At 47.2% G+C, this 288,358-nt stretch overlaps 5 protein-coding genes across 13 annotated transcripts in view; 2 read left to right on the forward strand and 3 right to left on the reverse strand.

Annotated features, from left to right (window-relative positions):
- The window catches only part of SREBF1 (sterol regulatory element binding transcription factor 1), a 61,350-nt gene extending 46,600 nt beyond the window's left edge, over window positions 1-14,750 (reverse strand). For all 3 annotated transcript variants that reach the window (XM_068243543.1, XM_068243542.1, XM_068243545.1), the window contains exon 1: window positions 14,495-14,750. In XM_068243543.1, the coding sequence (XP_068099644.1) occupies window positions 14,495-14,600 (106 nt within the window). In that variant the 5' untranslated portion in view covers window positions 14,601-14,750. The remainder of the gene's footprint in view (window positions 1-14,494) is intronic.
- A 29,796-nt stretch (window positions 14,751-44,546) lies between these two features.
- Window positions 44,547-152,150, reverse strand: TOM1L2 (target of myb1 like 2 membrane trafficking protein). 7 transcript variants are annotated; one of them, XR_011022627.1, is made up of 17 exons: window positions 151,950-152,150; window positions 129,554-129,638; window positions 120,361-120,439; window positions 95,889-96,038; window positions 89,742-89,876; window positions 83,037-83,204; window positions 80,932-81,048; window positions 79,941-80,074; window positions 76,909-76,954; window positions 76,199-76,322; window positions 68,297-68,414; window positions 65,062-65,137; window positions 60,361-60,426; window positions 54,073-54,132; window positions 47,505-47,541; window positions 45,889-46,083; window positions 44,547-45,831 (listed from the first exon to the last, which is right to left on the reverse strand). XR_011022627.1 is itself a non-coding variant. In XM_068243547.1 (16 exons), the coding sequence occupies exons 1-16, from the start codon at window positions 151,999-152,001 to the stop codon at window positions 45,944-45,946; spliced, it is 1,584 nt and encodes a 527-aa protein (XP_068099648.1). In that variant the 5' UTR covers window positions 152,002-152,150; the 3' UTR covers window positions 44,547-45,943. The 7 variants fall into 7 exon arrangements, 6 of the variants coding, with proteins under 6 accessions (XP_068099648.1, XP_068099647.1, XP_068099650.1 ...); XM_068243547.1 differs by having other exon boundaries at window positions 44,547-46,083; window positions 83,037-83,201; XM_068243546.1 differs by having other exon boundaries at window positions 44,547-46,083; window positions 151,950-152,149.
- A 136-nt stretch (window positions 152,151-152,286) lies between these two features.
- On the forward strand, window positions 152,287-210,618 carry DRC3 (dynein regulatory complex subunit 3). Its single transcript, XM_068243553.1, has 13 exons — window positions 152,287-152,378; window positions 154,532-154,703; window positions 158,884-159,000; window positions 166,216-166,382; window positions 175,010-175,156; window positions 176,825-176,944; window positions 179,563-179,674; window positions 182,525-182,700; window positions 183,188-183,319; window positions 185,421-185,491; window positions 190,126-190,249; window positions 190,343-190,474; window positions 209,384-210,618. The coding sequence occupies exons 2-13, from the start codon at window positions 154,544-154,546 to the stop codon at window positions 209,492-209,494; spliced, it is 1,569 nt and encodes a 522-aa protein (XP_068099654.1). The 5' UTR covers window positions 152,287-152,378; window positions 154,532-154,543; the 3' UTR covers window positions 209,495-210,618.
- Window positions 210,619-213,565: 2,947 nt separating this feature from the next.
- ATPAF2 (ATP synthase mitochondrial F1 complex assembly factor 2) lies at window positions 213,566-236,372 on the reverse strand. The gene is made up of 9 exons (XM_068243554.1): window positions 236,293-236,372; window positions 233,250-233,399; window positions 232,243-232,287; window positions 229,131-229,276; window positions 227,258-227,355; window positions 223,060-223,140; window positions 218,942-219,054; window positions 218,115-218,230; window positions 213,566-214,509 (listed from the first exon to the last, which is right to left on the reverse strand). The coding sequence occupies exons 2-9, from the start codon at window positions 233,362-233,364 to the stop codon at window positions 214,372-214,374; spliced, it is 852 nt and encodes a 283-aa protein (XP_068099655.1). The 5' UTR covers window positions 233,365-233,399; window positions 236,293-236,372; the 3' UTR covers window positions 213,566-214,371.
- A 102-nt stretch (window positions 236,373-236,474) lies between these two features.
- GID4 (GID complex subunit 4 homolog) lies at window positions 236,475-272,764 on the forward strand. Its single transcript, XM_068243555.1, has 6 exons — window positions 236,475-236,739; window positions 252,971-253,030; window positions 256,259-256,366; window positions 257,188-257,289; window positions 262,306-262,436; window positions 271,272-272,764. Exons 1-6 carry the CDS (start codon window positions 236,563-236,565, stop codon window positions 271,333-271,335), a joined length of 642 nt encoding a protein of 213 aa, XP_068099656.1. The 5' UTR covers window positions 236,475-236,562; the 3' UTR covers window positions 271,336-272,764.
- The last annotated feature ends 15,594 nt before the right edge of the window (window positions 272,765-288,358 follow it).

Below are 288,358 nucleotides of genomic sequence, written 5' to 3' on the forward strand. Positions count from 1 at the left end.
GTGCAATTCGATTACAATTCTATTTAAGATCCGATTAAATCCGACATGTCCGATCGGGATTCGATTTGATTCAATTTGCCATTGTTTTGCAATGGCAAATTGAATTGAATCGAATCCCAATCGGACATGTCGGATTTCATTGGATCATAAATAGAATTGTAATCGAATCGCTCAAAGAATCGCTCAAAGAATCGTATCGTGTAGATTGAGCTTAAGATTGGCGGTATTCTACTACAATAGGTAATATGACAGCAGAACATCAGTCACTTTTATCAATATTTTACTATCGATAAACCTGACCCTATTTTCACCTGAACCGCGCTCACCGTAAACGACCTCATAGCTGCAGTTTACGCCGTTCTGCGCAGCCTTTGCCGCTAAAAGCCCTTCCACCTATATCTGCGCTAATTATGCAATTTATTGGGCGCTGCCAATTACCCCCCTGAGCGCCGCTGTACTCGCAATTAGCACTGCAGTCTATGCACTGCCAATTTTACCGCTCCGCCGCAGGCGCGCTTCGCTGGAGGGGGGTCCTGCACACCTGCCCAGAAATCATCTGAAACAGCCCAACGCCGCAGAAGGGTCCAGAGGCCGTGATCCCCCCCCAACTTCTAAAGGTGCCCATTAACGGTACAATTTTTTTTGAAACAATTATATTTCCGATCAGATTATTTAGAGAGTATTGTATGAACGCAGAGAAGCTGGCGGACCCGATCGATCCTGAACGATTGCTTTATCAACCATTCGCTTGGAAAGCTGGATGATCAGCGTGTCATTCTTTTTCGCAGATGCGATCGCAGCCGGTTTCAGTATCGGGAATCAGAGCTGCAACATCCACAAGGAAACTAGGCAGCTGCCTAGGGCCTAGAGAGAGTCTAGGGGCCTGCTGGATGCTATCCTCCTCGAAATCTAACTAAAAAAAAAAAAAAACAGGTGACCATCAGTGCTGGGCAAAAACTGCTATCTTGCCTCGCTAGGGCCCCGTTTCATCTAAATCTTTTTTCTGTCTGGGATACTTTGGTTACTTTTAAACATGAGATGACACAAGTACAAGTATTTATACTTGCCTGGGGTTTCCTCCAGCCCCCGTAAGGCCATGGGCTTCCTCTACAGCCTCCTCCGTTTTCCCACAGTCAGCTCCGACTGTTGCCGACTGTTGCGCAGTTTGTGACAGGCCACGGGAGGGCGACCAGGGACGCGCATGTGCAGCAGTCTGCAACTTACTCAGTCCGGACTTTACTGGAACTGACTGCAGGAGAGCTGAGTGGACTGGGAGGGGCTAGAAGGAGCCCCAGGTAAGTATAGATGCTTGTCTTGGTTTGGTCCTCAATGCTGTGGACACATCAAATACTGTGTTTTTTGACCAATGCTATATACAGTAGAATCCCTTTACAGTAAATTCCAAGGGACCTGGAAAAGTAGTTTACTATATCAGAATTTGTCATACATTGTATTACAGGCACATGGTCGGAACCTGAGGACTGAGTTTACTATATCCAGTGGTTTATATTATCAGAGTTTACTATAATGAGATTCTACTGTAATATAAATGCATATTACTAACAATAATTACTTCAGTGACGCCAATCAAACGAGGAGAATCCCACCTGGACTGAGCGGACTTCAGATAGAGGAGCCCTGATTGGCTGCGACAGGTAACTTAAGTGAAGTCCTTGCATTACCGTACACAATATATATATGCCTGTCCTGGAGTCACTATTGTCACTATGAGGTGATGTCATCCCTCGACTTCCTCTATCCGTGTTATCTAATCAGGTAATGTACTTAGAAATAGATTTATGTAATAAGGCAAACATGAATATTTACCTAGAAGTATTGCTACTATAAACCAGGACTACTGGACTAAAAATCACCCAATAAGGCTACATTCCCAGGGGGGGCGCTGCGGTCTAACGGACTGCAACACCCAATGCCACTGCTTTACCGCAGAACACGTGCGTTACGGCAAAACGTGCGGTGACAGTGAAGCATTCTTTTTATTGATTGTATGCTTCACTGTATTTTTATTATTGATTTACAAGGCGCCAACTGTGAAAACTAAGAAGCATGGGGTACAGAATAATACAGACAACAGTGTACATGAGATATGACACAAAATGCAAAATTGGTCATTAGAGTGAGAAAAGCTGGATGTATAGCAAATTCCAAGACACAAAAGGGTGAGTGAGCTCTGCCCTTGTGAGCTTATAATCTAAAGGAATGGGGAAGGGGGTGGAGAATGACAAGAGGTGGGGTAGTGTGCAATATGTATATCTATAGGCAGTGTATATGTGACACAATGGTCAGATAACGTGTGGTACAAGGTTATAAGACTGCCCTGCTTTACTGGGGACCCAACACCCCACTGTGATCCTGGCCCAGGAGTGACAACAGGACAGGCCATGTGTCACAGCGTTCAGCTGCCCTCCCAGGCCTTCTCCGGTTACCCTCTTCCACCCAGCATGCACTGCTTCTTCCTCCCCGCCCCCCAAACCCACCAACTAGCCAATCACTGAGACCGCAACATGCAGCCACATTTCAGGCAACTGGTATTATTTAAAAGGAAATAAATATGGCAGCCTCCTTATCCTTCTCACTTCAGGTGTCCTTTAAGCAGAGCAATCCAGCGACCGGATCTGGAGAGTCCTCCATCGTCGGCCGTCAGAGCGACATGCGTCATTCGCCCTGACGCGTCACTAACCCGCTTACCTCCTCACCACCTCTGGGCTTCTCCAAGTACCTCCAGTTACAGCAAACATCATCTCAAGTAGCCCTTGACACCTACACCATTATTAGCCGCGTATAAATCCTTCTCCAGCATTGCCTGGTGCGATTACAGAATTAAAAGTAATTGTATTCGATTTACGGTATTTACTAAAAACTCAGAACTTGTTATAATCAAGTGACTGGGGGTCTAGTGGCACAACATGCGGCAGGCATACCCTAGGAGGGTGTGGGGGGTACTTAGGGTAGGAGGGTGTTTGAACAAGTCACAGTTGATCCATTATTGAACTCCTGCTCCATGCTCGTCATCTCCCGCCTGGACTACTGCAACGTCCTTCTTTCTGAACTTCCTGAGACCGGACTCCGCCCCCAGCAATCCGCTCTGAACGCAGCTGCCAGGTTCATGCACTCCTCCTGCAGCTCCTCTTCAGCCCCCCCTCATCACAAGTCCCATCCCTGCTCCCCTTAGAATTACATTTACACTGCTCTGCCTGGCATACAGATTATTCACCATTCAATCTCGTCCAGTGATACTCCCCAACCTGCTCTCTCCGCCCTTACAACACTCTGTGGATGTCTACCCCTTGCATGCTTACTCAAGAAGCTCCAGGACTTCTCCAGAGCTGCCCTAACTCTATGGCACTTGCTCGCTTCCACCTTCAACTCATTCAAATAGGCCTTAAAGGATACCTTAGTGCAAACAAAAAGTTTAAAAACAGGCAGGCATGTGTAGTGGGCTCTCCTCACGCCCTGGCTCATGCCGAGGCCGGGAGCACTCTGCGCATGCGCACCACGTCTCAACTACATAGTGCGCATGCACAGAGCGCTCTCGACCATGGGCACGCAATCAAGGATGCGCATCACTGCGCAGTCTGCACTGACTCTCCTGACAAAGAAAGTAAGTTCCCCGTTTTTAATTTTTTGTTTGCGCTAAGGTATCCTTTAAAGACCCATCTATTTATCTAACCTATCTGCCAACTGTATAGCTCCTCCCACTTAGTTTGTAAGTCTGTCCAGCTTTGCCTTCCTTCCCATGCGCTCTTCTCCCCCACCATATGGACTCAGTGACTCGTCTGCTATAGTTATCCTTACATTGTTACATCACTATTTTGTGTGCTATTGTTGAATGCTGGAATGTCCCTGGGTGAGATTCCATACAGATACTTTCTTATCCAGGAGCTGAATCTGGGACTCTAGTGCTGCGAGGCAAGATTGCTAACCACTGAGCCATGCTGAGGCCACGCCTTCCCACCTCAGTAACAGTCAGCAGAACTCCTGGGAACGCCAGTGAGGCCTCCAGATTCAGCAAGACTTCCCGGTACCAAGTCCAGTCAGACCACTATCACGCCTCAGAGAATGGAACCTCAATCCTCATTGGCTGCCATGAACAAGAAACCACCACTATCACGCCTCAGAGAATGGAACCTCAATCCTCATTGGCTGCCATGAACAAGAAACCACCCACTATCACGCCTCAGAGAATGGAACCTCAATCCTCATTGGCTGCCATGAACAAGAAACCACCCACTATCATGCTTCAGAGAATGGAACCTCAATCCTCATTGGCTGCCATGAACAAGGAACCACCCACTATCATGCTTCAGAGAATGGAACCTCAATCCTCATTGGCTGCCATGAACAAGAAACCACCCACTATCATGCTTCAGAGAATGGAACCTCAATCCTCATTGGCTGCCATGAACAAGGAACCACCCATTATCACGCCTCACAGAATGGAACCTCAATCCTCATTGGCTGCCACAAACACCACACTGCATTTCTTTTGCCTGGTTTTCCATACATCAAACAGGTTAGATTTTAAAGGGAACCTAAACTGAGAAGGATATGGATTTTTCCTTTTAAAAATAATACCAGTTGCCTGACTCTCCTGCTGATCCTGTGTCTCTAATACTTTTACCCACAGCCCCTCAACATGCATATGCAGATCAGGTGCTCTGACTGAAGTCAGACTGGATTAGCTGCATGCTTGTTTCAGGTGTGTGATTCAGACACTACTGCAGCCAAAGAGATCAGCAGGACTGCCAGGCAACTGGTATTGTTTAAAAGGAAACGTCCATATCCCTCTCAGTTAAAGTTCCCTTTAAGGTCCATCGTTTAGAGGAATTCTGAAACAATAACATACCAGTCATGTTGCTTGCCCCTAAATACCGGTACTAGACAAAAAGCTAAAAGCTGTATTTAAAGGACAACTGAAGCGAGAGGGATATGGAGGCTGCCATATTTATTTCCTTTTTTTAACCAGGGCTGTGGAGTCGGTCCAAAAATCCTCCGACTCCGACTCCTCAGTTTAGGATTCCACCGACTCCGACTCCTCTAATTTGCATATTACAATTTTGTTGATTAAAAGTATGTAACATGAAATTCGTCTCTTAACTGCCAACGCTTAGGAATTTTACAAGACAACTGAAGTGAGAAGGATATGTAGACTACTATATTTATTCCCTTTAGACTAAAACTAGTCCTTGGTAAGAGTACTTGTAAAAGGTACAAACCGGAACAAAGAACATCTATCAGGCCCTAGGCAATGTAAGTGTGGGTACATGTAAGAGTGATGTGCAGGTACTCTGCAGGGGAATGAGGAGATTCTGGGTGACAGACAACACCTCTGTGTTCAATGTGCACAGCATTCTCGGTGGATTCCCTGCAGCTCTGTGGGGAGTGCCTATGTAGAGTATAGTACTACTGTGTAACAAAGTAAACCTGAGACAGATGAAATTAAAGTTTTATACAAACCTGGGGCTTCCTCCAGCCGCCTTCAGGATAATCAGTCCCTCGTTGTCCTCCTCCACCACCTGGATCTTCTGCTATGAGTCCAGGTACTTGAGCCAGTCAGGCGTAGTGCGCATGCACACACTCCGCCGCCAGGAGCATACTACACCTTTGCAGCACTATTGCGCAGGTGCAGAATGTTCCTGGCTGTGGGAGCGGCATGCGGCCGGACAGCGCTGACTGGCTGAATTACCAGGACTCATAGCAGAAGATCCGGGTGGTGGAGGACAGTGAGGGACTGATTAGGCTGAAGGGGGCTGGAGGAAGCCCCAGGTATGTATAAAAGTTTACTTTTCATCCGTCTCAGTTACCCTTTAATTTGTAGTCACCAAACCAAATTTTAATAACATATCAAATTATTTGATTTCATCAGCAAAGGGAGTGCATACATTTGCATAAATCAGCATCAATGCAGAATTATTTCCATCTCGTTGACCATCTCTATTAGTGACACGGCTACACATCAGGCTTTATTCTTACAGCATAGATGTTATTTAGTATATATAAGAGATTCCTGTGTACACATCATATATACAGTCACAATCAGATATGTATATCTGACCATAAAAATACGGGGACTGCTTTATTGAAGCAGCACAAGTAACTAATTTTGATTGGTTTATTTCATTTTTGTGGACTAAGCACAGCTATTACTGTATATATACATTATTTTTAATGACTATTATCTGAGAAATAGAACATTTTATCATATTTTCTATTTTAATTACAGTTACAAATTCATTAGGAGTCGGAGTCGGTGCATTTTTTCCCGACTCCAGGCACCCAAAATTGCCCGACTCCACGACTCCGACTCCACAGCCCTGTTTTTAACAATACTGGCCTTGGTGTCCTGCTGCTGATCCTCTGCCTCTAATACCTTTAGCCGCAGCCCCTGCACAAGCATGCAGCAGATCAGGTGCTCTGACATTGTCAGATCTGACACGATTACCTCAATACTTGCTTCTGGTGTGATTTGGACACTACTGCAGCCAAACAGATCAGAAGAGCTGCCAGGTAACTGGTATTGTTTAAAATAATCTGCTAGGGCATGGATGGGAACAATATATTGGGGAGGGGAGGGGGGGGGGTGACAACTTAGCGAACACTATTGTTGCATCTGAGTGTCATACTGGGCTCAGCATGCTGAGGGTCAGTCTGTCGCTGGCAGTTTAGCCGTGTTGAACGCACACCGCTGGACGAGGCCTCTCTGGATGATTCTGGGCAGGGGGAGAGGGTCTGGCTCTGCAAAGCCTTTGTCATGGGGGGTACCTGAGCTAAACAAATAACTGGCCAGCCCTGCCAGGCCTTTGTAGCGGCAGAGTGCCCTGAATCAGCAGGAAAGCCCCCCTCTCTCGGGTGACAGACAGCCCGAGCGCAACGGGCAAACGCAAAACACACGAAATGAGGAATCGCTTAAACCGCACGAAATACCACGCTGCCAATCAATTCTGTATACACACGGATGAGGAACCGCCAAACGCCCAATACTGCCAGCCTAGTGCCCTCAAACTCACAGCTGCTGCGTTTCCTCTGCTTTTAACATGAACGTGGAGCTGAACTCTTGCACAGGACAGAAGGAAAGCAGAGAAATGCACCCTGTATGTATTTAGAGAGTTTAGCCTGTGTAATTCTCCCTCATCTGTGACTAATGGCTGGATTGTGTAATGGTTAAGGGCTCTGCATCTGACACAGGAGACCAGGGTTCAAATCTTGGCTCTGCCTGTTCAGTAAGCCAGCACCTATTCAGTGGGAGACCTTAGGCAAGTCTCCCTAACACTGCTACTGCCTATAGAGCGCGTCCTAGTGGCTGCAGCTCTGGCCTAACACTGCTACTGCCTATAGAGCGCCCCCTAGTGGCTGCAGCTCTGGCCTAACACTGCTACTGCCTATAGAGCGCCCCCTAGTGGCTGCAGCTCTGGCCTAACACTGCTACTGACTCTAGAGCGCGCCCTAGTGGCTGCAGCTCTGGCCTAACACTGCTACTGCCTATAGAGTGCCCCCTAGTGGCTGCAGCTCTGGCCTAACACTGCTACTGCCTATAGAGCGCCCCTAGTGGCTGCAGCTCTGGCCTAACACTGTTACTGCCTATAGAGCGCCCCCTAGTGGCTACAGCTCTGGCCTAACACTGCTACTGCCTATAGAGTGCCCCCTAGTGGCTGCAGCTCTGGCCTAACACTGCTACTGCCTATAGAGCGCCCCTAGTGGCTGCAGCTCTGGCCTAACACTGTTACTGCCTATAGAGCGCCTCCTAGTGGCTGCAGCTCTGGCCTAACACTGCTACTGCCTATAGTGCACCCCTAGTGGCTGCAGCTCTGGCCTAACACTGCTACTGCCTATAGAGCGCTCCCTAGTGGCTGCAGCTTTGGCCTAACACTGCTACTGCCTATAGAGCTCCCCCTAGTGGCTGCAGCTCTGGCCTAACACTGCTACTGCCTATAGAGCGCCCCCTAGTGGCTGCAGCTCTGGCCTAACACTGCTACTGCCTATAGTGCACCCCTAGTGGCTGCAGCTCTGGCCTAACACTGCTACTGCCTATAGAGCGCCCCCTAGTGGCTGCAGCTCCTGCCTAACACTGCTACTGCCTATAGAGCGCCCCCTAGTGGCTGCAGCTCTAGCCTAACACTGCTACTGCCTATAGAGCGCCCCCTAGTGGCTGCAGCTCTGGCCTAACACTGATACTGCCTATAGAGCGCCCCCTAGTGGCTGCAGCTCTGGCCTAACACTGCTACTGCCTATAAAGCACCCCCTAGTGGCTGCAGCTCTGGCCTAACACTGCTACTGCCTATAGAGCATGCCCTAGTGGCTGCAGCTCTGGCCTAACACTGCTACTGCTTATAGAGCGCCCCCTAGTGGCTGCAGCTCTGGCCTAACACTGCTACTGCCTATAGAGCGCCCCCTAGTGGCTGCAGCTCCTGCCTAACACTGCTACTGCCTATAGAGCTCCCCCTAGTGGCTGCAGCTCTGGCCTAACACTGCTACTGCCTATAGAGCGCCCCCTAGTGGCTGCAGCTCCTGCCTAACACTGCTACTGCCTATAGAGCGCCCCCTAGTGGCTGCAGCTCTGGCCTAACACTGCTACTGCCTATAGAGCAACCCCTAGTGGCTGCAGCTCCTGCCTAACACTGCTACTGCCTATAGAGCGCCCCCTAGTGGCTGCAGCTCTGGCCTAACACTGCTACTGCCTATAGAGCAACCCCTAGTGGCTGCAGCTCTGGCCTAACACTGCTACTGCCTATAGAGCACCCCCTAGTGGCTGCAGCTCTGGCCTAACACTGCTACTGCCTATAGAGCGCCCCCTAGTGGCTGCAGCTCTGGCCTAACACTGCTACTGCCTATAGAGCAACCCCTAGTGGCTGCAGCTCTGGCCTAACACTGCTACTGCCTATAGAGCGCCCCCTAGTGGCTGCAGCTCTGGCCTAACACTGCTACTGCCTATAGAGCACCCCCTAGTGGCTGCCGCTCTGGCCTAACACTGCTACTGCCTATAGAGCACCCCCTAGTGGCTGCAGCTCTGGCCTAACACTGCTACTGCCTATAGAGCAACCCCTAGTGGCTGCAGCTCCTGCCTAACACTGCTACTGCCTATAGAGCGCCCCCTAGTGGCTGCAGCTCTGGCCTAACACTGCTACTGCCTATAGAGCAACCCCTAGTGGCTGCAGCTCTGGCCTAACACTGCTACTGCCTATAGGGCGCCCCCTAGTGGCTGCAGCTCTGGCCTAACACTGCTACTGCCTATAGAGCACCCCCTAGTGGCTGCCGCTCTGGCCTAACACTGCTACTGCCTATAGAGCACCCCCTAGTGGCTGCAGCTCTGGCCTAACACTGCTACTGCCTATAGAGCAACCCCTAGTGGCTGCAGCTCCTGCCTAACACTGCTACTGCCTATAGAGCGCCCCCTAGTGGCTGCAGGTCTGGTGCTTTGAGTCCGCCAGTAGAAAAGCGCGATATAAATGTTGTCTTGTCTGATCACAAGTTGTAATTTGACCCTGCAGCTGTGTCAGCTGGCTGCCTCAGCAGAGCAGCTATTTTGAAAACACAGAACAACAACAATACGTCTGCTTCCATGAAAGCAGGAAGTAGATACAAATCCTGCAATAAATATGCAGTGTATCAGCTGTAAAGAAAAGTTTGTAGGTTATTATGCTGGAGCTCATCTTTCAGAGCACAGAGCAGGGGCGTAGCAATAGGGGTTGCAGAGGTAGCGTCCGCATCGGGGCCCTTGGGCCAGAGGGGCCCCGAAGGGCCCTCCCCCAACTACAGTATTAGCTCTCTATTGGTCCTGTGCCCATAATACTGACTTCTATAGATACTTTGAATACTGGTAATCCTTAAGAAACTGTTTCCAATGCTTTTCTTGCACCTCTGACACTGTAGTTGCCATTGGCAGGTTTTGGTGCGCCGTATCAATTGTTATGTATAGAGTGCTTGGGGGGGGCCCCATTGTCAAACTTGCACCGGGGCCCACAGCTCCTTAGTTACGCCACTGGCACAGAGTAAGTTCTGAATTCACATCCGCTTTAAAGGAAATGTATTTTCATGCTTAGGCCTGGAACCCACTAGCAGCGTTTTTTTTGAGCACTTGTGATTTGAAAAGTTTCCACTTGAGGCCCATAGCATAATCTTAAGAGATACAGACTAACCAGCAAGCTCATGGTGACCCAGAACTCATTGGAGTATCTCTCGGTGTTACAAGCCCTACTGCATAGAGCCAAAGTAATCCATGCCATGCACTGATGAGGATCAAACAATCCGAAACAGTCTGTATGCATGTTGGATTATTATGGCTCTGTACATATTAACAAGCTGACACATCATTGCATTCCAGCAGTTCTGGAGGAGTGTTTAGCGTCTAAGGGTAGAATGGTTAATTTGCATATATTCAGCAGTGATGCACTGGGAGACATCTCAAGCTCACTCCAATCTGAATTATCGCAAATTCTTTCTGTTTTAAGAAAGCAAACTTTTGTTTTTCTTAACATAATCTTAGCAAGAGCTTTATGCTGGGCATACATGGCTTGATTTTGCCGCTCGATTCCGCGCTCAATTGTTTTCCGCGCTCAATTCTGCAGGCGATTCTATAATCTTCCGCTTGTTTTTCTTATCTTTTCCCATTGTCCCCCATGCAAAAATCGAGCGGTGAAACGATCGGGCGGGAGATCGGACATGTCGGAAATTATCGAGCCATCTAAATGGCTCAAAATCGAGTCGTGTATTCCCAGCATTACAAATCACAAATGCTAAGAAAAGTGCAGCTAGCGCAGTGATCTACAAGCTTGGCCCTCCAGCTGTTCAGGAACTAGAAGTCCCACAATGCATTGCAGGAGTCTGACAGCCACAGTCATGACTCATAAAGGCACATGCATTGTAGTTCCTGGAGAGCTGGAGGATCCAAGTTTGCAGATCACTGTGCTAGTGGGTCCCAGGCCTATAAGGGAACTATGGCCAGGTGGGAACTTGACCACCCCCATAGGCAAACGCAGGGGGGGGGTTACAGCTGCCCAGAATCCCCCCTCAGACCAGAGCCGGTGCAGTGTCTGGGGACAGGCACAAGTTGAGACACCAGAATATCTGCAGATATCCTGCAGCTCACAGCACCGCCCCCTTTCTTTCCCTGCTACAATTGGTGTGGATGTAGCAGCAGTGTGTGTACAGAGCATGGAGCAGCAGCGTGTGTACAGAGCATGGAGCGGCAGCGTGTGTACAGAGCATGGAGCAGCAGTGTGTGTACAGAGCATGGAGCAGCAGTGTGTTTACAGAGCATGGAGCAGCAGCGTTTGTACAGAGCATGGAGCAGCAGTGTGTGTACAGAGCATGGAGCAGCAGCGTGTGTACAGAGCATGGAGCAGCAGCGTGTGTACAGAGCATGGAGCAGCAGCGTGTGTACAGAGCATGGAGCAGCAGCGTGTGTACAGAGCATGGAGCAGCAGTGTGTGTACAGAGCATGGAGCAGCAGTGTGTGTACAGAGCATGGAGCAGCAGTGTGTGTACAGAACATGGAGCAGCAGTGTGTGTGCAGAGCATGAAGCAGCAGTGTGTGTACAGAGCATGGAGAAGCAGTGTGTGTACAGAGCATGGAGCAGCAGTGTGTGTACAGAGCATGGAGCAGCAGTGTGTGTACAGAGCATGGAGCAGCAGTGTGTGTACAGAGCATGGAGCAGCAGTGTGTGTACAGAGCATGGAGCAGCAGTGTGTGTACAGAGCATGGAGCAGCTCTGGGGAACATAACAGAGTCAGGTATGAGCACAGCCCTGTGCCCTGCTGTGTGATTGCTTCACATTCCCCTTCATTAGCAATGTCGGCTGTCCTCACTATAATCGGCAAAAATCGGACATTTAAGCCCCGTTCACACTTGCGTTTCTGTAAAGAACGGACCGGATGACCGGATCGGATCCGTTTGCATATTTATTGATACGGCTGCGATCCGGATCCATTTGGTAAAAGAGATAAACTATATAAATATTGTTGGGGTCTGGGAGGTCAGCAGAAGGTGCACCTGTAGAATCAGGTCCTCCGCTGTTTAGGCCTCACCTCCACCTCCGACATACTGCCAAACAGCTCCAGCACGTGTGTCACTGCTGCTCCACTCCAGACATGCTTGGCCCATGTGTCCCCATCCAAAATGGCCGCTAGAAACCGCATAGGAAGTGGGGTAGAACGTCCTGTTTTTATAGCCACTGTGTTCTGTGCTTTCCGTTCCCCATTGGTTTCTATATCCGGATGGTGCAGTCAGGCTCCGGTCCGGGTGCGTGGGCCGGATGAACCGGACCCAAAAATAGCGCATGTTGGAAAAGCCTCCGGAGTCCGGATCCGATCCGGCTCCGTACTGTACGGAACGGACACGTGTGAACGTCCGCATAGCCTTTACATTGCTATGCGGAACGTACGTTCCGTTTGTACAGTATACGGTCCGGATCGGATCAGGCAAATCCGGACAGCGAACGCTAACCGGGCCTTAGGAAATAATTGTCAGATCCTCTTGGACAGGAAATGTGTGCCCAGCATGATGTCCTACCATATTATTATACTGTCTTGTGCGTAGCTGAGGATACCTTTCAGGAATCCCTCCCTTGAAAATCCTGGGTTTGCCCCTGACCCCCAGAGTCCAACTAAAAACCCGAAGGCAGAGCTTTCTGTCATGCCTCCCCTACCCTGTGGAATGCCTTGCCAAACTTAATCAACACAGCTCCAACCCTAGACATGGTTGAATCAAAACTGAAAGGCCACCTGTTTAGTCTGACATTTATGATCACATAACATTTCCCTCTGTACACATCACTATGTACTGATCTGAGACAGGCTTATGCGCTTTGGGTCCTACAGGGAAAAAAGTGATTTACAAATGTTTCCCTGTTGGAAGAATTCTATTCTGATGTCTTTCACAGCTAGTCTGCCACCCATCTTCTGCTTAGACATAATAATAACAATAAAAATAATGTTCTAGTAGGAAAAACTGTATGCGACCTTGAGCCATATATCATTAACTGGAGCAGTAATAATAAGTAATGTCACCCTGAGGCGTGCAGAGATGGTGACAGCAAATTGTGGATTAAAGTGGAAAAAGATTTTTTAATTTTTTTTTGCTGCTGTTTTAAATATTCACCAAAGAAAAGAAATCAACCAAACAGAATAGATAGTAAGAATAATAAAGCCCAGTGTGTCCAGTGTATGGACTAGCTATTCACACTGTGAGGAGGGGCAATCCCTGACACGCAGCAGCCACTGACCGAGAGTAACCCTGCGTGATGTCACTGGAGCAGGGGGCGGGGCTTCAGCATGCCTGGAGGAAGCCACAATACGGGCAGCGCACATGGAATGGCAATCGTGCGCGAAGCGGACAGATCGCTCCATCAACTAAGAAGAGACCGTGCTAAATCCATAGCACAAATAATGAAAAATACATAAAACTGATTAATAAAAGGCAAAGCTGCCTGCACCCCCCCCCCCCCCCCCAACCTGCTGAGATCTCCCCTCTCCCCCCCCCCCCTCACATTGTGCCAGCCCCAGGCATACAGAGACAAATGGGGGTCTGGGGAACATACATGAGAAGGCTAGCCCATGTCACCAGCTGTCCCCAAGGCACAGGGAATAATTGGGGGGGGGGGGGGGGGGTCAGAGGGTGACAACAGCAGCGGCTTGTATGCATAGATAGAAGGTCTAGAGTTATAACAATAAGTTTACAAATAATGGAAAACAGAAAAAAGACACAGGATTTCCATTACTGGATATTAGAATAGATGTCACTATGAAGCCCCCCGCAGTGCAATTCCCTCAGAAGGACAGAGATTGGGGGAAGGGGGGGGGGGGGGGGGGGGGGGGAGCAATAAACTCAGAAGCAAATCATCCAATCTATTCAGATCCTCTCAGGGCATCTCCTGATTTTGATACAAAGTAACACATTCCGATCTATAGAGCAACACTTCCGAATCTGCAACTATGTAACAAGTGTGACAATATACAGCCCATCCCCCACAGCCAGAGACAGCAGGGAACAGGTACACAAGGGGTTCAGGGACATTTCATTATCACCTGTTCCTAATGGCCAGCATGCAGGGGTCCCCCATTATTTATGTCACAGATCAGGGGACCCCCTTCTCCCTGTCCCACTCCAGGAGTCCCCACTATCCATGTCACCCAAAGGGGTCCCCCATTATTTATGTCACAGATCAGGGGTGCTCCACAATCCATGTCACACTTCAAGGGTCCCTATTATCCATGTCGCCCACCATCTATGTCACACATTGGGTTCCTCTCTCCAAGTCACAGAGCTGGGGTCCCCCACTCTCCATGTCACTCAGAGGGGTCCCCCAATATCTATGTCACACTGCAGGGGCCCCCGCACAGCAGGAGCCCCCCCCCCCCACTCTCCCTGTCACACTCCAGCCCCCCCACTCCCCATGTCATACTCCAGGGGCCCCCCACTCCCCCTGTCTCACTCCAGGGGCCCCCCACTCCCTGTCACACAGCAGGAGGGGTCACCCACCATCGATGTCGCAAAGCAGGGCCGTGTCGATGTCGCTGCCCCCCTGCAGGCACAGTGAGGGGTCCAGGTGGTCCAGGGAGCTGTCATCATACATCAAGCTGCTCATCTTCCCTGTGCTGCGGCTTCCTCTAATGCTGAGAGCGGCGAGTCATTCCAGACCCCCAATACTCCTCCGATGTCCCCCCAGATCGTCCGACACTCCGCCAGGAACTTCCGAGCAAACTGCAGCTTCTCCTCCGACTCTCACTGAGAGGGGGCGGGGCCTGGCGAGCAGCAGCCCCGCCCCTGCAACGCCCCTGACATCCTGCCACGCCCCTCCTGCTTAGTGTGTGTCTTGTAGTCTGACACTGGTTAACCCCCTCACTGCCCGACCAAAGTGCTGAGCAACATAAGAAAATGAAGCCAGACCCTACCACTCACTTTCCATTTTTCTGTTCCACCGACCTTAAAGGGAGCCTTAACTGAGAGGGATATGGATGTTAAACAATACCAGTTGCCTGGCAGTCCTGCTGATCTCTTTGGCTGCAGTAGTGGCTGAATCACACACCTGACATAAGCATGCAGCTAATCCAGTCTGACTTCAGTCATCTGATCTGCATGCTTGTTCTGGGGCTGTGGCTAAAAGTATTAGGGACACAAGATCAGCAGGAGAGCCAGGCAACTGGTATTATTTTATAAGGAAAAATCCATATCCTTCTCAGTTTAGGTTTCCTTTAAGGACTCGTTCACACTTGAGCGAAAATCGCGCGATTCCCACTGAGCGCAAAATGCTAGCAGTTTTTAAAAACCGACAGCCCATGTTACACTATGGCAGTGTTCTCACTGCCACGATTGCGGTTAGCGCTAACCACAAACTTTACATGCAGCGGTTTGCTGGCGATTCTAGAGCGATCGCGAATACGCTACAGTGTCCAGCGATTTTTCCATGTTAATCGCGGGAAAATTACTCCCGCAAAGCACTAGCTTTAATCGCTAGCATTTTGCGTTTTTAGGCTCCGTTCACACCTAAAACCGCAAAATACTAGCGTTTTGCGATTAATGCGATTAACGTGGAAAAATCACTAGACACCGTAGCGTTTTGGGAGCGATCACGATTAGCGTTTCTATACATGCTAATCACAATCGCTCTGGAATCGCCGGCAAACCACTGCATGTAACACGTTTGCGGTTAACGCTAACCACAATCGCGGCAGTGAGAACACTGCCATAGTGTTACATGTGCTGGCAGTTTTTTTAGAAAATGCTAGCGGTTTGCGGTGAGCGGGAATATAATACTTATATCAGACGGAGGATGAATCGATTGATGACAAGTGACCGATATCGGGCCAGGAAGCCATACATCTAGTGATTCTGATTCAATCGTCAAAGTGATCGACTTTATTGGGGAATCGACTTCTGTATAGTTGATCGAAAGTCAATCGACTAGTGGCCCACACGCTACAAGCGATATCCTATGCAATTCATCTTCACTAATCGATCTGACCGATGTTGTGTCTCCATGCTGTGAATGCAAAAATCGATTTAGAGTCGATCAAATTATACGTAAACAATAGCCGATTCCGGTGTGATTGACAGATATCTTGCATCCTGCTCGATCGACTGCTGGTCGATTCAACATGATATCAGCCACTTTTCATCGATTCGGCATACTGGAAGACACTCTATTCTCTATTCATAAAATGATCTAATTGAATAGTCGATTAAACAGCAAAATCATTTGATGTAAGGGGACCTTAAGGCCTTGTTCTCATTGCATTCCGATCGCGTTAGCGTTGGGCGTTTGACGAGTTTTGTTTTGCAATTCCCGGCGCTTGAGTGGGCATTGCGTTTTTGTTAAAAGTGCGTTTCTTTGTACTTTTCCAAACGGTTTTGTAATTCACTCCCTTACGCAAGTCAGGAAGTGAACTCTTTGACCCGGAAAAGAATACAATATATTTATTCTTAAAAACGCAATCAATGCACAAAGCGATTTTGTGAGCATTTCGCATTTTTCCGATACCTTTTATTGAAGCGGAATCACCCCCGAAAATAGTCCATGCAGCGATTTTCAGATCGGAAAGCGAATGGAATGCCCCAATCTGAACAAGCGCATAGGAAAGCATGGTGTAAGCGCTTTCAGGGCGATTTAGACTGTCGATGGATTGAGATTTATAATAATAATAATAATCCGAACATTTGTATAGCGTTTTTCTCCTGTTGGACTCAAAGCGCTCAAGAGCTGCAGCCACTGGGATGCGCTCAAGAGGCCACCCTGCAGTGTTAGGGAGTCTTGCCTTGAACTCCTTACTGAACAGGTACTGACCCTAGCAAGGATTGGAACCCTGGTCTCCCATGTCAAAGGCGGTGCTATTTTAGGGGCCGGCACTAATATTCCTTCCGATTGCTTTCATATCGCTTATTGCAGCTTTGAGTGATTGAAACATATACTTCTGACTTTGAGGTAGCGCAGTTAGTGTGACCCCTGTTTCCTAGGTGACATGCACGTTACCGCGAAGTACGCAAGTAGCTCTCCGCACAATACCTGCGTAAAAATTGCCGCGCGCTCCATGTGCATGCCAATTTTACAATTTTTTTTCTATGCATCTATCTAGCCTCATACACACACGAGGCATGTCGCCCTGCAGGGATCAGGACTGGATCCAATGGGCGACTTTGCAGGGCGAAGGCTGTACAGACGTGTCTCTAGCCTGCAGGCTACCAACGTGTTCTGTTGCTATGGAGGTAGAGAGCCAATGGAGTGGCACATGCCCAGAAGAAGTGTGGGTGGGAGGGAGTTGATCGAGATCTACCCAGGTGGAAGGCTGAGGTGTTGGGGGGCATCAGACACACACTAGATTCTCAACAGAGGAGGTCATTATCGGGCAAGTTTCATCTAGCGCATGTACACAGCTTCAGGGTGCCAACACACATCCAATGTTGATTGGTCAATGACTACTAGTTAGTTTTACCACTTCTATGTAGTATTATTGCGAACATATAATGAAAGCACCCTCATACTACATGGAGCTGGTAAAATTGGCCAGTCATTGGCCAATCAAAATTGGATGTGTGTACCAAGCTTTAGAATTTAAATCGGGATTTGGAATTGGCCCCATTCTGAGCCACATTTGGTTAAAGTGGATCAGAGATAAACTTTTACTCATTGCATAATTGTGTTCCTTTCATATAGTTTATAGGACTTTCCTCAAGCCAAATGCTTTTTATTTTTTTGTTTTAATACCCCAATTCCCTATAAACTTAACAAGCCACGTCCATCTGAGTCCCATGTAGCAGGGGCTCATGGGAGCTAAGTCTAGGGGAGGTGGATGTTTTTCCGAAGGAGGGGGAGGAGGCATTACCAGCCAGAGGTTTCAGAGGCAAGGGGGCGGAGAGGGGAGAAGAGAGGAAGAGAGGGGAGTGGAGTTTTCACAGGCTGAGGGGAGGAGATGCAGAGCAGCTTGCCTGTGTGATGAGAAGCAGAATATGGCTGCTCTCATTGTATTCAGCGCTGCGTAATGTGTCGGCGCTTTATAAATACAATACATTTATAAATTGTATCACAGGAAGAAATAATCATATACTGTTTGCAGCTAGATTTGCTGTGTAAACTATCTAAACTTTAGATAAGATATATAGACAAGTTACTTGTTATAGTTAGTTTTTCATCTCGGATCCGCTTATCATGCCGGCTGTAATTAATAGCTTCTCTACTATTGACACTTGTACAGCTGGCTTTATCAGCACTTCAGCATATCAGGGGCGTAGCAATACCCATAGCAGCTGCTATGGGGCCCAGGAGCACAGGGGCCCAGGTGGTATTTAATGCATTCACTATTAAGTTGTCTTGTATTTATTCACCCAATGACTTTGTCTCAGCCTGGGTGCACACATAACGTAATGTGAAAGGCTGCGTTTTATGTCATGTTTTATGTTCATTTTTGCTGCGTTTTTGCTGCGTTTGCGTTTTTTAACGCAGATGCGTTTTTCAAGCTTTTGTGTGCTTTTTAATGCGTTTGCGGTTCGCATATATAAAACGCATACGCGTTTTGTACGCCTTTTATATTTACATTTATGCAAATCACTAGGAAGACAACAGGATGCGGAAATGCATCAGAAATCTTTATTTTTCAAATAAAAAGCATTAAAAAACGCATCAAAAATTTCTACAAAGCACAATACATTGCGTTTACATTGACTTACATTATATGTGTTTTTTATGCGTTCAATCACGCATGATATGCAACAAAACTAGTGATTTTAAAAACGCCAAAGTACAAACATATACTCATGCGTTTTTTTATGCAGGCCATTGAGTAACATTGGTGCATAGAACGCTGCGTTTTATGCAATGCTAGCGTTTCCGCAATGTGTGCACCCGGCCTCTGTGCCCAGGAACTATGTGCAGTGCTATTGCGTAAGACTGTAAATTGGCAAATGAACTTATATCCATAGGGTAGGGACAGGTGGCATTGCTTAAGGGTGCATTTATCTGAGGGCCCCATGAAAGCTTTGCTTTGGGGCCCTATTATCGCTAGCTACGTCACTACCCCATAAGCTGCATCATACTGGGAAGACCCCATTGGAGAGTAAAACCCAGAGTGACTGGAATCTGCGATCTCCCATCAGCGCAGAGCAACCGGATCCTGCGATCTCCCCTCAGCGCAAAGCAACCGATTCCTGCGATCTCCCATCAGCGCAGAGCGACCAATTCCTGCGATCTCCCCTCAGCACAGAGCGACCGATTCCTGCGATCTCCCATCAGCACTGAGGGACCGGATCCGGCGATCTCCCATCAGCACAGAGCGACCTGATCCTGTGATCTCCCATCAGCGCAGAGCGACCGATTCCTGCGAACTCCCATCAGCGCAGAGCGACTGGATCCTGTGATCTCCCATCAGCGCAGAGCGACCGGATCCTGTGATCTCCCATCAGCACAGAGCGACCGATTCCTGCGATCTCCCATCAGCGCAGAGTGACTGGATCCTGTGATCTCCCATCAGCACAGAGCGACCGGATCCTGTGATCTCCCATCAACGCAGGGCAACCGGATCCTGTGATCTCCCATCAGCGCAGAGCGACCGATTCCTGTGATCTCCCATCAGCGCAGAGTGATTGGATCCTGTGATCTCCCATCAGCGCAGAGCGACCAGATCCTGTGATCTCCCATCAGCGCAGAGCGACCGGATCCTGTAATCTCCCATCAGCGCAGAGCGATCGGATCCTGTAATCTCCCATCAGCGCAGAGCGACCGGATCCTGCGATCTCCCATCAGCGCAGAGCGACCAGATCCTGCAATCTCCTATCAGTGCAGTGACTGGATCCTGCGATCTCCCATCAGTGCAGTGTCTGGATCCTGCGATCTCCTATCAGCACTGAGGGACCGGATCCTGCGATCTCCCATCAGCGCAGAGCGACCGATTCCTGCGATCTCCCATCAGCACAGAGCGACAGATTCCTGCGATCTCCCATCAGCGCAGAGCCACCAGATCCTGCGATCTCCCATCAGCGCAGAGCGACCGGATCCTGTGATCTCCCATCAGCGCAGAGCGACCGGATCCTGTGATCTCCCATCAGCGCAGAGCCACCAGATCCTGTGATCTCCTATCAGCGCTGAGCGACCGGATCCTGTGATCTCCCATCAGCGCAGAGCGACCGGATCCTGCGATCTCCCATCAGCGCAGAGCAACCGATTCCTGCGATCTCCAATCAGCACAGAGCGACCGATTCCTGTGATCTCCCATCAGCGCAGAGCGACCGGATCCTGCGATCTCCCATCAGCGCAGAGCAACCAATTCCTGCGATCTCCCAACAGCGCAGAGTGACCAATTCCTGCGATCTCCCATCAGCGCAGAGCGACCGGATCCGGCGATCTCCCATCAGCACAGAGCGACTGGATCCTGTGATCTCCCATCAGCGCAGAGCGACCGGATCTTGTGATCTCCCATCAGCGCAGAGCGACCGGATCCTGTGATCTCCCATCAGCGCAGAGCGACCGGATCCTGTGATCTCCCATCAGCGCAGAGCGACCGATTCCTGCGATCTCCCATCAGCACAGAGCGACCTGATCCTGCGATCTCCCATCAGCGCAGAGCGACCGGATCTTGTGATCTCCCATCAGCGCAGAGCGACCGGATCCTGTGATCTCCCATCAGCGCAGAGCGACCGGATCCTGTGATCTCCCATCAGCGCAGAGCGACCGATTCCTGCGATCTCCCATCAGCGCAGAGTGACTGGATCCTGTGATCTCCCATCAGCACAGAGCGACCTGATCCTGCGATCTCCCATCATCGCAGAGCGACCAGATCCTGCGATCTCCCATCAGCACAGAGCGACCTGATCCTGCAGTCTCCCATCAGCGCAGAGTGACCAGATCCTGTGATCTCCCATCAGCGCAGAGCGACCGGATCCTGTGATCTCCCATCAGCGCAGATCGACCGAATCCTGCGATCTCCCATCAGCGCAGAGCGACCGATTCCTGCGATCTCCCATCAGCACAGAGCGACCGATTCCTGCGATCTCCCATCAGCGCAGAGCCACCAGATCCTGCGATCTCCCATCAGCGCAGATCGACCGAATCCTGCGATCTCCCATCAGTGCAGAGCGACCGGATCCTGCGATCTCCCATCAGCGCAGAGCCACTAGATCCTGTGATCTCCCATCAGCGCAGAGTGACCGGATTCTGTGATTTCCCATAAGCACTAAGGGACTGGATCCTGGGATCTCCCATCAGTGCAGAGTGACTGGATCCTCCGATCTCCCATCAGCGCAGAGCGACCGGATCCTGCGATCTCCCATCAGCGCAGAGCGACCGGATCCTGCGATCTCCCATCAGCGCAGAGCGACCGGATCCTGTGATCTCCCATCAGCGCAGAGCCACCAGATCCTGTGATCTCCCATCAGCGCAGAGCCACCAGATCCTGCGATCTCCCATCAGCGCAGAGTGACCGGATCCTGTGATCTCCCATCAGCGCAGAGCGACCGGATCCTGCGATCTCCCATCAGCGCAGAGGGACCGGATCCTGCCATCTCCCATCAGTGCAGAGTGACCGGATCCTACGATCTCCCATCAGCACAGAGCGACCGGATCCTGCAGTCTCCCATCAGCGCAGAGTGACCAGATCCTGCGATCTCCCATCAGCGCAGAGTGACCTGATCCTGCGATCTCCCATCAGCACAGAGCGACCTGATCCTGCGATCTCCTATCAGCACAGAGCGACCTGATCCTGCGATCTCCCATCAGCACAGAGCGACCTGATCCTGCGATCTCCCATCAGCGCAGAGCGACCAGATCCTGCGATCTCCCATCAGCGCAGAGCGACCTGATCCTGCGATCTCCCATCAGCACAGAGCGACCCGATCCTGCGATCTCCCATCAGCACAGAGCGACCAGATCCTGCGATCTCCCATCAGTGCAGAGCAACCTGATCCTGCGATCTCCCATCAGCACAGAGCGACCTGATCCTGCGATCTCCCATCAGCACAGAGCGACCAGATCCTGCGATCTCCCATCAGCACAGAGCGACCAGATCCTGCGATCTCCCATCAGCACAGAGCGACCTGATCCTGCGATCTCCCATCATCGCAGAGCGACCAGATCCTGCGATCTCCCATCAGCACAGAGCGACCTGATCCTGCAGTCTCCCATCAGCGCAGAGTGACCAGATCCTGTGATCTCCCATCAGCGCAGAGCGACCGGATCCTGTGATCTCCCATCAGCGCAGATCGACCGAATCCTGCGATCTCCCATCAGCGCAGAGCGACCGAATCCTGCGATCTCCCATCAGTGCAGAGCGACCGGATCCTGCGATCTCCCATCAGCGCAGAGCCACTAGATCCTGTGATCTCCCATCAGCGCAGAGTGACCGGATTCTGTGATCTCCCATCAGCACTAAGGGACTGGATCCTGGGATCTCCCATCAGTGCAGAGTGACTGGATCCTCCGATCTCCCATCAGCGCAGAGCGACCGGATCCTGCGATCTCCCATCAGCGCAGAGCGACCGGATCCTGTGATTTCCCATCAGCGCAGAGCCACCAGATCCTGTGATCTCCCATCAGCGCAGAGCCACCAGATCCTGCGATCTCCCATCAGCGCAGAGTGACCGGATCCTGTGATCTTCCATCAGCGCAGAGCGACCGGATCCTGCGATCTCCCATCAGCGCAGAGGGACCGGATCCTGCGATCTCCCATCAGTGCAGAGTGACCGGATCCTACGATCTCCCATCAGCACAGAGCGACCGGATCCTGCAGTCTCCCATCAGCGCAGAGTGACCAGATCCTGCGATTTCCAATCAGCGCAGAGCGACCTGATCCTGCGATCTCCCATCAGCACAGAGCGACCTGATCCTGCGATCTCCTATCAGCACAGAGCGACCTGATCCTGCGATCTCCCATCAGCACAGAGCGACCTGATCCTGCGATCTCCCATCAGCGCAGAGCGACCAGATCCTGCGATCTCCCATCAGCGCAGAGCGACCAGATCCTGCGATCTCCCATCAGCACAGAGCGACCTGATCCTGCGATCTCCCATCAGCACAGAGCGACCAGATCCTGCGATCTCCCATCAGTGCAGAGCAACCTGATCCTGCGATCTCCCATCAGCACAGAGCGACCAGATCCTGCGATCTCCCATCAGTGCAGAGCAACCTGATCCTGCGATCTCCCATCAGCACAGAGCGACCTGATCCTGCGATCTCCCATCAGCACAGAGCGACCAGATCCTGCGATCTCCCATCAGCACAGAGCGACCAGATCCTGCGATCTCCCATCAGCACAGAGCGACCTGATCCTGCGATCTCCCATCATCGCAGAGCGACCAGATCCTGCGATCTCCCATCAGCACAGAGCGACCTGATCCTGCAGTCTCCCATCAGCGCAGAGTGACCAGATCCTGTGATCTCCCATCAGCGCAGAGCGACCGGATCCTGTGATCTCCCATCAGCGCAGATCGACCGAATCCTGCGATCTCCCATCAGCGCAGAGCGACCGAATCCTGCGATCTCCCATCAGTGCAGAGCGACCGGATCCTGCGATCTCCCATCAGCGCAGAGCCACTAGATCCTGTGATCTCCCATCAGCGCAGAGTGACCGGATTCTGTGATCTCCCATCAGCACTAAGGGACTGGATCCTGGGATCTCCCATCAGTGCAGAGTGACTGGATCCTCCGATCTCCCATCAGCGCAGAGCGACCGGATCCTGCGATCTCCCATCAGCGCAGAGCGACCGGATCCTGTGATTTCCCATCAGCGCAGAGCCACCAGATCCTGTGATCTCCCATCAGCGCAGAGCCACCAGATCCTGCGATCTCCCATCAGCGCAGAGTGACCGGATCCTGTGATCTTCCATCAGCGCAGAGCGACCGGATCCTGCGATCTCCCATCAGCGCAGAGGGACCGGATCCTGCGATCTCCCATCAGTGCAGAGTGACCGGATCCTACGATCTCCCATCAGCACAGAGCGACCGGATCCTGCAGTCTCCCATCAGCGCAGAGTGACCAGATCCTGCGATTTCCAATCAGCGCAGAGCGACCTGATCCTGCGATCTCCCATCAGCACAGAGCGACCTGATCCTGCGATCTCCTATCAGCACAGAGCGACCTGATCCTGCGATCTCCCATCAGCACAGAGCGACCTGATCCTGCGATCTCCCATCAGCGCAGAGCGACCAGATCCTGCGATCTCCCATCAGCGCAGAGCGACCAGATCCTGCGATCTCCCATCAGCACAGAGCGACCTGATCCTGCGATCTCCCATCAGCACAGAGCGACCAGATCCTGCGATCTCCCATCAGTGCAGAGCAACCTGATCCTGCGATCTCCCATCAGCACAGAGCGACCTGATCCTGCGATCTCCCATCAGCACAGAGCGACCAGATCCTGCGATCTCCCATCAGCACAGAGCGACCAGATCCTGCGATCTCTCATCAGCACAGAGCGACCTGATCCTGCGATCTCCCATCATCGCAGAGCGACCAGATCCTGCGATCTCCCATCAGCACAGAGCGACCTGATCCTGCAGTCTCCCATCAGCGCAGAGTGACCAGATCCTGCGATCTCCCATCAGCGCAGAGCGACCTTATCCTGCGATCTCCCATCAGCACAGAGCGACCTGATCCTGCGATCTCCCATCAGCACAGAGCGACCGGATCCTGCGATCTCCCATCAGCGCAGAGCGACCTGATCCTGCGATCTTCCATCAGCGCAGAGCCACCAGATCCTGTGATCTACCATCAGCGTAGAGCCACCAGATCCTGCGATCTCCCATCAGCGCAGAGCCACCAGATCCTGTGATCTCCCATCAGCGCAGAGCGACCAGATCCTGCGATCTCCCATCAGCGCAGAGCGACCTAATCCTGCGATCTCTCATCAGCACAGAGCGACCTGATCCTGCGATCTCCTATCAGCGCAGAGCGACCAGATCCTGTGATTTCCCATCAGCGCAGAGCTACCTGATCCTGCGATCTCCCATCAGCACAGTGACCGGATCCTCCAATCTCCTATCAGCACAGAGCGACCTGATCCTGCAATCTCCCATCAGCGCAGAGCAACCTGATCCTACGATCTCCCATCAGCACAGAGCAACCTGATCCTACGATCTCCCATCAGCACATAGCAACCTGATCCTGCGATCTCCCATCAGCGCAGAGGGAAGCTGAGATTTTACAGTTAATAGTTAACGTGGAAGTCATGACGTAACCCCCGATATCAGACAACGACCTGGAAGCAATACAGATCGCGCATGTTGTGTCAAGTCTTCCTACCTGTCCCCTTATCAGATAACCACGCCAATCAGGGCGTACAGAGCGCGTTCATCTGCCCGCAAGGCAGTTCATGTAAAGAAAAGAACTGTTATGTTACGCATGGACATATAGGTAAACATATCAGAATCCTCCATAGATATGGCTGAGCTCCAAGCACTAAGCGTGGCGGTTATTGGCATTTCTGATACGTCATTTTGAGCTGATATTATCGTATGGTTATTTAAAGGACACCCGAAGTGACATGCGACATGATGAGATAGACATGTGTATGTACACTGCCTAGCACACAAATAACTAGGCTGTGTTCCTCTTTTTCTTTCTCTGCCTGAAAGAGTTAAACATCAGGTATGCAAGTGGCAGTTTCTATCCGGGTCATACTGGGTTGGAACTGGGTCAGACTATAGCATAACCCTCACTGATAAGTAATTACAGCCATAAAACACTTTCCTGTCAGTAAATGGCTTCCTGGAGCAGGAAAGAGATAAACATGGTTAATATTTAATAGATTTGAGCTCTGACATACCTCAATTAAGGTGTCATTGAGCAGAGACAATGAAACAGGCAAAACTTAAAAGCTAGATTTAAATATAAAATAAAACTGTGGTTTATCTAAATAAAAAAAAAAAGGTAATTTTTAGGTGAAGGAGGATAGATACAATTGTTTTTCTCATCAGTTTATTTTCACCTCGGATGTCCTTTAAAAGATGGATGTAAAGTCTGATATACACTAGACGACTTTCTCCCGACGTGGCCAAAGGGTAGATCCCTCCGAGATCGACATCTGATCAGAGATTTATCATTGCCACACACTGCACATTGATTTTTTAATAAATTTCAGCATGAACGGCATCCGTAGTGACCTGGCGGCATGTATGTATTCATGTACACTGGTTCACCGAAATCACTACGGGCCCCAGGGGGGACAGCAGCACAGAGGAAGGGGCCCGCTGGCTAGAGAGGTGAGTGCAGAGCAGGATCATCCACCAGGCAATCTAGGCAGGTGCTTGGGGCCCAGTGGGTGTCAAGGGGGCCACCTGCCACCTTCTTCGACCTCTCTCCAATTCAGCTTACCAAAATGACCACAAGTGGGCCCCAAAACCACCATCTCACCTAGGGTCCCATTACAGTGAGTGAGAGCGCTCCCTTGTGGTTATAATCTGCATAGAGCACCAGGGGGATAGAGCACCCCCCACATAGACACCATTGCACCCCCCCCCCCACACACACACACACAGACATCATCGCACCCCCAATCAACAAGCAAAAAATTTGTCCTATCCAATCAGTATTGTTGGTCTAATTCTGCTAGAAATCTGTTGAAGTTACGATCGTGCAGCTTGTTGGGCAGCAGATTTGGTCAGTGACCTAATCTGCGGAGGAATGTCTCATCGTGTATGGGCACCTTGAGATGTTTGACCAGAGGTGGAATGTAAAGAGAACCTGAGATGGCTCAAAATAAAAGTTTTATACATACCTGGGGTTTCCCCCAGCCCCCTTTAGGCTTATTGCTCCCTTGGCTTCCTCCTCCACCTTCTGGTTCAACTGTAATTCGGCCTGGAAATTTAGGCAATTGGCGCGTATTGCGCATGCGCAGCCCGGCCGCTCACATGCGCCGTTGCGCTCCCGTCACCGTGAGAGTTCTGCGCCTGCACAGTACTATTGCAGAGACGCAGAGCGTTTCCAGCTGCGGGAGCGTGAGGGGAGCGTACGCGGGCGGACTGCACCTGTGCCGACTGGCAGAGTTACCAGGCCGCACCTGCACATTAGCATGGAGCCGCTGGTGTAGCTTTTACCTCCATACATGAGTGGCTCTGTGTAGCCTCGCAGGCGTGGGCTGTTATTGTACATGTGCAGGGCCGCCATACTGCTTCATGGACTAGAACGTGGGGGTCCTGGGGAGGGGGGTCCTGGAGAGGGATCACAGAATCCCCCGCACCATCCAAAAGCTTTCCTCTACTGATGTAAGTACTGTATATAAAAATTTAAAATCACAGGTTCCTTTAAAGAGACTCCGTAACAAAAATTGCATCCTGTTTTTTATCATCCTACAAGTTCCAAAAGCTATTCTAATGTGTTCTGGCTTACTGCAGCACGTTCTACTATCACCATCTCTGTAATAAATCAACTTATCTCTCTCTTGTCAGACTTGTCAGGCTGTGTCTGGAAGGCTGCCAAGTTCTTCAGTGTTGTGGTTCTGTGATGCATCTCCCCCCTCCAGGCCCCTCTCTGCACACTGCCTGTGTATTATTTAGATTATGGCAGCTTCTCTCTTCTCTCTTATCTTTTACAAGCTGGATAAATCGTCCTCTGAGCTGGCTGGGCTTTCACATACTGAGGAATTACATACAGGCACAGCTGTCTGCACTCTGCAGGAAGAAACAGCCTGACACTTCAGTGGAAGATAGCTGCAGGGGGAAAGAAGCACACAAATGATCTCTTGAGATTAAAAAGGAAGGGTGTATACAGCCTGCTTGTGTATGGATGTATTTTCTATGTGTAGACATGCTGTACATCAACCTACTTCCTGTTTTGGTGGCCATTTTGTTTGTTTATAAACAAACTTTTTAAAACTGTTTTTAACCACTTTTAATGCGGCGGGGAGCGGCGAAATTGTGACAGAGGGTAATAGGAGATGTCCCCTAACGCACTGGTATGTTTACTTTTGTGCGATTTTAACAATACAGATTCTCTTTAAAGAGGAACTCCAGTGAAAATAATGTAATAAAAATACAATACAATAACATTTGTAAAGCGCTTTTCTCCCATAGGACTCAAAGCGCATAGTTGTGTCTCAGATTAATACAGGGTTTCAGGCTGGGTTGTGTTACAGAGGAGATAGTCAGATGTTCATGAATGCCAGACTGAAAAGGTAGGTTTTCAGTTTAGACTTAAATGTTTCCAGGGATGGGGCTGTCCTGATTGGGTGTGGCAGGGAGTTCCAAAGTGTAGGGGCAGCATGACAAAAGGCTCTGTCTCCAAAGGTTTTGAGGTGGACTCTGGGGGTGACCATGGTGTTACGTCCTTTTGATCTAAGATTGTGGGGGGTGTGATGTAGTTGCAACAAGTACTTCAGGTATCCAGGGCCCAGATTGTGCAAGGATTTGAATGTCAGTAAGCCAATCTTAAACAGAATTCTCCATTTTATCGGAAGCCAGTGGAGTGAGCTCAGGGTTGGTGTTATTTGGCAATGGCGGGGTTGGCTCGTTAACAGCCTTGCGGCGGCATTCTGTACTAATTGCAGGCGGCGTAAGTCTTTCTTATGCAGGCCTGTGTAGAGGACGTTGCAGTAGTCAAAACAGTGCTTCATTTTTACAATAATTATGTATAAAGGATTTAGTCAGTGTTTGCCCATTGTAAAATCTTTCCTCTCCCTGATTTACATTCTGACATTTACCATATGGTGACATTTTTACTGCTGGCAGGTGTTGTAGCTGCTGCTTGCTTTTTTAGCAGTTGGAAACAACTGTAAACAGCTATTTCCCACAATGCAACAAGGTTCACAGACAGGAAACTGCCAGGAGTACCTCGGTACTCAGAGTTTCTTGTGGGAAGGGTTTCACCACAATATCAGCCATACAGAGCCCCCTGATGGTCTGTTTGTAAAAAGGAATAGATCTCTCATGTAAAAGGGGTTCTCAGCTACTGATTGGGATGAAGTTCAATTCTTGGTCACTGTTTCTCTTTGAAGGACAACTAAAGCGAGAGGAATATGGAGGCTGCCATATTTATTTCCTGTTAAACAATGCAGATTGCCTGGCTGCCCTGCTGATCCTCTGCGTCTAATACTTTAAGTCATAGCCCCAGAACAAGCATGCAGCAGATCAGGTGCTCTGACTGGATTAGCTGAATGCTTGTTTCTGTGTGATTCAGACACAACTGCAACCAAAGAGATCAGCAGGGCTGCCAGCCAGGCAACTGGTATTGTTTAACATAATATAATATGGCAGCCCCCATAACCCTCTCACTTCAAGTTTCCTTTAACAGGCGTTTGTTGTTTATTCTCTGTATGCAGGAAGACAGCCTGGAGAGATACTAACCCCACATTTAGAGAAGAGCTCCCAAGAGTCATGTGATCTCCATTCCCCTATATCTCTCCAGCCTGGCACTGCAGGGGTTACAGCTCCCCGGCTAGCCCCGCCTCTTGCCATGTAGGGAAACCCGTGCAGCCGGGCGCGTAAAACACAGCACAGCACACACAGGCAGCAGCCAGCGATACTCGCTTCATGAATATTCATCGCGGCGTGTTTACAACTTCAGCCATTCAGCGGGGCGGGGGCGTGGCCTCCAGGGCAGGCTTGGTTGAGCTGACACAGGGGAAGCCCCGCCCGTAGAACGAGAAGCTCCGGCCAATGGGAGCGCGAGGAGCGAGTGGGGTGAGCGCGCGTCACGCAGAGAGCTCTGATTACATCATGCGGCCCTCCGAGGAATAACTCGGCTTGGTTACATGGTTCTCCTGCTTCGGATTTTTCCGCCGACGCTCGGGAGGGCGGATGTGTGTATTTGTGGCTGTTTCTAATCTCGGAGCAGCTGAAGAACTTTCCGTGGTGAAAGAAACTGCCAGCTAGTGTTGTAACCATGGAAACACTGACCTTCACTGGTACTGTAACCATGGAAACACTGACCTTCAGTGGTACTGTAACCATGGAAACACTGACCTTCACTGGTGCTGTAACCATGGAAACACTGACCTTCACTGGAACTGTACCCATGGAAACACTGACCTTCACTGGTGCTGTAACCATGGAAACACTAACTGTCTGTACCCATGGAAACACTAACTTCACTGGTGCTGTACCCATGGAAACACTGACCTTCACTGGTGCTGTAACCATGGAAACACTGACCTTCACTGGTGCTGTAACCATGGAAACACTGACCTTCACTGTTACTGTAACCATGGAAACACTGACCTTCATTGGTGCTGTAACCATAGAAACACTGACCTTCACTGGCGCTGTAACCATAGAAACACTGACCTTCACTGGCGCTGTAACCATGGAAATACTGACCTTCACTGGTGCTGTAAGCATAGAGACACTGACGTTCACTGCTGCTGTAACCAAATACACTGACGTTTACTGCTAACAGTTGGTGCTATAACGAGAGTGGCACGGGCATTGACATGCAGCTGGTGCTGTAACCATAGAGACACTGCCATTCACTGCTGCCATCTGGTGCTGTAACCAGAGAGACACTGCCATTCACTGCTGCCATCTGGTGCTGTAACCAGAGAGACACTGCCATTCACTGCTGCCATCTGGTGCTGTAACCAGAGAGACACTGCCATTCACTGCTGCCATCTGGTGCTGTAACCAGAGAGACACTGCCATTCACTGCTGCCATCTGGTGCTGTAACCAGAGAGACACTGCCATTCACTGCTGCCATCTGGTGCTGTAACCAGAGAGACACTGCCATTCACTGCTGCCATCTGGTGCTGTAACCAGAGAGACACTGCCATTCACTGCTGCCATCTGGTGCTGTAACCATAGAGACACTGCCATTCACTGCTGCCATCTGGTGCTGTAACCATAGAGACACTGCCATTCACTGCTGCCATCTGGTGCTGTAACCATAGAGACACTGCCATTCACTGCTGCCATCTGGTGCTGTAACCATAGAGACACTGATATTTAGGCTAAATTTCCACTATAACTAGCTGAATCCACATAAAAAAACGCTTGCAGATTCACATGCTTTTACTTGAATGCAAATTCACATGCGTAAGCTTTTTTTTTTTTTTTAAATTTCCTCATCGGTATTCATTACTATTGACTTACACACGCGAAAACACATACCCATGTTCAGAATTCAGGAAAATGTTTGAGAATTGCTATAAAAAAAAAAAAAAAAAAGAGGAAAATCCCACATGAGGTATTTTATGGACAAAAAACAAAGCCAATGAAAATTGCAGGTGTGTACCAGGCTTTAGACAACACGTTCCCTGCTCTGCTGGCTGCCTGGGCTGGGAAATAACTTTTCCAAGGTCTTGAAATATATATAAAAAAAAATGTACTGCTACAACTGCAATTTAAAGAGGAACTCCAGTGAAAATAATGTAATAAAAAGTGCTTTATTTTTACAATAATTCTGTATAAATGATTTAGTCAGTGTTTCCCATTGTAAGATCTTTCCTCTCCCTCATTTACATTCTGACATTTATTACATGGTGACATTTTTACTGCTGGCAGGTGATGTCTGCGGAAAGAGATGCTGCTTGCTTTTTTGGCAGCTGGAAACAGCTGTTATTTCTCACAATGCAACAAGGCTCCCATAGTGTGATGTCAGCACCATGATCATGACATCACACTGTGGGAGGAGTTTCACCACAATATCAGCCATACAGCGCCCCCTGATGATCCGTCTGTGAAAAGGAATAGATTTCTCATGTAAAAGGGGGTATCAGCTACTGATTGGGATGAAGTTCAATTCTAGGTTACGGTTTCTCTTTAGGAACCTATATTTAAGAAGTGAAGATCTGTAGTTACACAGTTCCCCTGAATCAGCATTCCCATCCACGCTGAAGGGGGATTAAACCATAACACGATCATGGACTGACCAGTTCTTCCTACGTACTATTATTAGCAAAATGCCGGTAACTGCAAAAGCGGCAAGCAGGTCTTAGAAGTCAACCGCACTGCTCACTGCTACTTCCTATAAGAAAGGGGCGTGGCCGTTCTGTAGCCAGTGGCGATCAGGTCCACTTTATCATGGGATTCATCTTCATCCAAATCAATATCTCATTTCCCTCAAGAAATCATTACCGTTTCCGGGGGACGGATGTAGGGGGGGGGGGGGGCAAGCGGGTCTCTTGCCCCAGGCGCAGTTTGTTGAATTCTTAAAAAGGCGGCAAAATTTGGATGGGGAATGGCAGTTTAGGCGCCAAAACCTGACCTTGCCCCAGGCGCAATTTGGTCTAGATCCGTTCCTGACCGTTTCTTGATAGATATTGAGCTCTATTCACAATCACACATGCGGTAAGATTATTTACAGCTATATTACTGGCGGTGATAATTTCAGCATTTTTTCCACATTCACTAAAAATTTCCCGCATATTTTCTGCATGCGGAAACCATGCGTAAAAAAGTGGCATAAAAAAAAATTGTTAAATAAAAATAAAAATTAAAGTCCAGCAAACACAGCGCTCAAGGCTCCAGACTCCATGCAAGTCAAAATGGGAAGCTAAATACATGACCAAGTACTCACAGGTGTTACAAAATCGGTAGGTAAAATGAACCAGAGATGAAGCACCCTCATGTATTTTACCATATATATCAGTGGGAACATTAGAGAAAACACCCTGCTCTCTGTTTCATCCTTCACTGCTCAGCCTGCTTGTTATCAGCCCTAAAAAATCCCCGACTGAGCATTCAGTCTGGCTTTGCTCAGGAATCATTATAGCTGAGCCTGTCTTCTCTGATGTCTTTTCAAGCCCAAGCCTGCCCCCTTCTGGCTCTGCTATAATGACTCAGATAATGATTCCTGAGCAAAGCCAGACTGAATGCTCAGTCAGGGATTTTATCAGGGCTGATAACAAGCAGGCTGAGCAGTGAAGGATGAAGCAGAAAGCAAAGTAGGTGTTTTCTCTAATGTTCCCACTGATATATATGGTAAAATACACGAGGGTGCTTCGTCTCTGGTTCCCTTTAACCACCCTGGCGTTCTATTAAGATCGCCAGGGCGGCTGCGGGAGGTTTTTTTTTAAATTAACTTTCAGTTGGCTGCATGAAAGCCCACTAGAGGGTGCTCCGGATGCGTTCTTCTGATCGCCTCCGGCGGCCAGAAGTAACACGGAAGGCCGCAATGAGCGGCTTTCCGTGTTTCGCTTACCTCGTCGCCATTGCGACGAGCGGAGTAACGTCATGGACGTCAGCCGACGTCCTGACGTCAGCCGCCTCCGATCCAACCCTTAGCGCTGGCCGAAACTTTTTGTTCTGGCTACGCTGGGCTCAGGCGGCTGGGGGGACCCTCTTTCGCCGCTGCACGCGGCGGATCGCCGCACTGCGGCGGCGATCAGGTAGCACACGCGGCTGGCAAAGTGCCGGCTGCGTGTGCTGCTTTTTATTTGAGCCAAATCGGCCCAGCAGGGCCTCAGCGGCAGCCTCCGGCGGTAATGGACGAGCTGAGCTCGTCCATACTGCCAGGATGGTTAAGTCACAAATAATGCGCCCCATTTTCTATGTGAATTTCGTTTTTTTGCAGAAATAACCATGCGTAAAATTTTGTGAATGTCAAGATGGTCTTATTTCAGTCGGGAATTTACCGCAAGTGTATTTCCGCATGCAGAAAATAATTGTGAATAGAGCCCATTGTGTGATGTCATGACCATGGTCCTGACAGTTTGCGGTCTGTGAACCTTGTTGCATTGTGGGACATAACTGCTTCTTCCAACTGCCAAGCAAGCAGCATCTCCCTCTGTGCATAGAACTCTCAGTAACAGACATTCCGTACAGATCACCTGGCAGAACTAAAGATGTCACCATCAGTGATACATTTCAGAATGTAAATCAGGGAGAGGAAAGATTTTACAATGGGCAAACACTGACTCAATTATCAATTGTATCCATTATGTTATTTTCACTACATTACCTCTTTTAAAGTACCAAAACACTCCTAAAGTAACAAAATATTTTGTGGATTAAGCTCATGAGCCTCGATTCATAAAGCATTTCCGCATGCGGTAGGGCAGAAAACAGCTGACTTTACCGAGCACTTAGGAAAATGTCCATTAATAAAGGCTGTTACAGCATGAAAAGCTGAAATTACTGAGCAGTGAGGAGAATTACCGACTTGTGCAGTAAATGCTTCAAAAAAATATGTCAGTAAATGTCAATCCATAAAGTCTAGAATAGGTGGTAAAGCTCAGAAACAGTGTGGGAAACAGTGCGGACACTTTGCAATACTGTGGGAAGCCAGCGTGACTCAGACAAGCAGAGAGGGATAATTTATGACAGACAGGAGCAGAAGCCAATAGAAACAGCCCCTTGTCTCCTGCAAGTCAGAATGATGCATTTTGATAGGATGCGAAGAATTCTCCTGCGGGTCTTAGCTTTTCTACCCCCAGGCTGTGAGCAGAGAACGGAACAAAAGAAGTTTCTTTGCCTCTTCGGCAGTTTAACCTCCTCTGTTCCTGTTTGAAGATGCAGAGGAGCTATTGGGGAAATCACCTAAGCATGGCATGTGTAAAGTCTCGTTCATCTAAGCTGTGGCAAATAAATAAAATGCTAAGAAAGACTAACATATTCAAAGCTAGCAGAGGCAGTATAACAAACAGTATAGCAAAACATGTACATCTAAAGGGATGTCAGGATGCCTCTTACTATTGTAACGCCGTCTCTGCACAGAGTTTTTGTCTATTGAAGCCGGTAAATTACCGAACTTCTACCGCACCTGTGAACATTTTTATGTATTCGCACACAAAAGTCTAAAATACAGAATGCGGTGATTTACAGAGAACTTTACATTTACCGCACTGTCCTGTATGAATCAAGGCCATGGTGGGTTAGATTACCTGCTGCTGACCTTGACGATTGTCCTCTTTGGGGTCCCTCCTATTCATCCCCCCCCCATCCCCAGCTTACCTAATGTTTACTAAACTGAACACGCGATTCTGAACTGTGCTTGCGTAGTAAAAAGAAGCACTTGCGCACAACAGGTGTACAAGTTTAGAATTTTTGCAACTCTGTTCAGTTTCGCTCGTGCACTGGTGCCGCCTCCGGATTATTAGACTGATGAGCCAGTCAGAATTAAAAGTGTAACCGAGCCAGCTGAAAATAAAAAAAATGGATACTTACCTAAGTGTGAAGTCTCTGGATCCTCCGGAACGCCCCACTCGAGGCACGTGCACCAGCGAGGATGAAGACAGGGAGCGTGCAGGAGCGGGCTGGCCAGACAGGCGAGTCAACTCTGTTACACACCTTCAACTTTGCTTGGCCAATCACTGAACAGTTTTACCACCTCCATGTAGTAGGAGGGGCAACAGATAATGAACACTATGGCCTCGATTCATAAAGCATTCCCGCATGCGGGAATGCTGAAAACGGCACACTTTACCGACCACACAGCAGAATCTTTATTCATAAAGGCTTTTTCCGCATGAAAAGCCGACATTCGCGAGCAGAGTGATCAATCACCGCCTTGCGCGGTGATTATCATAGCAAAAGTAACAAATGTCAATTCATAAAGATTAGAGGTAGCGGTATGCGGACGGGTATTACCGCTACCTCTGATGTGGCGAGAAGCGTGCGGAATACATTGCAGTGAATGGGACAGACCTCCCAAGCAGCTGCAGAGAGAACACCGCACGGAGGGACTCCGCCTGCTTCTCCTGTTTCCGCATGTCTCCCGACAGCCTAACGCCTGCCTACAGCGGAATATCTCCGCACGCCTGTCACAAGTAGCAAAATTTTTATGAATTACCACCCTGAAGGCGGAAATACCGACAGCGGTGTTTCCCCGCTCAACGTTACCTTCCCGACAGCACTTTTATGAATCGAGGCCTATGAGCAGATTGTGTAGGTTAAACCCTCATACTACATGGCAGGGCATTAAGGAACTGCTAGTGTGTTTAACCATCTCCTGTCCTGTGATTCTCCTGACCCTTAGCGCAATGTTTCCCATCCTTTGTCTCATACTACATGGAATGGTAAAATTGGCCAAACAAAATAAATCCAGGTCTGGAGCTTTGGCTAACAGTCCGATCGGTAGACCATCGCTGAATTAAAAGTTGCCCTCGGACTTTGTTCGTTTGTCCCTGTTACCATCGAGAATCACTCGGGTTTTACTGTCATTTGTTGAGTGGTTGAGCGCGTGGACAGAGGTTTTACCAGCGCCAAAACTATGCCAGACGTTTAGGACGTAGGACGGCTGACAGGCAATGAAGCTGTCGCTTTGTGGCCTTACCTTCCAGTCAGAGGTGAAGATGTGTACTTTGCAATGAACCAATAATCCAGACGAGCTGCTAGTTTCGTTCTTGCCATTTTATTTTACGTACTTGTACATAATGTCAACACAGTAGTACATTTTAGCAAAACAAACTTGCTTTGTAGAAGACAGACGCACAGGGGAGGGGGGAGAGGATAATATACTCGGACGGGTTAATAACGCCTACAGACAATACCAACAACTCTCTAAAATGATTGACACTCTTCCACAGCTTAAAAATAAGATACACAAGGGTGGGGAAAAAAACAGTGCAACAAATAAATAATTTCCTCTTAACATTAAGAATCTACAATTAGTGTTTGCATGTATAAAATATAAAATAATTTAAGATATTAAATATACATGGTAGTTGTAGCATGTTATGGGGTTAGGAGGACGGCAGCCTGGCGACAGATCCATAACGCTGATTATCCTTCATCGGTAAAGCAGGCCGCCATTTTTAAAGTGTAACTGCGGTGATAAAATACATCTAGTAGATGTCTTCAACATTCCTTCCTCATCAATAATGCAATTGCCTCATGAATTAATTTCGCTTCTAAAAATGGATACGGCCCTGCAACAAAGTCCATTAACTACATTCTAAACCAACGACTTCCTGCTGGACTCCTACTGGACTCTACATCTGCAAGTCTTATCTAACTCATGAAGTAACTAGGCATCCATCAGCTCTGTGTTCTCCAAGTAGGGTCTGCCTGTCCACCCTGACCTCTTTCTCAGCCACCTTTAAAAGGGACTCTGAGCACCTCTCATGGGCATGCCTTTAAGCCAGACGACTTCCAACAAAGTCATGCTATGACCCCTCAGGAGGAGCCTCTTGCAATGGCCACGCGCGTCACTTCCTCTTCCTGCTTCATTCAGTGATGCACTTCTCTAATAGAGAAGACAGGGGTGACCCAGAAGTTATAACATAGCCAAGATGGCAGCTGTGAATTTTAAATTGAAATCAAACGAAAAGTATTTGGTGTAGAACGGCGATTCAGGCATCAAATGCAAGAGGAGAGCACAAGCTACAGAAAGGTATGCATCTGTAAGTACTTTGCAGTACTGGTCGGAGTCTTAAAGGCATGCCCATGAGAAGTGCTCGAAGTCCCTTTAACTCTGAAACTAGTTTCTAGCAGGGAAAAGAAGGTCACATGTGAGAAGTAGCAAGAGAGGTAGACCACTGATGGATATGTGGTCTGAGGATGCCTCATGAGTGATGTGAACATTTCCAGTGGATGTATTGAGAGTTTAGCAGGAGCAGAGGGGCCTAGAGGTGACAGGACACACAAGGGACTGGCACACATTAATGGGGATCGTGAACAACATGCTGCACGTTATTAATTGAAGTTGCTCCAGAGTTCTATCCAGATTAGGAAGGAAAATGAATCATGCTGACTACCTATATTATTGGTAAGGACTTTTGAAGAGATTTGTGATTAGGGACTGTGACAGAGATTTTGCTGTAACATCTTCCTGCCTCTAACCCTCCGGAGAGGAACACTCCCCTCCTGCCTCTGACCTCCAACCCTCCTGAGAGGAACACTCCCCTCCTGCCTCTGACCTCCACTCCTCCTGAGAGGAACACTCCCCTACTGCCTCTGACCTCCAACCCTCCTGAGAGGAACACTCCCCTACTGCCTCTGACTTCTAACCCTCCTGAGAGGAACACTCCCCTCCTGCCTCTGACCTCCACCCCTCCTGAGAGGAACACTCCCCTACTGCCTCTGACTTCCAACCCTCCTGAGAGGAACACTCCCCTCCTGCCTCTGACCTCCACCCCTCCTGAGAGGAACACTCCCCTCCTGCCTCTGACCTCCAACCCTCCAGAGAGGAACACTCCCCTACTGCCTCTGACCTCCAACCCTCCTGAGAGGAACACTCCCCTACTGCCTCTGACTTCCAACCCTCCTGAGAGGAACACTCCCCTCCTGCCTCTGACCTCCACTCCTCCTGAGAGGAACACTCCCCTCCTGCCTCTGATCTCCAACATTTCTGAGAGCAACACTCTGTTCCTGCATCTGACCTCCAACCTCCCAAGGAGGAACACTCTTCTCCTGCCTCTGACCTCCACTCCTCCTGAGAGGAACACTCCCCTCCTGCCTCTGACCTCCACTCCTCCTGAGAGGAACACTCCCCTCCTGCCTCTGACCTCCAACCCTCCAGGAAGGAACATTCCCCTCCTGCCTCTGACCTCCACTCCTCCTGAGAGGAACACTCCCCTCCTGCCTCTGACCTCCACTGCTCCTGAGAGGAACACTCCCCTCCTGCCTCTGACCTCCAACCCTCCAGGAAGGAACATTCCCCTCCTGCCTCTGACATCCAACCCTCCTGAGAGCAACACCCCCCCTCCTGCCTCTGACCTTCAACCCCCACTGAGAGCAACGCTCTCCTCCTGCCTCTGCTTTCCAACCCTCCAGGGAGGAACACTCCCCTCCTGCCTCTGATCTCCAACATTTCTGAGAGGAACACTCCCCTCCTGCCTCTGACCTCCAACCCTTCTGATAGGAACAATCTCTTCCTTCCTCTGACCTCCAACATTTCTGAGAGCAACACTCTCCTCCTTCCTCTGACCTCCAACCCTTCACTGAGGACCAGTCCCCCCTCCTGCATCTGACCTCCAACCTCCTCACTGAGGAACACTCCCTTCCTGCCTCTGACACCCAAACCCCCACCGAGGAACGGAATGCTCCCCTCCTGCCTCTGACCTCCAACCCCTCACTGAAGAATACTCTCCTCCAACCATCCTGGAAGGAACATCCTCCTCCTGCCTCTGACCTCCAACCCCCCCCACTGAAGAACAGTCCCCATCCTGCATCTGACCTCCAACCCCCTCACTGAGGAACACTCCCTTCCTGCCTCTGACCTCCAACCCCCCACTGAGGAACACTCCCCTCCTGCCTCTGACCTCCAACCCCCCACTGAGGAACAGTCCCCCTCCTGCCCCTTACCGCCGTTTATTAAAATAAACGTAACCGGACAAACATCTGGCTTAAATTTCATTCTTAACCGTGTTACTATCTAGACACCCTATAGTTCCCTTTAACCCTAATCCATTTTACCCCTTTACTCTGTAAACAGCAGCAGCGCCACGAGTATAATGTGCTACTGAAGGTTTAAAAACAAACAAAAATATTTAAAAAAAAAAAACCTTTTAAATAGTCCTCTGTGAATTTGCAGTGTTAGGAGAACCAGCGATTAAAAATCCAACCACCGGTCGAGACTAAGCAAAGCATCTATGCTAACAAGTGATTGTTTCCCTTGAAAACCCACATTCACGCCCCAAACCGGTGCATCCTATAGAAGTGCGTCTGACAAGTGCGAAACACTGCCCCGATTATTTATACCTCATCTTCAAAAAGGGGTCTGCTGCTTATAAAGGCCAAATCTGATATTTCCCACCGCTATAGTGCATTTAGTTTACATACACTGATAGCTCCATTGTTATCACAAAGGATACCTGTAGGGGAGGGGGGGTATGGAATTACATACTCACCCAGATGAGTGAAGGTTCTGGATCCCTTAGAGGCTTCCCGGTCCTCTCTGCGTCCCATAATTCCACAGCCAGGCCCCCATTGCAGCAATCTGACTAATGTCAAAGAAGCCTTTGGGTCTCCTCGGGGACCTGACTACTTCCAAAGTCGAGTGGCTTCATACTGTGCAAGCACGGACGCGCAGCAGAGAGTCGCTCATCTTTGGGGTTGCTTGGGTCTTTATAGAGCCGCTCCTCTGTGGGGGGGTCTTAACTGAGCTGCTCGTCTTTGGGGATGCTCAAGTCTTTACAGAGCTGCTCTCTTCAAGGATGCTTGGGTCTTTGTGGAAGTGCTCATCTTCGAGGATGCTCAGGTGTTTACGAAGACGCTAGTATTTGGGGGTGCTTGGGTCTTTACAAAGCTGCTCGTCTTCGGGGATGCTTGGGTCTTTATGGAACTGCTCGTCTTCAGGGATGCTCAGGTCTTTACAGAGCCGCTAGTCTTCAGGGGTGCTTGGGTCTTTACAGAGCCGCTCGTCTTGGGGGGTGCCTGGAGACCCGAGTACCTCCAAAGCCTGCCTGAAGAGGGCCAGAGACGCAACTGGCAGGAGATTTGAATGGGGGATGAAGGTGGGCCTAGAGCACAGAGAGAGGACTGGGGAAACTCAATGGGAACCAGAGTCTTACTCCAGAACCCCCCCTCTACAGGTATCCTTTAAGACATACGCTAATCCATGACCTTCTCAGAGACCCCCAGGAAGCAGTTTTTATGCACATCATATGACTGCTCTGACACCAGGCTGCTTACATTCAGACAGTGAAGCGACTGAGAACTGAAAGGGGAGTAAATACAATCCACAAGGGCAGCAGTGTAACGAACGACGCACCTCCCCTTCGCAGTGTCAACCGGCACAGAGAAAATATGGCATCCGAAAGAATCAAAGGACAAGTTCAATCATGGCTTCCACGCTCTATCTACATGCTATGGGAGTATAAAGGCTTCCTGCAGAGCCATAGAGGATTCTGGGTACAATAAAAAGCTCTGCAGGTTCTGAAGCTGCTGATTTAAAGGAGGACTCCACCCGAAAGCAATCACTTCACTTTGAGTGACAGTTGGTTATCTGCCATATTCAATCATCATGATATCGATGTCGACAATCGAATCATGAATGGGCACCCTTATATTGTATAATCAGCTGGTATAGTGTGTGACCAGCTTAACCATACAGCAAGCTGTGACCATCCAATCAGATTTTCCTCCAGTAAGATAACCGGAGGTGACAAAATGTGATTGGTTGGTCTGCAGGAATCTACAGGTTTATGGCCAATGAGAGACAGATGGTTTCAGACACCGAGCCTGAGGCCAGAATAACTCGCAGGAAAGTTCTGGGTGGACTGCTCCTTTAAATCCTCTTTCCTGTAGCATATGGTGTATGGACAGGAAGTCATTTTGGGGTCTATGAACAAAAGTCTGGGAAGTGCGGGCAGATGTGTCGGCATTCCCTGGCATCATCACCGGCACTCAGGTCATGTCTGACGGCACATGTCCCGGCTCACACAAATAACGGGGCAGAAATAGGTTCAAAGTAAAACGTGTAACATAAATATTAGATCAATAATAACTTCCTCTTCCATTACCGACTGAAGAGATCAGAGAATCCCCAGGCTGCTTACTCCATGTGTACAACACTACACAACGGCACTATGTACAGGTCTGTCATCTGCTATCTGTACATCAGGTCTGGTTAGTGTGGTCTGTATTCAAATCATTTCCTTTCCGTGTCCCAGCTGATCACCTGACCTCAAGTACAGACAACCGATCACAGATAGGGGAATCCTCCCGCCATGCACAATATAACAATCTTATGTACATCTGTTATCTGCTCTGTACATCAGGTCTGGCTAGTGTTGTCTATATACAAATCATTTCCTTTCAGTGCCCTGCAGATCATCTGACCTCAAGTACAGACAAACGATCACAGATAGGGGAATCATCCAGCCATGCACAACATAACAGTATTATGTACATGTCTGTCATCTGCTATCTGTACATCAGGACTGTTTAGTGTTGTCTGCATTTAAATCATATCTTCTCAGTGCCCCTATGATCATCTGACCTGAACTCGAGGCAACCGATCACAGATATGAGAAACATCCCGCCATGCACAATATAACAGTATTATGTAGATGTCGGTTTTCTGCTATCTGTACATCAGGTCTGGCTAGTGTTGTCTGTATTCAAATAATTTCCTTTCAGTACCTGAGGAACATTAACCAAGAACAGGCAAAAGATCACAGATACCTGAATAATCCTCCTGTCAAACCCAAATGCATCTGATATCTGTACATCAGGTCTGGTTAGTATTCAAATCATTTCCCCAGTGCCCAGCGATCACCTGACCTCAAGTACAGCCAACAGATCACAGATATGCAAATCCTGTCACGCACGATATTATGTAGATATGTACAGGTCTGCCGCCTGCTATCTGCACATACTGATTGCAGGCAATAGAAAGTCAGTCCAGGGTTCCCAGGTCTCTCCAGGGAGGTAAAATTAGTCATTAAAGCCTTTCTACACTATGTCAGGAAGAAACATTATACTCACCTCTACAGGAAGGCTCCGCCCAGCCCTTCTATCTCTTAATTCCGTGGTTCCTTCTCACCCAGCACAGCAGTAAAGCGTAAGATACTATCTCCAATCTCTGATGCCCATTTATCCCCGCGGTTTCCAGTTACAATACATGTAACCGGGTAATGGGCTCGTCACTCAAAGCCGCCGCCCCCTTCTTTACCATGGTAGATGGTACCTGAAGGACTGGCAGCCATTGAGGCAGGGCCGTTTCTGGCCATTTTGGTGCCCCAGACAAGGTACCTTTTTCTTCCCCAAGTCTTATGAATAGGAAGATCGTAGCCTGCATTCATCTGTTTTGCAGGCAGGTACATAAAACAAAATCGATAAAAATGAGCAAACAATAGCTCTGTAGGGACACCTCCTACTGGTGTTCCCTCAGTCTTTCGCCTGACTTGCCTATGCCTAAAAACAGCCCTGCGTTCTGTACTACACGGCCAGGAGACATTGCTGCCGTCAGAGTGACGCCAAGCTGAAGGGGCCTTCCAAAGACACACAAACCGAGCCAGGACGAGCCTCTGATGGGCGAGTATACCATTCATTCCTTAAAGTGAACCACAGACAAAAGTACTCACCTGGGTCTTCCTCCAGCCCCAGGCGAGTATAAAACTTGAGACTTCTTTCGTCTCAGGCAAGCCAGGAGTACTACTTATGATAAAAACTACATTATTGTTTGGCGGCTTCAAGAAACTGTTAAAATGGTAAGTGGAACAAGTACAGATGCTTGGATAGAGCTTTGTAGAATCGGGGAATGTTTTGAAACAATAAACATGCACAATGTGCCAACAGTGGACTCTCTTAATAATAATAATAGACCCTTTAGTGATCAACTTAACCCAGATGAGAGGTAAGGAAGCTGTGCAAACATTGCAGTTCAGGTATACATTACTCCTCTCTCTCTCAGTGAGATATATATATATATATACATACATATACACATACACACCGTCTTCGGAGAGGTGAGGCATGCAGTGCTATTGCAGTCACTCCAGAGGTGCAGAGAGGATAGGGGGGACATTTACAAGAGATAGAGTAGGTATGTGCAGAGCGCCATCTAGTGGGACACTACCGCAAAATACTATAAAAGCAGGCCACAAGCCTAGCTAACCTCCCCTCCGTCCTCCAACCACAGGTACAGGCCACTCGCCACATGAGGGTCGCCCACAGAATGCCGGCTGTATGGGCCAGAGACCCCCATACAACAGAAGGTGTTTGGGAAATACCTTTAACCCTTAGACTGCCGCTAATTCTAAAAATAAGCGATGAGACTGTGCCACTATTGCAGAATACTGGTCTTTAGGAATTTCCATTCGTTCGCCTATCATCGCGGACGTCTAAAGACATCTCTTTGTCACACTTACTTCCAAAGACACACTTCTAGATGTCCACGGCGTATGGAGGGAACATACGGAAACACTTAAAGGCGTTTACGGCAGACAAATTAAGTTTTGCAGAAAAAAAAAAAAGGTCTATGGTTGTTCGTGGCGCACAGAGGCAGAAATTCCAAAGTGTCTAAAGATGTCCACGGCAGCCTAAAGCTGGGTACACACGATGCAATTTTCTGACAGATCTACTGTCGGATCGATTATTTCTGTCAGGTCCGATCTGATTTCCGATCAATTTTTTATAGAAGTGAGTGAATGGAAAATTGAACGAAAGATGGATCAGGAATCAGATTGGACATGTTGGAAATAATGACAGTAAATCTGTCAGAAAATTGCATCGTGTGTACCTAACATGAGGGTTAACGGTTAGCTGTACAAGATTTCCTTGCGAGCTTCCAAAACGTACAGTTTCTTCGTCAGGAACGATACAGAGCTGGATCAGAAACTTATTAAAGTAACACTATCGCCAAAATCTTAAAATATCTGTAAACACATACAGATAAGAAGTACATTTCTTCCAGAGTAAAATGAGCCATAAATTACTTTTCTCCTATGTTGCTGTCACCTACAGTAGCTAGTAGAAATCTGACATTACTGACAGGTTTTAGACTAGTCCATCTCCTTATGGGAAGTTCAGGGTTTTCTTTATTTTCAAAAGCACTTAGTGAATGGTAGTTGCTTCATCCAACTGCCACAAAAGTGTACAGTGAGCTGGGAAGCTGGTCAGCATCCTTATATAAATCTTTTTCAGGGAGTGTCTTTATAAAGAATAGAGGTCATGCTGAGAATCCCCCATGAAGAGATGGACTAGCCCAAAACCTGTCAGTAATGTCATATTTCTACTACCTACTGTAAGTGACAGCAACATAGGAGAAAAGTCATTCATCACTCATTTTACTCTGGGAGAAACGTACTTCTTATTTGTATGTTTACATAGATTTAACATTTTAGGATTTTCGCGATAGCGGTCCTTTAAGCCATTGTTTACATGGGCAAGCTTATATACCAGTAAACCCATATCCTGAAAAAGAATTGCACTGCAGGTGCGCCTGTGCCTACTTAAAGGGAACCTACACTGAGAGGGATATGGATGTTTCCTTTTAAACAATACTAGTTGCCTGGCTGTCCTGCTGATCTCTGTGGCTGCAGTAGTGACTGAATCACACACCTGAAACAGGCATGCAGCTAATCCAATCTGACTTCAGTTAGAGCACCTGATCTGCATGCTTGTTCAGGGGCTGTGGCTAAAAGTATTAGAGACACAGGATCAGCAGGAGAGCCAGGCAACTGGTATTATTTTAAAAGGAAAAACCCATATCCTCCTGAGTTTAGGTTCCCTTTAAAGCCTATGTTTTGCATTGTGGGCATCACAGGCACAGGAGTTGCGTAGTTTTATGGCTGTAGTCCTAAATCAGGCGTGGCTGTTGGCTCCACACACTTCTGTATTATGCGATAGTGCGTGTCAGAAATAGCTTCTCTACAGTTCTGATCCAGTTCTCTATCATGCCTGAAGAAGTAAACGTAAAGTTTCGAAAGCTTGCAAGAAAATCGTGTACAGCTAGTCGTTAAAGGCATCACCTAAACAACTTTTGTAGTTATGTCTTTAAAAACAAAATGCTGAGCGTTACCGCCAACCAGGCTTTGCCAGAATCCGAATACTATTGTGCCGCCGGCGCAGTGCCACGCAGCTAGAGGGAGCCATTCTGACCACACTTAACGCTTCAGGGAACTGTGACATCACTGGAGCAATGATGGAATGTTTAGTGAGGTTGTAAGGTGAGGAGCCAGAGTAGAGAGAAGCAATAACAGCAGCCAATCGGATTTCAGGTTACTGCCCTCAGAGCAGAAGAAGATGGACCCCGATTGGTTGCTGTACAATGCATCATCACATAGCACAAAGCTCCTTTCCCTGCTGAATGTGTTGCCTGGGTTACGAATTCACAATATGGCTACATCCAAAATACCTCAGAGTTCAACATGTCTAATAGGCTCACAAAATGGCGGCACCCACTGCATGACCTACCTAATAGTAGCAGATTTACAGGCTTGTCAGATAGCAGGTGGCGCGCTCCAGTGATGTCACTAGTTAAACATTACTTAGAGATTTGTGGACAGGTTTAGGCCATAGAATGGCGTCCGCAGTAACAGTTGGGCCTAGATTCAGTGCATGGCTAGGAGACAGACTGGATGGCCTGCGTGTGGCGATGGACCCGGGATTCAGTGCTTGGCTAGGAGACAGACTGGATGGCCTGCGTGTGGCGATGGACGGGGAGTGCAGTGAGTGCTATACCGAATGGAGATCATTTACAGAGCAAACAGCGTATCGTCGGCCCGCTCCTGCTTCTTCGGGTTCGGCATCACGGCCGGCTCTGTGCTGGGGGGAGACGGGAGGTCCGGTACTCTCTCTGCAGCTTTGGCTCTCTCTTCTAGGAACTTGTCAAACTCTGGAGAAAAAAATATATACATTAATGAAAAAAATTACATTAGTGCATGTGTGCAGAACTTCATTTCTGCTCTAAAAGATAAGCAACAGCATAATAACCTTTACAGAAAAACATTTCCTTGTTACTGCTTATAGAGCTCCTACAGAGATGCTGCAGTGTATTTAAGTCCTGGTTTGCTAGGAGCAGAGAAATGGTTAACCTCCTATGTTTACATATTAGCTTAGTATTTGGCAGAGAGCTTATAACTCAAAATTGCCTGTTTAACCTTCCTGGCGGTAAACCAGAACGTAGTTCGGGGTAAGCCGCGCAGGAGGTTTCCTCAGGCCCTGCTGGGCCGATTTGCTTAATTTTTCTTTTTGCTGAACACAGCTAGCACTTAGTTAGCTGTGTCAGCACACCGATCGCTGCCGGCCCGCGCTCAATCGCCGCTATCCGCTCCCCCCCCCCCCCCAGACCCTGTGCGCTGCATGGCTAATCAGTGCCAGGCAGCGCTGAGGGGTGGATCGGGACTCCCAAAGACGTCACGACGTCGGTGACGTCATCCCGTCCCGTCGACGGGGGACGCCCTCCAGGAAATCCCGTTCTTGGAACAGGATTTCCTGATCGGAGATCGCCTAAGGCGATCGAAGCGGGCAGGGGGATGCCGCTGAGCAGCGGCTATCATGTAGCAAGCCTTCGGCTCGCTACATGATATAAAAAAACAAAAAAAAAAAAACTGCTGCGCTGCCTCCTGGCGGAAAACATTAGACCACCAGGAGGGTTAATTGCAGATAAGTGAGAATTAAACTAAACAGGCTGTTCTCTATAAACACACACAACGTGGACACGGTGGATTTCTTAGTATTTCCTTCACTACTTGCAAGTGTTCAGAGAACCTGAGGTGGGGACAAATTAAAAAAAAAAAAACTATGCTAACTGATCCAGGGGACTGGGCGGATCAGGCAGCCTCCATATCCGCCGCTCCCTTACTTTCACTTTCGTGACCTCTGGGGTCACGACGCGGAAGGAGAGTGAGCTAATCTCTCAGCATTGAGGGAGGTGGCGGAGCAGCAGGGGGAGTGGCCAGGGAGAGAGAGCTGACCAATGGCAGATGGAAAGCCTACAGGAATGGCTCCCAGTGGGCGTTTTGAGCATGGATCAATCTCTTCCTTTTCCCTCGAGATTAGCAACAATAATTGTTGCCAATTTCGGAGTGTGTGCGTGTGTGAGCGCGGCTGTGGGGGGGGGGGGGGGGGGGGCACAGAGAGCAGCGCAGAGGGGACTCAGAGGCATGTCTCTGTATCCCATCTGCTCCCCTACCGCATCGCCTTTGTTGCACTTTAAAACTAGCTCAAGGTCATGGATGCCCCTCCAATCTAATAACATGACCAGAATCTCAATCTCATTTATATATCTTTATTGTAGAAATACAAAGAATGTACCTTCGCTGGTCACGCCTTCCTCCAGCTCCTCCCCCTTCTGTAAAAAGAAAACACAACGTTATTACCGGTAACATGGCCAATGGAAAGTATACCGAAAGCTAATTATCAAACAAATACCGGTAACAACTTGGTATGAAGAGAGGAAAATACCTGGTGTCACTAGCAATTACTGACCTGTCTGCTTAAGAAAAGGGAATAGTACTTTCAATGAATGCAGGTCCAAAAATATTCTACTTTCTCGTCTCTTTTTAATAAGCGAGAGTGAAGGGATCTTTTTACATTTGTGTGCACCCCCCACACTAACCACCCCCTTCTCTGCCCAACACTAAACAAAGAGCGTCTAGTGTTGCTGTAAACTCCCGACCCCAAAGCCCCCCTCCCCCGGTACATCATCGGGCTAGTAATGCCAATAGAATATTGATAATTTTAGGGATATTCTACTATTATCCTGCTCTGCAGTCCAATTCTCACATTTACCCTCCCAATTCTCACACCAATCTCCCCCTCATATATGCCTAACCATAACTCCCCCAGTGCCCTAAAGTCAGAATATGTCCCAGTGCTTGAAGCCTTCCCCGGAACTTGGCTAGGTGGTGGCAAAGCGCCTTAAGCCCAATTACGGTAATAAGGCGTCTATAAGATAATCCGCCACCTAAATTACCCCAGTGCGCAGATATACTATAGCCTAGCTCTTATTAGCACTCCCCCATGGCTCCGTTGATAGCCAGACTTTGCCTGCACGCAGCTCTCCATCCTCCCGATACAAGCTTCTGGCTGTGAAGGCGGAAGTGTTTGGAAGATGGAGAGTAGTGTGCAGCGCATTGCTGAGAGGCGGAGACATGGGAGAGTTAACTCTTTCTGCTGTGGTCCACTCCCGCTCACATCACCAGCTAATCCCTACTAAACGGTTCCAATCACAATTAGGAGTGCCGATACGCACATCCAACAGCTGTGGTCTCACGTCTCCCCAATACAAGTGCGTACAATATTCATTGCTATTACTCCTCCTACAGGGGTGCGGGGAAAGATTGTGAACGCAATAACATTTCCTATATATTTATATGAATGTGACCTAAATCATCATTGGATATTCAAACAAGTCTTAAAAGTAGATGAAAAAAGAATGAAACACAAATTGTTATATTTGGTCATTAGCTGAAAAAGAAAAAAAAACAGGATGCAAAAACATATCTGTGTGTGACAAAAAGAAGTGAATGACGTCCTCAGTATTTGAGGTCACCCCCATGTGCAGCAATAACTGCAGCTAAAGGTTTGCGGTAACTGCTGATCAGGCCAGCACATAAATTTAGAGGAAATGTACAGAATCCCTATGTTCAGAAGAGATTCAGTCCCATTAGGTCTTTCCACAACATTTCAGTTGGATTAGGGTCAGGACTTGGCCATTCCAGAACATTTACTTTTCCCTTCTAGAACATCTTGTGTGTCCAGGATCACTGTCTTACTCCATGACTCTCTGGCTCTTAACCAATTCACTTTTTCTTCTTGGCGATATCTTTACACCTTATCAAGAAAATGCTTTTAAAGCCTCCACCAAGCAAGAGAATAATGATTTGGCAGTACCTTTTCACCTACTTTGTGGTACTTTTATAATTGCAAAGTGCTGAAAATGTATTTTAATATGAAGATAAAAAATGATCTCCTAGGAGAAAACGTAGGTGAAAAGGTTAAATTGAATAAGGGCTTCTGTCTCTTGAGATTCAGATCATGGACAGATGTCTGACATGTTTCTTTAAAGTTCAATGGTAAGTTCAGAAATCATTGAACCATCCACGATGGCAAACAGTCCAGGCCCAAATGCTACAAACAAGGCCCAAAACATAATGCTCCCACCACCACGTTTCACAGATGGGATAAGGGCCTTAGGCTGGAATGCAGTATTTTTCCTGCTCCAATATAAAGGTTCCTCATTTAAGCCAAAATCTTTCATGTTGGCTCCATGTGTCCACAAAACAGCCTTCCAGTATCTTTCTGGTTTGTTCACATGGTCTTTAGTAAACTTTGGGCAGTCAGCAATGTTTTGGTGGAGAGAGGTGGCCGCCTCCTTGCTACCCTGCCATATACACCATTGCTGGTCGGTGATCTCCTGATAGTGGACTCAAACATCAACATTCACCATTGTGAGGCAGGCCTTCAGATGCTTAGAAGTTACTCTGGGTTCCTGTGTAACCTCTCGGACTATAAGACACATTGCAGCTGGAGTGATCATTAATGGTTGACCACTACTAGCTAGGGTAATATTGGTCTTGAATTTCCTCCAATCGTAAACAATCTGTCTGACTGTTGATTGGCGGAATCCAAACTCTTCAGAGATGGTCATGTGACCTTTCCCAGCTTTATGGTCATTGACTCTTGTCTGATGTCCTCAGACTCTTCCCCTGGTTTGAGCCATAAGTCCACAAATGTGTAGTATGTGTGACCAGGTTTTGCTGTTCCCCGATTGTCATCCTATTGAATAAAAACATTGGACTCCGATGTCACCTTCAATTTATAGGACTATCCTAAGGAATCACTTATGTTTGTCAAATACAGATACATTATTGGCTCATTATTTTTCTAAAAATATACGACCAAATCATATTATTTGTGTTTCATTTGCTTAAAGGGAACCCAAAGTGTTCACCTGAACTGAGAGGAGTATGAAGGCTGCCATATTTATTTCCTTTTAAACAATACCAGTTGCCTGGCAGCCCTGTTGATCCTCTGCCTCTAATACTTTTAGCCATAGACCTTTAACAAACATGCAGCAGATCAGGTGCTCTGACTCGTTCCTGGGTTTTGCCTCAGACACTACTTATGCCAGAAGATGAGCAGGGCTGCCAGGCAAATGGCATGGTTTACAAGATTATAAATATGGCAGTCTATAACTAGGCTTTCGTTATCCACTTTTAGGACTTGACCGAGCTATCATTTGCTTTGAACACTGTAGGTGACTGCTTGTCTGACGCGTCACTCTCGGAATGTGTTTGGATAAAGGCCAGTAGGCCTGGACCTTTGCCAGTATGCATGGACCTTTGTCTTCACATTACGTTCAGGTCCACATCATTTGCTGCTGCAGCACTGCACAAATAAAGTGTAGGTCTAACCCTTGGATCGAAACCATACTAGTCTTTCTCGGTGTTTCAATCCCATAGTGGAAGACTATCTGAACTGCGTGTATTGACACACCCGTTACAAGTGAAATTGAAACACTGTGAAGAGATTCACGTCGAGAGTCATGTGCAAATGATTAAGTTTTCATACGTATTGTGTCACGTGACACCCGGTTTCAGGCAATGAAGATCATCAGATGTCTCGTCCTATAAATGCAATCAGTGACAAGGATGAAGGATGACTGGAAGAGGTCAGTGACCTGTAGAACCGTTACCGGCCGGGGAAGGAGGCCGCATCCTCCAGCTGTGTGACCGGAATTTATAGTGCGTCTGTTCAGTTTCGGCATGTTCTCTGATGTTCCTGCGTCCATCCCTTCACACATCGCTGGATGATGCTCACCTCATGCTCAAGTTCCGGTCACGCAGCTGCAGGACATGGTTTCCTTCCCAGGGCAGGTTCTAGTCTGTTTGCTGCCTGAAGCAAACTTGTGAGGATGCCCCTTCCCCCACGGATTGGAATGATCGCACATCACCTGACAATTTGCACCACCATTTTATACATGCGGTGAGCCCCCCAAAACACCCCCAGTATAGGTTGGCCAGGTACAGTGGCTCCCAGTTTAGGTTAGCCAGGTACAGTTGCCCCCAGTATAGGTTGGCCAGGTACAGTTGCCCCCAGTATAGGTTAGCCAGGTACAGTGGCTCCCAGTTTAGGTTAGCCAGGTACAGTTGCCCCCAGTATAGGTTAGCCAGGTACAGTTGCCCCAGTATAGGTTAGCCAGGTACAGTTGCCCCCAGTATAGGTTAGCCAGGTACAGTTGCCCCCAGTATAGGTTGGCCAGGTACAGTTGCCCCCAGTATAGGTTAGCCAGGTACAGTTGCCCCCAGTATAGGTTGGCCAGGTACAGTTGCCCCCAGTATAGGTTAGCCAGGTACAGTTGCCCCCAGTTTAGGTTAGCCAGGTACAGTTGCCCCCAGTATAGGTTAGCCAGGTACAGTTACCCCCAGTATAGGTTGGCCAGGTACAGTTGCCCCCAGTATAGGTTGGCCAGGTACAGTTGCCCCCAGTATAGGTTGGCCAGGTACAGTTGCCCCCAGTATAGGTTGGCCAGGTACAGTTGCCCCCAGTATAGGTTAGCCAGGTACAGTTGCCCCCAGTATACGTTAGTCAGGTACAGTTGCCCCCAGTATAGGTTAGGCAGGTACAGTTGCCCCCAGTATAGGTTGGCCAGGTACAGTTGCCCCCAGTATAGGTTGGCCAGGTACAGTTGCCCCCAGTATACGTTAGCCAGGTACAGTTGCCCCCAGTATACGTTAGCCAGGTACATTTGCCCCCAGTATATGTTAGCCAGGTACAGTTGCCCCCAGTATAGGTTGGCCAAGTACAGTTGCCCCCAGTATAGGTTAGCCAGGTACAGTGGCCCCCCAGTATAGGTTAGCCAGGTACAGTTGCCTCCAGTATAGGTTAGCCAGGTACAGTTGCCCCCAGTATAGGTTAGCCAGGTACAGTTGCCCCCAGTATAGGTTGGCCAGGTACAGTTGCCCCCAGTATAGGTTGGCCAGGCACTGTTGCCCCCAGTATAGGTTGGCCAGGCACTCTCTTCACTTCCTCTTTCTGCCTGGTGCTGCCCCCAGACTTCTGCCACCTGAGGAAGTCGCCTCACTTGGTATCATGGGCGGACCGGGCCTGCTCCTTCCCCAGCCGTTACCTGCCAGCAGGCACAATTATTCAGAGTTCTAACTTATACTATCTGCTCATTAGGTGCTGGACCATTGTATCGGAGGTATGCAGGGTAACGCAACAGCAATGAAAGTCTATGGTGGCCAGTACACTTACCTCGTCGCGATGCACCGGAAGTTTCTGAATCACCACCGATCTACCGCAAAGTCACCAGCGTGTCACTGTCAGACTTCTGCTGCCACGTAATGCATGGAAGTCTATGGGCGATGTAGAAATGTAAAATACGCTGATAGTGGCGGTGTGGCATGCATACGTGGAACTATGCAAGTACCGCGGGGAACCTAGGAATCTCAGTGATGTAATTCCTGCCCAGCAGGGAGTAAGTCACTGAGCGGGGGCAGTGCTATGCATATGACAGTCAGGGCACTCTGCCAGCAGGGAGTAAGTCACTGAGCGGGGGCAGTGCTATGCATATGACCCTGTCAGCACACTCTGCCCAGCAGGGAGTACATCACTGAGCAGGGGCGGTGCTATGCATATGACCCTGTTGGCACACTCTGCTCTGCCAAGCAGGGAGTACGTCACTGAGCGGGGGGCAGTGCTATGCATAGGACCCTGTCAGCACACTCTGCCCAGCAGGGAGTACGTCACTGAGCAGGGGGCGGTGCTATGCATATGACAGGGCACTCTGCCAGCAGGGAGTAAGTCACTGAGCGGGGGCGGTGCTATGCATATGACAGGGCACTCTGCCAGCAGGGAGTAAGTCACTGAGCGGGGGCAGTGCTATGCATATGACCCTGTCAGCACACTCTGCCCAGCAGGGAGTACATCACTGAGCAGGGGCGGTGCTATGCATATGACCCTGTTGGCACACTCTGCTCTGCCAAGCAGGGAGTACGTCACTGAGCGGGGGCGGTGCTATGCATGACCCTGTTGGCACACTCTGCCAAGCAGGGAGTACGTCACTGAGCGGGGGTGGTGCTATGCATATGACCCTGTTGGCACACTCTGCCTGGCAGGGAGTACGTCACTGAGTGGGGCGGTGCTATGCATATGACCCTGTCAGCACACTCTGCACAGCAAGGAGTACGTCACTGATCTGGGGCAGTGCTATGCATATGACCGTTAGGGCACTCTACCCAGCAGGGAGCATGTCACTAAGCGGGGGCGGCGCTATGCGCATATGACCCTTTTCAGTGCACTCTGTTGCAGGGTCAATGTGTTCAGCTGCTACTATGGACTACAGGTCACTGGCGTCTTCAAGGCATCGCTTCTTCATTTTTTCTAATCAAATCGCCACTGATCACATTTCAGGGAAGAGCTATCTGCTGGTCCTTATTGCCCGAAATCTGTAATCATTTGCATATGACTCTCTCTTCTGCTGGTAGTGGCAATGCACATTTATAATAATGCTCAAATAATAACTGAGTGTATTTGGAGTTAAACTGACCACTCTGCATTTGCATTTAAACAAGAGTCTTGCATAAGGTCTCCTTACTGAATAGGTATTGGTTTACTGAACAGTAAGTACTGAGATTTGAACCCGGTGTCAGAGGCAGAGGCCTTAACCAGCCACTATCCAACCACTGTGCAAGTTATACATGATGTAAGAATTCTAAGTATTATACACGGTTGTATCTACAATGACATATAAATACAATTTAACCAATTCTAGCAGAAAAAGGCAGAAATTAATAGAAGAACAATGCACTCTGGAACCCGTATTTCCAGCTATTTCTCAGGCCAGAGATTAGAAGCACCCAGAAGGCATCCTCACCACGTCTGTACCAAGCCACTCCTCCAGATCTTCCATGTCAGAGGTGTGCGTCACGGGGATCTACGGCAAGCAGGTGAAGCCAAAACACATCCACAAGCATGAGGCATGGCAGGGCGGCCCAAATCAAAATGTGACAAAAGCCAGATGCAAAATAAAGAAATAAACAAAAAGCAAAATGTGAAACATGCTGGTGTTCAAACAAACCAAACAAAATAACGAGAAATAAAGTGACTGGTTATAATGTGGAGGGAAGAGGTTAAAATAATGGCATGGTAATGTGAAACGAACATAAAAATGATTAGGAATGTAAAGGACGCCCACAGCAGCAAATTATCCAATCGGCATGGAGGAAATGAACAGAAACGGCACCCGAGTTACAGGGGGTATGTGAGGAAGACACAGGTTAGGACAGCGCAGCCCCCCTTCCTAATTCTCCGTTAGCTTACGTTCACACTAGTGCTCACACTTTGCTGTTGATCTCCGATACCTGCCAAATGCGGACAATGGCGTACTACAACGTTTCAAGTCAATTTAAAAGCGGTCAGTTGTCTGCACCTAATATTGTTCTGTTATGCGCTGTGCGTGTTCCAACATAAGTCTGTTATGACGCTCGCCTGTGTCTGGGGAGATTAGCCAGGTGCTGGACATTGCAGCGACGTTTGCGGGACAAGCCTCGGGTTCAACGCCCGGGGTCAGCGTCAGTCGGAACTGTCGTATAGGAATCAACTGTCAACCCGTATCAAGCAGTTGCGACAGCAGAAAAATGTGTCGGTGTATTTCAACCTGCTCAAGCAATCAAGACCCCAAAAAATAGATTTTTTGAGTGACAAGCAATAGTTTCCATGATTTTGCGATGGGTATAGGCCCGCGACTCCGCAAACGGTTAGCGATGCGCTGTGGTAACGACCGTCGCAGCGGATCAAACCTGTAAAGGAATAGTCAGGAATATTAACACATACATTTTTACGCGTTAGTGGTGCAACGCGTAAACGTTTACGCCCAACGTTTTACGTGTTGCGCCACTAACACGTAAAAATGTATGTATTAATGTTCCTGCACCAGGGGGAATGCGTAAAAATGTACGCAATGTGGCCCGCCGACCCCGAGGTCGGCAAAAACTAAACTAGCTGGCGGCGGGGGACTGGAGCAGCAGTGAGTGGCTGGTAGAAGACCCAGGTAAGTGAAACTCACTTTTTTTTTTGCCTGACGATTCCTTTAAGACCCCCGACGACTCCACGTAAAGTACCGCAATTGCTCGACTTTCCTTTCACGGACATTGGGTGTACCCGCCCGCAGGAAAATGGATCGGGGAGACCTTATGGTTGAGGGACGTCACTGGGCTCCATCTTCCGGGGTTGCGAGGTGAGTATTCAGCTCAAGCGTTAGGGAGGGTTCACACCTACGTCCGCGGGAAACAAGAGCGGTTTTCCCAGGACGATTTTATGTTCGTAATGTGTGTTTAACACTCGACGGCTTTGGGTGCAGTGTTGTCTTCTAACTCCGACACTCGGCTATTTCTAGATCGGCTTTGATGGACTTCTCCATCTGGAATAGGCAACTATTGTTGGCTCCACCTTATGTATAATATTGTGCTTGATAAAGGGATAATGAAGGCCCGAAACAGACTGGCATCTGTATCGAAATATTGGAACACTTCTTTATCAAAAGGCATTTTACGGCACAGAACTGATACATGGTTTGTTAGTCCACCATAGGGGTGTGGATCCCAGAGCAGGACTCCTTTGACAGAGTAAACCAGCTTAATTATCTCTACGGAGTACCTCTCGAAGGGCTGGTGCACACCAGAGCGGTTCTGGAGCGTTTTTAAAAACGCTTAGAGATAGAAAACTACTTGGGTAATGTATTTCAATGGGCTGGTGCACACCAGAGCAGGTCGTTTTTTCCACAAACGCAAACTCGGGGGCTGCAGCATTTTTTAGATTTCCGAGGCGTTTCTGCCTCCATGTAAAGTATAGGAAAGTGGAAAACCGCTCTGAAAAACGCTAGATCAGAGCGGTTTTCATAGCGTTTCTGTTCAGTAACAGGCTTTACTATAACAATATATGAAATCTGTTACACAAAAACGCTCCAAACAACGCTAGGCATGTTTAGAAAACCTCTCTAAACATGCAGAGAATCGCTCTGAAAATCTGCTTCAAAAACCTCCAGCGTTTAGCGAATCTGCGAGAGGTTTTGGTGTGCACTGGCCCTCAGAGAGAACACTAAATTTTATTCTGAGACTAGAACTGGTGTTAGGGACAAGTGTCTAGGTTTAGGCATTAGGAAACAGTTAATATCAGGGGGTTGTAATAAGAAACGAGGAAGTAATAAACGGAAGGGGGGGTGGGGTTTGGGGTTAAGCTCGAGGAAGGCGCTTGTTGGGGGGGGGGATGTTTGGCGTCAGGGAGGGGTTATGGTTGGGGGTTACAGTTGTTGTAAAGCGAATACATATGCGGGTTGGATAGGACCAGGTGTCTGCAGGGTTGGGCAATTGACAGGGGGAGGCACTGAGACCACAGAGAAAACACAGCTGCATGCAAACCAAAAATAGAAGTAACTGTTTCTCTCTGGTTAAAGGACAGAGCATGATAATTATGTTCTACCACAATATAAATACCAATGGCCTCGCTCACGGTGCACTACATATCTCTGCATGCATCTATAGTGATGACAGGAAAGTCCCCGGGGCGGGGAGAATGGCGCGTTGAGTCCATGTAGCAGGATGATGTTTATAAGGCCCATTACATCTCACACGTGTCGGGGACTTTAGACCGGCGTCCAGTCACTGGGACAATATCACTCAGCAGGTAAACATTGGCTGACGCGGCACACGGGAATTTGACCTCGTATTGAACTTGTACAACGCAGACAGGCCTCTAATAACCTAAGCTTTGTGCCCTACAGTAACATGGACGGAAAAAAACCTTACAGGAGAGGCTTACAAAGTAAATACTCAGTAAAGGAAACCGACAATAGGACGAATATGAAAAAGGCCATCTCTTCTTCCTTTTAACAAACGACAGCTAAATGTCTGGCCGTCATCCTGATCCTTGGTGGTTTCTGTAGTGCCTAAAACTGAAGGCTCAAAGCTTGCTACTTCCTCATGGTGGGACCTGGGCAACGACAAGTAAGGGATTGCTTGTTGGGGTGGGGACTCTGTGGCCAGAGCCGCTACGGTAGCCAGGAAGGCCTGACAGGAACCCTGAACAGGATGGCTAAAGGGACACTAAGACTGTGTGGAGCTGCAGGTCTCTCATCAGAAGCCTCCTTGGCTGGTGGATAAAGGAATGCTGGCCAGATATAGCAAGTACTGGGGTAACCCGGGGCTGACCAAAAGATAACACTGCAATGGAAGTGGCGTTCCAAAGGCTAAGGGAAGCAGGGGCGTTGCTAGGATCCTAAGAGATCTGGGGCATTTTTTGGGCACTGCAGCCAGAAAATAGGTGTGTCCATACACCAGGATGTGGGTGTGGTCATGGGTGGAGCCAAATTTACATGAACTTAACAGTCTAAGTAGGCCTGCCCAGCAAAATGTTGGATGAAGCCCGTCTAGCGTAGCAGAAGTGCGCTGTTTGCGTATCTCTGCAGTAGCCGCTGGAGAGATACGTAGAGGGCGCACCTCTCCTGCGCAGCCCGGCTCCGACTGACGGAACAGCGGGGAGCCGTTTCTCGTAGTTGCAGACAGCGGAGGACGGCGGCATGGGAGCAATCCGTGCGTATGGGGCTGGAGGAAGCCCCAGGTATGTATAAAAGCTTTTCTTTATTTCATCTCTGGTTCCCTTTAAACATAACTAGGCAGCAGTGTTCTCCCCAGGCTCTTTTTGCCGGGTGCTCCCCCCGGCTAGTTTTGGTGAGCACCCGGCTGTCATTGGCTCCCCTCCTCCTATTCTGTAAGCAGAGTTGCACACAGAAGCATTCTCTCATCTCGCCCCACCCGGCTACTTTTTCATGCCACCCGGCTTGAAAAAATTTCTGAGGAGAACACTGAGGAAGGTTATCTGGCAGTTCCCTCATAGCATTCTTTGACCTTATAGTGGACCCCCACCCATGTTCCCATGGGCCTTCAACAACTCCCAGCATACCCCCCATAGAAGAATCACAGCTCCCTGCATGCTACCATAAAGCATTACCTGCGCTCAGCATGGCACCACACCACCCAGCATACCCGCCATTGAGGCAGCACAGCTGACTCTGCCTGGGGGAGATCCGGGGCACCTCAGAGAAGATTCGGGGCACGTGCCACTGATCTTTGGGGCTAGCGACGCCCCTGATGGGAAGGAACCACGGAAAGGTAAATCAATGTGCCTGGAAGCTTTTGTTGGCTGCCTCACCACCAGGATCAGGAGGCCAATAACCAGCACACCTTACATCATATTACTGAAACATGCAAACGGAAGACATTTCTTTCACCACATCGGATTGCCCTGATTGAATCTGCCACTTATACTTTCCTAGTAGTTCAGGGACAGCATGAGGCGGGTATTCTGTTCTACCACACATAGACAGCCATATTATACATTACTGCTGCCACCTGCAGGCTGAAGAGAGGCATAACATTGTCATCGTTCTGCAGTATACATTCATGGCCTACAATAGGCCCTATGGCAGAGGTGGGCAAACTTTCTTAGGATAGGGGCATGGCTACTGCAGCTCTCCGTCCGCCTCCCTCCAGACAGAAAGATGGCAGGGACCTCCAATCCAATCGCACACTCTCCAAAAGCAATCTCCATGGTCACGGCAACATCATGTGACACGCTGGTACGTAACGACAACGGGTCACATGATGCTGCCATTGCCATGGAGATCACCACTGAAGAGAGTGATTGGGCGAGTTACTTTTCTAGTAGGTGCTCTGCATGTATTCTTAGGACGGCAGGGGAGAGAAGGGGAGAGGAGCGAAAGCAGGTCGGCTTCATGTCGGCCACGGGCCCTTCGTTTGCCCATGGCTGCCCTATGGTATAAAAGACACTAAAATAGGGGTGGAGGTGTCTAATGCATAAAAAAGGCTAATAAAGCTGATGATCTTATAAACAGAGAGGTAATCTTACATATCTTAAAGAATTTGGACCAGTCTATTAAAAAAAAAGGAGCATTTGAGAACATAAAATTGACAACGCGTTGTGCGGGTGTTTGACTGTTTCCTCGGGTCAGTGAAAAAAAAGGTGTTTTAACTGCTATGGCTGTGTAGTGAGCAGGAGAGACTTGCTGCTTTAACTGCTATGGCTGTGTAGTGAGCAGGAGAGACTTGCTGCTTTAACTGCTATGGCTGTGTAGTGAGCAGGAGAGGCTTGCTGCTTTAACGGTTATGGCTGTGTAATGAGCAGGAGAGGCTTGCTGCTTTAACTGCTATGGCTGTGTAGTGAGCAGGAGAGGCTTGCTGCTTTAACGGCTATGGCTGTGTAGTGAGCAGGAGAGGCTTGCTGCTTTAACTGCTATGGCTGTGTAGTGAGCAGGAGAGGCTTGCTGCTTTAACTGCTATGGCTGTGTAGTGAGCAGGAGAGGCTTGTTGCTTTAACTGCTATGGCTGTGTAGTGAGCAGGAGAGGCTTTCTGCTTTAACTGCTATGGCTGTGTAGTGAGCAGGAGAGGCTTGTTGCTTTAACTGCTATGGCTGTGTAGTGAGCAGGAGAGACTTGCTGCTTTAACTGCTACGGCTGCGTAGTGAGCAGGAGAGGCTTGCTGACCTTTTTTCAGTAGACTGTAGTCCAAATTCTTCAAGATAGGTAATATTACCCCTCTGTTTAGAAGATCATCAGCTTATTAGCCTATCTTTATGCATTGGGCGTCTCCAGCCCTGTGTTAGTGTCTTGTCATACCTCTTTAGAGGTGATAGGTTTTTATCTCGTCCTAAAGAACATCCGGAGTGCAACCGACCAGTTCCTGTCACAGACCTGGAAAACCCAGCGGGGATGGTTAATTCCCGGCCTTCTCAGAAAGTGGTGGCAAGGATTTGTGAGTAAATACATCCTTAGCAATTTGCCTTCCTGAATCTTACAGGATTCTGCTCCATTGGGCTCCTGGTCTCCTTTTGTCTTTTAGATGAGCCTGAGGTTGTTACAATCACGGGAACCTTCAGCATAAGCCATGGTATAGAGGGGGGGTGTTTGGTTGGAGAAATTAATTGCTCTGGTTGAATGGAGTATGGCCACCTGTACATTGGCTACAGTTTCGTCTGCCCCTGTCTTGATAGTTTTGCTGGCTGCTGCGGATGTTGGTCAGTAAGACGCCACATAGGAGGAGTCAGGTGGTTACTGGGGGGGCGGGTACTAGCGCCTGATAGGCTGCTCACCATTCCTTGAGTAATGAGCCACTGGTCTATGGGCTCCAGGTTTGAGCTGCCAGCTCTCCCTCTCCTCTGGACGAGGCCCAAACCGTTCCCAGCACAGAGAAGGAAAGGAACGCAGAGAGACACAGAGAAGACATTATAAGGAGGCACTAAAAGTCCCAGCATGCTTTGCAAATCATCTGACGACATCACAATGCTCTGCGGAGATGCTAGAAAACAGGACCACCTAAATACACCATACGCCTGCAGCTTTAAATGTCAGAATTCTTTCTGTTGTCTCACAGAGCCCCTCCCTAACTCCTCCCCATACACATACTGCACTATAAGCTGTCTCACATAGCCACTCCCTAACACCCCCCATACAATACCTGTACTATAAGCTGTCTCACAGGGCCCCTCCCTAACTCCTCCCCATACACATACTGCACTATAAGCTGTCTCACATAGCCACTCCCTAACACCCCCCATACAATACCTGTACTATAAGCTGTCTCACAGAGCCACTCCCCAACGCCTCCCCATACAATACCTGTACTATAAGCTGTCTCACAGGGCCCCTCCCTAACGCCTCCCCATACAATACCTGTACTATAAGCTGTCTCACAGAGCCACTCCCTAACGCCTCCCCATACAATACCTGTAGTATAAGCTGTCTCACAGGGCCCCTCCCTAACTCCGCCCCATACACACTCTGTACTACAAGCTGTTGTCTCAGAGCCCCTCCCTAACTCCTCCCCATACACATACTGCACTATAAGCTGTCTCACATAGCCACTCCCTAACTCCTCCCCATACAATACCTGTACTACAAGCTGTCTCACAGAGCCACTCCCTAACGCCTCCCCATACAATACCTGTACTATAAGCTGTCTCACAGGGCCACTCCCTAACTCCTCCCCATACAATACCTGTACTACAAGCTGTCTCACAGAGCCACTCCCTAACGCCTCCCCATACAATACCTGTACTATAAGCTGTCTCACAGGGCCACTCCCTAACTCCTCCCCATACAATACCTGTACTACAAGCTGTCTCACAGAGCCACTCCCTAACGCCTCCCCATACAATACCTGTACTATAAGCTGTCTCACAGGGCCACTCCCTAACTCCTCCCATACAATACCTGTACTACAAGGTGTCTCACAGAGCCACTCCCTAACTCCTCCCCATACACACTCTGCACTACAAGCTGTCTCACAGAGCCCCTCCCTAACTCCTCCCCATACACACTGCACTACAAGCTGTTGTCTCAGAGCCTCTCCCTAACTCCTCCCCATACACTCTGTACTACAAGCTGTTGTCTCAGAGCCCCTCCCTAGCTCCTCCCCATACACTCTGTACTACAAACTGTTGTCTCAGAGCCCCTCCCTAGCTCCTCCCCATACACTCTGTACTACAAGCTGTTGTCTCAGAGCCCCTCCCTAGCTCCTCCCCATACACTCTGTACTACAAGCTGTTGTCTCAGAGCCCCTTTCTATCTCCTCCCCATACACACTCTGTACTACAAGCTGTTGTTTCAGAGCCCCTCCCTAGCTCCTCCCCATACACTCTGTACTACAAGCTGTTGTCTCAGAGCCCCTCCCTAGCTCCTCCCCATACACTCTGTACTACAAGCTGTGGTCTCAGAGCCCCTTCCTATCTCCTCCCCATACACACTCTGTACTACAAGCGGTTGTCTCAGAGCCCCTCCCTAACTCCACCCCATACACATTCTGTACTACAAGCTGTCTCACAGGGCCCCTCCCTAACTCCTCCCCCTACATACCCTGTACTGCAAGCAGTTGTCTCAGAGCCCCTCCCTAACTCCTCCCCATACACACACTGTACTACAAGCTGTTGTCTCAGATCCCCTCCCTAACTCCTCCCCATACACACTCTGTACTACAAGCTGTTGTCTCAGAGCCCCTCCCTAACTCCTCCCCATACACACACTGTACTACAAGCTGTCTCACAGGGCCCCTCCCTAACTCCTCCCCATACACACTGTACTATAAGCTGTCTCACAGAGCCACTCCCTAACTCCTCCCCAAACACACTCTGTACTATAAGCTGTCTCACAGAGCCTCTCCCTAACTCCTCCCCACACACACTCTGTACTATAAGCTGTCTCACAGAGCCCCTCCCTAACTCCTCCCCATACACACTCTGTACTATAAGCTGTCTCACAGGGCCCCTCCCTAACTCCTCCCCATACAATCCCTGAACCATAAACTGTTTCACGAAATCCCACCCTCACACAGACCCTATTAAAGGAATAAAACAGTAAGCAATTTCATTCATTATGTCATTTTCACTACAGTTACTAATTAAAGGACACCTGTCAGGAGAGGGACATGGAAGTTGCCATCTTTATTTCCTGTTAAACAATACCAGTTGCCTGGCTGTCCTGCTGATCTATTTGGCTGCAGTAGTGTCTGAATCACCCACCTGGATCAATCATGCAGCTAACCTTGTCAGAAACACCTGATATGCTGGATGCTTGTTCAGGGGCTATGGCTAAATGTTTTATGGTGGTCACTACGGTAATGATCCAACCTTTTTCATCCAATCTTACCATTTATATGAAATATAAGGGTAGGGATTAGCTTGTGAGCCCCTCTGAGGGACAGTTAGTGACATGACTATGTTCTCTGTACAGCGCTGCGTAATATGTTAACGCTATATAAATAAATAAACTGCCTAAATTATCCATTCAATCTATTCACTAGATTTACCTTTACACTACATACATTTGGTAAGATTGGATGAAAAAGATTGGATCATTTAGTGGCCACCTTTAGAGCCAGAGGATTAGCAGGGCAGCCAGGCAACTGGTATCCTCCTAATGTTTACGGTTTTTGTTGCAATATTTGTGCTGCTTGAGACTCTGCTGTACATTTCTTGGTTGTACCTATGTTCCCTGTGCTGTCTTACTGTGCTTTGTAAAGCGCTGCGGAATATGTTGGCGCTATATAAATAAATAATAATAATTGCTTAAAGGGTACCAGAGACGAAGCACCCTCATGTATTTTATCATATATATTAGTGGGAACATTAGAGAAAACACCTACCTTGCTTTCTGTTTCATTCTGCACTGCACAGCTTGTTTCTAATCAGCCCTGATAAAATCCCCGACTGAGCACTCAGTCTGGCTTTGTTCAGGAATATTTATAACTCAGTCTGTGTTCTCTCATGTCTTTTCAAGCCCAAGCCTGCCCCCTGCTGGCTCTGCTCAGGAATCATTATAGCTGAGTCATTGTAGCAAAGCCAGTCAGGGATTTTATCAGGTCTGATAAAAAGCTGTGCAGTGCAGAATGAAACAGAAAGCATGGTAGGCGTTTTCTCTAATGTTCCCACTGTTCTATATGGTAAAATACATGAGGGTGCTTTGTCTCTGGTTCATTGAGATGGCAGCCTCAATTTTCCTCTTGTTACAGGTCCTCTTGAAGTGAGGGTGTGTATTTAGCCCAGCTTACATCTGCCGTGCCACGTGTGTAGTGAGGGTGGCAGGATGGGCTGTAATAAATTTTACATCAATTTTAAGAAACCCGGGAACATTTTTTTCCTCGATCTTTCGCTTGCAGACAAGTTATTCTATCCACTAATGAGCTGATAGTGGCAAATACTACACCCCCGATCCCAGCATGGCCTGAGGGAGCAGAGTGCAATGTCTCTTCACAATCAGAAACTGCAAGTACAGAAATCACAGATAAACTACACTACACTCCTGATAGTAACACTCCCCTGCCTTCTCCTCACTGTATACAGTCTATTTCCAAGCAGCTGCTAGTACTGCCACACAGTGGTGAAGAGGGGTACTGCTGCCTTCATTTATCTCTCAGCCTTGAACATAATCTCTCAACAGTTTATCAAGATCCACTGCTAACTGCAAGGCACCGGGAGTAATGGAAAGCTACGTAATTATTAACTACGTGAAAAATGTAAATATTGTTCAGATGGCAATGGTTTGTAATCAACAGTAGGTTGGCGTGGTCTAGCAAATATTCAGCAGCAGCTGGGTGTGGCCTGGGTTATAATCAGCAGTAGGTGGGAGTGGTCTGGCTAATCAGCAGTAGCTGGGTGTGGTCTGCCTAATCAGCAGTAGGTAGGCATGGCTTGGTTAATAAGCAGCACTTGGGTGTGGTTAGGTTAATCAGCAGTAGGTCTGTGTGGGCTGGCTAATCAGCAGTAGGTGGGTGTGGTCTGGCTAATCAGCAGTAGCTGGGTGTGGTCTGGCTAATCAGCAGTAGCTGGGTGTGGTCTGGCTAATCAGCAGTAGCTGGGAGTAGTCTGGCTAATAATCAGCAGTAGGTAGGCATGGCTTGGTTAATAAGCAGCACTTGGGTGTGGTTAGGTTAATCAGCAGTAGGTCTGTGTGGGCTGGCTAATCAGCAGTAGGTGGGTGTGGTCTGGCTAATAATCAGCAGTAGGTGGGTGTGGCCTGGCTAATCAGCAGTAGCTGGGTGTGGTCTGGCTAATCAGCAGTAGCTGGGAGTAGTCTGGCTAATAATCAGCAGTAGGTGGGCATGGCCTGGCTAATAAGCAGTAGCTGGGAGTGGTCTGGCTAAAAATCAGCAGTAGGTCGGTGTTGCCAGGCTAATAAGCAGTAGCTGGGTGTGGTCTGACTAATCAGCAGTAGGTGGGTGTGGCCTGGCTAGGCAGTACATAATATTGGGTTCTTGTCCTTGGTAAGTGAAGCAGAGGTGATGAGAGTGGGCTACCTACCCCTCCGGTGTTCTGCTGCCGGACATCCAGAGCTGATGCCAGCCCACCCAAAGCCTGCGGGTCTTCATAGGTAACGCTGAAATACAGAACACAGAGAAGAACACCAGTCAGGCATTAGCAATGCTAGAAACACAGCTATCAATCACCGATACTCCTCACACAGCGTTAGTTCACCAACACTTTAATGTGAGAGGGATATGGAGGCTGCCATATTTATTTCCTTTTAAGTAATGCCAGTTGCCTGGCTGTCTTGCTGATCCTCTGGCTTCTATATGTTTAGCCATAGCCCCTGAACAAGCATGCAGAAGATCAGGTGTTTATGACATTGTCAGATCTGACAAGATTAGCTTCATGATTGTTTATGGTGTCTGATTCAGACACTACTGCATCCAAATAAATCAGCAGGACTGCCAGGCAACTGGTATGGTTTAAAAGGAAATAAATATGGCAGCCTCCATGTACCTCATATTAGTGGTTTACCTATATCCTCTCAGCGGATAGTAAAGGCCACCATACTTGCAGTGAAAGTCATGTGACATGAATATCTTACTGAGGTCATGTGACAGTCTGTCAGTAAGATAAATGCCCAACAACAGCCCCATCTACAGTGAAAAGGATTCGACCGGTCAACAAAAGTTTAGGATATGGGGGTCTAACCAACACAATGGTGTATTATCCACATCCATAATGGTGTTCCACCACATTCTTAGCAATCCTCATATAGGCAAAGTATATACACTTGCAGGCAATAGTCATGAAACCAATTTGTATTTGCAAAAGTATTTTCTAGTTTTCATTTATTAAAGCAAAAAGTTTTACACTTAAAGTGAACCAGAGACGAAGCACCCTCATGTATTTTACCATATATATCAGTGGGAACAGTAGAGAAAACACCTACCCTGCTCTCGGTTTCATTTTTAACTGTTCAGCTTGCTTCTAATCAGCCCTGATAAAATCCCCGACTGAGCATTCAGTCTGGCTTTGCTCAGGAATGTTTATACCGTAGCTGAGTCTGTGTTCTCTGATGGCTTTTCAAGCCCAAGCCTGCCCCCTTGTGGCTCTGCTCAAGAATCATTATAGCTGAGTCTTTATAGCAAAGCCAGACTGAATGTTCAGTCGGGGAATTTATCAGGGCTGATTAGAAGCAAGCTGAACAGTTAAAAATGAAACAGAGAGCAAGGTAGGTGTTTTCTCTAATGTTCCCACTGATCTATGGGGTAAATACATGAGGGTGCTTCGTCTCTGGTTCACTTTAAGATCAAGAGTTGTTGCCTAAAAAAAAAAAAAAAAACGCAGCATGCTACGCTATATAAAAACTCAACTAACGCCAGATTAATATTTTCACAAACCTCCCTCTGAAAGCGAAATGCACACAATTTCAAAGAAATGTTGATCGGATTCATTTTTTTACTGAATGTGTTTATTATAGAAAAGAAATCTCAAATGTGTAACTTTTTAATAACAGAAAAATAGAAAAGATTTTTGAAAATACAAACTGGTTTCTTGACTACTGCTTTTAAGTGTATATCCTTTGGTTACATGAAGGTCTAACCGACACGGCCAATCTCTGTACTCTCCTGTGCAACGTCACCAGTCATGTGACTGCACCGCCGCACTGTGTACCGCTGCAAAAACATTGGACGTTTTATCAGACCACAGTCCCTGTGGTAATCTCACACATTCGTTTGTAAAATTCATCTTATGATAAAATACGACTAGTGAAAATGTCCACGCCCCACTGCAAGTTTGTCCGAGAGCAGTGTTCTCCCCGGAATATTTTTCCAGCCGGGTGGCATGAAAAAGTAGCCGAGTGGGGCGAGATGAAGGAATGCCGGGCTGGTGCTTCTGTGTGGAAAACTGCTTATAGCAGAGGAGGAGGTGAGCAGATAACAGCCGGGTGGTCACAAAACTAGCCGGGTGGAGCGCTCGGCTAAAATAGCCTGAGGAGAACACTGGAGAGGATTGCGCATAAGTCTGCCCACAACTCACACAACGGTAGAGCTCCCTGTACAGGTTACATCTAGTGTGACCTGTAAAATTCAGTTAAAAAACAAATAACTGTTTTGGAAAAAAATACGAAAATTAAAAAAAAAGAAAGCAAGAAAAGACCACACAATACGCTTGTTGCATAACGGTGACCATATAAATAGATTTTCCCATTCAATTTCTTGCAGATTCAATCGCTGATCAAATTAGATTGGAATCAATCAATGTTTGATCGATCAATCGATTGGACAGGACAGAAAATCTAGGTGGATCAGGGGCGGGGAGATTACATGATTAGGAGTCAATCGGCATAGTTCCTGATCAGTTCATGGCTTATCTATAAGAGGACAATCTACACGAAAAAAGCGCTTGAAGATTAAGATGAATTTAACGCATTCTAAAGTTGTCCTTTAAAGGGGCCCATACACTCAGCCGATTTTCTGGCCGACCGATCGATCCTGATCGATCGTTTGCAAATCGGTTGGCTAATCGACCGATCGATGGCTGATTTCAATGGATTTCCATCGAACTGGCAGGGTGGAAAATTTAGGTCGATCTGATGAGATTGCTTATCAGTTTGCATTGGTCTTAATGGAAATCTGATGGCAAAAAAATGCCATCAGATCGAATTTCAATAGATTTCAAACTGAAATCTATTGGAATTCTATCCTGGTAAAAAAAGTTCTAAAAACGCATCAGATAGATCATCAGATGCATTTCTTATCTATCTGCTGCCAATCTGACGAGTGTATGGGCACCTTAAAGAGACTCTGTAACAAATTTTTCAGCCTTAGTTCTTCTATCCTATAAGTTCCTATGCCTGTTCTAATCTGCTCTGGCTTACTGCAGTCTTTCCTAACTGCACTGTCTCTGTAATAAATCAATGTATCTTTCCTCTGTCCTGTTTGTCGGGCTAAAGCTTGATTTTGTGGAATGTGCAGGGCTGCTTGTGATTGGTAGAAGCGATACACGCCCTCTGCAGGCCCCCTGCACACACTGAATGACTCACACACTATGCTTAGCTGAGCCTATTAGAAGCTGGTTAGTTTGTTTGTAAACACTGCCTAAAACTGTTAATTACAAGCCAGGATTGCAGCAGAGAGTGGCAGAAACAGCACAGAGGGGCACAGGAGAAAATAATGAATAGAATGGTATGATTTTTATTGTAAGAATATTAGAGTACAGATTCTCTTTAAGAGTGATCTGTGCATTTGGAGGAAATGATGCAGATTAGGATAATAAGTCTCACTTTTTCCTCTGGTCGGCCAGGGAGTTGGTCCTCGTCTGGGCAAACATATCGAAGTCATCCCGTGGATTGGTGGCTGGGAGGGTAGTGAGTGTGGAGCTCACGCTATTCGTTCCCATATCTGTAACACAAGAGCAAATTCAAAACGAATTAAAATGTATTTGATCCTTTGTGGCTTGGATTTTATCTAGTGCTCTCCCTGTTCCCCTATTAGTGATCTTAGCACACAGCTTGCTGGTGTGTCCGCATGGTACATAAGTAGATATTAGCAGCTCCCTTACACTGTAATGTATTCGCAGCTCCCTTACACTGAATGCATTCAGCGCATCAAAACCTATCTAAGGAATAGAAGCACATATCCTTACCGTCCTTCCTGGGTGCATCTAACTAATCCTGTAAGGCTTACAGATTCTATCACTGGGATCGAATCTGCTGCCAATCGTTCGCGCTACACGACGAATTTCAATCCATTCCGTCCGATCCCGTCGATCGCGCCGTGCGGAAAATAACCGTCGATCGCCCGCGGGTAAAGAGCGCATCGCTAGCGGCGTTCGAGTGCCTGACGACCGACGCAATAGAGCTGCAATACATTACCTGCTCCACCGGCGCGAGTCCCGGGTCTCCGCTCTTCTTCTCAGCTCTGGTCTTCGGCATGCTTCCCTTCTTCCTGTCCCGGCAGGAAGTTTAAACAGTAGAGGGCGCTCTACTGTTTAAACTTCCCCCAGACAGGAAGAAGGGAAGCATGCCGGAGACCAGACCAGACCAGAGCGGAGAAGAAGAGCGGAGACCCGGGAGTCGCGCCGGCGGAGCAGGTAATGTATGCGGCGGGGGGGGGGGGGGAAGCGGCGGCAGCAGCACCACCACCACAGATTGTGAACGGTTTCAGGCTGAAATCGGTTCACAATCTGTTTGCAGTAAAGGTGGCCATACGATCCCTCTCTGATTAGATTCGATCAGAGAGGGATCTGTCTGTTGGTCGAATCTGATGGCAAATCGACCAGTGTATGGCTACCTTTTGGATATGTGCTCCTATTCCTTAGATAGGTTTTGATGCGCTGAATGCATGCGTGTTTGTGCTATACATGTTACAGGGCCAGAGTAAGGACACATACGACACTGGGCTACCTCTACGCGGTGTATGTGACTACGCAAGAGACTATATTCTTGTAACGAAGATACCAGCTTTTAGCTTAGCTGTAGGGACAGCATTGATTGCTGCATGATTTTTGTAAGCGGATTCGCATGCGGATTAGCCTGAGGGTGCGGAGGTTCATTTTGTATTTGCTGTAAAACAAGAGCAGGCATTGGTGGAAATCACAGAGAGCCAATCACAGGCAGGCATTGGTAAGGATCTGATTGTCACCTATGACACGGTGAGCTTTTACCCTAATGGGGGGCTTTTTTGTTCTTTTAATTGAAGGGTTATTGTACTTATATTCAAACAGGAAGTTTAACCCAGGACTGAACTTCATCCCCATCAGCAGCTGATACCCTCTTTCCCATGAGAAATCTTTACCTTTTCTCTAATAGTTCATCAGGGGGCGCTGTATGGCTGATATTGTGCTGAAACCCCTCCCACAGTGTGATGTCAGGACCATGGTGCTGACAGTTTCCTATCTGTAAACTTTTTGCATTCTGGGAAATAACAGCTGTTTCCAGCTGCCAAGCAAGAAGTATCTCCCTCTGTGCGCAATATAGATCAATCTTTTAGCCCATCACAGATGGCGGGCTAGAGGCATGACATTCTTATTATTTGGGGGTTTGTGGGGGTGGGAACATATACCGGCCACACTACTTACAAAGGGAGGGGGAAAGGAGCAGAAAATTGCTGCACTTGGGGACCAAGAGGGTTAATACCAGCTTAATAGTCAAATATTGTGTTCAATGGGAGTGAGAGGGGTGATGGGAGGGAACATCGTGGTAAGCCCGCCCCTTCCTGTCTGAAAATATGACTTGAAGTGAATGTTAAGGTAAAAATAAGAAAAAAACAAGATACTCAAAGATGGAGAGGGAAGGCTCTGGGTCCTATAGAGCCTTCTCCTTCCTCCTACAGTCCCCGCGTCCCAGCGATGTCACCCTGTAAGCAGTACCCGCCCGATCTGTTGAATACTGCACTCTGCCACCGTGGGAGGCTTTGGAAGTCTTGGGGAGCCTGAGTACTTGCCAAGACAGACGTCTCGTAATGCACATGCGTGAGCGCCCTCTCTCACCTATGTACAGTACAGAGCCACGTGTCTTTGGGAGCACTCGGGCTCCTGAAGACTTACGAAGACTTCCGTGGCCATGGATGCACACTGGGGGTACATCGCTGGAATGAGGAAACCGGAAAGGCTCTACAGGACACAGACTTAGGTGAGTATCTGTTTCTTGTTTTTTAGCACTTAAAGAGACTCGGAGACGGAAGAAAGTACACCTCTGATACTTACCGAGGGCTTCCTCCCGCATAATAAAGGTATCTAAGTCCCACGCTGTCCACCCGCAGTCTGCTGATCACCTGCGGTGATCTCCGTTACTGGGCTCAGTTGATACCAGTCAGGGTCTACTGCGCACACGCAGATCTCCCGTGCATGCGCAGTAGACCCGGGCTGACATCACTGAGCCCAGTAATGGAGCTCACTGCATGTTTATGGGGCGGGAGGAAGCTCCGGGTAAGTATCAGAGCTGTACTTTCTTTCGTGTCTGAGTCTCTTTAACATTAGCTTTAACCACTCTATCTACAAGTCAGTAGATATATGCCCTTTGTGCCCTCATCTAAGCCACGAGTCAATAGATATACGTCTTGTAGCAGAAGCAGTGCTGTGCAGGGTTGGGCTGGCTCCTGTGCACATTTCTGGCACTATCTGATGCAGCACTAATTGGTGAAGGGGAATATATGTTTCCTGAGCTAATGAGATTGATTTTTACCATTAAAAATACCTTTTCTCATTTCATAGTGAAAAATACACTCTGTAGCATTATTTCAGAATCAAATTTCTTCACCATAAATTGTGACAGGAACATAATCTAAGTTTTGTGATAAGCGGTAAGAATAAGCAAACAAAATTTGTGTTTTTCATCTACAGTAGCACTTTTTATTTTGGTAAAACTGAGATATAATGTGTTTTTTCTATTTCTTTCCTTGTTTTCCCATTAAAATTCATAGAAAACAAAACTGTTCCAGGGAAAAAAATGGCATACAATGAAACCCTAGTTTGTCTTGAAAAAAACAATATATATTTCATTTCTGTGTCCTAAGTAGGGATAAAGTTATTTCTGACTAGCTGGTTGCCCGGGTATGTATTTGGCTAGTGTTAGCGCTGTCCACTTTTTCTAATCCTAACACACAATTACTCAATAATGACCTAGTTTGTGAGCTTTGCGGTCTTTGGCATCAATAATTGGCATTGAAATGAAATAAATCTAATTGGCTGTGGCTCCACTCCTTTGAAAATCAATAGGTGAATTTTGATTGGCTTTTGTAGGCTCCACCCACTTTTCTGAATGTTAATCCCAGTCACCCAGTGACCAACTGTACAAAGTTTAAGAACCCTGCCATTGACAGACAGTGTAAGAATGGCTGCAGTTTACATTCTGGCAGTGAAATTTGTATTTTTCTCCACCCACTGATGTCCTGATGTTTCCCGGGTATGTATTTGGCTGCTGTTGGCTGTGGCCACTTTTTCTAACCCTAACACAATTGTCAATAGTCATTGACCAAGTTTGTGAGATTTGTGGTCTTTGGCATTAATAATTTGCATTGAAATGAAACACATCTGATTCGCTGTTTGTGGCCCCACCCCTTTTCTAAATATTTAACCCCAGTCACCCAATGATCAACTGTACCAGGTTTGAGGCTTGTGCCATTTACAGTGCAAAAATGGCAGCAATTAAATATTTGCCTTGAAAATCAATAGCTGAATTGTGATTGTTTTTTGTAGGCTCCACCCACTTTTCTGAATATTAATCCCAGTCACCCAGTGACCAACTGTGCAAAGTTTTAGAACCCTACAATTAATAGTGTAAGAATGGCTGCAGTTTACATTTTCCCAGTGAAATTTGTGTTTGTCTCCGCCCACTGAAGACTCGGCATTGCCCAGGTATGTATTTGGCTGGTGTTGGCTCCGCCCACTTTTTCTAACCCTAACACACAATTACTTAATGACCAAGTTTGTGAGCTTTGCGGTCTTTGGCATCAATAATTTGCATTGAAATAAAATAAATCTGATTGGCTGTGGCTCCACCCCTTTTCTGAATTTGAACCCCAATCACCCAATGGCCAACTGTACCAGGTACAGGTGATTAACAGTGCAAGAATGGCATCAATTAAATATTCCCCTTAAAGATTAATAGGTGGAATTTGATTGGCTTTTGTAGGCTCCACCCACTTTTCTGAATATTAATCTCAGTCACCCAGTGACCAACTGTGCAAAGTTTGAGAACCCTACCATTAATAGTGTAAGAATTGCTGCAGTTTACATTTTCTCAGTGAAATTTGCATTTATCTCCGCCTACTGATGACCCAGCATTGCCCAGGTATGTATTTGGCTGGTGTTGGCTGCGCCCACTTTTCCTAACCCTAACACCCATTTACTCAATTATTCAATGACCAAGTTTGTGAGCTTTGCGGTCTTTGGCATCAACAACCTGCATTAAAATGAAACAAATCAGATTGGCTGTTTGGGGCTCCACCCCCTTATATAAATTTAAACCCCAGTCACGCAATGATCAATTGTACCAGGTTTGAGGCTTGTGCCATTAACAGTGCAAGAATGGCAGCAATGTAAATATTCCCCTGAAAAATCAATAGGTAATTTTTGTTTGTTTTTTGTAGGCTCCACCCACTTTTCAGAATATTAACCCCAGTCACCCAGTAACCAACTGTGCAAAGTTTGAGAACCCTACCATTAACAGTGTAAGAATGGCTGCTGTTTACATTTCCCCAGTAAAATTTGTATTGGTCTCTGCCCACTTATGACCCGGCGTTGCCCGCTTATGTATTTGGCTGGTGTTGGCTGTGCCCACTTTCCTAACCCTAACACACAATTAATCAATTACTCAATTACCAAGTTTGTGAGCTTTGCAGTGTTTGGCAACAATAATTTGCATTGGAATGAAACAAATCTGATTGGCTATATGTGGCTCCACCCCCTTTCTGAAATTGAACCCCAGTCACCCAATGATCAACTGTACCAGGTTTGAGGCTTGTGCCATTAACAGTGCAAGAATGGCAGAAATGTAATATTCCCCTTGAAAATCAATAGGTGAATTTTGATTGGCTTTTATAGGCTCCAACCACTTTTCTGAATAATAATCCCAGTCACCCAACGACCAACTGTGCAAAGTTTGAGAACCCTACCATTAACCATAGTGTAAGAAAAACTAAAGTTTGCTTTCTTAAAACAGAAAGAATTTGCGATAATTCAGGTTGGAGTGAGCTGGAGATGTCTCCCAGTGCATCACTGCTGAATATATGCAAATTAACCATTCTACCCTTAGACGCTAAACACTCCTCCAGAACTGCTGGAATGCAATGATGTGTCAGCTTGTTAATTTGTACAGAGCCATAATAATCCAACACGCATACAGACTGTTTTGGATTGTTTGATCCTCATCAGGGCATGGCATGGATTACGTTGGCTCTATGCAGTTGGGCTTGTAACACCGAGAGGTACAGACTAACCAGCAAGCTCATGGTGACCCAGAACTCATTGGAGTGTGTGAGGGACTACAATGGTCCTAAAAGCCCCCTTACTAAGATGTTAAGAAAAACTAAAGTTTGCTTTCTTAAAACAGAATTTGCGATAATTCAGGTTGGAGTGAGCTGGAGATGTCTCCCAGTGCATCACTGCTGAATATATGCAAATTAACCATTCTACCCTTAGAAGCTAAACACACCTCCAGTGTAACAGTGTAAGAATGGCTGCAGTTTACATTTTCCAGTATTTGTCTCTTTTTGGTTATGGGAATAAAAAGTATCCTATACTTTATTCCAGGTAATGTACTATGTGTGTGCCAAATTTTATTCAAATCCGTTCAGCCGTTTTTGCGTGATCGAGTAACAAACATCCGAACGTTCCCATTTATTATATTAGTAGTATTAAATAAGGACAAAGCTAAACTGTCAAAACTGCTCTGGTCAATAAGTGGGAAAAAAGGTCTGGATGCCAAATGGTTAAACAAACTACCTTAGGTAGCTCTGCCTTGGATCAGGTATACTTTACTATTCAGCAATTACACAGGCGACTGCCGGGGTCGGTGCATTTCATGTACTACCAGGATCCACGGCTTCACACACTGACAGGAATGGCAGCGGTCATCTCAATGCGATTACTGTCAGTTGCGGTCGCACCTCTTCGATTCATATTTTCCAAGAAGCTGCATTTAGCTTGTAGCGTCGGCTGTATTTGTGGTTCCGGATCCACCTTAAAATGTACCAACAAACAGATGGGAAACTGTCAAACGCTTTTCACCTCAGTAGAGGAAACGAGCCACTGGCACCTGGCCGCCATCCACCTAACACCTTCCTAAGTTTAGCGGCAAATACGTTGTATGGATTTATTTATTTACTGCCATGTATCCCCCTTTCTTATTTCTCTGCTTCAAACACAATAGGGGAATGATAGCTGAGCGAGTTGTGCGCCCCCTCCTACACTGCGCCCTGAGGCTGGAGCCTCTCCCGCCTCGGCCTCGGCCCTGTGCCCCTCCTACACTGCGCCCTGAGGCTGGAGCCTCTATTGCCTCGGCCCCGCCCTCCCTCCTACACTGCACCCTGAGGCTGGAGCCTCTCTTGCCTCTGCCCGGCCCTGCGCCCCCTCCTACACTGCACCCTGAGCCTGTAGCCTCTCCCGCCTCGGCCCTGTGCCCCTCCTACACTGCGCCCTGAGGCTGGAGCCTCTATTGCCTCTGCCTCGGCCCCACCCTGCGCCCCTCCTACACTGCACCCTGAGGCTGGAGCCTCTCTTGCCTCTGCCCAGCCCTGCGCCCCCTCTTACACTGCGCCCTGAGGCTGGAGCCTCTCTTGCCTCTGCCTCGTCTTGCGCCCCCCTCCTACTCTGCGCCCTGAGGCTGGAGCCTCTCTTGCCTCTGCCCCACCCTGCTCCCCCCTCCTACTCTGCGCCCTGAGGCTGGAGCCTCTCTCACCTCTGCCACGGCCCTGCCCCCTACTACACTGCGCCCTGAGGCTGGAGCCTCTCTCACCTCTGCCTCGGCCCTGTCCCCTACTACACTGCGCCCTGAGGCTGGAGCCTCTCTCACCTCTGCCCTGCCCCCTACTACACTGCGCCCTGAGGCTGGAGCCTCTGTCACCTCTGCCTCGGCCCTGCCCCCTACTACACTGCGCCCTAAGGCTGGAGCCTCTCTCGCCTCTGCCTCGGCCCTGTCCCCTACTACACTGCGCCCTGAGGCTGGAGCCTCTCTCGCCTCTGCCTCGGCCCTGTCCCCTACTACACTGCGCCCTGAGGCTGGAGCCTCTCTCGCCTCTGCCTCGGCCCTGCCCCCTACTACACTGCGCCCTAAGGCTGGAGCCTCTCTCGCCTCTGCCTCGGCCCTGTCCCCTACTACACTGCGCCCTGAGGCTGGAGCCTCTCTCTCGCCTCTGCCCTGCCCCCTACTACACTGCGCCCTAAGGCTGGAGCCTCTCTCGCCTCTGCCTCGGCCCTGCCCCCTACTACACTGCGCCCTAAGGCTGGAGCCTCTCTCGCCTCTGCCTCGGCCCTGCCCCCTACTACACTGCGCCCTGAGGCTGGAACCTCTCTCGCCTCTGCCTCGGCCCTGCCCTCTCCTACACTGCGCCCTGAGGCTGGAGCCTCTCTCGCCTCTGCCTCGGCCCGGCCCTGCCAGTTGACACAGTCATATTGGATCAGTCACCTGACTAGCGCACACAATGTGGCCCCTCACCACCATCAGACTGAGGGTGTTAATAATTACCAAGTCCTCCGAGCTGGGACGTTAGCGTTGCTGGGGTCGTAGTATTTCCCACCATTGGGCTGACCACAGCGGGGGATCCGGGGCCCAGGTCTATCAGGTTGTCCTCAGTGACCTCGCTCAGCACCTGTGAGATCACATGACCAGAAGAAATGGATTAATGGACCAGAAAACACTATAACTTCTTAAACGCACTACTGAAATACATTCATAAAAAGTGGCTCCATTTCCCTACATAACCACAGAGCTTGTACATTTGTATGTCATGTTTCTGCTGGGAGCAATAGGCTGTTGGCTTTTTACCAGTGCCTATAAGTCTATACATCACATCCACATCAACCCTTAAGCAACCAATTTAGAAGCTTGCAAGTGCTCCAGGCCAATTTTAGCTTTTAGTACATTTATTATTTGTTACATTTCCCTGCTTATAATTAGTGCTGCTGTAATGTGTATTTATGGCCACTTGTCACTAGAGGGCAGTGTGAGACAATACCAGAGGACTTCTGTTTTCAGTTTCTATATTTTCTGCTAGTAGAGAGACATCAAAGCATTCCAAGAAGAGGTCAAAAGCAGCACACTTTCTCAAAGATAACTCTACTGAAGCCACTAATGGGTTAATAACTAGTTGCTATGAATGCTTAGAGTGACTGCTGTAACTACAGCTTGAAAAAGCTTTGTGCATGAAAAAATAGTTTATGATAATCGAGGCTTACCCCATTAGTGTTCTGTGCGGTGCGTCCTGTTCTGTAGCGTTCAAACCTGAAAAAAAATACAGATATTGGTCAAGGTAGCAGTTATCAGGTAAACCCAATCTCATCAGTGTCACTAGACTATGATCTTTAACATTCATAGTATGCCTGAAGTAACACGATGAAATAAACATAGGTATATATAATGCTAGCCCTACTAAGAAATTCTCTGAAGTCCCTTTCTGGTTTCCTTTAAGCAAAATTAAAGGAATACTGTAGGGAGTCAGGGGAAAAATGAGTTGAACTTACCCGGGGCTTCTAATGCCCCCCCGCAGACACTCTGTGCCCGCGCAGCCACTCCCCGATGCTCCGCCCCCCGCAGACATCCTGTGTCCGCGCAGCCACTCACCGATGCTCCGGCCTCGCCTCCGGTTCACTTCTGGAATTTCTGACTTTAAAGTCGGAAAACCACTGCGCCTGTGTTGCCGTTACCTCGCTCCCACTGATGTGCAGGCCCAGTATGGTCTGGGCCTGCGCAGTATGCTTCTGGTGATGTCAGTGGGAGCGAGGACATGGCAACGCAGGCGCAGTGGTTTTCAGACTTTAAAGTCTAAAATTCCATGTAAGGAGCATCAGTGAGTGGCTACGCGGGCACAGGATGCCTGCGGGGACCATTAGAAGCCCCGGATAAGTTTAATTCATTTTCCCCCGACTCCCCTACAGTATTTCTTTAAAAAAAAAAAACCTGAGATGATATCTATACAAAAGAGCTTGTCAAATTTAGTCCATTTTCCAAATAGAAGCTAAAACAGGTGAGAAACAATGAAATAAGGATTCTGATGAGGTTATACAGCAGGAAAGTTCAGACAGTCAATATATCTGCTTATTTTTCAACTTAAAATAAGTATTTGGCAGTTGCAGCGAGAGAGTCTCATAACGTGATAAGTATTTGAATTCTGTACTGAATGCAGAATGTACTGATGTCTTGCTGATGTTTTGTTTTAGGAGAAACAGTAGGTTTGCCCCCAGCAGAGAGGAAAGGTTTCTCGATATTTAAGTTGTAGTTAGAAGCCTATAGAGTAGAAAAGGTTTTGATAGTGTTTTTTTCTGTAAATATTGTAAGTAGCCTGTACAGCATAAACCCTGGAGTTCGCAGCGCTGTCTCCAGACTTGCTTTGCACTGTACTTGTTGCAGAAAGTAAAAAGCACCCGCTGCCTTGGTTCCCATCTGCAGCCAGACCGTGTAGTGTAGTGTATACTCTGAAGGACCGCTGAGGTCCGGCTGTAGCCTGGAGAAGATGCATTACTCCCATAGGCTATATAGGAATGCATCCACCTGCCCAGGATTAGTCCGTGTTCTTGTAAAATGGACATTTTTAGTTAACGGCTAGTATTTTATACACAGGACACCAACCACGGAATATGGAGGCCGTCAGGCTGGACTGGGACACTAACCAGGGAATATGGAGGACATCAGGTTGGACTGGGACACTAACCAGGGAATATTATGGAGGACATCAGGCTGGACTGGGACACTAACCAGGGAATATGAAGGAAGTCAGGCTGGACTGGGCCACTAACCAGGGAATATGGAGGCCGTCCAGCTGGACTGGGACACTAGCCAGGGAATATGGAGGACATCAGGTTGGACTGGGACACTAACCAGGGAATATGGAGGACATCAGGCTGGATTGGGACACTAACCAGGGAATATGGAGGACGTCAGGCTGGACTGGGACACTAACCAGGGAATATGGAGGACGTCAGGCTGGACTGGGACACTAACCAGGGAATATGGAGGACGTCAGGCTGGACTGGGACACTAACCAGGGAATATGGAGGACGTCAGGCTGGACTGGGACACTAACCAGGGAATATGGAGGACGTCAGGCTGGACTGGGACACTAACCAGGGAATATGGAGGACGTCAGGCTGGACTGGGACACTAACCAGGGAATATGGAGGACGTCAGGCTGGACTGGGACACTAACCAGGGAATATGGAGGACGTCAGGCTGGACTGGGACACTAACCAGGGAATATGGAGGACGTCAGGCTGGACTGGGACACTAACCAGGGAATATGGAGGACGTCAGGCTGGACTGGGACACTAACCAGGGAATATTATGGAGGACATCAGGCTGGACTGGGACACAAACCAGGGAATATGAAGGAAGTCAGGTTCGCTAACCAGGGAATATGGAGGACATCAGGCTGGACTGGGACACTAACCAGGGAATATTATGGAGGACATCAGGCTGGACTGGTGACACAAACCAGGGAATATGGAGGACATCAGGCTGGACTGGTGACACAAACCAGGGAATATGGAGGACATCAGGCTAGACTGGGACACTAACCAGGGAATATGGAGGACGTCAGGCTGGACCGGGACAATAACCAAGGAATATGGAGGACGTCAGGCTGGACTGGGACACTAACCAGGGAATATGGAGGACGTCAGGCTGGACCGGGACACTAACCAGGGAATATCAAGGATGTCAGGCTGGACTGGGACACTAACCAGGGAATATGGAGGATGTCAGGCTGGACCGGGACACTAACCAGGGAATATGGAGGATGTAAGGCTGGACTGGGACACTAACCAGGGAATATAGAGGATGTAAGGCTGGACTGGGACACTAACCAGGGAATATGGAGGACGTCAGGCTGGACTGGGACACTAACCAGGGAACATGGAGGACGTCAGGCTGGACTGGGACACTAACCAGGGAATATGGAGGATGTCAGGCTGGACCGGGACACTAACCAGGGTATATGGAGGATGTCAGGCTGGACCGGGACACTAACCAGGGTATATGGAGGACGTCAGGCTGGACCGGGACACTAACCAGGAAACATGGAGGACGTCCGGCTGGACTGGGACACTAACCAGGGAATATGGAGGACGTCCGGCTGGACTGGGCCACTAACCAGGGAATATGGAGGATGTCAGGCTGGACTGGGACACTAACCAGGGAATATGGAGGACGTCCGGCTGGACTGGGACACTAACCAGGAAACATGGAGGACGTCAGGCTGGACTGGGACACTAACCTCTCATATCGCAGGAACACATTGTTGAGGTCATCATTAACATGCAGCAGTTCTTCTGTCACCTCCTCATTGGACACTCGAGAGATCAGCTCCACGATCCTCTGCTGCATGGCTCTGCAGGTCCGGTTCAAGTCCTAAAGACACCAACACACAACTGTCAACTTCATAACGGCATCCAGTATAAACCAATGTCAGCTTCAAATGTAACAAGAATGCACATCTCTAATGCCTGGTACATACCATGCAATTTTCAGTCAGATGGGTTGAATAAATAATTTCCAACAGGTCTGATCTGATTTCTGATAATTTTTCTGATTGAAAAAGTGATCAGAAGTGATTGGAAAATTGATCAGAAAAATGTTCAGAAATCAGATCGGATCTGATGGAAATGATCTATTCGACCTGTTTGTCTGACGTAAAATTGCATGGTGTGTAGCAGGCATAACTGTTTTCTCCAGGGCAGCAATGACTAGTGTTGCAAACTACGGTACGTAATGAGCATGTAACCAGATAAACTTCAGCGCTGTGTGGTACACTTCAATTATCACTCCATCACCAACACCCTTCAAAGTGCAGGCTTGCCGTTTCCAAAAAGACCCAGATTATAAAGGTCTAAGCGTATGTCTGGTCACCGTAACGATCAGAACTTCTCATGGTCATCCTCAAACTTCATAGTTCAGAGTGTCAGCTCCCTCCTTCATACAGCACAGATGCTCCCAGCATAGAAGTAATGATACCAAAAAACAGATCTAAGTGTTTTCCGTTTTAAAAGCAAACACTTTGGTGTTTAAAAGCTGACACTCTGAACTCTCAATTCAAGTGTCCTTTAAATAGAAAATAAGAATGTGAGACTGCGGGAACATTCTATGCATCATTACAGCTACACATACAGTTAATTATCTCATACATTTATTTGCAGTTCAGGTTTGCTTTAAGGTGCAGCCCTGCTTTCTTCTTCCCGCCTCTCAGGGGGTAATCTGGCATAACTTACCTGTAGAAGTTCCAGATCGGAGGCATCCTCCTGCCCGGGCGTCATCTCTGTCAGCATCTCAGACATGACTTTAGTGTTTCCACGAACAATATCCAGTTCACTCCTCAGACGGCCAATCTATGGAGAAAGCAGAAAGGAGGAGCGGAGGTCATGTGACGGGAGCAGAGAGGAGGAGCTGAGGTCACATTATGGGTTCAGAGAGGAGGAGCTGAGGTCACATGACGGCAGCAGAAAGGAGGAGCTGAGGTCACGTGACAGGAGCAGACAGGAGGAACTGAGGTCATGTGATGGGAGCAGAGGAGGAGCTGAGGTCATGTGATGGGAGCAGAGAGGAGGAGCTGAGGTCATGTGATGGGAGCAGAGAGGAGGAGCTGAAGTCACGTGACAGGAGCAGAGAGGAGGAGCTAAGGTCATGTGACGGGAGCAGAGGAGGAGGAGCTGAGGTCATGTGATGGGAGCAGAGAGGAGGAGCTGAGGTCATGTGATGGAAGCAGAGGAGGAGGAGCTGAGGTCATGTGATGGAAGCAGAGGAGGAGGAGCTGAGGTCATGTGATGGGAGCAGAGAGGAGGAGCTGAGGTCATGTGATGGGAGCAGAGAGGAGGAGCTGAGGTCATGTGATGGGAGCAGAGAGGAGGAGCTGAGGTCATGTGATGGGAGCAGAGAGGAGGAGCTGAGGTCATGTGATGGGAGCAGAGAGGAGGAGCTGAGGTCATGTGATGGGAGCAGAGAGGAGGAGCTGAGGTCATGTGATGGGAGCAGAGAGGAGGACCTGAGGTCAGGTGATGGGAGCAGAGAGGAGGACCTGAGGTCACATGACGGGAGCAAAAAGGAGGACCTGAGGTCACGTGTTTTAAACCATTCCATTGTTGCCCTGGCTTTATGTTTAGGGTCGTTGTGCTGCTGGAAGGTGAACCTCCGCCCCAGTCTCAAGTGTTTTGCAGTCTCCAAGAGATTTTCTTCCAAGATTGCACTGTATTTGGCTCCATCAATCTTCCCATCAACTCTGACCAGCTTCTCTGTCCCTGTTGAAGAGAAGCACCCCCTGAACATGATGCTGCCACCACCATATTTGACAGTGGGGATGGTCTGTTCAGAGTGATGTACAGCGTTAGTTTTCCGCTACACATAGCGTTTTGCAGTTTGGCCAAAAAGTTTCATTTTGGTCTCATCTGACCGGAGCACCTTCTTCCACATGGTTGCTGTGTCCCCCACATGGCTTGTGGCAAACTGCAACTGCGACTTCTTATGCTTTCTGTTAACAATGGCTTTCTTCTTGCCATTCATCCATAAAGGCCAACTTTGTACAGTGCATGACTAATAGTTGTCCTATGGACAGATTCCCCCACTTGAGCTGTAGATCTCTGCAGCTCGTCCAGAGTCACCATGGGCCTCTTGACTGCATTTAATACAATAACATTTGTAAAGCGCTTTTCTCCCATAGGACTCAAAGCGCATATTTCTGATCAGCGCTCTCCTTGTTCGGCCTGTGAGTTTAGGTGGACGGCCTTGTCTTGGTAGGTTTACAGTTGTGCCATACTCCTTCCATTTCTGAATGATCGCTTGAACAGTGCTTCGTGGGATGTTCAAGGCTTTGGAAATCTTTTTGTAGCCTAAGCCTGCTTTAAATTTCTCAATAACTTTATCCCTGACCTGTCTTGGACCTGTCTGGTGTGTTCTTTGGACTTCATGGTGGTGTTGCTCCCAATATTCTCTTAGACAACCTCTGAGGCCCTCACAGAGCAGCTGTATTTGTACTGACATTAGATTACACACAGGTGCACTCTATTTAGTCATTAGCACTCATCAGGCAATGTCTATGGGCAACTGACTGCACTCAGACCAAAGGGGGCTGAATAATTACGCAAACCCCACTTTGCAGTTATCCATTTGTAAAAAATGTTTGGAATGATGTATGATTTTCGTTCCACTTCTCATGTGTACACCACTTTGTGTTGGTCTTTCACGTGGAATTCCAATACAATTGATTCATGTTTGTGGCAGTAACGTGACAAAATGTGGAAAACATCAAGGGGGCCAAATACTTTTGCAAACCACTGTATATATAAACCCTGGGGCCTGCCCACTTCAAGAACTCCCCGTGTACCTGCTCGGAATTGGCGGTGATCGGACCGCCCACACTTTGTGGCGAGGTTGCTGGAGCGGTGTACGGTGGCTGAGAGGAGGAAATAGTCAGGAAGTTCCCGGAATTCGCCCTCTGGTGGGTCTGAGACTTATGCATGTTCATGGCTGGATCCACTTCCGGGACACTCTGCTGGAGACAACATAATTGTGAGACATTAATCCTAATCCTAGCAATAATAATCCTAACATTTGTATAGCGCTTTTCTCCTGTTGGACTCAAAGCGCTCAAGAGCTGCATCCACTAAGGGTGTGCTTAATGGGCCACTCTGCAGCGTTAGGGAGTCTTGCCCGAGGACTTCTTACTGAATAGGTACTGACCCTAGCCAGGATTCCAACCCTGGTCTCCCAGGTCAAAGGCGATGCCCTTAAAGGACACATCCGAGGACTTTAAAAATAAAAAAAATCCACTTACCTGGGGCTTTCTCCAGCCCCTGACAGCCGTCATGTGCCCTCGCCGCAGCTCCGCTCCCAGCTGGTGGCCCAGGGTCCCCTCTGGCTCAAGATGCCGACTGCGCGAACGGCTCACAGAGCCGCACTGATGTCATCAAGACTGTACTGCGCAGTACAGCCCGGATGACGTCAGTGCGCCGCACAGTGTAACGCAGGAAGATGCCGACCTGGAGAGATCAGCATCTGCACCGGAGGTGACCGGGAGTCACGGCGAGGGCACAGGACGGCTGCCAGGGGCTGGTCTAGGCAATGCTGCAACCTCCCAAACATGCTGACACGGCTGTTTGTTTCTAAGCTTCCTGTTATTGCCTCATCCTACAAAATGGCTGCCATTAATAATGTCCGCTATAGAGCACTTCTGTAAGATGGACAGGATTTAATTAGGAGGATATTAGTTTCCATAACGGCAGAGACAATTTCCTAGCTCTACATTAGGAGTTCTAGAAGTTGCCTCTCCATAGATACGGGCCTGGTAGCGACGTTCAGCCTGCAGAGGGGGATGTTAATAATGCAGAGTGAAGTCTTGGCTTTCCAGACGATGCGGTCATCAATTATTTATCCGGAGAGGCTTCCTTCAGAAGTCACAGGCCAGGGCACAAGGACAGGGCATGTGCCAAGTGGAAGGACAGAACCGGCTGCGTTCCCCTGCTCTTATACCAGACACCCATCACTCCACCCCCCCCCCCCCCCCCCCCGCTACGGTCTGCACAGAACTCCCTCCACATCTCTCTCTCATTTGCAGCTCTACAGCGTGGACCGGCCATCAGGCAGGCCGGCATTGGCCACAACATCATATCAGCCATTTGGGGCTGGTTTGTGTTATCGGTTTTCTGGAAAATGTATGGCAAGCATAAAACAAAAACAAAACTTATTTTAGCTCTACCCCCAATTAAAGCCAGAGTTCTAGAATAGTTTTCATATAGAAATGCAGAGGAAAAATATTTTACAGTTATTACGCATTGAAATAAGTCTGAAAAAGTATATAGAATTCCGAATGATCAAACCTTAACTCCTTCTCAGCAATTCAAGAGCCGTACACACGATAGATAAAAGTCGTCGCAAGCAAATACACGATGTTGCAACCGGTTCTGACGTCATGTTCGATCCGCCCCATAGAGAAGAGCGGAGGTGTCCGGGGAGGCTGCGCCGATCGCTGGATACAGGGGGGGGGGGGGGGGGGGGTAATGTATTTAGCGGCGATCGGGGGGATCAGAAGTAATCAGGGGGATGCCGGCCACCATTGCTAGGTAGCCTAGTGCTAGCTGAAGATATTACCCGATCACTTAAAATTATAATGGGGGACTGTCAGCTGCAAACCCTCCGGCGTGCGTAACGCCCAGGGGGTTAAGGGGGCAGAGTCTGCTGATACGGAAGTAGTTAAACAAATGGCCTCAATTCACTAAGCTTATCTCCTGTCTTTAATAACGTTTCTAGAGTTGTTACCATGGTGACGAGGCATGTAGTATTCAGGAAACATTTTACCTCAGGCAAACCTAACGTTACCTCTTCTGTCTTTAAAGAAAACCTGAACTGAAAATTAAAAGTCAAAATAACCATACACAAGTCATACTTACCTCCCGTGTAGTCTACTCCTCAATCTCCTCCTCCTCTCCTGCATCCTGTATGTCCACTGTGATCAAGGGAATTCTCCATCCTCCATTTTGAAAATGGCCATTACCCATAACAGCTTTCTGGTCAGCACACAGTTAAACTGTAACATCGCCCACTTAAGCCATAGGGAAACATAGACATTACTTGGCACATCAGTCGTCCTCTCAGCGATAACTGACAGCAACTGATAAATAACTGACAGCAACTGATATATTTCAGTTCTGACAAAATGTTGTCAGAACTGGAAGGGATCCTTGTAAGAAGAAAATGGTGAGCCTCTGAGAGGAACTGATTTCAAGGTAACTATGCAATGTTCATTTGAAGTTACCTCGTGTTTATTTTAAATATTTTTACTCAGTACAGGTTCTCTTTAAGTTAACCCTTTAATCCTTAAAGAGACACTGAAGCGAAAAAAAATATATGATCTAGTGAATTGGTTGTGTACTATGAATAATTACTAGAAGATTAGCAGCAAAGAAAATATTCTCATACTTTTATTTTCAGGTATATAGTGTTTTTTCTAACATTGCATCATTCTCTAATATGTGCAAATTACACAACACTCAGCATTCAAAATGAGTCTTTCAGAGCAGTCTGTGAAGTAATGACCTCTCCTTTAGCAGAGGAAAAGTAAATAGTCCAGGAACAGTTGAGATAATAAAAGTCAGATAACAGCCCTCTCCACGACTATAGGTGCGTACACACGCCGGACTGGAGGCAACGACGGGTCCGTCGTTACCTCCCGCTGGGTGGGCGTGCCAACGACAGTCCGGCGTGTGTACGCACTGTCGGCGGACTGATACGGCTGCTTCTGAGCGATCCGCCCGGCGGATCGCTCAGAAGCAGCCGTATCAGTCCGCCGACAGTGCGTACACACGCCGGACTGTCGTTGGCACGCCCACCCAGCGGGAGGTAATGACGGACCCGTCGTTGCCTCCAGTCCGGCATGTGTACGCACCTTAACTTAGTCGGAGAGCTTAAAGGATACCCGAAGTGACATGGGACATGATGAGATAGACATGTGTATGCACAGTGCCTAGCACACAGATAACTATGCTGCATTCCTTTTTTTCTTTCTCTGCCTGAAAGAGTTAAATATCAGGTATGTAAGTGGCTGACTGAGTCCTGACTCAGACAGGAAGTGACTACAGTGTGACCCTCACTGATAAGAAATTCCCCTTTTTATCTCTTTCATGCTCTCAGAAGCCATTTTCTGCTAGGAAACTGTTTTTATAGTTGGAATTTCTTATCAGTGAGGGTCACACCATAGTCACTTCCTGTCTGAGTCAGGACTGAGTCAGCCACTTACATACCTGATATTTAACTCTTTCAGACAGAGAAAGAAAAAAGGAACACAGCCTAGTTATTTGTGTGCTAGGCACTGTACATACACATGTCTATCTCATCATGTCACACGTCACTTCGGGTATCCTTTAATGACTTGTTTGCATAGAGATAACAACTGGAGTTTCTCAACTCTTCCTGTACTGGAAACAATTACACTGATGTATCTGATCTTAATGTTTTATTTCTTACCTGTGCTTCACATACAAATCATAATATCATTTTTTTTTTCGCTTCAGTGTCTCTTTAAAATAACTCCAGAACTCTAAAGTTAAAGACAGCTGTTAACTGTGTGTAAAAATAACTACAGAGGAGGTAACTTTAGGAATGAGGAGATAAGATAACTCTCTCACTGTGTGGAGGTATGTTTTCTCTTGCCTTTGGCCTCAATGCACTAAGCTTAACTCCTGTCTTTAATAACTCTTCTGAGCTGTTTCTACCGTTATCACCATGGTGATAACTGTAGAAACAGCTCAGAAGAGTTATTAAAGACAGGAGATAAGCTTAGTGAATTAAGGCTATCATCTCCAGCATGATCTTAGTGAATTAAAGAGACACTGAAGCGAAAAAAAAATTATGATATTATGATTTGTATGTGTAGTACAGCTAAGAAATAAAACATTAAGATCAGATACATCAGTCTAATTGTTTCCAGTACAGGAAGAGTTGAGAAACTCCAGTTGTTATCTCTATGCAAACAAGCAATTAAGCTCTCCGACTAAGTTAGTCGTGGAGAGGGCTGTTATCTGACTTTTATTATCTCAACTGTAATTGAACTGTTTACTTTTTCTCTGCTAGAGGAGAGGTCATTAGTTCACAGACTGCTCTGAAAGAATCATTTTGAATGCTGAGTGTTGTGTAATCTGCACATATTATAGAATAATGCAATGTTAGAAAAAACACTATATACCTGAAAATAAAAGTATGAGAATATTTTCTTTGCTGCTAATCTTCTAGTAATTATTCATAGTACACAACCAATTCACTATATCATATTTTTTTTTTCGCTTCAGTGTCTCTTTAAGGTTAATCTGGCAACAAGAAACCATAACATTACATTGCGCGGCAAAAAAAACCCTGTGACAATACCTGGCAACAAGAAACCATGGCAATACCCGGTACACAGAAACCATGTTGTTAACTGGCATTAAGAAACCAGGACATTACCCCGTAATAAAAACCCATAACATTACCTGGCAACAAGAAACCATGACATTATAAAGCAACAAGAAACCGTGATATTAAAGAGAAACCATAACCAAGAATTGACCTTTATCCCAATTAGTAGCTACTACCCCCTTTCCCATGAGAAATCTTTTCCTTTTCTCGAATAGATCGGGGGGCTCTGTATGGCTGATATTGTGGTGAAACCCCTCCCACAGTGTGATGTCAGGACCATGGTTCTGACATCACACTGTGGGAGCCTTGTTTCCAACTGCCAAAAAAGCAAGCAGCATCTCCTTCCACTGACTTCACCTGCTAGCAGTAAAAATGTCCCCATGTGATAAATGTCAGAATGTAAATCAGGGATTTAAAAGATTTTACAATGGGCAAACACTGACAATCATTTATACATAATTACTGTACAAATGAAGCACTATTTTTTTATTAAAAAAACATTTTTCACTGGAGTTCCTCTTTAACCTCTATAAGAGGTGCGTCTGGGACTGTGGTCATGCCAGCTGCGCATGTGCAGTCCACACGCCCTTCTATGCGCTCCAGTTCTGTGCATGCGTGGTTCTCAAAAGAATAAACCAGGCATGGGCAGAACACTCCCAGTGAGTGGAGTGCGTTCGAGAAGGGAGCGTGCATGCGTGGTCGACGCAAACAGTCTCAGCCTTACGGAGCCACCAGCAGGAGAACGGAGGGGGCTCAGAGGACGCAGAGGGACCTCACAGACTACGGGAGGCTAGAAGAAGCCCCCGGTAAGTAAAAGTCTACAGTTAAAGGAATACTGTAGGGGGGGGTCGGGGGAAAAAGAGTTGAACTTACCCGGGGCTTCTAATGGTCCCCCGCAGACGTTCTGTGCCCGCGCAGCCACTCACCGATGCTCCGGTCCCTGCAGACATCCTGTGCCCGCGCAGCCACTCACCGATGCTCCGGCCCCGCCTCCAGTTCACTTCTGGAATTTCAGACTTTAAAGTCTGAAAACCACTGCGCCTGTGTTGCCCTGTTGTCTGGATGTCTGCGGGGGACCATTAGAAGCCCCGGGTAAGTTCAACTCTTTCTTTCCCCTACGGTATTCCTTAAAAGGCACGACTGTGAGGGCATGGGACGGCTGGAGGGGGCTGGTAGAAGCCCCAGGGAAGTAAAACTGATTTTTTATTCCTGACTTAAGTGTCCCTTTAAAGGACCAGGGTATTTTTCAGTGATCGGTGCTGCGTGGGCTCTACAGCCCGCAGCACCGATCAAGAGTGCAGCAGGGCGATCAGACTACCCCCCATTTTTCCCCACTAGGGGGATGTCCTGCTGGGGGGGTCTGATCGCTGCCGGGTGCATTTGCTTAGCGGGGGGGGGGGCTCTTCAAAGCCCCCCTCCGCAGTGTTCTGCGCCCTCTCGCCCGTTCCCTCCCTCTCCCTACCCCTCTGAGCGGCGCAGGACGGATATCCGTCCTGCGCCTGATAGGATAGGCTTCTGCCTATCAGATGCCGGCGATCCCCGGCCAATCAGAGGCCAGGGATTGCCGATCTACGTCACAGCGCTGCTGCGCAGCAGCGCCGTATTGATGTAAACAGCTGGGATTTCTTCCCCGCGTGTTTACATTATGCGTGCGAGCCGCGATCGGCGGCTCGCACACTGTTCACAGAGACAGTCTCCGTGAACTGACATGGAAAGGCCGCTCGATCGGGCGGCCGTTTCCATGCTATACCACTAACGACCCGCCGACGCCTATCGGCGTTAGCTGGTCGTTAAGTGGTTAAAGAGGAACTGTCACGAAAATCTTAAAATTCAAAACGCATACAAATAAGTACAGTTCTCCTAAAGTGTCTTTATAAAGAATAAAGGCCATGCTGAGAATCCCCCATGAAGAGATGGACTAGCCCAAAACCTGTCAGTAATGTCAAATGTCTACTACCTACTGTAAGTGACAGCAACATAGGAGAGAAGTAATTTATGGCTCATTTTACTCTGGAAGAATTCTGCTTCTTATTTGTATGTGTTTTAAATTTTTAAGATTTTCGCAACATTTCCTCTTTAAGCACAGCTCAGGTTCTTCCTGGCAGGTTTGCTGTACAGACTGGCAGCTGTGCTGGTCTCTCACCCTCTGTGGCGTGTGTATTGGAGACAAGGCGTCCAGGTCTGCCATAGGAAACTCAATGCCTTTCCTCTTCAGCTCTTCATAAATATGCACAACACCCGTGAGGTCGGGGCTGCTCCGAAAAGCATCTGCCCAAGCCTAGAGAGAGGAGGAGACACGTGTATCAAGCTGACTGATGGAAAAACAAGATAATGTAAAACAAGACTTCATCCAATCAACTGCTTCATGTGTGACTACAGAGGAGGAAGACTACCGCTAACACTACGGCCATCCTGACATCCGATACGGGGTTATTGCTAGAAACTCCCTTCATCACATCCTGCGTGTAATGCTCAGAAACTGCACTAAACAACAGATTTCCATATGAATGCTCCGCATCTTCTACAGCGCTTTACAGAGTACATAGTCATGTCACTGACTGTCCTCAGAGAAGCTCACAATGTAATCCTACCATAGTCATAGTCTAATGTCCTACCATATTATTATTATGCATTTATATAGCACTAACATCTTCTGCAGCACATTGCAGAGTACATAGTCATGTCACTGACTGGCCTCAGAGGAGCTCACAATCTAATCCTACCATAGTCATAGCCTAATGTCCTACCATATTATTATTATGTATTTATATAGCACTAACATCTTCTGCAGCACATTACAGAGTACATAGTCATGTCACTGACTGTCCTCAGAGGAGCTCACACTCTAATCCTACCGTAGTCATAGTGTAATGTCCTACCATATTATTATTATGTATTTATATAGCACTGACATCTCCTGCAGCACATTACAGAGTACATAGTCATGTCACTGGCTGTCCTCAGAGGAGCTCACACTCTAATCCTACCATAGTCATAGTCTAATGTCCTCCCATATTATTATTATGTATTTATATAGCACTAACATCTTCTGCAGCACATTACAGAGTACATAGTTATGTCACTGACTGTCCTCAGAGGAACTCACAATCTAATTCTACCATACTCATTGTCTAATGTCCTACCATATTATTATTATTATTATTATGTATTTATATAGCACTGACATCTTCTGCAGCACATTACAGAGTACATAGTCATGTCACTGACTGTCCTCAGAGGAGCTCACAGTCTAATCCCACCATAGTCAGTCTAATGTCCTACCATATTATTATTATGTATTTATATACAGTAGCACTGACATCTCCTGCAGAACATTACAAAGTACATAGTCATGTCACTGACTGTCCTCAGAGGATCTCACAATCTAATCCTACCATAGTCATAGTGTAATGTCCTACCATATTATTATTGTGTATTTATATAGCACTGACATCTTCTGCAGCACTGTACAGAGTACATAGTCATGTCACTGACTGTCCTCAGAGGAGCTCACACTCTAATCCTACCATAGTCATAGTCTAATGTCCTACCATATTATTATTGTGTATTTATATAGCACTGACATCTTCTGCAGCACATTACAGAGTACATAGTCATGTCACTGACTGTCCTCAGAGGAGCTCACAATCTAATCCTACCATAGTCCTAGTGTAATGTCCTACCATATTATTATTATGTATTTATATACCACTGACATCTTCTGCAGCACTGTACAGAGTACATAGTCATGTCACTGACTGTCCTCAGAGGAGCTCACACTCTAATCCTACCATAGTCATAGTCTAATGTCCTACCATATTATTATTATTATGTATTTATATAGCACTGACATCTTCTGCAGCACTGTACAGAGTACATAGTCATGTCGTCATGTCACTGACTGTCCTCAGAGGAGCTCACAATCTAATCCTACCATAGTCATAGTCTAATGTCCTACCATATTATTATTATTATGTATTTATATAGCACTGACATCTTCTGCAGAACTTTACAGAGTACATAGTCATGTCACTGACTGTCCTCAGAGGAGTTTGCAATGTAATCCTACATAGTCATATATCCATTATAGTTAAGGGTCAATTTAGGAGATGACAATTCAGTGATCTGCATGGTTTTGGGATGTGGGAGGAAACCGGGGTGCATGGAGGAAACCCACACAGACATGGGGAGAACATACAAACCTCTTGCAGAGAGTGCCCTGGCTGGGATTTGAGCTGGGACCCAGCGCTGCAAGGCGAGAGTGCTATGCCACCGTGTTGCTCTGAATGGGTACACATAATTTCTGTGCACACACAGTATGAGGTGAGTACTCTGTATGAGTTGAGCAGTGGGTCTGTACGAGGGGGGCGGGGCCAGAAGAGAGGATGGTGAGTAGCACTCAGTCCACCGCAGAGAAGGGGAGCCACTTACCTTGTAGTGTATGTCTGGTGATGTCCTCCTCTGTATGAGGCGAGCGGGGCAGGTAGAGAAATGATGCTGTTCTCCAGGACGGACTGCCTCCCCAGTAACTGTGCCTCACAGCAGCTCTACGCACCGCGACACACTAACCTGCTGGCCTGGCAGCGTCGCACGTGTCACCCGATCTACCTGCATCGCGACACGAAGCAACAGATGGACACCGTATACAATGCTCTCTACTTTGGAGTTTAATTACAGAGATGGGGTCCTGTGCGTCAGTCTGACCTGACACCAGCGTGTACCAGTAATGCCCTGGCCAGGATCTTCTAGTTACACCCATCTTCAGCCCGTTATACCTTCTTATTTTTTCTTTTCATTTTATCAGCATTGCAGATGGAATAGGTTGGATTAATACTTTCAATAGATATTATTTGAAACAAGAAATAAATCTCCTTTGCTAAAATAAACCTGTTATTTTGAAAACAGCAAACAGATACTTTCCTCAGTAGAGGGAATCCTCAGCATCCTCCAGATGTTTCCCCCGTCCTCCTCCCAACCCAGTGATGGACCCCCTGGAAATCGCAGCCGCACCCTCGCCCATGGACTAGCGTAGCCGCACTGTGTAGCACGTCTTACCCCGATCCAGTGACGGACCCTCCGGAAATCAAGCAGCGCTCTCATCTGTGGACTACTGTGGCCGCACTGTGCAGGACGCCTTCCCCCGATCTAGTGATGGACCCTCCAGAAATCGCAGCCGTGCTCTCTTCCATGGACCCTGTAGAAATCAGGGCCGTGCTCTCGTCCGTGAAACAGCATGGCTGCCTGTGCAGGATTGCCTTTCCCTGATCCAGCGCTGGACCCTCCAGAAATCACAGCCGTGCTCTCGTCCGTGGACTAGCGTGGCCGCACTGTGCAAGACACCTTCCCCCGATCCAGCGCTGGACCCTTCAGAAATCGCAGCCGCGCTCTCGTCTGTGGACTAGCGTGGCCGCAGTATGCAAGACTAGAGATGGGCCGAACGGTTCGCCCGCGAACGGTTCCAGGCGAACTTTGGGGGTTTGCGTTCGCCAGCGAAGGCAAACTTTTGCGGAAGTTCGGTTCGCCCCCACAGTGCACCGTTAGGGTCAACTTTGACCGTCTACATCACAGTCAGCAGGCACATTGTAGCCAAACAGACTAAACTCGCTCCTGGAGCCACTCCCCCCCCCCCCCCCCCCCCCATAAAAGGCAGGGTTCTCCGGCAGTTTTACTCACTCGTCTACCTACAGAAATTAGTAAGGGGACAGCTGCTACACACACTTTGCTAGGGAAAGCTTAGTTAGGCTCTTGTAGGCTTGTTAGCTTGCTCCTGGCTGATTGTTATTCCTTATATAGCACCCTACAACAGCTCCCTTCCTCCCTCCTCCCTTCTTCCCTCCCTCCCTCATTCCTAGGGATTTGTAGGATGTCAAAAGCACGCCTCACATGCATTGGCCAGGAATCGAACCCAGGTCAACTGCTTGGAGGGCAGCTATGCTCACCACTATACCACCAATACTACAGGCTGAAGCTAGCCTAGTTGGCCTGGGAAGGATGAAAAGCTAGGTGGCCATGCAACCATTCCTGCTAACCTAAAGCTTACTTGTCTTACATCACATTGGCTTAGGACTTTACCAAATCCAATGCTCCAATATGGGGAAGCTTCTCTGTTTGCTATTTTTTTTTGTTTTTTGAAGTGTGGTGTCACAGTTCACTCATCTCTTCAACTACAAGAAAGGCCCAGGAGTAGTCTTAGCTACCGTAATATCTATGTTACAGCAGGGCCCTTATTACACTTTCTCTTACAGGGCTATGGAAACCGTTTTGCCCATGCGATAAAGCGAGGTGCAAAAATGAAATCATGCCTAGCAGAGGATGTTTTTGATCCATCAACCTCTGGGTTATGGGCTCAGCACGCTTCCGCTGCACCACTCTGCAGTCTGCTTACATTTGTATACAATCTTCAAGTTTAAGAAGAGTACATTAGTTGAAATAGTTACACTACAGTCTGTGTTACAGCAAGGCCCTAATGACACTCTTAAGGGAATATGGCCGCCATAGCCCCTTAAGAGAAAGTGTCATTAGGGCCTTGCTGTAACAGATTGTAGTGTAACTATTTCAACTAATGTACCCTTCTTAAACTTGAAGATTGTATACAAATGTAAGCAGACTGCAGAGTGGCGCAGCGGAAGTGTGCTGGGCCCATAACCCAGAGGTTGATGGATCAAAAACATCCTCTGCTAGGCATGATTTCATTTTTGCACCTCGCTTTATCGCATGGGCAAAACGGTTTCCATAGCCCTGTAAGAGAAAGTGTAATAAGGGCCCAGCCGTAACATAGATATTACGGTAGCTAAGACTACTCCTGGGCCTTTCTTGTAGTTGAAGAGATGAGTGAGCTGTGACGCCCCAAAAAAAACAAAAAAAAAAATTGCAAACAGAGAAGCTTCCCCATATTGGAGCATTGGATTTGGTAAAGTCCTAAGCCAATGTGATGTAAGACACAAGTAAGCTTTAGGTTAGCAGGAATGGTTGCATGGCCACCTAGCTTTTCATCCTTCCCAGGCCAGCTAGGCTAGCTTCAGCCTGTAGTGTTGGTGGTATAGTGGTGAGCATAGCTGCCCTCCAAGCAGTTGACCTGAGTTTGCTTCCTGGCCAATGTATGTGAGTGTGCTTTTGACATCCTACAAACCCCTGGAATGCAAGATCCTCCTCCGGAGGAGGAGAAGGAGAGAGGGAGGGAGGAGAGGGGGAGAATTACTCCCTGATTGATGTGTTAAAACACTGCTTTGTGGGAAAAAAAAAATTTCTGGGACTTTTGACGTCTATCCCAGTCAACCATGTCTCCCTCCAGGTGTTAGATGCTTTGAAACATGTTTTACATCACTTTTCTGGCCAGCATAATTTTTTTTCAAACTTTGCAAGTTCGCCTCCCCATTGAAGTCTATTGCGGTTCGTGAAAGTTCACGCGAACCAAACTTTCGCGGTAGGTTCGGGCCATCTCTATGCAGGACGCCTTCCCCCGATCCAGCGCTGGACACTCCAGAAATCATGGCCGCTCTCTCGTCCGTGGACCAGCGTGGCTGCCCTGCGCAGCATGCCTTGCCCCGACACAGCAGCACGGAGTCAAGTGGTTAAAGTGAAAAAAGAGCAGTTCTTCTCCCAGCTCCCCCTGCAGTCCTTGTGACCCTTGCCGTCATTCTGCGACCCGCCAAAGCCCCTGTGAAAGCTGGCCGACGCGGGCAGTCAATGGCTACTGTGAATGCCCAATCAGGAGGTGCACGGCACTGGGCCGCACATACAGCTTTCAGGGGGGCACTGCAGCTGACTGGAAGATACAGAGGGACTACAGGGTGCCTGGTATCGGCCCCTAACTTCCAGCCATAGGAGCTCTGCACGATTTAGAATATGAAAACATTTTAGCCAATTTCATGCTCCCAATTTGTTTAGAGATGGTCTCTTCCTGTTCTAACCTGGCTGTGACCTGTAGAGAGTCCCGACCTCAATCCAACAGAACTCCTCTGACATGAGTTAGAGCGGAGCCAGCAAGTCACACCTCCTCCTCCATCAGTGCCTGAACTCACACATAGCTCTCCAAGAAGAATGGTCAAACATTCCCATAAACACACACTGAAACCTTGTGGAAAGTCCACCCAGGCTCCCTGGCCATATAGTGTAAGTTTACCCTAAAGTCAGAGAGAATCCACAGACCAGAGGAGGCGGTATCTCACTAACAGGGGGACAGGAAATATTAAACACCCCAAAGAAAGTCAGCTGCTTGGAGCCAGTTGCTTCCCCGGAGCTGGGCTTTAATGCCTCAGGTTCTGGTGACTCCTCTCCTGGAGAGACTCACCTGGATAAGAGCCAGCACCTTGTCCTGCACGATGGTGGGTGGGTTGTTCTTGGGGGAAACTATCTTCACCAGGACGCCATCTATGAAATCGCGGTGCGTGACAAGCACGTGGAAGCGATGGCCGCAGTTCTTCACGCAGGTCTCTAATACCTGAGAGACACAGATTATTATTATACATTTATACATCCGGAAACATTGTCTACAAAGCACTCACATAACTTCCTCTCCCAGAGGCTCACAATCTATTCCTGACAGTGTAGGGAAAGCTGCTCATGTTTCTCTATATGGGATAGAAGTAGTTGTGGTCATGTGATCAGGAGGTCATAGATTCAGATAAAGGGGTGACAGCCGTTTCCCAGTCTCTGCTGTAATGCAGCCCTCACACCAGGAGGGGGAGCTGTGATATCAAGTCAGGAAGACTGACAGATCGATCCTTCTCATTAGCTGATCCAATCCATCCACACACAGATTTTCAATAGATTTCAGCATGAAATCCACTGACAACTATGTGCACTCCCTGGCGGGTCCCCAGGAACCCCCACCCCCTAAGTGGGCGAGGAGGGCTCAACTCTCCATCAGTGCACGTCTTCTCTCTACTGTTGGACACTCCTCCCCGTCTCTAGGGATGATCAATAAGATGCAAATAATTTTGCGTTGATGCAGGATTATGCAAATTTTGTATGCAGCTTGGAAATTGGTTCATTTTGAAGCTCCACAAATTTGCATACAAAATCTGCATAAGGCTGCATCAACTCAAAGTTATTGGCATCTCATTGCACATCCCAACCTGTCTCTTTTGCCTAAGTACCCTGTGCCAAAGACTGGAGCCAAAACACTAGAGGCACTGTGGCACTACCTTACCTGACCACTAGAGGCCTCTATTGTTTGGATAGATCGATTTCAGCCAAAAATCCACCTGCCTGAGTCAGTAATCATTTGCATCATCGATTTCTAGCAGATTTGATCAAGGGATCAAATCGTCCGGATGTCGATGGGAAAAACAACAACTGCATCACTTGTGGCCACAAAGATGAATGATGAGTGCGATTGCTACAGCTACAAACTGAGTAATCTGGCGGTTTCTCTGCCTACCGCAAAGTGACGTTTACAGCCTTACTTCGTTAAATGCATGTTGAGGCAGTTTTTTCCTCTTAAATCTTCATTTTAAAGAACTGGGTTTCCAATTAATTTATGCAATAAAAAGTGTTGGGAAAAAAAATCAATATATATTTTTTTTAAACCAAAATACAAGACAAGACAAATAACATTTATATTGCGCTTTTCTCCTTGCGGACTTAAAGCACCAGAGCAGAGCAGCAGCCACTAGGGCGCGCTCTATAGGCAGTAGCAGTGTAAGGGAGACTTGCCAAAGGTCTCCTACTGAATTAGTGCTGGCTTACTGAACAGGCAGAGCCGAGATTCGAACCCTGGTCTCCTGTGTCAGAGGCAGAGCCCTTAACCATTACACCATCAGCCAACTACCATACAGTAAACTAGCGTCTGCACCAGTTCATAATTCCTCTGCAACTGCTCAAGTCCCAGTAAGCCTGAAACCCAACCTCTTAGGGGAGAGAGGTCGCTGTCAGCTGAAGCCACGCCCCCTGATGACTGACAGCCTATCACAGCTTTAGACTGACTAGAAAGAGGAGGGGGATGTGCAGCCAGCTGGAGATTGTGGAGGACAAAACAGGAAGTTGTGAATTGGAATATTTTACTTAAAAGAATAAATACAATTATTTAAAACTTTTATGCAAAGTAACGCAAACAAAACCGTATGAGCATACAATTTATTTAGAGGCTCACAGGTGCTCATGCCAATTAATTTTAGTACATTTTCTTTTTATTTCTTATTTGTTACATTTCCTTGCTACTAATTAGTACTGCTGTAATGTGTATGTATGGTCACTTGTCACTAGGGGGCAGTGTGAGACAATAACAGAGGACTTCTGCTTTCAGTTTCTATATCCTCTGCTAGCAGAGATCTCCAAGAATTTACAGCACAATGAGTCCTGCCGACTGAGATCAAAAGCAGCGCACTTATGTCACATGAGATAACGCTACTGAAGCGGCTAATGAGTTATTAACTTTTCCTGAACTACGGCTGCTGTACAAGGAAACCTATTTGAACCAGGGCTGTGGAGTCGGGGCAATTTTGGGTACCTGGAGTCGGAAGACAGTGCACCGACTGACTACTAATGACTTTAAACTGTAATTAAAATAGAAAATATGGTAAAATGTTCTATTTCTCAGATAATAGTCATCATAAATAATTTATACATACAGTAATAGCTGTGCTTAGTCCACAAAAATGAAATAATCCAATCAAAATGAGTTACTTGTGCTGCTTCAATAAAGCAGTCCTCGTATTTTTAAAGTCAGATATACTCATCTGATTGTGACTGTATATATGATGTGTACACAGGAATCTCTTATATATGTTACGGCCAGAATACGTAGTGTGGTCACTTCTAGTTCTGGCCGGCCAATGTGCGAAGTGGCCGCAGCGCAGCGGCCAATGTTAGAAATGGAATGTTTACGTCGTCTCGCTGCAGCCAAATTGATGACAACTTGCTTAATTTAACGAAATATAGCCGGCGGCAATGTAATAGATGAAGCCGCCGGCTTTCGCACCGCCTCTCCCCGATCCCCCCCTCCCTCCTCTCCCCGATCCCCCCCCCGGCCTCCCATACAATATACGTAGCAACCGGGGACATGCAGCCGGAGAGTCATTCGCCGCGGCAGGGGCAGCAGAGCGGGGAGGCTGCAGACATTGCTTCTGCCAGCACCCGCTCTGCAGGAACGGCAGGATTCCCCTGCCGCGACGAACAACTCTCGGGACACCGCGTGTCCCCGCCGGCTGCCACTTATTGTATGGGAGGCGGGGGTGGTGGATAGGGGAGAGAAGAGAGGCAGTGCGAAAGCCGGCGGCTTCATCTATTACATTGCCGCCGGCTATATTTCATTAAATTAAGCAAGTTGTCATCAATTTGGCTGCAGCGAGACGGCGTAAACATTACATTTCTAACAATGGCCGCTGCGCTGCGGCCACTTCGCACATTGGCCGGCCAGAACTAGAAGTGGCCACACTACGGGTTCTGGCCGTAACATATATACTAAATAACATCTATGCTGTAAGAATAAAGCCTGATGTGTAGCTGTGTCACTAATAGAGATGGTCAATGAGATGGAAATAATTCTGCATTGATGCTGATTTATGCAAATGTATGCACTCCCTTTGCTGATGAAATCAAATAATTTGATATCTTGTTAACATTTGGTTTGGTGACTACAAATTAAAGGGTATCTGAGACGGATGAAAAGAAGAGTGTTATACATACCTGGGGCTTCCTCCAGCCCCCTTCAGGCTAATCAGTCCCTCGCTGTCTACCTCCACCCGGATCTTCTGCTATGAGTCCTGGTAATTCAGCCAGTCAGTGCAGTCCGGCCGCATGCCGCTTCCACAGCCAAGAGCGTTCTGCACCTGCGCAATAGTGCTGCACAGGTGTAGTATGCTCCTGGCGGTGGAGTGTGTGCATGCGCACCACGCCCGACTGGCTCAAGTACCTGGACTCATAGCAGAAGATCCAGGTGGTGGAGGAGGACAACGAGGGACTGATTATCCTGAAGGCGGCTGGAGGAAGCCCCAGGTATGTATAAAACTTTAATTTCATCTGTCTCAGGTTTACTTTGTTACACAGTAGTACTATACTCTACATATGCACTCCCCACAGAGCTGCAGGGAATCCACTGAGAATGTTGTGCACATCGAACACAGAGGTGTTGTCTATCACCCATAAACCTTGTTCAGATTGTACATGAAGAATGTGTAATAGAGGAAGAATCTCCTCATTCCCCTGCAGAGTACCTGCACATCACTCTTACATGTACCCACACTTACATTGCCTAGGGCCTGATCCATGTTCAGATTGTACATGAAGAATGTGTAATAGAGGAAGAATCTCCTCATTCCCCTGCAGAGTATCTGCACATCACTCTTATGGTGGCCATACATGGTACAATTTTTTCATACAATCTTACCATTTCTATGTAGTATAAGGGTAAATTAAGTGAATATACTGAAAGGATAATTTAGGCAGTTCCCTTATAGTACATAGAATTGGTAAGATTGGATGAAAAAATTGTACCATGTATGGCCACCTTTACATGTACCCACAGTTACATTGCCTAGGGCCTGATAGATGTTCTTTGTTCCGGTTTGTACCTTTTACAAGTACTCTTACCAAGGACTAGTTTTAGTCTAAAGGGAATAAATATGGCAGTCTACATATCCTTCTCATTTCAGTTGTCTTTTAAAATTCCTAAGCATTGGCAGTTAAGAGACGATTTTCATGTTACATACTTTCAATCAACAAGATTGTAATATGCAAATTAGAGGAGTCGGAGTCAGTGGATTTTTGTACCGACTCCACAGCCCTGATTTGAACCGTACAAGGATGTAGCAAAAAGTGTCCTACAGCTGAAGGGTAGTGGTGTGGTGTCGATATGGCATAACCCTGGCCAGCAACACGCTAGGCCCGCCCTGATTTTGTACAGCCGCAGCAGAACTTTCAGGGCTCTGAGCCTGCTGATGAACAGCTGTTTTCAGAGACATGCGCAGTAGGGAGCTAGCGATAATATTTGCTGCTCGGAACGCAGAGCTCTCTGGCCATGCGCATTGCAGTGTTCCACAATGCACCCCTGTGACTGGTTACATTCAAGCCTGGAGATCTCTGCAACCATGGTGCCTACTGATGCCAAATGCGGAGGGGAAGGACAGGGAACCCCAGAGCTGCTTCCATGCCAAACTGCATACGTCTAACGCGGCTGATTACAATGCACAAACCAGCAAGGCTGAGGATCTCTTACCAGCCCACCAAGTATAGGACCAGTATGGGCTATGGTCGGGGAGATTCCTGGGCTGAGATGTAACAGATTGGGTTGCATAATGTCAGCACCGCCAGAGGCCCCCTGAAAGTGGTGAAGGTTTCAGCTTCAAGGGGCTGCCCACATCAGTGATAGTCCACATACAGGCAAAATTTGGGGTCCCCAGCAGCCTCTGAAACCCCATTGGGACCCCCAGAATGGCCTCCCCTCACACTGAGAAATGCCAAGTATCCTCAGCATGATGATCCCCAAGCATCCTCAGCATGATGATCCCCAAGCATCCTCAGCATGATGATCCCCAAGCATCCTCAGCATGATGATCCCCAAGCATCCTCAGCATGATGATCCCCAAGCATCCTCAGCATGATGATCCTCAAGTATTCTCATTATGATGATCCCCAAGTACCCTCAGTATGAGGATCCTCAAGTACCCTCACTATGATGATCCTCAAGTATCCTCAGTATGACGATCCTCAAGCATCCTCAGTATGACGATCCTCAAGCATCCTCAGTATGACGATCCTCAAGCATCCTCAGTATGATGAGCCCCAAGCATCCTCAGCATGATGATCCTCAAGTATTCTCATTATGATGATCCCCAAGTATCCTCAGTATGAGGATCCCCAAGTATCCTCAGTATGAGGATCCTCAAGTACCCTCAGTATGAGGATCCTCAAGTACCCTCACTATGATGATCCTCAAGTATCCTCAGTATGACGATCCTCAAGCATCCTCAGTATGATGATCCTCAAGCATCTTCAGCATGATGATCCTCAAGTATCCTCAGTATGATGATCCTCAAGTACCCTCAGTATGATGATCCCCAAGTACCCTGAGTATGATGATCCTCAAGCATCCTCAGTATGATGATCCTCAAGCATCCTCAGTATGATGATCCTCAAGCATCCTCAGTATGATGATCCTCAAGCATCCTCAGTATGATGATCCTCAAGCATCCTCAGTATGATGATCCTCAAGCATCCTCAGTATGATGATCCTCAAGCATCCTCAGTATGATGATCCTCAAGCATCCTCAGTATGATGATCCTCAAGCATCCTCAGTATGATGATCCTCAAGCATCCTCAGTATGATGATCCTCAAGCATCCTCAGTATGATGATCCTCAAGCATCCTCAGTATGATGATCCTCAAGTATCCTCAGTATGATGATCCCCAAGTACCCTGAGTATGATGATCCTCAAGTATCCTCAGTATGATGATCCTCAAGCATCCTCAGTATGACGATCCTCAAGCATCCTCAGTATGATGATCCCCAAGCATCCTCAGTATGATGATCCTCAAGCATCCTCAGCATGATGATCCTCAAGTATTCTCATTATGATGATCCCCAAGTATCCTCAGTATGAGGATCCTCAAGTACCCTCAGTATGAGGATCCTCAAGTACCCTCAGTATGAGGACCCTCAAGTACCCTCACTATGATGATCCTCAAGTGTCCTCAGTATGATGATCCTAAAGTATCCTCAGTATGACGATCCTAAAGCATCCTCAGTATGATGATCCTCAAGCATCTTTAGCATGATGATCCTCAAGTATCCTCAGTATGATGATCCTCCAGTACCCTCAGTATGATGATCCCCAAGTACCCTGAGTATGATGATCCTCAAGTATCCTCAGTATGATGATCCTCAAGCATCCTCAGTATGATGATCCTCAAGCATCCTCAGTATGATGATCCTCAAGCGTCCTCAGTATGATGATCCTCAAGTGTCCTCAGTATGATGATCCTCAAGCATCCTCAGTATGATGATCCCCAAGCATCCTCAGCATGATGATCCTCAAGTATTCTCATTATGATGATCCCCAAGTATCCTCAGTATGAGGATCCTCAAGTACCCTCAGTATGAGGATCCTCAAGTACCCTCACTATGATGATTTTCAAGTGTCCTCAGTATGATGATCCTAAAGTATCCTCAGTATGACGATCCTCAAGCATCCTCAGTATGATGATCCTCAAGCATCTTCAGCATGATGATCCTCCAGTATCCTCAGCATGATGATCCTCAAGTACCCTCAGTATGATGATCCCCAAGTACCCTGAGTATGATGATCCTCAAGTATCCTCAGTATGATGATCCTCAAGCATCCTCAGTATGATGATCCTAAAGCATCCTCAGTATGATGATCCTCAAGCATCCTCAGTATGATGATCCTCAAGCATCCTCAGTATGATGATCCTCAAGCATCCTCAGTATGATGATCCTCAAGTATCCTCAGTATGATGATCCCCAAGTACCCTGAGTATGATGATCCTCAAGTATCCTCAGTATGATGATCCTCAAGCATCCTCAGTATGACGATCCTCAAGCATCCTCAGTATGACGATCCCCAAGCATCCTCAGTATGACGATCCCCAAGCATCCTCAGCATGATGATCCTCAAGTATTCTCATTATGATGATCCCCAAGTATCCTCAGTATGAGGATCCTCAAGTACCCTCACTATGATGATCCTCAAGTGTCCTCAGTATGATGATCCTAAAGTATCCTCAGTATGACGATCCTCAAGCATCCTCAGTATGATGATCCTCAAGCATCTTCAGCATGATGATCCTCAAGTATCCTCAGTATGATGATCCTCAAGTACCCTCAGTATGATGATCCCCAAATACCCTGAGTATGATGATCCTCAAGTATCCTCAGTATGATGATCCTCAAGTATCCTCAGTATGATGATCCCCAAGTACCCTGAGTATGATGATCCTCGAGTATCCTCAGTATGATGATCCTCAAGCATCCTCAGTATGACGATCCTCAAGCATCCTCAGTATGACGATCCCCAAGCATCCTCAGCATGATGATCCTCAAGTACCCTCAGTATGATGATCCCCAAGTACCCTGAGTATGATGATCCTCAAGCATCTTCAGCATGGTGATCCTCAAGCATCTTCAGCATGGTGATCCTCAAGCATCTTCAGCATAGTGATCCTCAAGCATCTTCAGCATGGTGATCCTCAAGCATCTTCAGCATGGTGATCCCCAAGTACCCTCAGTATGAGGATCCTCAAGTATCCTCAGTATGATGATCCTCAAGTACCCTCAGCATGATGATCCTCAAGTATCCTCAGCATGATGATCCTCAAGCATCCTCAGCATGATGATCCTCAAGCATCCTCAGCATGATGATCCTCAAGCATCCTCAGCATGATGATCCTCAAGCATCCTCAGCATGATGATCCTCAAGCATCCTCAGTATGATGATCCTCAAGCATCCTCAGTATGATGATCCTCAAGCATCCTCAGTATGATGATCCTCAAGCATCCTCAGTATGATGATCCTCAAGCATCCTCAGTATGATGATCCTCAAGCATCCTCAGTATGATGATCCTCAAGCATCCTCAGTATGATGATCCTCAAGCATCCTCAGTATATATATTGATAGGTTTGATGCAATGAATGTGTTTGCATGTCTGCACTATGCATGTTACAGGGCCAGAGTTAGGACACCTATGTTTACCTGGGTACTTCTGCGTAGTATAGGTGACTAAGCATAAGAATGCATTCTTCTGTGAACTAAGACCCCGACTTTTAATTTAGCTGTAGGGATAACAGTTGTGCCTGGATGAATGAATCTGTAAATGCATTTGTTTGAACATTTGCATGCGAGAGTGCGAAGGGTTAATAGATTTTTGCAAGTACCCTCAGTACGATGATCCCCGAGCATCCTCAGTACGATGATCCCCGAGCATCCTCAGTACGATGATCCTCGAGCATCCTCAGTACGATGATCCTCGAGCATCCTCAGTACGATGATCCTCGAGCATCCTCAGTACGATGATCCTCGAGCATCCTCAGTACGATGATCCTCGAGCATCCTCAGTACGATGATCCCCGAGCATCCTCAGTACGATGATCCTCGAGCATCCTCAGTACGATGATCCCCGAGCATCCTCAGTACGATGATCCTCGAGCATCCTCAGTACGATGATCCTCGAGCATCCTCAGTACGATGATCCCCGAGCATCCTCAGTACGATGATCCCCGAGCATCCTCAGTACGATGATCCCCGAGCATCCTCAGTACGCTGATCCTCCAGCATCCTCAGTACGCTGATCCTCCAGCATCCTCAGTACGCTGATCCTCCAGCATCCTCAGTACGCTGATCCTCCAGCATCCTCAGTACGCTGATCCTCCAGCATCCTCAGTACGCTGATCCTCCAGCATCCTCAGTACGCTGATCCTCCAGCATCCTCAGTACGCTGATCCTCCAGCATCCTCAGTACGCTGATCCTCCAGCATCCTCAGTACGCTGATCCTCCAGCATCCTCAGTACGCTGATCCTCCAGCATCCTCAGTACGCTGATCCTCCAGCATCCTCAGTACGCTGATCCTCCAGCATCCTCAGTACGCTGATCCTCCAGCATCCTCAGTACGCTGATCCTCCAGCATCCTCAGTACGCTGATCCTCCAGCATCCTCAGTACGCTGATCCTCGAGCATCCTCAGTACGATGATCCCCGAGCATCCTCAGTACGATGATCCCCGAGCATCCTCAGTACGATGATCCCCGAGCATCCTCAGTACGATGATCCCCGAGCATCCTCAGTACGATGATCCTCGAGCATCCTCAGTACGATGATCCTCGAGCATCCTCAGTACGATGATCCTCGAGCATCCTCAGTACGATGATCCCCGAGCATCCTCAGTACGATGATCCCCGAGCATCCTCAGTACGATGATCCCCGAGCATCCTCAGTACGATGATCCCCGAGCATCCTCAGTACGATGATCCCCGAGCATCCTCAGTACGATGATCCCCGAGCATCCTCAGTACGATGATCCCCGAGCATCCTCAGTACGATGATCCCCGAGCATCCTCAGTACGATGATCCCCGAGCATCCTCAGTACGATGATCCCCGAGCATCCTCAGTACGATGATCCCCGAGCATCCTCAGTACGATGATCCCCGAGCATCCTCAGTACGATGATCCCCGAGCATCCTCAGTACGATGATCCCCGAGCATCCTCAGTACGATGATCCCCGAGCATCCTCAGTACGATGATCCCCGAGCATCCTCAGTACGATGATCCCCGAGCATCCTCAGTACGATGATCCCCGAGCATCCTCAGTACGATGATCCTCGAGCATCCTCAGTACGATGATCCCCGAGCATCCTCAGTACGATGATCCCCGAGCATCCTCAGTACGATGATCCCCGAGCATCCTCAGTACGATGATCCTCGAGCATCCTCAGTACGATGATCCTCAAGCATCCTCAGTACGATGATCCTCAAGCATCCTCAGTATGCTGACCCTCAAGCATCCTCAGCATGATGATCCTCAAGCATCCTCAGCATGATGATCCTCAAGCATCCTCAGCATGATGATCCTCAAGCATCCTCAGCATGATGATCCTCAAGCATCCTCAGCATGATGATCCTCAAGCATCCTCAGCATGATGATCCTCAAGCATCCTCAGCATGATGATCCTCAAGCATCCTCAGCATGATGATCCTCAAGCATCCTCAGCATGATGATCCTCAAGCATCCTCAGCATGATGATCCTCAAGCATCCTCAGCATGATGATCCTCAAGCATCCTCAGCATGATGATCCTCAAGCATCCTCAGCATGATGATCCCCAAGCATCCTCAGTATGATGATCCTCAAGTACCCTCAGCATGCTGATCCACAAGATGTAAGCTGTGACAGTTCCTTTCTTTCATGTGCAGGGCTGGGACCCCCGACAGCATTAGTGGAGTCAAGCGATGTTCTGGCCATGCACATAAAAAGGAGGTAGAGTCAAAATTTACACTGAGGATCGCTCTTTATACTGCCAACAGTGCAGTGGCATTTCTATCAAGTGCTACCTGCCTGCTACAACACTGGCCAGTAGCTTGGCTCTTTGAGTAGAGCGGAAGGGTGGGAGGGGGGGGGGGAGATAAAGTGGGGAGCACACTACTGGGTATGTCTCTGAACACAGCTGTTCTCTTGTGCACAGTCAACATGGGCCTAGCATGATTATTTGATGGCGATGAGGACTTGGTCACGCTGACAATCTAAGGCACACCCCCATTGCTCCCCTGCTGACCTCTGGTTGGTTTAGTTCCCATTAACCGGGACCTTGCTGTATAGGGGCCGTTTTATAAAAAGAGCAAAGACAGCAAAATTTATATGAAGTTTTTGGAAAAAGATTTGTGCAGACATTATTAGTACTGAATTAAAAGACACCTGAAGCGAGAGGGATGCGGAGGCTGCCATATTTATTTTCTTTTAAGCAGTACCAGTTGCCTGGCAGCCCTGCTGATCTCTCTGGCTGCAGTAGTGTCCAAATAACACCAGAAACAAGGATGTGGCTAGTCTAGTCAGATCTGACAATAGTGTCAAACACCTGATCTGCTGCATGCTTGTTCAGGGTCTATGGCTAATAGTATTAGAGGCTGAGGATCAGCAGGACAGCCAGGCAACTGGTATTGCTTAAAAAAAAAAAAAAAAAAAAAAGCAAATATGCAGCTTCCATATTCTTCTTGCTACAGTTGTCCTTTAATACGGAATGCAACAGAGTGCCAAGAAACTTTCCTTTAACCTGCTGAGCGGTCTGGACGAGCTCAGCTCGTCCAACACCGCCAGAGGCTGCCGCTCAGGCCCTGCTGGGCCGATTTTCGTCAAATAAAAAGCAGCACACGCAGCCGGCACTTTGCCAGCCGCGTGTGCTGCCTGATCGCCACCGCTCTGCGGCGATCCGCCGCGAGCAGCGGCGAAAGAGGGTCCCCCCAGCCGCCTGAGCCCAGCGTAGCCGGAACAAAAAGTTCCGGCCAGCGCTAAGGGCTGGATCGGAGGCGGCTGACGTCAGGACGTCGGCTGACGTCGATGACGTCACTCCGCTCGTCGCTATGGCGACGATGTAAGCAAAACAAGGAAGGCCGCTCATTGCGGCCTTCCTTGTTTATTCTGGGCGCCGGAGGCGATCGGAAGAACGCCTCCGGAGCGCCCTCTAGTGGGCTTTCATGCAGCCAACTTTCAGTTGGCTGCATGAAATAGTTTTTTTTTCATTTAAAAAAAACCCTCCCGCAGCCACCCTGGCGATTTAATCAGAACGCCAGGGTGGTTAATGCATGGGTGGATGATCACGACTCCCACCTAGGAAGTGAACTACTTCTCATAATGAGTGAACTGGGTCTCTCTCAGGCTGTCAACCTCCCCACCCACACGAAAGGGCACACCCTGGATCTTATATTTCATTCCGGACTTTTAATATCACACATGGATATAAACCCAGTGGTATGGTCAGACCACCACACCATCCACTTCTCTCTGACAGCACCAGCGATAAAACACAGAGGGAAAGAACTCATAAAATACCGTTCTCTGAAAGATGTCTCACCCCAGCACGTTCAGAATATCCTCAACTTCGACGCATTAACCAATCATTGCGCAGACCCAGACTCCATGGTCCTGATTTACAACCATGCAGTGTCATCTGCCTATGACGCCCTCGCTCCAGTTCGCATTAAACGGTCTACACCACTTCACCATGCACGGTGGTTTGACAGCTCACTAAAGGACATAAAGAAAGAAGTGCGCAGACTAGAAAGGAAGTGGCGAAAATCTCAGAATTCAAAAGATAAACACACCCTTGTCTCTCACCTGGAAAACTACCAAAATGCGATCACCAAGAAAAAATCCTTCTACCTATCACAGGAGATCGCAAAGGCCGCCAACAGGCCAGCCCAACTATTCCGCACAGTTGATAGACTATGTAATCCATCCTGTCTAAAACCCACTATAGCTCCCTCAAAGGAGCTATGTGAGAAATTTGCCTGCTACTTTACTGACAAAGTATCCTCTATTCGGTCTCTCATTCAATCCACAGCACCCAAGACTCATGCAACTCCTGGAAATGGTGGCAAAAACAACCTAACACCCTGGACTGACTTCAAAAGTATTAGTGAGGAAGAGATCTCAGACATCCTCTGTCGCCTCCGCCAGACAACCTGCGACCTGGACCCTGGACCAACTAAACATATGCTGAAATGCCCTGACCTGCTTGGTCCAGCATTTCACAAAATAGTAAATGGCTCTCTGCAAGCAGGGAGGTTTCCTACCTCTCTAAAAGAAGGAATCATCAAGCCCCTTCTTAAAAAACCTTCCATGGATCCAGATGCTATGAGCAGCTACAGACCTGTCTCCAACCTCCCCTTCTTAGGCAAAGTTATTGAAAAGGTTGTCTATCTGCTACTTGAAACCAGGCTGTCAGTAAACAACATCCTGGACCCTCTACAATCTGGCTTTAAGAAACACCACAGCTGTGAAACAGCCCTCATCCAAGTCTGCAACGATCTGCTCATGGCAAGGGACAGAGGGGAATGCTCCATCCTAATCCTGTTGGATCTCTCAGCGGCTTTTGATACAGTTGACCATGAAATCCTGCTTAACCACTTGCCGACCGCACGCTTATACCGTGCGTCGGCAAAGTGGCAGCTGCAGGACCAGCGACGCAGAACCGGCTGCAGGCTAATTAATCAGGAAGCAGCCGCTCGCGCGAGCGGCTGCTTCCTGTCAATTCACGGTGGGGGGCTCCGTGAATAGCCTGCGGGCCGCCGATGGCGGCTCGCAGGCTAAATGTAAACACAAGCGGAAATAATCCACTTTGTTTACATTGTACGGCGCTGCTGCGCAGATCGGCGATCCCCGGCCAATCAGCGGCCGGGGATCGCCGCCATGTGACAGGGGACATCCTGTCACTGGCTGCACAGGACGGATAGTGTCCTGTGCAGCCCGGATCACTGGGAATGACAGGTAGGAGAGGGAGGGGGGGAATTTCGCCGCGGAGGGGGGCTTTGAGGTGCCCCCCCCGCAACATGCCTGCAGGCAGGAGCGATCAGACCCCCCTGCACATAATCCCCATAGGGGGGAAAAAAGGGGGGTGATCTGATCGTTCTGCATGCCAGCTGATCTGTGCTGGGGGCTGCAGAGCCCACCCAGCACAGATCCCAACAAACAGCGCTGGTCCTTAAGGGGGGGTAAAGGGTGGGTCCTCAAGTGGTTAACAGACTGCAGGAGTACTGTGGCATCAGTGGATCAGTCCTCCAGTGGTTCAGATCATTCCTGACTGACAGAACACAGAGACTATCCCTAGGACCTATAATGTCCAAACCTGCACCTCTACAATTCGGAGTGCCACAAGGATCAATCCTATCCCCTCTGCTGTTTGCAATCTACATGTTGCCACTCGGTACACTTATCCAACGACATGGCCTGATGTACCACTGCTACGCCGATGACACACAGCTATACCTGTCCTTCAAACCTGGTGGAACAGACTCTACCCCAAAAATAAACTCTTGCTTAGCTGAGCTTCAGGCATGGATGAATGATAACTGGTTGAAACTGAATGCTGACAAAACTGAGGTCCTGTTTGTCCAAAGCCAGTGCTCGCCATCAAAACACCTCTATCCTAAAGCAACACCAATCAGGATTGGGAATTCAGACATAAACAGCTCCAACCTTGTGCGCAGCCTTGGCGTACTAATCGATGGGGAATGGAGTTTCAGAAACCAAATTTCATCTGTAGTTAAATCTTCCTTCTTTCATCTGAAGAACATTGCAAAGATTAAACGTCTGATTCCCCCAGAGGATCTTCAAACCCTAGTCCACGCCTTCATCACATCACGGCTGGACTACTGCAATGCCCTTTATGCTGGCCTCCCCAAAAAGGACCTGCGTTGCCTGCAATTAGTGCAGAATGCTGCTGCCAGATTGCTAACAAACCAGCCTCGCCACTGTCACATTACACCGATCCTTCGCTCACTGCACTGGCTACCAGTAGAATGGAGAATACTCTTCAAGATTGGACTGCTGACATTCAAATCCCTGCACAATCTGGGCCCTGGATACATGAAGGACTTGCTGAAGCTGCACCACTCACAACCTCAGATCAGCAAGTTCTATAAACTTGGTCACTCCCAGAGTGCACCTAAAAAATCTGGAGACAGAGCCTTCTGTCATGCTGCCCCTACTCTTTGGAACTCCCTGCCACACCCAGTAAAGACAGCACCATCCCTGGAGCTATTCAAATCCAGACTGAAAAGCCACCTGTTTAGCCTGGCATTTCCAGACTTATAAAATTCTTCCTCTGTACCACGATGGTCTGAGCCATGCTTATGCGCTTTGAGAAAAGCGCTTTACAAATGTGATTTGTTGTTGTTTTATACAGTACACTCATCAAAATAAAACCACATCGGGGGGGCGTGGCTACCGCGTGGTGAGGAGAAGTCGCATGTAGCGTGAGCTCCCGGAGCCAACAACCAAACCAGCTCAATCCGACATGGATCCGCAGCAAGACTTTATGTCCCGAGAAGAGGACATGATGACAGAGCAGGACGCCTCTAAAAAGAGAAAGAAAAATGAGCCGAAACCACGCAAATTGACTGATTACTTCGGAGACAAGGCCCGTCTCCCCCAGCACCAGCCCCAAGATGGCGCCGGCGGCAGAGACACGCAGCGAGGTTCGAAACCACCAAACTCCGCAACAGATACGAGGAAGCTCAGCACCAATCCTACCTCCTCAGGGGAATCTACTCCTTCTCCCAATACTCCCACATCAAGAAGTCCGGTGAAAAACAGACCGAGACTCACGGAGAGCATCCATCAGGTAGGAGATTCTGACGCCGCTGACCCATTCCCTCAAGTAGACCTAGCATTAGCAGCTGCTATAGAAACATATCCCACAACAGAGCAGGCTGCGTCACAGAACTTTATTAAAGACATACTGATTTCTTTTAAGCACTCGCTTCTGCAAGATATCAACACAATGACATCTAATGTACAGAGGGAGCTGACGGAGCTAGGCTCCAGAGTTGATATAACCGAACGGAAAGTCACTGAGCTAATACATGAGCACAATATAGTTGTGGACACCACTGAGAGCTTTAACTCTGATATTAACTGGCTAAAAACCAAAAACGCTGACTTGGAGGATAGATGCCGCAGGAACAACCTGAAATTCAGGGGCATCCCAGAGCAGGTTACCACAGGAGAATTAAAACAGCACATTCAAGGCATCATAAAAGCAACCATCACATCAGCCAATGACACTGAGCTGATACTAGACAGAGTCCACAGGCTGCCAAAGCCATCTTTCATCCCTGAGCACTCCCCCAGAGATGTCATAGCCAAATTTCTATGCTACCACATCAAGGAACAGCTACTGCTTTACATCCAGAAAAACACTACTTTACCAGAACCATACAAGCACATTCACCTATATGCCGACTTATCCCAAGCCACATTACAAAAACGGAAAGATCTTCAGCCTCTGACTAAGGCCCTCCGCTCTTTACAAATACCGTATAAATGGGGATTCCCCACCAAAGTCCTCTTCCGACACAACAATAAAACAATTGCCATTTCTTCAATTGAGGATGGAAGAAAGATCTTCAAAAATCTGAACATTCCTGCTCAACTGGACGAAACCCGGGAAAACAAAATGGCAAAGAATACAAAAATAGCTGCGGACTGGCACAACAAGTGAGAAGACAGGCTCCCCTCACCGTGCGATGACCATATATTTCCACCTTCTAGTGCTATCAAGCACTCTGTGGCCTACTTCCTAGCAGTTGGTAATCACTGCATGTGCCCCACTGATTGCGTGAGACCCTGGACTCAAATCTCATGCTGTTAAATGTTTCTTTGTTAGTTTATTTTCAAGTTGTATGTTTATGTTTTAGCTGCAAAACGATACCCTATCACCAATACCAGGTTACTTACAAGGTTAAGCCCCGATCCGATTCAACACAAATCCCCGTGCCAGGGTGTAAACTAAAAATATACGGACACAGAGAGTTAACGAGTCCATACATAGAAAAGATCTCTCACTATCTTATAACATGACATTAACAATCACATCCTTGAACACACGGGGGCTCAACTCCCCCCAAAAAAGGCACTATTTCTGGTCAGAAATGACATCTACACATACAGATGTGATTTTTGGACAGGAATCTCACTTCATAGAAAAAGATAAACATCTATTGTCACATAAAAGGTACACCACCATATATCACAGCACATTTTCCAAGAAAAAAAGAGGAACATTTATTGCATTCCATAATGATCTCTCCATCATACCAAAAGAGATTATTACCGACCCACAAGGCAGATATGTGATCTTCAGTGGTACTATTGACTCGATACAGTACACGCTGGTGAACATATATTCTCCCAATTCAGGACAAAAGGCCTTCATAGACAAACTACTAGCCAAAGTTAATAAGATAAAGCAAGGACTACTATTAATTGGAGGAGACTTCAACGCCCACCTAACCACACTTGACTCTTCTGCAAAAAAGAAAAAACACAGTAAATCTATTCTTAAATTAACACACTGGCACAACCTGTATGACCCCTGGAGAATTCTACATGGAGAAACTAGAGATTATACATATTTCTCTCACATACACAATACCTATTCTAGGATTGATTTTTTCCTAACGGATACAACACTATTACAGGAAGTCATCTCGACATCAATAGGCACAACCACCTGGTCAGACCACTCCCCCATTACCATAAAAATAAAACGTCCATCTTCCACTAAAAAACCCCAGTTATGGAGACTTAACGCCCATACACTATTATCCCCCGACAACAAAGCCATTATACAAAATGCTCTGACAGAATTTTTCCAAATCAACACAACAGCAGACACTAATGAAGCTACAATATGGTCAGCGCAAAAGGCTGTTATCAGAGGCCACCTCATACGCCTAGGAGCCAAATTTAAAAGAGAAAAGCAGATGAAAATGGATAATTTATTATCGCAAATAAAACACGTAGAATCCCAACACAAGGCAAACACCCTCATATCATTAAGAAACGAATTATTCAAACTTCGCAACCAATTAAAAGACCTACTACTATATCAATATGATAGAAATATCCAAAGATCCAAAAATAACCACTATTCACAAGGCAACAAGGCTAGTAAATTACTGGCTAATATGCTGAAGCAAAGAAGCATGAAAGCTAGAATTCACAGCCTTAGACACCCAACCAACAAAACAGAAGTAACAAATCCCAAACTAATTGCGGAAGCTTTTAAAAGCTACTACCAACAGCTGTATAATCTCAAAGATGACCCTACAACACCCCAGCCAAATAAGATAAAAATAACCTCCTTTCTCAAGGACATTTCCCTCCCAAAACTTTCCTTACAACAACTAGAAACACTAAATGCCCCCTTCTCAGCAGCAGAAGTCTCAAAAACCATTCAAAAGCTTAAACTAAATAAAGCCCCCGGCCCCGACGGCTTCAGCAACGAGTACTACAAGAATTTTACAAACACCTTATCCCCCCCACTAACAGCCCTCTTCAACAAATTTAGGACAGATTCTAAAATCCCAGCAGAATATCTAGAGGCGATAATAACGGTACTGCCCAAACAAGACAAAGATCACACCAATCCCGCAAATTATCGCCCAATCTCCCTGCTCAATTGTGACACCAAGCTATATGCCAAATTAATAGCCAATAGGCTGATGAATGTCACCAACACTCTCATAGCAACAGACCAGGTTGGGTTCACAAAAGGCAGACAAGCGGCTGACGGTACAAGAAGGATAATTGATGTTCTAAGATGCGTGGAAATGTCGAGGGCTTCCTCCGTGTTCCTTACCCTGGATGCGGAGAAGGCCTTCGACAGAGTACACTGGGGTTTTATGAAACAGGTACTAGAAAAATTTGGATTCATGGGTCCAATCTTGGGAGCCATACTAGCTTTATACACAAACCCATCAGCCATGGTGAATGCAGCTGGGTTCATCTCAAAAAAATTCCCAATCTCCAACGGCACACGCCAAGGTTGCCCCCTTTCACCGATAATATTCTCACTATTAATGGAAACTCTGGCTGAAAAAATCAGATCAAACCCTAACATTAAAGGAATTGAAATCAATCAGACAGCTCACAAGATTGGACTATTTGCGGATGAAGTAATCCTCACACTATCGAATCCTTATACATCTCTGCAAAATGTACTAAAGGAATTAGATAACTTCTCCCAAGTATCACTCTACAAACTCAACAAGAATAAATCCCTCATGCTAGGCCTAAACATCCCAACCCACCAAATAAACGAGATAGACTCCAAAATACAATTCCCATGGGCACGCCAACACATACCATACTTAGGCATTTTACTTCCACACTCTACAAAGGATTTATTTAAATACAATTATGTTCCCCTACTACTAAAGGTAAAACAAGACTGCGAGAAACACAGTAAATCCATGTTATCTTGGGTAGGCAGAATAGTATCCTTTAAAATGTTCACTCTTCCGAAAATATTATATATATTCCGCACAATAAACATCCCTCTAAAGAAGGCCTTCTTCAATAATTTAAGAAAAATCATTGCAAAATATATCTGGAAAGAACGAACCCCCAGAATATCACAGACATACATGACCCTCCCAACGAACAAGGGTGGCTTAGGTCTACCATGTATCGAAAAATACTACTATTCCTCACTACTGAGCATGTCCAAAGATTGGTGGACAAGACCCTCTACCAAACAATGGGCAAACATGGAAGAACAAATCATGAACATCCCCTTGAGAACCCTGATCTGTGGTACTCTAGTAGGGATCAAATCCCCAAAATCCACATTTCCAACCATACAAGCGACCATAATGGCATGGGAATATTACACCAAATACCCATACAAAAGTGCAACCCAGAGCTCAATACCACTCCCAATCCAGATATTAAACATGATGACACCTGACCTAAATATCAATGTATTACTTGATAAAGGCATCCGGCACATTGGAGAAATAACCGAATCCAAAAAACCAAAACCCTTTGAAAAACTAAAGAATGAATTCTCAATCCCAGACTCATTCAAATTCACCCACATGAGAATATCCCATATTCTATCGACCAAAATAATTGAACCTCCACATCTCCCAGATCACATAATAACCATGCTTAACAGCAAAATACCTATCCAAGGAGGGATCTCCATATGGTACTCTGAATTCTTTACGAATCATCTAAAGATATTAACTAAATATACCAATGTGTGGTCCAGTGATCTAAATACAAAAATCACCATCTCTCAAATCCTAACGACAAATAAATGCATTAAAAAATTCTCCCATTGTGCCACACACTGGGAACAATCAAAGAAAATCCTTACTAAATGGTACCTCACACCAAGAAAAATTGCCGCATTTAAACCAAACCTTTCTCCAATGTGCTGGAAATGCAATAAACATATAGGCACTCTAAAACATATGTTATGGGACTGTGAACTGGTTAGAACCTTATGGGACCCAATAGAAAACCTATTAAAATCTCTGATTACTAACGATTTCTCTCTCAAACCTGAACTTGCATTGTTAATGATTGATCTAGACATATATGATAAACAACTACAACCACTGATATGCCATATATTAACAGCAGCTATTCACCTTATAACAGTAAACTGGAAATCGAATGAGCATGTACCCTGGCCACATTTTAAGAACCTAATACACTCCAATCTCCAGATGGAAAACATTATAAGGATTAGGACGGGTAAAACCCTTATCAATTACCCAAACCCAAGTACCTGGTAAAACAGAATAAAAAGTGACGTATAAATAAACAGCAAGGACCAAACAACAAATGAATCTCACAGACATCAAGATATCTATTGCAGCTTGTTATGTGTGTTTAATATGAGGTATAATTTGTAGTCTTTCATTTCTTTTCGATTGTATAGTGATTTCTTAGTCTTTTAGTGCACCAAAGCAAATTAGAAAGTTTTGCTATAACTAACCGACACAGAGAATGACACAATCTGGTCACAGTGTATTCCAATACAGAAGTAAAACTCACCCAAAGTCTCCCATCCCTAGCTATGTACACAAATCTGCAAGGAGCTCTCCACCCTGAAGACAGTCCCCAAATCAGATGAAGGGCCTGAACATATTAAACAATAGTTTACCAAGCAGGGCCTTCAATTCTGAGAAGCCCCCACTCATTTCCCTTTCACCAACCTTCTGCCCTAAATACTAAAGGGTAGAGAAGGCTATAGGAGAAAGGGGTATCAACTAGTTCAGAGTCCACATCAATATTCAATTCGAACCCTCCTTGATATACACATTAATGTGAGTACAAGGGAAGAAGTAAACAATTCCTGTTACTCCCAGACAACCAAACCAGATATCATTCACTCACACAATGTTATTTTCTTAATGTAATTCTCTTCACGCTATGTTCATAAATGCCTGTATTGCTTAAAACTGAATACTGAATTTTCAAGTTTGTAAACAAAGTTCATTCTACAATAAAAAAATGTTTATTGAGAAAAAATAAAATAAAACCACATCTGCATTATCAAACATGGCCACTAGAGGGCGATCCCCAGTTAGTAGGTGGTGAGGCAGCCAATCACTGGCCTGCAGGATAATCAGCCTATATGCACGTCAATGAGAAGCTATCTCAAATTCAAATTAATATGTGAAATTGAAATAGGCAAATTTTACAAAACCACCTTGTTATAAATAGTAAGTAAACGCTGAATGCAATTTTGCACTGTTAAAACACACGGTATTTGTGAATATTCAAGGTCACATTAATCCCAAAATGCATCGCTCAGTGACTGAACATGGAAATAAACCTTTTACGCCCTAAAGTGGAGCTGAACTCTTGCACAGGACGGAAGGAAAACCGAGAAATGCACCCTGTATGTATTTAGAGACTTTAGCCTGCCTAATTCCTGCACATCTGTGACTAAGTACAAGTTGTAGTTTGATCGCTCAGCTGTCAACTTAGGAATTGCCTCTGCAAAGAGTCAATTGGTAAACACAGGATGTTAACCCTATGTCTGTTTCCATTTTATTTAAGTATTTATATAGCGCCGACATGTTCCGCAGCGCTGTGCATAGTATATTGTCTTGTCACTAACTGTCCCCCAGAAGGGCTCACAATCTAGTCCTCACCATAGTCATATGTGTATGTATGTATCGTGCAGTACGTATCATAGTCTAGTCCAATTTAGGGGGACTCCAATCAACCTATCTGTATGTTTTTGGGATGTGGGAGGAAACCAGAGTTCCCAGAGGAAACCCACACAGACACGGGGAGAACATACAAACTCCTTGCAGATGTTGACCTGGCTGGGCTTCGAACCGGGGACCCAGCGCTAACTACTATGCAACCATGTTGCCATTAAAAAAAATGTATTTGTTATATCTGATACAAATCCTGCAATAAACCTGCAGTGTGTCTACTTTCTACTTTCATGGAAGCAGAGAGAGTAAACATCTTTCATTTACAAATTAGCTGCTCTGCCGAAGACTAATGGATCCCTGAGCTGACAGATGAGAGATCAAATTACACTTGTGACTAGTCACAGATGAGGGGGGATTAGACAGGCTAAACTCTGTAAATACATACAGGGTGCATTTCTCTATGCTTTCCTTCTGTCCTGTGCAAGAGTTCAGCTCCACTTTAAATGAGTTCTCTGTAATAAAAATAGTAAGAAAACAGACTTGATCTCTCGGGCAACAGTGTAGAGCCGACATTGTACAGATGTGTCATCAGCCTATTGGCTAGCAGCACGTTCTATTGCAATGCAGGAGGGTGGGTGGGGGATGTGGCTAAATCAATGCCCTCAGCCAGCACTCGTCTGAGTTAATCTGCCAGGCATTTGTTATCGCCCACATTTCATCTAGCATGTGTACCCTGCTATACTACGGTAAGTGAAAGGAAAATCCTTGCCAACCTGTTCACAAAAAGGTTTACAGTATATTATAGATTACGTTACACATTGTAACTGCAGGGGGCGCTGTGGGGAGAGGAGAGCTGGGCTCAGGGAAAGGAGTAGGGAGACTTACTACAGATTACGTTACACATTGTAACTGCAGGGGGCGCTGTGGGGAGAGGAGAGCCGGGCTCAGGGAAAGGAGTAGGGAGACTTACACATTGTAACTGCAGGGGGCGCTGTGGGGAGAGGAGAGCTGGGCTCAGGGAAAGGAGTAGGGAGACTTACTACAGATTACGTTACACATTGTAACTGCAGGGGGCGCTGTGGGGAGAGGAGAGCCGGGCTCAGGGAAAGGAGTAGGGAGACTTACACATTGTAACTGCAGGGGGCGCTGTGGGGAGAGGAGAGCTGGGCTCAGGGAAAGGAGTAAGGAGACTTACTACAGATTACGTTACACATTGTAACTGCAGGGGGCGCTGTGGGGAGAGGGGAGCTGGACTCAGGGAAAGGAGTAGGGACGTTACACATTGTAACTGCAGGGAGCGCTGTGGGGAGAGGAGAGCTGGGCTCAGGGAAAGGAGACTTACTATAGATTACGTTACACATTGTAACTGCAGGGGGTGCTGTGGGGAGAGGAGAGCTGGGCTCAGGGGAAGGAGTAGTGAGACTTACTATAGATTGCATTACACATTGTAACTGCAGGGGGCGCTGTAGGGAGAGGAGAGCTGGGCTCAGGGAAAGGAGTAGGGAGACTTACTCTAGATTACGTTACACATTGTAACTGCAGGGGGCGCTGTGGGGAGAGGAGAGCTGGGCTCAGGGAAAGGTGTAGGGAGACTTACACATTGTAACTGCAGGGGGCACTGTGGGGAGAGGAGAGCTGAGCTCAGGGAAAGGAGTAGAGAGACTTACTACAGATGCCGTTACACATTGTAACTGCAGGGGGTGCTGTAGGGAGAGGAGAGCCGGGCTCAGGGGAAGGAGTAGTGAGACTTACTATAGATTACGTTACACATTGTAACTGCAGGGGGCGCTGTAGGGAGAGGAGAGCTGGGCTCAGGGAAAGGAGTAGGGAGACTTACTATAGATTACGTTACACATTGTAACTGCAGGGGGCGCTGTGGGGAGAGGAGAGCTGGGCTCAGGGAAAGGTGTAGGGAGACTTACTACAGATGACGTTACACATTGTAACTGCAGGGGGTGCTGTGGGGAGAGGAGAGCTGGGCTCAGGGAAAGGAGTAGTGAGACTTACTACAGATGCCGTTACACATTGTAACTGCAGGGGGCGCTGTGGGGAGAGGAGAGCTGGGCTCAGGGAAAGAAGTAGGGAGACTTACACATTGTAACTGCAGGGGGCGCTGTGGGGAGAGGAGAGCTGGGCTCAGGGAAAGGAGACTTACTATAGATTACGTTACGTTACACATTGTAACTGCAGGGGGCGCTGTAGGGAGAGGAGAGCTGGGCTCAGGGAAAGGAATAGGGAGACTTACTATAGATTACGTTACACATTGTAACTGTAGGGGGTGCTGTAGGGAGAGGAGAGCCGGGCTCAGGGAAAGGAGTAGGGAGACTTACTATAGATTACGTTACACATTGTAACTGCAGGGGGCGCTGTAGGGAGAGGAGAGCTGGGCTCAGGGAAAGGAGTAAGGAGACGTACACATTGTAACTGCAGGGGGCGCTGTGGGGAGAGGAGAGCCGGGCTCAGGGAAAGGAGTAGGGAGACTTACACATTGTAACTGCAGGGGGCGCTGTAGGGAGAGGAGAGCTGGGCTCAGGGAAAGGAGTAAGGAGACGTACACATTGTAACTGCAGGGGGCGCTGTGGGGAGAGGAGAGCTGGGCTCAGGGGAAGGAGTAGGGAGACTTACTGTTAATGCCAGCATCACTTCTCTGTAATTCTTGTTCCCATTCAGTCTCTTCTTTAAGGCTCGGATTGCGTCTTTTGGCCTAGAAATAAAATAAGACAAATGTAATGTTTAACAGCGGACAGCCACCTTCTGAGCGAGAGCTGTGGGTCACAGAGGAGAAGGGAAAACATCATGGACTCTCTTTAGAGGGTGGGCTTTTCCTGCTGCTCTGTGTCAGACGTCCTGTTAGCAGCAGGGACAGCCATACTACCCCAGAAAGAAAAGAAAACATATATACAGTACAGACCAAAAGTTTAGACACACCTTCTTATTCAAAGAGTTTTCTTTATGTTCAGGACTATGAACATTGTAGATTCACAGTGAAGGCATCCAAACTATGAAATAAAACATGTGGAAGTATAGTACATAACCAACAAGTGTGACACAACCGAAAATATGTCATATTCTAGGTTCTTCAAAGTAGCCACCTTTTGCTTTGCTTACTGCTTTGCACACTCTCGGCATTCTCTTGATGAGCTTCAAGAGGTAGTCACCTGAAATGGTCTTCCAACAGTCTTGAAGGAGTTCCCAGAGATGCTTAGCACTTGTTGGCCCTTTTGCCTTCACTCTGCGGTCCAGCTCACCCCAAACCATCTCGATTGGGTTCAGGTCTGGTGACTGTGGAGGCCAGGTCATCTGGCGCAGCACCCCATCACTCTCCCTCCTGGTCAAATAGCCCTTACACAGCCTGGAGGTGTGTTTGAGGTCATTGTCCTGTTGAAAAATAAATGATGGTCCAACGCAAACCGGATGGAATAGCATGCCGCTGCAAGATGCTGTGGTAGCCATGCTGGTTCAGTATGCCTTCAATTTTGAATAAATCCCCAACAGTGTCACCAGCAAAGCTCCCCCACACCATCACACCTCCTCCTCCATGCTTCACGGTGGGATCCAGGCATGTAGAGACCATCCGTTCACCTTTTCTGTGTCGCAAAAAGACACAGTGGTTGAAACCAAAAATCTCAAATTTGGACTCATCAGACCAAAGCACAGATTTCCACTGGTCTAATGTCCATTCCTTGTGTTCTTTAGCCCAAACACGTTTCTTCTGCTTGTTGCCTGTCCTTAGCAGTGGTTTCCTAGCAGATATTCTACCATGAAGGCCTGATTCACACAGTCTCCTCTTAACAGTTGTTCTAGAGATGTGTCTGCTGCTAGAACTCTGTGTGGCATTGACCTGGTCTGTAATCTGAGCTGCTGTTAACTTGCGATTTCTGAGGCTGGTGACTCGGATGAACTTATCCTCTGCAGCAGAGGTGACTCTTGGTCTTCCTTTCCTGGGGCGGTCCGCATGTGAGCCAGTTCCTTTGTAGCGTTTGATGGTTTTTGAGACTGCACTTGGGGACACTTTCAAAGTTTTCCCAATTTTTCGGACTGACTGACCTTCATTTCTTAAAGTAATGATGGTCACACTTTTTTTTATTACTTAGCTGCTTTTTTCTTGCCATAATACAAATTCAGTAGGACTATCAGCTGTGTATCCACCTGACTTCTCCACAACGCATCTGATGGTCCCAACCCCATTTATAAGGCAAGAAATCCCACTTATTAAACCTGACAGGGCATACCTGTGAAGTGAAAACCATTTCAGGTGACTACCTCTTGAAGCTCATCAAGAGAATGCCAAAAGTGTGCAAAGCAGTAATCAAAGCAAAAGGTGGCTACTTTGAAGAACCTAGAATATGACATATTTTCAGTTCAATACCAGTTGCCTGCCTGTCCTGCTGATCCTCTGCCTCTAATACTTTCAGCCATAGCCCCTGAACAAGCATGCAGCAGATCAGGGGTTTCTGACATTGTTGTCAGATCTGCGCGTCCTAGATCTCGCTCCTGTTGCCGGGCACTTTCTGCGCATGTGCATGACGTCATGAGTGACGCCACACTCATGCGCAGAGAGTGCCCAGTAACAGGAGCGTGATATAGGACGCGCTCCGCCGGGCCAGCGCAGGCGTACTACTCCGCATCATAGCGACCCGGAAGTAGTACAGGGCACAGAGAGATTCGCCCGGCGAACGGTTCGGGCCATCTCTAATGGTGACATCTTCACTGCTGGCGCTGCATCACTGCACAATGTTTGGTGTGTTCCAAAGTGAGCCGAAATAACAATCTCTTAGGCCTGGTGCACACAGCGGTTTTTGAAGCGATCCGCAAACTGCTTCCGCCTTGGAAAGCGCTTAGCTAATGTATTTCAATGGGATGGTGCAAACCGCAAATGTGGGTCCTGCAGCATTTTTGCTGTTTGCAGAAGCGTTTCTGCCTCAATGTATAGTAAAAGCTCAAACCGCTCTGAAAAACGCTAGATCAGAGTGGTTTCCAGGTGTTTGTTACAGAAGCTGTTCAGTAACAGCTTTACTGTAACAATATATGAAATCTGCTACACAAAAACGCTCCCAAAAACGCTCGGCATGATTAGAAAACCTCTCTGCACATGCCTAGAATCGCTCTGAAATCTGCTCCAAAAACCGCTAGCGTTTTGAGGATCTGCTAGCGGTTTTGGTGTGCACTGGTCCTTAGAGTGCTCTGGGGCAGAACAATGGATAACTAAATAGCCTAGACTAAACATAACTGGGAGTTTCAGTACAAATGTTTCTCTACATCTACATAGGTACTCCATTGCAGAATAAATCAATGTAGCAGCCAGGTAGTCAGATAGACCTAAACTTGTTCTAGGGACCAAGAAACGGCCACAAACCAAATAAAAATACCTCATAGAGCAAGAGTATAGGGCATAGGCTAAAATAGGGTTAAAAATAATCCCATGGCTGATACAACTCCAATAGCTCTGCATGAAGTGGCCTGTAATACAGTCACACAATCAAACATGAATAAATCTGACTAATAGCAGACTAATAGCTCAGCTATTTCTGCAAACAATACATATCGCGTAACACATGCAGACACACAAGGAGGAATGAAGTCCACATCAGTCCATAAAGTCCAGCCGGTCTCTGCACGAGTAATACATACATGGTGAGAGCAGCAAATAGTCGCTCCAATATGTATAGAGACCAGAAGGAACAAATATAAGGAAACAAATATCGGTAGTAAAATGTTACCGAAGTAGCTCCTTACATTATCCCAAGGGGGCGTGTACAAATGTATACTAAAGGCAGGAAGTGATGGTGGAGTGGGCGTGACCACAAGACAATTGACACATCTAGAAAGGTGCTGCCAGCAACCAAAATGGAAGCCATAGAGGGGGTCATGTGACAGGATCACATGACCCGCATCACATGGGAAATCCACTCCATGAGAATTGATGACCATGATGTTACTTAGGGGACTGTGGCGTGGTCATATGACCCAAAGCTGTGAACAGGACATTATTGGCTTAAGTCAAGTTTCTCTGTTATTCCTCAATTGCAAGAGACGACGAGGACTTTATGTGGTGGTATTATTATTATTTAGTATTTATATAGCTCCGACATCTTACGCAGCGCTGTACAGTATATATATATATATATATATATATATATATATATATATATTGTCTTGTCACTAACTGTCCCTCAAAGGAGCTCACAATCTAATCCCTACTATTATCATATGTCTATGTATGTATATTATGTAGTGTAAGTACTGTAATCTAGGGCCAATTTAGGAGTGAGTCAATTAAATTATCTGTATGTTTTTGGGATGTGGGAGGAAACCAGAGTACCCGGAGGAAACCCACGCAGACACGGGGAGAACATACAAACTCCTTGCAGATGGTGCCCTGGCTGGGATTTGAACCAGGGACCCAGCGCTGCAAGGCGAGAGCGCTAACCACTACGCCACTTTTATGCATCAGTAGTAGTACTTGTTTATTGACGCGTTCACGCTGTTAGGTTTTTTTAGGGCCTCCCGCGCGTTAGTGATTATTAGGAAAGCGCTTTTCTAAGCACTCTTGCAGAGCGATTTTTTTTTTCACTTCCTGACATCAGTCAGAAAATTAACTCTTTGACCCCGAAAAGAATAAATCCAATATATTTATTCTCAAAAGCGCTCGGGAAATCGCTATAAAAAGCGCTTTAATCGCTTTCCGACTTCCCTATACCTTCCATTATAGGCAAATTGCCCCTACAATGGTGCAGGCAGCACTTTGGTGAGCGGATCGGAATCGAACCGCTCATATGTGAATCATTGCAGGAGCGCTTTTAAGGCGATTTTGAAAATCACCAGCGCTTAAAAAACAGAAAGCAAAAGCGCCCTAGTTATGGACAAGCCCTTAGTGCTGATAGGTGAGCGAGAATCCTTCTACCAGTATACGGAAGTGGCTTTTGTAAACTGCTGCCTTTGCCTATATAACATTGCCTTCTGCTATAATTAGCGTTTCCCCTTCCAACAGTTCGCCTACGATCCAACGATGTTTGTGTAATTAGTGGCCCCAGGTGAGTGTCTCATTTGTGTGATACTAGTCATGTGACTCAGTCACATGACCATGCCACAGCCTGCCTACGTAACATCATGGTCCTGCATTTCTCATAGAGCGGTCCGCCCATGTGATGCCGGTCATGTGATCTTGTCACCTGACCCCTGTACCGTTTCCATTTCAGTTACTGGCAGCACCTTTCAGGTGTGCGGGTTGTCTTTTAGTCACGCCCCCTCTGCCCATCACTTCCTGCCTTCCAGTATACACTTGACGTCGGGAGATTTGGGCGCAGGGTAAAGCTGAAAAACGGCTCGCCCTGCTCCTGCAAAAAGTCCCGGCAGTGTTAATTACTATTCCCCCTCTAGGCTGCCATTGCCACTGGGGTAAGATGTCATTGGGCTTTCAGCAATTTTACGCAGCTGAATTACGCAGTTTTTATCGTAATCTGGGCTCCGCCTTTGGACGGCATCTAAATTACTGACTGAGCGCCGCTATAGTCATAATTGATATTACGGTCTATGGCGGGGCCAACTACGCCCAAATTTCCAGCGCCGGTTTTGCCCGACTCGATTGTACACACCTCCTTTGGATATTGTATGAGGTGCTTCAGTAAGATGGGAAAGTTTTTTGTTCTATAATCTTATGGGCAGTTTTTCTACTCGTTTCAGTAAGTTTTGTTTCTTACGTCCTTTATACATATTTATATTTGCTGTTCTTATTACATGACTTGTGCAGAGACTGCTTGGAGTATTTGGACTGCTGTATTACGTATACAAGGGTTATGAAATATGTATTGTTTGCAGAAATAGCTTCGCCATTAGTCTGCTATTAGTCAGATTTATTCGCGTGTGATTGTATTACAGGCCACGTCATGCAGAGCAAATGGAGTTGTGCCAGACACAGTTTTATTTTTAACACCATTTTAGCCTGTGCCCTCTACACTTGGTCTAGGACAAACATGTCAAACGCCGGCCCTTTGGACCATAAGTGGTTTCCTCACTTGGCATTATGTTTGGCCCGCTCTAGACCCCCAGGGAATATTGGAGGTGAAGCCAATAGATATCCAGGGAAGCCATATGGGGGAGGTAGGGGGAAAGCACTAGATACCGGGAAACTGTATAGGGGAGGGAGAATGCCACTAGATACCACAGAACTGTATAGGGGAGGGAGGGGGTCACTAGACACCAGGGAACTGTATAGGGGAGCCAATAAAAAATAAAAGGCAGAGAAAGAGAAAGAAAAATGGAGGGCAAATAAAGTGGAAAAGAGAAAATGAAAGGCAGAGAAAGTGGAAAAGAGATATGAAGCTGCAGAGAAAGTGGGAGAGAGAAAATGAAAGGCAGAGAAAGGGAAAGAGAAAGGAGAGAAAATAAGGCATGCTCTATTCACAGCACTAGCCCCGCTTTCTGATTTGTTTAGTTTAATGACAGGTTGGTTTCCAACCCTAGTCCACGCCTTCATCACATCACGGCTGGACTACTGCAATGCCCTTTATGCTGGCCTCCCCAAAAAGGACCTGCGTCGCCTGCAATTAGTGCAGAATGCTGCTGCCAGATTGCTAACAAACCAGCCTCGCCACTGTCACATTACACCGATCCTTCGCTCACTGCACTGGCTACTAGTAGAATGGAGAATACTCTTCAAGATTGGACTGCTGACATTCAAATCCCTGCACAATCTGGGCACTGGATACATGAAGGACTTGCTGAAGCTGCACCACACCTCTCACAACCTCAGATCAGCAAGTTCTGTAAACTTGGTCACTCCCAGAGTGCACCTCAAAAAATCTGGAGACAGAGCCTTCTGTCATGCTGCCCCTACTCTTTGGAACTCCCTGCCACACCCAGTAAAGACAGCACCATCTCTGGAGCTATTCAAATCCAGACTGAAAAGCCACCTGTTTAGCCTGGCATTTCCAGACTTATAAAATTCTTCCTCTGTACCACGATGGTCTGAGCCATGCTTATGCGCTTTGAGTCCCACGGGAGAAAAGCGCTTTACAAATGTTGTTTGTTGTTGTTGTTGTTGTTGTTGTTTTAAACCTGTGTCCCGGATACAGAATGATCATACAGATGAGCTACACGCCTCTAATAAAGATCAGATGCCAGTAGAGATATCTCGTCTGATCATTTGTACATTACAGATTACTGTATATGCAGTCACTGAGTACGGCCGTCTGATCTCAAACGAGTGTCACACAAATCACACAGCTCCTGCTGGACGGTTTCTGGCCACAGCTGTGATGAAAGGGTGGACAATAAACTGACCGTACCGTCTCACACCGTATTCCGGCCGCATTGCTGCAGGTGGGAGTCAGGAAGTGCTGCAGCCAGACGACCGGCATGCAATGGCAGCTTGCAAATTACATTTTGAGTGACGACAAGGTTCTACCTATAGAGCCAACGTCTACAGAGGGACTCCGGCTTCTGACTGTCCTCCAGTCTCTCACTGCAGAGCTGCAGCCTGCCAAGCATCCACAATGTACTGCAAGTCTGATGAGACGCCCTCTATCCTGCCCAATCCACGGATGTGGTTATTAATCTATATATAGCCAGATATATGGCATCACCTGGGAGTGGCCTCTGACTGTGCCCTGCAGGATAGGTCAGACACACAGCACAGCCAGAGGAGATATCAATATGAGTTCAGCTGCGACGCCAGACATCAGGTCAACTCAGCAAACTGCCCCCTCCGTCTACAATTACCTCTATGCAATGCTCTGGATCATACACAAGGCAACAAAGGCAGGTGACTGGGGCCTAGTGGGTGGAAAGGGGCCCACCTGCCACCTTTCTGACCACTTTGCACCTCAGATTATCAAAAGGACCAGAAAGGGGGGGGGGGGGGGGGACGACACAAAGCTACAACCTTGCCTAGGGCCAAATGTCATTTTACTCCATATCTGCTGTGGATGCTGCATGCCACTGAAAGCATACACCGCTCAGAAAACCTCAGTATAATCTGATATGACCCAGGTGATGGAGGAAAGCCTAATTACTTAATAGACAACTGTTCACTGCATAAGCCATTCCCTCAGGACAGTGATCTGCAAACTTGGCCCTCCAGCTGTTAAGGAACTACAAGTCCCACAATGCATTTGCATTTATGAATCATGACTGTGGCTGTCAGACTCCCGCAATGCATTGTGGGACTTGTAGATAGTTAACAGCTGGAGAACCAAGTTTGTAGATCAATGCCTCAGGACAAGCATAGAGAGTCCTGGCACTCCTGGCCTGCTCACTTGTTCCTGAGACTCACGTAGGACATGAATCATGACTGTGGCTGTCAGACTCCCGCAATGCAAGAGGAACTCCAGTGAAAATAATGTAATAAAAAAGTGCTTCATTTTTACAATAATTATGTATAAATGATTTAGTCAGTGTTTGCCCATTGTAAAATCTTTCCTCTCCCTGATTTACATTCTGACATTTACCACATGGTGACATTTTTACTGCTGGCAGGTTATGTAGCTGCTGCTTGCTTTTTTGGCAGTTGGAAACAGCTGCAAACAGCTATTTCCCACAATGCAGCAAGGTTCCCAGACAGGAAACTGTCAGGAGTACCACGGTCCTCAGAGTTTCTTGTGGGAGGGGTTTCACCACAATATCAGTCATGCAGCGCCCCCTGATGGTCTGTTTGTAAAAAGGAATAGATTTCTTATGTAAAAGGGGGTATCAGCTACTGATTGGGAGAAAGTTCAATTCTTGGTCAGAGTTTCTCTTTAAAGAGGAGCTGTCAGCCATACTATCTCAGAAAAAAAAAACCACATATATAAGTAGATAAATACTTGCTCTACTTACATAACATGTATTGCACTGTCCATGTTTTGATTTTAGTAATTTTTCTAAAGTAAAAAAAGAGAAAATCCTTCTTAGCATTTCCCATTTTAAGTGTGGCTATTTTGAAGCCAATCCTGATGTCATTTCCTCCCTTACTCTCCTCTGCCTGATTGTGTATGCATTGCCTGCCCTTCACTATAGAAAGTGCATTGTCTCAGCATAAGAAATACTGGCCAATCAGAGAGGAACAGAGGTGTGGGAGGAGAAAGAGGAGGGAAAGAGGCTTCAGCCAATCAGGCTGCATTAGTTATGTCTGAGGGGAAGTAGAGAAGAAAAAAAGGAAAACCCAGCATGCCCTGCAACTTCCTTTGTGCGGCAGATGTACCAAATAAGAGTCAGGTGAACTGGGGAATGATCATTTATCAACAAGAAAAGTAATAGTGATGTGTAACTTTTGGATTGCCTGGTCTGCATCCTTATTACTTCTTTACCAGATAAAAAAGCATTGATTTTGGATTTTATGCCCGACAGGAGCTTTACAGAAAGATAGCCGGAGAGGAAACAAATACATAAATGAAGGCATTGCAAAGTGAGATGCTAAGAAGTACAATGTACTCTCTGTGTAACTAATTCATGTTGTGTGATCCTCTGCGAGCCTGCAGGTCATCAGCTTTACTGCCCACTAACAATGTGACAGGAGAAAGAAAAGAAACTAGTGATATACCGGTATCTCTATGTAGCTATACTGTATTTTTCACACCATAAGATGCAATTTTTCCCCCCAAAAAACAAGGGGGGAAAGTTGGGGTGACTTATGGTGTGAATGTGGCCGTGTTCCCATGCTGCACTCCTTCCTTCCGAGATGCATCTGCATGATAAGTATTTGCAAATATCCTTAGAAAAAACGACCTTTCCAATTTAGGAAGCCGCTTCTACAAAATAGTTGGTTCCGCTGGTAATTGTTCTCATGTTAGAGGGGGGGGGAGGAGAGGTGTCGGGGGAGGTGCGTTGTCAGTTCACTCACCCCTCTTCCGTCTCGTTGATGATGTCACAGATCTCCATGTTTAGCGTCCAGTCCTCGCTCTGTAGGGAGCCATCTGTGGCTTTTTCTGAGGAAGAAGGAAAAGAGGGGTTAAAAGGGAAAGCTTTGTACCTACAATCAGATATTGTTTTTGTCTTTGCATACACACATCCAATTTTCATTGGCTGACGATTGGCCAATTTTACCACTTCCGTATGAGAGCTTACTTACGCAATCCGTTCATAGTATTCAAAATAGGTTGGCCCTCAGACTACATGGAAGAGGTAAAACTGGCCAATCAAACTTGGCTGTGTGAATGCACCCTAAAGCCCGGTACACACATGCAATTATGATTTGCCAATCACTGACCAATTTTACAAGGCTAGGCTTCAGAGGGCACATGTATTGGGGCTCCATGCTGGCTGGCATACGTTACCATTTTGGGGGTTAGCATTAACCTAGGTTTATGGGTAAGAAGTTATTACTGGATGAGGAGGAGGCTATTGCAGAAAACGATTGCATTCATTTTAGGCAATTGTGAAAAATGCTGTTAGGCGACGATGCGTCAAAAATAAAAGGAATAGTTATTAATCATCACTTAAAACTACCAAGTTCATAAACAAAGGCCATATTACTGCTGCTTCGTTCATCAACCCCATGATGAGATAAACATCAGTACTAATCCTACTAAGAACTTGTCAGAGGGCCCCTTTTATTTTTAAAGGGGAACTGAAGTTAGAGGTATACGGAGGCTGTCATATTTATTTCCTTGTAATCAATACCAGTTGCCTGGCTGCCCTGCTGGTCTATTTCTCTGCAGTAGTATCTGAATAACACCTGGAACAAGCATGCAGCTAGTCTTGTCAGATCTGGCTTTAAAGTCTGAAACACCTGATCTGCTGCATGCTTGTTCAGGGGCTATGGCTAATAGTATTAGAGGCAGAGGATCAGCAGGGCTGCCAGGCAACTGGTGTTGCTTAAAAGGAAATACATATGGCAGCCTCCATACCACTCCCTCTTCAGTTCCCCTTTAAGGGTTAAAGTAGACCTGAACTCTTGCACAAAACAGAAGGAACACAGAGAAATGCACCCTGTATGTATTTAGAGAGTTTAGCCTGACTAATTCCTCCCTCATCTCTGACTAATCACAAGTTGTAATTTGATCTCTTAGCTGTCAGCTCAGGAATCTCCTGTCACAGCAGAGCAGCTAATGTCTAAACACAGGATGTAAACAATAGGTCGGCTTCCATGAAAGCAGGAAGTAGCCACACTGCAGATTTATTGCAGGATTTGTATCTTTGTTATCTTTTAGAGTAAAAAGGAAGATCTGAGTTCAGGTCCATTTCAAAAAGTAAAAAAAAAGCAAAAACCATTCTATAGTGTACATCAGCTGGTTCTCTCTCAAGGCGCAGGAGAAGTACACACCTCCCAACTTTTTGAGATGAGAAAGAGGGACACTTAAGCCACACCCCTGCCACACCCCTGATCACTCCCCGTCACACCCATAATCATGCATACCATAAAGATTTCATAAGAAAAATATGTTGTTTTATAATTCAAACCACACTGGTCCTTTCTATCCTGGGTCATTTTCCTTCATATTAACATAACATTAAAATTAGAAATATATTAATTTAAAGGATGGGAATAAAGTTTAGAGTCAAACATTTTTTAGTAGAGAAATATATATATTTACATAGAAAGAGGGACAAAGTCCTGAAAGAGGGACAAATGGGGAGGAAAGATGGATAGAGGGACAGGGCTCCCAAAGAGGGACAGTTGGTAGCTATGGAGATATAAAGTGTTGCCAATCTTCCAGTCGTACAGCAGTGTTCCTGTATTCAGCGAGGGTACCCCAGCTCAGCAGAACGACGCATCACAAATCACGCGGAATGAGAACAACGCCTGACGTCCGTGTTACAGCGAACCAGAGTCAGCACACAAGGCCGAGACAAATGACCATCCAAATATCCAGTCATCAGAATCGCAGTCACAGCTTCTGCTAGGAGGCCAAGAGGCTCCTCCCACCAAGCATGCCTGTCAATCACAAATATGCACGATTTCCGTTCTGTCGTTCAAGACTGGATATATCTCTGCAGTGAGGTCTGCGGCTGATGTCCTCAAACGCCCGGTCCTGCCATAAGGCTGAGAGTGAAGGGTCTCAGGGGGAGCCAAGTCCTCAATTCACCTCAAAGCTTGTAATAGGAGACCATCTATAGCAAATGCTGAAACGTACAACCGGCAGATCGATCAGAGGCAATCTTCCCTTCTCCATGTTTCCTGGTCTGCTGTAAAGAACTGAAGTGAGAGGTATAATGAGGCCCTGCAGCTGAGCAGCCGGCCTCCTCCTCTGCGGACCAGCATGCTCCATGCCCTCCAGACTAGGCCGCAAGCCGGGTGCTAAACTTGGTTTGCGGCCAGCAGGCGGCTCAAGGGTGGCCTTCGACCAGGCCAGACAGGCAGGTCACTAACTGGGCTGTGCGTTTTTGTTACAAGCGCTTTTCTAAGCGCTTTTCCAGAGCAGTTTTTTAAATCACTCCCTGACGCAAGTCAAGAAGTGAACTCTTTGACCCGGAAACTAATACCATTTATTTATTCTAAAACCACGAACGCAATCGCCGCACAAAGCGATTTTGTGAGTGCTTTGCATTTTCCTATACCTTCCATTGAGGCGGAATCGCCTCAGAAATGGTACAGGCAGCGCTTTGCTGTGCAGATCGTAAACGAACTGCTCAGATGTGATCTCTCTCATAGAGATTCAGTGCACTTTTTTTTTTTTAGGGTGATTTTGAAAAATCGCCTGCGCTTGAAAAAGGAGCCCTTACTGATGGATCTGATTGTTTACAAGGTACACAGAGTTTGCCTCATCAGTACTTTATAGAAAACACATCAGAGGAAGTCTCCATGGCAGCGATGTGAGAGGCCCATAAGATGGTCATGAGAGGGAGACTAATACTGCACAAATCTACAGCTAATGAATGACTGAGATAATAAGTGCAATACAGCAGACAGATCACATAACAAGAATCCCTGTCATCTCCACATGAAGCACAGCGAGAGGCCCTCAGACAAAACCTACACAACTTACTAGAGCTAAAAGGCAAAGGGGTACACAGCCCAGAATATGGTGACTTACAGAGTACCCAGCAAGCTCATGGTGAACCAGAACTCCCAGGACTGTTTAAAGAGAAACTCCGACCAAGAATTGAACTTTATCCCAATCAGTAGCTGATACCCCCTTTTACATGAGAAATCTATTCCTTTTCACAAACAGACCATCAGGGGGCGCTGTATGACTGATATTGTGGTGAAACCCCTCCCACAAGAAACTGAGTACCGAGGTACGCCTGGCAGTTTCCGGTCTGTGAACCTTGTTGCATTGTGGGAAATACCTGTTTCCAACTGCCAAAAAAGCATGCAGCAGCTACATCACCTGCCAGCAGTAAACATGTCACCATGTGATAAATGTCAGAATGTAAATCAGGGAGAGGAAAGATTTTTCAATGTACAAACACTGACTAAATCATTTATACATAATTATTGTAAAAATGAAGCACTTTTTTTTTATTACATTATTTTCACTGGAGTTCCTCTTTAAGGGGCTGAAAGAGACCCAAGGGGCTCCTTACTAAAATGTTATGCTAAACAGTAGTATGCCTTCTTAACCACTTTAGGTCCGTAGGCTTACACCTCCCTAGTGACCAGGCTATTTTTTACAATTCAGACCACTGCCGCTTTAAGTGCTTGCTGCAGGGCCGTACAACTCAACAGACAAGTGATCTCCCCCTTCCTTTTCTGCCCACCAACAGAGGTTTCTGTTGGTGGGCTCTGACCACAGCTGGAATGTTTGTTTGTTTATTTAAAAAAAATTGCCCTTTAAAAAAAAAAAAAAAAAATGTCCCCCTCCCCCCCCCCCCCCCCCGCCAATCACAGCAATCGACTCTCATAGACATCAGCCTATGACAGACGATCGCTTCTGAGCCTCCCAGGGGGAGAGTTGAGTGTCCCCAGTACAGCGCTGCCGTAGATCTCAGCGCTGTACATTGTAAATAGACGGCACTTTCGCCGTCTAACAGTCTCTTAGCGGCGATCGCGCCTGGGAGAATGATGACGGAGCATCGCTCTGTCATTCAGGAGGAGATGCGCGCGATCTCCAGCAAAACACGCCCCAGGACTGCATGCCCATTGGCGTTAGGCGGTCCTAGGGCTGCCACCACGTTCACACCAATTGCCGTGACTCGGTCTTTAAGTAGTTAAAAAAGAAGGTACTGGTATTAGCGATTATTCAGGTTGGAGTGAGCTCTGAGGGCGTACATATAATTAAGCCGCCGAGAGATTTGGGCCCAGGGTGAAGCCGAAAAAGTCTCATCCTTCTCCTGCACAAATCCCGGCGGCGGTAATTACTATTCCTCCTCCAGGTCATCATGGACAGTGGAGAAATATGTAATTACGCCTCCGGCTATTGCTGACAGCAAAATTACGCTGTTTTTATAGTAATTTGGGCTCCCTCTTTTGACGACACCCAAATTACTGTGTGAGCGCCGCTTTAGTTGCAATTCCTATTACGGCCTATGGTGGCGCTGGCTGCACTGAAGTCTCCAGCACTGGATTTACTTGCTTCGGCTCTGAGGTGTACCACAATGCATCACAATGAATATGCAAATTATCTCTTTGTTGTGGGACATCCGAGAACTCACTCCAGCATGATGACGTAGTGGTTAGCAATCTCGCCTTGCAGCGCTGGGTCTCCAGTTTGAATCTCAGCCAGGGCTCTATCTGCATGGAGTTTGTATGTCCTTCCCCATGTCTGTGCGGGTTTCCTTCAGGCACTCCAGCCTCCTCCCACATCTCAAAAACATACAAATAATTTAATTGGCTTCTCCCTAAATTGGCCCTAGACTACGATACAGACATCTGACTATGGTAGGGATTAGATTGTGAGCTCCTCTGAGGGACAGTTAAAGGACAACTGTAGTGAGAGGTATATGGAGGCTGCCATATTGATATCCTTTTAAACAATACCAGTTGCCTGGCAGTCCTGCTGGTCTATTTGGCCGCAGTAGTCTATGAATAACGCTAGAAACAAGCATGCAGCTAATCTTGTCAGATATGACAACAATGTCAGAAACACCTGATATTCTGCATGCTTGTTCAAGGGCTATGGTTACATGCATTAGAGGAAGAGGATCAGCAGGATAGCCAGGCAACTGGTATTGTTTAAAAGGAAATAAATATGGCAGCTTCCATATCCCTCTCACTACAGTTGTCCTGTGACATGACTATGTACTCCGTAAAGCGCAGCGAAAGGTCGCAAATAGCTTCAGTTTTAAGAGGGCAAACTTGTGTTTTCCAGAAAATCCTGTAAATACTTTGAACGGGGGGAATAAAAATGGCGGGCTACCGGCTGAGACCCTGAAGAAAGAAATAATATTCCCCAAATCAAAGGCAGTGGAGGGACAACTAGAATATCTGCCTGAACAAATAGCAATACACAGAATAAAGAGAATAAGGAACTGGCATGAGTGACGCGAGTTGTTTTCAGAAGTTCAGTACAGATAAATAAAAACAATGGCTCAGTAGAGTTCCCCTTTTCAGTACAGCTTTCTTGGGAACAAATTCAATGCAAGAGCCGGATACACTCAACATGGCACTGGAAACCCAGCTGGAATCTGAGCCCCATAGGGAAACTTCCAGACAGCCGAGCTCAGACTATCCGGTGTGTGTGTGCCAGGCCTGTGGAGTCGGTACAAAAATCATCCAACTTCTCATTCTCAGTTTATGAAACCTCCAAATCCAGGCGCTCCGCCTCCAAAGCCCTGGTGTGTGCTCCTACCTGGAGTTGCAAGTCTGTTCATATGTTATACAGTGCTTCAATGTATTTCACGTTTCCTTAAAGTGGATCCGAGATAAACTTTTACTCATTGCATAATTGTGTTCCTTTCCTATTGTTTATAGGGCATTCCTCAAGCCAAATACTTTTTTGTTTTTGTTTTAATACTCTAATTCCCTATAAACTAAACAAGCTTCGCCCACAGCTTTTCAGAGTGCCTTGGCGCTGACGCAAGGGCTTATGGGAGCTCAGTCTGGTCAGGAGGAGGGGGAGGTGTTACTAGCCAGAGATTTCAGAGGCAGCGGGGAGGAGGAGGGGGGGGGGGGATTAGGTTTTTTTCACAGACTGAATGCTGAAGATGCAGATAAGCTTGCTGTGTGTAATGTTTACAAACATGGCTGCTGTCGTATCACAGGAAGAAATAATATTTTGTTGAAGCTGTTTGCAGCTAGATTTGCTGTCTAAACTTTAGGTAAGATATACAGACAAGTTACTTGCTATAGTTAGTTTTTCATCTCAGATCCGCTTTAATACATGTCATGTATTAAAGGACACCGGAGGTGAAAATAAACGAATGAAATAAACAACTATATCTATCCTCCTTCTCCTAAAAATGACTTTTTAAGATATTCCACAGTTTTGTTTTATATTTAAATCTATTTTTTAAGTTTTTATTGTTTGATTATTGACCATTTGTATCTCTTTCCTGCTCTCAGAAGCAATGTTCTGCCAGGAAAGTGTTTTATGGTTGTAATTTCTTATCAGTGCGGGTCACACTGTAGTCACTTCATGTCTGATTCAGACAGAAACTGCCACGTACATACCTCATGTTTAACTCTTTCAAGCAGAGAAAAAAAAAAACACAACCTAGTTATTTGTGTGCTAGGCACTGTACATACACATTTCTATCATCATGTCACCTCGGGTATCCTTTAAGGGCAAAAATGAACCTTAAATATCCAGGAAAGCGCACCATACAAATCCTCAGCTAAAATAAAGCATTTTAGCAATGTTTCATTCTGGCAGTGTGGAAAGGGAATCATTTCAATCTATTCTGTAAGGACTGAGCTGTTATATTCATGTTTGAAATCTGCACAGAGGCGGTTATGAATGGACAATTACTCTACTGAGATAAATCTGGTAAATCCCAGTTAGTCTGACACATTTACACAATGGCCTCAATTCACTAAGCTTTAGCAAACACTTTATCAAACGTTTGATAATTTACCTCATGTGTAAAATCTTATTTTGGATTCACTAAGGTGTTATAGATTTATTGAAGGTTTTATCGATAAAACATTTGATAAAAATCTAACACCTTAGTGAATTCAAAACAAGACTTGACACAAGGTAAATTATCAAACGTTTGATAAAGTGTTTGATAAAGCTCCGTGAATTGAGGCCAATAGGTCTACTCTGACATTCTGGGATCCTGGCTGAAAGGTTCCCACTATCCATCCAAGCTGGAAACCCCTCCTACTGGTCTGAGACTATAAGAACATCAGTCATGGGCGGGAATTTGTCTTCTATTTACCACCAGAAGGAAGAGCAGACATTGCTGGAGTCACCAGAAGGTCATTTAAAGAGGAACTCCAGTGAAAAACAATGTAATAAAAAAGTGCTTTATTTTTACAATAATTATATATAAGTGGTTTAGTCGGTGTTTGCCCATTGTAAAATCTTTCCTCTCCCTGATTTACAGTGTGACATTTATCACATGGTGACATTTTTACTGCTGGCGGATGCTGCTTGCTTTTTTGGCAGTTGGAAAAAGATGTAAACAGCTGTCATTTCCCAAAATGCAATGGGGTTCACAAATAGGAAACTGTCAGGAGGAGTGGGGGGTCACCACAATATCAGCCATACATAGTCCCCTTGATGATCGGTTTGAGAAAAGGAAAAGGTTTCTCATGTAAAAGGGGGTATCAGCTACTGATTGGGATGAAGTTCAATTCTTTATCACAGTGCCTCTTTAAAAAGGAACTTCAGTGAAAATAATGTAATAAAAAAAGTGCTTTACTTTTACAATAATTATGTATAAATGATTTAGTCAGTGTTTGCCCATTGTAATATCTTTCCTCTCCCAGATTCACATTCTGACATGTATTACATGGTGACATTCTTACTGCTGACAGGTGATGTCACTGGAAGGAGCTGCTGCTTGCATTTTTTGGCAGTTGGTAACAGCTGTTATTTCCCACAATCCAACAAGGCTCATACTGTGGGAGGAGTTTCACCACAATATCAGCCATACAGCCCCCCTGATGATCCGTTTGAGAAAAGGAATAGATCTCTCATGGAAAAGGGGGTATCAGCGACTGATTGGGATGAAGCTCAATTCTTGGTTACGGTTTCTCTTTGAAGGAGGACTCCATTTTCCTACGTACCTTACAAACACAGTTCCCCCCTAACCCTACTGGAAGGACAACAAGACTAAGAACTTTCGTCATTCATTCATGTATATCTCACTCCTGGCTTTATCTCGTTATTTTTAACATTTCCTTTAATCTTGTAAAGGACACCCGAGGTGAAAATAAACTATATGAAATAAATTGTATCTATCTTCCTTCTCCTAAAAATGACTTTAAGATATTCCACAGTTTTATATTATATTTAAATCTACTTTTTAAGTTTTTACTGTTTTGTTGTTTTTGCTCAATGACACATTCGTTGAAGTATGCCAGAGCTAAAATCTACAAACGATTAACCCTTTTTATCTCTTTCCTGCCCTCAGAAGCCAGTTTCTGCTAGGAAAGTGTTTTATAGTAGGAATTTCTTATCGGTGAGGATCACACTGTAGTCTGACGCAGTCCTGACTCAGACAGGAACTGCCACTTACATACCTGATGTCTAATGCTGGATACACACCATGCGTTTCCGCGTTCGATGCGGCCATCGATACGCATCGATTCGATTATTTCCGACATGTCCGATTCAAGCTTCGATGGATCGTTAGGTCGATTTGCCATACTTTACATGGCATTCGACCTAAAAATCATCGAAATTCGTTCAGAAATAATCGAATCGACGCGTATCGACGGCCGCGTGCGACGCGGAAACGCATGGTGTGTATCCAGCATTATGCTGGGAATACACGGTGTAAGAAACTATACGTTGGTTGCTATTGGCAACAACACTACACCTTTGTTCTGGCACCAGCAACTCCTTAGAATTGCAATTTACAGGAAGTGTGAGAACTCGACTCATCACAGCAACAGCATAGGAGATAGAACTTCTTAGGCGTCCTCAAAGTTTAGGAGTTTATTCAGACAACAGATATATAGTACATGTAGTTACATCTTAGCGAAGCAGATGGTTCTGTAGTAAGCCCTTTGGGTTATAGCTCTTGGCAACATTCCTGGTGAACGATAACCAGTCTTATCTTCTGTCTATCTATACTAAGTAACATCTAGACTACGTATTTACAGCATACAGTTAGGTAAGATGACAAGACATATTTAGATGGCTCGATAGATCATTTCCAACATGTCCGATCTCCCGCCCAATTGCTTCTCCGCTTGATTCCGCATTAAAGACAATGCATAAAGATGACAAAAACGAGCGGAAGAGAATTGACTGCAGAATCGAGTGGGGAATTGATCGAGTGGTAGAATCAAGCGGCAAAATTGAGCCGTGTATGCCCAGCATAACTCTTTCAGGCAGAGAAAGAAAAAAAAAAGGAACACAGCCTAGTTATATGTGTGCTAGGCACTGTACATACACATGTCTATCTCATCATGTCACATGTCACTTCGGGTAGCCTTTAACCTCCTTGCAGGTTATCCCGAGCTCAGCTCAGGGTAACCTGCGCAGGAGGATTTCTCAGGCCCCGCTGGGCCGATTTGCATAATTTTTTTTCCTACACGCAGCTAGCACTTTGCTAGCTGCGTGAAGTACGCGATCGCCGCCGCCAATTCGCCGCTACCCGCCGCACCGCATTCCCTGGGACGTCCCGACGTCCGTGACGTCATCCCGCCCCGTCGCCATGGCGACCGGGGAAGCCCTGCAGGAAATCCCGTTCTCAACGGGATTTCCTGCATACTCTGATCGCCGAAGGCAATCGTAGTGGGTGGCTGGGATGCCGCCGCTCAGCGGCTATCATGTAGCCAGCCCTGGGCTCGCTACATGATTTAAAAAAATAAATAAAAAAGAAGTGCGGCGCTTCCTCCTTGCTGGATTTTTTAGACCGGAAAGGAGGTTAATGCTCTATTTTTACTTTTTAAATTATATAAATCATTTAAAGGGAACCTAAACTGAGAGGGATATGGATGTTTCCTTTTAAACAATACCAGTTGCCTGGCAGTCCTGCTGATCTCTTTAGTTGCAGTAGTGTCTGAATCACACACCTGAAACAAGCATGCAGCAATCCAGCCTGACTTCAGTCAGAGCACCTGATCTGCATGCTTGTTCAAGGGCTGTGGCTAAAAGTATTAGAGGCAGAGGATCGGCAGGAGAGTCCGGCACTGTAGCGTGGATCGGAGGGGTTGGCCCTAGAGCTGCGCAGCCGCGGCCAGCTCCGGCAGTCATATTAGGAGCGGCATAAGAGCCCGACACGGCCTGTGGGGTCGCGATCGGCACGGGGGGCGATTTCAGGAAGGGGACCCAGCGGAATTGCACGGGGGGGGGGGGGGGGGGGTTTTCAGGAAGGGGACCCAGCGGAACTGCACGGGTGGGGGGGGGGGGGGGATTTCAGGAAGGGGACCCGGCGGAACTGCACGGGGGCGCGGACGGCGTCCTCCGTGCATTTAAACATCTTGCAGGTACTTGGCTTTTTTAGCCATTTTGGCCGCGTAAGTCCTTTAAAGGGAACCTAAAGCAAAGGGATATAGAAGCTGCAATATTTATTTCCTTTTAAACAATGCAGATTGCCTGGCAGCCCTGCTGATCCTCTGCCTTCAATACTTTTGGCCATAGCCCCTGAACTAGCATGGAGATCAGGTGCTCGGAGTAAAGTGTGACTGGACTTGCTGCATGCTTGTTTCAGGTGTGTAAGTTACACAAGACCAGCAGGACTGCCAGGCAACTGAAGGCAAATGAAATTAATATGGAAGCCTCCCTTTTAGGCTGGATTCACACTGCAAGCTAGCGGTGTGGTGCGGCAGACGCGCTGCCAAAACAGGTCTTTGGGGAACCCCGCATAACGCGGTATTCCCCATCTGTCATTGAGCCAAACAGGAAGTGACACGTGCTTGCGGTCATTTCCTGCTTTCAGGGTATGCGGAAGTCCATGGAAGAAAAAAAAATACCCATGTCGCCATAGACTAACATGACTTCTGTGCCGATGCAGATCGCTGCCATTGCAGCCACTGCCATGTATCCCAGTTATCACAGTTTACTGAATCAAGCCCAATAGGTGAATGATAGCTGAGCAAGTTGTGCGCCACTCCTACATTTCCCCGAGGTTGGAGCCTCTCTTGCCTCTGCCTCGGCGCGGCCCTGGCAATATGGAGAGGACGGTTATATGTTTTTTCCTCTGCACGACGCGTTCACAATTACTATGCATTTTGCAAAGATACCAAAAAAAAAAAAAAATCGCAATGGATGCAAAACAAACAGGAAAAAAATAATTATATATAAATCACAGAGAAACATGGTTGCAGAGTGCTGGAAACACCGAAATCGCATGTTTCCTGCAGTTTAAAACTGCAATACAGGTTTGATGTTTTTTGTGTGCAATCCGTGCTTTAAATGTAAGTCAATGACAACGCAGAAAAATTGCATTTCTAGCAAAACACTCAAAAAACTTGGCGTGATTTTAAAACCAATTACCATATATACTCACATATAAGTGGAGGTACCAACTTTACCCTCAGAAACAATAAAAATAACTGATTGACTCACGTATAAGCCCCCTCCCCAGTATAGCCCCCTCCACAGAAGCCAAATGTGCCCCCCGTACATGTCAGCCCCCCTCACCATAGCCAGATGTGCCCCAAGGATGATAGAGCTGTGTCTCAAGATGCCACTAGATGGCGTTATAGATAGGAGAGACAACGATTGTCCGACAGGAAGAATTTCCGATCATTGCCCCGCTGACACGTTACTTGCACGCTCCGCTCCACAAGCCAGGGGACACAGGTAGTCCTGAGCAGCGCACTCTGCACACCATGTTGCAGGGAATGGGGGGGCACAGGCACAGCAGGGAGCTGGCTGGCAAGAGCAGGATCACTAGAGCACGATCCTTACACTCCTCTGCCAGTAACAAAACCTGCTCCACCATCCATTCTGCTCCACTGACTCACATATTAGCCGAGGAGGGTAACTTTTCTGCACATTTTTTTGTGCTGAAAAAATTAGGCTTATATGCCAGTATATAAAAGGTACAGTTTCAAAAGAAATAAATAAATAAAAAAAGCACCTCAAGAGTTTGATTTGGAAAAATATTGACGGGCATGAACAGCCATCAACTCTTTCTGCTGACACCAAAGTAAAGCAGGCTAAAAAAAAAAGACGTGAAATCTCCCTGTTTTATGCACAGTGCTGACAACACCAGCTGCTATAAACAGAAGTCCTGTACCTGTAATGACAACCCTTTGTAATAAGCTACACCAAATGCTGAATAAGCTCAGGGCTGCCAGGCTTTGCTATAAAAGTTCTCTTTACAAGTTTGTGCACAAGACTCCCATCCCAGGATTACTATTTCACTGGCTTTCTGGCAGTCCTGTAGCCTGCTAGGATCCATTCTTGCTACATGAGGTCCAGGACACATCTGCGGGATCATGCATGTTCTCCAGGTCTTTAGTAAATAACCAGGAACACATATTTGCTTCAGATGAAGATTGAGCAGTGAGCACTGTACAGACAAGCCAGAGGAGAGTATAGGAAGCAGTAACTGCAGCATTCAGTGACCTGTACAGCAGCCCTCCTTCGCTGTGTCCCCAACATGGGACGTTTCTGTCATCTCATAGTAACCTTGTTATTGCTAATAAGCCAGAGCTCACAGGAGATCCAGACGACATGCCTGCAATAGGATCGCTCACCCACAAGACACGCATGTCTGTCACTACTTATTCAGAGGGTGTGTGCAGCTCGGGAGATGTATACACAACATGCAGGGTGTGCCTGTATCAGGGAGCACACAGGAGAGGTTTATAGGAAAGGGTGAGTATGTAGCAGACAATGGCACAACTCACACAGACAACACATTGCATACAGCGCGCACACACACAGTGCTATTTTACCCTATGACTGATCTCACTGCCGCGTTTCGCGCCGATCGCAGGTGTTTTGCAATTAGCGCTAATCGCAAAAATGCGTTACATGCAGCAGTTTTGCTGCGATTCTGGAGCGATGGCGGAACAGTGCTTAATAAAGCGCTGTCTGCTATTGCTCTGAATAGCGGAGATTTCCAGTGATGTTACAGCGCTAATCGCAGTAAAATCACTTTCGCAAAAAGCTTTTCAGATGTGAACGGGGCCCTATGACTTGGTAAAGGAGAGGTGACTGTGTCACAAATATACAGGGAGCCTATCCAGACTGTTTATGGCAGAGGAGACCGAATACAACACACGCATGGAGTGCATGTAGTGTATATAAAGAGATGGAGATATATATATATATATATATATATATATATATAGATAGATAGATAGATAGATAGATAGATAGATAGATAGATATTTTAAACAGCAGAGCGGAGGTATCGCACATGTAGCAGAGTGTATACAGTGGGGGGCACACATATAGGGGGTGTGTACAACAGGGGGGCGTCACATATAGGGGGGTCCGGGGTGTATACAGTGGGGGGGGATCACATATGTAGGGGTGTACACAGCAGAGGGGAGGAATCACACATGTAGGGGAGTGTATACAGGAGGGGGGGGGGGGGGGGCACAGAGAAGGACTATCTGACCTCTGATGGAAACACACAAATACTTGGAGGAGAGAGCTATCGCCAGGCACCAGTTGTAGAACCAGAAAGACGAGCACACTCTGTTCAAATTATAAACTATGATTGGCTTTATTACAAAAGATCTCCACACACTGTGCAATTAGTGTCACATGAAAACCAGTACAAGCTCGTGGCAATAGATAGGAGATAAGAGCTCCCACAGTCTATCCAATTACCGTACCTACTGCATACTGGTCACACAGGCTAGAGTGTTAGTCCATATATCTGTGCCTTTTACACAGGGCTGTGTAGTCGGAGCAATTTTGGGTGCATGGAGTCGGAGTCAGAGGTTTCATGAACTGAGGAGTCGGAGTTGGAGACAGAGGTTTCATGAACTGAGGAGTCGGAGTTGGAGACAGAGGTTTCATGAACCGAGGAGTCGGAGTTGGAGTCAGGTGATTTTTGTACCGACTCCACAGCCCTGCTTTTACATATTGGCGACAGACAATGGCCTAGAGGCAAACTGCCAAGAAAATCTATTATTGCCGAGAGCTTGAACTGGTTTTCACGTGATACTAATTGCACGGTGTGGGGAGATATTTTGCAATAAAGACAAGAATATGTATTTATAATTTGAACAGATTGTGCCGGTCTTTCTGGTTCTACAATCGGTTGCCCTGCCTGGTGCTCTGGTGGAGTAATCGTTATGCACCTCAGATGACAAGAGGGGAGTGCAGCCAGGAAGTCCTCACTTACTATTACCAGGAACCAAAGCAGACAGCAAGAAGCAGCTACAAGACAAGACAGTAAACAGGGAAAACCCTGCTGAACCTGTGCCGGAACCTCGGCCTATACATAATGAATGTGCAAACCAGGGGTGACTCTCTTGGGAGATTTACAATGAACAGCAACGTGGGCAGCAGTATGGTGGACTATGTTATCACAGACATCAATGCCCTCATAGTCACCACCTGTCAGCCCACAACCACGTACTGTACCTGAAAACCACTGATAAGCCAACCACACAACAGCCTCACCAGATCGCTCTCTACAAGCTGCTACCACCCTTCAGAAGGCCCAAACAGTCTGCCACCGAATACACCAACATGACCAACACTGCCAAAATCCAAGAACTGCTGACAAACTTTTATATCAACCGATACCAACCAACAAGGTGCAAGCCGTGCAGTGAAGGACTTCAGTAGCATCTTAACCTCCCTGGCGGTAAGCCCGAGCTGAGCTCGGGCTATGCCGCGCAGGAGTATTTCTCAGGCCCTGCTGGGCCGATTTGCGTAATCTTTTTTGTTGCATGCAGCTACCGTAGCACTTTGCTAGCTACGTGAACTCACCGATCGCCACTGCTCCCCGCCGATCCGCCACATTAGAGAATGTCCCCCCCATCGAGACCCCTGCGCAGCCTGGCCAATCAGTGCCAGGCACCGCTGAGGGGTGGATCGGGACTCCCTCTGACGTCACGACGTCCATGAAGTCATTGCGCCTGTCGCCATGGCGAAGGGGGAAGCCCTAATGGAAATCCCGTTTAGAACCGGATTTCCTGACGGGCCTGATCGCCGGAGGCGATCGGAGGTGGTGGGGGATGCCGCTGCTCAGCAGCTGTCATGTAGCTGGCGCTAGGCTAGCTACATGATTTTAAAAAAATTAAAAAAAAAAACACTGCTGCGCTGCCTCCCTGGTGGATAATAATGTAATAAAAAAGTGCTTCATTTTTACAATAATTATGTATACATGATTTAATCAGTGTTTGCCCATTGTAAAATCTTTTAAATCCCTGATTTACATTCTGACATTACATGGAGACATTTTTACTGTGGACAGGTGATGTAGCTGCTGCATTCTTTTTTGGCAATTGGAAACAGCTGTAAACAGCTATTTCCCACAATGCAGCGAGGTTCCCAGACAGGAAACTGCCAGGAGTACCACGGTACTCAGAGTTTCTTGTGGGAGGAGTTTCTTGTGGGAGGGGTTTCACCACAATATCAGCCATACAGTGCCCCCTGATGGTCAGTTTGTGAAAAGGAATAGATTTCTCATGTAAAAGGAGGTATCAGCTACTGATTGGGATAAAGTTCAATTCTTGGTCGGAGTTTCTCTTTAAAGACCATGGCAGTACTAGCTGGCCTCAAGCAGACCAACTTCAAGAGACCCACCAATAAACAGTCCCAAAAATGGTTTGACAGTGAATGCAATGCTCTACGTAATTCTCTAAGGGCAACCTCTAACCAAAAGTACACAGACCTCAACCACCAGGACCTAAGGCCTGGAGCCCACTAGCAGTACGTTACTAAGCCATTTCTAAGAGATTGTGATTTGAAAAGCTCGTGCTAATGTAATGCTATGGGTGTGATCCCACTGGAGCGATGCAATTTTATAAAATTCACCCATAGCCTTGCATTAGCAAGAGCTTTTCAAATCACTAGCGCTTAGGAAAGACCGCTAGTGGTTTTGAGTCCTGAGAAAAGACCACTACCACCTACAGAGGCAATACAAAGACAACCTCAGGCGGAAAAAACAGGGCCACATCTCCCACAAACTCCAACAGCTGGAGGACTCCCTCCAAGACAACTCATTCTGGGAGACCTGGAACCACATTGGGACTAAGCCCAAGAAAAGCCCTCTACACATCCAAAATGGCCACATCAGGCTCCACTACTTCAGGGACCTCTACAAAGACATCCCAGAAAATGCCCAAACCCCGGAACAGAAACAAATAGCCGCAAAACTGAAGGACATGGAGGAGACAATCAAGGACTTTCAAAACCCCCTGGATACACCAATCACGATGGAGGAAATAAGAGAAAGAACAAAGCTGATAAAATGTAAGAAGGCTAGCGGTACAGATGGAATCCTGCCAGAGATGATCAAATACAGCCCCCCGGACATACATGAGGCACTCGCAAGACTATCCAACCTCATCCTGAGTGCGGGCTCCTTTCCTCAGGCCTGGAGTGAAGGCCTCATAACACCCATCTACAAGAATGGAGACAGATATGATCCAGCAAATTACTGAGGAATCTGTGTCAGCAGCACACTGGGGAAACTGTTTAAAGGGAACCCGAGGTGAGACAAATATGGATTTCCTTTTAAACAATACCATTTGCCTGGCAGTCCTAATGATCCTGTAAAAACAGCAAAAAATTAGCAGCGCTCCCAATCACCAATTCTCCTGTTGCCTCCTGATCCTGTGTCTCTAATACTTTTAGCAATAGACCCTGAACAAGCATGCAGATCAGGTATTCTGAATTACATACATTTAAAATCGGCGCCAGTAGACTTGGGCGCAGGATACAGCCGATATATACCCGATCCTGCTTCTGCACAAGTCCGGGCCGTGTTAATTACTATTCCCCCTCCAGGCCGGCATGGATAGTGGGGGAATGAAATAATTCGGCATCCAGCGATTGCTGGAGGCCGAATTATTGTGTTTTTTAAGCAACTTCGGCTGCGTCTTCTGACAGCGCCGACGTTACTCACTGAGCGCCGCTGTAGTTGCGATTGCCATTATAATCTATGGTGGCGCCGGCTGCGCCCAAATCTAGCAGCGCTGAAAAGCACTGCTCCATTCTGGATTAGCCTTATGCTTGTTCCAGGGTTTTAACTCAGACACAATGTATGCCAGAAGATCTACAGGACAGCCAGGCAACTGGCATCGTTTTGAAGGAAATAAATATGGTAGCTTCCATATCCCTTCTCACCTCGGGTTCCCTTTAACAGCGTAATCGATGAAAGGATCCTCTCCTACCTCACACAGCAGGACTTCCTCAGCAAAACCCAAGCCGGGTTCAAACCAAACCACCGCACAACCGACCACATCTACACACTGCACAGCCTCGTCAAGACCCATGTCCACAGCTCACGCGGCAAAATACAAACTTGCTTTGTAGATTTTAAAGAGGCGTTTGACTCGGTGTGGCACCCAGGCCTTTTCCTAAAACTCCCAGAGAGGGGGAAAGGAGGAAGAATCTATGATGTCATTAGGAGTTCATATACTGGGAACCAATGCAGTGTGAAAGTGGACGGGAAGAGAAGCGCGTTCTTCAAGCAGGGTCGAGGAGTCAGGCAGGGCTGCAGTCTGAACCCAACACTCTTTAACATATACATTAACCAACTGGCTGTAGCCCTGGAATCCTCCCCAGCACCAGGCCTCTTCCTGCATGACCGTGAGGTGAAGTTCCTGCTGTATGCAGATGACCTCCTGCTGCTCTCCCCATTAGAGAAGGGCTACAGGACAGCCTGGCAGTACTGGAGAGTTTCTGCACCACATGGGCACTGCCCATCAACCCAAAGAAGACAAAAATGATGGTGTTCCAGAGGAGGAATGGAAATAAAAAAAACCCACCTCTTCATTTATATTAAATGGCTCCCCACTGGTGTCCACCAACAGTTAAACCTACCCGAGGCTGGAGATTAACCAATCAGGAAGCTTTAAAGGAAATATCCGCGGTGCAAATAAAAATGAGATCTACTTGCCCGCAGCTTCCTCCAGCCCCTGGTAGCCGGTATGTCCCTCACCGCAGCTCCGGAGTCCCAGAATCCACTTCATTTCAGATGCCGACCTCGCCGGGTCGGCATCTACTGCGCCTGTGCCACTGTCAATCCCTCTCATGTTGTCTGGAGTGTACTGAGCAGGCACAGAAGTACTGTGCCTGCGCAGAACACTCCAGACAATGTGAGAGTGAATGACATCGGCGCAGTTCAGCATCTGAAACGGAGGGGATCCCGGGACTCCGGAGCTGGAGCGATGGACATACCGGCTGCCAGGGGCTGGAGGAAGCCCTGGGTAAGAAGATTGCATTTTTATTTGTAGCTCGGATGCTTCCTTTAAGCCAGACGTAGAAGCCCTGAAAGAAAAGGCCTGCAGAACCTGTTATGCCATCAGAAGGCAGCTTTACCACCTAAAAGCTGGGAGTCTGGGTAAAAATATTTGACTGCAACATCACCCCAATCCTGCTCTATGGCAATGAGGTATGGTGCCCAGTCACCTACCCTGACCAATCAAAATGGGACTCCAGCCCCACAGACGTCTTCCATCTAGAGTTCTGCGAGTATCTTCTCCAAGTCAGCCTACCAGGCAGAGCTAGGTAGATTCCCACTATGGCTGACTATCCAGCAGAGGGTGCTCTCATACAGGACAACACATACAGAACAGCAGCCCCAGCACCTACCACCATAAAGCCTTGCTGAACCACAGGACCCAGGTCATACCATGTTCCCTGAAGCAAAGGATACACAACAAATAAAAGGAACTATATAAAGCTGCAAGGAATGGAGGAGTGACATTATTATTAATTCATAAAGCGCCAACATATTCCATTTACATAAATGACTCACAGAAACACCGTCTACCAATCACTACAGAGGGAGTACACAATGGCTCCATATCTGGAGAGGCTACACCACCACAAAGACAGACAGGCCTTGAGCCTGTACCGTCTGAGCGCCCACAGCCTGGAGATAGAGACAGGGCACCACAGACAGACATGGAAGTCCTGGGAGGAGAGACTGTGCAGTATGACCAGGGGGGTCCTGGAGGATGAGGCCCACTTCCTGCTACACTGCAGCAAATACGCACCTGTGAGGACCGCCCACTTCCAGAGACTCTCCTCCCACAACCTGGAGATAGAGACAGGGCACCACAGACAGACATGGAAGCCCCGGGAGGAGAGACTGTGCAGACAATGTGACCAGGGGGTGCTGGAGGATGAGGCCCACTTCCTGCTACACTGCAGCAAATACGCACCTGTGAGGACAGCCCACTTCCAGAGACTCTCCGCCCCATATCCTGGATTTCACCTCCACAGATCAGGAGAAGAATCTATACATCCTACCGGGAAAAGAGGAAATAACTGTGCCCTTAGCAGTCTGCTAGGTCATTATTTGCCACCAACTGAGAGGAACATGACACCACATGGACTGTATACCCCTTATAGTGCCCCCTATACTCTCTCCACACCCCTATGGACTGTATACCCCTTATACTGCCCCTATACCCTCCTCACCCAGCCTTCTACACTGTCCCTTATATCCTCCACACCCCTATGGACTGTATACCCCTTATACTGCCCCTATACCCTCCTCACCCAGCCTTCTACACTGTCCCTTATATCCTCCACACCCCTATGGACTGTATACCCTTTATACTGCCCCTATACCCTCCTGACCCAGCCCTCTACACTGACCCTTATATCCTCCACACCCTTATGGACTGTGTATCCCAACCCCCTATACCCTTCCCTTATTACCACAACCACCCCCAACCATGCTAATATTTTGCTTTGGCAATGCTAAATGTATTTGGTCCTGCCAATAAAGCAGTTTGGATTTGGTTCTCACACATACATGGGAGTATACAGCAGAGGGTAGGGGGTGCCACACAAATAGAGGGCAGTGTCACAAAGATAGGGGGTGTCACACATATAGGGGTGTGTCACTTAGATAGAGAGTGTATAGAGCAGGGGGTGTCACACATATAGGGAGTGTCCCCCACAGCAGAGGGGACAGTGTCACTCAGATAGGGCATGGGTACAGCAGGGGGTGTCACCCACAGCACAGGGGACAGTGACACACATACAGCTGTATACTAGGGGGGGGGGGGGGGGGGGGGGGGGGGGGGTCACACAGAAATCTTCCATCTAGAGTTCTGCAAGTATCTCCTCCAAGTCCATCGAAGCACTTCAAACTCAGCTTGCCGGGCAGAGCTAGGCAGGTTCCAACTATGGCTTACTATCCAGCAGAGGGCACTCTCATACTGGGCACATATACAGAGCAGCAACCCCAGCACTTACCACCATAAAGCCTCACTGAGCCAGGGGGGCGAGGCCATACCACGCGCTCTCAAGCAAAGCATCAGCAGCCAGCCCAGCCAAGGCCACCAACACAGGCTGACAAAAGCCCAAATAAAACGGACTATAGAAAGCTGCAAGGAACGATACATAGAGGAATGGAGAAGTGACATAAAGAATTCCAAGAAACTCGCTGTCTATCAATCACTACAGAGGGAGTACACAATGGGCTCTATTCTCAAAGAGCCAAAAGTACCGCAAAATTTTACCGGTAAATTCCCGCCAGCGGTAAACTCCGCATTTTTTAAGCATTCACTAACATTTTCCGCATGTTTGCCGCATGCGGGAAAAAAGATGCGGAAACGGCCATTATTCATGCGGGAATCATGCGGTAAAAAGGTCGCATGAAAAAGTGTTTAAAAAAAAGTTAAAGTCCACCAAGCACAGCCCTTAAGCCTCCACACTTCATTAAAGTCAATGGGATGCGGAATATATCACCTACTTCTTGTAGGTGATAAAAATTCGGTAATTAACGAAGAAAAGATGCGCCTGAACATCTTTGAGAATTGATCTTTTATTGCGGAAAATACCGACTTTTGCGGAAATTTTACCGCATGAATCCCGCACTTTTATCACACTTTTTCCGCATGCGGAAAAAACATGCGGAACATTTTGAGAATCCCAACTTGCCGGTATTTTGGGTGCAAACTTCCCGCATGTACTTTACCGCATGCGGAAACTCATTGAGAATAGAGCCCATTGGCTCCATATCTGGGGAGGCTACATCACCACAAAGACAGACAGGTCTTGAGTTTGTACCGTCTGAGTGCCCACAGCCTGGAGATAGAGACAGGGCAGCACAGACAGACATGGAAGCCCCGGGAGGAGAGACTGTGCAGACAATGCAACCAGGAGGTCTTGAAGGATGAGGCCCACTTCCTGCTACACTGCAGCAAATACGCACCTGTGAGGACCGCCCACTTCCAGAGACTCTCCGCCCACATCCAGGATTTTACCTCCACAGATGAAGAGAGGAAACTCTACATCCTACTGGGGGAGGAGGAAACAACCGCGCAAAAAGCTGCCCGATATGTCACAGCCTGCCACCAACTGAGAGGAACATGATACCACATGGACTGTATTCCCCCAATACCCCCTATGGACTGTATATCCCAGCCCCCCATATTGTCCCTTACATCCTCCACACACCTATGGACTATATACCCCAACCCCCTTTATCCTTCCCTTATTCCCACAATCCCCCCTCCCCATGTTAATGTTTTGTTTTGCTTTGCTTTGGCAATGCTAAATGTATTTGGTCCTGCCAATAAAGCTTTTTTGGATTTGGATAGGAGCTGTGTACTGCAGAGGGGGGTGTCACACACAGCAGAGGGTGCAGTGTCACACATATAGAGGGTGTCACCCATATAGAGGGCAGTGTCACACATATAGGGGGTGTCACCCATATGGGAGTGTGTACTGCAGAGGGGGGTGTCACACATAGGAGATGTATACAGCAGAGGAGGGGGGAGTCACACCTATAGAGGACAGTGTCACCCATATAGAGGACAGTGTCACACATATAGAGGGTGTCACCCATATAGAGGGCAGTGTCACCCATATAGAGGGCAGTGTCACCCATATAGAGGGCAGTGTCACCCATATGGGAGTGTGTACTGCAGAGGGGGGTGTCACACATAGGAGATGTATACAGCAGAATGGGGGGGCGGGGGTCACACCTATAGAGGACAGTGTCACCCATATAGGGGACAGTGTCACAAATATAGGGGTGTCACCTATATAGAGGGCAGTGTCATACAGAGCAGAGCTGTGTACTGCAGGGGGGGGGGTGTCACTCAGTGGGTGTGCACAGCAGAGGGGGGAGGTGTCACACACACAGCACAGGGCCCAGCAGTCACACACAGGGGCCCCCCTTACCGATGCACTGGCCCACCGGGGTGCTGTACGGGTTTCCCAGCAGAAACTCCATCTTGATGACAACAAACAGCCGGACTCAGGCTCTCTCCCACAGACAAGCCGAGATCCCGCCCCTCCCGCTTCCCATTGGAGGGATACGTCAGAACCCTCACGTGATTGGCTCTCCGCCCTGTCACTGTGCGTTTATCCCGCCCTCATGCAGGCGCTCCTGCATTCCGATTGGCTGCTTCCCCCGTTTGTCTCCAGTGTTACGCTCACAGCTTGACCACGCCCTTACACCCCGGCGTGACGTCACAGCCAGGCATTGGTTTAGCTGGCCTTTGAATGACCCAGCTTTATTGTCAGCCGGGTATTGTGCGAGCAGCGCGTTGGTTGGCTGTTGCTGAGCACGTGACCCGTTGCTCCTGACAACCAAGGACGCGCCTCCAGGTAATACTGCAGAGCTCTGTCTCAGCTTTTTTTTTTCCCAGTATTAAATCCTATTTATTCCCCCACCTTCCTCTTTTGTGCTCATTTCACGTCTGATCTGAATACAGAAATCTCTATCTAAAAAAAAAAAAAATGATGTCCTTTCAAACTGTATGTTCAGCCTCTAAACTCTTCCCTAACTTGTTTTACAATGAATGTATTACAGAGGGACTGCACTGAATATAACTTAATGAATATATTGCTTATAGTTTACAATATTCATTTATAAATGATTTAGTCAGTGATTTCCCATTGTAAAATCTTTCCTCTCCCTGATTTACATTCTAAAATAGTAGCAGTAGGGTATTGTACCGTGTTAGCCATCAGTAAAAGCAAGAAGTTTTAAATCAGGATGATACCATTTATTGGCTAACTAAAAATGAATAAAAATAATAATAATATTCCGAAATATTATATAGTCCGAAAGCTTGCTTATTTTTATTCATTTTTAGTTAGCCAATAAATGGTATCATCCTGATTTAAAACTTCTTACATTCTAAAATGTTATCATAGGCGGCGACATCTTTACCGCTGGCAGGTGCAGCTCTGCGGAATGTTTGTAGTCTCTGTGTTCTGAAGCCAGTAGAAAAAAAAATGGTCTCCCAGAGTGCTCTGGTGGAAGAATTCCGCATAGCTAAACAGCCTAGGCTATGCATGACAGGGGGAGGGGGGGCATTGCTGCATACCAATATACAGTAATATATAGATATAGGAAGTGTTTCCGGTCAGGGAATAAGTAGGAATCACTGGGACCCCTGCAAAATTTTAAATGGGGGGGCCCACTCCACCCCCTCACTTTCTACACAGGTAAACTGAGAAACAATGTTATTAAATTGGCTAGTGCACATTGGTATGTGTTTTCCCCATGCAGATAAAAACTGACAGCAGTGCAGCACTGGAAGCGTTTTCTCTATCAGTGACATTAGCATCTGTGATATGTGCATGTTTCCACATATACAGACACACATGGCTTGCAGAAAACGCATACAGAAAACAGACAGATGAGTGTGCTCCCAGCTTCAGTTTACTACACTCACTCTGTCCTCCTCTGATGGAGCAGAACTGGCTCTGCAGACTCTTCTGGCATCACTACAGTACACAGCACTTGGGGAGGGGTAGAGAGGTTGGGGGCTGGGGGCTGTACTAAAGAGCCTGCTGCACACTGAAGAGGGACTGTCTACAAATCTTTCTCTGCTAAACTTTGTATTATTCGTTATCAGTGGTTGAGCAGAAGCAGTCATTAAGGCTACTTTCATAGTGGGACGTTGCGTCTTGATACAACGTTAAAGTCGCAACACAAACTAACAATGCAACGTCCCAAAAATGTCACAACGCAACTCTATGCCCTGTTATCGTTGCATACAGTAGGCATACAGGCAATGAAAAGTATGCTTCCAGGTCATTACTGAGCATGTGCAAACAGTCTAACGCAGCGAATAACGTGTATAACGCACAGCATGCAGCACCTTCTAATAACGCTAGACGTTACACACAAACGCAACGTGTGCACTGTGAATGTCGCATAGACTTAGTATTGCTGTGCGTTTGTCCACATTAAAACATTTTCTAACGTGCAACTTTAATGTCGCACTGTGAAAGAGGCCTAAAACAATTGTGCAGAGAGCATAAAGTTTTTTTTCTCTCCGTGCCCTTAGTTGTCATTCTCTCAGGACAGGAAAAAGAAACTTCTCCCCCCCACGAGTCCCCCTGCAGCTTGTGGACCCCCCTGCAGATGCATCTCTTGCAGGGTCTATTGTTACGCCCCTGTTACTGATGCTGAAACCAGAAAAATGTACGTAAAAGTGGATATCCTGAATATTTTACTACGTCACTACGCTTGCTGTTTTAGGGAAGAGCAGTGATAATCAAAGATAAATAAATGAAAAATACATTTTGCTCACCTGATGTTAGGAGTATACAGGGATTGGGAGGTGACCACCAGGGTGTTTTGGGGCCAAATGTTGCGCTGAAAGAGTTGGGGAGTTATCAGTTGCTTGTCAGACTGGGCTGCTGTTGCACAGTGTGCAGCCACCTTACACAAAGCCATTATACTCATACTGTACTATAAATAAGGTGTGCTGCATTCACATTTTATTGAAATTTCCTCCATGCAGAAACCCCTGAAGATGAGCGCTCTGTACGATACAGCGGAACCTAACGTCATTGATGATGAGATGCTGAGACGCGCCGTGGAGGAGCAGGGACCGGGGGAGGAGGCGGGGCGCATCGCCAAGGCCGAGGGCATCGATTTTAAGGACGTCACCAGATTGCACCTCGATTTCAGAAGTGAGGGTTTTGTATCTTTGGATTATGTCAGCATATTTCAGCAGCATGCGTTTCTCCTGTTGGTATATTGCTCGATTCGAAAACGAAAACTTTGGACATTGAAAAAAAACTAACGAAAAAGACAGGGAGACACAAGATTGCCGCAATGTTACCTTTTCAATACTCTTTTCCCAGCCTAAAATTAACAGAATGCTTGTGCAACAAAGTTAATCCAATATTACTTAAAGGGAATCCGAGGTGTCAGTGATATGGAGGCTGCCATATTTATTTCCTTTTAAAGAGGAACTGAAGAGAGAGGTATATGAAGGCTGCCATGTTTATTCCCTTTTAAGCAATACCAGTTGCCTGGCAGCCCTGCTGATCCTCTGCCTCTAATACTATTAGCCATAGCCCCTGAACAAGCATGCAGCAGATAAGGTGTTTCAGACTTTAAAGTCAGATCTGACAAGACTAGCTGCATGCTTGTTTCTGGTGTTATTCAGATACTACTGCAGAGAAATAGACCAGCAGGGCTGCCAGGCAACTGGTATTGATTAAAAGGAAATAAATATGGCAGCCTCCGTATACTTTTTACTTCAGTTCCCCTTTAAAGGGACTCTGAGCACTTCTCATGGGCATGCGTTTAAGATTCCGACCAGTACTGCAAAGTACATAAAGATGCATGCCATTGTGTAGCTTTTGCTCTCCTCTTTCATTTGATGCCTGAATCACCGTTCTACACCAAATAGTTTTCGTTCAATTTCAATTTAAAAATCACTGCTGCCATCTTGGCTATGTTATAACTTCTCTTCTGTCTTCTCTGTTAGAGAAGTGCATCACTGAATGAAGCAGGAAGAGGAAGTGACACGCATGGCCATTGCAAGAGGCTCCTCCAGAGGGGTCATAGCACGACTTTGTTGGAAGTCGTATGGCTTAAAGGCATGCCCATGAGAGGTGCTCGAAGTCCCTTTAAACAATACCAGTTGCCTGACAGTCCTGCTGATCCTGTGCCTCTAATACCTTTAGCCACACCCCCTGAACAAGTATGCAGATCAGGTAGTCTGACTCAGCTGACTCAGGTTTTATTGGATTAAACATATGCTTGTTCCAAGGTTTTGGCTAAGACACTACTTATGTCAAAAAATCAACAGGGCTGCCAGGCAACTGGCATTGTTTACAGGGAAATAAATATGGCCGCCTCCATGTCCCTCTCACCTCGAGTTCCCTCTAAACACTTTCTTCTTTCACTGAGTTTCCTGGCAGATTTGTAAACATCCCCTTCAAGAGGCTTCTCACATCCCCTTCGACCCCACCACCGCTGGCCGAGACAGTCTTGTAGTTTGTGGTCGCGCTCCCCTTTTGCACGAGCACCTCTCTACTGCTACTGCATGACTATGGCTATATCTGCGCAGCAGCACGGAGCTGCTCCTAGACAAATTAACATGGCAGCCGGCATATACCTCCCACTTCAGGTTTAAAGGCTAATTTATTTTGTTGGTGCATGAAATAGTAAATTATCCTTACTCTAAATTTCCTGGCATTTTCCCTCCTCACGTGAACTGAGAAAGCAACTTAGCAGTGAAAAGTCTTTTAAACATCAGATGGATTAACAAATAGTAGTGTTGTTGAAATTACTTTAATTTCCATGGACTAACACTAACCTTCACAGTAAACCTCAGGCTACATTCACAGTGGGGCATTGCGATCGTGCAGCAGTGCAGCTCAATTGTAAATCTATGCAACGTTCAGAGTGCGTCTGATGCAATGTGATCCAAGGGTCTCCAGCATGCCAACGCAGTGCATGCAGTGCGTTACAGTGCAACTTGTGTGACAACAGTGGCATTGAAGCATACCTGCCACTGACTGTATGCTTCACTGAAAGCAATGCAGCATTGCACAAATATTAGGATGAGGCAACACGTTTCGTAATTGTATCCCGCTTCCTCAGGTCAGTACACCAAAAAAATGGTACTGTATAATTGAAATGATCTGCCTCAAGCTCCTCAATGAATTGTGACCGATGAGCTCGAGACCTACCATCTCAGTTATACGGCACCTGAGGAATAGGGATACACCCTGCAAAACGCTTTGTCTTATTCCGTTATTGGTGAAATAAACATTTGTACTACTTATCAGTGGTATTGGATGCCGTTCTCTACAGTAGAGGTTAGACAATCACTACCTCTCCTTTTAAAATACAGTATTTTTTGGACTATAAGACTCACTTTTACTCTCCCAAAAGTGGGGGGAAAAAGTCACTGCGTCTTATAGTCCAAATGCAGAGAGTTCCTGACTTGTGAATGCCTGCCGATACCAACCTCCAACGTACTGCAATGTCGGGGACTCCCTGTACTGTGTCCATGCAGAGGAGGACACAGGAACAAACGGAGGATACAGGGGGACATACGGGGGACACAAAGGGGCATAGAGGAGAACAGAGGCAGACACATGGGGGACACAGGAGGACACAAGGGGGACAGGAGGACACAGGGAGAATCAAGCAGTACAAGGGGGGGCATGAGGTACAAAGGGGGAATAATCCACAAGATACCCCTTCACCATGGATGCACCAGGTTTAGTATATATTTTTTCCTCTGGTCTCTGTCCTCTAAACCTCGGTGCGTCTTATGGTCAGGAGTGTCTTATAGTCTGAAAAATACGGAAGTTTAGTTTTTATATTGTTTTATCATTTTTGTGCGTCTCTATCCTTCAGCTATTAAGCCAAGGACGAGTCTGCCTTCTAAACGTCCTTTAACTCCTGCGGACGGATCATGTGGTTTACAAGAGTTGTCAAAACCCTCAACTGCCCATCAATGTTCGAAGACCGCCAGGGATTAGAAGGGATGATTTTTACTGACTTACTAACGTGGATAAGTTAGGGCTGGCACACACCATCCACACTTGGCACACACACCATGCCTTCTTTAAGGCCTCTTTCACAGTGGGACGTTGCGTTTGATGCAACGTTAAAGTCGCACAACGTGCCCCTGACGCAGCGCATGCAGGTTATGAAATTGGACGTTAATCTGCACTGTCTTATGTGTCTCTTGGTGCGCCGTTTTCATCGCATACTCATGGAACGAAAACGGCGCATGCGTTACATTTTAAAAAAAAAATTACTGAGCATGTGCAACACACATAATGCAGCAAATGTATTGCTAAATGCACAGCATGCAGCACTTTCTAATAACGCTACACGTTACACACAACGCAACGCGTGCACTGTGAGTGTCGCACAGACTTTGTATTGCTGTGCGTTACTCTGCGTTATCATTTTTTATAACGTGCGACTTTAATGTCCCACTGTGAAAGAGGCCTTAAGGGAACTTGAAGCGAGAAGTATATGGAGGCTGCCATATTTATTTCCTGTTAAACAATACCAGTTGCCTGGCAGCCCTGCTGATCTATTTGGCTGCAGTAGCGTATGAATCACACTTGAAATAAGCATGCAGCTAATCTTGTCAGATCTGACAATAATGTAAAAAACAAAACTGATCTGCTGCATGCTTATTCAGGGTCTATAGCCATAGCTCCCAACTGTCCCTCTTTGGGAGCCCTGTCCCTCTTTTCTCCTCATTTGTCCCTCTTTCAGGACTTTGTCCCTCTTTCTATGTAAATATATATATTTCTCTACCAAAAAATTGTGTTTGACTCTAACCTTTTTTCCCATCCTTTAAAGGATACCACAACTGACATGTGGCAGAATGAGATAGACATGTGTATGTACAGTGCTCAGCACACAAATAACTAGGCTGTGTTCCTTTTTTTCTTTCTCTGCCTGAAAGAGTTAAATATCAGGTATGTAAGTGGCTGACTCAGACCTGACTCAGACAGGAAGTGACTACAGTGTGACCCTCACTGATAAGAAATTTCCCCTTTTTACCTCTTTCTTGCTCTCATAAGCCATTTTCTGCCAGGAAAGTGTTTTATAGTTGCAATTTCTTATCAGTGAGGGTCACACTGTAGTCACTTCCTGTCTGAGTCAGGACTGAGTCAGCCACTTGCATACCTGATATTTAACTGTTTCAGGCAGAGAAAGAAAAAAAGGAACACAGCCTAGTTATTTGTGTGCTAGGCACTGTACATACACATGTCTATCTCATCATGTCACATGTCACTTCGGGTATCCTTTAAGTACTAATTATATACAGTGGTTGTTAGAATTCACCATCTTCTCTGACCGCTGTATTTTATGTTGTAGACATTCTAAAGATTGACAATCTGTGGCAGTTCCACAATCTGACGAGACTGCAGCTGGACAATAACATCATCGAGAGGATCCAGGGTCTGGACACGCTGGTTCATTTAGTGTGGCTGGGTGAGTAACGCAATGACAGCGCTATGATTGTACAATCATTGTTCCTCAGCTTTCAGGATAGGTCGGGGATCGTTTAATGACTGACTGTAACTGTCACAGCTGAGCTCAGGCACAACCTTAAACAGCCATTAGTCATTTATTATAGCTGTGCAAGCTTGCTAATAAAATAATTGTAGTTTGTCTGCACAGGGCCGGTTCTCCCATGAAGCAAGGTGAAACATTTGCATTAGGCGGCAAGGATTACAGGGGCAGCATTTTTCTACTGTGTTTACACTAACAGCATGTAGACAGGGTAGAAAGAGAACAAGACTCACAGCCAGTCAGCGTGCTATTGTGTTGAGCTGCAGCATGTCATGTGAGAACATTAATTGAAGCAGAGTAAGGGCCAGCCCAGAACCCACTAGAGTGATTTTTTTGAGCGTTTGGGGAGCGCTTTAAATCGCTAGCGCTTTCCCTAAACGCTCTGCCATTGTAAATAAATGTAACCAATTCCACAGTAGCGATTGTGATTAGAAAAATCGCAACTGCAGGACATGCAGCATTTTGGTAGCGTGTGAGCTTCACTATAATGTATTGTAGCACTGGCAAATCGCTCATGAATCGCAACACATAGCGATTTGAGTGTGATTGCGAACTGTAAATAAAATAAAGGATACATTAACCACCCTGGCGTTCTGATAAGATCGCCAGGGAGGCTGCGGGAGGGTTTTTTTTAAATTAAAAAAAAACTATTTCATGCAGCCAACTGAAAGTTGGCTGCATGAAAGCCCACTAGAGGGCGCTCCGGAGGCGTTCTTCCGATCGCCTCCGGCGCCCAGAATAAACAAGGAAGGCCGCAATGAGCGGCCTTCCTTGTTTTGCTTACACCGTCGCCATAGCGACGAGCGGAGTGACGTCATGGACGTCAGCCGACGTCCTGACGTCAGACGCCTCCGATCCAGCCCTTAGCGCTGGCCGGAACTTTTTGTTCCGGCTGCGCAGGGCTCAGGCGGCTGGGGGGACCCTCTTTCGCCGCTGCTCGCGGCGAATCGCCGCAGAGCGGCGGCGATCGGGCAGCACACGCGGCTGGCAAAGTGCCGGTTGCGTGTGCTGCTCTTTATTTGGCGCAAATCGGCCCAGCAGGGCCTGAGCGGCAGCCTCCGGCGGTGATGGACGAGCTGAGCTCGTCCATACCACCCAGGTGGTTAAAAGGACCAAACAGAATTAAAATTGCAATTCGATACACAATCGCTGGCAAAAAGCTTACACTTTTTAAAAACGCTCCCAAAAGCGCCAAAAAACGCTCATGAAATCGCTTACAAAACGCTAATTAAAAACGCTACCGATTGCACCAGCGATTTGCGATTTGTCGCGGGCTACAGGCCTTAAGTGCGGGTGTTGTGAGAACATTCCAAATCAGGTGAGGGTGGGACGCATCCTCACAAGTTTGCCTGAGGCCTGGAACCCACTACAAAATGCTACCGCTAATTGCAATCGCTAGCGTTTTGTGTGAGCGTTTTGTAAGCGATTTCATGAGCGTTTTTGGCAGCAATTTTAAAAAGTGTATTCTGTTTGCCAGCGATTGTGTAGCGATTACCGATTAGCGTTTTTAATTCTGATTGGTCCTTTCAATCAATTTTAATTTGTTTACAGTGTGCAGTAACTTTAAAACGCTAGCAAAATCGCTCTGTGTGGTTTTTGATGAGCGATTATGCCAGCGTTTATACACTTTACATTGCAGAAACGCTAAACGCTAAAAATGCTGCATGTCCTGCGTTTTGCGTTTTGGTAATCGCAGTCGCTCCAGTGGAATTTGGCCCATCCAGTAACATTAGCTGAGCGTTTAGGGAAATCGCTAGCGGTTTGAATCGCTCACTAAACGCTCACAAAATCGCTCCAGTGGGTTCCAGGCCTGAGGCAGCAAAATGTCCAGAGCCGGCCCTGCATCTGCAGCTAAAGAAGAACACCGGGAAGAACTGAAGTGTAGAAAGAGATCATGCTTCCCGAACCCCTCCAGTTCAGCAGAATTTTAGGATTTTCTTTTAGGCCTGGAATCCAGTGATTTTAAAAAGTGTCAGTTTTTTGCCAGCGATTGCGTAGCGATTAACGTTTTTATTCCTGATTGGTCCTTTCAATTAATCTTAATTTTTTTTACAGTGTGCAGTCATTTCAAACTGCTTGCAAAATCGCTCTGTGTAGGTTTTGATGAGCGATTATGCCAGCGTTTATATACTTTTCATTGCAGAAACGCTAAACGTTAAAAAATGCTGCATGTGGCATGTCCTGCGTTTTGTGATTTGGTAATCGCAATCGCTCCAGTGGAATTTGGCCCATCCATTAATTATCTGAGCATTTAGGGAAATTGCTAGCGGTTTGAATTTCGCCCTAAACGCTCAGAAAATCGCTCCAGTGGGTTCCAGCCGTAAGTTTAGTTTCGGGGAATACGGAAACTTTTAAAGGGTTTTATTTCTGCCTCTTTCTCCGTTGGAGACATGTTATCTCCCTTCCTGCCCCCAGGAACTCTGTAGCTCTGTGTGGCTTCAGTACAGACACAGACTGGCGGTGGCTCTGCGCAGTGTTTACCGCCGGGATCCACCAAGTCCCGCATTGAGATGGATGGCAGCATTCATCTCAACGCGCTTACCATCGATTGCCGGCGTTCTCACCCCTGGTTGATCGAGTTGGCAACATGCGGAGACAATGACCATCACTGCGGATCAGATCTCCGAGGACTCCCACGCAAAGTACCATGATCGCTTGAACTCTCATTCACGCCCCTCAGGGCCGTTTCCTGGGCTCAGACTGGCAAGTAGAAGAAGCGGAGCGCAGGCAGAAGGACATAACCGCTCAGGAGCTGGGGACGCGCGGTGCAGCTAAATGGAAGAAGAAAGAAGATTACCAGCGCGATCACCTTCCTTGTCGTGTACGAGAGATAACGGCGCTGGAGACTTGGGCGCGGGATTCAGCCGGTATATGGCTGATCCTGCTGCCGCACAAGCCCCGGCCGTATTAAATACTATTCCCTCTCCAGGTCACCATGGATGGTGGGGAATGAGATAATTTAGCTTCCAGCAATTGCTGGTGGCCGAATTATTATGTTTTAAGAGTAACTTCAGCTCTGTCTTCCGACGGCACTGAAGTTACTCACAGTGTGCTGCTATAGCTGTAATTCCTATTACTGCCTATGGTGGCGCCGGCTGCGCCCAAATCTCCTGCGCTGGTTTCAGTGTGTTCGTCCTTGACTTTTCCTGGGCTGCCTGCGTCAGATGTCATGTCACCGATGTTTGATGACACCTGATGTCCTGTAGGGGTACTGCAGGCTGTCAGTGTGTGGCGCCCATGGTGGAGTCGGTTTTTACACCCTCGCCCTGGGTGCAAGTTAGCCTAGAAACTGCCCTGACGCCCGTTGTGTGGCGTCACGTGATGTCGCTTATACCCACGGCAAGAAAATGGGTCAGGGAATGCTGGTCATTGGGGGACGTCGCTTGGATCCATCTTTCTGTCTGGTGAGGTGAATATTCAGCTTTATAGAAGGGAGGAGCAGAGAAAGGGGGGAAACTGGTTACACTCTTCTGGAAAATATAAAAGCTATTAATAAAAACATATTTCCCAATATTATTATTATGTAGTCATTAAAATAATTAATAAGATGCTAATGATTTGGAGCTGATGGAAATGTTATGTTAATTTCATGCAGACTGGACTTGCTCATTACTTGTCAGTATAATAAACAATGCTGTCTGTATCACATCTGGATTAGTGCAATTATAGCAAAACTTTTATTCCATAGCAGCAGAAAGCACACAACGTTTCAGCACTAGGCCTTTGTCAAGTGTTACCAAATACAGCAAGTGTTCACAAACATATAGCAAACGACATAAAAAACACGCCCCAAAAGTGGGCGGGCACAAAAGCTTAAAGGTACAATGAAGGGAGCACATGGCCAACAATTTAAAGTGACAGTACAATATACAAAATTACAAAAAGCACCTCAAACTAAAATCATCATTAAGTCCGTTGGGAGCAAGAGTACTTAGCTTATCAATCCATCTGCTTTCACGTCTCAGTAAAGTGGTCTGTGCATCATCATTAGCAGCCGTAAATACCTTCTCCAGAACACACCAGCGTAGATCACTAACGGTGTGATCGCATTCGAAAAAATGTTTACCTATGGGAGAGTCGATTTTTTTTATCAGGATTATCAATGTACTTCCTATATAATCTGATATTACTACGATGTTCATTAATGCGTACACGTACTTCCCGTGTAGTCTGTCCTACATAGCCCATACCGCACGGACATTTCAGAAAATATATCACATTGGTGGTCATACATGAAAATTTGCCATTCACTTTAATTCTTGTCCCTTTCATAGGATGACATACATAGTCCCCTTTAATAATGCTAGAGCAATTTTGACAGCTGAGACATGGAAATGTCCCCAATTTATTTGGTAAAAAAGTGTCTCTCACAGGTGTGGTGTGCTTCACATCAGCTCTCACTAGCATGTCTCTGATACTCTTACCTTTCCTATAAACAAAAGGCGGGGGGGGGGGGGGGGGGGGAAATTTTGGACAACACAGGGTCTGCTTGTATAAGAGTCCAATTATCCAATATGCTTCTCCTGACTAAGCTGGCAACGGTGTCAAAAGTAGAAATAAATTGTACCCCCCCCCCTATCATATTGGTGCTTAGGCCTTTTACATCTCAGTTCTGACCTGTCCATTAGCGCAACAGTAGATGCTATATATTCCACTTCATCTTTCTTATAACCTCTTTCCGTAAAATTTTTAACAAGCCTGCTCGCCTGTTTGCGGTAGGTCTCATCCGTGGAAGTGATACGTCTAGCACGGATGAACTGGCTTTTAGGAAGGCCCTTAATCAAAGAATGTGGATGACAACTGTTCGCCAGCAACGCATTGTTTCTATCTGTGCTTTTTTTATACAAATCTGTGTGAAGCACACCATCATATAAATATACATCCACGTCTAAAAAATGCAAATTGCTCTTATGAAACTCCAGGGTAAACTTAATGGAACTGTGACAGCTGTTTAGGATTCTTACAAACCCCTTCAAATCCTCCTCTGACCCTGTCCAGAAAAAAAACAGATCGTCAATGTACCGACAATATGCGAGGCCCCACTTTTTAAATATGTCATTTCCAAGGATGAATTTCAATTCAAAGTCCCCCATAAAAATGTTTGCCAATGTGGGTGCATAAGGGGCCCCCATCGGAATCCCCCTTACTTGTAGAAAAAAATCATTCTGCACCCTAAAATAATTAGACCTCAAGCATAAACTAAGTAAGTCCATGACAAAGGGTAGATTGAAAGAGGGGTTCACTTTACTCTCTAATGACCTGCCAATCGACTCAGTGGCCTCAATATGAGGTATATTCGTGTATAAACTCACGACATCCAGGCTTACCAAATACTTGACTTCGTCAACATTTATCCCTGTCAAAAAATTCAAAAACTCTGTGGTATCTCGCAAACATTGTGGAATGTCCTTGACAACAGGCTGGAGTATGCTGTCAATGTAGATCCCCAAATGTTCCAACAGAGAATACGATGCAGACAATATCGGTCTGCCGGGAGGATGAATAGGGTCTTTGTGTACTTTGGGCAGAGTATATAGTACTGGTATCCTGTAATGTTCCTTAATCAATGCACATTTCAAACTGTTGGATATTAGCCCATTATCATGGGCTCTCCCCACTGTATCTTTAATTTCAGTTTTTATCTTCAGGGATGGATCATTTAATAAAGCAGTGTAAGTCTCTATATCTTCTACCTGTCTCCGTAGCTCCATGATATAATTGCTAGCATCCTGTACCACTAGGGCTCCCCCTTTATCAGCTTTTTTATATATCACTGTGCCATCATTCTGTAGTTGTTTTAAAGCATTCCTCTCTTTCAAAGTGATATTATGAGTCATTTTGTATTTTTCATGTTCCCAATGTGTTTCTAACTCATGTAACACTGTTTGTTCGAACACATCAAGGGTGGCATTAGTGATAGGAGCCTCAGCCTTACTAGCTGGCTTTAATCTCAAGGGGATGTCACTATCCTCTCTAGTATCTACTCTGTTGAGGCTATTGACAGGTTCTCTTAACTGGTGCCACAAACGCCATTTCATCTTGCGCATAAATTTATACATGTCCACCTTAAGATCAATTGTACTGTCACTTTAAATTGTTGGCCATGTGCTCCCTTCATTGTACCTTTAAGCTTTTGTGCCCGCCCACTTTTGGGGCGTGTTTTTTATGTCGTTTGCTATATGTTTGTGAACACTTGCTGTATTTGGTAACACTTGACAAAGGCCTAGTGCCGAAACGTTGTGTGCTTTCTGCTGCTATGGAATAAAAGTTTTGCTATAATTGCACTAATCCAGGTCGAGACCCAGTCTATCTTTCTATGCTGGCTTGTTGTATCTGCACCTTGATGGATCCAGGTGCTGACTGGTCGACTCCCTGGTGTTGATATTATCACACAGTTGAGCTCTGGAACTTCCTTTTTTCTGTGGTCTGTATCACATCTGTCATCCACTTCCCTGCACTGCAATAATCCAGCAAATACTGCATGAAATACCGCATGATTCCTTAAAGGAAACCTGGGATGGGGCTGGAGAAAGAAAATATAGATACCTGGGGCTTCCTCCAGCCCCCTCCATGCAGATCGTTCCCTCACCTCCGTCTTCCGCCTCCTGGATCTTCCCCAATCGGCTTCAGTAAGCCCACCAGTCTAGGGTGTCCTGTGCATGCGATGCCTGGCTGCGCACGCGCCCCATCACACCCCCGTTGCTGGGAGCGTTCTGCACCTGCCCCATACTGGCCCCAACTGGACGACTTACCAAGGCCGATTGCACAAGATTCAGGTGGCGGAGGAGGACAGTGTGGGAGTGATCAGACTGGAAGGTATGTGTCATTTTTTTCTCCTGCCCAATCTCAGGTTCACTTTAAAATACCGAATGAAATACTGCAAAAGGGAAAAATCCTAGTGAATTATCATGCATTTTTTTCAATAAATTGTGAAAATCTTTTACCACATGAGGTCAATTAGTGAACATGAGACTTTTACCAGACGTGTAGTGTCTGGATTGATGTGGCTTCTGTTGAAGGACTGAAGAGGTCCAGGTGTCTCTCAGTCCCCAGAGAAGTCATAGAAGAAGCAGAACCAGTTTGGGGGGAAAGAAGCTTTGTGCTTTATATAAACCCTCTGTTATTATTTTGCAGATCTGTCGTTTAATAACATTGAGGCAATCGAGGGGCTGAACGCTCTCATGAAGCTGCGCGATCTCAGCTTGTACAACAATCGCGTCTCTGTCATTGAGAACATGGACAGCCTGGACAAGCTGCAGGTCTTATCTCTGGGCAACAATAACCTGACGTCCTTGGAGAATGTGAGTGTGAAATGTTTTCCTAGGTTATCTGACTTTACCCACTGATATCTAACATTGCTTCTCACACCTAGCGCAGCTTAAAGGGAACCTGGAAGTGTTCTTACCAGAGTGTTTCTAAACTGAGGATCCTGCTTAAAGTCCAGTTCCCTATCCCTATGATATGATATAACCTCTGCAACCCCTGTTGCTACACCCCTGCCTGTCTCATCCACCTCTCCTCCCGCTCCTCTGATGCTGCCCCCTCTCTGCCAATCCCTACTGACCTCTGCTACCCGCTTCATCCACCTCTCCTCCCGCTCCTCTGATGCTGCCCCTCTCTGCCAATCCCTACTGACCTCTGCTGCTCATCTCATCCACCTCTCCTCCTGCTCCTCTGATGCTGCCCCTCTCTGCCAATCCCTACTGACCTCTGCTGCCCGTCTCATCCACCTCTCCTCCCACTCCTCTGATGCTGCCCCTCTCTGCCAATCCCTACTGACCTCTGCTGCCCGTCTCATCCACCTCTCCTCCCACTCCTCTGATGCTGCCCCTCTCTGCCAATCCCTACTGACCTCTGCTACCCGCTTCATCCACCTCTCCTCCCGCTCCTCTGATGCTGCCCCTCTCTGCCAATCCCTACTGACCTCTGCTGCTCATCTCATCCACCTCTCCTCCCGCTCCTCTGATGCTGCTCCTCTCTGCCAATCCCTACTGACCTCTGCTGCCCGTCTCATCCACCTCTCCTCCCACTCCTCTGATGCTGCCCCTCTCTGCCAATCCCTACTGACCTCTGCTGCCTGTCTCATCCACCTCTCCTCCCGCTCCTCTGATGCTGCCCCTCTCTGCCAATCCCTACTGACCTCTGCTGCCCGTCTCATCCACCTCTCCTCCCGCTCCTCTGATGCTGCCCATCTCTGCCAATCCCTACTGAATTCTGCTGCCCATCTCATCCACCTCTCCTCCCGCTCCTCTGATGCTGCCCCTCTCTGCCAATCCATACTGACCTCTGCTGCCCATCTCATCTACCTCTCCTCCCGCTCCTCTGATGCTGCCCCTCTCTGCCAATCCCTACTGACCTCTGCTGCCTGTCTCATCCACCTCTCCTCCCGCTCCTCTGATGCTGCCCCTCTCTGCCAATCCCTACTGACCTCTGCTGCTCATCTCATCCACCTCTCCTCCCGCTCCTCTGATGCTGCCCATCTCTGCCAATCCCTACTGAATTCTGCTGCCCATCTCATCCACCTCTCCTCCCGCTCCTCTGATGCTGCCCCTCTCTGCCAATCCATACTGACCTCTGCTGCCCATCTCATCTACCTCTCCTCCCGCTCCTCTGATGCTGCCCCTCTCTGCCAATCCCTACTGACCTCTGCTGCCTGTCTCATCCACCTCTCCTCCCGCTCCTCTGATGCTGCCCCTCTCTGCCAATCCCTACTGACCTCTGCTGCTCATCTCATCCACCTCTCCTCCTGCTCCTCTGATGCTGCCCCTCTCTGCCAATCCCTACTGACCTCTGCTGCCCGTCTCACCCACCTCTCCTCCCGCTCCTCTGATTCTGCCCCTCTCTGCCAATCCATACTGACCTCTGCTGCCCATCTCATCTACCTCTCCTCCCGCTCCTCTGATGCTGCCCCTCTCTACCAATCCCTACTGACCTCTGCTGCCCGCCTCATCCACCACTCCTCCTGCTCCTCTGATGCTGCCCCTCTCTGCCAATCCCTACTGACCTCTGCTGCTCTCCTCATCCACCTCTCCTCCCGCTCCTCTGATGCTGCCCCTCTCTTCCAATCCCTACTGACCTCTGCTGCCTTCCTCATCCACCTCTCCTCCCACTCCTCTGATGCTGCCCCTCTCTGCCAATCCCTACTGACCTCTGCTGCTCTCCTCATCCACCTCTCCTCCCGCTCCTCTGATGCTGCCCCTCTCTGCCAATCCCTACTGACCTCTGCTGCCCATCTCATCCACCTCTCCTCCCGCTCCTCTGATGCGGTCCCTCTCTGCCAATCCCTACTGACCTCTGCTGCCCATCTCGTCCACCTCTCCTCCCGCTCCTCTAATGCTGCTCCTCTCTGCCAATCCCTATTGACCTCTGCTGCCCATCTAATCCACCTCTCCTCCTGCTCCTCTGATGCTGCTCCTCTCTGCCAATCCCTACTGACCTCTGCTGCCCATCTCATCCACCTCTCCTCCCGCTCCTCTGATGCTGCCCCTCTCTGCCAATCCCTACTGACCTCTGCTGCCCATCTCATCCACCTCTCCTCCCGCTCCTCTGATGCTGTCCCTCTCTGCCAATCCCTACTGACCTCTGCTGCCCATCTCATCCACCTCTCCTCCCGCTCCTCTGATGCTGTCCCTCTCTGCCAATCCCTACTGACCTCTGCTGCCCATCTCATCCACCTCTCCTCCCACTCCTCTGATGCTGCCCCTCTCTGCCAATCCCTACTGACCTCTGCTGCCCATCTCATCCACCTCTCCTCCCGCTCCTCTGATGCTGTCCCTCTCTGCCAATCCCTACTGACCTCTGCTGCCCATCTCATCCACCTCTCCTCCCGCTCCTCTGATGCTGCCCCTCTCTGCCAATCCCCAAATGGCTGTCAATCACCCAAAGGATCCAGTTCAAACTTCTAACACTATCATAGAAAGATCTGCACAAGCTATCCCCTTCATACATTTCCTTATTAATCTCCAGATACCATCCCTCCCAGAACCTTTGCTCATCCCAAGAGACCCTTTTGTCGTCCTGCTTGGTCACCTCCCCTCACTCTCGCATCCAGGACTTCTCACAAGTGTCACCTCTCCTTTGGAACTCTCTCCCACTGCCTGTCTTGCTCCATGCCTGGACATTTTCAAAAGTACCCTTTTTTTCAAACGTACAACTATTCAGACAAGCCTATAATTGCTATAGCTAGAATTTATATCCCAGCCCAGTGTCTCAACCCCATTAGTCTCTCTAGATTGTAAGCTCACAAGGGCAGGAACCTCTCCCTGTTTCTATGCAATTCATCAAATGAACATCTATCAGAATTGGTAATTCAAACCACACATCAGTTTAACCTGCTAGTGTAAAAGTGGCCTGAGTGGTACAACACACTGTACAATCAGGACAACCAGTGACACAAGTATTTTGCTGTGCGGGAAGTATTTGAGCCGACGCGAGAGCAACAGCGCGTTACCGCAAGCACCGTGCTTAACACACGCAGCTTGGGGTAATGGAAGTCTATGGGCGACGCACGTGGTGTAAACGCCAGAGTGCGCTGCGTCGTGACGCACAAGTGCACACCGACGCGGATACCATGGAGTTCCAGTGTACTTCATGCTGAGCAGGGAGTACTTCACTGAGCGGGGGCAGGGCTATGCATATGAGACTGTCGCTGCACTCTGCCCTGCAGGGAGTACGTCACTGAGCGGGGGCGGTGCTATGCATATGAGACTGTCTCTGCACTCTGCCCAGCAGGGAATATGTCACTGAGCGGGGGCGGTGCTATGCATATGACCCTTTCAGCGCACTCTGCCCAGCAGGGAATACGTCACTGAGCGGCGGGGTCAGTGCTATGCATATGAGATTGTCTCTGCACTCTGCCCAGCAGGGAATACGTCACTGAGCGGGGGCGGTGCTATGCATATGACCCTTTCAGCGCACTCTGCCCAGCAGGGAATACGTCCCTGAGCGGCGGGGTCAGTGCTATGTATATGAGACTGTCTCTGCACTCTGCCCAGCAGGGAATATGTCACTGAGCGGGGGCGGTGCTATGCATATGACCCTTTCAGCGCACTCTGCCCAGCAGGGAATACGTCACTGAGCGGCGGGGTCAGTGCTATGCATATGAGATTGTCTCTGCACTCTGCCCAGCAGGGAATATGTCACTGAGCGGGGGCGGTGCTATGCATATGACCCTTTCAGCGCACTCTGCCCAGCAGGGAATACGTCACTGAGCGGCGGGGTCAGTGCTATGCATATGAGATTGTCTCTGCACCCTGCCCAGCAGGGAATACGTCACTGAGCGGGGGCGGTGCTATGCATATGACCCTTTCAGCGCACTCTGCCCAGCAGGGAATACGTCACTGAGCGGCGGGGTCAGTGCTATGCATATGAGATTGTCTCTGCAATCTGCCCAGCAGGGAATACGTCACTGAGCGGGGGCGGTGCTATGCATATGACCCTTTCAGCGCACTCTGCCCAGCAGGGAATACGTCACTGAGCGGCGGGGTCAGTGCTATGCATATGAGATTGTCTCTGCACCCTGCCCAGCAGGGAATACGTCACTGAGCGGGGGCGGTGCTATGCATATGACCCTTTCAGCGCACTCTGCCCAGCAGGGAATACGTCACTGAGCGGCGGGGTCAGTGCTATGCATATGAGATTGTCTCTGCACCCTGCCCAGCAGGGAATACGTCACTGAGCGGGGGCGGTGCTATGCATATGACCCTTTCAGCGCACTCTGCCCAGCAGGGAATACATCACTGAGCGGCGGGGTCAGTGCTATGCATATGAGATTGTCTCTGCACTCTGCCCAGCAGGGAATACGTCACTGAGCGGGGGCGGTGCTATGCATATGACCCTTTCAGCGCACTCTGCCCAGCAGGGAATACATCACTGAGCGGCGGGGTCAGTGCTATGCATATGAGATTGTCTCTGCACTCTGCCCAGCAGGGAATACGTCACTGAGCGGGGGCGGTGCTATGCATATGACCCTTTCAGCGCACTCTGCCCAGCAGGGAATACGTCACTGAGCGGCGGGGTCAGTGCTATGCATATGAGATTGTCTCTGCACTCTGCCCAGCAGGGAATACGTCACTGAGCGGGGGCGGTGCTATGCATATGAGACTGTCGCTGCACTCAGCCCAGCAGGGAGTACGTCACTGAGCGGGGGCGGTGCTATGCATATGACACTTTCAGAACACTCTACCCAGCAGGGAATACGTCACTGAGCGGGGGGTGGTGCTATGCATATGACCATGTCGGCACACTCTGCCAACAGGGAGTACATCACTGAGTGGGGGCGGTGCTATGCATATGACCATGTCAGCACACTCTGCCAGCAGGGAGTACGTCACTGAGCGGTGGAGGTGCTATGCATATGACCATGTCAGTACACTTTGCCCAGCAGGGAATATGTCACTGAGCGGGGGTGGTGCTATGCATATGACCCTGTCAGCACACTCCGCCCAGCAGGGAATACGTCACTGAGCGGGGGTGGTGCTATGCATATGACCCTGTCAGCACACTCCGCCCAGCAGGGAATACGTCACTGAGCGGGGGCAGTGCTATGCATATGAGACTGTTGCTGCACTCAGCCCAGCAGGGAGTATGTCACTGAGCGGGGGCGGTGCTATGCATATGACCATGTCAGCACACTCTGCCAGCAGGGAGTACGTCACTGAGCAGGGGCGGTGCTATGCATATGACCCTTTCAGCGCACTCTGCCCAGCAGGGAATACGTCACTGAGCGGCGGGGTCAGTGCTATGCATATGAGATTGTCTCTGCACTCTGCCCAGCAGGGAATATGTCACTGAGCTGGGGCGGTGCTATGCATATGACCCTTTCAGCGCACTCTGCCCAGCAGGGAATACGTCACTGAGCGGCGGGGTCAGTGCTATGCATATGAGATTGTCTCTGCAATCTGCCCAGCAGGGAATACGTCACTGAGCGGGGGCGGTGCTATGCATATGACACTTTCAGCGCACTCTGCCCAGCAGGGAATACGTCACTGAGCGGCGGGGTCAGTGCTATGCATATGAGATTGTCTCTGCACCCTGCCCAGCAGGGAATACGTCACTGAGCGGGGGCGGTGCTATGCATATGACCCTTTCAGCGCACTCTGCCCAGCAGGGAATACGTCACTGAGCGGCGGGGTCAGTGCTATGCATATGAGATTGTCTCTGCACCCTGCCCAGCAGGGAATACGTCACTGAGCGGGGGCGGTGCTATGCATATGACCCTTTCAGCGCACTCTGCCCAGCAGGGAATACATCACTGAGCGGCGGGGTCAGTGCTATGCATATGAGATTGTCTCTGCACTCTGCCCAGCAGGGAATACGTCACTGAGCGGGGGCGGTGCTATGCATATGACCCTTTCAGCGCACTCTGCCCAGCAGGGAATACGTCACTGAGCGGCGGGGTCAGTGCTATGCATATGAGATTGTCTCTGCACTCTGCCCAGCAGGGAATACGTCACTGAGCGGGGGCGGTGCTATGCATATGAGACTGTCGCTGCACTCAGCCCAGCAGGGAGTACGTCACTGAGCGGGGGCGGTGCTATGCATATGACACTTTCAGAACACTCTGCCCAGCAGGGAATACGTCACTGAGCGGGGGGTGGTGCTATGCATATGACCATGTCGGCACACTCTGCCAACAGGGAGTACATCACTGAGTGGGGGCGGTGCTATGCATATGACCATGTCAGCACACTCTGCCAGCAGGGAGTACGTCACTGAGCGGTGGAGGTGCTATGCATATGACCATGTCAGTACACTTTGCCCAGCAGGGAATATGTCACTGAGCGGGGGTGGTGCTATGCATATGACCCTGTCATCACACTCCGCCCAGCAGGGAATACGTCACTGAGCGGGGGTGGTGCTATGCATATGACCCTGTCAGCACACTCCGCCCAGCAGGGAATACGTCACTGAGCGGGGGCAGTGCTATGCATATGAGACTGTTGCTGCACTCAGCCCAGCAGGGAGTATGTCACTGAGCGGGGGCGGTGCTATGCATATGACCCTTTCAGCGCACTCTGCCCAGCAGGGAATACGTCACTGAGCGGCGGGGTCAGTGCTATGCATATGAGATTGTCTCTGCACTCTGCCCAGCAGGGAATACGTCACTGAGCGTGGGCGGTGCTATGCATATGAGACTGTCGCTGCACTCAGCCCAGCAGGGAGTACGTCACTGAGCGGGGGCGGTGCTATGCATATGACACTTTCAGAACACTCTGCCCAGCAGGGAATACGTCACTGAGCGGAGGGTGGTGCTATGCATATGACCATGTTGGCACACTCTGCCAACAGGGAGTACATCACTGAGTGGGGGCGGTGCTATGCATATGACCATGTCAGCACACTCTGCCAGCAGGGAGTACGTCACTGAGCGGTGGAGGTGCTATGCATATGACCATGTCAGTACACTTTGCCCAGCAGGGAATATGTCACTGAGCGGGGGTGGTGCTATGCATATGACCCTGTCAGCACACTCCGCCCAGCAGGGAATACGTCACTGAGCGGGGGTGGTGCTATGCATATGACCCTGTCAGCACACTCCGCCCAGCAGGGAATACGTCACTGAGCGGGGGCAGTGCTATGCATATGAGACTGTTGCTGCACTCAGCCCAGCAGGGAGTATGTCACTGAGCGGGGGCGGTGCTATGCATATGACCATGTCAGCACACTCTGCCAGCAGGGAGTACGTCACTGAGCAGGGGCGGTGCTATGCATATGACCATGTCAGCACACTCTGCTAGCAGGGAGCGCGTCACTGAGCGGGGGTGGTGCTATGCATATGACCATGTCACTACATTCTGCCTGGCAGGGAGTATGTCACTGAGCGGGGGGCGGTGCTATGCATATGACCCTATCAGCACACTCTGCCAGCAGGCAGTACGTCACTGAGCGGGGGCGGTGCTATGCATATGACACTGTCGCTGCACTCTGCCAGCAGGGAGTACGTCACTGAGCGGGGGCGACGCTATGCATATGACCATGTCAGCACACTCTGCCCAGCAGGGAGTACGTCACTGAGCGGGGGGCGGTGCTATGCATATGACCCTGTCAGCACACTCTGCCAGCAGGGAGTACGTCACTGAGCGGGGGCGTTGCTATGCATATAACCATGTCAGCACACTCTGCCCGGCAGGGAGTACGTCACTGAGCGGGGGGCGGTGCTATGCATATGACCCTGTCAGTACACTCTGCCAGCAGGGAGTACGTCACTGAGCGGGGGTGGTGCTATGCATATAACCATGTCAGCACACTCTGCCCGGCAGGGAGTACGTCACTGAGCGGGGGGCGGTGCTATGCATATGACCATGTCAGCACACTCTGCCAGCAGGGAGTACGTCACTGAGCAGGGGCGGTGCTATGCATATGACCATGTCAGCACACTCTGCCAGCAGGGAGTACGTCACTGAGCGGGGATAATGCTATGCATATGACCATGTCAGCACACCAGCACACTCTGCCAGCAGGGAGTACGTCACTGAGCGGGGGCGGTGCTATGTATATGACCATGTCGCCGCACTCTGCTGCAGGGTCATATGTTTGTCATTTTTTGCATTGCAGTGTGATGCGGCAGGAGCACTGCAACCCTCACCTCAATGCAAAAAATAAGTGTAAAACCAGCCTCATGTATCTATGCTCCCCATTGTTGTATGTTTTGCATGTATTACAGTGTTACAGAATATGTTGGCACTCTATAAATAAAAATAATAATAATATCTGTATTAACCGTTTGCAGTAGCATCACTAGGGGGGTGCGCTAGGGGCAGACCGCACCGGGTGTCACTATCAGAGGGGGTGACATCAACCCTAGTGCATCCCTGCCCGTATGTATCATGTAATTGTATATATAGACTACCTGTGTCACCGCCATTGTAAAGTGCCACAGAATATAATCAGCACACCTGCCTTACTCTCTGCACCGTGTCGTTCCCAGCTCATCTACCTGCGCAGGTTCCGGGACCTGAGGACACTGACTATGGTGGGGAATCCGCTGTCTGAGGATGAAAACTACAAGTTATTTGTTGCCGCTCACCTGCCAAGCCTGGTCTACCTGGACTACCGGCTCCTGGACGAGAACATTGTAAGATTGGCATTGTTATCATTGTAACTAGGCAGAGATCCTGCAGGCTACACGGAATGTTGGTTGTGGGAGTATTGCAGGGTAGTCCAACCCCCCCCCCCCCCCCTGTACAATCCAGCACTAGACAAAAGGTAGCCACACACCTTACAATTAAAAGATCCAATTTTACACCAATTTGATAAATATGATCAGTTTTCCCAAACAATTGAAAGCTTTTTTTTGGTTTTGATCAAGACAGGGGCGTAACAATAGAACCTGCAAGGAATGCATCTGCAGGGGGGCCCAGAAGCAGCAGAGGCCCCATGGAGGGAGAAGTTTATTTTCCCTTTCCTGAGTCCTGACTGACAACTAAGGGCATGGAGAAAAAAACATTTCTGCTCCCTACACAATTGTTTTATTAACTGCGTCTGCTCAGCCACTGATAAGGAATCATACAAAGTTTTGTAGACAGTCCCCATTCAGTGTGCAGCAGGGTCTTGTGTACAACACCCAGCCCCCAACCTCTCTACCCCTCCCCAAGTGCTGTGTACTGTAGTGATGCTGGAGGAGTCTGCAGAGCCCCGCCCCCAGCCTCTCCACCCCTCCCCATGTGCTGTGTACTGTAGTAATGCTGGAGGAGTCTGCAGAGCCCCGCCCCCAGCCTCTCCCCACCCCTCCCCAAGTGCTTTGTACTGTAGTGATGCTGGAGGAGTCTGCAGAGCCCCGCCCCCTGCCTCTCCACCCCTTCCCAAGTGCTCTGTACTGTAGAGCATTACTACAGTGCAAAGCACTTGGGAAGGGGTAGAGAGGCTGGGGGCGGAGCTCTGCAGACTCCTCCAGCATCACTACAGTACACAGCACTTGGGGAGTGGTAGAGAGGCTGGGGGAGGGGCTCTGGAGACTCCTCCAGCATCACTACAGTGCAAAGCACTTGGGAAGGGGTAGAGAGGCTGGGGGCGGGGCTCTGGAGACTCCTCCAGCATCACTACAGTACACAGCACTTGGGGAGGGGTAGAGAGGCTGGGGGCGGAGCTCGGCAGACTCCTCCAGCATCACTACAGTACACAGCACTTTGGGAGGGGTGGAGAGGCTGGGGGCGGGGCTCTGCAGACTCCTCCAGCATCACTACAGTACACAGCACTTGGGGAGGGGTGGAGAGGCTGGGGGCGGGGGCTTTGCAGACTCCTCCAGCATCACTACAGTACACAGCACTTGGGGAGGGGTAGAGAGGTTGGGGGCGGGGCTCTGCAGACTCCTCCAGCATCACTACAGTGCACAGCACTTTGGGAGGGGTGGAGAGGCTGGGGGCGGGGCTCTGCAGACTCCTCCAGCATCACTACAGTACACAGCACTTGGGGAGGGGTAGAGAGGCTGGGCGCTGTGCACAAGAGCCTAAGAGCCTGCTGCACACTGAATAGGGACTGTCTACAAATCTTTGCATACAAAACTTTTTGTGCAGAGAGCAGAAAGCTTTTTCTCTCCGCACCCTTAGTTGACAGTCTCTCAGGACAGGGAAAAGAAACATCTCCCCCAACGGGGCCCCCCTGCTGCTTCTGCCCCACCCCTCCTGCGGATGCATCCTTTTCGAGGTCTATTGTTACACCCCTCTCAGAGAAACATAGCCAGTGTGAAGTGCCTACATTCCATTTTATACCTTAAGCACCTTCCTTCCTCCATTTTGTATTTCAGAGGGACATAGCCAATGTGAAGTACCAATACTCCATTGAGGAGATGAACCATAATGAAACCCTGGAGAGGGTGAAACGAGAGAAAGAAGAACAGAGCCAGGAAGAGTTGGATAAGCACAAGGTACATTCTGGGTAATAGTCATTTGTGCTCATACTTCTGTTTCCTGACATGTCTGATAAAATGCTCGCCGTCATCGCCTGCAGCTGGAGGCCATCATGAGCAAACCTCCTCCTTTTTACCGGTATGCTGTATAAAACCTCCTCCTTTCTGCTGGTTAGCGCCTCCTCCTTCCTGCCAGTTTGCTGTATAATACCGCCTCCTTTCTGCCAGTTTGCTGTATAATACCGCCTCCTTCCTGCCATTTTATGGTATAAGACCTCCCTCTTTCTGCCAGCTTGCGGTATAAGACCTCCCTCTTTCTGCCGGTTTGCTGTATAAGACCTCCCTCTTTCTGCTGGTTTGCGGTATAAGACCTCCCTCTTTCTGCCGGTTTGCTGTATAAGACCTCCCTCTTTCTGCCGGTTTGTGGTATAAGACCTCCCTCTTTCTGCCAGCTTGCGGTATAAGACCTCCCTTTTTCTGCCGGTTTGCGGTATAAGACCTCTCTCTTTCTGCCGGTTTGCGGTATAAGACCTCTCTCTTTCTGCCGGTTTGCGGTATAAGACCTCCCTCTTTCTGCTGGTTTGCGGTATAAGACCTCCCTCTTTCTGCCGGTTTGCTGTATAAGACCTCCCTCTTTCTGCCGGCTTGCGGTATAAGACCTCCCTTTTTCTGCCGGTTTGCGGTATAAGACCTCCCTTTTTCTGCTGGTTTGCGGTATAAGACCACTCTCTTTCTGCTGGTTTGCGGTATAAGACCTCTCTCTTTCTGCCGGTTTGCTGTCTGAGACCTCCCTCTTGCTGCCGGTTGGCGGTATAAGACCTCCCTCTTTCTGCTGGTTGGCGGTATAAGACCTCCCTTTTTCTGCCGGATTGCGGTTTAAGACCTCCCTCTTTCTGCCGGTTTGCTGTATGAGACCTCCCTCTTTCTGCTGGTTTGCGGTATAAGACCTCCCTCTTTCTGCTGGTTTGCGATATAAGACCTCCCACTTTCTGCCGGTTTGCTGTATAAGACCTCCCTCTTTCTGCCGGTTTGCTGTATAAGACCTCCCTCTTTCTGCCGGCTTGCGGTATAAGACCTCCCTTTTTCTGCCGGTTTGCGGTATAAGACCTCCCTTTTTCTGCTGGTTTGCGGTATAAGACCACTCTCTTTCTGCTGGTTTGCGGTATAAGACCTCTCTCTTTCTGCTGGTTTGCGGTATAAGACCTCTCTCTTTCTGCCGGTTTGCTGTCTGAGACCTCCCTCTTGCTGCCGGTTGGCGGTATAAGACCTCCCTCTTTCTGCTGGTTGGCGGTATAAGACCTCCCTCTTTCTGCCGGTTGGCGGTATAAGACCTCCCTTTTTCTGCCGGATTGCGGTTTAAGACCTCCCTCTTTCTGCCGGTTTGCTGTATGAGACCTCCCTCTTTCTGCTGGTTTGCGGTATAAGACCTCCCTCTTTCTGCTGGTTTGCGATATAAGACCTCCCACTTTCTGCCGGTTTGCTGTATAAGACCTCCCTCTTTCTGCCGGTTTGCTGTATAAGACCTCCCTCTTTCTGCCGGTTTGTGGTATAAGACCTCTCTCTCTTTCTGCCGGTTGGCGGTATAAGACCTCCCTCTTTCTGCCGGTTTGCTGTATGAGACCTACCTCTTTCTGCCCTTTGGCGGTATAAGACCTCCCTCTTTCTGCCGGTTTGCGGTATAAGACCTTCCTCTTTCTGCCGGTTTGCTGTATGAGACCTACCTCTTTCTGCCCTTTGGCGGTATAAGACCTCCCTCTTTCTGCTGGTTGGCGGTATAAGACCTCCCTCTTTCTGCCGGTTTGCTGTATAAGACCTCTCTCTTTTTGCTAATTTGCTGTATGAGACCTCCCTCTTTCTGCCGGCTTGCTGTATAAAACCTCCCTCTTTCTGCCAGCTTGCGGTATAAGACCTCCCTCTTTCTGCTGGTTGGCGGTATAAGACCTCCCTCTTTCTGCCGGTTTGCGGTATAAGACCTCCCTCTTTCTGCCGGTTTGATGTATAAGACCTCCCTCTTTCTGCCACTTTGTGGTATAAGACCTCCCACTTTCTGCTGGTTTGTGGTATAAGACCTCCCTCTTTCTGCCACTTTGTGGTATAAGACCTCCCACTTTCTGCTGGTTTGCGGTATAAGACCCCCCTCTTTCTGCCTGTTTGCTGTATAAGACTTCCCTCTTTCTGCCACTTTGTGGTATAAGACCTCCCTCTTTCTGCCGGTTTGCAGTATAAGACTTCCGTCTTTCTGCTGGTATTTGGTATAAGACCTCCCTCTCTCTGCCGGTTTGCTGTATAAGACCTCCCTCTTTCTTCCGGTTTGCGGTATAAGACCTCCCTCTTTCTGCCGGTTTGCGGTATAAAACCTCCTTCTTTCTGCTGGTTGGCGGTATAAGACCTCCCTCTTTCTGCCAGTTTGCTGTATGGTACCTCCTCCCTCCTGCCAGTTTGCGGTATAAGACCTCCCTCTTTCTGCCAGTTTGCTGTATCAGACCTTCCCCCTTTCTGCCGGTTTGCGGTATAAGACCTTCCTCTTTCTGCCGGTTGGCTGTATGGTACCTCCTCCCTCCTGCCGGTTGGTGGTATTAGTGTATTGTTGTTACGTTATGCTGTTTTTCACTCTTGCACGTGTTATTTGCATTTAGGCGGCTTACGTGGAGTACCTGAATGGCCCGTTCCTGTTTGAAGCTCTGTATGCAGAGGATGCGGATGGGACCCGGTTGTCCTCCCTCCCCGGCATGGATGAACTCGTGGACTCATATCCTTTCTCAATGGCGCCAATCGTGTGCAGCGTCTTTTACTGGAAACAACAAGAGGGGGGGGGGAACCAGGCAGGGCCATACCTGGTAATCATGGGGTACACCAGTATGACTTAGACAATGTCCTCCTCCCTATAATATACCCCACCTATAGTAACCCCTAGGGTCATACTGTACAACAAGCGAAGCCATCATTACACCCTCTCTCAGTATCAGGTGTTGCCATTTTAACCCCCCCCCCCATCACCACCACAAGGGCAATTATCATTATTATGATTTAGTATTTATATAGCGACAACATCTTCCGCAGCGCTGTACAGAGTACATTGTCTTGTCACTGCCCTCTCTACCCCAACCATAATCCTTCTTCCATGTCCACCACAAGTGTACCCGAGGTGACATGCGACACGATGAGATAAACGTGTATGTACAGTACAAAACATACTAATAACCAGGCTGTTTTACTCGTTTTATTTTGCTGCCTGAAAGAGTTAATTTCTAGGCATGGAAGTGACAGCTTCTGTCTTGTTGGGAATATTACTGATAAGCAAAGTACAGCCATAAAAGTTTTCCTGGCAGAATACAACTTCTGAGGGCAGAGAGAGATAATATAAATGAACTATTGAACTTTTTCAAACTCTGGGACACTTAATAGTTTGCCACTGATTATAGACTGTAAAACATCCAACCTACTTTGCAAATGTTTAAATATAAAAGAAAATAATGGGATACTTAAAGCGGAACTGACGAGGATTTTAAAACAAAGGTTTCACTTACCTGGGGCTTCCGCAAGCCCCCAGCAGCCGTCCTGTTCCGCGCCGGTCCTGCCCGAGCCTCCGTTCTCCCGCCGCCAGCTACTTTCGGTTTTGGCCGGGCCACTGCTCCTGCGCGGCTCTGGCCACGTGTACCCTTCTTCGCGTTCCAGTCCACAACAGAGCTATTGCAGACGGGAATGCGTAAAAAGGATATGCTTGTGGCCCCTCGACTTACAAGTCAAGGAACGAAACGGAGTGGTGGCGGAGAGCGGAGGATTGTGGAAGACCGGCGCGGGACAGGACGGCTGCTGGGGGCTTGCAGAAGCCCCAGGTAAGTGAAACGGTTTGTTTTAAATTCCTCTTCAGTTCCAGTTAAAGTTTCACCTCAGGTTCACTGTAAACGCTTTTCTGCAGCCGAGTAGAAAATCATTTGGCATCAATTCCCATTGTTCTGTCGTCACGTTTTTAGCCCCATGTGTGTGTGTGTGTGGGGGGGGGGGGGGGGGGGGGGCACAGAACCACCGAATGCAACTACTGTGGGATCTGAGAAATTTCACATTGCATTTAGATGAATGCTCCCAGCCATACATCTGAATGGAGCTTCCGTCGATCACGGTGTTAAATGACATCCACGAGCACTGGCAGTCGCCTATCTGAACCGGCCCTAAGTGGGAGGCAGAGTCCTGTGAGATGGTGATCTGTGCTATGAAGCTCCGCAATAAAATTAAAAAGTGCAAGCCCTGGAAATTTGGTGAGCGCTTTTTTTAAAGCAGTTTTCCCTGCTTTTCTAAGCGTTTTTGCTCAGCGATTAATTTTTTCATTACCTGATGTCAGTCAAGCTGGCCACTAACGGTCCAATTTCTAGCGAAAAATCGTTCGAGCGATCAGAAATTCTGATCGGATTGGTTGTAAATCTCAGTTGATGGGCACAATTGATAATGAACGATTATAAAAACAATTTTCCAAAATTTTGATTTTCTTGTTGGTCATGATAGATAGGAAGCAATGATTGGTTCGTTGATGGTGTAGCGAACGATTTTTCGTCCAATCAGAATTTCTGATCGCTCAAATGATTTTTCACTAGAAATTGGACCATTAGTGGCCACCTTCAGGAAGTGAACTCTTGGACCCAGAAATGAATAAATACAATGTATTTGTTCATTAACCACCCTGGCGTTCTGATAAGATCGCCAGGGAGGCTGCGGGAGGGTTTTTTTTAAATTAAAAAAAAACTATTTCATGCAGCCAACTGAAAGTTGGCTGCATGAAAGCCCACTAGAGGGCGCTCCGGAGGCGTTCTTCCGATCGCCTCCGGCGCCCAGAATAAACAAGGAAGGCCGCAATGAGCGGCCTTCCTTGTTTTGCTTACACCGTCGCCATAGCGACGAGCGGAGTGACGTCATGGACGTCAGCCGACGTCCTGACGTCAGACGCCTCCGATCCAGCCCTTAGCGCTGGCCGGAACTTTTTGTTCCGGCTGCGCAGGGCTCAGGCGGCTGGGGGGACCCTCTTTCGCCGCTGCTCGCGGCGAATCGCCGCAGAGCGGCGGCGATCGGGCAGCACACGCGGCTGGCAAAGTGCCGGCTGCGTGTGCTGCACTTTATTTGGCGCAAATCGGCCCAGCAGGGCCTGAGCGGCAGGCTCCGGCGGTACTGGACGAGCTGAGCTCGTCCATACCGCCCAGCTGGTTAAAGCTCTCAGGAAATCCCAATTCAAAGCGCTTTTTCAGCGGTTTGCAATTTCCCTATACTTTCTATTGAATCATAAACACTCAAAAAATGGTGCAGGAGCCGCATTTGGTATTTAATACAAAGCGCTTCGCTTATGTGAGAACACTCACATAGAGCAGCATGGCACTAGCGATTTTAAGGCAATTTCTAAAATCGCCAGCACTAAAAAAAAGAGTGAAATCGCTCTCAGTGTGAACAAGACATAAAACACAGCTGCATTTCTGACACCATGTCGATCGGCGCACAAACTCGTCTGCGCAAAACTAGCCAGATGTGTTGAGTGATCAGATATTAGCCCGGACACACAGTGAAAGTACAATCAGCCCATTTCTGTTCCTGACATTCACCTTAACTCGGACCCCACATACAGGGCGAAGTGTACCGAGGTCTGCCGGAGCATATTCACCTACGGCCTGGAGCACCACAAGAAGAGGGAAGCAGAAATGGCGGTCTTTAATGAATGCATGCTGGAGGCCATTTTGGAAAACCAGGAGGCGGGGTCTACAAAAATTCAAGACTTCCAAATGAAGAACAGTGAGGTACGGGGGGTAAACAGAGGATCGCAGACGGTCTGGTAAGATAATTATACTCACCTCATAGGAAGCTGCTCATGGGAACTCTGCAGCACCTGTGTGACATCACTTCTGGTGCAGTATGACTGTAGTTAGAGGACTAACTCTCCATTGCTTCACACTGGAGCTGGCTTCCCGTATACGCAGAGTGCACATACATCCAATTCTGATTGGCCAATTTTACCACAAAAATTGGATGTGTGTGTGTACACACCCTCAGGCATCTGCCCCAAAAGTGTGGAGGAGGAGTAACCTGCCAGCCCAGACGCAGTGATGTTCACATGAGGTCTACTAACATCATTCTACCAGGAGGAGAGGGGGTGGCAGGGGCTTAGAGGGCCCACTTCTGGTTAGAAGCAGACTGCAGCGGCACAGTACATCACCGGTGCCAGTGACAGGTCCTCCTTAGGCCTCTCTTTGAATCTAACATGTTGGCATTGATGGTGTGTTTCAGCTGTTCGATGAGCTCTCCCAATTCACAGACCAGCAGGCTGTGGATACCAAGACCTTGCAGTACAGCCAGGACATCGCCCAGCTCATGGATGCCCTGCTGACCCTGGAGCTACAGCTGGTGGACCAACTAGAGGTCAGTCACCTTCTCATAAGAGACACCATGGAGGACAATCATTGTCATACTGCCTTGTGGAACTACAGGACACTTATTTTCTGATTGGTCACATTGTGTAGACCAATGGGAATCTTTGCTGGGAAATTCAAATCACCTCACCCCTTCATGATAACTCAAATAGCCCCTCACCCATCCATGATAACTGAAATAGCCCCTCCCCCATCCATGATAACTGAAATAGCCCCTCCCCCATCCATGATAACTCAAATAGCCCCTCACCCATCCATAATAACTCAAATAGCCCCTCACCCATCCATGATAACTGAAATAGTCCCTCACCCATCCATAATAAATCAAATAGTCCCTCACCCATCCATAATAACTCAAATAGTCCCTCACCCATCCATAATAACTCAAATAGCCCCTCACCCATCCATAATAACTGAAATAGCCCCTCACCCATCCATAATAACTCAAATAGCCCCTCCCCCATCCATGATAACTGAAATAGCCCCTCCCCCATCCATGATAACTTAAATAGCCCCTCACCCATCCATGATAATTCAAATAGCCCCTCCCCCATCTTTGATAATTCAAATAGCCCCTCCCCCATCTTTGATAATTCAAATAGCCCCTCCCCCATCCATGATAATTCAAATCACCCCTCCCCCATCCGCTGGCGCCGCCAATAAATTAAAATTTTCTGCATTGCTCATTGACTTCCATGCATTCCGCCACTGTGTCGCTGCGAAAGTCTGACAGTGACATGCTGTTGACTTTGCGGCGGGTCAGCAGCCAATCGGAAACTTCTGGCGCAATGTGTCAGGGCCCTTTCACACCGGGGCGGTGCGTCAGATTGCCGCACTGCTACCGCAGCCTAATGCAACCCTACGGGGAAGTTCATACTGCCCACGTTGCGGTGCGCTGCCCCAGAAGTCCCTAATCTAAAGCTAGCACAGAACTATGTAACCGTGCGAGATCCGCGGCGATCTGCGTCGGCTCGGGAGTCATGTTAGTCTATGGGGACGCAGGGTTTTTTAAAAAGTCGATGACGTGGCGCACATGCGCGGAAGCATATTTTTACAATACGCTTCCGTGCACTTCTGCATACCCTGAAGCAGGAAGTGACCGCAAGCGCGTGTTACTACGCAATCTTCCCTGAAGCCCTGGTTCTGGCGGTGCAACGGGCGTGACGCACTGCATCGCTGCCGCCAGTTTCCCATTGACTTTCATTGCTGTTGCATCACCCTGTGTGCAGAAAGGGTAACGCAATGCAAAGAAAGTCCTGTGTAAAAGGGGCCTAAAGCAAACCTGTGAGGTCTGCAATCCCAGAATTTGGATACTTACCTTGGAAGGGGGCTCCAGAAGCATCCCCGCCCTCCGCCAGGCCGTTCCAGTGCAGAGACCCCCGAAGATCGTGGCCGCAGTGCGCCTGCTCAGCAGTATGGACCCGCTGGGTCTTAGGTGGAAAAAGCTGATCAAGTCCGTGCTTCTGCACATGCGGGAGCTGTCAGCAAGTCCTTGTCAGCGGCTTTGCAGAGGCGACAGCGCTGGACGGGCCAGTGGAGGCAGACAGGAGAAACCTCTGAAGGACCCAGAAGCTTCCCATCCCTTTGGGTCACTTTTTTCCCTTCAGAGGAACTTTAACGCAGGATTGAATTTCATCCCAATCAGTAGCTAATATCCCCTTTCCCACGAGAACTCATTACCTTTTCTCAAATAGATCATCAGGGATGTCTGTGCGGCTGATATTGTGGTGAAAACCCCTCCCACAGTGTGACGTCATGACCATGGTCCTGACAGTTTGCAGTCTGTGGACCTGGTTGCATTGTGGGAAATGTTTTTTTTTTCTAACTAAAAAAGTAAGCAGTATCTTCCTCTGTGCACAGAACTCTCTGTAACGAACATTCCGTACAGATCACCTGGCAGCACTAAAGATATCACCACAAGTGATAAATGTCAGAATGTAAATCCGGGACATGAACGATTTTACAATGGGCAAACTCTGATTCAATAATCTATAAATTAATATTGTAAAAAAAATAAAAGCCATTTTATTTCTGATGTTATTTTCACTACAGGTCCTCTTTAATAACGTGTGACTTGTTTGCCCACACAGGAGATCATCAAGGAATATGAGCGGAACATCTCTGAACTTGTGTCCTCCTTCCTGGAGACCGTGCAAGGCTTATATCCTTCCCTCTGATAGGAGCAATGCTTTCTGCATATATTATGTCCGGCTATCTGTCCCAGAGGCCATGTTCAGCAACAGGGCACTAATGTTATACGATTCCAAAATTATTATTATTATTTATTGGATTTATATAGCGCCAACATATAGCACAGCGCTGTACAATACATAGGATTACAGACAATGATTACAGGGGTGACCAACAGCACAATACAGGTAATAGACAATAGATACAACAATACAGGTAATAAAACACAAAAATATACACACTACAATACAGGTAGTATAATGCCAGATCATACACTGGAATGGTAGTGCTAATAATACAGGTTTACATATTCTGGGTAGGATGTACAATCAAGTATGATACACAGGAGGAGAGGGCCTGCCAAAGGCTTACAGTCTAGAGGGAGGGGTTGGTGACACGAAAGGAGGAGAGCTGCATCAAGAAGTTCTCGGCACAGAGAGTTAGGGCAGCGTCGAGGTGGAGTAGGCCTCCTTGAAGAAGAGAGTTTTGAGTGCTTTTTTGAAGGTGATGAAGGAGGGGGCAAGCCAGATGGGCAGTGGGAGAGAGTTCCACAGGATGGGGGCAGCTCTAGTGAAGTCCTGTAGTCGTGCATGGGAGTGTGAGATGCATGGTTAGGAGGAGGTTTTTGGGAGGAGCAAAGTGGACGGCCAGGTGTGTATCTGCTGACCAGGTGAGAGAAGTAGGACGGGCAGGACTTGTGTCCAAGACAAAATGTAAGATATATAGCAGAATGCAGTAAAGAGGCCCTGTAGTGACATATAGCAGAATGCAGTAAGTTATTCAAGATATCTGTGTTTATAGTAATTTTCCTGGTTTCACTATCTGCACAGAATTTGTATGTTCTCCTCGTATCTGTGTGGGTTTTCTCATGGCACTCAGGGTTTCTCCCACTTCCCAAAAACATACAAATAAGTTAATTGGCTTACCCTAAATTGGCCCTAGACTATGATACATACATAAAAGACTGTGTTAGGATTAGATTGTGAGCTCCTCTGAGGACAGTCAGTGACATGACTATATACTCTGTAATGTGCTGCAGAAGATGTCAGTGCTATATAAATACATAATAATAATATGGTAGGACATTAGACTATGACTATGGTAGGGATTAGATTGTGAGCTCCTCTGAGGACAGTCAGTGACATGACTATGTACTCTGTAATGTGCTGCAGAAGATGCCAGTGCTATATAAATACATAATAATAATATGGTAGGACATTACACTATGACTATGGTAGGATTAGATTGTGAGCTCCTCTGAGGACAGTCAGTGGCATGACTATGTACTCTGTAATGTGCTGCAGAAGATGTCAGTGCTATATAAATACATAATAATAATATGGTAGGACATTACACTATGACTATGGTAGGATTACATTGTGAGCTCCTCTGAGGACAGTCAGTGACATGACTATGTACTCTGTAATGTGCTGAAGAAGATGTCAGTGCTATATAAATACATAATAATATGGTAGGACATTACACTATGACTATGGTAGGATTAGAGTGTGAGCTCCTCTGAGGACAGTCAGTGACACGACTATGTACTCTGTATAGTGCTGCAGAAGATGTCAGTGCTATATAAATACATAATAGTGATATGGTAGAACATTAGACTATGCCTATGGTAGGATTAGAGTGTGAGCTCCTCTGAGGACAGTAAGTGACATGACTATGTGCTCTGTAATATGCTGCAGAGGATGGCAGTGCTATATAAAAACATAATAATAATAATATGGTAAGACATTAGACTATGACTATGGCAGGATTAGAGTGTGAGCTCCTTTGAGGACAGTCAGTGACATGACTATGTACTCTGTACAGTGCTGCAGAAGATGTCACTGCTATATAAATACATAATAATAATATGGTAGGGCATTAGACTATGACTATGGTAGGATTAGATTGTGAACTCCTCTGAGGACAGTCAGTGACATGTCTATGTACTCTGTAATGTGCTGCAGAAGATGTCAGTGCTATATAAATACATAATAATAATATGGTAGGACATTAGACTATGACTATGGTAGGATTAGAGTGTGAGCTCCTCTGATGACAGTCAGTGACATGACTGTGTACTCTGTAATGTGCTGCAGAAGATGTCAGTGCTATATAAATACATAATAATAATATGGTAAGACATTAGACTATGACTATGGGAGGATTACATTGTGAGCTCCTCTGAGGACAGTCAGTGACATGACTATGTACTCTGTAATGTGCTGCAGAAGATGTCAGTGCTATATAAATACATAATAATAATATGGTAGGACATTGCACTATGACTATGGTAGGATTACATTGTGAGCTCCTCTGAGGACAGTCAGTGACATGACTATGTACTCTGTAAAGTGCTGCAGAAGATGTTAGTGCAATATAAACACTAAATAATATATTGCTGCACATTGGTATGTAGCCCCGCCCTCCAAGTGATGTCACAGTCTAGGCTAATAAGATATGTGGAGCTAATGCAGAGCATTCTGGGTATAATTTGTACAGGCTTCCAAACTCTCAAGCTTCAGTACTAGGATTGCAGCAATAACCATAAACAAGTAATAGGGAGTGTATGAATGTGTTTTCTCCACTAGAGGGCAGGAGAGAGAGCAGAGGACTTGTTCTTATCAGTTACTGTATAAAGTCAGGTGATCCCATGGCACTGCACTGTTATCTCCTACAACATAACGCCTGCGTGACGCCCAAAAGGTTGAAATGACCTTCTAGTGAGACACCCCTCTAAGGTATATTTCCAACGCTGGATGTAGCCATAATATTCAGAGCCGAGCTTGTACTGAGGGCAAAATAAGGCTCTACCCAGTATTTGTACACTGTTCATAATAAAGTGTTTAAGGTGCATACACACATGCAATTATGATTGGCCAATCACTGACCAATTTTACAACCTTTATGTACTATAAGGACCAACAGGTTTTTAATACTATGAACATATCGAGTAGGGTACGGTACACATATCCAATTCCGATTGGCCAGTTTCACCACCTCCCTGTAGTTAGAGAGCTTTCCTACACAATGTGTTCGAAGTATTCACAATCTGTCAGTCCTCATACTACATGGAGGAGGGGGTAAAATTGCTCAGTGATTGGCCATTCCAAATTGAATGTGTGTATGCACCTTAAAGGACAACTGAAGCAAAAGGTATATGGAGGCTGCCACATTTATTTCCTTTTAAACTATACCAGTTGCCTGGCAGCCCTGCTGGTCCTCTGCCTGTAACACGTTTAGCCATAGACCCAGAACAAGCATGCAGCAGATCAGGTGATTCTGACATTATTGTCAGATCTGACAAGATTAGCTGCATGCTTGTGCCTGGTGTGTGATTCAGACACTACTGCAGCCAAATAGACCAGCAGGGCTGCCAGGCAACTGGTATTGTTTAAAAGCAAATAAATATGGCAGCCTCCATATACCTCTCACCTCGGGTGTCTTTTAAGTGTATATAGAGGAGAGAAGAGGCACAGCAGAACCATGTAACAGGAGGCTGCTATCCCACCCAGAAAAGACCTGGCTGCAGTGATCCAAATGAAGCTGAGATTTGAAGGTGAATTTGAAACAGAAATTTGCCCTCTTAAAGGAAACCTGAGATGAACTACGTTTCAGGGGTTCTACTTACCTGGGGCTTCCTCCAGCCCCCTTGCGGCTGCTCGGTCCCTTGCTGTCTCCATGGGCCGCTCCTGCCCCCTGCTGGACGGTCCGGTACTCTGGCCGGGTCACGGTTCGTCGCACATGCATGGGGGAGTGTAATGCTCCCATGGCCAGGAGCGTTTTGTGCCTGCGCAGTAGTAACCAGAGTTTTGGCCGTGCAGAGGGAGATGGGGAGGCCTGGGGAGATGGCGAGGGTCTGAGCGGCCTCAAGGGGGGCTGGAGGAAGCCCCAGGTATAAAACCTGGGACTTAGTTCATCTCAGGTACACTTTAAAGAGACATTGTAACATAAAAAAGTGCCCCTGGGGGGTACTTACCTTGGCTGGTCTCGCTGGGCCCCTCCAAAACCACAGCAGTAGCAGCAATATTAACCTTCCCTGGCTCCAGTGCAGGCGCAGTAGTGACTCCCCGATGGGCTATGGCGGACATAGCCAATCCCAATCAGGTCTGCTCTACTGTGCAGGCGCAAGTTGCCTGCGTAGTAGAGCGGACCTGACTGGGATCGGCTATTTCTGCCTGATCCCGAGCAGAGAGCTGCTACTGCGCCTGCGCTGGAGCTGGGAAGATAAATATTTACACAGCCGCCGTTTGGAGGGGCACAGGAAGACCACCATGGGATGGAGGAGGACGGGGGATGCCTAGAGAGGATCCAGAGGCTTCCTTTTCCTGAGGTAAGTACCCCCTGGGCCCAGGGGCATTTCTTTACGTTACAGGTTTTCTTTAAAACAGAAGGTATTTGCAATTATTCAGGTTGGAGTGAGCATATGATGTCTCCCACAATGCATCACTGCTGAATAAGCAAACCATCCCTTTGTTGTCCCTGTAAGCTAGCCACACCTCCAGAACCGCTGGTAAGAATTTGGCAGTTTTTTTCCGTCTTTGTTTTAGAATTTGAAGGATTGGCTTTACTGTTTGGTCGGAGTTGCTCTTTAACACCCCAGATCACAATGGCTCAGATCCGCGACCTGGAGAACCACCATCACGAGAAGCTGCTGGAACTCTCCGTCAGCATCCTGGACCGAGTCCTGAAGGGGGAGATGGATGAAGACATGACAGACGAGCTGCGAGTGGTAAGCAGAGTCTGTCCTCGGTTCTGTTCCGCGACGGTTCCTCTGCTCAGAAACGGCTAACTGTGTCTGTTCTCTACCGCCCCCTGCTGGCAGCTCTTCGTGGACAAGGACACCATCATCAACGCAGTCAGCGCCTCGCATGACATACACCTGCTGAAAATCGATAACAGAGAAGATGAACTCGTCACCAAGATAAATAACTGGGCCACCAACCTCATACAGAAGGTGAGACTGGGCACCGCTACAAAACATTCATTGAGGCTGGTTTCACACTGTAAACTGGCGACAGCGATGCAGTGCGTTGCGCCCCCTGCACTACATCGCACTGCCAAAACAGGCCTTCAGGGAACACAGCGTTAGTACACTGTGTTTCCTGTCTGGCCACCAGCAAAGCGGGAAGTGACACGGGCTTGCGGTCACTTCCTGCTTCCGGTATGCGAAAGTGCACAGAAGTGTACTGTTAAAATACACTTCCGCGCATGTATGCCGCAACATTGCGAGGCCAACATTTTTAAAATCTCTGCGTTGCCATAGAGTAACATGACTTCCGGTCCGACGCAAGTACGCGCAGGGCCGGAGCTACCATAGGAAAAAATGGGCAATTGCCCCAGGGCCCCAGAGCCTGTAGGGGCCCCCAAGGTGTCCCTCCCCCATCTGAACTGTTGCTCCCCAGGGACACTGCAGAGTCTGTTAAGTTGGGAGGTGGTTGGGGGAGGGTCAGCAGCCAGCTCAGGGGCCCAGGAGGGAAATTTGGCTGCAACAAAGGGCCTCTAATGACGCTTTTTGGTAGGGGTGTCTGTTGGGGGCCCCCAGGCTAATCTTGCCCTAGGGCCCAATTGTTACTTGAACCGGCCCTGAGTACGCGTATTAACGTAGTTTTGTCGTTAGCGGCGGGATGCGGTGAAAACCTCACTTACGTCGCATTGCACCGTACTGTGCCAGTCTCCATAGACTTTCATTTCCCGGCGGTGAGGTGCGGTGAAAATACAGCACCACCCTGGTGTGAAAGGGCCCTGGAAGTGAAATATTGGATTATGCAGATGTATGAAGGAACATCACCCCGCAGGTTGTCTGCAGCACTGAAATACGGCAGTATTAATCAGCTATTGATCCACTAACCCTGGTGAAAGCAGGATTTATCATTATTGATTTATAAAGCGCCAACATATTCCGTGGCGCTGATTTAACGCAAAGTAAAAATCAAAATCAAGAGAGTGCCATATATACTCAAACATAAGTCAATCTGGTATATAAGTCGACCCAAATATTTGACCCTCCTAACCTGAAATTTTTTGATGACTCAAGTATAAGTCGACTCAGGAAAGTGTGCCATAAAGGACTTAAAGAAAATCTGTAACGAAAAACCTCCCCTGTGGGTACTCACCTCGGGTGGGGGAAGCCTCCGGATCCAATCGAGGCCTCCTCGATCCCACGGTGGCAGCGAAAATCCTCCCGGAGCGGTGGCGATGTAAATATTTACCTTTTGGCTCCAGCGCAGGCGCAGTATCCGCTCTTCCCGCGGAGATAGGCGAAAATAGCCAATCTACGTTGGGCCGCTCAACTGCGCAGGCACAAGTCTCCTGCACCTGCATGGTAGAGCGGCCCCGACGGAGATCGGCGATTTCCGCCTATCTCCGTCAGAAGAGCCGCAACAGCTCCCCCGCTGGAGCCTGGAAAGGCTCCCGACAGGGTCTGTCGGGCCACTGTTCGGAGGGCTGCAACGAGACCCTCGTGGGACAGAGGAGGACGGGGGAAGCCTCATTAGGATCCGGAGGCTTCCCCCTCCCGAGGTGAGTACCCCCCAGGGGACGTTTTTCATTTTTACAGTGTCTCTAGAACCCTTTCCCGACCGCCTAACGCCGATCGGCGTCAAGAGAGGTTGGTGGAGATCAGTGGGGATTGCACGCATATACAGTATGTGCGCCCATGCCCATTGAATAACGGAGCGGAGCTCCGTCACCAGCCTGCTAGCCCACGATCGCGACTAACAGGCTGTTAAAAATACATTTAAAAAAAGTTGTACAGCGCAACGATCTAGTGGAGTGCTGTACGGGGAACAGCTCTGTCACTGAGCTGAACCCAGGAGAGGCTCATAAACGATTGTCTCTCATAGGCTAATGCCTACGAGAGACGATCATGCTAATTGGCTACGGGGGGGGGGGGGGGGGGGGGGGTTGGTAGGGGAGACAAAAAGAAAATAAAAGAACATTTAAGTGAATAATAAAAAATACAGATCAGAGCCCACCAACAGAGAGAGGGGAGATTAATTTGTGTGCTACCGTAAGTTGTATGGCTGTGCAGCACACTGGTTTTTTTTTTAAACAATTTTTATTGGTTTTCAACAAAGACATAGTATCTATCATGCGGATCAATTTTCAAAGCAGAAGAAAAATTGTTGTATTTACATAGATACTAGCCTTCCCTATCTCCCCTTAACCCTCCCTAACCCACCCTCCCCCAATGCCCCCACCTCCCCAGAGCCCCACTGTGCCTCAAGATCACAACTAAGAAGAGCCAAGTCTATTTGTGTCGCTGGTGACCTTCAGGTTCCCCAGTGTGTCACGGATATCCTCAAGACAGTACCAAGAAGTTAGTGTAAAGTCTCTCATCAACGCCTGGATTTGTTGAGAGGAAAATTGCCGTGAAACAAATGTTCTCCAGACCTTAAAAAAGGCTTTAGTTCTCAGTTCTTTAGCTTGTAACGTATTCAGTCTTTCCATATGAAACACATATAGCAATTCATGTTCCAGCAAAGAGATACCTGGAGGAAAAGAGTCCAGCCATTTGCAGAATATAGGTCCGTACACACGCCGGACTTTAGGCAACGACGGGTCCGTCGTTGCCTCCCGCTGGGTGGGCGTGCCAGCGACAGTCCGGCGTGTGTACGCTCTGTCGTCATACTGATACGGCTGTTTCTGAGCGATCCGCCCGACGGATCGCTCAGAAACAGCCGTATCAGTATGACGACAGAGCGTACACACGCCGGACTGTCGCTGGCACGCCCACCCAGCGGGAGGCAACGACGGACCCGTCGTTGCCTAAAGTCCGGCGTGTGTGCGGACCTTTAGGCTCTCCTTGCTGCTATTAGTATTATATGGAATAGTGTAGAGGGAGAACCTTGAGGAGTTTCTGTGGGCTGCTTAACATAATTAAAGAGACAGAGCAAACATGACTTATTCACTTTCTTTTTACATAGTTTATTTGCGTATTTGAGCACTTTATCCCCAAAAATTTGAATCTTACTGCAGGTCCATATGCAATGGAACAGGTCCGCATTAGCCTGACTACATTTAGGGCAATAGGGGTTGTAGCCTGGGGGAGGCGATTTATATTTGATGTTAAATGCATATTTGCCCCTATGGATAAACAAGAGGTGTGATGTTCTCCATTCTCTTGATAACCTGCCTAACCATCAGATTACCTTCCAATATTTGAACTCCCGTCCCTTCTTCCTGCAGGATCTCTTCCCATTTTTTCATTGCCCCTTCTGCTAATTTTTTGCTGTCAAGTTCCCGAATAGCTAGATAAAAATCTGCCAAAGATCTAAAAGTCAATCCAGGCTTTAGGATAGCGTCAAATTTCGTGGGTGCAATTATAGAGGAGTGTGCACGTAAACCTTGATTTACCATAGAGCGGATCTGCGCATAGGCTAGGAAATCCCCTGACTGGAGATTAAATTTCTCTCTAAGCTCTCTGAAGGTCAACCACCTTCCCTCGGAGAGATTAAACATATTTCCCAAACACTTAATCCCTCTATCTTCCCATTTGGCAAAAGTTTTTTGTTGAATACTCGCCGGATAATTGGGGTTTCCCCATATCGGGAGATATTTAGAAAAGCTGTACGAAAGTCCGCATTTTTTTCTTACTGCTTTCCATGCTGCTATGGTATCTCTAAAGATCAAATTATGTTTCAAACGTACTGGCAGGTTTCTTAGCTGGGCATGTAGTATACCTGCCAATGACCAGGGGAGTGCTTGTTCTTGTTCTAAGTCTGTGTTGGAATAGTGGCTAATATTAGTAATCCAGTCATGAGAATGTCTGAGTAAGGCTGCAAGATTGTAATCTCTAATTGAAGGGAGATTGAGTCCTCCTAGGTGCTTAGGGAGGGTAAGTTTAATTCTTGAAATCTTAGGTTTCCTAGACTGCCAAATAAATTTAGACCAGGCCGATTGAAGTGAGGCTATATCCTTATGTTTGAGGAGGAGTGGGACCGTCTGCAAGGGGTACAATAGTCTACCCATTGATATCATTTTAATTAAAGCTATTTGTTAAGCTTGGGGGTGTAATCTCCACAGTCAGCATACAACACATAAGCTGACGTGAAGGAGGTACACACACCAGCACAAGGGATCAGGATATCCCCAGTTTAGTGGAGGAGAGGACTGACTCCAATAGGAGATTGTGGTGCACAGAGCCGGTGCAGATCTGAACAGCCACAAACACTTTCGTAATAACGTCTCAGCGCAAAGTAGCGCTGAGCGCATAAACCAGGACTGAGGAGATCAGGACAGGTAGACAGAATGAACGCTTGCTAGCTAGCGATTACTTAGCGACAGCAAGCGTCCAAAACCGGACAGACTGGAATGAGGCAGCCAATGCGTTGCGGCGATGGCGTGCCTCACAAAGACAGGACAGGAGAGACAGGAAATAGCAGGATCGAGATAGATGAACGTAACACAGATAAATATACAATAAGTATGTTTTCCTAGCGTATTACAATTACAGCTATCAATGAAACTATTTGTAAGGTCTGACTAACATATGTATATATCGGCAATGAACCGATATATGACATAAGCAGGAACGCTGACTAGGACTGGAGTAATACAGGGAACAGGACTCAGAAGGATTCGCTATCTCTTCGCAGAGATGAACGCAATCCACAAACAGTAACAGAACAGGATTCAGAAGGATTCGTTATCTCTTCGCAGAGATGAACGCAATCCACAAACAGGACCAGGAACAGGATAACTAGCTCAGCACGGGTGTTCACGATACGCGCAAACTACCAAAACGTGCTGGAAAACTGACTAACTGAACACAGGAAATAAACAGTTCGTGTACGTATATATCAGCAACACTGATATATCAACGTAACACGGATACAAGGAAAATAACAAAATGCGCAAGTATGCGTATATATTGGCGATGAACCAATATATGACACAAGACAAGCAAGTAACAACTTCTAGAACAAGAGCAGAACTAGGAGGACTCGCTGACCCCTTCGCAGGAGTCAGCACAGTCCACACGGACTAGGAACGAGGTGGGGCACGAGCAGAGTAACAGATGGAATCTGAGACTATGGTAGCCCATGAGACATTGCAGGAAGCAGTTCTTTATACTGAGGTCATCCAATGGGAGCAGACCTGCAGATTCCCACACAAGTGAATGGTAATTAATCACAGGCTGACAGCAGGAAAAGGCAGACAATGATATGCAGCCTGCAGGAAAGGGACTGCCCCTCCCACTGCAGCAGACAATGTTTGTTTACACAAGAGCATGTCAAACTGTCATTAATTTCAGAGTGACTGCAGATGGAATCAGCAACTAGTTCAAGTGCAAACCAAACTATGCAAGAAAATGCATGTAATGACATCAGAACTGCTTGGGTTACAATACCACTGCAGCCAGCAATAAACGCTGCAGACATGATCATAACATTACCCCCCCCTTAAAAGCGGATACCAGACGCTTTTTGAAACTGAAATTCCCAACAAAACAATCTGACTGATAATTCATGATGACCGGGACAGCCCGGCAAGACCAAATTCCAGAATCAGTCCCCACAAGACTGGACCCATCAGAACCAGAACCTACAGAACCATGCCCGTCAGCACCACAAGCCTCAGTGTGATACCCATCAGAACCACGACTTCCAGAGAAAAGCCCCCAGAAACTCTCTGAGCGATACCCACCGCCTTCTCGGGACTGTCCAAAAACGCCAAAGCCTTTGCAATGCCCACCGGAACTGTCCCCACCAACACAAAACCCACCGTTGAACCAGTCCAAGGTACCAGGACAAGTTTCCTCAGAGATCTCCCAGAACACTTGGAAGCTCCAAAGAGATCCCCACAGGTCAGAACGCCCCTTAGGCTCACATGGAGAACCATCAAGAACCCCTATGGAACCCAGGGCAACTCTAGAGTCAGGGTCACAAGGAAAAACATCAAGATCAGGGTTTTTAGGGACCAGAACCATCTCCGGGCATGCAGGCCAACCGGCAACATCAGAACATGTCTCCACTAGGGAAGCGTGTGAGCACGCCAACACAGACACACTTGGGCACTCTGGCATACGAAACACATCTGGGCAGTGTGCCCAGATGTGTTTCGTATGCCAGAGTGCCCAAGTGTGTCTGTGTTGGCGTGCTCACACGCTTCCCTAGTGGAGACATGTTCTGATGTTGCCGGTTGGCCTGCATGCCCGGAGATGGTTCTGGTCCCTAAAAACCCTGATCTTGATGTTTTTCCTTGTGACCCCGGCACAAGAGAGACTTCTGGGCATGTCAAGGAACTGCAAACCTCAAAGTCAGTCAAGGTAGGACCGAAACCAGGACTGGGCAAAAAAAAATCATCATGACTAGACTTCACAGTTACTGGATTGTCACTAAAAAATGCAGGATTACTGGGACTCAGAAACTGATGTAGTGCATCTATTGGCATCTGCTGGATCAGACAGGAGTTGAACTTTATTAACACAGGTAATTTCTGCAGAAGTGTTTGCAGAGACAGGCAAGATTTTTCTGGTGTCTGTTTCACTGAACAAAGACTCATGAGTACTGGCTAGGCTGGACTCAGAAGTCAGCAGGACCTCTGGGTCCTCTGCTGAGAAATTTGTGCAGGGCAAGATTAAGGAAGTATTAGTAATTTCTGTCTTACTGGGAAGTAACACTGAGTTATCCATGGTACAGGGTGGAATTACAGGAACTTCAATTTCACACAAAAGGAGCTCTGAATCACTCGCTGAATCAGCCAAAGGTGCTGAAGCAGGCGAGTCCTCAGGAACTGAGGAAGTGGAACAATCTCCACTTGACAGTGTGTCTTCCCTGGTATCAACTGATTGAATCGCATAAAATTCGTCCAGAATCATTCTCCACACATCGATCAATGGAGCCACAAAGTCATACCCACACACACCAGTTTTTATTAGGTTATAGGCAGACTTAATGCATGCATTCAATACTAATTCACTTTTTGCACTGTAAAACTGACAAAATGAACTTGCATCTTTCTTCCATTCATAGACCAGAGCTTCCATCTCTCCTTTCTCAAATGGAGGATCCCATGCATATTTAACAGCTGAGCATTCCGGCTGATCATAGTTTGCAAATGTGTTAGTGGCAGAAACATACATTGGGTTATTTAGCAGGTGATTGGCCGATTTCTTATTCCTAAGGATCTCCAATACCTGTAGCAAGTGTTGAACTGTAGTGTATGCAAATTTCCCTTGCTGCACGAATAAATTGATCTGTTCAATACTCTGTAATATATCTTCATAATCATATTCAGATAATTCTTTTAAACAAGAACTTTTATTTTCCCTGGCTAGCAATGAAAGTTCATTAGTAGTTTCATAGGTCCATTTGACTCCCCTGAATGGTGACTGAATTTCATTATCTGCTACTGGCGGAGTCTCATTACAGATCTGATGCGCAGTCGCCAAGGGCAACGACTCCGCTGATTGTAACGCTTTTCTTTTGGAGCGTTTACGTTTGGCTTTAGACCCTGCTGCCTTAGCAGAAGAAAAGTTATCAGAACAATTATCTGCTTGCTGATTATTTTTGTAGGCAGTAGAAGGAGCAGCTGATTGACAAGCTGCCAGGAGCTTATCAAAAGGGCTAGGCAAATCGGTTTTGCGCAGCCAGTTATGGATCACAAACGCTAGAAATTCCAATGGTCTTTCTTTTAAATTGGTATGATCCAAGACATCGTAGGCCCACTGAAACAATCTTCCCTTAAATAAAACATAAACTAGCTGGGGGGCCCACGTTGAAACAGGAGTAGCCTGGAGCTCAGGATTGGCCAGGAACCTGGTACATTCAGAAAAAAACTCATTTTCTGTTTCAGAATTGAGCTTCTCAAATTTCTTAAAGGAACAGGAACCATAACAAACAGTGTCATTTTTGCTGGGAACCCCCCCCCCCACAATGGGGATTGGTAATGGGGGCTACCATAATGTTAAGCTTGGGGGTGTAATCTCCACAGTCAGCATACAACACATAAGCTGACGTGAAGGAGGTACACACACCAGCACAAGGGATCAGGATATCCCCAGTTTAGTGGAGGAGAGGACTGACTCCAATAGGAGATTGTGGTGCACAGAGCCGGTGCAGATCTGAACAGCCACAAACACTTTCGTAATAACGTCTCAGCGCAAAGTAGCGCTGAGCGCATAAACCAGGACTGAGGAGATCAGGACAGGTAGACAGAATGAACGCTTGCTAGCTAGCGATTACTTAGCGACAGCAAGCGTCCAAAACCAGACAGACTGGAATGAGGCAGCCAATGCGTTGCGGCGATGGCGTGCCTCACAAAGACAGGACAGGAGAGACAGGAAATAGCAGGATCGAGATAGATGAACGTAACACAGATAAATATACAATAAGTATGTTTTCCTAGCGTATTACAATTACAGCTATCAATGAAACTATTTGTAAGGTCTGACTAACATATGTATATATCGGCAATGAACCGATATATGACATAAGCAGGAACACTGACTTAGGACTGGAACGATACAGGGAACAGAACTCAGAAGGATTCGCTATCTCTTCGCAGAGATGAACGCAATCCACAAACAGTAACAGAACAGGATTCAGAAGGATTCGTTATCTCTTCGCAGAGATGAACGCAATCCACAAACAGGACCAGGAACAGGATAACTAGCTCAGCACGGGTGATCACGATACGCGCAAACTACCAAAACGTGCTGGAAAACTGACTAACTGAACACAGGAAATAAACAGTTCGTGTACGTATATATCAGCAACACTGATATATCAACGTAACACGGATACAAGGAAAATAACAAAATGTGCAAGTATGCGTATATATTGGCGATGAACCAATATATAACACAAGACAAGCAAGTAACAACTTCTAGAACAAGAGCAGAACTAGGAGGACTCGCTGACCCCTTCGCAGGAGTCAGCGCAGTCCACACGGACTAGGAACGAGGTGGGGCACGAGCAGAGTAACAGATAGAGTCTGAGACTATGGTAGCCCATGAGACATTGCAGGAAGCAGTTCTTTATACTGAGGTCATCCAATGGGAGCAGACCTGCAGATTCCCACACAAGTGAATGGTAATTAATCACAGGCTGATAGCAGGAAAAGGCAGACAATGATATGCAGCCTGCAGGAAAGGGATTGCCCCTCCCACTGCAGCAGACAATGTTTGTTTACACAAGAGCATGTCAAACTGTCATTAATTTCAGAGTGACTGCAGATGGAATCAGCAACTAGTTCAAGTGCAAACCAAACTATGCAAGAAAATGCATGTAATGACATCAGAACTGCTTGGGTTACAATACCACTGCAGCCAGCAATAAACGCTGCAGACATGATCATAACACTATTCTTCCTGCATAGCCTATTGGGAGGTTGTGCCATTTATCCAGTTGTGTTTTAATATTTTTTAGTAGCGGGGTGTAATTAAGATTATAGAGTTGCGTGGGGTCTCTTGAGAATGTTACACCTAAATAATTTATAGTTGTGGTAGTTACTTTGACCCCCAGTGAGGTCCAACCAGTGATGTCTGCTCTGTTTGATAAAGGCATAAGCTCGCTTTTTTGAGGATTGATAACAAAGCCTGATAATTTCCCTACTTCCTCAATTGTTTTTAAAGCTATGGGAACTTGAACGATCGGGTCTGATAGGAAGAGGAGAATGTCGTCCGCAAAGAGTGCCTGCTGAACTATTCTATTTCCCACCAAGATACCCCCCAGACGTTCTCTAAGTAAAGCTGCAAAGGGCTCCAAGGCCAAGTTAAACAGAAGAGGGGAGAGAGGGCAGCCTTGCCTGGTGCTCCTCCTCAACTCTATGTTGCTAGAAAGAAAGCCTGGCATAGCTACCTGAGCTTTTGGTGCAGAGTACATAGCTCTCAAAGCATTTATGAAGGGGCCCTCAAATCCCTGTTTGGATAGCACCCCAAAGAGCCAGCCCCACTCCACCTGATCAAACGCCTTTTCTGCATCAATACTCAGCACTGCGGCCGACCTATGTGTTAAAGGGTATGACCTCACCTCTTCCAAAACAGTCACCAACTTACGAACGTTAGATACTACTGCTCTCTGCTTCGTAAATCCCACCTGATTAGGGTGGATTAGACGAGGTATAATTTCCGCTAATCTGTTGGCTAATATTTTGGACAACAGTTTCACATCCAAATCTATTAATGAGATAGGTCTAAAGGATCCTACTTGCTCTGTGTCTCTTCCCTCCTTTGGAATCACTTTAATGTGCGCTAGGTGCCCTGTTGAGAGGTATTCCCCTGAATAAAGAATTTTATTAAATACCTGAACTAAGACCGGGGATATCTCGTCTTTAAGGATCTTAAAAAATTCTGACGACATGCCGTCCGGTCCCAAGGCTTTACCCAGTGACATGGAGGTAATCGCCGCCTTTACTTCTGAAAGAGTTATTTCTGCATTTAGATCAGCTTTTTCCTCATCAGTTAACTTTTTCACCTTGATGTTTTCTAGAAGGTTTTGGAGTTCATTCTGTGATTGGTGGTTAGAGGAATATAGCTGCTGGTAGAATTCTGCAAAGATTTCACAGACTGACTCTGGCTGATGAACAAGCACTCCCCTTCTGTCTTTAACTGCAATAGGTTTACGCGTGGAGGACGTTTTTTTCGCTAAAGAGGCCAAAAGTTTGCCAACTTTGTCTCCGTGTTTGTAATATTGCAGATTTATGTAGGGTCTGTGTGCTTCCTCCCTAATCCTGAACCATGTATCACTGTCTAGCTTGGTTTTAATCCATGTCTTTCTATTTATTTCCGTGGGATCAGCTCTGTAGTGATTATAAGCATCTCTAATCCTCTTCACTGCTTCCCCATATCTTTTGTTGGACTCTACCTTTTTCTTCCTCATAAAACCCATGATTTTACCCCTCAGAACTGCCTTGGATGCTTCCCACAACAGTGTGGGATTGTTTGAGTGTGCGGAGTTGTCCCACATGTATTCCTGCCACCAGCCTTTCAATATGCTGACAAAGTTTTCATCTCCATATAGTTGTGAAGGGAATCTCCATATAAATGTATCCCCTTTCGGGGTTGTGTCAGAGGTATCCATTGCAATCGGCGCGTGGTCAGATATGACCATGTCTTGTATTGACGCGTCCTGCAATCTCCCTAGGATAGATTCCTTAAGGAGCAGTAAGTCAATCCGTGAGTGAGATTTATGTCTAAATGAATAGTGGGTATATTCCCTGGATGTAGGATTCAGAAAACGCCAGGCATCTATCAGGCTGGTGGCTTCCAAAAGCGTACTCAGTTTTTTATCGTGAGATCTATCTAAGCCTCTCGAGTGGGATCTATCTTCCTCTGTTAGAATGACCGAGTTCATGTCCCCGCCAACTATAAGGTTAGGTGTGGTTACTTTAGATAATTTTGCCACTAAGGAAGCAAAGAAATACTGGTTTTGTTCGTTTGGTCCATATATGTTCCAGATATTAAAAGTATCTGCAGCAAATTTAAGGATCAAAGAAACCCATCTACCATTCGGGTCAGCATCGCAACCTCGTACTTCCACTTGTAGGGATTTATGGAGGAGAATTAAAACACCCGCTTTTTTATTTATTGCTGGAGCTTCCCCCACCCACTTTTTCCTCATAAATTTGAATTGGTCGTTGTCTAAATGCGTCTCTTGAAGTAAGCATATGTCTGGCGCTAATTTCTTCAAATGATTTAACACTCTTGAACGTTTGCCTGCCGACTGCAAGCCCTTAACATTCCATGATACTATGCGCATGTTGCGATGCCACCCCGATAGAGATGCCAGCAGTCATAAACCAATATTCTGTTAATAATACAGTTATTTCTTATAAAAAGGCACAGTGTAGGCTCGTCCCTCCCCCTAAACCCCAAACCCCCTAAATCCCCCCCTATATCTTCCTCTAACCAGAGGAGAGCGTAACAGCAAGAGATGAACCAAAAGAACATTTGTAGGGAACGAAAACATTTCCCGTGTAGAGACTTCCCTTCTTCCCCGATGGTGGCCTCTCACCAAGCTCCATAGCCTCATACTCCACATACATACCCAGGAATGATATGCAAAGAGGTCTCATTACTTAAGTGCTTGTGTAATTGGCAAAGTCAGTCCGAATCTTCTCTGGACGAGGATTGGCTTCTAGCAGGAGAAGACCGCACAGATGATTGTGGCTGCTTGAGATAGTCCTGCACTTCTTCTGGTGTAGTAAAGGTGAGCTGTTTGCCATTCGGGTCGGTCACCCGCATTATAGCTGGGTAAAGTAACATGAATTTTAGTCCTCTACTAGCCAGAGCATTGCATGATGGTACAAAAGCTTGCAGTTTTTTGGATACTTCAGCGGAATAGTCATTAAACAAACGTAGCGTGCAATTGCGCATCTCTAGATCCTTTGCTGCAGCCCTGTATGCGGCCATCAATCGTGCCTTGACCGCAAAGTCAAGATAGCGGACCATAATCATGCGGGGTGTGGATCGCGTTTTCTTACCTCGCAGTGGGCCTACTCTGTGGGCTCGTTCCACTTTTATAGGTACCTCAAGGCCCAAAGCTGTGGGGATTTCTGTAGCGCAGATATCAGCGAGCTGGTCGTCTGTGACGTCTTCTGACAGGCCAATTACCCTTATATTATTCCGCCTGGAGCGGTTTTCAAGGTCTTCTATGCGAGCATGTGCAATGGCATTGTCCTTAGATAGTATGTCTATAGTGGAATTTGCCTTTTTTAACTCGTCTTCGCAGTCGCTTACCCGCTGTTCCACTCCTTTAATCCGCTTGGCCTGCTGCTGAAGGTCTTGTTTAATGCCTTGCAAGGATTTCTTTAGTGTCTTGGATAGTAGCTTGTAGTTCCGGCATTAGGGCCTTCCCCACCTCCTCCGCTAGCCTTTTGTAATTTAGGCGTAAGTGTGGTTGATGTGCAGCTTCTTCCTGCAGGTCTCCTCCTTCAGATTCCCCCTCAGAGCTGGCTTCACCTCTCTGGGAGTCAGTGTCTGCCGTCTGCTTCACATGCTTCCTCGCCGATCTTCCGCCCGCCATTTTGGGAGTCTCCCCACCCTGCTGCTCACGGCGCTGTTTGTTCTCTAGGCGCGTGAGGTAACGCTCCATCCGCAATACCTATCGCTGCAGAGGGATCCCCTTGTGGTCGGGGCTCACTGTCGTGTCCGGCGGCGGGCTATTTGCTGGGATCTGGGTCGTGTTGTGGAGCGGCTAGCCGGAGCTCTCTCCCTACACTTCCACCATAACGGGTGCCGGAACCGGAAGTCTCTGTGCAGCACACTGTTAAAGCTGCAGTGTGCCAAATTGTAAAAAATAGCCTGGTCTTCAGGGGGGGGGGGGGGGGGGTGTAAGCCTGCGGTCCTCAAGTGGTTAAAAAGAGGAACCGTAATCCCAGTCAGTAGCACCAGAAATATTTTCCTTTTCTCTAAAAGATCATCAGCAGGGTCTGTATGGCTGATATTGTGGTGAAACCCCTCCCACAGTGTGATGTCATGACCATGGTCGTGACAGTTTGCTGTCTGTGAGCCACGTTGCATTGTGGGAAATAACAATCGTTTCAAAATGCCCAACAACCAGTATCTCCCTCTGTGCATATGTATATCTATAAAAAAACAACAACAACCTTTTAGCCTATCGCAATGTTCGTGGGTGTGGTTATGATTGAATAAGGGCAGTTGTTGCTGTCTGCCAGTAGTAAAGATGAAGACCTGCAGGCTGATTATGGATCAAACAACATGAACACATTACATGACAAATATCAATCATTTATTGATCTCATCCTCTGGTCCCCCACTGTGGCTTAGTTTCATTTTCGCACGCATCCTCGGCAAGAGCGTTCTGCGCAGGCACAGTAAGAGAAAACATTATACTGCCCCTGCGCAGGATGCTCTTGCCGACAGGAACTAGAACAAAGATGTACGGGGCCAGGGCTATGCAGGTGTAGTAGCCCGCGCACTATCAGTCGGCAGAGAACACAACTATGCCGCGGTGGGAGACCGGAGGATTGTGGAGGACCGGCGCGGGACCGGACGGCTGCAGGGGGCTGGTAGAAGCCCCAGGTAAGTGAAACTTTTTTTTTCAAACGGTTTTGATTTAGTTTAACTTCTCACTTTGCAATGCATTGATTTAATTTTTTCACTTTTTCACTAAAGTTCCTCTTGAAGACCCCAAATGCAACTATATTACCCTGTGACCCCCAAGTGCAGCCATTAACCCAGCCAGTAACAGCAGAGCATTTGCATTTTTAAAATCAATTTTCTTAAAAACTACAATGTCTTTTTCACATTGTAATTGCGAATTACGATGATGCTACATTTATGCTCATCACAAGTGGTAATGATGAAAACCAAATGATTTGATTAAGTTGCCAAGACCATGCATGTAGATGGAAAAGAGGAGGGGGCCAAGGACAGAGCCTTGAGGTACACCCACAGACAAAGGATGTGGAGAAGATATCTGATCTGTGAAAGACCTTCAAGAGAGATAGGAAGATAACCAGCAGAGAGCGAGGTCCTTTATGCCTATAGATGAAAGGATCTGTAGGAATATAGTGTGGTTGATGGTATCAGGCGCTGATATCAAGAAGGATGACTATGGAATAATGGCCTTTGGATTTAGCTGTTAGAAGATAATTGACCGCTTTAGTAAAAGCTGCGGTTTCAGTGGAGTGGTTAGAACGAAAACCAGACTGGAACTGATCAAGCAGGGATCACCAGCGACCAGCAAAGCACTGTAACAATGTATCCTTATGGGACCATTCTCACTGTAGCATTTGCGCCTTGTATAACTCGCAAAAGTCCAAAGTAGGGTCCGCACATAAGCAGGTTAAAGGAATCAATATTTATTGTGCCATCCAACAATCTCTGTCTCTCGGTCTCTCCGACGATTGCTTCGGGGCCTCAGGAGTCCCCTTTGTCAAAGCAATATGACATTGTATTCTGGTTCCTTTAACCTGCTTGTGTCTGCGGACCCAACTTTAGACTTTTGGATTTTGATTGCTTAAAGAGACACTGAAGTCTCAAAAAAACCCCATCTTTTTATTTAACAAATGTGTTTAACATATTAGCCCTAACTAAAACGCCGCATTACCACCATTGTAAATTATCTAAATCCCCCCAAACTACCCCCTCCCTCTCCCCCGCAAAATCCACAACTTTGTTGGTCATGGATTTGCTGCTGTTGGAGGCAGAGCTATGAGCTTCAGCCCTGCCTCACACGTGTCTGTCAGCGGCGGATCTCCACCTCTCCCCTGCCCCTCTCAGTGACGGAAGACAGAGGGGCGGGGAGAGGCGGCGATCTGGGCTGAGAGGCAGAGCTGCGGCTCATAGCTCTGCCTCTCACAGAATCTCTACCCGGATTGCCTCCCCGGGAGTTTGGGGGGGATTTAGTGTACAGCGTCGGGAATGCGGTTTAGTTAGCGCTAAGATATTTTAACATATTTGTTAAACAAAAAGATGTTTTTTTTGAGACTTCAGAGTCTCTTTAAGGTCCAGCACCATTAGGTCCCTTGCTGAAAGTGTGCCATCTTCTGGAATACCTTGTATAAATTGCAAACATGCTGCATGCATCCAAGATTCTTGTTCTCCTAAACGAGTAATGGCAAAATGGAATCACTAGGAAATAGAAAAAAATTGCACTGCAGAATTGTAATTGTACGGTAATTGGGATTTGCGATCTGAGAGTATACCAGTCCTTGTTAACCCCTTAAACCTATCTGGAACGATTATAGTCGTTCAGATAGGAGTTAAAGTAAAAATATAGTAACAAAACAAAAAAAAACCAAAAAAGACTATACTCTTTCTGGTAGCTTCCAGAGGACTGTATATCGCCATCTAGTGGCCAAAAAGTAGCTACCAAAGAAACACGTAAAAAAAAAAAAGAGGGACAGCTTTTTGTGACAGACAAAAAAACAAATAGTTACCGAGGGTCTGAGGTTTTTTAATACGTTCGTAAGGAGGGTATATTACTGTTATTTTAGCAAATAAAAGCTAATTATTGATTTTGTCCAAAAAAGCAAAACAGAAAAAATACACCTTTATTACCACATAATGGGCCTGATTCACAAAGCGGTGCAAACACTTTGCACGCCTGTAAAAAAGCCCTTTATCACGCCTAAACTTAGTTTAGGCGTGATCTGAAGGAATTCGCGCAAAGTTTTGCGCGCGCAGCACACCGTGCTATGCGCGCAGCGCACCCTGCTTTGCGCGAAGCACCCATTAAACCCTATGGGACTTTGCGCGCGGGAGCTTCGCGCGAATTATAGCACAAAGCGGTGATAACTTTGCTAGTGCAAAGGTTATCACGCCTAAAGTCTTTTAGGCGTGATAACTGAGTTATCACCGCTTTGTGAATCAGGCCCAATATATCTTCATTGTTATAGGTAGGAACATAATTTAACTACCTTGGCGGTAATGACGAGCTCAGCTCATCTATGACCGCCGCGGTGGATTGCTCAGGCATTGCTCATTGCTCCTGGTGAGACGATTTTCACCATTTTTTTTAAAAACACGCAGCTAGCACTTTGCTAGCTGCGTGTTGTGATCAATCGCGGCTGATGCGCCGCTACCCGCCGCGTTACAGGCCCCCCCAAAACCCCTTGCGCAGCCTGGCCAATCACCGCCAGGCTGCGCTATGGGGTGGATCGGGACTCCCTCCGATGCCATGACGTGGATCGTCGCCATGGCGACGGGGGAAGCCAAACAGGAAATCACATTCTGAACGGGATTTCCTGTTTGCTCTGATCGCCGGAGGCGATCGGAAGGGGTGGGGGGATGCCGCTGCACAGCGGCTATCATGTAGCTAGCGCTAGGCTAGCTACATGATTTTAAAAATATAAATAAAAAAAACTGCTGCACCGCCACCCTGGCGATTTTAATAGAACGCCAGGGTGGTTAAATGTTGTGATAGCTGGGACAACTGCGCAAATAAAATATGTGGGTATTATCTACAGTAGCATTGTTTTAATCTATGGGGGATGTAATTGAAGAAATAAAGTAATTACTGTAAACAAAAGTCACCCTCCAAAAGCCTAATTTATGGCAAAAAAAATCCAAAATAAAGATTTATGCGTGATAAGTAGTGATAAAGTTATTGGTGAATGAATGGGAGGACCGCTAAGGGGAAAATTGCATCCATCTTTTAAAGAGACTCTGAAGTCTCATAAAAATCATCTTTTTATTTCAAAAACCTCTGTGACATCATTGCCCTAACCTAAAACACAGCATCCCCGCGGCTGAACCCTAACTAAATCCCCCCAACCTCCACGGGGCACACTGCAGGCAGCGCTTCCGTGAGAGGCAGAGCTATGAGCCGCAGCTCTGCCTCTCAGCGCGTCTGTCAGCTCGGATCGCCACCTCTGCCCGCCCCTCTCAGTCTTCCTTCACTGAGAGGGGCGGGGGAGAGGCGGAGATACGCGGCTGATTGACGTGTTAGGAGGCAGAGCTGTAGCTCATAGCTCTGCCTCCAACAGCAGCAAAATCCACAACCAAGAAAGACATGGATTTTGCAGGGGAGAGGGAGGGGTAGTTGGGGGGGGGGGGATTTAGTGAGATTACAGCCACGGGGATGCAGTGTTTTAGTTAGCGCAATAATGTTACAGAGGCTTTTACAATAAAGAGCTGATTTTTAGGAGACTTCAGTGTCTCTTTAACCAGTTCACCCCCAAGGGTTTTTATCCTAACGGACCAGAGCAATTTTCAGTTGTCAGTGCTCCTCCCTTTTATTCCCTAATAACTTTATTACTACTTATGACAAGAAAATGATCTATACCTCGTTTTTTTCGCCACCAATTAGGTAGTACATTTTGCTAAGAATTTTTTTATTCTAAATGCGTTTTAATGAGAAAACCAGAAAAAAAATAATTATTTCTCAGTTTTCAGCCATTATAGTTTTAAAATTAAACATTCTCCTGTGGATAAAACAAACACGTTTTATTTGCCCAGTTGTCCCGATTATTAAACCGTTTAAATTATGTCCCTATCACAATGTATGGCGACAGTATATTATTTTGAAATATAAGTGTTATTTTTCTGTTCTGTTTTTTTTGTCCTGGCCATAATTACAAGCCCTATGTAATAAATTAAAATAAATTTTCCCCCATAAAATATAGATTAAAAAAACTGAGTCCCTAAGACAACTATTTTATTTTTTTAAGCTGATTTTTTTTTACAAGTTTATTTTTGGGGGGGAAGGGGGGGGGGGGGGGTGGTTGGAAGTGTAATTTTATTAATGATGTGTATGTACTTGAAAATGTATGTATTTTGTAGGTGTAATATACTTTTTGGCCACAAGATGGCGCTAGTGAACAGGAAGTGTTCACTTTTTTTTTTACACTTTATTTAATTGTTACATTTCCTGTTATCAGGAATGGACGTAGCCGCTGTTCGCGGTCACGTCCATTCACTCCAGGCACTGCGATTGGGTAGAGGACCGTTCGGTCTTCTTCCCCAATCACCCAGCACTGGATCCCGACGGAAACAGCGGCGCGCACATGGCGGTAGCAGCGGCGGGAACGCGCAACGTATTAAAACGTCATGTTGCCGTTAATAGCGGTAAGCATGACGTTTTAATAAGTTAGGAGGTCAGTAAATGGTTAAGCGTACCTGAACATAGAACTTCCCCTCTCCTCTAATAGATAAGCAGCAGCATAATAACCTTTTTAAAAAAACATTTCTTTGTTACAGCTGATACAAATCGTAAAATAAATCTGCAGTGTTTCTACTTCCTGTTTCATGGAAGCAGACATTGTTAACATCCTGTGCTTTCAAATAAGCTTATCTGCCGTGGCAGTCATGTGACACGGGAGAGATCAAATTACAACTTGTGATTAGACACACAATTGGTAAATATACTTTGTGTAGATTTTTGCACGGTTGCGGAGTATCCCTTTAAGCGCCGTCCTGCTGAAACTGATGGGTGCTTTGATTTTGCGACAGATTCACAAAGATGAACAGCAGAGAAACAGGAAGCGCGTTGCCGAGATCAACATGTATGTCGACCACCTGCGGGATGAACTGGACAATTTCGAAGTCCCCGATCAGATCTGACGTCTGACTCCAGACTGGTTCCTGAAGTGCCACTAACGGACCTCAGCGAAGTCACCTGCAGCCTCCTGGCCTCTCATGTGTCCTCGTGTCCCCAGAGCCGGATCATCCACGAGGCAATCTAGGCAAATGCCTAGGGCCTGGTGGGTTTCCAGGGGCCCGATTTCCATCTCCTAGAAGCCTTTGTCCCTATTCCATCCTTTTCAAGGTCAGGTGGAAGCTAAAAAGGCTACCTTGTTCAGGGCCCTATTTCACCTCAATCCATCCCTGCATATGTCCCCATATTTCCTATCATATCGTTATGTGTCCCCTCATACCCCCATTTGTCCCCTCATGCTCCATGTGTCTTCTCAGATCCCTTTGTGGTCTTTCATATGTCCCCCTCCTACCCCCAATATGTTCTCTCACTTTCCCACATGTCCTCATGTTCACATGGGTGGAATATTCTGAGGGAAATGAACATTTCTTCTCATAATACTACCCAAGAGCACATGTGTCAAACTCCAGGCCTGGAGGGCCAGATCCATGCCAGTGTTTAGGATGGACTGAGAAAGAAAGGAATGTGTTCTACCTGATGGACCACCCCTTTCCTGATTCAGACCCATCAATTCATTTGAGCTGTATCAAAAATGTGTGAGGATCTCGGCCCTCGGAGGACCGGTTTGACATGCCTGATCTAGAGGTATGAGAGGGATAAGCAGTTTAGCGCACATAGTGAATTTGGGTTAGAAAGTTCTGGTTATTGGATTGGTTTTGGCTGTGCTTTGTTGCCAAGTTACGGATCTCAGATTTTCATCCCCCCCCGAAACAACTGTTAAAGTTCACCTCACGTGAAAGCTAAGTGTATACCGACATCCCTAGACATTGGCAGCATTCCCTTCAGCGACTGGTCGCTGATCATTTTGTCCTCAGGGTGGGGCTCCTCCATAAAACCAAACATACTCTAACACACCGAACCGATCAGCGTGTCTGTACAACGATGGGGTGCAAAATGTAACGGAAAAGAATAGTTTCCAGCAACAAATATTTCAAGTGTGTAAGTACCGTTACTTGTACTAATTTATTTCTTTATTGATTAATTCCTTTGTCTTCTCATTTGTTATTAAATGAAATACTTTCCTCGGGCAGTCGTATGGTTGTTTCCTTCTCTGTTCCCTTCTTCTGAGGCTGGTTGTAATAGCGCCCCCCAGTGTACAGGGGGTTATCCAAAAAAACCCGCAGTCACTAATAGAGTCTGAAAAGTGAAATTTAAAATGTATCTGAAGCATATTTAGCAGAATACTAAAACAAAGCAGATACTCACTTAAAGAGAACCTGAACTGAAAATAAAAAGTCAGAATAACCATACACAGGTCATACTTGCCTCCTGTGTACTCTACTCCTCAATCTCTCTCTCCTCTCCTGCGTCCCATTTGTCCACTGTGATCAATGGAATTCTCCATCCTCCATTTTGAAAATGGCCATTACCCCATAACAGCTTCCTGGTCAGCACACTGTTAAACTGTAATATCGCCCACTTGAGCCATAGGGGAACATGGACATTACCTTGCACATACAGTTGTAACTGACAGCAGCTGATATATAACTGACAGTAACTGGTATATTTCAGTTCTGACAAAATCTTGTCAGAACTGGAAGGGATCACTGTAAGAAGAAAATGGTGAGCTTCTGAGAGGAACTGACGGTAAGGCAAGTATGTCATATTCATTTGCAGCTACGTCATGTGCTTATTTTAAATAATTTTACTCGCTTCAGGTTCCCTTTAAGGAGAGGGAAGGTTCTGGGTCCTATACAACCTTACCACCCCCTCATTGTCCCACTTTCAAGCGCTGGCTCCCCTGTTGCCAGTTTCCGACCAATGCTCTCTGCCGCAGCGAGTGCTCCCGCAGACAGGCTGCTCTGTACTTTGCATGCACGAGCGCGCTCTCATACGAATGCACAGCACAGAGCCGCCCGCCTTCAGGAGCATGCAGCGAGTGCTCCCGCAGACAGGCTGCTCTGTACTTTGCATGCACGAGCGCGCTCTCATACGAATGCACAGCACAGAGCCGCCCGCCTTCAGGAGCACGCAGCGAGCGCTCCCGCAGACAAGCTGCTCTGTACTTTGCATGCACGAGCACGCTCTCTCTCGAATGCACAGTACAGAGCCGCCCGCCTTCAGGAGCACGCAGCGAGTGCTCCCGCAGACAGGCTGCTCTGTACTTTGCATGCACGAGCGCGCTCTCATACGAATGCACAGCACAGAGCCGCCCGCCTTCAGGAGCATGCAGCGAGTGCTCCCGCAGACAGGCTGCTCTGTACTTTGCATGCACGAGCACGCTCTCATACGAATGCACAGCACAGAGCCGCCCGCCTTCAGGAGCACGCAGCGAGCGCTCCCGCAGACAAGCTGCTCTGTACTTTGCATGCACGAGCACGCTCTCTCTCGAATGCACAGTACAGAGCCGCCCGCCTTCAGGAGCACGCAGCGAGTGCTCCCGCAGACAGGCCACTCTGTACTTTGCATGCACGAGCGCGCTCTCACACGAATGTACAGCACAGAGCCGCCCACCTTCAGAAGCACGCAGCGAGTGCTCCCGCAGACAGGCCGCTCTGTACTTTGCATGCACGAGTGCGCTCTCACACGAATGCACAGTACAGAGCCGCCCGCAGCGAGTGCTCCCGCAGACAGGCTGCTCTGTACATTGCATGCACGAGCGCGCTCTCACACGAATGCACAGCACAGAGCCGCCCGCCTTCAGGAGCACGCAGCGAGTGCTCCCGCAGACAGGCCACTCTGTACTTTGCATGCACGAGCGCGCTCTCACACGAATGCACAGCACAGAGCCGCCCACCTTCAGGAGCACGCAGCGAGTGCTCCCGCAGACAGGCCACTCTGTACTTTGCATGCACGAGCGCACTCTCACACGAATGTACAGCACAGAGCCGCCCGCCTTCAGGAGCACTCGGGCTCCCAAAGACGTCTGAAGCCTCCCGCGGCGGGAGAGCCAGCGCTGGAACAAGGGGACCGGGAGAGGAACAGGAAGACTCTATAGGACCCAGAGCCATCCCTCTCCTTAGGTGAGTATATGATTTATTTATTTATTTTTTTAAAGCAAAACCGTAACCAAGAATTGCACTTCATCCCAATCAGTAGCTGAAGCCCCCTTTCCCACCGACTCCTAAACATGACTTTGAGCTACCTTGTATTATGTGACGATTAATCCTGAAAAAAGTAGACAGCACCTGGGAGTCCGTCTTGTACGTCGGTCATCGTTAAACCTGATCTGTATAGGTCAAAAATTCTTGTGTCCACATTCAGTCTGCCTGTGCAGGGATGGAAGAGGAAGGGAGGAAGTGACATCACAAGTGGCTTCAATCAGAGGCACTGCAGATGGGGAATGTCAGGAACAGTTTTCTCTTTTTACACTATAAAAATCATCAAAAACCCATGTACAGACATAGGTTATGTAAGCTAAATTAGTATTTATCTTCTGATTTGTGTTTTCCTTTTTCACTTAACGATGGCTCATAATTTTACTTAAAGAGAATCTGTATTCACAAAATGAAGTATAAACAAACATCCCTGCCTGTTTGGGGTCATCTCCTAGCCCCCTCTGTAATATTTTTGCTGCTCTCCACTTCAATAAAGAGGGTAAAAAAACTGTTTTATAAACTGTTTTGTAAACAGAAAAGATGGCCACCAAAACAGGAAGTACATCAGCAGAGCAGTGAACTCAGTTAATACACAGTGAGTTCACAGAGAATTCAGTGAGTTACACATTGAATTCAGTCTCCAGAGGTTATGTGCAAGTTTTGAAAGAGCTCTGTGTCAATGAAGCATGACAAGCTGTGTTAGAGCCTGGAGTCCTGTTAGCCTGCCAGGCAGCTTCCTCCTCCGCCAGCTATTCTTTGTTCAGTTTATCAGTCTGTGTTTATCAGCCTCACAGATAGCAGACAAGCTGACAGTGAGAGCAGGGACATTGTCTGTGAAGAATAATCATCACAGGAGCACTGGAGGGGCTTGGAAGGAGTTAACTTGTTCACATTACTGAAGAGTTGGCAGCCTTCCAGACACAGCCGACAAATCCGACAGGGGAAAGATAAGCTGATTTATTACAGAGATGGTGTAAGTAGAAAGTGCTGCAGTAAGCCAGAACACAATGGAACAACCTTAGGAACTTGTAGGATAGGAGAAATACTGCTAAAATTTTTGTTACGAAGTCTCTTTAAAAAAACAAACTTCTAGACTTTTTGGTTTCACATGCTTCTATTAGGAAGCCATAATACAATTTTCATACAATACTCTTAAAAAAATGTCAATAAGAATAATAATAATAATAAAAAAGCAAACTCTTCACCCCGATGCAGGCAGATGACTTAGCAAGTTACAGGAACATGGTGACAGGAAAACGTGTCACACGCAGCCACAAAAGGGGGATGGAAAAGCCGTGGACAACCATTACGTGGCAATACTTAGCAGTTCTTGATGTCTGAATTGAGAGTATTTTTCCTCTCTGATGCGAGACACCGGTCTGGGTACTGGGGGACCCTCAGAATCAGTCCTGCAGCAGTTTAGCTTCTGGTCCGGGTACTCCGGGGGGAGGGGTGGTAGTCAGGGGCATTGGAATCAGTCCTGCAGCAGTTTGTGTTTCCGGTCCGGGTACTCGGGGGTGGGGCTCAGAATCAGTTCTGCAGCAGTTTAGCGTCCGGTCACTCGGGGGTGGGGCTCAGAATCAGTCCTGCAGCAGTTTAGCTTCTGGTCCGGGGACTCGGGGGTGGGGCTCAGAATCAGTCCTGCAGCAGTTTAGCTTCTGGTCCGGGGACTCGGGGGTGGGGCTCAGAATCAGTCCTGCAGCAGTTTAGCTTCTGGTCCGGGGACTCAGGGGTTGGGCTCAGAATCAGTCCTGCAGCAGTTTGTGCTTCACAGTTGAGCTTGAACAGCAAAGGTGAACGAATAAGGTAGCTGCGGCTGTACGTGAACGCAACTCGTGCAAATCATAATCGTGCGCCCACTCCACGTTCCCCCAGCGCTGGATCTGCCATTGGGAAACAGAAAAAAAAACACAATGAAAATGAGTTTCAGTTTTCAGTCAATCCTACTTAGCCATTTCATTTTCTGGAATATTAATCAGGATCTTTCTTTTGGACTTGATGCCGTTGACCGCTTTTCTTCTCCAGAATCTTTAATCTACCGGTACGTGTGAATTTTAGTTCCCCTCTTATTTACCTAATCACATGTTTCCGTGATGATTTTTTTCCCATTACCACATCAACTCGGCGTACCACAAGGCTCAGTCACAGGGCCTCTTCAACTCGGTGTACCACAAGGCTCAGTCACAGGGCCTCCTCTCAACATTTCCTCCTTTGGCAAAGTAACTTCCTCTTTCGGCTTACAATACTAATACCATTTGTATTCAGATAGTCTTTCCACCCCTAGCCGGCCTTCCTGTATCCTAAAAAAGGCTTTACCGTGCCTATAAGCCATTCCATCACGGTCCTATTCTGGACATGGGCTCATTATTTCTCGCCTTGACTACAGAAATCCACTGCTCTCCTCTATAAATCTCTGCACTGGCTTCCAAATCACCTCAAATGCAAGATACTGCTAGAAAACTGCTGCCTGTTGGGCACCCGCAGGTCACGGGATGGGAATAGTAGGTTTGCAAATTAGAAATTGTAGATGTAAGGGGTATTAGTAGATAACAGCTGACTAAGGATGACATTGTGTGTATGGCTGTAGAATAAGTGGTAGAGTAAAATAAATAATGTATGGAATACAGTAGACTCTCGTTATAGTAAAGGGGTTTATTCACTATAACAAATAGTGTGCTTTATCAGAGTTACTGTGCCTTATCAGGGCACTTTGATTGGCCCAATAGGATGCCTGTCACTTGACAGGCATCCTATTGGGCCAATAAAAGTGCAGGGATAATGTCCTTTAAAGTGATTGGACCTGCAGGGGCTCAGGGCAGGACGAGTGGAGATCTTGTCATTGCCAATTAGCAGGCTTAAGTTCGTAGTGCTCGCTATGCTACTCTGAAAAGGAACGCCAACTCTGATAAGGCACGCCAACTCTGATAAGGCACGCTAACTCTGATAAGGCACGCTAACTGATAAGGCATGCTAACTCTGATAAGGCACGCTATTTGTTATAGTGAATCAACCCCACAGTAATCTACCTTTCCTGGTCCCTTGGAGTTCACTGTAAAGGGATTTTAATGTAATATCAAATATATTTATATATACAGTGTAAAATAAAATGAACTAGTAGAAGTCAATGTGGATATGATGTATGTGAATGTATGAATATGAGAAAATATATGAACGATAGGGACTGTGGGTTCCTTCTTAGCCTGAATATGTCCATAAGTTAAAACACTGCGCCAACCCTGTCCCCTGTACCTCCTTCTGTGCCCCCCTGTGCCTCCAGTGTCCCCATCTGTACAATCTCTGCCCCCACTGTGCCATCCCTGTCCCTGCTTCTGTGCCCCCTTTTGCCTCCAGTGGCTAGAAAACAGCAAAAAATCTGTTAACCCTTCGCACTCTCACATGCAAATGTTCAAACAAATGCATTCACAGATTCACTCATCCAGGCACAACTGTTATCCCTACAGCTAAGTTAAAAAGTTGCTGTTTTCTAGCCACACCCCCTTCAGCACCTCCCTTTCCTTAATAACTTATTTAATGTCCTAACTAGAGGCGATGTGCCTGGATATATGTATGTTTATTCTTATCATTGACCCCTGTGGCTAGGGTCCAATTCGGTGCACTCCCCCCTTCCCCTGTATGTTTGTCAGCATGCAGACAGCTTATGCTGGTGTATGCGCATGGTGCACATGGACACATAACATTAGCTCCCTTGTGCGATTGGTAAGATGCACTGTCTTTCCCAGGAGAGGAAGTTAGGATGTGTGCTCCTAATCCATTGATAGGTTTGATGCAATGAATGTGTTTGCGTGTCTGCACTATGCATGTTACAGGGCCAGAGTTTAGGACACCTATGTTTACCGGGTACTTCTGCGCAGTATAGGTGACTAAGCATAAGAATGCATTCCTCTGTGAACTAAAAACCCCGGCTTTTAACTTAGCTGTAGGGATAACAGTTGTGCCTGGATGAGTGAATCTGTGAATGCATTTGTTTGAACATTTGCAACATGCATTAGGAGATGCCGGGCACTACAGCAAGCAGAGAGGACGGTTGTACATCGCTGGGACTCCAGTGCGGAGGTGAGTGAAGCTATACTCTGCAATATACTCTCTTTCCTCCTCTCACAACATGATAGGATCGGTGGGCCAAGTATCAGCAGGTCGTTCTTAAGTCGGGGACTCCCTGTACTGTAGAAATGAAGTGCTTTCTGAACAGACACCTGGAGCAAACTTCTCCCCGATGGATCCATATTATGTAGGGGGCCATTTTCCATTGTAACATTGTGACAAGAGAAAGGAAAACAAGCAGGAATAAAATCTGAATTGCCTGCTTGCAAAAGATATAGCACCACAATTACTATGCAACTTACCTGGTCTCCTATACTTTTTTACACAAGTGCAAATGAAAGAAAAATGCAGCAGGACCGGCCTTTGCGCATGGGCGGAAATCACATGCATGGAAATGTTCCCATGCGATTTGCATTAGTCTAAAGGTGGCCACACACACCATACAATTTTGTTAATTATCTGTTCAATGTAAGAATTGCAATCAATTTTTCTGACTGATTGTAACATTTCAAAAATATGACCAATGTACCACACACCTATGTTCAATTTTTCCCCAATTATGATAAAAATGATTGGAATCTGAGAAAATTGCTAGGGTGTGTATATTAATAAATTGACAATCTAACACACACCATACAATCTTTAGAGAAATCGAAGAAAAATATCTGGTATTCCGGATAGATAAAAATCGAAAAAAAAACGGGAAATCCGATCGAATTTTTCAGTCGAATGAAAAAAAAAAGCTTTCGATTTTCAAGATCCGATTGTTTTTATCGAATTGCCGTAAAATCGGATCATTTTATTGTATCGTGTGTGGCCATCTAGCATTTTTCAGACCAGAATGAGATCATAAAATGCTTCTAGTGGAAAACACCCTAAAAGTAACATACATTTTATGATCATAGCTGACAACCAGTATCACAAAAAAAAACCTGGAAAAACGTAAGATGCATCTGTACGCTTATCCTTAAAATGTACATTTGTTCCATGGTAAAATGCACTATATATGTATTTTTTTCTTATGTTGCTGTCAATTACAATAGCTAGTGAGAATCAGATCTGACAGATTTTGGACTTGGTAGTCTCCTCATGGGGGATTCTCATTGTTTATTTTCAAAAATATGCCCAGTATAGCAGTTGATCAATCCAACTGCCAGCACAGTGTGAAAGCGAGTAAAGAGGCTGGTCAACATCTCTGTATGGATCTTTTCTAGGGAGTGCCTTTGTAAAGAATAAGGAAGATATTGAGAATAACACATGAGGAGATGAACTATTTTAAAACCTGTCAGATGGTTACTGCCCCTTGTAAGTGACAGGAATATGGGAAAAGGGTAATTTATGGTGCATTTTACCATGTTTTTGTTATAGTGGTCCTATAGCTTTAGGAAGACCTGTAGGGAGGCAGATGATGAGAGAGGCCATATACCTGATACTCCTCCTCCAAGCGCGACAGAAGCACCGCCCTCTCCACGGTCAGGAGGCGGTCTATCAGAGCCAAAGACAGGATCATAGATTTCAGCTGAACGGTTATAAACTCAATGCCTGTGAGAAAAGCAACAAGGGGAACATCAGCTTATTAATCAGTAATCAGTCTAACCTCCACCCAGGACCAGAGACACTGGGCACTGCCTGCTGCTCAACCAGCTAGCAACTGGTTACAGTGGACCTGAACTCTTGCACAGGACACAAGGAAAACATAACAGAAATGTTTAATTCCCCCTCATTTGTGCCTAATCACTAGTTGTAATCTAATCTCTCCCCTGTGTCACATGCCATGGCAGAGATGGCAGACAAGCCCATTTGAAAGCACAGGCTGTAAACAATATGTCTGCTTCCATGAATCAGGAAGTAGAAACTGTGCAGATTTATTTTAGGATTTGTATCAGCTGTAACAAAGAAATGTTTTTTGTTTAATCCTTATTATGCTGTTGTGTATCTTTTAGAGCAGACAGGAAGTTCTGAGTTCAGGTCCACTTTATAGTATTCCTAAATTATTTAGCAGTGGTATTGCTACACTCAGACGGCTCCTCTTCTGCCCTTTCTTTCTGATTTTAGCCTTTTTCCCCCAAAGTCTTTTGCCAACATTCAGCCAAGCTGGCGATGGGAATATAAGAGAAAACAGTAAGCAGTCAGGGGACATGCGACTCTTGAATTGTAGCTGCATTTTGATCAGGCGGCACTAGGTGATGATTTCTAGTCTATTCATTCACTTGTACGCGAGACCATGCCAGCGTGTGAAGAGCGCTTACTGACCTAACAATGCCCAGGAATTGTAGGAGGCCAGGTGTCGGTGAAAGGTCTCTCTGGTCTCTGGTGGAATGGAGGGTCCCAGGATACTGGTGGAGGAACCAATCACTACGTTGTACCTGAAACAGGAAGACGGAAGATGCAGGTCTCAGCAGCTGGACTGGACATCAATGTTGGGACTTCTAGTAGCTCCAGCTACACATGAAGAATGACCATTGCTTGTAGCAAGCATTCCTGAATGTACTGTGATGCTGGAGCGCACTGAGAAGATGTGGCAGGCCTGAGATTGTGTAGTAGGTACAATAACTAAGCAGCAGAGTGCCGTAGTGGTTAGCGATCTCACCTTGCAGCCCCTGGTTGGATCCCCGGCTCAAATCCCAGCCAGGGCACTATCTGCATTGAGTTTGTTTGTTCTCCCCATGTCTGTGTGGGTTTCCTCCGGGCACTATGGTTTCCTCTCATGTCCCAAACCCATACAGATACATTAATTGGTTTTCCCTAAATTGACCCTAGACTACGATACATACACTACACGATACAGACATATGACTATGGCAGGAATTAGATTGTGAGCCCCTCTGAGGACAGTTATGTGACAAGACTATATTCTCTGTACAGCGCTGAGGAAGATGCAGGTGTTATAGAAACAGGAAATAATTACTGGAGACAGCATGCCAAAGGCTTGCAATCATGCCGTGTATCAGAGAACAATAAAGTCACAACATGTTTTGGGTGGAACCCTCCCTCATGTGTCCAGACATCACCTAAGGAAGCCATCAAAGGGTTGTGGTAGGGCACTCCGTCAAAAAATGCTGGGTGCTTGATACTGTGACATAGGCAATGTCTCGTTCAAATCAGCAATCCAATGTATCAGCACACCACTCCAGACTATTCACGCTCTGTTATTGAGCCATGTATGTCCACAAGGATAACCCATTCGCGTTCCGTCGTTTTCACTTGAGCAATGTTCACCTCCCATTCATTAGCCTATAACTTTATCACTACTTATCACAATGCACTGATCTATATCTTGTTTTTTCCGCCATCAATTAGGCTTTCTTTGGGGGGTACATTTTGCTAAGAGCCACTTTACTGTAAATACATTTTAACAGGAAGAATAAGAAAAAAAACGGAAAAAATGCATTATTTCTCAGTTTTCAGCCATTATAGTTTTAAAATAATACATGCCTCCATAATTAAAACTCACGTATTGTATTTGCCCATATGTCCCGGTTATTACACCGTTAAAATTATGTCCCTATCACAATGTATGGCGACAATATTTTATTTGGAAATAAAGGTGCATTTTTTCCGTTTTGCATCTATCACTATTTACAAGTTTAAAATAAAAAATTTAGAAATATTTCATCTTTACATTGATATTTAAAAAGTTTAGACCCTTAGGTAAATATTTACATTTTTTTTTTATTGTAATGTTTTTGTTTTTTTTATATTAAACATTTTATTTGGGTATTTTTGGGAGGGTGGGATGTAAACCATATTTTTTTAATGTAATTGTGTGTTGATTTACATTTTTTTCACTTTTTGTTGTAGTTTTACTTTTTGGCCACAAGATGGCGGCCATGAGTTTGTTTACATGACGTCACTCTAAGCGTAACACACGCTTAGAGTGACGCATCGGGGAGGGAACAGCCAGAAAAGGCGCAGCTTCCGAGAGAAGCTGTCGCTTTTTCAGCGGGGGAGAGGAATCAGTGATCGGGCACCATAGCCCGATTCATTGATTGCCTGGCTAACGAACCGCGGGCCGGGAGCGCGCGTGATCGGCCGCGGTAGCGCACATAGTTCCTGGACGTAGTTTCTACGTCCAGGAACCAAAATAGGTTAATCAGCCGACAATTGTTTCGGGGGGCCGCGCAGGGTCCTCCTTTATCAAGGCGTGTGGTGACCCTGCGCGTCCCCCGAAACAATTGTCGGCTGATTATCCTTGCGGACATACACGGCTCAATAAAGGAGCGTGATTAATTTGGAGTGGTGTGCTGATACATTGGATTGCCGATCACCTAAGGAAGGGCTCCGCTCAGAACATGTTGTGACCTCATTGTGCACCAATACACAGCATTATTTCAGCCTTTGGTGTGCCGTCTCCAACTATTCTCCTTATTGTTCTGAAGTGGTGTACCTGTGGGGGCGCGGCACCGACTCGAGTCTAAAGGGTGTACACATCCAATTTTGATTGGAAAAGAATTTTACTTCTTCCATGTACTCCGAGGGGAAAAAATAAAAATCGCCCAGGACAGAATCCGGTGGCACACATTTGTTGAGGCCCTTTGCTCCAGTGGGAGACACAGGATTATGTACTCCGAGGGGGCCGACAGATTTTGAATACTATGAGCAGATGGTGTAAGTAAGCTCTCGTACTACATGGAAGTGGCAATCAAATTGGGATGTGTGCATACACCCTAATGGTGGCCACACACGATGCAATAAAAAAGATCCAATTATTTGGCAAATCAAAAAGAATCGGTTGTACAGAAAAACCGAAAGTTTTTTTTTCCCCTTTGATTTGAGCGAGAAACTTGATTGAATTTGAAGTTTTTATCAATAGAAGTTGATTTTGAGTGGCCAATGAGTTTTCAATCAGTTTTTCATAATTGTGGAAAAATGTAACACAGGTGTACGATACATTAGAGTCTCTGTCCAGATTGAAGCAAATCTGAAGCAAAAAAAAAACTTGAGATAATGAGATAATGAATTGTATGTGTAGTACAGCTAATAGAACATTAGTAGCAAAGAAAAGAATATCATACTGATTTCCAGTACAGGAAGAGTTAAATAAGTTATCTATGCAAAAGAGCTTCTCTGAGCTCTCCCACCCAACTTGGTCGAATACAGTCCTGTTTTCTGAAGCACTTAAATCAGGCAGGATAAGGCTTTACTGCAGGGGAATTCAAAGGGTCATTATTACTAAGTTTTTATTTAAAAAAAGAAGAAGCAAAAAAAGCTATATAACTGAAAATAAAAATGAGACTCTTCTTTGCTACCAGTGTTCTATTCAGTATCCATACTACACATACAATTAGGTTTTTTATGCGCTTCAGGTTTGCTTTCAGCCGTCTATCATGCTAGTGCAGTGTTCTTCAAACTTGGCTCTCCAGCTGTTAAGGAACTACAAGTCCCACAATGTATTGCGGGAGTCTGACAGCCACAGTCATGATTCACAGGCAAATGCATTGTGGGACCTGTAGTTCCTTAAAGGGGAACTGAAGAGAGAGGTATATGGAGGCTGCCATGTTTATTTCCTTTTAAGCAATACCAGTCACCTAGCAGCCCTGCTGATCCTCTGCCTCTAATACTATTAGACATAGCCCCTGAACAAGCATGCAGCAGATCGGGTGTTTCAGACAGATCTGACAAGACTAGCTGCATGCTTGTTTCTGGTGTGATTCAGATACTACTGCAGAGAAATAGACCAGCAGGGCTGCCAGGTAACTGGTATTGATTAAAAGGAAATAAATATGGCAGCCTCCGTATACCTCTCACTTCAGTTCCCCTTAAACAGCTGGAGAGCTAAGTTTGCAGATCACTGCGCTAGTGTATGTCCTATGTATCTAATGTTTGATTCTTGCCCTCCCTCAGGTTTACTTATTATTCCACTGGGGTGGTTAAAATGACCCACTGGGGCTTAGTTAGGTGTAAGGGAATATAAACATATAGACATGTATGTAATGACGACCCTGTCACCTCCCCTCCTCGTGTCTCCTCCCCTCCTCGCGTCACCTCCCCTCCTCGCGTCACCTCCCCTCCTTGTGCCACCTCCTTGTGTCACCTCCCCTCCCCTCATCACATCCCCTCCTCGCTTTACCTCCCCTCATCACATCCCGTCCTCGCTTTACCTCCCCTCCTCGTGTCCCCTCCCCTCGTCACCTCCCCTCCTCGCGCCATCTCCCCTCCTCGCGTCTCCTCCCCTCCTCACGTCTCCTACCCTCCTCGCGTCTCCTCCCCTCCTTGCGTCTCCTCCCCTCCTCGTGCCACCTCCCCTCGTCACCTCCCCTCCTCGCGTCCCCTCCCCTCCTCGTGCCACCTCCCCTCCTCGCGCCACCTCCCCTCCTCGCGCCACCTCCCCTCCTCGCGCCACCTCCCCTCCTTGAGTCCCCTCCCCTCACCTCTTTTCAGCCCAGTCCAGCACCGGATCCCATTCATTCTTCTGAAGCTCCACAAGCCCCGGAGGCTCCTCCACTCTGTAACTGAGAGACAAAGAGGACCTGTTACAAGCCACATTGACAGCTTTCCATGCATTTTTCAGTGAAGCCAGATTTGTGAAACAGGAGTTTTTAGCTCAGCTTCAGTCCTCATGGCAAAGCAATATATCATGACTGAAGAGATCCGGATTTACTGGGAAACTGACGATTAGTTAGAGATGAAGAGAAAGGAAGCCTATTGAGAAGAGAAGATCTTGTTTGTCCACGTGAGTAAAGGTGTGAACAGATTAATCGAATAATGCATTTCCCTTTATCATGGGAGGGGCTCTGTGGATCGAAACAAACATGCCTTGACTGTATAAGTTTCTTTGCAAAGGTTATTAGGGTCATGTGACAAGCCTACAGTTCCTCCTCCGAATCCTTGACTGCCACACAGGGTTAAGGCTCTCTGGCAGTCCAAAACCCACCCACTCCCATAAGTTTTTAGTTACTGCTGGCAGGTGATGTCACTGGAAGGAGATGCTGCTTGCTTTTTTGGGCAGTTGGAAACAGCTGTTATTTCCCACAATGCAACAAGGCTCCCGCTGTGTGATGTCAGTACCTTAGTGCTGTAAGGCGCTGGCATCACGCTGTGGGAGGGGTTTCACCACAATATCAGCCATACAGCGCCCCCTGATGATCCGTTTGTGAAAAGGAATAAATTTCTCATGTAAAAGGGGGTATCAGCTACTGATTGGGATGAAGTTCAATTCTTGGTCGGAGTTTCTCTTTAAAGGACCACTACAGTTAAAAACTGTAAATGTAAAATGCATGTGTATAATCTGCATAAATGTAAATGTTTATTACCCAGTAAAATGCACTATAAATTGCTTTTCGCCTATGTTGCTGTCACTTACAGTAAAAATCTGATTAGTCCACCTCCTCATGGAGGTTTCTCAGGGTTTATTTTTTTTTATATTCAAAAGTGCTTATTCAATGGCAGTTGCTTGTTTCAAAGGCCAAAATAGTGAGCAAGCGAGTGGGGCAGCCGTCCAACATCCTTATATAGGTCCTTTACAGGGGGTGCTATAGTGAAAATGAATAGAAATACTGAGAATCCCCCATGAGGAGTTGGGCTTGTCCAAAACCTGTCAGATCTGTTAGATTTCAACTACCTACTGTAAGTGACAACATAGGAGAAAAGTAATATACAGTGCATATTACTCAGGGAAATGTACTTCTTAAGAATATGCACCATTTTTCGTGATAGTGGTACTTTAAGGTTTTTTTAAATAAAAGTGCCAATACATGGATCGTCTATTTCTCGGCGACCTACAGCTGCCTGCTCACTCCCTGTTCCAGACCACACCTCCCTGCTAGAGGCTGACAGCTGCCTGCTCACTCCCCGTTCCAGACCACACCTCCCTGCTAGAGGCTGACAGCTGCCTGCTCACTCCCCGTTCCAGACCACACCTCCCTGCTAGAGGCTGACAGCTGCCTGCTCACTCCCCGTTCCAGACCACACCTCCCTGCTGGAGGCTGACAGCTGCCTGCTCACTCCTGGTTCCAGGCCACACCTCCCTGCTAGAGGCTGACAGCTGCCTGCTCACTCCCTGTTCCAGACCACCCCTCCCTGCTGGAGGCTGACAGCTGCCTGCTCACTCCTGGTTCCAGGCCACACCTCCCTGCTGGAGACTGACAGCTTCCTGCTCCAGACCACCCCTCCCTGCTGGAGGCTGACAGCTGCCTGCTCACTCCTGGTTCAAGGCCACTCCTCCCTGCTGGAGGCTGACAGCTGCCTGCTCACTCCCTGTTCCAGATCACACTTTCCTGCTGGAGACTGACAGCTGCCTGCTCACTCCCTGTTCCAGATCACACCTCCCTGCTGGAGGCTGACAGCTGCCTGCTCACTCCCCGTTCCAGACCACACCTCCCTGCTAGAGGCTGACAGCTGCCTGCTCACTCCCCGTTCCAGACCACACCTCCCTGCTAGAGGCTGACAGCTGCCTGCTCACTCCCTGCTCCAGACCACACCTCCCTGCTCACTCCCGGTTCCAGGCCACGCCTCCCTGCTAGAGGCTGACAGCTGCCTGCTCCCTCCCCGTTCCAGACCACACCTCCCTGCTAGAGGCTGACAGCTGCCTGCTCACTCCCCGTTCCAGACCACACCTCCCTGCTAGAGGCTGAAAGCTGCCTGCTCACTCCCTGTTCCAGACCACACCTCCCTGCTAGAGGCTGACAGCTGCCTGCTCACTTCCTGTTGCAGACCACACCTCCCTGCTGGAGGCTGACAGCTGCCTGCTCACTCCCTGTTCCAGACCACACCTCCCTGCTGGAGGCTGACAGCTGCCTGCTCACTCCTGGTTCCAGGCCACACCTCCCTGCTGGAGACTGACAGCAGCCTGCTCACTCCCTGCTCCAGACCACACCTCCCTGCTGGAGGCTGACAGCTGCCTGCTCACTCCCTGTTCCAGATCACACTTTCCTGCTGGAGACTGACAGCTGCCTGCTCACTCCCTGCTCCAGACCACACCTCCCTGCTGGAGGCTGACAGCTGCCTGCTCACTCCCTGTTCCAGATCACACCTCCCTGCTGGAGACTGACAGCTGCCTGCTCACTCCCCGTTCCAGACCACACCTCCCTGCTAGAGGCTGACAGCTGCCTGCTCACTCCTGGTTCCAGGCCACACCTCCCTGCTAGAGGCTGACAGCTGCCTGCCCCCTCCCTGTTCCAGACCACACCTCCCTGCTAGAGGCTGACAGCTGCCTGCTCACTCCCTGTTCCAGACCACACCTCCCTGCTAGAGGCTGACAGCTGCCTGCTCACTACTCCTGGTTCCAGGCCACACCTCCCTGCTGGAGGCTGACAGCTGGCTACTCACTCCCCGTTCCAGACCACACCTCCCTGCTCACTCCCGGTTCCAGGCCACACCTCCCTGCTAGAGGCTGACAGCTGCCTGCTCACTCCCCGTTCCAGACCACACCTCCCTGCTAGAGGCTGACAGCTGCCTGCCCCCTCCCCGTTCCAGATCACACCTCCCTGCTAGAGGCTGACAGCTGCCTGCTCACTCCCTGCTGCAGACCACACCTCCCTGCTGGAGACTGACAGCTGCCTGCCCCCTCCCCGTTCCAGACCACACCTCCCTGCTAGAGGCTGACAGCTGCCTGCTCACTCCTGGTTCCAGGCCACACCTCCCTGCTAGAGGCTGACAGCTGCCTGCCCCCTCCCCGTTCCAGACCACACCTCCCTGCTAGAGGCTGACAGCTGCCTGCTCACTACTCCTGGTTCCAGGCCACACCTCCCTGCTGGAGGCTGACAGCTGGCTACTCACTCCCCGTTCCAGACCACACCTCCCTGCTCACTCCCGGTTCCAGGCCACACCTCCCTGCTAGAGGCTGACAGCTGCCTGCTCACTCCCCGTTCCAGACCACACCTCCCTGCTAGAGGCTGACAGCTGCCTGCCCCCTCCCCGTTCCAGATCACACCTCCCTGCTAGAGGCTGACAGCTGCCTGCTCACTCCCTGCTGCAGACCACACCTCCCTGCTGGAGACTGACAGCTGCCTGCCCCCTCCCCGTTCCAGATCACACCTCCCTGCTGGAGACTGACAGCTGCCTGCTCACTCCCCGTTCCAGACCACACCTCCCTGCTAGAGGCTGAAAGCTGCCTGCTCACTCCTGGTTCCAGGCCACACCTCCCTGCTGGAGACTGACAGCTGCCTGCTCACTCCCCGTTCCAGACCACACCTCCCTGCTAGAGGCTGAAAGCTGCCTGCTCACTCCTGGTTCCAGGCCACACCTCCCTGCTGGAGGCTGACAGCTGCCTGCTCACTCCCTGTTTCAGGCCACACCTCCCTGCTAGAGGCTGACAGCTGCCTGCTCACTCCCCGTTCCAGACCACACCTCCCTGCTAGAGGCTGACAGCTGCCTGCTCACTCCCTGTTCCAGACCACACCTCCCTGCTAGAGGCTGACAGCTGCCTGCTCACTCCCTGCTCCAGACCACACCTCCCTGCTAGAGGCTGACAGCTGCTTGCTCACTCCCTGCTCCAGACCACACCTCCCTGCTAGAGGCTGACACCTGCTCACTCCCTGTTCCAGACCACACCTCCCTGCTGGAGACAGTTGGCCACGATTGGACTGAATAAAGCCATTGTCTTCCTTCCATGCAGTGATGGACACTCACCAGATGGTGTCTGTTTCCAGGAACTTTAGGGAAGCTCTGATCAGCTGCTCCTTATCCCTCAGAGTCGGGTTATCCAGAGCCGTGTTACATAGCGTGGTCTGCAGATCACAGAAAAGCAAGAATGGATTTAGCAGCTGTTATGGAATTATAGGTAACAGTAACACTGTACACAAATGTCACATCTCGTGTATATGGCGTGTAAGTATTTGATTCCCTGCTGATTTGGCTTGCTTGCCCTCTGAACAAGAAATGAGCAGTCTATAATTGTAATGGAAGGTTTATTGTATCTGGGAGAGACACAATAACTACACAAGAAGCCCCCACAACCCCCTCAGTGCCTCAGAGCTCATTGTAATGAATGAAATAAGTATTTGATCCCCTATCTAAGGAGGACTTAGTACTTGGTGGCAACCTTCACAGTCAATCAGAGTTCAGATGTTTCTTGTAGTTGCCGCCGCGTTTGGTCACGTACGAGACGTCACCGCGTCGTGAGACCACATACGAGACGTCACCGCACTGTGTGGCCACATATAAGATGTCACCGCACTATGTGGCCACATACGAGACGTCACCGCACTGTGTGGCCACATATAAGATGTCACCGCACTATGTGGCCACGTACGAGACGTCACCGCACTGTGTGGCCACGTACAAGAAGTCACCGCGCCGCGTGGCCACGTATGAGATGTCACTGCGTCGTGTGACCACATACGAGACGCCACCGCGCTGTGTGGCCACATATAAGACGTCACCGCACTGTGTGGCCACATATAAGACGTCACCGCACTGTGTGGCCACATATAAGACGTCACCGCACTGTGTGGCCACATATAAGACGTCACCGCACTGTGTGGCCACGTACGAGACGTCACCGCGCCGCGTGGCCACGTACGAGACGTCACCGCGCCGTGTGGCCACATATAAGACGTCACCGCACTGTGTGGCCACGTACGAGACATCACCGCGCCGTGTGGCCACGTACGAGACGTCACCGCGCCGTGTGGCCACGTACGAGACATCACCGCACTGTGTGGCCACGTACGAGACATCACCGCACTGTGTGGCCACGTACGAGACATCACCGCGCCGTGTGGCCACGTACGAGACGTCACCGCACTGTGTGGCCACGTACGAGACATCACCGCGCCGTGTGGCCACGTACGAGACGTCACCGCACTGTGTGGCCACATACGAGACATCACCGCGCCGTGTGGCCACGTACGAGACGTCACCGCACTGTGTGGCCACGTACGAGACATCACCGCACTGTGTGGCCACGTACGAGACATCACCGCACTGTGTGGCCACGTACGAGACATCACCGCGCCGTGTGGCCACGTACGAGACATCACCGCACTGTGTGGCCACGTACGAGACATCACCGCGCCGTGTGGCCACGTACGAGACATCACCGCACTGTGTGGCCACGTACGAGATGTCACCGCACTGTGTGGCCACGTACGAGATGTCACCGCACTGTGTGGCCACATATAAGACGTCACCGCACTATGTGGCCACGTACGAGACGTCACCGCGGCGCGTGGCCACGTACGAGACGTCACCGCACTGTGTGGCCACGTATGAAACGCCACCGCACTGTGTGGCCACGTACGAGACGCCACCGTGCCGCGTGGCCACGTACGAGATGTCGTCGCGTCGTCTGGCCACGTACGAGATGTCACCAGCAAATAACATTGCACCCTATGGCTGCGCCCAATTTAACCCCCTGGCTTTGCGTGTAAAATAACAGATTTGATTTTGGGGGGGGGGGGGGGGGGAGGAAGGACCACATCTAAGTTAGCTGGGGGTTTGCGTGGAGAGGGTTAAACAACAAATGTATTGCTGTAGACAGCCTTTCTGGTTAGTGCCTTACCAAGTGCATAGTGTAGAATTTCAGAAAGTCCTTCTGGCTGTCCCACTCATTGGCCACAGCGATCGCTAGGGGTTCACTGGGAACAGCAAAAACTTTGCCCTGTGGTGTCCTCAACTTCCTGCGATCCAAGTTAATTTCAAACCCCCCTGTAGGCAGAAAATAAAGTGTGCGATATTAAATTCAAGTTGCGTTTATGGTCGAAAGCATTAAAGAGACTTTGAAGCGAGAATAAATCTCGCTTCAGAGCTCATAGTTAGCAGGGGCATGTGTGCCCCTGCTAAACCGCCGCTATCCCGCAGATAAACGAGGGTCCCTGACCCCCCGAAATCCCCTCCGAGCAGCGGGGGATCTCTTCCGGATTGAGGCAGGGCTAACCGCCGCAGCCCTGCCCCACACGCGTCTGTCAGCGCGTATCTCCGCCTCTCACCCGCCCCTCTCTGTCTTCCTTCACTGAGGGGCGGGGGAGAGGCGGCGATGCGCCGCTGATAGACGCGACTGGAGGCAGGGCTGCAGCCGTTAGCCCTGCCTCTAGGAGCAGCAAAATGTACGACCAATTTGGTCGTTGATTTTGCGGGGGGGGTGAAGGGACCCCCGTTTAGCCGCGGGATAGCGGCGTTTTAGCAGGGGCACACGTGCCCCTGCTAACTATGAGCTCTGAAGCGAGAATTATTCTCGCTTCAGTGTCTCTTTAAGCACTACATAAATCTAATCGCTAAACATATAGGACCTGTTTCCAAGTTACTGGAAGGGTTAATACTCAAACCTTCTCTCTTCACTTAGAAGCGAACTGATAAGATTGACATTGTCAAAATTATCAGATTGTGTTGAGCGGTGCAAAGGGGCCCATACACTGGTCGATTTCAGCCATCGATCGATCCTATGGAATCGATTGATCTGAACTCGATTCTATCAAATCTATTGATCGATTTGCGGCCGATTTCGATGAATTTTATCTGACAGGATGGAAAATCTAGGTTGATCGGCTGCTGGCAGCAGATCGATGGCCCATAGAGTTGCATTGGATCTAATGTTCCAATAATGCATTTAGATTGATTTCCAATAGATTATCTATTGGAAATCTGTTCCTAGTGTGTGGCACTCATCAGATAGATTCCTGTCATATTTGACTAGACTGGTATCTGACAGAAATCTATCTGATGGTCGAATCTGCTGCAAATCTATAAGTGTATGGCTACCTTAAACAATTCAGGAAAGTCCATCTGATAATTGGTCCTAAAACTGGCAAGATTACCAATTGGCTTCTGAGAAGTGTAAATATGCCCTCAAATGATATTAGACAAATATTTTACTGTCACATTGCCACTGGAACTTAAAAACATTTAAAAATGGCCTTGCAGCCCTTTCCTGACTAGTGAGCAGCCACAGGTCCTCACTAAGCTCCTTTGTCTTAGCCATGACTGTCCACAAACCAACTGCAGAGAGCTTCTGTTTTTCACCCATTGCGTTGATTAAAACAGCCGTTCCCAATTAATCAGAGTAATTAGGGTGCTTTAGAACAGCTTGGACTATTTGGAATGGTATAGAACTTTAGATTTTTCCATAGGCTCTGACAGTTTGTGAAGGGTAGGAATAATTTTGGACTGGATACTTTTTGTTCAAATGTAAATAAAAGCTGAGAAATGTGTTTTTTTCCCCCCACAATAATGCCTCTTGTACATCTTCTTATCTTTTGGGAGACACCTATGCAATTTCCTGTCAAAATTACTGGCTGGTTGAATAAAAGTAACTAAGTCAAAATTTGCCTGGGGTATGAATAATTATGGGCAGCACCGTACATGTAAATTCTAAAAAAAATGTTTGTTTTTAATAAATTTGCCAAAACCTCAAGTAAACATTTTTCATGTTGTCATTATGGGGTGTTGTGTGTAGAATCCTGAAGAAAAAAAATGAATTTAATCCATTTTGAAATAAGGCTGTAACATAAAATGTCGAAAAAGTGATGTGCTGTGAATACTTTCCTGATGCACTGTATGGCTTTGTAAAAAGGCCACAAATGTCATCATACTAACAACCAGTGCTATCAGTGATGGCGGACACTTTTTTAAAGTATTTTTTTTAATAACTTTTTGTTTTCTTACTATGTTTATCAATGATCACTGTTACCAGCAGTGATGGTGATCAATGAGGGACTAGGAGAACACAGATTGGTTAAGGGATCACATGATCCTTTGGGCCAACCACTGCAGCCACAGGGGTCAAGAGATCACATGATCTCTTTGACCAATCAGTGGTGCAGTACAGGGGTCACATGCATGATCGATCCAGGAAGTAATGTTCTTCCTGTGTACTTTCTTTCAATGATCACTGTGTAACAATGATCATTGTGGGTAAACAGGGCACCTATCAAGTTCAGTAGGACGGTTATAGGTCCTACATCCAGGTGACTTAAAGCGGAATATAACCCTGCATTTCAACTTTGCTCTAAAACATTATTTACAGCATATTATATGCAACCAGCATTTTTTTTTACTAGACCATCATTGGAAGGGTTACACACAGAGCTTTAAAGTTCTGTGGAGAGAAATGCAGACACATCCGAAGTTTAGATAGATACATTTAAGTAAACACAATGTAACAAGTGTGGAATAAGACACACACTCTGTGCAGGAGCTCCCGGACACACAGAAAGAGAGAGAGAGAGTGAGTGAGTGAGTGAGTCAAATTCCTCACTTGTTACATTGTGTTTACTTAAATGTATCTATCTAAACTTCGGATGCGTCTGCATTTCTCTCCACGGAACTTTAAAGCTCTGTGTGTAACCCTTCCAATGCTGGTCTAGTAAAAAAAAATGCTGGTTGCATATAATATGCTGTAAATAATGTTTTAGAGCAAAGTTGAAATGCAGGGTTATATTCCGCTTCTTCTTGGTCGTAGAACCAACATCCATTGGGATAAAATGGTTAAAGCTTCAATCTGCAGCTACTGCCATTTATGCCTCTCAAGTTAGTTTTAAAATGTTGTCCACAGAGAGGCTTTAAAACCATGCAGATTTAGATTTTATTTCCCCTCCAATACTTTTCAGTGCATGTATATACTGGGTGATTTCAGTGGCGGCCAATAGATTGACAACAGCAAAGCATAACCTACTAACCTTCACCTTGAGAAATACTGACGTGTTCATAGAACTTCTTTCTTTCTGTAATGATAAAGCAAAGTGCGCAATCAGGTGCTGGCAGTGATGCTTACATATCACAGATCAGGCCAGTTTAGGAAAAGATGTACAGTATAAGAATGTAAGGAACTTTTTGACGTTGGTGAATTTGGAAAAATGAGCGTCACCAATCAGGTGAGTCTAGGAAGAGATTGCTGTATGAGAACGTAGAAAGCTGGAGTAGTTGAAAAAATGAACATCTTATCTATAACGTTTGGCTCCTCCTCATTTTTGAATAGAAACCATTCGGTCTGGTGAACAGGAGAACAAAAGACAAAAATGCCTTTCTCGACAAAAACATTAAAACGAAATGTATTGCCAGGAGCAGCATAGCTAGAAATCGTGGAGCTTCAAAGAAAAGTTTTGGTTGCCCCCCCTTTAAAAAAAAAAAAAAAAAAAAAAAAGGAACTTTGTACCCCTCTCTCACACAACAATTTTATGTAGCCAGAGGGGTCCCCCGGTATTAAGCAGCCCTCCAGTAGTGATAGCCAGAGGCATCCCTTCAGTATTATATAGTCTCAGGTAAACCCCAGTATAGCTAGAGGCTCCCCAACCAGTATAGGTAGCCAGAAGTAGCGCCCACAAAGTATAGGTAGCCCCCCTCAGCATAGGTAACCAGTAGTAGCCTTCGGTATAGTCAGAGGATCCCCAGTATAAGTAGGCAGAAAGACACCCCAACATGGGTAGTCAAGTATAGGTAATGTGACAGGAGAGGGCGCTGTAGTCATGGAGACCAAGACGCCAGGAGAATGCAGATCGCCGTAGAGACTGGAGAGGTGAGTCACTTCTTCTATGATCCTGCTACCGATACTTTGCATCTCAGACAGGGGGGTGTCAGAGGAGACCCCCATTCTGCCGCACATACCAGGAACCCAGCAGCTATGGGCACTATAGCCTCCACCGGCCTGGAGATGGCGATGAGTGAGGCTGGCAGGTCCTATACTCACCAGCAGGTGGTGCATAGGAGCGTTTCTGTGTGCCGGTCCCATCCAGCAACCTCAGGGCAGGATACAAGCCCTGCGTCAGACGCTTGGCATAGATGGTCCGGAGACTCTGCAGCATTGCGTCCAGTAGGGGGTGCCAGCCGCTTTCAGAAACTGCAAGAAAATATAAGAGACAAGATTAAGAAAAAACGGAGAAAGGGGATTCATTGTTGAATAAGAAAACTACATAAATAGTTCTGTGAACATATACTACAAAAATCCTCTGACTCCAACTCCTCAATTTATGATGCCTCCGACTTCAACTCCTCTAGTTTATATATAAAAATCTACTTTATGTGTTGTTGGAAATTATGTAACATAAAAGGTATTTCTCAACTTCCAAAACATAACCTAACCTGAGATGGTATAAATAAAAGAATTGATGGCTCTAGTCTACTTTAGGGGACCCAGCAGGAAACCTCATAGAGAAATTTAGCTAACGTCATTAGGTGGGCGGTACTGCTAGCTTTCTCGCCAACACTACTGGGCCAATCACAACACTTTGTGCTGTAGAGGGTACTGTGATTGGAGAACTGTTCCCTATGAGGTTTCCTGCTGGTGCCAAACTGATACTTACCTGGGGCTTCCTCCAGCTACATGACCTCTGATGCCTCCCTTGCTGTCCTCCCCGGCAACTCTGTTGTTCTGTAATCCTGCCCGGTAATCTGGCTTCAGTCGTGCCTGCCGGGCCACTCTGCGCATGCGCGGCCATGCCCCCATCGCCGGGAGCGTACTGTGCAGGAGCAGATGCTGCCAGCGATGGGGTGCGCACACAGCCACACATGCGTAGACCCGCTCGGTCCAGGCTCGGCTGCACGGCGCAGTGGCACGGAGAAGATGCTGCCCAGGATCGGTGGAAGAAGCAGAGCCCATTCCGATCCCCGTGCTGCTGCACACTGCGGCCAAGCTACGTCCACAAGCCCCTGTGTCACCGGACTTCAGGGGGTTCCAGTGCTGGAGCAGTGAGGCTGAAGCTTCTCTCTACTGAGGTGAGTATCACGTCACTACAGGTACACTGTGCAGCAGGTGGGAGCGCAGTGTGATGGGGGTGCTGTGACTGCAGATAGACAAGACACAGGATATTTATATTGCGCTTTTCTCCTGGTGGACTCACGCTCCGTTCACACCGGGGATCGCAAAATAGCAAATATTTTGCAGAGGGTTTTTCCCCCATTTTTATACTGGACATTTTTCGCAATTTTTGAGCAATCATGATTTTTTAACATTTGAACCGCGAATGCTCCAAAATCGTGGGTAAGTGCTGCATGCACTGCGTTTTCTGTCAAATCTCCAGCGATCGCTGCAGTGAGGTCACTGTCATACACTATAAATTGCACTAGCGCTTTTCAAATCGCTAGTAATCGCCGGAGATTCGGAAAACGCCCGTAAATCTCCCCAGTGTGAATGGGTCCTTAAAGCAGCAGAGCTGCAGCCACTAGCAGGCTGTATAGGCAGTAGCAGTGTTAGGGAGTCTTGCCCAAGGTCTCCTAACTGAATAGTTGCTGACTTACTGAACAGGCAGAGCGGAGATGTGAACCCAGGTCTCCTGTGTCAGAGCCCTTACCCAGTACACCATCCAGACTAGCCTTTCTCAACCTTTTTACCCTGGAGGGACCCTGCAAATAACTTTTGGATCTCAAGGATCCCCTGCAAACAACTTTTGATCCTGAGGAACCCCTGGATATATTGTGCATGAGGCATGGTCTTTAAAAGGAGGTGAAGTGGTTTATTTCACTACTCCCTATTACTCTGACACTCACTGTACTGTCTCCTTAGCCTAGTGCTTTTTATTAATGTGATCATTATTATTCTATCCCCCAACTTAGAGCTTCTTTTTATAGTACCCCCTATTATAAAGTGCTTCCTCCATGATGAGGTGAAAATGCTAAGGAGCCACTGTGTAGAGTACTCAAGCAACCCTGGTTGAGAAAGCCTGATCCAGACACTACCGGCTGGCCGGAGCACAGGGAGGCGGGGCTTGCTGTCTGCGGATAATGGGGGAGAGCACAGGGTGATGGCATACCTCCCAACTTTTTGAGAAGAGAAAGAGGGACACTTAAGCCACGCCCTTGATCACGCCTCCGTCACATCCCTAGTCATGCATACCATAAAGATTTCATAAGAAAAAATTTGGTACTTATCCGTTAGCCGGGCGCATCCGGCAGGTGGCGACAAAACTCCACCAGAGTTACATCTTTCCCTACTATCCATGTCGGCCTGGAGGGGGAATAGTAATTAGCGCCACCTGCCGGATGCGCCCGGCTAACGGATAAGTACCAAAATTTTGTTTTTTTTTATTCAAACCACGCTGGTCCTTTTCATCCTAATGCATTTTACTTCATATTAAAGGATACCCGAAGTGACATGATGAGATAGACATGTGTATGTAAAGTGCCTAACACACAAATAACTAGGCTGTGCTCCTTTCTTTCTTCCTCTGCCTGAAAGAGTTAAAGGTACTTATCCGTTAGCCGGGCGCATCCGGCAGGTGGCGCTAATTACTATTCCCCCTCCAGGCCGACATGGATAGTAGGGAAAGATGTAACTCTGGTGGAGTTTTGTCGCCACCTAGAGGATGCGCCCGGCTAACGGATAAGTACCGAGTTAAATATCAGGTATGTAAGTGGCTGACTCAGTCCTAAGTGACTACAGTGTGACCCTCACTGATAAGAAATTCCAACTATAAAACACTTTCCTAGCAGAAAATGGCTTCTGAGAGCAGGAAAGAGATAAAAAGGGAAATTTCTTATCAGTGAGGGTCACACTGTAAACACTTCCTGTCTGAGTCAGAACTGAGTCAGACACTTACATAGCTGATATTTACCTCTTTCAGGCAAAGAAAAAAAGGAACACAGCATAGTTATTTGTGTGCTAGGCACTGTACATACCCATGTCTATCTCATGTCACTTCGGGTATCCTTTAACATTTTAAAGAATATATCAATTTAAAGGATGAAATAAAGTTTAGAGTACAACACATTTTTAGTAGACGAATATATAGATTTACATGGAAAGGGGGACAGTTGGGAGATGCTGGGAGCCCGGGGAGGTGTGCGGGGGTGAGGCGGGTACCTGTCGCTCCTCAGGCACAGCAGTAGTCACACACGCTGCTCTCGCTCGGGTGGCGGTCAGGCTGTGGACGCCGCCATGTTGCCGGTGACGTCAGCGCGGCTGGGCGCGGTGACGCAGGCGCCGGGGTGGGCGGGGCCGCGCTCGCTCGCTGGCACGCTCGGGGTGCTGCTGCCTGGTGGAGAGGCCCAGGCGCAGTGCGGGGGCCATGCCGGTCCGTACCGTGGCCAGCAGCAGCAGCGGCTCCGGCGCCTCGCTTATCCCCCCGCCGCCCATTAATACGCAGCAGCCCGGGGCGGCCACCAGCCTCCTCTACTCCGGCTCCAAGTTCCGCGGCTACCAGAAGAGCAAGGGCAACTCCTACGACGTGGAGGTGGTGCTGCAGGTGAGACCCACGGGGGAGGGGCTGCTGTGCCTGGGGGAGGGGGGCAGGGCCTGGACTGACTGTGGGGAGGGGGCAGGGCCTAGACTGAGTGTGGGGAGGGGGCAGGGCCTGGACTGACTGTGGGGAGGGGGCAGGGCCTAGACTGAGTGTGGGGAGGGGGCAGGGCCTGGACTGACTGTGGAGGAGGGGGCAGGGCCTGGACTGAGTGGAAAGGGCAGGGCCTGAACTGAGTGTGGGCAGGGCATGGACTGACTGGGGGAGGGGGCAGGGCCTGAACTGAGTGTGGGCAGGGCATGGACTGACTGGGGGAGGGGGCAGGGCCTGGACTGAGTGTGAGGGAGGGTCCATGGCCTGGACTGAGTGTAAAGAAAAGGGCAGGGCCTGAACTGAGTGTGGGGGACGAGGCAGGGCCTTGACTGAGTGGGGGGAGGGGGACAGGGCCTGAACTGGCTATAGGGGAGGGGGCTGGGCCTGGACTGAGTGTGTAGGGGAGGGGGCTTGGCCTGGACTGAGTGTGTAGGGGAGGGGGCTGTGCCTGGACTGAGTGTGTAGGGGAGGGGGCTGGGCCTGGACTGAGTGTGTAGGGGAGGAGGCTGGGCCTGGACTGAGTGTGGGGGCAGGGCCTAGACTGAGTGTGGGGGAGGGGCTTGGACTGAATGTAGGATAGAAAGCTGGGTCTGGACTGAATGTAGGGTAGGGGGCTGGGCCTGGACTGAATGTAGGGTAGGGGGCTGGGCCTGGACTGAGTGTGTAGGGGAGGGGGCTGGGCCTGGACTGAGTGTGGGGGCAGGACCTAGACTGAGTGTGGGGGAGGGGCTTGGACTGAATGTAGGGTAGGGGCAGGGCCTGGACTGAATGTAGGGTAGGGGGCTGGGCCTGGACGGAATGTAGGGTAGGGGGCTGGGCCTGGACTGAGTGTGTAGGGTAGGGGGCTGGGCCTGGACTGAGTGTGTAGGGGAGGGGGCTGGGCCTGGACTGAGTGTGGGGGAGGGGCTTGGACTGAATGTAGGGTAGGGGGCTGGGCCTGGACCGAATGTAGGGTAGGGGGCTGGGCCTGGTCTGAGTGTGGGGAAGGGGGCTGGGCCTGGTCTGAGTGTGGGATAGGAAGGCAGGGCCTGGTCTGAGTGTGGGGGAGGAAGGCAGGGCCTGGTCTGAGTGTGGGGGAGGAAGGCAGGGCCTGGTCTGAGTGTGGGGGAGGAAGGCAGGGCCTGGTCTGAGTGTGGGGGAGGCGCAGGGCCTGGTCTGAGTGTGGGGGAGGCGCAGGGCCTGGACTGATTGTAAGGGGAGTACCTGGACTGACTGGATGTAGGGGAGGGGGCTGGGTCTAAACTGATAATACACTTGGGGCCTGGGCCTGGACTGACTGTAGGTGTGATCAGTGCAGCCTGGACTTACTGTGGGGGTGGTGTGTGGGCCTGAGCTGACTTAAGGCTAGGCCTGTACAGTCTGTAGGGCAGGGGGACAGACCTGGACCAATTTTAGGAGTGGGTGTAGGCCTGTACTGATTGTAGAGGTGTTAGGGCTCTATTCATAAAAAAGTTGTGGCGAAAAAACTCCTGGAGGGAAAATACCGCAGCGGTATTTTACACTTCTGGGTGGTCATTCAAAAAAATCTTGAAAGCTGCGATGCAAGAGCGGAGATCTCCCGCTGAAAGCTGGCGGTAAGCTGTCGGAAGGCATGCGGAAACACTTCAGCCGGCAGAGTCCCTCCGTGCACTGCTCTCTCTGGGAGGTCTGTCCCATTCACTTGTATGTAATCCGCAAAATCAGAGGAAGCGGTATTTCCCGTCCACATACCGCTTCCTCTAATCTTTATGAATGGCCATTTTGTTACTTTTTTCTAGATAAATCTAGAAAAACACTGGAGAAGGCGGAAATTTCTCGCTCTGCTGGGGGATTGTAGATTTTCATGCGGGAACAGCTTTTATGAATGCCCACTTTGCTAAATGGACGGGAAAATCCGCTGTTTTGAGCGGAAAACTTGCGGTAAGGTTTTATGAAAAGAGCCCATTGTAGGTAATAGGACTGGCACTTGACTTATTGTAAGTGTGGGTTTGGGCCTGGACTGATTGCAGGGGTGGGGACTTGGCCTGGACAGTTGTGGGGCTGGTGGGTGGTCTTGGACTGATTGAAGGGGTGGGCGCTGTCCTTAACAAATTGTGGAAGTGGTGAACACTTCAAGGGGTGACAACTTGCCTTGGGCAGATTTTTGGAAAGGGCATTGTTGACTAGCAATGAGGTTAAGGTTCTGGTAGGGAACCTTTGGCTATGGACAGGAAATAGGAGAGGTGGGGGAGATTATTGTGAACTAGAAATAATAAATGAATTGAACATCTTTTGTACACAGTGCAAATTTTGTTGCAGATTGTTCTCATTGCTGATGTGTAACGTACTGGTAATGGATGGTGAGTTCTGGCCAGGATTGGTGTTGGGCAAGGCCGGTAGACTCATAGATGGCCATTATGGTCATTGGGATCCAAATAATCCGAACCTGGGTGCAGATTTAATGCGCATTATTTGCCGATTAGAAATAGGCCAACCATGATTGCCGGGATGCATATGGTTGGCCTAGGCAGTTTATCAAACCTCCGACTCCAGGTGCCCAAAATTGCTCAGAATCTGACTCCATATCTAATTTTTACAAAGGCTATGGATTTGGTTCAAAAATCATCTGACTCCGACTTCTCAGTTAATTAAAACCACCGACTCCAGGTACCCAAAATTGCTCCGACTCCCAGCCCTGGGGCCTAGGTCCAAGCTTTATACAGTTTTCCTGAAATTTGCTTGCAGTTTGGAAGTATTTGCTTCTCTTTGACTGCCTGAAGTGATCATAAATAGATAATTGGGTATTTGTAGGGGGATCTGTTTACTTTGTAATTTACTTTTTTTAATCTTTCTTAGGACCCTGTTTTCTGGTAATTTGGCAGTAATAGGATAGACAAATGTGAAAGCTTAGTCCACCTTGCATTTGCGGCATTGAATGTTTGCTTAACATGGCAGGATAGAACTGTGTGAACTTGCCGTTGCCGACATATTTTTCCAAAACCGGCAAGCCATGATGCTTTCAGCCTCTTTACTTTTTATGGTGGGATTAAACTTAGCGTGCATGTCAGGATTTTATTGCTGCTGGCGGCCCTGTTAGAGACTTCTTTCTTTTCTTTAGGTACGTGAGAGGGCACAGTTTGTGGATGCCCATGACCATATAACACTCACTAACTTCTCAGCTTCCCTCACTATGTTTGTTATTACCTGTGGGGGTCTTCCAAACTTAGCAGACAATTTATAGAAATCTCTAGTCCGTGTTTGTTGGATCACTTGTGTTGTCTCCAGCCTCAGCGACTCAATCCTAGTGACAAGTAAAAGGAAACCCAAGAAATACCTAAGACCTTGACCTCTCGAGAAGCGCGAGTCTGGAGAATGGAAAATGATCCTCAGTGTGAAAAAGAAAGACCAAGTAGGTGTCTTTGGATTCAGCAGTCAACAGATTGTTGGTGGCTTTGGTGAAGTCTGGTCATGGAATGATCACAACATAAATAATACTCAGAATGGGATCAATCAAGGATCGAGTAGAGGGAGAGGCTGGTCTAGATGGTGAAAGGGAAAGAACCAAGAAGCCAAGACTGGGTTCTTTTGGTGTGAGGTTTGCAATTCGAAGAGGTTTTTTTGTAAACTAGTAGGGTTGGGATGAGGCCTGAAGAGTCGGTACAAAAATCATCCGATTCCTCAATTTATGAAACCCCTGACTCCAGGTACCCAAAATTGCTCCGACTCCTCGACTCCAACTCCCATTCCTTAGTCTAATACTTTCCAGGTCTGTGGAGTCGGTACAAAAATCATCCCACTCCCTACTCCTTAGTTTATGAAGTCTCAGACTCCTCAGTTTATAAAACCACTGACTCCAGGCATCCAAAATTGCTCCGACTCCACAGCCCTGGTTGGGATTGCTTGCTTGAATTAGGAATGAAAAATTCCAGTAAAAAGATGTGAGCTGTACAGGTACCTATGAATGATACAGTCTCGATTGTATGATCCTAACTATCTATGTAATACGAAGGACTGCCTAAAGTTTCTGATCTACGTCTTATTCACTCGGCTTACCCTTCTGCTACATAGATCTGGAAAGATGACAAATCAAAATTGTATTGTCCATGGGCACCTTGAGGAGGGCAATGAAACTGAGGAAGGTTAGAGATTTTGAGGGATTGGAGTCGGAAGCACAGACCAGAGCAGTGGGGATTAGGAAATTGAAGATGAAATTAGTTGTTGAATTTGGAGGTGAGCGATTGGGACACTCAGATGTGGCGATACAATTAAGCTGTGAGTTGGTGAAGCTATTTACTCTGTGTGATCTGACCCTAATTCTTGGATTGTTGTTCTCTAAGGCTGGTTTCACAGTGGGACATTAAAGTTCCACGTTACAGCAGCCAGTAACACAGCCTAACTCACAGCACTGTAAAATCAATGTGCTGTTCACAGTGCCCACGTTGGTTACATTGTAACGCAGCACGTTTAAACAAAGTGCTGCATGCTGTACGTTATACTGGGCTAAGCCACGTTAGACTGTTTGCACATGCTCAGTAATGTTGGAGGAGGAGGTCTCCCCTCCTCCTCCACCCAGCCACATGGCTAATTAATATTCACTGCACTGCAGAGACTCGTGGTGGGACTGTAGTGTTGTCCGGATCATGAATGAATTGTTCATTTGATCCGGATCTTTTTTGTGAGTCAAATCATCCGGATCATCACAATGAAAGATTCGGTTCACAGTGGATGTCTGTCTGGAAGAAACAGGAACATACAGAATGTACAGTGCAGGGAAAGTTCTGTCCTGCTAGTCATTTCACCCCCAGTCTGCTTCCCTAGTAAAATGATTCAAATGATTTGGTTCAAAGATCCGGATCTTTTCAAATGATCCGATTCAAATGATCCGAATCCTTAAAAAGATCCGGACTTCCTATCACTAATCTGGAGCGGCTGCTTTGAGAGCTGCATAACGCAGCTCAATCTGACGTCCAACTTCAACACCACCTTGCGTTGCATTAGGGGCACGTTATGCGACCATAACGTCCCCTAAAACGCGAATGTCTTGGTGGGAAAGTAGCCTCAATGTAGCAAGTCAGATGAATGTTCACTAGATCCACCCGGGTGTGATATCTACTCAATGTGGGGTTAAAGGCTACCTGAACTAAAGATAAAAATATGAGGTGGACATACCTGGGGCTTCTTCAGTGCCCCCTATAATCTCTGTGACCCCTGCGTTGTGGTGGTTTCCCCCTGTCCTCTGCTCGCAACCTTCTCGTGCAAGGCAGACCACGGCCAGAAGAGTTTTGGGCATGGGCAGTTCAGAAGCCATAGTGATCGTACATGCCCAGGATGCTCCTGTCCGAGGCTGATGTGCACAGCTATACCTCATGAAGCGGTCCTGCAATTGGACAAACCGGGTGTGCTCCAAGCAAGAACAGAGCAGCCAAGCATGGAGATGACTGGGAGAACAGTAAGGGCCCATTTCCACGGGCAGTTGAACTGTGTGCTCAGCAAGCAGTTGCCAGGCAGCAGCAAGCAGTTGTGAGAGTTTGAGAGTCTTTTCACTGTCTATCAACTGCTCGTGGAAAAGGGTCCTTGAGGGCTCACTGGGATTATGGAGCACTGAAGAAGCTCCTGATATTTTCGGGAAAACAGATACATAGCCTTGTCCTCTGAGGCCGTCATCACCTTACGTATGCCTAATTTTATAGTAATTTGCAGTGTTTATAAAACGTGTCACTCACTTCCGTTGTCTCTTCCTTGGAGTTTGGCCAAAACTAACTTTTTTCCATTTACACAGTTTTTAATGTAATTTTATTATATAGGTGCCTCCTGCTGTTTTGTTGTTTAGGGCTCTTTCACATCAGAGCTTGCGTTGGAGAACGCTCAAAGCATAAGTTTTGTTGTATGCGTTTTAATGCGTTGCACTGCAGTGAGTGTGCGTGAATCACTGCAGTGAATCACGCAGGTGATTTTTTTTTCTTTTCGTTTTCAACTTTCTACATTGTTCCTCTGTTGCATTCTGGGACTGATTGCCTGCGTTAACGGATTAAAAACGCGCATAGTGCGCGTTTTACATTGACTAACATTGTAACGCATAAAGCTAGCGTCGGCCGAAAAACTGCGCCTGGGTGCAGTGTAACGCAACGCACAAAAAGGCTGCGTTATATGTGAAAGCTAAAATGAAAGTCTATGGACTTTCATTTCACCTTGGGTAACGCAAACTTTACCCGTTGCGTTGAAACGCAGAAAATCTGCCCTAATGTGAAAGAGCCCTTAGGGCTCTTTTCCACTATGAAATGCGATTGCGATTCCGATCACGATCGCAATCGCGTTTCAATTTCCACCATGCGATTGCGATTGCAATTGAGCTACTATACTCATTATAGTCCAGCTCAATCGCATACAAAACGCGGCAGGACGACGATTGCGCTTTGACCAAAATCGCATCGCAATCGGATCGCACTAATGGAAATTGCTGCTGCAGTTTCCATTAGTTTAATGTACCTTGCGATTTGCGATCAGAAGCAAATCGCAAATCGCAGGCTAGTGGAAAAAGGCCCTTAGTAAGCGGGGCCTGTTGTGTTGCAGCAGTAGTGGGAGAATTTTGGCAAGTGTAGTTCCAGCAGGACCTTCTGTTGTTTAGAGAAGACAGTTGTTTGTTTATATGCCATCTTGTACAGAAGCCTCCATCTCAGACATCCTGATCAGAAGTGTAAATAAAAGATCTGCTTTTATCCTATAATCTGCTGTTTTTGAGCAGATAGAGATCTGGAATAGCGTTGGGTGCTGCAGAAGGGCGATATTTCACAGGGGGACAATGGTCTGCAGGCTGCCCGGCAGAGCGGTGGCTGTCCTCTGTTGTTCTCCAGTGTAAGTGGAGCGTTTTCTCCGCCTGTGCTCCGCGCATGGAAAGTATGAGCTGTGTCCTCAGATGAACTCGGTGTCTGGGAAGGCTGTGCAGTGACGCTATGATGCCGGCAGAGACTGGCCAGGTAGAATATGTGCAGCCTCAGCAGCTTCTCTCCCAGCCTCCTATCAGAAGACACAATTCTTGAAGAATTGGGTTGCTTTGCAGACCTCCTTCTCTGCAGCAAGGCATGTCTCGCATGTAATCCTACAGCCAGAAACTGAGAGCAGTACAGAGGCTGCCATCTTCATTCTCTAATAAACAATACTTCTGTGCTGATGCTCTGCCATACATTACTCAATTTTTGGCATCGATATCCGGCCAATCGATCATACTGATCCAATCTGTCAGATATCAATTCTGCAACATGGCCATCGGATCGATTGTTCTGATCGATTTCCAGGTGAAAATGGTCAAAAGGATGGATCAGGCATGCTGGAAAAATCTCAGCCGCGAGGGCTCGACTGGGTGTGTGGCGTAATGGCATGCTATTCCCCGATGACCGGCGGATCCCGGGCTGGTCTCCCCCCAAGTGTTTGTGTAACCCCCGGGCACATGGTGAGTGGTGGAGGCTCACCTGTCATGTTGGCTCGACCCCTGGTCTCTGGAGTCCAGCATCTTTCTGAAATGACACTGCAAGCTCTTGTACCACGTGACCAGGGCTGTGGAGGCGGTACAAAAATCCACCGACTCCAACTCCTCAGTTTAGAATGACTTCGACTCCGACTCCTCTAATTTGCATATTACAATCTTGTTGATTGAAAGTATGTAACATGAAATTCGTATCCTAACTGCCAACGCTTAGGAATTTTACAAGACAACTGAAGTGAGAAGGATATGGAGACTGCTATATTTATTCCCTTTAGACTAAAACTAGTCCTTGGTAAGAGTACTTGTAAAAGGTACAGACCAGAACAAAGAATATCTATCAGGCCCTAGGCAATGTAAGTGTGGGTACATGTAAGAATGATGTGCAGGTACTCTGCAGGGGAATGAGGAGATTCTTCCTCTATTACACATTCTTCATGCACAATCTGAACAAGGTTTATGGGTGACAGACAACACCTCTGTGTTCAATGTGCACAACATTCTCAGTGGATACCCTGCAGCTCTGTGGAGAGTGCATATGTAGAGTATAGTACTACTGTGTAACAAAATAAACCTGAGACAGATGAAATTAAAGTTTTATACATACCTGGGGCTTCCTCCAGCCCCCTTCAGTCTAATCAGTCCCTCACTGTCCTCCTCCACCTGGATCTTCTGCTATGAGTCCAGGTACTTGAGCCAGTCGGGCGTAGTGCTCATGCACACACTCCGCCGCCAGGAGCATACTACACCTGTGCAGCACTATTGCGCAGGTGCAGAATGTTCCTGGCTGTGGGAGCGGCATGCGGCCGGACAGCGCTGACTGGCTGAATTACCAGGACTCATAGCAGAAGATCCAGGTGGCGGAAGGGGACAGTGAGGGACTGATTAGCCTGAAGGGGGCTGGAGGAAGCCCCAGGTATGTATAAAACTTTTCTTTTCATCCTTCTCAGGTACAATTTAATTCGTAGTCACCAAACCAAATTTTAACAACATATCAAATTATTTGATTTCATCAGCAAAGGGAGTGCGTACATTTGCATAAATCAGCATCAACGCAGAATTATTTCCATCTCATTGACCATCTCTATTAGTGACACGGCTACACATCAGGCTTTATTCTTACAGCATAGACGTTATTTAGTATATATAAGAGATTCCTGTGTACACATCATATATACAGTCACAATCAGATGTGTATATCTGACTTTAAAAATACGGGGACTGCTTTATTGAGCAGCACAAGTAACTAATTTTTGATTGGTTTATTTCATTTTTGTGGACTAAGCACGGCTATTACTGTATATATAAATTATTTATGATAACTATTATCTGAGAAATAGAATATTTTATCATATTTTCTATTTTAATAACAGTTTAAATTTATTAGGAGTTGGAGTCGGTGCATTTTTTCCCGACTCCGACTCCAGGCACCCAAAATTGCCACGACTCCGACTCCACAGCCCTGCACGTGACACTGCCACATGTGGTGACATCAGTGCATGCAGCAGTGTTACGTGGCACAGGCGGTACACAGTCATTTCAGAACGACGCCGGTCACCGGAGGAGATCAGGATGCACATTCCCTTGCTCTCCTGCTGATCCTTTGCCTCTAATGCTGTACATGAACATATACCAGGCAGATTTTTGAATGCAAGTTGTGTAATCTGCCCGTATTTTAGACTCTGCACATCTACGCAGCTGGTCAGCTCAGGTGCAGCCTGTATTTGGAAGCGCTGCCATTACCTCTGGTTGTACAAAAAATGTAAGTCTACTTGTGGCTAGCTGCATCCATGTGTATCAGTTCACATTCAATTTATCTAGTTTAGGGTTTAGTGCAGCGCTGGGCAAACTACAGCCCATGGGCTGCATCCGGTCTGCATGCGCTGCTACTCCTGCCCGCCGACAGGCAACTGGATCCCCCTCATTCCCCCCCCCCCCTCCCTGCAGAGTTGCAAACGGGCACCGGGGGGGGTTTGAAATTCACCTCGCTCACTGAAAGTATTTATCTACTTATATATGTGTGTTTTTTCTGAGATAGTACAGTCCTGGCCAAAAGTTTTGAGACTGTCAAAAATATTAGTTTTCACAGAGTTTGCTGCTAAACTGCTTTTAGATCTTTGTTTCAATTGTTTGTGATGTACTGATGTTTTTTTGGGGTGAGAAGTGGCTTCTTTGCTGCCCTTCTTGACACCAGGCCATCTTCCAAAAGTCTTCGCCTCACTGTGCGTGAAAATGCGCTCGCTCACACCTGCCTGCTGCCATTCCTGAGCAACCTCTGCACTGGTTGCACTCTGATCCCGCAGCTGAATCCTCTTTAGGAGACAATCCTGGCGCTTGTTGGACTTTCTTGGACGCCCTGAAGCCGCCTTTCCAAGAATTGAACCTCTTTCCTTGAAGTTCTTGATGATCCTATAAATTGTTGATTTAGGTGCAATCTTAGTAGCCTGTGAAGCCATTTTTTTGCAACGCAATGATGGCTGCATGCGTTGTTTTTTTTTTGCTAGTCACCATGGTTAACAATGGAAGATCAATGATTTCAAGCATCACACACCTTTTAACATGTCAAGTCTGCCATTCTAACCCAATCAGCCTGACATAATGATCTCCAGCTTTGTGCTCGTCAACATTCTCACCTGAGTTAACAAGACGATTACTGAAATGATCTCAGCAGGTCCTTTAATGACAGTAATGAAATGCAGTGGAAAGGTTTTTGGGATTCAGTTAAAGCGAACCCAAACCAAACATTTTTTTTAATTCAAAATATTTAGTTGCAGCACTCTTACACATACAAAGATAAATAAACACTCCTTCAAGCCTATGAGCATATCAGTGCATGCTTTTCACCCTTCTCTTTCCATAGCTAAGGTTATGCAGGTGGCAGCCATTAGCAATTCCTCCATTGCCGGACACCACCTACTCCACCAGTTTGCCGGATTCTGTCCCGGCAATGTGAAAGGAAGGGAGGGGTTCCTCCAATAAATGTAAAATATTTTATCTTTGTCATCATGCAGCTGAGAAAAAGCAGGGCTGTGGAGTCGGTACAAAAATCTTCCGACTCCTCAGTTTACGAAACTGACGACTCAGACTCCAACTCCGACTCCAGGTACCTCAAATGCCTCTGACTCCTTAGTCTAAAGGTGCTTACACACGCACGACAGCAGCCAACGACAGGTCCGTCGGCACCTCCCGCTGGGCGGGTTTTCAGCAGACAGTCCGGTGTGTGTACAGTCTGTCGGCGGACTGATAAGGCTGTTCCTGAACGATCCGCCCGGTGTGGGCTGCTGTCGTGCGTGTGTACACGCCTTAAAGTGACTCTGTAACAAAAATTACAACGTTTTTTCTACCATCCTACAAGTTCCTAAACCTATTCTAATGTGATCTGGCTTGCTGCAGCTCTTTCTACTATAACCATCTCTGTAATAAATCAATGTATCTTTCCCCTGTCAGACTTGTCGGCCTGTGTCTGGAAGGCTGCCAAGTTCTTCAGTGTTGAACTGTTCCTCTATGCACACTCCAGTGTGTGTTTTATTTACATAAGCCAGCAGCTTCTCTGCTATCTTATCAGTGATAGAAGAGAGCTGGATAAAAATCCTCCTCTGTTAGGCTGTGAAAGTAGCTGGCTGACACATACTGAGGAATTAACGACATAGGCAGAGCTGTCTGCAGGAAGCCTGTAATGTTCAGTGCATGAGAGAAGCAGGGGACAGAAGGTAAACACACAAATGATCTTTTGAGATTCAAAAGGAAAGCTGTATACAGCCTGCTTGTGTATGGATGTATTTTCTATGTGTAGACATATTGTACATCAATCTACTTCCTGTTTTGGTGGCCATTTTGTTTGTTTATAAACAAACTTTTTAAAACTGTTTTTGACTACTTTTAATGCGGCGGGGAGCGGCGAAATTGTGACAGAGGGTAATAGGAGATGTCCCCTAACACACTGGTATGTTTACTTTTGTGCGATTTTAACAATACAGATTCTCTTTAAAGAGACTCTGTAACAAATTTTTCAGCCTTAGTTCTTCTATCCTATAAGTTCCTATGCCTTTTCTAATCTGCTCTGGCTTACTGCAGTCTTTCCTAACTGCACTGTCTCTGTAATAAATCAATGTATCTTTCCTCTGTCCTGTTTGTCGGGCTAAAGCTTGATTGTGTGGAATGTGCAGGGCTGCTTGTGATTGGTAGAAGCGATACACACCCTCTGCAGGCCCCCTGCACACTATGAATGACTCACACACTATGCTTAGCTGAGCCTATTAGAAGCTGGTTAGTTTGTTTGTAAACACTGCCTAAAACTGTTAATTACAAGCCAGGATTGCAGCAGAGAGTGGCAGAAACAGCACAGAGGGGCACAGGAGAAAATAATGAATAGAATGGTATGCTTTTTATTGTAAGAATATTAGAGTACAGATTCTCTTTAATACTTACCAGGGCTGTGAATTTTGACCAAAAATCTTCAGACTCCTTAGTTTATGAAATCACGACTCCAACTCTAGGTACCAAAAATTGCTCCAACTCCGGCTCCACAGCCCAAGCTGCTATTTATTATTATAATTTAGTTCCACTTACCTGGGGCTTCCTCCAGCCCGTGGCAGCCATCCTGTGCCCTTGCCGCAGCTCCGGAGGCTCCCGGTCATCTCCGCTGGGGCAGCCGACCTCGCCAGGTTGTCCTGATGACGTCGGCGGGACCACGTGACCCGCACGGTGGAGCGCAGACCCAGAACCCGGCCTGGCGAGGTCACTGTGCACCGCTATAGCCGTAATACCTATTACGGTCTGTGGTGGTACCGGCTGTGCCCAAATCTTCTGCGCTGGATTGGGAGTGTTTGGTCGGAAATAATCGATCAACTCCTTGAGTACCCAGCTGGTGTATTCCCAGCATTAAAGGGCTAGACCATGTTCCTGCACAGGTGGTTTGCTATCAACTGCTCAGTGTATAGTTTCATAATCACCTTGCTGAAAGAATCTTATTCAGATGGTGGGGGAGTTATGCTGGGAATACACGGTTCGTTTTGTAGCTGATTAGATGGCTCGATAGATAATTTCCGACATGTCTGATCTCCCTTTCCATTTTTCTGCCGCTCGATTTCTGATAGAAGTGAATGGAAAAAGATAAGAAAAACGAGAGGAAGATCTGAATCGAGAGCTGAAATCGATCAAGAGCAGAAACGCACGGCAAAAACGAACAGTGTATTCCCGGCATTAGGGGCTTAAAGATTTCAGCAATGTGTGTTCCTTGTCTTCTGTTCTCTGACTAATAAAGTTCCTGATAATGCCTTTGTAAACAGTCTCTCTCCCTCTCATAGCACTTTATGAAGTAGATGCAGCCTGGAATGTAACATCACAAGCAAGCAAGCCGGTCAGTCAGGAATAGTGTATACACATCTCCCTGCTAGTTATATTTACAGCAATATTCGAGCATATCTAGCTACATGTTACCTCCTCAGATCAGCCTCCTCATGTCTCCTGAATGCTGTGGCACAGTGAAGTATATTTGTGAGCTGTGTGAGAAATGAATTTTTAAGCAGGGAGAGAGCTAGAGAGACCTGGGTGAATAAATAAAGTGCCCCTAGCACTAGTGGTAATGTGTACCCTAATATAGAGTATTAAAAAAAAGTTATCTTAATTGATAGTATTCCTTTAAGGTAAACCTCAGATGAGAGGAGCCCCAGAATGTATACTTACCTGGGGCTTTTTCCAGCCCCCTGTAATCTGTCAGCTACCTCGCCGCCCTTCCGGTCAAATTCGATGAGCTGCTGCTCCAGGTCCCGACCAATGGAGATTGGCCCGGGACCTGGACATTTAGTTTACTGTTCCTGAAGGTTTACTATAAGGAGATTATACTGTAGTGCAGCCATAGAGATGAGCAGGACAGCCAGGCAACTGGTATTGTTTGAAAGGAAAAAATATAGCAGCCTCCTTCAGGTATGCATTACATAGTTACATAGGTATTTTGGTTGAAAAAAGACATACGTCCATCGAGTTCAACCAGTACAAAGTACAACTCCAGCCTGCTCCCTCACATATTCCTGCTGATCCAGAGGAAGGCACAACACCAGCCTGCTCCCTCACATATCCCTGCTGATCCAGAGGAAGGCACAACACCAGCCTGCTCCCTCACATATCCCTGCTGATCCAGAGGAAGGCACAACACCAGCCTGCTCCCTCACATATCCCTGCTGATCCAGAGGAAGGCACAACACCAGCCTGCACCCTCACATATCCCTGCTGATCCAGAGGAAGGCACAACACCAGCCTGCTCCCTCACATATCCCTGCTGATCCAGAGGAAGGCACAACACCAGCCTGCTCCCTCACATATCCCTGCTGATCCAGAGGAAGGCACAACACCAGCCTGCACCCTCACATATCCCTGCTGATCCAGAGGAAGGCACAACACCAGCCTGCACCCTCACATATCCCTGCTGATCCAGAGGAAGGCACAACACCAGCCTGCACCCTCACATATCCCTGCTGATCCAGAGGAAGGCACAACACCAGCCTGCTCCCTCACATATCCCTGCTGATCCAGAGGAAGGCACAACACGAGCCTGCTCCCTCACATATCACTGCTGATCCAGAGGAAGGCACAACACCAGCCGGCTCCCTCACATATCCCTGCTGATCCAGAGGAAGGTACAACGCCAGCCTGCACCCTCACATATCCCTGCTGATCCAGAGGAAGGCACAACACCAGCCTGCACCCTCACATATCCCTGCTGATCCAGAGGAAGGTACAACACCAGCCTGCTCCCTCACATATCCCTGCTGATCCAGAGAAAGGCACAACACCAGCCTGCTCCCTCACATATCCCTGCTGATCCAGAGGAAGGCACAACACCAGCCTGCTCCCTCACATATCCCTGCTGATCCAGAGGAAGGCACAACACCAGCCTGCTCCCTCACATATCCTGCTGATCCAGAGGAAGGCACAACACCAGCCTGCACCCTCACATATCCCTGCTGATCCAGAGGAAGGCACAACACCAGCCTGCTCCCTCACATATCCCTGCTGATCCAGAGGAAGGCACAACACCAGCCTGCTCCCTCACATATCCCTGCTGATCCAGAGGAAGGTACAGCACCAGCCTGCTCCCTCACATATCCCTGTTGATCCAGAGGAAGGGGAAAAACCCTTACAAGGCATGGTCCAATTAGCCCCTAAAGGGAAAAATTCCTTCCCGACTCCAGATGGCAATCAGATAAAATCCCTGGATCAACATCATTAGGCATTACCTAGTAATTGTAGCCATGGATGTCTTTCAACGCAAGGAAAGCATCTAAGCCCCCTTTAAATTAAATACGTAAATACTTCCTTGTCTGTCATACTCTAAACATGAAGTGGCCATGAGAATTCATTAGCTTGGCAGCAAACAGGACGCAACAGGTTAAACTTGGCAGCTGCCTCTCCCAAATGAGGACCACAAATACTGGCGCCCCTCAAGGCTGTGTACTGTCTCCAATCCTGTTTTCCCTGTATACAAACAGATGTACCTCAACGGCTGACTGCGTTAAGGTAATTAAATTTGCGGATGACACCACCATCCTTGGTCTCATCAGTGGAGGGGACGAACGCACCTACCGCAGTGAGATTGAGCGAATCTGCAACTGGTGTAAGGACAACATGCTTGTCCTAAATGCTGCAAAGACCGTAGAGTTGGTTATCGACTTCAGGAAAAGTCCACCCCCACTCAGCCCGGTACTCATCGAAGGCACGGAAGTCACCAGAGTATCAAGTGTTCGGTTTCTGGGCACTACCATCACCAACGACCTGAGATGGAGTGAAAACACCACTAAATGCCAAAAGAAGGCGCAGCAACGGCTGTTCTTCCTAAGACAACTCTGGAAGTTTGGCATGCCGCAGGAGCTGCTGTCTAGCTTCTACACTGCCACCATCGAGTCAATCCTGTGCTCATCCATCATCATTTGGTATGGGGGAGCCACCACGAGTGACCGGTACAGACTACAAAGAGTAATCAATGCAGCGGAAAGAATCATTGGTTCACCCCTGCCACCTCTGGACCACTTCCACGCATCCAGACTGAGAACAAGGGCTTACAGGATCACGAATGGCCCGCACCATCCCGGCAGCTGCTTCTTCAGCCGCATGCGCTCAGACCATCGCTACAGGGCTATTTCCACCAAAACCTCCAGGCACAGGAACTCTTTTTTCCCCCAAGCAGTGCGCCTTCTGAACTCAAGTCACACACACAGGAAAACTAAATAGCACATCTGTGACCCAGGCCTAAATTAATGTTTACCTATTCTGTGGTTACCACATGTAGCGTGCACTACAATACCTAAATTCCCTTGTCTGCACATGTTTTTGCACTACCTGGTTTTTATCTTATGTCTTTGTCTGTTCGTCATTGCATGTTTTTTGCACTACTATGCTTCTAATGCCGATGTGTACCACAAACAATTCCGAGGGTGACAACTGCTGCACTTGGAGAAATAAATCTGATTCTGATTCTGAGTATGACACAAGAGCTGAACAGTTGTTCATAGCATCATCTGTCTGTTCAGTTTGTTCTCTTATTTGGAGTTTGGTGTTTTTATCAGAGGTACACAGTATTTTTCAGCAGCACATGTGAAGCCCTTATCTGCGGAGAGGGGCGGAGCACCTGGCATGTTATCACCTCTGTCTGTATAAGCTTGTTCAGCGCAAGTCACACCTCTGTGTACATTGACCTGTCATTGTGTGTTTCAGCATGTGGACATGGAGAATGCGTATCTGTGTGGATACTTGAAGATTAAAGGCCTTACAGAGGTAAGAGTCTCCGGGCAGAGGGGCGGGGCATCGCAAGAGTCTCCAGGCAGAGGGGTGGGGCATTGCAAGAGTCTACAGGCAGAGGGGTGGGGCATCGCAAGAGTCTCCAGGCAGAGGGGTGGGGCATCGCAACAGTCTCTGGGCAGAGGGGTGGGGCATCACAAGAGTCTCCGGGCAGAGGGGTGGGGCATCGCAAGAGTCTCCGGGCAGAGGGGCGGGGCATCGTAAGAGTCTCCAGACAGAGGGGTCGGGCATCGCTAAAGTCTCCGGGCAGAGGGGTGGGGCATCGCAAGAGTCTCCGGGCAGAGGGGTGGGGCATAGCTAGAGTCTCCAGGCAGAGGGGGGGCATCGCTAAAGTCTCCGGGCAGATGGGTGGGGCATCGCAAGAGTCTCTGAGCAGAGGGGTGGGGCATCGCAAGAGTCTGAGCAGAGGGGTGGGGCATCGCAAGAGTCTCTGGGCAGAGGGGTGGGGCATCGCAAGAGTCTCCAGGCAGAGGGGTGGGGCATCGCAAGAGTCTCCAGCCAGAGGGGTGGGGCATCGAAAGAGTCTCCAGGCAGAGGGGTGGGGCATCGCAAGAGTCTCTGGGCAGAGGGGTGGGGCATCGCAAGAGTCTCCAGCCAGAGGGGTGGGGCATCGAAAGAGTCTCCAGGCAAAGGGGTGGGGCATCGCAAGAGTCTCTGGGCAGAGGGGTGGGGCATCGCAAGAGTCTCCAGGCAGAGGGGTGGGGCATCGCAAGAGTCTCCAGGCAGAGGGGTGGGGCATCACTTCTTTCCCAGGATGCAACTGTCAGATCTCCACTTAAAGGGGCACTATGGCGAAAAATTGGAAAATTTAAAATATGTGCAAACATAAACAGATAAGCGAGCTGGGAGGCTGGCCAGCATCATTGTTTACATCCTTTTTAAGGAAAATCTTAATAAAGAATAAAAGCCTTGCTGAGAATCCCCTGTAAAGAGATGGACTAGTCCAAAACCTGTCACTTCTGTCAGATTTCTACTACCTACTGTAAGTGACAGCAACACAGGAGAAAAGTAATTTATGGATCATTTTACTCTGGAAAAAATATACTTCTTATATATGTAGTTCTAGGAAGTGTTTCTGATGCTGAAACCAGGAACATTACTGTAAAAGTGTATCCTGAATAATTCACTGCATTCTGCTATATGTCACTACAGGGCCTCTTTACTGCATTCTGCTATATGTCACTACAGGGCCTCTTTACTGCATTCTGCTATATGTCACTACAGGGCCTCTTTACTGCATTCTGCTATATGTCACTACAGGGCCTCTTTACTGCATTCTGCTATATGTAACTACAGGGCATCTTTACTGCATTCTACTATATGTTACTACAGGGCCTCTTTACTGCATTCTGCTCTATGTCACTATAGGGCTTCTTTACTGCATTCTGCTTTATGTCACTACAGGGCCTCTTTACTGCATTCTGCTATATGTCACTACAGGGCCTCTTTACTGCATTCTGCTATATGTCACTATAGGGCTTCTTTACTGCATTCTGCTTTATGTCACTACAGGGCCTCTTTACTGCATTCTGCTATATGTCACTACAGGGCCTCTTTACTGCATTCTGCTATATGTCACTACAGGGCCTCTTTACTGCATTCTACTATATGTCACTACAGGGCCTCTTTACTGCATTCTGCTATATGTCACTACAGGGCCTCTTTACTGCATTCTGCTATATGTCACTACAGGGCCTCTCTACTGCATTCTGCTATATGTCACTACAGGGCTACAAAGTACAAAAACACATTCTTATTGAATGTTAAAGCGGAATGAAACCCAGCAATTCTTTTTTGCTCTAAAACATTATTTACAGCGTATTATATACTACCAGCAATTTTTTTTTACTAGAACAGCATTCAAAGGGTTAAACACAGGACAGAAAAGCTCAATGCCGGGAAACCTGGACGCATCCGAACTGGAGATATTGTAATCTTGTGTTTAAAGAGACACTGAAGCGAGAATAAATCTCGCTTCAGAGCTCATAGTTAGCAGGGGCATGTGTGCCCCTGCTAAAACGCCGCTATCCCACGGCTAAACAGGGGTCCCTTCAACCCCCCCCTGCAAAATCAATGACCAAATTGGTCATAGATTTTGCTGCTGTTGAGGCAGGGCTAACGGCTGCAGCCCTGCCTCTCAGCGCGTCTCAGTGAAGGAAGACTGAGAGGGGCGGGGGAGAGGCGGAGATACGCGCTGACAGACGCGCATGGGGCAGGGCTGCAGCGGTTAGCCCTGCCTCAATCAGGAAGTGATCCCCGGCTGCCCGGAGGGGATTACAGGGGGTAAGGGACCCCCGTTTAGCCACGCAATAGCGGCGTTTTAGCAGGTGCACACATGCCCCTGCTGACTATGAGCCATGAAGCGAGATTTATTCTCGCTTCAGAGTCTCTTTAATTGTATCATGTGAGGAATGTAAACAAACACTTCTCTGACACTGCAGACTCTCCTGAACACAGACAGACACTCAGAAAGCATTTCTGCTTATATTTCAAGATGAAAAAAAAAACAGTTATGAATAAAATGCAAAGTCAGCTCTCAGAGCAAAAAAAGTGTACTTTGGGAACTTGCAATATCTAAATGAATAAGGCTCAACACACACCATACAATCTTGATTGTTCAATCTTACCACTTTCATGTAGTATAAGAGCTTATCCAATCAATCATTCCAGGTATTTTCAATCTGTTGGCCCTTATACTACATAGATTTGGTAATTCTGTACAACCAAGATTGTATGGTGTGTGTTGAGCTTAATACTTATGCAGAAAAGCAAATATGATAACCATATGGCATATAAAGTAGAAAAACATGTTTTTATTGAAAATTAAGTCAGGGTTTTATACCACTTTAAAGGACAACTGAAACAAGAGTGATCTGGAGGCTGCCATATTTATGTCCTGTTAATACCAGTTGCCTGGCTGTCCTGCTGATCTATTTGGCTGAATATCACCAGAAACAAGCATGCAGCTAATCTTGAATCAGAACTGACAATAATGTCAGAAGTACGTGATCAGCTGCATGCTTGTTCCGGGGCTTTGGCTAAAAGTATTAGAGGCAAGGGATCAGCAGGGCTGCCAGGCAACTGGTATTGTTGAAAAGGAAATAGAGAGAAGTTCCTTTACATCCAGTCTCTGTGGAAGTACACAGGAGGATTGTATAGCACCATATCTCTATGCTGTTACTTACCACCCTCCCCTCGTTACAGGAATACCCCACCCTTACTACCTTTTTTGAAGGAGAAATAATCAGCAGGAAACACCCTTTCCTAACCAGGAAGTGGGACGCGGATGAGGACGTGGACCGGAAGCACTGGGTAAGCACCAGACCCCGGAAACTGAATGTTATGAATCCTGGACTGTCCGCTTATAGAGGAGTATCCCATCCCCTGAATAGCGCCATGAGTTCTGTCCCCTACTAATTTAAACTATGGGCAGGTCCCGGCGCTTCCATACAGGCAAAGTGGGCAATTGCCACAGGGCCCCAGTGTCTATAGGGGCCCCAAGGTGTCTCATCCGCAACTTAACTATGTTCTCCTGCAACCCTGGAATGGAGCCAGAGGACTGACAGAGGGGCGGCCCCCGCGGGACAGGTGAGATGCTACACTGCCCAATACATTCCGGAGAGCACAGTTAAGTTGGGGGGTGATTGAGGGGAGGGAAGGGAGCCGGTTTAGGGGCCATGGGGGAGAAATTTGGCTGTAACAAAAGGCTCCTAATGCTGCTTTTTGTTAGGGGTTGTTTGGGGGGACCCTTGTTACTAAAACTCCCCCCATGCAGAGATCTGACCCCTGCTTATGTAAACTGTGGGGCCCCCATGCAGAACGTGCGCTGGGAATGAGTTCTGGCCCCTGATTGTGTAAACTGTGGGGCCCCCATGCAGAGCCTGTGACTCTCGGAGTCACTGTGCCAATCACCACCTCCCCTTGTGGCTGAGAGGAAAGATATGGCGGCTTCCCCCCACCCTGCACCTTGTTACCCCCAGAACTGAGCACCTCTTCCTAGCTGATTGGACAAAGTAGCTGGGGGGCTGGCCAGTTTCTGTCACATGATCCCGTGTCACTTCTGCTTCCTGTTTGTGGTAAGAGATATCTGCTGATAGCCATAACACTGTGTAACGTCTCTCATCTGTCCGCAGGGCAAGTTCCAGGCCTTCTACCAGTACGCAAAAACCTTCAATTCAGACGACTTCGGCTTTGATGAGCTGAAAGCTGGAGACTATGTCTTCATGAGGTGGAAGGTAATATTACACCCTCCCCACCTTTGCAATGGAGAAAGTACCATAAAGTAGGTGGAAAAGTACTGTAAAAAATATTTTGAGTATTTTTCCCTTGCTGGTGTTTTTAAAGGGCATTTTATTAACAAGTTGTGAAAGTATCACCAAGAAGAAAACTCCATAGAAGAAGTGAATTGCATATGGCCCCCTGTTATACCAGCTGAGTTGGGAAACAGAAGCGGTCCACCAGATCCGGGCTGGGCTTATTAATAATGGCAAGTTTGATGTCTTATGGGCTTGATGCACAGAAGCGTGGTAATGCGTGCACGGACAGCGCATATTGCGTGCACGGACAGCGCAGGGCAATGTTACCCTTACGTTCAGTAGCGTGTATTGCGATTTACGTAATTAGTGCATCCCTGTGTACTCGAGTAGGGCATGTGGTGCTAAAGTAGCGCGCTTTACTGACGGGTTGTAATGGTCGCACTACTCTAGTATCGCAGGGCGTGCTGCTAGCATAACTTGCGGTACACGCTGCCGGGTGCAAGGCTAACATCACTGTGCGCAGTCTGTGCACGCTAATATTATTCTTCTGTGCATCCAGCCCCATATCTCTTTTCACTTCAGGTTCCCTAGCGATCTCATCCGATCACTACAGACACGCGGGACGGGGTAATGGTCCACAGCATGCCCAGCTAGTCATGAAATAAGGTGTACGTGGCATCATTTCAAACTTCTGGAATAGCCAAACAATATATTTTGAGGTGTTTTATATCATTGGCACTTGTCACATGAAAAAAAAAATAGAAAAGTGTGTTCTCTGCATTTATTTCTGTTTTTCCCTGTCCAGTTCCAGTGAAATATTACCCAGAGAAAGACTAGATCGTCCTGAAAAACTTCACTGTATATATCACTTGGACGGCATAAGTAATGAAAAAGTTATTGCTGTATCCATGGCAACTTAGCTGAAGTGTGAAATTAGCTGGAAACCTGAACTGGTTAAAAGCAAAGCTGTGATTTACAAAAAAAAAAAGTTTGATACTTAGCTCAGTAGAGTTCCGCTTCTGTCCATTAAGGAGCGTGGGCACACTGTGACAGGCGCACAGACCCGCTCGTGCATGGAGAAAAGAGTCATGCACGAGCGGCTCCATGCTACTGCAAAGGCGCGGGCCGGGTTCGCACACAGACTGGAGCGCAGCACGTGAACCTATTCATCAAGTCCGAGTACACTGTAAGGTTGTGTGACATGAAAGGTTGAGTTTGGTGTCTGAATCTTTTAATGGTTAAAGGGAACCTAAACTGAGAGGGATATGGATGTTTCCTTTTAAACCATACCAGTTGCCTGGCAGTCATGCTGAACTCTTTGGCTGCAGTAGTGGCTGAATCACACACCTGAAACAAGCATGCAGCTAATCCAGTCTGACTTCAGTCAGAGCACCTGATCTTCATGCTTGTTCAGGGGCTGTGGCTAAAAGCATTAGAGACACAGGATCCGCAGGAGAGTCAGGCAACTGGCATTGTTTTAAAAGGAAAAATCCATATCCTTCTCAGTTTAGTTTCCCTTTAAGGACAGGCCCAAGTATTAGGCAAGAGGTTTCTGAGTTCTGGATCATGTGATGGTTGTGCAAGGGTCAAGTTGTGTTTACAGAGAGCTGTAATATCCACAAATAAAAAATGACTAAAAGTGGTGCCCTAAAATATGTAACACCCTTTTTTTCTAAAATAGTTCCATATATGTACCCCAGTTTTTTTGTTTTGTTTTTTTACCTGGGTGCTGTTCCTTAAAGGGAACCTGTACTGAGTAAAAATATTTAAAATAAACACATGAGGTAACTTCAAATGAACATTACATAGTTACCTTGCCATCAGTTCCTCTCAGAAGCTCGCCATTTTCTTCTGACAATAATCCCTTCCAGTTCTGACAACATTTTGTCAGATCTGAAATATATCAGTTGCTGTCAGTAAAATATCAGTTGCTGTCAGTTGTAGCTGAGAGGAAAACTGATGTACCAGGTAATGTCCATGTTTCCCTATGGCTCAAGTGGGCGATGTTACAGTTTAACTGTGTGCTGACCAGAAAGCTGTTATGGGCAATGGCCATTTTCAAAATGGAGGACGGAGAATTCTCTTGATCACAGTGAACAAACAGGACGCAGGACAGGAGAAAGACACTGAGGAGTAGACTACATGGAAGGTAAGTATGACTTGTGTATGCTTATTTTGACTTTAAATTTTCAGTTCAGGTTTTCCTTAACTGCAGGAACGGTGCAGTATCAGTGGGATTGTGGGAATATTAGTTACTGTAACAAACATGCAAATAACAGAAAGTTTCCTGTTTTGGATAAGACACTATGACCAGAATGTAATTTAAATTCCCTCTCCCCCCCCCCCCCCCCCCTTGAAGAGTTTACACAGTGATGTAAGCCTGTTGTATAAATATGTAAGTCTCTGGTTAGTGATGGTCGTGTCTAGGAGAAGTCATGGAGAAGCATCTGATCAGTGTGGTCAGGTGACTGATATGTAAGTCTCTGATTAGTGATGGTCATGTCTAGGAGAAGTCATGGAGAAGCATGTGATCAGTCTGGTCAGGTGATAGATATGTGAGTCTCTGATTAGTGATGGCCATGTCTAGGAGAAGTCATGGAGAAGCACGTGATCAGACTAGTCAGGTGATAGATATGTAAGTCTCTGATTAGTGATGGTCATGTCTAGGAGAAGTCATGGAGAAGCACGTGATCAGACTAGTCAGGTGATAGATATGTAAGTCTCTGATTAGTGATGGTCATGTCTAGGAGAAGTCATGGAGAAGCATGTGATCAGTTTGGTTAGGAAATAGATATGTAAGTCTCTGATTAGTGATGATGGTGTCTAGGAGAAGTCATGGAGAAGCATGTGATCAGTGTGGTCATGTGATAGATATGCAAGTCTCTGATTAGTGATGGTCATGTCTAGGAGAAGTCATGGAAAAGCATGTGATCAGTCTGGTCAGGTTATAGATATGTAAGTCTCTGATTAGTGATGGTCGTGTCTAGGAGAAGTCATGGAGAAGCATGTGATCAGTCTGGTCAGGTGATCAGTCTGGTCAGGTGATAGATATGCAAGTCTCTGATTAGTGATGGTCGTGTCTAGGAGAAGTCATGCAGAAGCATGTGATCAGTCTGGTCAGGTGATAGATATGCAAGTCTCTGATTAGTGATGGTCGTGTCTAGGAGAAGTCATGGAGAAGCATGTGATCAGTCTGGTCAGGTGATAGATATGCAAGTCTCTGATTAGTGATGGTCGTGTCTAGGAGAAGTCATGGGGAAGCATGTGATCAGACTAGTCAGGTGATAGATATGTAAGTCTCTGATTAGTGATGGTGATGTCTAGGAGAAGTCATGGAGAAGCATGTGATCAGTGTGGTCAGGTGATAGATATGTGAGTCTCTGATTAGTGATGGCCGTGTCTAGGAGAAGTCATGGAGAAGCATGTGATCAGCCTGGTCAGGTGATAGATATGCAAGTCTCTGATTAGTGATAGCTGTGTCTAGGAGAAGTCATGGAGAAGCATGTGATCAGCCTGGTCAGGTGATAGATATGTGAGTCTCTGATTAGTGATGGCCGTGTCTAGAAGTCATGGAGAAGCATGTGATCAGTGTGGTCAGGTGATAGATATGTAAGTCTCTGATTAGTGATGGTTGTGTCTAGGAGAAGTCATGGAGAAGCATGTGATCAGTGTGGTCAGGTGATAGATATGTAAGTCTCTGATTAGTGATGGTTGTGTCTAGGAGAAGTCAAGGAGAAGCATGTGATCAGACTAGTCAGGTGATAGATATGTAAGTCTCTGATTAGTGATGGTCATGTCTAGGAGAAGTCATGGAGAAGCATGTGATCAGTCTGGTCAGGTTATAGATATGTAAGTCTCTGATTAGTGATGGTCGTGTCTAGGAGAAGTCATGGAGAAGCATGTGATCAGTCTGGTCAGGTGATCAGTTTGGTCAGGTGATAGATATGTGAGTCTCTGATTAGTGATGGTCGTGTCTAGGAGAAGTCATGGAGAAGCATGTGATCAGTTTGGTCAGGTGATAGAAATGCAAGTCTCTGATTAGTGATGGTCATGTCTAGGAGAAGTCATGGAGAAGCATGTGATCAGACTAGTCAGGTGATAGATATGTAAGTCTCTGATTAGTGATGGTTGTGTCTAGAAGAAGTCATGGAGAAGCATGTGATCAGACTAGTCAGGTGATAGATATGTGAGTCTCTGATTAGTCATGGTCATGTCTAGGAGAAGTCATGAAGAAGCATGTGATCAGTGTGGTCAGGTGATAGATATGTAAGTCTCTGATTAGTGATGGTTGTGTCTAGGAGAAGTCATGGAGAAGCATTTGATCAGTTTGGTCAGCTGATGGATATGTAAGTCTCTGATTAGTGATGGTTGTGTCTAGGAGAAGTCATGGAGAAGCATGTGATCAGCCTGGTCAGGTGATAGATATGTAAGTCTCTAAATAGTGATGGTTGTGTCTAGGAGAAGACATGGAGAAGCATGTGATCAGTGTGGTCAGGTGATAGATATGCAAGTCTCTGATTAGTGATGGTCATGTCTAGGAGAAGTCATGGAGAAGCATGTGATCAGTCTGGTCAGGTAATAGATATGTAAGTCTCTGATTAGTGATGGTCATGTCTAGGAGAGGTCATGGAGGAGCATGTGATCAGTTTGGTCAGGTGATAGATATGTAAGTCTCTGATTAGTGATGGTCATGTCTAGGAGAAGTCATGGAGAAGCATGTGATCAGACTAGTCAGGTGATAGATATGTAAGTCTCTGAATAGTGATGGCTTTGTCTAGAAGTCATGGAGAAGCATGCGATCAGTCTGGTCAGGTGATAGATATGCAAGTCTCTGATTTGCAAGTCATGATCATGTGATAAAGCAAGATGTGATCACAGCAAATCAGAACTTTGCAAATCTATCAGCTGATCAGATAGGTCACATGCGTCTCCATGACTTCTCCCAGACATGACCATCACGATTGCTGACCTACCTTCTTCTGTATCGTCTAATAGGAGCAGTTCTTGGTTCCGGACCACACCATCAAAGACATCAGTGGAGCGTCATTTGCCGGCTTCTACTACATCTGCTTTCAGAAGTCTGCAGCGACAATAGAAGGCTACTACTATCACCGCAGCTCCGAGTGGTGAGGAGACACAATGACACCTCTCTGTTCCTCCACATCTGTCATGTCACACTCAGTAATCTAGCGTAGAAATCATCTGTCCTGTATAGCTTGATGGGCCTCTCAGAGGATCCAGGAAACTGGAGATATACACAGGAATAGTGTGTACTGTAACCAACACCTCATATTCAAGGCTTCAGGAGAAAAAACACAAAGGGGGACATTTATCAAGAGTGTCTGAGACAAAATATTTGTAGGTTTTTAGAAATCCGTGCAGAATTGTCTTAGACATCCTAAGAAATCACTAAATAGTGCAGATTCCTTCTTAAAAATAGGAGGAGTTAGGAAGGTCTCTCAGGCAGTGCAGTGTGTGAGGGGAATTGCTGTTCCCGAGGTACCCAACACATCTGCTGTCAGCAGGCTCTGAGTGAGGGAGGGAGGAGCCCTTCACAGATCACATCTAGCCTGCACTGCTGCACTATCTGGAGAACTGCTATAAAGCACTTCTTAATCTGCAGCAGTTCAGAGGTGGATTTGCACTTTTCCTAAAGCGGATCCGAGATGAAAAACTAACTATAAAAAGTAACTTGTCTATATATCTTATCTAAAGTTTAGATAGTTTACACAGCAAATCTAGCTGCAAACAGCTTTAATAGAATATGATTATTTCTTCCTGTGATACAATGACAGCAGCCATGTTGTTTGTAAACATTACACACAGGCAGGCTTATCTGTATCTTGAGCACTCAGCCTGTAAAAGAAAACCTAATCCCCCTCCTCCCCTCTGCCTCTAAAATCAATAGCTAGTAACACCTCCTCCTCCTCCTGCCCAGACTGAGCTCCCATGAGCACTTGCTACTGCCAAGGCTCTCTGAAAACCTGTGGGCGTGGCTTATTTAGTTTATAGGGAATTAGAGTATTAAAACAAAAACAAAAAAGTATTTGGCTTGAGGAAAGCCCTATAAACAATAGGAAAGGAACACAATTATGCAATGAGTAAAAGTTCACCTCGGATCCACTTTAACTGTAGTGCAGCCCTAGAAATCCACGCTAAACTGCCGATATTGCGTAGGATTTGTGAAGTTTCTTACTATAATGCAGAACAGTTCCTCTGCTGGTTAGAACAGTTTTAGAAGAAACAACTGTCGGTCATGCTTTGATAAATCTGGCCCTAAGAGACTGGGAGCCCAATATGGTGTAGCATGTCAATGACTGTGAGTGATTTAGAGGTAATATACCCTCAAGGCAGGGTTGCTAAGGAAGCAGCCACTCCATGCGCATGAGGGGAAGTACTGCCCATTCTTGTCCTTCGTGGTCGCTAGCTACTCCAGGAAAAAATGGCTAAAAGGAAGGATCCAATAGCAGGTGTCCATTGTCAAAGGGATAGGTGGGATACAGTGGATTGGTGCCCAATGGTAAAAAAGCAAGCACGAAAAAGTATATCTTGGTCCTACCATAAAGAAGTACTCACTTCAAGGTTCAATAGAAAAGGGGAGCTTTATTTCAGCGCTAGACAACATGTTTCGTTGCTACAAGAAACTTCTTCAGGTTAGTAGCAGTGCAATACATTTTCCTGCTACTAACCTTCAGGAAGCTGCTTGTAACAGTGAAATGCACCGTCTAGTACTGAAATAAAGATCCCCTTTTTTATATTCAAGGGCTGGAGACTATTTAGAAAGCCTGCAGTAGAAAGGTCCCCCCCCCCTCCATCCCCCCCCGCTTGGGTTGGGGTTTTCCGCCCATCGGTGGTCGCTTTATGGGAATAAGAAGACTCCTGGATAAAAGGAGATTGTGAGGGAAATGACATCCTCCCGGCAAAGATTTAAGCAGTGGATAGGAGGTTACCAAAAAGAATTAAACACTTTAAAGAGAATCTGTACTGTAAAATCCTTGCAATAAAAAGCATACCATTCTATTCCTTGTGTTCTCCTGGGCCCCTCTGTGCTGTTTCTGCCACTCTCTGCTGCAATCCTGGCTTGTAATTGCCAGTTTTATCCAGTGTTTACAAACAAGACATAGCAAGTGATAGGCTGAGAGTAGCTTAGCTCAGTGTGTGAGTCATACAGAGTGTGCAGGGGGCCTGGAGAGGGTGTGTATAGCTATCCAATCACAAGCAGCACAGCACATTCCAGCCTGACTGCCTGAGCCCGACAGAGCCGAAAGAGGAGAGAAGATTAGATCATATAACAGAGATAATACAGCCACTGTGCAAATAGGAAAGGCTGCAGTAAGACAGAGCACATTAGAACAAGTATTATTATTATTATTTATTTATAAAGCGCCAACATATTCCGTGGCGCTGTACAATGTAAGAAAACAAACAAGGGATACATAATGATACAGACAATGATATACATGAAATATGAACACTGATACAAGATACAGCACTGCTGATTACAACTTGATTTAACATGATGACTAAAATGTATAAATTTCTAACAGTGTGCAAGCAGTTGAAATAATAACATTCCATGACACAAAAGGGTGAGAGCCCTGCCCTTGCGAGCTTACAATCTAAAGTATAGAAACTTATAGGATAGAAGAAATAAGGATGAAAAATTTTGTTACAGAGTCTCTTTAAAGTGAACCCAGCACCATTTTTAGCACCCAGGGCCAGGCACGGGCTCACGAGTAGTTACGAGTCCCTACAGACCTGAATTCGTGATTTCAATTGATCTCAAATATTGTCAGAAATGGAAGGGATCACTGTAAGATGCAACTGGTGAGCTTGTGAGAGGAACTGACAGTGAGGTTAGTATGTAACATTCATTTGCAGCTACAGCATGTGTTTATTTTAAAATAATTTTACGAGCTTCAGGTTCCCTTTAAATCACAAATTTGAGTCCTTAGGGACTCGTAACTACTCGTCAGCCCATGCCTGCCCAGGGCATCTCAATAGCACATTTAATATGCATGCCAACAATGTGGCTCATTAATAAAAAATCCCTTTCATTTTACCTCTTCTTTTTACATTTAAAAGTTTAGCTGAGGAATTTATTAGCCTGCATCCGAGGCCCAACTGACCACAGACATTTCAGGCAGATAAGGATTGATGCAATTATTTTATTGCACGCATTAGCTGACAGCAAACAGAAAGCTTTCATCAGAGATTGTACACCGATTGGATACTGTACTTCAAAGAGTTTAGAGAAGTCCCAGATGCTATCTTCACACCTTCCCCTTGATAAATAATGAGCAGCTAGAAGGGGGAGGAGGGAACATGGCAGCTCCCATAGCTATTAGAAACCAGGATAAAAAAAGTGGTGCTTGGTTCCTTTTTAAAATGGTTAAAAACAAATATGAAGTGGTTTATCTCTCCTGATGAATGAGACAATTGTAACCCGATTTTGGGCAATCTTATTGTCCAATGAAGGACAACGCGTTTTGCAGGTTTTTCCTGATTCTTCAGGTCAACAAAAAATGATGCCTGGTGGCTTATAGAGACTGAAGCGAATAAAATTTGCTATTTTTACCTTCTTCTTTTTTTTTTTTGTTTTACTAATTTTTATTAAGAGATTTTCTTAACAGACAAAGAATATACGATACTAGATAAACATAGTAAGAATGTACAAGGTTAACAGCGCCTAGAATAAGTTCACTAGTTGTGAATTTGTCTATGGTAAATTGTTCTCATGTTTAGTGTTCCACCGCAATTACAGTTCCGATGGCAAGAGATTATAGAGAGCATATGACTGTCCAATGAAACTGCACATATATAGTCCCGGTCATCCTGTGGAGAGATCGAGAGAAACAAAGAAATTCTGGAGAACATATAAACAAGGATATGTATGCATAATACAATGGCACTGTTAGCCTAAGGAACAGTAGAAATGGGGTTTAACAAGGGAAGGGGTCACACCAAAGATCAATGAGTGATGAGGAGGAGGCCTATATATGTAGGGTGAGAGAGAAGTATATTATTGGCCTTCAGATGGAATAAAAGTCGATGTATATAAATGCAGGGGCTTAAAGGTTTAGGGTTGGCTACATGGCCTTTGGAAAATAGGACATTCCAAATTCATCTATAGGATGTAGGAGAATGGATATAGTCAGAGAGTTAAGATGTTGGGTGGAGATTAGGGGGGCATAAGGTCGGGAAAGGTTAGGGACCAAGGGCTCCAGACTTTATGGAAATGAGATTCAGTGTCTCTAAGTGATGCTGTCATTTGTTCCATCTCTTTGGTCCATTCTATCTTATGTTTAACATCTGTTAAGTTAGGCGGGGCGATATTTTTCCAAGAGGAAGCAATTGACAGACGTGTAGCTGTGAGGATATGCGTGATTAATCGTATTGTGTGTTTGGGAGTATCAGGAGGGGGTTTACCAAGAACCATATAAAGGGGGTCAAAAGGAATTGATATTCCAGTTTTTTGTTGAATAAGGCGTTGAACTTCAGCCCATAGTGGGGAAATCTTCGGGCAGAACCAGAAGATGTGTTCCAAGCTCCCCTTTTCGTTACAGCCTCTCCAGCACATATGGGAGGAATTCGGATATATCTTGGAGAGCCTAGCTGGGGTGAGATACCACCGGAACATGACTTTGTATATATTTTCCCGTATCTGTATACACATGGAGGAGTGCTTAGCGTTTTCCCAAATTTCTTCCCAATCACTTAATTGAATAGTTTTAGATAAGGCAGACTCCCATTTGGACATAAATGGGTGAACAGGGGTGGTTAGGCCAGATTTGGTATGTAGTAGGGTATAAATCTGAGAGATCAAGCCTTTTTGGTAGCCCTTTGATTCACATATATGTTCAAAGGGGGTTAATGAGGGAATGGAGGGAGAGTCCCGTAGTAGGGTGAGGAGAAAGTGTCGTATTTGATTGTATTCTAATATGTGTAGGGGTGAAGATGGCAATTTATCCTTTAGACTGGACCTAGTTTGCAGAAGGCCAGTAAGAGGGTCTTTCCAATCAAGGAGGTTGAAGAAGTTTAGGTTATACCATCTGGACATGAAGTCCCTAGACATCCCAGGGGGAAAGGCAGGGTTGCCTAAAATGGGTGTTAACGGAGAGGGGGATGATCTTAAGTTGGCTGGAACAACCGTTGACCGCCAAATTTGTAGAGTGAATTTTATAGTGGGAAGAAGTTGAGATGAAGGTATTTTAGGTGGGTGATTGGACCATATCAGAGAAGCAAGGGAGGTTGGAAGTAAACTAGTTGCCTCAATGAGGCCCCATTTAGTATGGACTTTAAGTTTAGTCCATTCTCGCAGTTGACGAAGGTGGGCAGCTTGATAATAATATCGGAGGTGAGGTAACCCCAGACCCCCTATCTCTCTAGGAGAGAGGAGGATTGAGGCCCGCAGTCTTGGTCGTTTATGGTTCCAGACAAATTTAATAAAGGCTGTTTGCAACATCGACAACTGGGAGGATGGAACCAAAATTGGGAGTGTTTCAAAGAGATAAAAGGAGTCTAGGGAGTATATTCATTTTTAAAGTATATATTCTCCCTATCCAAGAGATCTTATAGGCGGTCCACTTGTGAAGGTCCTGAAGTATTTGGATGAGAGAAGGGTAGTTACTTTTATACAAAGTAGAATAAGTGGGCGTAAGATATATACCTAAATATTTTAGGGAGTGGGTTTGCCATTTGTACTGATAGTTTTGTTTTAATGAGATTAAAAGATCAGGTGGAATTTTAATGGGTAATGCTTCTGTTTTATCTTGATTCAGGCGAAAGCTTGAAAGTGATTCATATATGGAGAGGGTGTTATGTAAGTTTGGTAAGGAGATAAGGGGATTCGTGATTGTGAGGAGGATATCGTCCGCAAATAGAGATATTTTGAATTCGTGTTTTTCCATCTGGACACCTGAAATGTTTACATTTTGCCGTATAGCACTGGCCAGAGGTTCTATACTGATGGCGAAGAGCAGAGGGGAGAGGGGGCAGCCCTGTCTTGTGCCATTACGGATCTGGAAGGGAGTAGGCGAGGCCATGGGGAGCTTTATGGTGGCTAAAGGGGAAGAGTAGAGAAAAAGGAGAATATTTAGAAAAGGTCTATCGAACCCTTGATGTTGGAGGACATGAAATAGGAAAGGCCATGAGAGGCGGTCAAAGGCCTTCTCTGCGTCTAAACTAAGAAGCAGAGAAGGTCTACCTGAGCGGGCCATAAGGGAGGTAAGATCAATAGCTCGCCGGGTGTTGTCTCCTGCCTGTCTGTCTAATATGAAACCTACTTGGTCATTATTTATTAGTCTTGGCAATATGGCGTTTAAGCGATTAGCTAAGGTTTTAGTGATAATTTTGAGGTCTGAGTTTAAAAGTGAGATGGGTCGATAGCTTTGCGGGAGTTGTGGGTCCTTCCCTTCTTTGGGGATTACTGTCAGGAGGGAGTTTAGGAAAGTGGAGGGGGGGCATTCGCCTTTCATGATTTTATTTGCTAAGGAAGTTAAATGGGGGACCAAGACCATTTGAAACTGTTTATAGTAAGAGTAAGGAAGACCGTCTGGGCCTGGGGACTTTGAGGAAGGAAGAGATTTAAGTGTATCTAAAATTTCGATACTGGAGATTGGGGCGTTGAGCGACGCACGCTCCTCATCAGTCAGTTTAGGAAGTTGGAGATTCTCTAGGAATGAAGATACTCTACTTACGTATGTGGGGTCTAGGGAGGGGTCAGGTAGGTTATATAATTGTTCATAGTATGAAGTGAAAAGTTGAGCGATCTTGATTGGATTATAGTGAGTGGTGCCTTCGGTGTCTTTCATGGCATGGACCGCCTGAGAAGATCCCCTGGGGTTCAGTTTGCGGGCAAGGATGGTATGAGGTTTATTACCCCGCTCAAAGAATAATTGTCGCGACCATTTTAAACTTTTTTCCAGTTGAGATGTTTGAAGGGACCTGATATCTAGTTTTAATTTTTGTATATTTGAGAAGGAGTCCTGAGTGGGCATTTGTTTATAGGAGGCATATGCATCTCTGAGGGTTTTTGTGAGATCAGTTAATTTTCGCGAGGAGATATGTTTACGTTTAGAACCCTCAGCAATGAAAAGGCCCCTTACAAAGGCTTTGTGTGCTTCCCAGGTCATCCCTAGTGAAGAGACCGATGGGATGTTAGTGGTGAAGAAGGATTGTATTTCGTCTGTCATTTTGGTGAGGAATGTTTTATCTCGTAATAGAGATTCATTAAGTCTCCACTGCATCGGTTTATGTGGTGTATGTAACCAGTCAAGCTCAATTAGGACAGCATGGTGATCCGACCAAGCAGTGGGATAAATATCTGCTGCGATTAGAGATGGTAAAGTGGGCATTTTGGTAAAAAAATAATCTATGCGGGAGTGTGTTGCATGAGGAGGGGAAAAAAAAGTATAGTCCCTGGATGTGGGGTTAGAAATTCTCCATAGGTCCAGAAGACCATATTTACGGGTCAGGGCCCTGAATTTCCTAGAAAGGCGGTCATGTGAGGGGAATGACGGTGAGTCTAAGGATATTGATCGGTCATTAACAGAGGAAAACGCTAGGTTAAAATCACCCCCTAAGATAAGGGAACCATTAGTCGCTTTGGATAATTTGGTGAGAAAGTTTGTTAGGAAGGGAATTTGGTTGGAATTTGGTACATACACATTGGCTAGTGTTATAGGTCTACCCGACAGTGTACCCAGCAAGATCAAATAGTGACCTTTTGGGTCCTTAATATTTTTTGTTATTTGAAGGGGGAGGCCTTTTTTGTAAACAATTGCCACACCGGCCTTTTTTTTGGGTCTCAAGGCTAAATACACTTCCGGGTATACCTTGTTGTAGAGACGCACGGAGTCCCGTGAGGATATATGAGTCTCTTGTAAAAAGGCTATATCGATCGCATGTCTCCGTAGGTCTCGCAACAAGGAGTTTCTTTTTTGAGGTAAATTTAAGCCCTTGCAGTTTAAGGTAAATAACTTAACCATTATCTATATAACCAGCGAACCTATTATAGAAAACATTAATCAATTGGTGTGAATCAATGACAGAGAACATGAGGAAGAAACATGTGCAAACAAACAACTTCGTAATGTGGGAGGTATAAGAATAAGAGGCATTGGCCACTGAAGAAAACGTGGCTCCATATTGCGACAACTAAGTTTAGTTGTCCTAACGAGAGTTGAGTGAGAGTTCCTGGGTCCTCCCCAGACCAGGTGGCCTCAGGGTCAACTCCCCGGAGGAACATGAGGGGCTATTTTTACCTTCTAATTCGCTTCAGTACTCTCATTAGATGTAAACTGCCGCATACCCACTGCAAAACGAGGGCTTTAGACCCCCCAAATCCCCAGGGGACAGTCCCGCCAGCGCTTCCTGAGAGAGGCAGAGCTTTGCACAGTAGCTCTGCCTCTACTGATGTCAGTCGCCGCGGAGATCTGCACGGCGATTGACGTCAGTAGAGCCAGAGCTACAGCAGAATGCTCTGCCTCTCAGGGCAGCACAATCCACAATCAAGATGGTCGTGGATGTTTGCCCCGGGATTCGGGGGTCTCAAGCCCTCGTTATGCGGCGCTTTACATCTAATGAGACTACTGAAGCGAAGTAGCAGGTAAAAATAGCAATTTTTGTTTGCTTCAGAGTCTCTTTAAGTGAGCAGGAACAAGCTTCTTGCAGTCATGTGACAGAACGCAGTCTTGCAGTCATGTGACAGGACGCAGTCTTGCAGTCATGTGACAGGACGCACACCCGCCTGGCATGCACTGGGGTGTAGATCGGCTGCTTGCACGGTGTTGCTGTCTGGAGTCCTTAGCGGGAGAATAAGAAGCGCTTACACAGACACTGCCACATCTTCTATAGTCAGAGGGGGAGGAACTGTACAGGTTACAGGGCGCGTTCACTTACGCTCACACGCACCCGTGCATTTTATTTTAATGACATTGTTTCTATTTTTCCCTCCACAGGTATCAGTCTTTAAACCTGACCCACGTCCCCGAACACAGTGCGCCCATCTACGAGTTCCGGTGACAAGATCGAGAACTTGCAAAGACCTCACCGGACATTCAGCGGAGCGTTTACTGCTCCCGAACCTGCTGCTCACCCCCCTCCCCCCTCCAAGCTAAAGACTCTAAGAAGAATGAAGAATGTATGAGCGTTGTACGCAGTGAGGCATGAACTGGCCAATCGGCACCCACCCTCTGCATCTGCCATTTTTATTTTATTCTGCCGGGGTTTCTTGTGGGTTTTTTTTGTTGTTTTTTTTTAATGGCTCTTCTTTTTTCTCCTCCGCTTGATACAACGCTTCTCCGTTCCTCCCAGGCACTCTGCACGACGGACGTCCTGCTGATGGGGCGGAGTCTGCGATGAATTCTGGGTAATCGCCGTTAATTCCTTTTTACCTTGTGTGCTGCTTGCCCCTCTCTGATCGCAACAGATTCAGCAGGAGAGATCATGTGTTATAAATTTTGGGTTTTCTACTGACTTTATTATTGGACGTTTCCGGCAACGACTCCAAGGCGGTCTACACACTCCATTCTCTATAGATGATCTTCACCCCTCCCCCCCACACCCTCGTTCACCTCCGAACGCCCCCCCTAAAGCATCACCGAGATCTAAAGAGTCCTTTTTTTGGGGGGCGTTCCTCTTACCGTCAAAATAAGATTCTACTCCGGACTGCAATACATTTCCCCCGTTTTCACATTGAAAATGAGGAATGTCGATTTTTTTTTTATATCTAGAAATATATATTATAAATACACATATATTACATATATTTAAAGAAAAATCTAAATCTATGGATGCCTCCAGAGCCAAGGAGTAAGTGAAGACTCGATGAATGGTGTGGAAGCCTAATTTAACCAGGGTATACCTGCTGGATGATTTAACGTTCTATATTTGAGTCCCCCGGACTGCATACCCGCTTAGCGTGAATGGGAATCGAAAATCAAGAAAGCAACAGTGCCATCATGTGGTGTTTCGTGGGTATTGCAAGCAGACTTCTGCAGAAATTGCAACAAATAGCGATGGACTAATTGCGGCCTATATTGTTGGTGCGTTTCCCCGGATGAAAACATGGATGGCTTATGATTTGTTCCTTTTATATCCAACGCTGAGGACTTTGGCCCCCATCTCGCCACCCTAACCTTTAGCGAACGCTGATTATTGCATTGTCTTTATTTTTTTTTCTACATTTCTGTTAAGAGCTACAACCGCCAAATTTTTGTGTCGGGGATTAATGTCAAACAGTGCATCGCCATTATGCTGGCTGATTTGGGTTGTATTTGCATTGCTAGCTTATTGTGTTATTAACAAAAAATAAGTTGAAAGATTAGGAAGGGTTCTGATGGTGGGCCTTGGGCGGATCTGGCTGTGGGCGGAGTGCTCCTGGAAGGGAACAGGTCGAGGTGGCCATCGCTTGGTGGCTTTGTGCAAATAAAACAACCTTTTTATAAAAGAAGGAGTGTCGCAGGTTCAGTGGTCAAACAGCGAAAGTTGCGCCAATGGCTGGTAAAACTACAAACAGGAAGTGAAGACTACATTTTACTCTTTTATATACTGGTCCCTTCGCTTTACTCCAGAGGTCCGTGTCTCTGTCCTGTTAGCTTGGCCAGCGGTTGCCATGTTAGCTTGGCCAGCGGCTGCCCTGTTAGCTTGGCCAGCGGCTGCCCTGTTAGCTTGGCCAGCGGCTGCCCTGTTAGCTTGGCCAGCGGCTGCCCTGTTAGCTTGGCCAGCGGCTGCCCTGTTAGCTTGGCCAGCGGCTGCCCTGTTAGCTTGGCCAGCGGCTGCCCTGTTAGCTTGGCCAGCGGCTGCCCTGTTAGCTTGGCCAGCGGCTGCCCTGTTAGCTTGGCCAGCGGCTGCCCTGTTAGCTTGGCCAGCGGCTGCCCTGTTAACTTGGCCAGCTGCTGCGCTGTTAGCTTGGCCAGCGGTTGCCCTGTTAGCTTGGCCAGCGGTTGCCCTGTTAGCTTGGCCAGCTGCTGCCCTGTTAGCTTGGCCAGCTGCTGCCCTGTTAGCTTGGCCAGCTGCTGCCCTGTTAGCTTGGCCAGCTGCTGCCCTGTTAGCTTGGCCAGCTGCTGCCCTGTTAGCTTGGCCAGCGGTTGCCCTGTTAGCTTGGCCAGCGGTTGCCCTGTTAGCTTGGCAAGCGGCTGCCATGCTATCTTGGCCAGCTGTTGCCCTGTTAGATTGGCCAGCGGTTGCCCTGTTAGCTTGGCCAGTTGCTGCCCTGTTAGCTTGGCCAGCGGCTGCCTTGTTAGCTTGGCCAGCGGCTGCCTTGTTAGCTTGGCCAGCGGCTGCCTTGTTAGCTTGGCCAGCGGCTGCCTTGTTAGCTTGGCCAGCGGCTGCCTTGTTAGCTTGGCCAGCGGCTGCCTTGTTAGCTTGGCCAGCGGCTGCCCTGTTAGCTTGGCCAGCTGCCGCCCTGTTAGCTTGGCCAGCTGCTGCCCTGTAGACCCTGCCCAACATCTCCTGGGTGTGCATAACACAGCCCCATAATCTAGAAGAATGTATACAGCTGCAAGACCGCTTTCTAATATTGCTATGCACACTTTGGAGCTGAAGCCCTGTACAAACACTTGACCGCCATCGACCGTATCGATTGAGACTCGGACGAGTATCCTTGTAAAAAAACAAAAGCGCAAAAAGACAACAATCATTGTCCATGTAACTGATCCGTGCTAATGGATCCGTTTGGAAGATTATTATTATTTAGTATTTATATAGCGCAGCCATCTTCCGCAGCGCTGTACAGGGTATATAGTCTTGTCACTAACTGCCCCTCACAGGAGCTCACAATCTAATCCCTACCATAGTCCTATGCCCATAGTGCGCCCTGGCTGGGATTTAAGCCAGGGACCCAGCAAGGCGAGATCGCTAACCACTACGCCACCGTGCTGCCCACGATTTTCATAAGTCCTTCCTATCAGACGATGCTTAACTATAGTTCAATTTAAAAACCTTACGTGAGGCTAGTTACGCACTTCCAAGTCCTCCGCTTCCACTAATGATCTGATCAGTCGGCCATCGTGCCATTGTTTAATACAAATGCCGTCGGATGGATTTAATTCATAGCGTTATCGATTTACTGACCGTGGTCCAACGTGTGTATGAAGCTTAAAGCAAACCTGAAACGGAAAACAACTTAGGATATAATGAAGTGTATGTGTAGTGCAGATAATGAATAGAACATTAGTAGCAAAGACAGTGTCATATTTTTAGTTATGTAGCTTTTTTATAACATTACAGCATTCTGTCAAATTTGCAGTTTGTAAACCACACTCTGTATTTTAAACTATAAAACAGTAGAGCTAATGAACCTTTGATCTTCTCTGCAGTAAAACCTTACCTCAAGCTGTCTCACACTGTTTCTTGGCTTTTTAAAGCGGATCCCAGATGAAAAACTAACTATAACAAGTAACTTGTCTATATATCTTATCTAATGTTTAGACAGCATATCTAGCTGCAAACAGCTTCAAAAGTGTATGATTATTTCTTCCTGTAATACAATGAGGGCAGCCATGTTCTGTTTGTCATATTGTCACAGGCTGAGGGCTGGAGATGCTATCAGCTTGCCTGTGTGTAAATTCAGTCCCTCTCCTCCTCCACTGTGCCTCTGAAATCAATGGCTAGTAACCTCCTCCTCCTCCTGCCCAGACTGAGCTCCCATAAGCCCTTGCTACATGAGTCTGAGAATGCCAAGGCACAAAAGGAGCTGTGGGCGTGTCTTGTTTAGTTTATAGGGAATTAGAGTATTAAAACAAAACAAAAAAAGTATTTGGCTTGAGGAATGCCCTATAAACTATATGAAAGGAACACAATTATGCAATGAGTAAAAGTTTATCTCGGATCCACTTTAAGCGCTTCAGAAAACAGGACTGTATTCCACCCAGTGGGTCGAATAGCTTAGAGAACCTCTTTTGCATAGATTTTAACTGAAATGTAATAACTCTTCCTGTACTGGAAACAATATGAAACTCGTATCAGTGCTACTAACGTTCTATTTCTTAGCTGTACTACACATGCAATTATTATCTTATAAGTTTATTTTCGCTTCAGATTTGCTTTAAGAGAGGGCAGGTGGTCCCTGCGGTGGATCAGGCAGGTGACCGAAGCAGCAGCTGTCCTGGCTGGCAGAGTAGCACTGCGCTTTTCCATTGACCTTAAAGGGAACCTTGAGGGCTTATTTCCACTGGGAGCAGCGGCCATTTCAGATTCAGGCGATTCTCCTGTTCTGCTGCAGAGCCTGAGCCGTTGAGCCTTGCAAGCACAGCTGTAGTGAGTTTGCAGCATGTCATCCAGATTCACCCCGATGTACTATCCGGACAGCAAGCCGCTAGTAAGATAGGCAGTGGTTCCCTGCGCAGCTTGCAAGCCAGGAAACGCTGCAGATTCCACCCGGATTCGTGCTCAGCAAAAATAGGCCCCTAGTGAAAGTAAACTATGAGATAAGCAATTGTACCTATCCTCCTTCTCCTAAAAATTACTTTTTTTTTTTTTTTTTTTTTTTTACAATATCCCACAGTTTTATGTTTCAAATCTTAAAAAGAAGATGTTTAATGTTTTATTGCCTCTGCTTAATGTCTTTCAAGTGTCTCAGAACTAAAATACAGGAACTATTGACCTTGTTTATCACCTGCACTCAGAAGCTGATCTCTGCCAGGAAAGGGTTTTATGGCTGCAATTACTTATCAGCAAGGGAAGCTATAGGCAAACTGGGTCCTGACTGAAGTTGCATGCATGAGTGTTAACTCTTTCAGGGTAAAAAAGGAACTCATCCTAATTATTTATATGCTTGGCACTGTACATACAGGTGAAACCTGAAAAATTAGAATATTGTGCTAAAGTCCATTTATTTCAGTCATTGAACTTAAAAGGTGAAACTAATCTATGAATTAGACTCATTGCGAGTATTTCAAGCCGTTATTTGTATAATTTTGATGATTATGGCTTACAGCTTATGAGAACCCCAAAATCTCAGCCCATTAGAATATTGTAAGTATGTTCAATATTCTAGGCTCAGAGTATCAGACTCTAATTAGCTCATTCAACCAAAGCATCTGCAAAGGGTTCCTAATATATATATTAGTATCACCTTTTAAAGGGGCACTATGGCAAAAAAATTGTAAAATTCAAAAAATGTGCAAATAAGAAGTACATTTTTTCCAGAGTAAAATGAGCCATAAATTACTTTCCTCCTATGTTGCTGTCACTTACAGTAGGTAGTAGAAATCTGACAGAAGTGACAGGTTTTGGATTAGCCCATCTCTTCATGGTTGATTCTCAGGGATTTATTTATGTTTCAAAACCACTTAGTGAATGGCAGTTACTCTGTCCAACTGCCAAAAAACTGTGTAGTGAGCAGGGAAGCTGGCCAGCATCATTGTTTAAATCCTTTTTAGGGAATATCTTTATAAAGAATAAAAGCCATGCTGAGAATCCCCTATGAAGAGATGGACTAGCCCAAAACCTGTCGCTTCTGTCAGATTTCTACTACCTACTGTGACAGCAATATAGGAGAAAAGTAATTTATGGCTCATTTTACTCTGGGAGAAATGTACTTCACATTTGTTTACACATATTTTAAATTTTACAATTTTTCACCATAGTGCCCCTTTAAGTTGAAATACTGAAATAAATGGACTTTTGCACGGTATTCTAATTTTGCAAGTTTCACCTGTAAACATGTCTCTCTCATCGTGTCACTTAAGGTTCCCTTTAAAGGAAACGGTAGCAGAGCACGCAATGTAAATCTCCATTCTCGTGGGTTACCTGCAGAGATCACTGCTTGTCTACATTTGTCAGTAGTCACAGAGGGATTGGCGCAGATTAAATAAAGCAAAGCAGGTATGAGAGTAAAGCGAGCTTGCCTTCCGAGCCTCTCAGTTGGTCAGTCAAGCTGTCTATCACATGCAAGGGCCAATAAGGAGGCTCAGGAGGTCAGTGGGGCGGGGCATCACCCTGACATCAGACTTTTGTATATCATTCTCCTGGGTATAGCTCAAGGACACAATGTTGTTTTGGCTGAAGGTGATTTCTGTTTATGTACTCGATCCACACGCATTGCTCAGGGTTACGCTAAAGCGATGAAAGCTAAACGCAGAACAAATGTAGGAATCCTACAAGCTGACTGGCAAAGTTTCTATGGAGAGTTCCTCGTACAATGTGGATTCATGCAGGTAATTCTGGGACACCACCAGTCGCTTTGGTCTTGCAGTAACTTTTTGCTTGTTTTTGTGACACGGCCGGCTTCCTGTAAGAAAATAATCAAGAAAAGTAAGCTTTAGGTAGACCTTTCAGAACCTGGACAGATAAACTGGTTCAAAAATGCAATAGAGTCATTTAGAAAGTTGATTATGTTTGCACTTTTATTTACAATTTCAGATTTGCCTAAAATATGGACCTTGTGGTATAAAAACATCTCAGCAATGGCTTCAATTCACTAAGCAGTTTATACTAGTCTACAGATGGTTTTTAGTCTACTGATGGTTTGCTGTAATGTTTTAGACCTGTTTTTAGACCTGGTCTAAAACATTCAGTAATTACACAATTCACAAAGGCAAACAAGGAGTAACCACGCCCACTTTTTCTGACAGATTAGACCAGTTTAGGGCCTGTTCAGACTATGCGCGTTCCTAGCCGTTTTCAGGGAACGCGTACGGGTACCAAAAACGCATAGAAACGGCTCCTAATGCTTTTGAATGGGCTAGTTCACATGTATGCGTATGAGACGCATACGTTTCTTATCCGCATTGCTGCACGCAGTTCTGTGCGTCACGCATAGAAACGGACGCAATGAAAGTCTATGGACGCGTATCAAAAACGCGTACTATTGCGTTTTTAGCGTACGTTTTCCTCTGCGGTTCCCATAATTCTTTTTTTTTCCCTGGGTCACGTGTGTGTGCAAAACGCAATAGAAAACGCATGCGTTTTTCAACTTGCGTTTCTTTGAATTTATACGCGTTCTACAAACGCTGACAGTCTGAACAGGCCCTTATTTCTGTGAGGTGTTTTAGATGTGAGGATGGAACCTTTTGAATTAATTATGCAGGAGTTTAATTGTATGCAGAGGAGAGCTCATCAGAGGAGAAGGATGTCAGTCATAGCTACTCGTTTGTAAATTGCATCTTTTGATCATTTCCCCTGCTTTACCCACCTAATTACCAAATGTTTTAGACCAGGTCTAAAAACAGGTCTAAAACATTCGGTAACAGTGAATTCCCCTTTGATGCAACTGACCAAACCATCAGTAGACTAAAAACCATCAGTAGACTAGTCTAAACTGCTTAGTGAGTTGAGGCCATTGTCTGCCTTTCCATGAGAATGTCGAAAGGGCACTGAGAATTCTGCTAGATCTCTGAGGAAGGCGGTTTTCTTCTTGTGTCGTCCGTTTGGCTTCCAGCATGTATTACAGAGCATACTTTTATTCTTGCAGACGCCAGGCATGTGACTGGACGGCTCAGCAAGTTAGGACCTGTGAGAGATGGAGATAGCTGGTCTCTTCCCAAGCAGGAGGGGACTAGAAGTCCGGCTGGGAATCTATTATTCCAGAAGTCATTGAAAATGTTACGTTGTTTTTTTTCTTGAAGATAATCCAACTAAAAAGCTGCAATGAAGTCCAACCTCCATAGTAGTCAGTAGCTGATTGAGCCCGCCTCCTGCCTATCCTTATGGTCACGCCTGCCCCTCTTCCTCCTGCAGAGGCCTGCTGTCCTCTCTCTTGTGTTATTTCAGAGCAGCTGTCTCGTTGGAAGTCGCAGGAGAAAAGACAGCATGACTTGCTGGGGGCGGAGTTTGGCATGATCAGGACTGTGCCGAGCTGCTCAATTAGCTGCTGTAATAGTTGTGCAGCTTTCTTACGGCTGTTACAGGATAGAACAGTGGATTTATCTCCATGGATTCACCTCTGGTATGGGGGCAGTAGGGAAGATGGGACTTTATGTGATCTGTGGGTAAAGTATGCCAGTCCTAGAAAGGAAACCTATAGTGAGATGAATGAGTTGGATGTATGCTTGTTCCGGGACAGTGAGTAATCGCTCAGTAATAAAGTAAGGTTTAGGATGATGGCCTTGGACCTTGCGCCGGTGAAGCAAATCAACCAATTGTTTTTCTGTCTTGACAGGTCCCTTTAAAACTCCCTCTTGTGTTGGCACTTGGCAGGACGATTAAATTGGACCTGAAGGCTTGCACAGAAGGATAGCATAGAGAAATGAACCCTGTATGTATTTAGAGAGAAGAGCCTAAATTCCCCCCTCATCTGTGACTAATCACAAGTGTAAGTTGATCTCTCAGCTGCCTCAGCAGAGCAGCTAATTTGTAAACACAGCACAGCGACAGACAGTCGCTGGCTACCAAGGGGAAGGTCGCTGAGTGACCAGTCCACAAGGCGTGTTACACATCTGTAATTGCGTACCTCTCTGCCACGAGACAAGACAGAGCGGATACTCCAGCATTCTGCCACAAGATGGCGACATTTGCAATTGTTTCAACTAGACAAGACCTCAGATAGACTAACCTCTATTTACCCAAGAGAAGCCGAGTATAGCACATACCACTTCCATCTGATGTGCTTGTTCATGATTGTATCAGGTGACAGACTGTTGTGGACACAGTTGTCCCCTGCATTAAAGGGGTCCTCTACTGCAATCCGGCAAGCCAGGTGATACTTGTCTGACCGCTAGCGATGGTCAGTGAGATGCAAATGACTCTGGCTGTTATGCAAATTGTATGCCGCCTGTAACCATGCCAACCAAAATCTCTTCCTGCCAGTTTGTGATTGGCTCAGGTCTATCTCTGCTGACCGGTATTGTGGTTTCTGCTCCTCGCTCGTAGCCCCCCCCCCTCATTACAGGTTGCTATGCTGGGATCCAAGCATTGAGTCTGTACAGCCGTCATCGGTACACAGTCACCCGAAGCAATCACACATCTTGACTGTCTAGCGTATATCTAGCACAGATTTTTCAAAATCGTTTCTTTATCGCAAACATTTTTAGACAAACTGATGTTTTAACTTCACTAAAATTTTAACCTTTATTTTTAACATTTTTGCCGAGTGGGGGTGGGGGGTGCGATTGTAGGTCATCAGGAAATCGCTGTACACCTGATCAGCCCTTACAACATTTTTCAGTATGCCCAATGAATCCCTTTGACCGATTTCGGCCGATAATGGATCAAAATGATTGATCGGGTAGCTTTGTTGCTGGGTCAATGTCTGACAGATGCGTGATCGAATCGGCCGGATATCGATGCCACAAATTGAATAAAGTATTGGTTAATTAGTGATTAAAAGCTCTGATGTTTGAGCAGCTCTGAACCAATCACCTCAGGGGGCCTGAGAAGGGGGCGTGTGCCAGACTGCTGTAGTGGCTCCTGTCAGCAGAAGGTCCACGACATGGGAAGTGCAATCGCTTTGCTGCTGCTATTTCTTCTGCAAATTTTAGAGTTATTTAGAGGTTGTTTTTTTTGAATAGTACTCCATCATGCAATATTTCTGGGTGTTGCTCGTTTTCCAGGTAAAATCGTTTTTCAAGGAACTCTGCTTTGGAGTATTACCCAGTCATTTGATTGCCGTGGTGGTTGCCAGATTGAGCGCCGGTTAAATGCGAATCCCGTGGTTACAATGCGTTCTGAGTCGTGCACCTGGAACAAGTATGTGGATCAGGAAATTCAGATAAAAGTTAGAACACCTGATCTGTATACTTGCTTCAGGTGAGGTCTGTAGCACGTATTGTAGCCAGAGGATGGGCATTTCAGCGAGGTGAAGAGACTTGCAGCACTGGATTCCCGGGTTCAGCTATCTCCATGGGGATGAGGCAGGGACGTTAGATTATGAAACGCTAACTACACACAATGCGATGTCCTGTTAGACCGGCGGGTAGAAACAATAATTTGCGATCGACTTCCAATCGATAACGGGATCAATTTCATGCAGTGATCTGAAAATTCGATCCTATTATTGGTCGGGAGCAGATCAGACATGTTGTAAATCGAACACTGCTATTCCAGCGCAGGAGATTTGGGCGCAGCTGGCGCCACCATAGGCCGTAATAGGAATTACAGCTATAGCAGAGCACAGTGAGTAACTTCGACGTCGTCAGAAGGAGCTGAAGTTACTTTTTAAACACTGTAATTCGTTCGCCAGCAATAGCTGGAAGCCAAATTACATCATTTCCTACCATCCACGTGGACCTGGAGGGGGAATAGTAATTACCGCCGCCGGGACTTGTGCAGAAGCAGGATAAGCCATATACCGACTGTATCCTGCGCCCAAGTCTCCCGGCGGCAATTTCGTACGCGTTGTAAATCACTGTTTCGACCCATTGATCTGACGGGAAATTGCATTGTGTATACGTAGCCTACAGCCTGGCACACACCGTGTAATTCTCACTTCAGATCTTATTTGAATTAGTGATCAGATAGATATTCAGGTCTGACGTCGATTGGATATAAAAGAAAGTGAGCGTACACATGTAGGCGTTTTTGTTTTTTTTAGGTTTCCGATCACTTTCCAGATTGGATATCGATGACTTACACAGGGAACAATTGCCAGTATTTTGATCGTTATTTTGAGCTTGGGATCGGTTGGTAGCAATCCGTAGGTTGTATATTTTTTTTGCCCAATCATTTTCTCGATCATAAGTGCAAATTGCATGGTGCGTACCAGGCCTTAGAGGCAGTCAGCGTTGCAAATTGTTAATTGTAAAGCAAGGTGTAAAATGTTGACAAATTATCATTTTCTTAAAGGACCACTCCAGCAAAAGTAGTAAGCAGTTAAAATCTGACAGAACCAACAGGTTTTGGACTAGTCCACCTCCTCATGGGTGGATTCTCAGGGTTTTCTTTGTTTTCAAAAGCATTTAGTAGTACAATAGTGTACAAGTGAGTAGGGAGGCTGGTTGGTGTCTTACTATTTTGGCAGTTAAACTGAAGTTTAGGAAATGCTTTTGTAAACAAAGGAAACCCTGAGAATCCCCCATGAGGAGATGGACTAGTCCAAAACCTGTTGGTTCTGTCAGATTTTAGCTGCTTACTTTTTTTTCCCCTGGAGTGCTCCTTTTAAAGGCGGTCTAGATGGCGTACTCCATAGGTGTCTGACGGGTACACCTGGTAAAGTGGGATGGTAACATTATATCCTCTTTTATATTAGTTATTGTAATGTATCGACATTTTTCATCCCTCGCTTATAATGTATTTCTAAAGAACAGGTTTTTATTTTATCTGTAATATTTCATATGCTGCATATCACGCAGTGAGCTCACCCCTGCAGCAATGAGTAGCTAATACCAGATGTAACACAGATATTTGTTTCTCTGATAACTTTATTGTTGTTGAAGCTATAATGTCAATCTTTGTCTCTCACTCCAGACTCATTCCATCGGATGAGTCGGCCTGCTTTCTGGAGAGAGCCTTTTTAAAATTGTGCAGCTAATATCGTTTTTTATGGACAAAACATTTTTTTAACCGGTATGAATTGTGAATGTTTTTTATCTATTTAGTGCCCAGGCTAATGATATTGCATGGAGATTGCTGCACATTGCAAGTGTCATGGTGCGTACATGCATTCAATTTTACCACTAAGGCTACTTACACAACAAGACGTTGCGTTTTAGGGGACGTTATGGTCGCATAACGTGCCCCTAACGCAACGCATGGTGGTGCGGGAGAGGACGTTAGAGTGAGCCACGTTAGACGGCTCTATCTGCATAAGGTCTCCCAGAGTGGCGCTGATTGGCCGGCGGGACCACGTGATGCGGAGCGAGACACTCCGCATCACGTGGTCCCGCTGGCCAATCAGCGGCCGCCAGTGCAGTGCATATTAGGCAGCCGTGTGCGCGGCTACTGTAGCGGCATCTCCCCGCCTCCTCTCCGCCCCCCACTGAGCATGTGCAAACAGTCTAACGTAGAACGCACAGCATGCTGCACTTTCTCTACAACGTGCAGCGTTACATGTAACGCAACGTGAGCAGTATAAACAGCCCATTGCAGTTACATTGCTGTGCATTGGGGGAGCGTTACAGGCTGCATTAACGTGCGCCTGTAACGTCCCACTGTGAAAGCAGCCTACATGTAGGAGCACACCTTGAATACCAAGAACAGATTGAGCAGGTAAGCTCTCATATTATATTGAAGTGGTAAAATTGTCCAGTGATTGGCCAATCAAAACTGGCTGTGTGTACTCGCCTGTGGGATGCTGTGTGTCCCAGTGCAGGTGATGAGAGCTGAGCTTATAGGTGGATTCTGTGTTTTGTTGCTTTCTAGACTGGATAAGCAGAGATGGTGATGATATTGCTGATATTTCCAGCTTGTATACAATTCGCATAGCTCTGGAAAATAAGAGACCACTGCAATATAGTTTTACAATCCGCCTCCATAAGACTATGATAACCATGTCACGCCAGTGCCTGTTACATTCCTGCTTTATCAGGCACTGGTTAAAGCGGATCCGAATTGAAAAACGAACTATAACAAGTAACTTGTCTATATATATCTTAGCTAAAGTTTACATAGTTTACACAGCAAATCTAGCTACATATAGCTTCAACAGTATATAATTATTTATTCCTGTGATACGAGAGCAGCCATGTTGTTTAACATTACACTGAGGCAGGCTTATCTGCATCTTAAAGAGACTCTGTAACATCAAAAAGATCCCCTGGGGGGTACTCACCTCAGGTGGGGGAAGCCTCCAGATCCTAATGAGGCTTCCCACGCCGTCCTCTGTCCCACGGGGGTCTCGCTGCAGCCCTCCGAACAGCCGGCGACAGACCCGACTGTCAGTTCAATATTTACCTTTGCAGGCTCCAGCGGGGGCGCTGTTGCTGCTCTCGGCTCCGAACTACACGGAAATACCCGATCTCAGTCGGGTCCGCTCTACTGCGCAGGCGCCGTAAACTTGCGCCTACGCAGTAGAGCAGACCCGACGGCAATCGGGTATTTCCGTGTAGTTCGGAACCGACAGCCGTCAGAGCGCCTGGGCAGGAGCCAGGAAGGTAAATATTGACGTCCTCTTTCTCGGAGGGCTGCAGCGAGACCCCTGAGGGACGGAGGACGACGTGGGAAGCCTCATTAGGATCCGGAGGCTTCCCCCACCCGAGGTGAGTACCCCCCAGGGGATCTTTTGACATTACAGATCCTCTTTAAGCCATCAGCCTAATCCCCTCTCCTCCCTCCTCCCCTCTGCCTCTGAAATCAATGGCTAATAATACCTCCCCCTCCACCTGCCCAGACTGAGCTCCCATGAGCCCTTGCTACTGTCTGAAAGTGCCTTGGCTCTCTGAAAACTGTGGGCGTGGCTTATTTAGTTTATAGGGAATTAGAGTATTAAAAAAACAAAGAAGTATTTGGCTTGAGGAATGCCCTATAAACTATAGGAAAGGAACACTATTATGCAATGTGTAAAAGTTCATCTCGGATCCACTTTAAGTGATCACCTGAATCTAATCTGATATAAAAAGTATACAAAACAACATCACTGTTTGTAATCAACACCCCCCACTTGCAATGTGACCAGTCGGATAGCAAAACACTGCTAGAAGCGCGTCTGAGGTCATTGGGAATTTGAAGATAAGTAGTGTACTGACCATGTTATGCCTAAACAGGTGAGGAGAAAGATTTCGAGTGAGGAAAAGAAAGGCGCAGTCTTGTCTTTACCAGGAAAAGGTTACAATGAATGTCAGTTTGCTCCTATCCAACTTAAGGGGCCCATAAACTGGTCGATTTTAGCCATCGATCGAATGATTCCATAGAATCGATTGATCAGAAATCGATTCTTTCAAACCTATTGGGCCGATTTCGATTGACTTGATCTATATGACAGGATGGAAGATCTAGGTCGATCTGCTGCTGGTAGCAGATCCATGTCCCATAGAGTTGCATTGGATCTAATGGTCCAATGATGCATTTAGATCGATTTCCAATAGATTTCATTTTGAAATCTGTTCCTAGTGTGTGGCCCACATCAGATAGATTCTTGTCAGATTCCACTTGACAGGCATCTGCCAGAAATCTATCTGATGGTCGAATCTGCTGCAAATCTATAAGTGTATGGTCACCTTTAGACTGAGGTAAAGTGCATGGCAAGAACAGCTTAAAATAGGTTAATACAGATAGGGCGGAAGTCATGCAAAGCCAGAAAAAGCCCTTCATCAATGAGAAGCAAAGACCAATCAGGCTGAGGTTTGCTAAAGACCACAGTAATTGGACTTTAGAGAATTAAGGGGCCCATACACTCAGCCGATTTTCGGGCCGACCGATCGATCCCGATCGATCGATCCATCGATTGCAAATCGGTTGGCCAATCGATGGCCGATTTCGATGGATTTCCATCAAACTGGCAGGGTGGAAAATGTAGGTCGATCTGATGAGATTGCTTATCAGTTTGCATTGGCCTTAATGGAAATCTGATGGCAAAAAAATGCCATCAGATTGAATTTCAATAGATTTCAAACTGAAATCTATTGGAATTCTATCCTGGTAAAAAATGTTCTAAAAACGCATCAGATAGATCATCAGATGCATTTCTTATCTATCTGCTGCCAATCTGCCGAGTGTATGGGCACCTTAAGTGTAGGGTCATCTTCTCTGACCAGTCCAATTTTTAGCTTTGCCCAACACCTAATCATCTTATGGTTAGACCGATCTAAAGAAGCCTACAACCTACACTGTCACGCACCAACTGTAAAATATGGCGGAGGGGCTAGTGATGATCTGGTGGAGCTTCAGCAAAGAAGATGGATGGTCTCAGACCACCAAGCAAAGCTGAGCTGTTTGATTTTTTGCAGAAAGAGCCGTGTGACGTTACCCAACGGCAATGTGAGAAACTGATGGAGGCCGCCAAACGCCTGAAAGCTGGGATTGACAATTTGGGGTTATTTGACGGAATATGGATTTCTGATCGTTATTTTGTCAAAATATTATGAGATTTTAAGACTGTACGGGATTTCTTTTATTTGAATTAATCAAGTACTGCAACTACCGGATTTTTTTTTTTTTTCTCCTCATTTTCATCTATCGTCGTATCTTTTTATAATCATGTTCTAAAAAACAATATTTTTATTTAGAAATTAGGAGAAATATTGTCAGCAGTTCTTAAAGAGAACCAGAGACGAAGCACCCTCATGTATTTTATTACATTTATCAGTGGGAACATGACAGTAAACACCTACCCTACTTTTAGTTTTATTCTTCTCAGTCTAATCTATCTGTTATCAACTGTGATAAGAATCCACCGACTATTCAGTCGCGGTTTGACCTGGAATCATTATAGCTGAGTCACTCTTCTGTGGAGTCTTTTCAAGCCCAAGCCTGCCTGCTCCTGGCTCAAATTTCATGCTTTACATACTGAGAGCTGTGATGACATGGGAGGGGCTGCTGCTGCAGGAAAAATCTCTGTCTAACAGACAAGTGTGGCTGTGTGATCTGTGTGCTCTGTCTGTGCAGCCTGTCATTATTATCTACTGTATGCAGTTTTATTACTATGAGAGACACTTCCTACAGGCAGCCACAAAGCATACCAGAATATGAAGTTGAAAGCAGACAGATGAAAGGCTGCAGCAGCCCTGCTTGTCTATAGTCTCATATAGCCTAGACAGCACATCCAGAACACCTCATAACCTGGAAGCAGAAGGAATATGAGCCGGCGGCCATATTGGATATTTCCTGGAGCAATAATGGATAAAAAGCACTCAAAAAGGCACACCAGAGTGGCGAAATTATCGGGTAGAGCATTTATTCTTTACAAGCTATCGACTGATATGTTTATTTTGTGTGAATCGTTCATCTCTGGTTCCCTTTAAAGTAAAACTGAAGTAAGGGAAAAGAAATTCTGATACCTATGGAGAAAGAGAGGCTCTAAGATCCTATTGGTTCCCTCGTTGCTGCATTGTCACCCCTGTTGTATGTATTTGGCCGACTGGTGGAATACGCCTTTGGGGACTTTTGGAATGCTTTGGGAGCGCTTGTGTCCCCAAGAACTCCCCAAGATGGGTGGCTCTGTCTGGGAAAGGAAAAGAGGGGACAGGGAGAAGCCTTCCTTGTTCAGGGCTAGCCGCCAGAAGCTCTATGCAGAGTATAGCGTGCAGCGGGCATTTGTACTCCCCTCCCGGGGGATCCAGACATTGGTAGCTGTTCTCCTTCCTGTCCTCCGAGGCTCTGAATCACTCTGGTGAGACCGCCAACGCCATCCGTAATCTCACCACAGAGTTAATCTCACCTCTTGGAGGATGGAGGTAAAAATGCAGCGCTGGAGGCCAGGAGGGTGAGTGAGTGCTGGGGCTGCTGCTGGCGTTCTGGTGACATGATTTTTTCCTGATTTTAGGGTCTGAAACCTTTTTAAAAGAACCTAAAATCTGGAAATAATCATACCGCCAGGGCGGGGGGAGGGGGGGTAAAGCTAAGGCAACGCTGTTATGATCAATACTTACACCTATAAAAGCCAAAACCAGAGAATCTGATAATTTTTTCTACGGTCTCTTATCGTTTTTTCTCCAGAGTTGTATATTATATTGGCAGAAAGTGTGTTTGATTGATTGGTTGAATGCGCGTCGGAATGATTAGCCTGTTATCGGTCATCTCTGCCGGTCAGATGGTGGATAGTCCCGTTACCTGCTGTTACCACATTGTCCCAAACGCCAGGCCTGCCTTATCACACTTATACCAGTCAGCTTAGTAGACCTGATGATCGATTATCGATGGAATCGTCCGAACTGCCACTCATTCTGCAATACAACAAATATCTTCAGTAAGCTAACATGCGGTATATCAGCGTGGCTCTGATTTTCTCTGCATTGTTTTGCGTTGCAATAGTCATGCTCAGTATTGCTCTGTATTTACCTGCATTAAGTTTAATTTGGGGATTTTTGTTTTTAACTTTTAATGCTGCAATCCAAACCAATTTCAAGCGCTGTCACTATTGGTAAAATGAGGCGAGTTTTCATGTTTCGCGAACTCTCCCGTTCGCCGCCGAGAGAGCCGAAACAAGTTGGGCTGCCAAGATGGGAGCATCCGATGTTGTCATTTTGTAGTTGTGGCAAGGTCTGCGGCTAGCGGCGCCTCCATGCTGTTGTGT

The sequence above is a fragment of the Hyperolius riggenbachi genome, chromosome 7 (assembly GCF_040937935.1).
Source record: "Hyperolius riggenbachi isolate aHypRig1 chromosome 7, aHypRig1.pri, whole genome shotgun sequence".
NCBI classification, from domain to species: Eukaryota; Metazoa; Chordata; class Amphibia; order Anura; family Hyperoliidae; genus Hyperolius; species Hyperolius riggenbachi.

Coding starts and splice junctions, on each gene's coding strand:
- ATPAF2 (XM_068243554.1), bottom strand. CDS start 233,364: ATGCTGCAGAGTCTCCGGACCATCTATGCCAAGCGTCTGACGCAGGGC. Junction 223,141..227,257: donor CTGGAAACAGACACCATCTG/GTGAGTGTCCAT, acceptor TTTGTCTCTCAG/TTACAGAGTGGAGGAGCCTC. Junction 218,231..218,941: donor CAATTCCTGGGCATTGTTAG/GTCAGTAAGCGC, acceptor CTTTTCTCACAG/GCATTGAGTTTATAACCGTT.
- GID4 (XM_068243555.1), top strand. CDS start 236,563: ATGCCGGTCCGTACCGTGGCCAGCAGCAGCAGCGGCTCCGGCGCCTCG. Junction 236,740..252,970: donor ACGTGGAGGTGGTGCTGCAG/GTGAGACCCACG, acceptor TGTGTGTTTCAG/CATGTGGACATGGAGAATGC. Junction 262,437..271,271: donor TATCACCGCAGCTCCGAGTG/GTGAGGAGACAC, acceptor TTCCCTCCACAG/GTATCAGTCTTTAAACCTGA.
- TOM1L2 (XM_068243546.1), bottom strand. CDS start 152,001: ATGGAGTTTCTGCTGGGAAACCCGTACAGCACCCCGGTGGGCCAGTGC. Junction 89,877..95,888: donor AGGTGCTGGCTCTTATCCAG/GTGAGTCTCTCC, acceptor TCCTCTCTCTAG/GCTTGGGCAGATGCTTTTCG. Junction 68,415..76,198: donor GTCCCAGCTCGGAGGACTTG/GTAATTATTAAC, acceptor CTTGTGTTACAG/ATATGGGAACGAATAGCGTG.
- DRC3 (XM_068243553.1), top strand. CDS start 154,544: ATGAGCGCTCTGTACGATACAGCGGAACCTAACGTCATTGATGATGAG. Junction 175,157..176,824: donor GGCTCCTGGACGAGAACATT/GTAAGATTGGCA, acceptor TTTGTATTTCAG/AGGGACATAGCCAATGTGAA. Junction 182,701..183,187: donor TCCAAATGAAGAACAGTGAG/GTACGGGGGGTA, acceptor GGTGTGTTTCAG/CTGTTCGATGAGCTCTCCCA.